The sequence below is a fragment of the Vulpes lagopus genome, chromosome 23 (genome assembly GCF_018345385.1).
Source record: "Vulpes lagopus strain Blue_001 chromosome 23, ASM1834538v1, whole genome shotgun sequence".
In the NCBI taxonomy this organism is placed as follows: Eukaryota; Metazoa; Chordata; class Mammalia; order Carnivora; family Canidae; genus Vulpes; species Vulpes lagopus.
Window position 1 is genome coordinate 8,418,854 of NC_054846.1, and position 288,358 is coordinate 8,707,211.

Below are 288,358 nucleotides of genomic sequence, written 5' to 3' on the forward strand. Positions count from 1 at the left end.
AGCGGGCACTTAGAATGCGCCCTCCCTCCACCACCGGCCTTCTACCGGGAGCCGAGTCTGTTCAAAGACAAACCAAAACAAACCAAAAAAAAAAAAAAAAAAAAAAAAAAGAAAGACAGGTATAATGCTCCCAGATTCCCATAAGGGGAAAAGCAGAGTTTCATCAGGAAAGGAAACTGCGCTCTCCCCGGGACGCTGAGCTTCGGAGCCTTTTGCCTCCCCCCCCCCCGCCCCATCACTCGTCCTGTTAATATATTTTTTAAAGATTTAATTTAATTTAATTAATTCATTTAAGATTTTAGTTATTTACTCATGAGAGTAAACACAGAGAGAGAGGGAGAGAGGGAGACACGGGCGGAGGGAGAAGCGGCCCGATCCCGGGTCCCCGGGTCCCGCCCCGGGCTGCAGGCGGCTTCCGACGGCCGCCGCGGACCAGCCTCCCCCGGGCGGTGAGCGCGCCCGGGGCGCTCCGCGTCTGTAAACGACGCAGCAAGGGGAGCACTTTTCTTCCCAGTTTGCAGACGAGGCAGCCGAGCTCCTCACAGGCGGCCGCACCCCCGCGGGCGGCTGGGCCGAGGCCCGAGAGCGGCCTCCCACGCAGTCCCTCCACCACCGCGGCACGAGCCCCAAAAGCTCGCGGGCCCTGCACCCGCCGGAAGTCGGGGCGCGGCTGCCGGAAGTGGGGGCGCGGCTTCCGCACGTCCCGCCGGAAGTGGCTCGTCAGCGCCGCCGCCGGGTGTGGGCGGCCGTCCACGAGGTTCTCCTGGGAGTGGGGTCCCGAGCGCGTCCGCCGTTGGAAATGTCGCATCCGTCCCCGCAGAGGAAGCCCTCCGCCCCCGGCAACCCCAGAGTCTTCTTTGACGTGGCCATCGCAGGGGAGCGAGGTGAGCGGAGGCCGCGAGGAAGCCGGGCTTCCCGGGGGTGCGGGCGACCCCGACGGTGGCGAGCGGCGCGGGCCGCGGGTGACCCGCCGGGGCAGCGCCCTTGTGCCGGGGCCGTCGGCCGCGCGGAAGCTTCTGGAACTCTCCGGGTCGGGGATGGCGGCGGCCTTGACGGCCTCGCGCGGCTTGGGTCGGACCCCCCCGCCGCGCTGCATCGTCGGGCCGCCGTGAGAGGAGATCTCGGGGCCCAGCCGCGCCACCTCTCACGCCACGCGAGACCCGCCTGCAGGTCAGAGCGGCTTCTGGCTCGTGGCTTTTCTGCTCGCGACGGAGCCGCGGCCCGGAGGCCCCGCGGGGCCCGTGAAGGCGCGCCCGGCGCTGGCCCCGGTTGCCTAGGCTACGTGCCCGGCGCCGCGGCCCCGACGGCTGGCGGAGGAGCGCGGGGCTCTGCAGCCGGCGTCCTCCGGGGCCAGGGCAGGGCCGGGCAGGGCCGGGCAGGGCAGGGCTGCAGGCGTGGCCGTGCACCGCAGGGTTCGCGCACCCCGTGGCTCGCTGGGACACGCACGTGCATTTATACGCCGAGGCAGTCTGTCCTGAAATTAGGGGCAGGTCTCTATTTCCCCCTCCTAGGAGTTGTCTAAAATGGGAACTTTCCCATCTTTGGCTTCGGCGGATGCGCTAAGGAGGTTTCCTGGAACACAAGGACTGCAGCTGCCCTCAAGACTCAGCCAGCCCCAGCCAGCCGCCCGAAGGATATTTGATTTTCTCCTGTTGGTTACTTGGGGGGGTTGGAATTTCGGAGTACGAGGAGAAGAAATTACCCAGAATTTAAAACTGTTTACTTCGTGGTGTCTCTTAACACGGGTGCTGATCTTCTGGCTGCTGTATTTATGATCCTTTATTAAGATGTAGGAAAATAATGGTTTCCCATTCATCTAGATACAGGACGCTTAACATGAGGCTAAATTTGAGTATTAGAAAAATGACCAAAAAGGAGAACTTGATATCTTAGTCACTATGGTTCTACCAAGTGTCTTTTTTTTTTTTTTAATTTTTTTTTTTTTAATTTATTTATGATAGTCACAGAGAGAGAGAGAGAGAGAGAGAGGCAGAGACACAGGCTGAGGAAGAAGCAGGCTCCATGCACCGGGAGCCTGATGTGGGATTCGATCCCGGATCTCCAGGATCGCGCCCTGGGCCAAAGGCAGGCGCCAAACCGTTGCGCCACCCAGGGATCCCTTTTTTTTTTTTTTTTAAAGATTTTTAGGGCAGCCCTGGTGGCTCAGCGGTTTAGCGTTGCCTTCCGCTCAGGGCGTGATCCTGGGGACCCGGGATTTCTCCCTCTACCTGTGCCCCCCCTTGTTTTTCATGACTAAATAAATCTATATAAAAGAAAAGGATTTTTATTTATTCATGAGAGAGAGAGTAAGAGAGGCAGAGACACAGGCAGATGGGGAAGCAGGCTCCATGCAGGGAGCCCTACCTGGGACGCAATCTTGGGACCCCGCGGTCACCCCTGGGCCGCTCAGCAACCAGGGCTGCTGAGCCACCCGGGCTGCCCCCCCAAGTGTCTTTTTCATTTGCTTATTTCGCTGCTTGTTTTGCATACTGACGTGATTTCATTTTTTTCTTTTAGTTGGTCGAATTGTCTTAGAATTGTTTGCAGATATTGTACCCAAAACTGCAGAAAATTTTCGTGCATTGTGTACGGGAGAAAAAGGCATTGGACCCACCACTGGGAAACCTCTCCATTTCAAAGGATGCCCTTTCCATCGAAGTATGTGTAAACTTTTGAATCCGATTCTTCTAAATCTGTATAGTAGGAATTAGAGAAGAAAATACTAAGTGAAGAGTCAAAGTTAAAAATTACTGTTAGTCTCAGGAGGATGTTTGGACATTTGAGGCAGTAGCTCAGTTTCGTAAAGCTTGGTCTGTGAACGGTGGAATTCTGAGAGGGTACTAGGGTTTGCTTAGAAGTGCACTACCCAGCTTCAGCAGTGCCCTAGCTCTTCACTCCAGTGGGATCAAATTGAGAAGAAAGGATGTGCCATGATAAAGAAGCAGACTTTAGATAGTTTGACGCCTGGGGGCAAAATTGGTGTAATATTTAATTAAAAAATGACATTTCACAATCCTCATCACACTTTGTAATCATACCTTTGTTTAGTAATTATTTGATGCTTCCCCTAATAGATTGTAGGTTCCATGAATTCAGGAACTGTATCTTCTCATCATCTTGTCTTCAGCATGTAGTATATAGTTACTGAGTGGACACTCAATAAATATTTATTTAATGAATAAACAAAGTATAATCATGAGTAGTTTTTTTTAAAAGAAACATGGAAAAAAACGAATTGATTTTTAAATATTTGAACTGTTGATTTACGTTCATGTTTAGTAACATGCTGAAATATACTGTAGAGTGTAGTATTTAGAAAAGAGTTGACCTAGTGGGCCTGAGATTGCTTTCCTTGGAAAGATTTGCTTGCAGCGTGGCTATAAGCTGGAGTTTATGAACTTGGCACTGGGACCATTCCCTGAGTCATAAAGATGGTTTACTGTGCCTGGATTGTTTGTACCAACACTTTGATTTATGTGGAACACCTGCTTCCCTTTTTGGGAGTCTGGAATTTTGGTACATGCACGGTAGGGAAAAACTGCATGATCAGCCCTGATAAAAACTTGGGTTCTGAGTCTCTAACAGGCTTTCCTGGGCAGCGACATTGTGCATTTGTTGCAGCATTTTCTTTGCTGGGAGAAGAATGTACTCTGACTTTTCATGGGAGGGAGAGACTATAAGGAAGCACATGGATTTTTTCCAGGCTCTGTATCTTTTTCTTTTATCATCTAGCTGTGTATCGTTTATTGCTGTAATACGACCAAATGCTGAGTCCCATGAATCCTAGGAAATCTCTCAACATGAGAGTGGTCTTGGGAACCTTTGACACCAAGTGGTGATACTTGCTGAAGTCCTTCCATTATGGTATCACAAATCTACTGGGAATAATTGGTCTTATTTAGTAGACATTAATGAGTAACACGTGTCTAACCATGTGCGCAATGAAAAACAGTTGCTCTACTTATGGAATGGTTTTCTATAAGAGATCATTACAGTGTATGTTGTGATGTAGAGGTAGGGTCGACATGGTGTGTGAGAAGTTAGGAGATCCAACTTTGGGATCTCAGTGACAGTTATGTAGAGGGGGTGCCATCTGAACTGATTCTTGGATTATTAGTAAGTGATTGGGCCCTAAAAGTACTTTGGACTCAGGCTATGGAAAGCCTTTTAAGAGTTTGGAGTTGTGGGGATGGGGAAAGACAGGAGAGTGTTACAACTAGAGTCATGTTTTAGGAAGTTACCATCTTACTACGTGTTCATTAGTTAACATTGCTGGAGTAATCCATATTTAGTTTTTAATAGCTATTTTACTTTTTTTGTAGTTATCAAGAAATTTATGATTCAGGGTGGAGACTTCTCAAATCAAAATGGGACAGGTGGAGAAAGTATTTATGGTGAAAAATTTGAGGATGAAAATTTCTATTATAAGGTAAAGTAGACAGAAAGGAATGTTTATTGCTAATAAAGGTTGCTATATGTGTGGGATACTTGTTGGATTAAGACGCCAATAAATGTCTCGAGTGCTTAGATTTCTCCTTTTCTTGTGAAAGGTATCATATTTGCAAATACATTCTTTAATATAGAAAAATTGCATCTACCCATTTTATTTGGCAAAAATACGATGGTTATGTCAGTGTGATCCACATTTACACTCTTCACTAAAGCCAATGAGTTTTAAAGATTGGCCACCATATAGCAAAATTATTTCCAGGAAATATGTTCTCATTATCAGAAGGATGGTAACTTGTGCATCTTTATGCTTGAATTTGAAGAGCAACAAAACCATCGCTAATATCCAGGATGTCAGGGGATTTGAAAAGTAGCGGATATGATTAATGTCCAAGCTCCTAAAAGACATTAGTGGTGCCTGTGCCTTCTTATCTTCATTGTCCCAAGATGTAATCGGGGTTTATTGCATCATTCAAGTTGTAAGAATGGACATGTAAGTACAAAAGTATAGTAATATCTTTGGAAATGAGGAATATGAACAAGGTAATTAGGATAATTTGAAAAAAAATGTCATCGGTCTTTCAAGCAGTATTTATTGGCAGCATCTATATGTATTTAGTACTGGCACCAGGAGTTTATAAAAATGAATGGCCTTGAAGACAAGGAATTTATGATTTTATGGGGAAGACAAGATTAAAACACATGGGATGACTGAAGAATAATATAATAATGTGCAAATAAATGCTAAATTAAGACTTTCTGTGTAATAGGAGTAAGGTGATTTATATATTGCAAATTACTAGGGGAAGACATTGAGGAGGAATGGGTATTTAACCTGGGTCTTGCAGGTTGGCCAAGACTTGGGTTAGACAGGAACTAAAACATAGATTCCAGTTTGAGGGAGGGATATTATTAAGAAGAGACAATGCCAATAGGAGGCTGGGAAATAGTTAATCTATTCAGTATTGTGGAAAAGCACCAAACTTTGGAAAGGAAAAAGGAAAGCTACCTGAAGGACGAGAACAGATTATGTGATTGCTTTAAAAGAAAGGAGGTTCTATTGAAAGGACACACGGTTTTTGCCTTCTAGAAACTTGGTAGCCCTGAGAGCTGAAGTTTTTGAGTTGCAGGGGTAAAAGGCATTTTTGGTGGGAAGACTGACAGGAAAGTACAACGCACATGGTTCAACAAAGAATAATTTAGAAAGCTTAAGGATAGGGTGGAAGGATGAAGAAACTTGGTTTCACAGAACCTTTGGACAGGTTGATGCCAAGTAGAAATTTGATTTCTAGATATTTGGGGCAGTTTCCTTAGGTCCTTCTTTGAAGAATGGTTCTTTGAACATTCATGTGGGATGAAAGCCATAACCTTTGGATTCCTTTGAGATTAAGAAAGTACCTAACAAAATGTCCTGTCTAAATTGAATATCCCATCACTGTTCCCAGTTTATTGATGTGTAAAGGAAGAATCCTAGTGTAGGCCTATAAAAACGGAAAGACTATTGAGTTCTCAGAAAAGAGAGCTTTCATTATAAAAAAGGGCAAAGTATAATCCTTAGATTTCCTTAATGCAGCATCTTCATCTTGAAGTTGAGAACATAGCATGTTCTCAAAATGGCTGCTCTAGAAATCTGCCCCCGCCTCGTTTCTGTTACTTCATTTGGTTTCATAAGTTTTTTTAAAGTCTAAATGATTAAGTACCCCATGTTTGTGAATTAAAGGTTGCAGTTTATACAGAATAACACTACATTGTTTGCTCTAAATATTACGGCCCACTGTAGTTTTATGTGAATGGCGAGTAAAAGAACAGTTCAGGACTTCTAACCTTGGCTTTCTTTTATTGATTTGTATTTCTACAGCATGATCAGGAGGGTTTATTGAGCATGGCAAATGCAGGCTGCAATACAAATGGTTCTCAGTTCTTTATCACAACAGTTCCGACTCCTCACTTGGATGGGAAACATGTGGTATTTGGCCAAGTAATTAAAGGAATGGGTGTGGCAAGGATATTGGAAAATGTAGAAGTGAAAGGTGAAAAACCTACCAAAGTAAGTAAAAAGTTACAGTGAAATACACTTGTTATCTTAATTACTGTCTTTTTTTTTTTTTTTTAAAGATTATTTATTTATTCATAGAGACACATGGAGAGAGAGAGAGAGGCAGAGACACAGGCAGAGGGAGAAGCAGGCTCCATGCAGAGAGCCTGATGTGGGATTCGATCTAGGATCTCCAGGATCACACCCTAGGCTGCAGGCGGCGCTAAACCGCTGCGCCACCGGGGCTGCCCTTAATTACTGTCTTAAAGGAACATAAATAAAAGGAGATGACTTTTGGCATAGAAGCTTGGATGGACCTGCCACTTTTTCTTGAAACTTTTTTACGGTGGGAAAGATAAGATTAGAGTAGTTTAAAAGGAGATTTTTATTATTTCAACTTCAATTTTGGTGATTTTTTTGTAGGTTTCTTAACTCTTCTATGCCTGCAAAACTTTAAATCGTTATGTACACTAATACATAGTAGGAAGAGGACAGGAAACCAAGAATCCTGTCTAGACTCAGCCTTTTAACTGGTGGTTTGGGTTTGATTATGTTACTTAAGCTTTCTGGGCATGTTTCTTCATCCTATAATAAATTACTTAAAGGTTTAGACTAGATTATGTAATAACTTTATAAAGAGCCTTGTGTTATAAATGTCCATGAAATCACAATGACCACAATACTAAACCTTGTTGGCAGGGTTTTGAGTGGGAATTGGAAACTGAAATATCTGCGGGAGATTAGCTGTCACTCACTGCATGAAAGAAACAGTAGTAAAATTGAAAGGACATGCCTCACTTAAAGAAAATTATGTACAGAATGATAACTTTTTTAAAGATTATTTATTTATTCATGAGACACATAGAGGGAGGCAGAGACACAGGCAGAGGGAGAAGCAGGCTCCCTGCAGGGAGTGCGATGTGGAACTCGATCCCAGGACCCCGGGATCACTCCCTGAGCCGAAGGCAGATGCTCAACCGCAGAGCCACCCAGATGTCCCGAGAATGATAACATTTTCAACTTATCGTTTGTATACTGAACTGTTAAATAGCAGTAAAACACTTTTCTAAAATAGTGACATATTACTTGGAATGTATATAAACGGCATTATTGTAATTAGAGCAGATAGATGGGACTCAGTCTGTCATTTGAGAAGTGACTTGGACAGTTTTGCACGTGACTTACAACTGTTTAGCTTTTAAACCCAGACCTCTTGTTTTTAATCTCATTAATGTGATAGTACACTCTACAATTGAGGATTATTTTTACAGTTGTGCGTTATTGCAGAATGCGGAGAATTGAAGGAAGGGGATGATTGGGGCATATTCCCAAAAGATGGCTCTGGTGACAATCATCCAGATTTCCCTGAGGATGCAGATATAGATTTAAAAGATGTGAGTACTTTCAGATTAGTCAAACTAAATTATTAAAAATAGTGCTAAAATTTTGAACTTCTCATACTAATCTGTTTTAATGATAGAACCTAGCATTAAACCACATTAATTACTAAAATGCAACATATTTGTATTTTTTTATACAGGTAAATAAAATTTTACTAATAACAGAAGACTTAAAAAATATTGGAAATACTTTTTTCAAATCCCAGAACTGGGAGATGGCCATTAAAAAATACACAAAAGTTTTAAGGTAATAAATTTATTTTTAATTTATTCTAAGAACTTGTAAATTGAATCATAAACTGAAATCCAGACTTGTTTATTATCTTTGGCAAAATTACTTGGCAGAATAATAACCAGGTGTGTTGAAATAGTTGCATTTCTTTTATTTTGTCTAGCTGCTGCTTTTGAAAAATTACAAAATATGGGAAAGTTGAAAGAAATAGTATACAAATACAACCACACCTTCACCTCTTTTCACTGATTTTTAACTTTTGCTGTATTTGTTTTTGTAGAATCATTTTGAAAGGAAGTTACAGATACCATAACGCTTTACCCCTAAATAGTTGGGATAACCTTGATACAATTGAAATACCCCCAAAATATCACCGATACAATAATATCTAATATGTAATATTTACATTTCCCCAATTATTTGTTTCCTTTCTTTAGTCCAGAGTCCGTTGCATCATTTGGTTTTATGTCTCTCATGTCCTCTAATCTTACAACTCTACCTTCTATTTCTTGAGTCATTGGTGTCTTGTGGAGTCTCTGGTTGGTTGTCTTACGAACGCCGCCTGTATTTGTTGGATTGCTTCCTCAAGATCAGTTTGAGGCTAAATATTTTGGCAAGAGGACTTAGATCACTGGTGGTGAATATTTCCTGTGATATCACATCCTGAAGGCACATGTCACTTTGGCCTATTTTGAGTTTTGGCACTTGGTTAAAGGAGCATCAGCCAGATGCTTGTGTCCTAAGCTGCCTTTTCCCTTTTGTAAATGTACTTTGTGAGGTGATCCTGTGAGGTTGTGTGAATATTCAGTTGCTAAGCTTTCTTTCATCCTGTGGATTTTAGCGTCGTTGAAGATCCTTGCCTGAATCAGTTATTATAATGATTTTCTAATTTTATCACTTACTCTACAGTTATTATCTGGAATTTTAATGCTTGAAAGGGCCTCCTTCCTTCTCCCACCCCTTTTTAGTATCGTTATATAGATCTGTATATATCTGAATTTTTTAAGGTCTATCTATTGTACTATCATTCTTTTTGATGTTCAAAGGATTCCAGATGTGTCCAGTGGAAGCCCCCTTTCCTGTATCCATTGGACGTGTCCTATTAGTCTGCGAGTACTTGTTTGCTTTCTGGCACAAGGTGTTTCAGGTTCATCTTTTACTTAACCTTGTTGCCAGATCTATTAATGGCAAGGAGCTCTGGTTCTTTTTATTAGGGGATAGACTTTAGAAACCAGATTCTGAGGGCCAGGTGTGCTCATTTCTGGGCCCTTTTCTGTGGGCAGAGCTAGGAATTGTATTAAAATACAGTTCAGAATCAACACTGAAGGGTTCTTCGCCTTGCCTCATTCCAGTTCCCTCTCCCACAGTGAGAATGTTGACCCAAACATAATTACACTGGAAAATACGTAATAGAGACCAGAGTTTTAAAAATTGGGAAATGGTAGGGGCCCCTGGGTGGCTCAGTGGTTGAGCATCTGTCTTTGGCTCGGGTCGTGATCCTGGGGTCTTGGGATGTAGTCCTGCATTAGGCTCCCTGCAGGGAGCCTGCTTCTCCCTCTGCCTCTCTCTCTCTCTCTCTCTCTTTCTCTCTCTGTCTCACAAATAAATAGACACAGGCAGAGGGAGAAGCAGGTTCCCTGTGGGGAGCGTGATGTGGGACTTGATCCTGGAACTCCAGGATCACGCCCTGAGCCAAAGGCAGCTGCTCAACAGCTGAGCCCCGCAGGCGTCCCTGGTGAATGCTGTTAAATTGGTTTCTTTGAATGCTTTGGGGAAAAAGTTTGAACAAATAAAAATCAATCTTAAGGAAAATAATATGATTGTGATCATTAAGAATATTAACATTAGCTTTTTTCTTTTTTTTAAAGATTTTACTTATTTGGTAGAGATAGCGAGTGCACAAGCAGGGGGAGAGTGGCAGAGGGAGAGGAAGAAGCAGGCTCTCTGCCGAGCAGGGAGTCCGACGTGGGGCTCTATCCCGGGACCTCAGAGCATGACCTGAGCCAAAGGCAGACAGACGTTCAACTGACTGAGCCACCCAGGCGCCCCTAATATTAGCATTTGATGAGCTTTTTAGATCAGAAATGACATAACACTTTGACGTAGTTGAAGGAGCAGGGTAAATTGTATGTGGCGTTATATGTTCCCTTTATTCACGTATTTTCCAGATACGTGGAAAGTTCAAAGGCTGTTACTGAGCAAGCAGATAGACTGAAGCTGCAACCTATGGCTTTAAGCTGCGTGCTGAATATTGGTGCTTGTAAACTGAAGATGTCAAATTGGCAGGGAGCAGTTGACAGTTGTTTGGAGGTGAGTCTCTGACGTCAGATTTTTTTTAATATATTTTATTACAGAGGACTTGAGACTCTCTGAAACATAAAAGTCATTTTATCTCTAAATTTTTGGGCCTTCAAGTCTTCCTGTTAATCCATTCATTTAATTGATAACATTATATAACTTAATATCTCTGAAGATACTTTTCCTTTTTCCCTCAGAGCACATGTGTCAGCTCATTATTTACTCATTGAACATATTGAGCGCCTGTTATGTGCTGGGCACGGGAGGGCAAAGCCAGGAATGATTAAGAAAACGGGTTGTGGAACCAGTCAGCCCTGGTGTTTAAAAAAAAAAAAAAGGACGGTGGTTTTTTTTTTTTTTCTGTTAGATTGCTGTCACTAACTTCATGATCTTGGTTAAGTCCTAATTTTGGAGGACTTTATATTTTATAAAGTCCTTTATATTAAATGAAAATAATACTTGCCTTACAGGATTGTTACCAAGATTATATAATATATACACCATTTAGCACAGAGTTGGGCACATGTTAAGCACCTAATAAAGATTAGGTGTTTTAATTAAAAGACTCTTGTACTTTTTTTTTTTTTTTTTTAAGATTTATTTAGTTGACAGAACACAAGCAAGGGAACAGCAGGCTCCCCACAGAGCCAGGAGCCTGACCTGGGGCTGGATCCCAGGCCCTGGGATCACGCCCTGAGCCGAAGGTGGACACTTAACCTCTGAGCCACCCAAGCACACCAAGACTCCTGTCTTTTTTTTGTTTTTGTTTTTTCCAAGATTCCTGTCTTAAGGAACCTTTCATTGGGCCGAGGAGGGAGGCTGCTTCAAGTTAGGGTCCCCTGTCTCTGGGGACATCCAGGAAGACTAACTGATCAAACCAGATGGGTGGCAGCATTACCTCCTGAAATAGGGCAGTTATGACATGCTCCCTATTGTATAGTTGAAGAATTTTCCAAACTGAACTTTCAATGTATTTAGAAAGACCACCCCCAGTGCTTTTTATGGATTTTGCACATGAAGCTGTGTGCTTAAATCCCTGTGCCCAGAGCAAGTAGAAATCGTGAGATCTGATGTGTCTGGCTGGCTCAGCTGGGAGAGCACGGACTCTCCATCTTGAGGTTGTAAGCTCCAGGCCCTTGTGAGGGGTTAGGATTAAAGAAGAAACCTGAGATCCCATTTGGTAGGATAGCTAGAATAAGGGAGAGGAATACACTTAGAAGGGAGCACGCAGCAGAGGAAGAAACCAGCCCAAGGAAAAGGTGGGTCTTCACTCTGGATTTTTTTCAAGAAGGCTCCACACCCAACGTGGGGCTGGAAGGGTCGCGTGGTCTACCTACTGAGCCCGCCACAGGTCTCACCTCGGGATTTCTTCTTGACTTTTGTGAGGCAGGTAACATACCTTTTTCAGTAAAATCTTAGTATAGACTTTAGAAGATGTAACACATTCTAAAATGTTTATTTCACAGGAGAGACCTTTTCAACTTCACTTACGCTCCTAAAAAAACCCCTGTGGGTTTCAAGTAAGAGTATTACTGGGCACCTGGGTGGCTCAGTGGGTTAAGCATCTGCCTTCAGCTTGGGTCATGATCCGAGGGCCTTGGGATGCAGCCCCACATTAGGCTCCCTCCTCAGTGGGGAGCCTGCTTCTTCCCCTTTCCGCCTGCCCCCCTCCTTGTGTGCACTTGCGCACACGCTCTTTCTCTAAGAAATGAAATCTTTCAGAAAACTGTTAACAAATTTTGATTTGTAATAATTTTACCATGTGGGGCCCAATCAGGAGACAGAAACTATACAGTAATTTGAAAAGAGAAAGTTTAATATTATAAAATAAGGGGATTGGAATAATGAGGGAATGGCTAGTAAAGAGGATTCTAAAGAATATGGGAAAGCAGATACATACACATAGAGCAGTCACACCCCTAGGCTAGGATGGAGGCCCCGAGGAAGAGGAACCTTTTTTATTTATGAGACACACACACACACACACACACAGGCAGAGACATAGGCAGAAGGAGAAGCAGGCTCCAGGTAGGGAGCCTGACGTGGGACTTGATCCGGGGTCTCCAGGATCAGGCCCTGGGCTGAAGGTGGTGCTAAACCGCTGAGCCACCCAGGCTGCCGCAGAAGAGGAACCTCTTGACAGCCCCTGGGCTGAGGTCCAGACCTCACTGGGGAGGGGATGGCTGTGACTTCCTAGGTGGCAGAGAGGTTCACGGGCCACCGTGCTTAGGGAACTCTGCTGCAGTGAGCTCTGCTGTGTGCTGTTGACCAAGCTCAGTGCAGGACTCAGAAGCACACTGGAACCTGGAGAGAAACAGCTTTTCTCGGCGATGTCCTTCTAGCACCCTCTACTGACAAAATGCAACGTGCCAGCTGGCAGAAGAAATTTACAGGGTCCATCAGAGTTGATGTCCTGACAGGCAGTAAATTGAACTCTAGTACATATATTTAATATTTAGATAAAAATATAATTTTTTGTAGGCTCTTGAAATCGATCCATCCAATACCAAAGCATTGTACCGGAGAGCTCAAGGATGGCAAGGATTAAAAGAATACGATCAAGCATTGGTAAAATTTTGTTCTACACTTTAATTTCTTTACAGTCACCTTCATAAATCATATATCTAATATTTCTTTAAACGTTTTTTTCAATTAAAGGCTGATCTTAAGAAAGCACAGGAGATAGCACCAGAAGATAAAGGTAATTTGGCAGTTTTTTTGGTAAAAATTCATTTTGTCTTGTAAGAATTTGTCATGAACCATTGTACCCTTTGCCACTTATTTGTTCAACAGATACCACAGAGTGCCACTTACTGGCACTGACCTTCCTGCAGCCAACAAGTCAGGGTCCCTGCCCTCAACGAGCTTACATTCTGGTTCCTTTTCAGAATACTGATTTTCACACATTCAAATACTGTTTTTCTGTTGTATCATTTGAGATCTGATTCCTATTAACTAATTGTAGTTGAAAACACAGCACTAAAAGATAACAGTATTTATGATGCATTTAATGTCTGGGACCATTCCTTAGAGCAGAATGAGGCCGTAATACAAGTATTCTAGTTACTGGATGTATATTTTAGGAAAGCTTTGAAAAGTTAGGACAAAACTTAGTTTTTCAAATATGCCTGCTACAAATAGTGATAAGAGATCTAGGTACTGAAATATGTCTCGGTCTCTCACTGCTAAAGTACAACAGGGGAGGAGGCACTCAGTTGCCTTCTCTAATGGGGAGAAGGCAAATCTACATATAATTCAGTTAGACTTTTCTCAGATTGAGAGAGTTCTAAAATTCTCAGTGTTCTAAAATTATGTGGTTTTTGTGTTTATGTGATTACTTTGTCAGTGAAATGTGTTCTTAATTGAGCTCAGTTACTTTACAGAGAAGAGTTTTTATCAGCAGGCAGGAAGAAACTATCCTACTAAAACATCAGTTGTTGGGCATTCTAATTTTTTGGATGTTTTGAGAAATAACTCCTATTACATCTATCACATATTTATTTTACAGCTATCCAGGCGGAATTGCTGAAAGTCAAACAAAAGATAAAGGCACAGAAAGATAAAGAGAAGGCAGCATATGCAAAAATGTTTGCCTAAGAAGAAACTCGGTTTTACTTAAATTTAAATATGATATGCATTGGTTGTGTATAAAGGCAATAAGAACATTTAAAGGCTTTGTCTGTTATGTATGATCCCTGATGTGTTTCCTTTTGATACTTCAGTTTCCCATTGTTTACAGTTTAAGAATACTGAAAATAATTCACTCTTAACAGTGTTACAGAAACAGTGAAGTGGATTTTTTTTTAAATGCCTATTTGCATTAATCACAAAGCATAATGGTATCCAATGTGTTCCAACACATCGTGTTGAATAAACAGGATTGTGACTTAAGTTTGTATTGTTTCCCTTAATTCTTTGATGTATTTCTCTTTGGTTGGTTTTTGCTGATGTTTTGTTACAGATATTCAGGGGTCGGCAAACTTTCTCCAAAGGGCCAGACAGTAAAATATTTTAGGCTTTGTGGACCATGATCATCTGTCACAACTACTCATTTCTGCAGTTGTAGCCACAGAGAGTCTGTAGGCCATTGGACATCCTCGTGTCCCAGTAAAACTACCCATGAGAAAAGTGGTGGGCTGCCTGCTGACCTCTGGCCTAGAATATACATTTATACCTGAACTCTTGAATTTGACAAGTCAAATCTGCATTAAAGGCCAGCAGTGTATTTGCTACTGGTACTGAATCTTTGAAGAAACACAGAGGTAAGCAGATGTTACCTCATTTATAAAGTTTTATGTAGGAGAAATACTCATAATTTTTTATAGGACAAATTTAGGTTATAGGTATAAAGTTTTTATTTATTTCCTTGATAATTTTATGAACATTCTGATGAGTAATATGCGGTAAACTATTTCGACACCTGTTGACTTCTAAATATGTAAAGTTACCTTGCCATACATTTTAAGGAAACTATCAAACGTGCCGCAAATGCAATCATAGTTGCAGTTTACATTCCATTGTAAGCAGGTCCTCCACCACCTTCGGGTACCACCCAGTTAATATTCTGACTTGGATCTTTAATATCACATGTTTTACAGTGTACGCAATTCTGAGCATTTATCTGTAACCGAAATCCATCACCTTGTTCCAAAGGTACAAATTCATAAACTCCTGTAAGGAAAAATAAATAATATTGTGAAGTACCTATTTTAACTTTTAAATTCACAAGTTAGAAATTGAAGCCCTGGAAACAGCTACAGAAACCATGAAGGTTTGTTTTCTGAATGTTTACTTGTGAAAATCATGAAGATCTTGGTGTGTGCTATTGCTATTAGTATAAATATCGAGAAAAGCAGAAGGTGCAGCAGTATTTGAGTTCCAATTTTACATGTGTGTGAAACTGAAAAGACAAATTAGCTCCAGTCCTTATCCTTCAAAGAGTTTACACACCAGCGTAATGACAAATGACTTAAAAACAAAAGCCTGGCAAGGTCCCTACCCTTAGGGAGCTTACATTCTACTCGTCCCTCCAGAACACGCTGGCTTTCAGACGTCTGCATGCCAGTCTACTACGGTATCATTGGAGAACCAGTTCCCATTATGGTTCTAGTTGAGATTCATGAAATGCTAAACTATTCATGACGAATTTAACGTCTGGGACCATTTTTTGAGCTGATGTGGCTGTGCCCTAGTATTTTAGTATGTAATTTTGTGTGTGTGAGAGAGAGAGCGAGCAGTCATGACAAGGGATTTAAGTTGTGAACATGGAAAGGTATTCAGTATTCCATGATCCATATCTTGCCTGAGGGTGGACAGGAAAGCTCTTTTTTTTAACTTGACCTGGGATCAAGGGTTGGCCGCCTGATTGACGGAGCCACCCAGGCATCCCAAGAAAGGCTTTTGAGAAATGACGACGGAATCAGGCTTACCAAAAAAAATCCCCATTGTCTTAGTGTTGCTAGAGTAAGAACCATAAAAATGAGTTTTCTAAAGGAAGCTAGATACGGGGGGTCGTTTACAATTTCCATGCAATGGAAAGGAGAAATTTCTTAAAATAATGGAAGTCTATTTCCAATGTGGTTAAAACACACCTGTGTGTGAGGGAGGGGGGAAGGCACAGGACTGACCTGCAGGGCAGAAGCGCTGCTCCGGTCCATCGTATACAGACAGATTTCTATTTACGGGGATACTGTCGTCCCTTAAGGTTAAGTGTGCTGGCTGGTCATGCTCGTGGTTAGTACCACTCAGCGCCACAGACGACAGAAGGTCAAAACTGATCTGTCCATCGGGTTTTGGATACTCAATAGGCGTGCAGTCCTTGGCTGGCTTGAGCTGATCAGAGTCAGAACCTTAGTTTTGAGGAAGATTTTGAACAAAAATGTAACACGAATGTAAAAGTATTTTCTCAGGCATTTTTATGAAAACTTGACAATATTGTACTTCAGTTCCCTTATAGCAAACGATAACACAATTATGGACACTGAATTTATTATTTCTCTAATAAAACAAGTCTGAAACATTGAAAAATTCACTATTAATCGATCCCATCCATGAAATTAAAAAATTTTTTATTTTTTTTTTAAAGTAAACTACCCCCAGTGTAAGGCTAGAATTCAAGACCCCAAGATCAAGAGTTGCACACACTACTGAATGAGCCAGCCAGGCACCCCCATTCATGAGTAGCCGGGGTAGGTGAGGATTGTAACAGTCACACTCAAATATGTCAGAATTACCTTTGTGCTTTAGAGTCCATGGCTCCATTCCTCTAAATATCCAGTAAAAGATTCCAGTGTAAATCATCCCGCCATATACGCCCAGTATTCCATGGCAGGACGGCCTGATATTTCTAACAGTATATAGCTCTTTCCACACCCATGATTTCTTTAAATTGTCTTCATACTCAGTTACATGGAGTCCTTTTATTAAAAACATGAAATGTTTTGTGTCAAATTACCTTAAGTATAAAATATCAAGGTATTGTGCTACTGAAATATCTGACTTTTTTTTTTTTTGATGAATGAATCTTAAATTTAAATAGTAGTCATGTAAGATCACATTTGAAAACTCATGTATAAATGTTGGCATCTTCCAAAAAGGTAACATTTGATACATGTTAACAGGTGGTAAGGCATTTGATTTCTTAAACTTAGTAATATGGAAAATTAGTTTCAAAATTCAGTGAACCTGAAAAGGCTACTTAAAGAGTTCATGCTAACTATAAAAGTGAAAAAATTTTTTATAATTGATTAAATGAAACACTTCTCCCTGTTACAGGTTAAATTTGTCCCCCCAAAACATCATTTTCAAGTCCTAACCCCCAGTATCTCAGGATGGGTCAGAACAGGGTCACTGCAGATGTAATTAGTTGAGGTCATATTGGAATAGAGTTGGTCCTTAATCCACTGACTGGCATCCTTATGAGATACAGAGAGGAGAGAGATGGAAGCAGAGGAATGTCAGACTGTCAGGAAGCTGGGAGGGACAAGAAGACCAAAGACAGGAAAGAGTAGGGTCCTACCAATACCTTAATTTTGAACTGCTAGCCTAGAGACTCACAGTAAATGCCTGTTGCTCCATGCTGCCCAGCTGGCGGGACTCTGTCGTGCCAGCCCTAGGAAATTTATAACAACACCGAAACTTGGTGCATGTGTTTAATATTTAATGGGACAAACTGGTTCTTAAGTCATTTTCAGAAACTCTGTAGGCTCTACACTTTCCAGCCACTGTTTCCTGTTCTGGCTCCACTCCCTTTCCCTCAGGCTCTAACCCTCAATCTGGTCTTGGTGACCTTTGTGCTCCAGTACCTATGGAAGTGCCGCCACTAGGAGTACATGGCGTGAAGTATGGCTTGTGGTCCCAACAAGGAAAGAGACGTGGCAACAGAATTAGAAAAAAAGTCCCACTAAAAAATTATACTCCTGCCTTTTCTAAGCTCTATCTCCTTCCTCTCTCACACCTCAAATGGCCTCCATTTCCACAAAGATATTTGAAGGCATCATCAGGTTTCATACTTTGACCTGGAGGAATATTTGTTATCTGGAATTCTAAGGAATAAAGTTTATCAAGCACCTACTGAGTTGCTACTATGTGCCAGATATTTGGGGTTCATAGTGAACAAAGTCCCTTGTTCTCTTAGTTTTCCATGAGGCAGGAGACAAAGCTGATAAGTAAATTATGTGCCAAAAGGGGGTAAATATTACAGAATAAAAACCAGTGTGGGGAGGAAAGAGGTTGGGAGTGCTTTGTGTATGTTGCAAATTAAATGGTTTGGTCCATGTAAGGACCATGAGCTGCTCTTTACAGGAAAGAAGTCAGTGTGGTTGGGAGGGAGAGTAAAAAGAGATGGGATCAGAGGAGTGAGAAAACTTAGGCTTTTATTTTGAGAAAAACTGAGAATTACTAGAGGGTTGTCTTCACAGAGTAAGGGTTCACGGGGGCAGAAGTGTTGGCTCCTCTCCACCGCGGCAGAGGGCTCCTATCTAGGTCTGTGCTGGCAAAGCCGTAAAGGGAAAGGTGCTGCTGGATTCTGCAGTCTGCAAAGCTGTTGTTTTCAGACTGAAGATCCTTCGGGATTTGTGAGGTACCTAGTGCGTACGTTACACATCTGAAACCCAACACAAATACTGTCAAATCTGAAATCAGTTTTTTAAATTTTTCTAAAGGTTTTTTTCAAGTTTATTTAAGCAATCTCTGTACCCACACTCATGACCCCGAGATCAAGAGCTGCACGCTCTACCGACTGAGCCGCTCAGGCGCACCAAACTTAGACTAATTTTTAAGTAGGTGGGACATCACTGGTACTATTCTACTTTTGATGTGAATAAAACAGAACACTGCCGTAAAAATCTAACTACTGAGATTAGATCATACAGTTTTCTTTGCACAGCACATACCTGAATGCTTTGTGAAAAGGGAACGATAGATCTTTTAATGTCAACTGAAATATGCAAAAGGAGGCCTCAAGATTTTTAACTGTATTTATTTTCATCCTCTGCCTATATACTAAGGGTATGTTTAAATAGCTTCTTTTTAAATATCTCAATAAACAACCTGACAGTTTTCAATGCTTTAAATAAAAAGTTCTTACCAATTGTCTTTGATTGGAGATTTTCACTAGTTAGTTGCTTAAAAATAGATTCTGCTGCCAAAATTCCACTTTTCATTGCTGTGTGGGTACCTTTGATCTTGGGTACATTCATAAAACCAGGACTACAACCAATTAGTAAACCACCAGGAAAGGTGAGTTTTGGTATAGACTGAGGAAAGAAACATTCAAAGTACATTTTTAGTTCAAATTAAACAAGCAAAACAATACTACAAATTATAGTCTCTTAAAATCTTCTAAGGCTGTAGGGAAAAATGTGAAATGTGAAGGGAAACAATCAGAGCAAGGGCAGTTATTTGCCCCCTTTCCTAAGAATGAAGATTAGAACTAGTAGTATTTCTCTAAGACTTTTTCCTCTTCCCCATGACTAACCCTATGTGAGACAGGTTTAGGACCAGGGCGTTAACATATTTAAATAAAATGTTATTATTTTTACATATCCATGTCTAAAAATATTCCCTAAACAACTATTATCTAAATTGCAAGCTGCTTTCACATGCATTCTCAGTAACTCATGATTTACAAATCCTGTGGGTTTTTTTTTTTTTCTTTTTTACTCTGATATCGAGGGGCGGAAACTTAAGTTCTCATCCTAGCATCATTACAATTAGCTACTACCTTAAAGAATATATTTTAATTAACTTAAGAATAAGCTGAATTTCCAAAAGGAATTTTAAGACTGTTGTTTGGGCCTCAGTATATAATTCTCATGAAAAACAATCTGATAAAAGGTGGTGGTATTTTTGGGGGTAGCCAGTAAAAGTTTATATCTACCCTACGACGTAGTGGCTAAGTTAGATTGTCTGCATAGGAAAATGTCGTCTAATCTACAGTTTGAATAGGAAAGAGGAGGAAACCAATGCTGAGTGTTCTTTCTTCTTTCTGTATTTTTTTTCCTCTTTAAGGGCTTTCTGAAGCTGCAAGTCTTTGTTGAGAAAGTGGTGCGTGGTAGAGAATTTGGCTGATGGTGCTGACGGGCTCAGAGGGGAGAAGGATAAACAGGGAAACCAGTGCTGTCAGCGGCATGAGCCACACGGAGGGATCTGTGGCCACAGCTCCCATCAATTACAGAATTCTAACTATGAGGGAGAGGTGGTGAGAAGCAAAGCTGGAGGGCAGAAGGAATGCTGGGAGAAGATGGATCAGGGGTCATGTCCTCTCATGGTACAGGTGGGGAGTGGATTTATGATTATGGTTCTCGGACTGAATTCAATATCAAAACCACCTAGATAAAAGAGCATGAAATCATGATCACAGAGTAGATAAGAGCAAGGAAGGGCTTTCCAGAATGTCACTAGCTGGAAAGAGATAATTAGGAATTTGGATAATGACAACACGTTTCTTAAATAGGGCTGTGGCCTTGCTAACACTGTTTGATTAAAGTACCAGAAGACTGTGAATAAACTGTGAATAAAAAGGCCTGGACTGCTAGTGCAAATTCTTCCAAATTGGTGTGTAAGTCCTATGAATAAAATGTATTTTTAGATCCTGGGAGGATCCTATCCTGTATAGGCAGGTAGTATCTTGTTACAGAACTATGGACTGAAAAAAAGCTGCACTGAGAAATGTATTCTGGGACATTCATTAAACCACAAATAATTAGAAACCATCCAGAAAAGGTTAAGTCTTGGTACAGACTGAAAAGAAAAAAAAGAAAAGAAAAAAAAAGAAAGAAAGAGTAAGTCATGTACACATCAACAGCCTCATTTATAAAGAGAACTGGCAGGTGCCAGAGCAGAGAGGAGTGGGGGATGGCAAAATATGTAAAGTGGATTAAGAGGTATAAACCTTCAGTCATAAAACAAGTATGATTTTAAAAATTAAAAAAAGGAAAAAAGTCATGTCACAGTTGTTAGCTCAAAATAAGCCAAATCAAAAGTTCCAGATTATTGTTTAAGGTTCTTCAAAAACTTACTAGAAATAAATTTCTATATCTTTGACCAATTAAATCAGAAAATTTTAGTTAAAAGTGAGTGTGTGTGGTCAACTCTTCCCACCAATCTAAAAAATCACCTGAGCTGTTCAAACACACAAGGCAGATGTTTTTAAATACAAATCTCTATGTCCTACTGACTATACTGGAGTTTAACTTTCTGGTTAAAAACCAACCAACAAAAAGCCTATACATTTATCTCAAGAAATTAATATATTCTTAAAACTAAATTCATGGTGTAATTTTAACTATGGTGTGCTTAAAGTTTCTTTATATGAGATAATTTTCCATTATTTATCTAAATTTATTCATTGTATTTTCAATGTTTACTTTATAATACAGGAATAAGAAATAATAAAAAGTTGGACGAGTTACCTGAAAGCCACCTTCATTCAGGGCTCTGGCTCCATATGCAATCCTTTTTCCACCTTCCAGTGTTGGCTGAATGCTAGGATGGTGTTTCCACCTCTGGAACTCTCTGAATGGACTCAAATATGGATTCTGGTAGTCTAGACCAACCTTAAAAATTTTTATATTTAAATCTGGTAAATTTATACAATTGGATATTCTTATTTCCAATTAAATCAAGCAAAAATGTGATCAATATTTATGAGAAAACATGTACATTAAATTTCTTGTATCCAAAGTACTTGGAGAAATATATGCAGTAATCCAAACTTGAATAAATAACTGAATAAATTCTGTTTGGAAAAAAAAGGGGTAAACAAAAGGATACCATGTGTTTATAACTGGACAACCTTTAAAAACTCAGAATATATTAATAAATCATTGTGCTCTGTAAATAAAAGCCCAAATTAGAAAAATATTTGTAGGTAAGGGTCTAACATTATGTTTCTACAAAAGGAGTTGTAATTATTTTTCATTTCAGTACCCGCTCTAGTAAAGAATAAGCATATGTGATACTACTGAGGCAAAAATGAAGAAACAGAACGTAATCATACTTAGAAAAAAAGAGGACAAGAAATATTAGAAGTTACACTTTATAAGGCACTGTCAAAATGCTGAAATTAATAACCAAACCTTTTTTTTATGTTTTGAAAAAATTAAGTCATTTGAAAAACGATACAAAGATGAGAAACCGAACACTTGGCTGGGTGTCAAAAAAATACCAATAATGCAAACATTTAGTAATGTGTCACATACAGGTCTAATTATGACAGTGAAATATAAAGCTGCCACCAAACTGCAAGGTACAGAAACCCTTATTTTTCCATTGCTTGCAATGTTCAAAATGTAATTTACTGCAAAGATGTAAGTGGCCAAAAAGGGAAAAAATGTGTACATTCTGTAAAAGTTACAGATTCAAACTCAGTGCTGATTTCATTTTTAGTGACAGCATGCCATAGTAGAAAATGGGCTTTGAAGTCACACAGACTCAGGTGTGAGTCCTGCCCCTCACTTAACGGGTATATTTGGGAAAGTTATATAACTTGTTTGGACTTCAGCGTCCTGTCAGTAAAATAATATACATACTTCATAGGATTTTTACAAAATTTAGAATTCTCCATGAAACATAGGGTATATAATGTCTGGCATTTAGGAGCTACCATCACTAAAGTTATGTGTGTTTGAAACTACAGACCAATGTCTGTAGTGGCCACAAGCACTTGACATACTGACAAAATTAGAAAGTAATCTTCAAATGAAAAGCATTTTACACGCTTCGGATTTTATAACACTGATGATCCAAGGACTCAAACAGTAGAGTTTTCCACAATGGCCATGTAACTTACCACAAAACCAAGGGCTACCAGGGGTTCGCCTTCATTTAAGTGGTAGAGGAAGGAGCCTCCATAAGTGTGTCTGTCCAAGGGCCAGCCAACAGTGTGATCCACTCTCCCTGGCTTCCACTTCTTTTCATCAATAATCCATAACTAAGAAAAAAAGGCCTACAGTATTATTTAAATTTTTTCTATCACCACAATATATCAAACTTGCCAGGTTTTATGTCTTAGTTATGAAAATGTCAAGGGAAAAACTGTAATAAGAGAAACACAAAAAAAGTACTTCACATATCAAAGAAAATTGTATCAAACAGCAGCATGATGAATTGGACTAAAAACAGGTCAGAAAAACTATGAATTCTTTCAGAAGTTGATTAGATTTTCAGATTGGTAAGACTTTCATACTATTATAGGGAACACTGCTGAAGAGAGGAGGAAAACTTCTGAGGTGCTGGTAATGTTCAGATTTATTTTTTTTTTTTAAGATTTTATTTATTTCTTCATTGGAGACAGAGAGAGAAGCAGGCTCCATGCAGGGAGCCCAATGCGGGACTTGATCCTGGGATCACACCCTGAGTCAAAGGCAGACACTCAACCGCTGAGCCACCCAGGCGGGGGGTCCCTAATGTTCTAGATCTTGATCTAGGTGGTGATTCCATGGGTGTGTTCACCTTATAAAAGTTAATTGAGTATACACCTAAGATCTGCTGCTCTCCAGGATATGTGCTCTTCTCCACTCCCCCTTTCCCAACTGAAACAAATCGTTCATCTATTTTCAAAAGGGTAAGTTTTAAACAATTTCCATCTGAAATATTATCTAAAAATCACATAAGTGCGATGTGCAACCTACCAAAAACAGTTAAGGTTTTACTCACAATTAATCTAGCTATATACAGAATTGGAAATGTCCTGAGCCTTATCCTAAAAAAAACAAAAGGTAATGAATCTTTCACACTCTAGTAAGCCTAAGATTTGGGAAACAGAGACTGGATACACTGAGAAAATATACTTAACCTAATTAAATTTTAGATTTCAGATCAATAGGCTATGGATGAGCACATATTTCATAAACTGTTTTCACAGTGCAATTTTGAAGAAAGAATTCTTGTACGATTGGTCACCATACAACAGCATAGGGGTATCAGGTCAAATCTTATTAGGGCAGATGGTATTACAATGAAAAGAAATTCTTATTAATTAAAATATATAAACATAAAATATAAAATATTAAAAATAATTTCGATCTAGACTTTGATTTCAAGAAACATTTGATAAAACAATTACAACACGTAGAAACAACTTAGATAACAGAATTTGATTAGCAATATTTTCTAGCCCCATATTTTCTAGCCCCTTAAAAAATATCCCAAACATTTTCAATTATAACGAATGCTTCAATGAAAAATAGAATTATAAAATTATATCAATGTTACAAACTACACTATAATACAAATGAGTTTAAACTTCATAGTTTAAAATTAAAATTACAAAAACAAATCAGGATACCTCCTTCAGTCCAATTCCATAGGTTTGAGGATCACAATTGGCTCTCAAATCAAACTTCTTATATAGTTGTTTGGCTAGATGTCCATGGCAACCCTCTGCAAAAACTGTAACTTTTGCATGTAGTTCTAGTCCCCTCTCAAATGTTGTCTAAAAAATAAAAACATGTTAAATTGCAACATTTGACAATTTAAAAAATACATTCTAGTCACTTTTGAATTGAACTATGATTCAAGTACAGAAGAAACAGTACAAATACATAATACTAGAAATAAAACTATTGTAAGTGGAATCTAATTTAAACTTTATAATATATCCTGTCTGTTGCATTTTTCTTTTTTAATTCCAAAGTATCTGAATGCTTAAGTGCGTAAGAATTTAAAAAGCAAATAAAGCACACTCATGCTAAAAAAATGCTCTACAAATGAAAATAAAATCAAAAGTGAAAAACCATTTCCCCTCTGCTCCTGGTTTTCCAGTCCCATCATCTGAATCAAAAAGCACTATTAATAGCTTTCCTGTAGGACAGCCCGGTGGGCTCAGCTGTTTGGTGCCGCCTTCAGCCCAGGGCGCGATCCTGGAGACCTGGGATTGAGTCCCACGTCGGGCTCCCTGTATGGAGCCTGCTCCTCCCTCCGCCTGTGTCTCTGCCTCTCTCTCTCTCTCTCATGAATAAATAAATAAAATCTTAAAAAAAAAATAGCTTTCCCATGAATCATGTGAGAAAATTTCCATGAATAAAATAGAGCCTATTTATATAGGCTCTATCTATATAGAGCCTATTTATATACTTCTAACACACGTAGAATCATACTAAATATACTCTTTGGTTATAATTTTACTTTTTCTCTATTACTGAAGGCATATTCTAAAACAGTTTTGTTTCCAAGTGGAAAAAAAAGTTACAATTGAAGTCTTTACTTCTCTTTTGCTCTATATATTTTATACTTACACCTAGAGAAATACCAGAAAAGATGTATTTCATAAGAGACTATCCTGTCTATTCTGTATTCCTTTATTAAATAATATTATTGAGGACCTGGGATCACGCCCCAAGCCAAAAGCAGATGCTAGACCACTGAGCTACCCGGCGTCGCTCCCCTAATTTTTCAAACAATTCTCAGTAGTGGGACATTTTAGCTGTTCCACTGTGTTCTGCTATTAAAAAGCATTGCTTAGGGCAGCCCGGGTGGCTCAGCGGTTTAGCGCTGCCTTCAGCCCAGGGCTTGATCCTGGAAACCCGGGATCCAGTCCCACGTCGGGCTCCCTGCATGGAGCCTGCTTCTCCCTGGCCTGGGTCTCTGCGTCAATCCGTGTCTCTCATGAATAAATAAATAAAATCTTAAAAAAAAAAAAAAGCACTGCTTAGATGAATATACTTGGTGCTAAATACTGTCATTCTGAATGATAGAATTATGTCATTATTAATGTATTACTTTGATTACTACAAAGTCTGAACATCTTTCACACATTTATTGAGAACTACTTTTTTCTTGTGCAATGCTTGTCATACATATGCATAGGTGTATATTACACTTGCATGCACATCCTCTAATTTCACTTTTTTATTTTGTTCTTGTCTGCTCCCTCTTGTTACACTTCACTCATCCATAAAGCATGTTAACAATCTAGTATGTACACTTTTATCCCAAATATGTAAACACACATACAACTGAGATACATATATGCTTAAATTTTTTTGGTTCCTGATTTATTTTACAAAAAATAAGATTACAAAACACAATGCATCTGACTTTTCTCAATAATACTCCACGGAAATCTTTTCAAGTCACTGTAGAGTCAAATATTTCTCTTCAATGGCTGGATAGTAGTCCATGTGAAAATACCATAGCTTATTCACCAATTCTGCTAATGTTTAATAGCCATTCACTATTTCCAAGTTTGTGACCAAAAACAATGTTACAAAATATACACCCTGTGTGTGTGTGTGTGTGCATGCATTTGTATTTATAGATCCTTACAGTACTGTGCTTTTATCCATGTAAGATAGATTCCCCGGAGTGGCACTGTTGGATCAAAGGGCACACCTATTTTTATTTTACTAGGTATTATCAGTTTGCTTTCCACCAGCAGTGTGTAAGAAAAGCCTTTTCCCTACAGTCCAGTTGCTGAGAGATATAACTGTTCATTTTACATTTTTGGTAAAAAAAAATGTTATTTTAATTTGCATTTTCCTGACTACTGTTTAAGCACTTTTGTTTTTGAGTCAAGAAATATGAATGAATAGTGTGCCAGGTTCTATGCTAGGCATTGGGAATACAGAGATGAATAAAAGCCACATCTCTTTCCTTCAGGCCAGTCATAGAGGTAGACATTAAAGAAATACGTGAGTATATAATTACAGATTATGATTAAGTGCTCTGAAAGAAAGCACAAGGTGTTGAGAGGGAATAACAGGAGGAAACTGTTACGGATTGGGTGAACTGAAAAGGCTTTTTGAAGAAATGACATTTAAACTGTGGACTCTGAAGAAAAAGTACTTAAACATCTTTCCTTATAAGTAGTAGTCACCTGGATTTGTTCTTCTGTAAACTGTCAATTTTTTAGGTTTTGCTCACTTTTCTAAAGCGTTGCCTTTTTTCTTGTTAATATATATGTGCTATTTGATATTACAGGTAGTCAAAACCTTTTCCCCAATCTGCTGCTTATCTATAGACTTCATAGTATCTTTTGGTATACAGAAGTGTTTTTTTAAAAAAATATTTATTTATTCATGAGAGAGAAAGAGAGGGAGGCAGCGACACAGGCAGAGGGAGAAGCAGGCTCCATGCAGGAAGCCTGATGTGGGACTCGATCCTGGGACTCCAGGATCATGCCTCGGGCCGAAGGCAGGCACTAAACCACTGAGCCACCCAGGGATGCCCAACAGAAGTGTTTAATGTTTATATAGTTTTAAAAAAGGTCTCTTACAGGTTTGTAATTTCTTTTCTCTATAGGATGGCCTATCCTACCTTTAGGTTGTAATTGTAATCTAGGTTTCCAATTTTTTTAATGGTTTTAAGAAATTCTCAGAATTTAAAACAAAAAAAAAATATGGGATCCCTGGGTGGCGCAGCGGTTTGGCGCCAAGGCCCAACTCTATTTGTTTCCAAATGGACATGCAGTTAGCTTTTGAGCTAAACATTCCCCCCCACTCACGTCCACACAGACAGACCATGGAGTCCCTCCTGGAATAATGGGCAGTGACCTTTACCTCATTGTAATACTAAAGTCTCCACCCAAGAAGGAGCCTCAGCCTCATTTACATAACATACAAGGTAAAATTAGGCACGTCTCTACATACAGTGATGAGGCATCCCTATCTAAATATTCATTTTAACTCTAAAAAGGAGGTACCCATTCACCTTCTCTCAGGAGTAATGGCCTTGGATGCTATTCCCCATGATCTTATTTGCTGCAAATAAAGTTTACTTTGTGTGAAAACTCCACCTGGTGTATCTGTGCTTCACCAAGCAGCAAACACACTGGTTCGGTGTAGAGAACAAAATGGGGTCTCTTGTCAAGCAGGAGCCTGTGTCAAGCAATGACACAAGTAGTTAAGGTACTGCGTCGAGGAGCTATCACCAGGACCAGCATCAGCGGACATCCCAGAACTAAAAACAAGCAGGACCAGAGGAGGTCTGTGGGGAAACTGATCAAATCACTTCAAAAAGGGGAGGATTTTGGCAGCACACCATCCTACTCTTCCGATCTGACCCCCCTACGTCTGACCACTTAAAAAAGGCAACAGCCACGAAAAGGCTCCGCCCCGCTGATCTCTGAACAGAACTGAGATCCTTCGTTGCTGGGACATAAGAAGCACTATGGGCCGAGAGGTGGCCCAGACCAGACCAAGGCCTTATCTCAACTGTGCGCCCACAGACTGACTCTGTGTTTGGTTCCTTAAATTCCTATACCCTCTGTTATCTTGTCTGTTGTGTGATTTGTCGTCTGTCCTGCTTTGTGTGCTGTGTAAGAAGCCATTTCACATGGTGAAATGTTACTGAGTCTGGTATCCTGAACCTGCTTTACAACTGTGATTTAACTTTGCTTTATGACTGAATAAAGCTGACGCTGTGGAAAGACATTAACCTGTGTGTGTGCCTTCACAGTATGTTCATGACATTTGGTTACAAAGGTGGTGTGAGAAGCCAACACACTGACAGTTGACTTCTCTCACCACCTTTGTAACCAATAGAGTAAACACAGTCCTTGGTTCTCCCCACTCCAAACCTGTGGTACTAAAACAGTTATTTTAAAAACTTAGATTCTGGTGCTCACAAAACTAAGACTCCATTTTACTCTTCTGTTTTTATATCCATATAAAAATATATTAAATAGATGTTTTTATAACTACAAAGCCCCAAACAGAAAAATTTACTTTTGAACAAATTTGAGAACACAAAAAAAAATGAAATATCAGAATAGCAGAAATTGTGGCCTCAGTTCTGCTGTAACATTAAATATAAAATCTTAAAAGAATAAAATATGGTTTAAAATTAAATGATCACAATACAGGAAAGAATAACTACAATACAGGAAAGAAAAACCAATATTCTTTTATCATGAATAGTAGTATGAAACAATAGTTGTTTGCAAACCTAGGTATGTATCAGAATTCTTTGGGGGCTTGTTAAAAAAATAGCTTCTTGCACCCTACTCTAGGACACACTGAGACCCAGACCTTACAGAATTCTGATGAAACCAGTCAAACCTTTAGAGGAACAATGTAGGTAAGACTCAAGAGCTTTGCCACTTGCTTATCTCTAAGCAGGAAGCAGTGAGAAGCAGGAAAATATGCTGGAGGAGACTCTATTCTCGATTCCCCATTCTGTCAGGAATGGCAGTGAGAAGGAGAAATTCTAAGTTAACAAATATTTATTGAGGATCTGATATCACCTGGCACTATGGTGGGGACTTGAGTAACCCTGCATGATCTCTGCCCTCATGGAACTTAGGATCTATTTGAGAAATTAAGACAACAGCAAATAAATATCAGTTGACAAATTAGTTTATTGAGATAGTAACTTGTGTTTTGGTCTGTTATTATGGGAAAGCAAGGAGTTTTTTTTCCTTGTTCGTTTCGAGGAATCTTGCACAGTGAGAGATCCATAGCCTGAGAGCTTTTCTTTCGCAAATTCAAAAATAAAAGTTGTAAAAATCTGAAAACCATCCAGGATTATATCTGAATGAGAGGAAAGCAATCAGTTTTATATTTACCAAAAGATATCAAAGACTATCAGTGTTACTGATAGTAATGCAAATGATTCTTGTCCATAGAAATGGAAATTATGGAAGTGGCAATGCAGCTGACTGATGACCTATATATATGTATGTGTTTTGAATTCTCCTCGAACTGGCTAGAACATCTTACTGATTCTGTCATTTATTAATGAGTGAAATAAAATCTTTGTCACATGTTTGGTTTCTTTTTTTTGTATTAGTCATGTTTTTATCTTTAAGAAAACTATTCTTAAACATATCACATCTATTTGTCTAAGTCCTTTTCAGTTCAAAGATGCCTCTATACTTTTTTTAACAGAAGAAAATTTCTACATTAATAGTTATATTCTAACATACATTTTATTAATCTGTAGTTTGTAGCTAAACTAAATTATTGCATTTAAGTTGATTCCTTCTTCTTTTGTCAGTTTGTTACACACATAACTGTTAAAATGTTTACCTTTGGTGCACCATCCTTTTGTATCCCTACATCATTAGTGGCAATTCCTTTTACACTACTATCTTCATGAAAAAGGACCTAAAATGAAAACATATTTTGTTATCACCTTAGGATTCATAACCACATTAAAAAGAAGCAATAAACAGCCTTAGATATTTAAGAAAGTGAACATGTTCTCTAGATTACATAACAAGCATCAAAATGTTTAGGCAAAAAAAGAAATGTTTTTTTTTTTTAATTATTATTATTTTTTTTATTTATGATAGTCACAGAGAGAGAGAGAGAGAGAGAGGCAGAGACACAGGCAGAGGGAGAGGGAGAAGCAGGCTCCATGCACCGGGAGCCTGACGTGGGACTCGATCCCGGGTCTCCAGGATCACGCCCTGGGCCAAAGGCAGGCACCAAACTGCTGCGCCACCCAGGGATCCCCAAAAAGAAATGTTTTAAAGATACTCTCTTTTAGAGTATAAAAGAACACAGCTCAAACAGTTGGAAATGAAAGAAATGCCACAACCTTAATGAAGAAGTAAAGGAGGAAGCTACTATAGAGGTCACTAAGGAAACTAGTAAGAATAACCTGAAGAAACTAGGCATCAAAACCAAGTATACAGACCCTGAAATCAGGGCCTCTAACAAATGAAGACCATCAATCAGTGTCGGGTGGGAAGACAACAGGGTCAGGAAAGCCTCTGTTCCAAATGAGCTAAGATCCCAAAAAACAAAAATCAAAGAAAATGAAACAACAAAACAAAACAGAAAGAGGTTCAAGACAGCCCAAAAGTGATTAAATGTATTTTTGGAGCAAGTAGGATTGAATTGTAATTGAGAATGAGAACCAGCAATATTCTACCTTTCTTACTTGGTTTCTGTTTTCTCTGTGATGGAAAATGCCCTTCAGATAGAAGTACAAAATATACACCAGAATCATGCAGACAGCACAGGAGTGGAAAGGTAAAGCAACGATTAGCAGCAATGGATATGAAAAGAAAAATAGAAACTTTTTATTTCATACCCTGAAAATGAATCAACAGTAGAATGTGGCTTTGAACTATAATTAAGTCTGGCTCAGAAAATTAAAAAACCTGACCAACGTATCATTAATCTATTGATGATGATCTTTAAGGGACTGAGAAAAAAAGAAGGATAAGAGATTGTGTGTGTATGGTATGTGTGCGTGTGTGTTTGTGTACACAAAGTGAAAATCAGAGATTCTACAAACCACCCTACTAGTGATTTTGATACTGATCCCAGTCAAGAACCAGGAGAAATGCAAAACCCTACAGTTGTATCCCAAAACCCAAATGCACATATATATGAGCTGGGAAAACAAAAATTAACATAGCAACAAGTATAATACAGTGACTTATGTGTTTTGACTTACATATTGTAAGGGTAAAAAATAAAAACAGTTTTTTGAATTTCCCCTGAGGCCAAAACAAAACAAAAAAAAACCCTTCTTGTCAATTTTTCCAATCATTTCCTTTAGAAAAGTTTATTGTAAATCTTTTCTCTGTCTCTCTGGGATATAGGAATGTTTTTAAAAGTCTTATTTAAGACTCCCACTAGATCTGCATCTCAGAAATGTATTTCCCAGGGGTGTCAGAGACATATTTGAAATGTGAACACCAAAAAGACTGGTGTCCTGTTTCCCTGTCTCTAGGAGTCTGAACTAGGTGCTTGGCTCTAAGTTGTAACTTCCTGCTTGTCAAGAAGATACAAGAAACTTTATTTTTCCCCTGGACAAAGACAATTAACATGGATGTAATGGATTGTATATGTGTGGCTATGCAAGAGTGAGATTATTTTCTGTCTTGGCAACCTCCCTAGTAGACTTCCTATCATATGCACTGCAGTCTTAGTTTGATGCTCATTAAATAACAAAACTTTTAAAAGTAATTTATAAAGGTGAGTTTTCTGGGTTGGCAGAACATATTATTTTTAATCATTTCCCCAATAATACTTGGTGAGAGTCAACAGTATGATACATTTGCCAAAAAAGTTATTTTTGAGAGAATTAATAGAAGAACAGTTTCTAGAATGAAGAAGGCAATAGCCCTGTTACACTAGGCTTGAAGTAGTTTTTTCTTTAAAGATTTTATTTATTTATTTATTTGAGACACAGAGAGAGGCAGAGACATAGGCAGAGGGAGAAGCAGGCTCCGTGTGGGGAGCCCGATACAGAACTCAAACCCAGGACCCTGGGATCACAACCTGAGCCAAAGGCAGACACTCAACCACTGAGTCACCCATATGCCCCGTGAAGTCATTTTTTTCATTTTGGGTGCCACTTTATAAAGAGGATAGAAAGGGAATGAATTCAGGTGACATTGAGAATACTGAAGGAACTCAAACTATATGTAACATCATGGTTAAAAGAATTGAGAATATTTAGCCTAGGAAAGAAAAAAACTGAAAGTGGGGACGGAGAGAGTAGGGCATAATTATAATGGAAAAACTGTCCTTGGAAGAGGGCATGATTTGTTCTATGTAGTTTAAAACAGAAGATATATTTTTATTCAACATAAGACAGAGTATTATGTCAAATGTCAGATAGAGATTATTTCATCCCTGATGGTGTTCAGTTGTAAGTTAGACAATCATATGATATATGTAACAAGATAAGGAATTCAATTACTCTCTGGATTTGATCTTTCCAAGATTCCCCCTAATCTTACAATTCTAAAATTCTATGGCTTTTTAAAAATACTTATTTACCTCTGTACCATTAACTGTTTATATTCAAAAGAAAGAGAGAATACTTCCTACAAATATTAAAAACATAGTAAAACTATACAAACCTCAGCAGCAGCATAACCAGGGTATATTTCAACACCAAGGGCTTCTGCTTGTTCTCCCATCCAGCTTACTAAATGTCCCAAGCGTACAATGTAATTGCCATGATTATTCATTGGAAGACCTATAAATACGCTTAATTTATCAATCTGAAGTTTACTGATAAACCATCTCAAAAACATACTTAATTTAAGAATTCTAATCATGTATAATCTCTGTGTAAACATACATCTTATCTTATGGTCATAATTTCAGTTATTTTCTACAATTTTGGCATACAGTTCTAATCATTAAATTTAAAAAACATTACAACACTAAATTAAAATTCCAGGTTGCCTTACAAGGCTATCTCAATTCTTCTAGACTGGAAGACAGAAGAACTAGGCGCTAGTCTTGTTATACTACAAGCTAGTTCTATAACTTTGGGTAAGTCCTTCAAATCTCTGGGTATCAGTTTTCTCATCTGTAAAAAGAAGGGATTTCACCAGGTGAAATTCCATTCCTTCCAGGCATGGAATTCTATGATTCTACAAATACTGATCACACCTTACCTGGGAGAATTGGCACAGGAATTCTATATTTCTCTGTTAAAATTCCAAATCTGTCTTCTGTTACTGGAGTATTCAGTGGAGCCTAAAAACAAAAGAAGGAAAGGAAAGTTTTAGTTTATATTTGTAATGGTAAATACAAATAATAAAAAAACTGGGTCAAAAGGGAAAGTGAACTACTCTCCTCACTTTTCTTTCATTTCCTTTAGAAAACTTGGAACTGTAAATCCTCTTTGTCTCTTTCAGACGTATGGGAATCTTTTTAGAACCTAAATAAGCCAGTTTTACATCCCAGAAATCTTTCTTGGGGGCTTGGAGACATCTTGGACATGGCTTCCTGTCTCCCTGTCTCTGTGCGAGTTTAGCCTAGGTGCTTGCTCCAAGTTGTAACTTCCTGCTTGATGAAAACATAAGAGAGGTTTTATTTTTCCTTGGATACAGACAGTTAACATATATGTCATGGATTCTATCTGCTCAGTTATATGGGGCTCTGAAAACCTTTTTCTATTACAACTGAAATTATGTCAATAATAATTCAATAATATATATTTTTGATATAATATTGAAAAAAGAAAGTTAATTAGGTATAACTAAAGTATTTCTAGTTTAAAGGAGCTTGGTATTTTAGAAAGAAGAGCACAGATGAAATTTTTGGAATTCAACTTACTCCATATAGAAATAATACAGAAATCATATATGATTTTTGACCTTTACAAAGTATATTCACAGACAGCGAATATTCTAACCTTGGCAAGTATAACATAACTTATCTTACAGAAGAAAAGGCTAAGCTGAGATACAAAAAATGTAAGATTTTAACTAAGGTCATACAAATTATGAAAGCAGTAAAACTAACATTCAGTTCTTTGCATATCATACCAGTGCCTTTTCTTCTTAGGTTATGAGAGGCCATATTAATTTATTTCTTTAGAACATTTGATTAGATTACCTTCTTTGGCTTTAGATATTACAATGTTCCAGGAAATGTATATAGAACTTCATGAAGAACAATGACAGAAACACTTACGGATCGAGTTAGGAAATAATCCTCAAAATCAAAATGTTGTTATTTTATTTGGTACAAATATTCTAAAATCTTCTCCAGATAAGGCCTTCTCATAAATCCAGTAGATAAATACAACATGTAGGAGGCATTATACAAATAAATGAGTTAATATCTTAAAATTATAAGTATAGTTGATATGATTCAATTTTTTGGCTCTTTTTAAGTTAAAAAAAAACTTATCTATAACAATCCTCTAAGAAACAGAATTACATAAAAAGGGTTTCTTCCATACTCTAGTAGTTTGGAAATAGAGATATGATAAAGAGTACACTTTGTATAAAAACCAATTTTTCATACTCCCTTCTCCTTCCAGTCTGGGAATAATTCTTCAAAAGCACGTGGATCAAGGCAAGCCCCTGAGAGAGTATGAGCTCCTATTTGAGCAGCTTTCTCTACTAGACACACACGGATGTCCTTTTCATGTTTAGTAGCCAATTGCTTTAGACGAACAGCTGCAGAAAGTCCTGCAGGGCCTGCACCAACTATAACTACATCTGCTTCTTCTGCAAACCTCTCCATGTTCACTCCTGGGAGGAAAAATGTTTAAAAAAATACATGAAAATTCTGGGATGAGTATGATCTGATAAAAATCACAAACTGGGTTACAAATACTCACTATACTTTAGAGCATTTATAGAGATTGTCCCTCCACTTTGCATGAGAATTACACTAAATATATTATTGTATTAATTGGATGTTCTCTTAGGTTTTGTTCCAGTTAGATCTTAATTTTGCTTCCATAAACCCCCTTTTGGCTTTGAGATTTACTACTATAAACTTAGCAAACATTTGCTTATCTCATTATCAATGTGTAATAGATTTGGTAAAGCTATGAAATATTATTTGATGATTTTATACTATCATGAAAAATCTTTCTCTGCAAAAAAAATTATACAAAGTATCTAGAAAAGCCTAACACATCTACAGAAATTATTACTTACCTTCCCATCGCTTGTCCTTATCCCGGGGATAAATAGTATAGTGGGTAGTAATTCGAGGTACAACAGAAGTTGAAGACCATCTTGCATGACACAGAGGTAGATAACTTTTCTTAATTTTTAAGGCATGAAAGCACTGATATGCTGTATAAAAATTATGAACATTATTATTTTTTCAATTAGTTTTCCTTAGGAGTAGGCTGAAAAACATTTTTTAAAAGGAAAAAAATTCTAGGATTGGGAATCAGATCTGATTTCTTTTTAATTTTCTAATAATCAGCCCTAAGGTCTTAAACAAATCATTAATCTCTCTAGATTTCAGTATCATCATCCAAAAAAGGGTCACTAGATGATCTCGATAGTAATTTCTTGATCTAGAATTATATGATTCCATGTGATATCTTATACTTAAAAATTTGTGTTTATATTCCAACTATATCAACATTGCAGACATTCAGTGAATTTAGATCTATGCTGTTGAGGCATTAGTTGTGATATGAACTGAAACAGACTGTATTATTTCCTAAATGAACTTAGCTTCTTCTCATAGAGCAATGTTTTCAAATTTTATGTTAAAAGTTCCTAATAAACTAATATATCCCATTTAGCTCATATTAAGCTTAACCTATAAATAGGGTGACTATATAATTTACCAAACTGGGTACTTTTGAGAGTAGTAACAGGCAGTATTGATGATTATGCAGGGACAATGTGGGCAAACTAGGTTTTATGGTCAGCTCTTTTTTTTTTTTTAAGGTATGGTCAGCTCTTTAAAACACTGACTCTCCCATATGGCAACATCTGAGAGCCTTAAAATTGTACATATTCATTAAGTTAGCAAATAGAAATAAAGAGAAGCGTGCAAAGATTTATCTGCAATAATGTTCATTAAACCCCTGCTTTCCTTAAACCTTCAATTCTATCTCCTCTCCTTCCCTTATCTGAAGCAGATACCCTAACACACCACCAAACATCACAGAAAGATAGAAGCAATTAGGTGAGAACTTTCCCATTTCCTTGGCAACAACCTCTAATGTCATCTGTATTTGTATCCACTCTTTGTTCATTCTCTCAGGTTATAACAGAGGTCTTTTCTCTTCACTTACATTAATCCTTCCACCTGGGTGATGAGGCTTATTCCCTCACGTTTTCGTAGGGACATCCCTTCATCTGAAGCCTTCCCTTTCACCTGTATCTTTAATTTCTGTCTCCCTTCTCTGGTACTCTTCTCCTTAATACTCTTTCCCATTATACACACACACACACACACACACAGACACACAGACAATCCTCCCTTGGGAATAGCCCTAACATATAAAAACTTACATAGAGAGCTATAATAATTAGAAGTCTGTTAAGTCTGTTATAGGAGAAGAGATGGAATAATCAAAAGAAAGGAAAGGAATAGAGTTCAGAAATAGAATACACATTAAGGATTTGGTGTATGATAAAGATGCCATTTCTAATCAGGGAGAGGAAATGGTTACTCATTAAATGGTCAAAGATAGGGAAAAAGTCATTTGGAAAAAAGTATACTTTTCTTTATCAAAATGAATTCCATTTGGTCTATGATTTTAGCAGAAAAAGTCAAAGCATAAAAGATGATGTTGATACTGCTACAGATTTGTTTCTACACTTTTTTGAGTGTGGACTGCAATTAATGACTAGCTTCTAATAAGTAGAGTATGAATAGGAAAAATATTAATTTTACAGTAGAGAAATATAGCAAACCCTTTAACCAAATGATCAAGTTTAACACTATTGGCAATAAGACATGTTGGTATCCCACACTCCCTGAAATAAGAGTTCTTTTACTACCCTGTGGCATACTTCCCCAAAATCTATAACCTCAGTCTAAACATAAGAAATCATTAGACAAATTTAGATTGAGGGACATTCTGCAAAATGACTGGCCAGTATATACTGAAAGTATCAAGATCATGAGAGACGAGAAAAGACAGAGGAACTGTCACATTGAAGTAGACTATCAAGATATGACAACTAAAAACAATGTGGTGTCCCAGATTAGATCCTGGACCAGAATAAGGAAATTCAAATAAAGTCAGTAGTTTAGTTAATAGTACTGCATCAATGTAAATTTCTTGGTTTTGATAATGGTACTATGGTTATGTAAGGAGTTAAGCTGAGCAAATGGCATATGGGAACTCTGTGTTATCTTTGCAACACACTTCTGTAAATATAAAATTATTTCAAAATAAAAAGTGAAAAAATAAAGATTATAGTGATACAAAAGTTAACTCAAAAAGCTCCAAAGACCCAAATGTAAGAGCAAATGGTATAATTTAAAAAAAAAAAAACATTGGTATAAATCTTTGTGACCCTGGATTAAGCAATGGTTTCTTTGCTATGACACCAAAAACGCAAGCCAACAAAAGAGAAAAGAAACTGCACTTCAACAAAACAAAAACCTTTTGTCTTCAAGGGATGCCATGAAGAAAGTGAAAAGATCACCTACTGAATGGGAGAAAATATTTGCAAATCCTCTACCTGATAAAGGACTTGCATTAAGTATATATAATATACTCATTTCTAATAATAAAAAGACAACCTGGTTAAAAAACAAAGAATTTGTATAGCCCTTTTCTCTAATGGAGATATACAAGTGGCCAATAGGGACATAAAAAGATGCTCAACATCATTAACTGTCAGGGAAATACAAATCAAAAACCGCGATAATATTTTGTATCCCCTAGGATGATTATAAGCAGTAAGAGGGATAGTAACAAGTGTTGATGAGGATGTGGAAAAACTGGAACCCTCATACACAGCTGGTAGGAATGTAAAATGGTGCAGACACTTTGGAAAACAGTCTACCAATTCCTCAAAACATTTAAGTTTGGGGTTTCCACATAACTCTCTCTTAGGTATATACCTAAGATAAATGAAAAAGCACAAAAACCTGCATGAATCTTCATAGACAGATTATTCATAACAGCCAAAGTATAGAAAAAAAATCCAAATGTCTGTGAATGGATAAATAAAAAGTGATATATTCATAAAATGGAATATTATTCAGCAACGAACATGTATCACTACTGAACTCCTTTTTGCTGCTGATAAACACTATGCTAAGTGAAAGAAGCTAACTATGAAAGACTACATATAATTCCATGTGTATAAACTATCCCAAACTGACTAATTTGCAGAGACAGAAAATAGATTAGTAATTGCCCTAGGGCTGGAGAGGTTGAAGAGTGACTGCTAAGGAGTGTAAAGTTTCTTTTTCGGGTGATGGACATGTGTTCAAATAGACTGTGGTAATGATTGCACAACTGTGTGCTTATACTAAAAACCATTGAGTTGTATATTTTAGATGACATGATTGTATAGTATGTGACAGATCTCAATAAAACTGTTATTGAAAAAGAACATTTATAATCACACACAAAGAAGATTAGGAGAAAACAAGGATGTGGAGCAACAGCAACTCTCATTCATTGCTGGTGGTACTGCAAAATGGTACAGTCACTTTGGAAGATAGTTTGGCATTTCTTACAAAGCTAAATACACTCAACAAATGATCCAGCAGTTGTATCCCTTCACATTTAAAACCTGCAGTCAAGCAAGATGAATAAGCTCTAGAGATATAATGTTCAACACTGTACGTATAGTTAACAATAATGTACTTAAAAATTTGTCAAGAGGGTTTATCTCATGTTAAGAGTTCTTATCCCAATAAAAGAAAGAAAATGTCCAGGTTAAAAAAAAAATCCCTTAACATGAATGTGTATAGCAGTTTTATTCATAATTGTCAAAACTTGGAAGATGTCCTTCAATAGATGAATGGATAAACAGATATGGTGGGGTGCAACCATACAGTGGAATATTACCTACTGCTAAAAAGAAATGAACTACTAGACATAAACACGTGAAAAAACACGGAGGGAACTTAAATGCAAATTGAAAGAAGCCAATCTGAAAATGCCAATCTACATACTGCATGATTTCAACTGTATGACATTCTGGAAAAGGTAAAATTATAGGGACATTAAAAAGGTCAGTGGTTGGGGCATCTGGGTGGCTCAGCTAGTTAAGTGTCTGCCTTCAGCTCAGGTCATGATTCAGGAGTCCTGGGTATGAGCCCCACTTGGGCTTCCTGCTCAGTGGGAAATCTCCTCCCTCTGCCCCTCCCCCTGCTCCTTCTCTCGAGCATGAGTAACATCTTAAAAAGAAAAAAAGGATAAGTGGTTGCCATGCGTTCAGGAAGAGTGAAGAAGGGATGAATATGTGCAACACAGGGGATTTGGGGGGCAAACTATTCTTTGTGATAATGCAATTTATGATGGATACATGTCATTACACATCTGTCAAATGCACATACAATGTACAATATAAAGAGTGAACTCTAATATAGACTAGGGACTTGAATAATGATGTATCAAAACTGGCTCACCAACTGCAACAAATGTACCACACTAATGTCAGATGTTAATAGGGAATGGGGGAAAGTCATATGGCAATTGTTTTCTGCTCAACTTTTCTTCAAACCTAAAACTGCCAAAAAATTAACTTTATTAACTAAAAACAAGGTAAATAAATAGAAAAAGGCAACATGGAAAAAGGCAGAGGTTAAGTGCATAGGTTTTGGAGTCTACCTTGTGTTTGAATTCATTAACTGCAATGAAACCTTCAGCAAGTATTTGAATTCTCATCCCACCAGTTCTAAAGTCTATGGTCAACTTTGTCCATATTTTGGTATAAGATCTAGTATAACTTACACAAAACAAGTGGCTAATACATATTTGATAACTATATAGATATCTTCCTAGTTAGTTATCTTTTTTTTTTTAAGATTTTATTTATTTATTCATGAGAGACACAGAGAGAGAGGCAGAGACGCAGGCAGAGGGAGAAGCAGGCTCCACGCAGGGGGCCCAATGTGGGACTCAATCCCAGGACTCCAGGGTCATGCCCTGGGCTGAAGGCAGGCACTCAACCACTGAGCCCCCAGGTGTCCCCAAATGATTATTTAATAAATATTCTTTTGAATGATGACAATGCTGTATTTGAACTCTAGAACTGAATTCTCCTATAATATATTTATGTATCCCATGTACATTTTTCAAGGTTTAGGATATGTGAAAGGTTACCTAACAATTAAAATATTATTCCCAATACTATAATTTTTAGTATGCCTTTGCACATAGAGAAAATTAGTTTCCTTGCCACTTTAAACTTACCAAAAATAGGGTTTTTTACTGCTTAAAAGTCTTAGAGTTCACTCTCAATCTCTTTCTATATTCATCTTTAATTATTGATTTCTGATGCCAGTTTTTACTTTAAAAAAAGTATTTTTTTGTAAAGAGTAAAACATAAAAATATGTTAATTCTGCAGTTGGGTACTAAAGAAGAACTAGCCTATGCCAGGCTGTTACCTTTCCATTTAATCAGAAAAAAGAAAAAAAAAAAATCTTGTTTTCATCACAGCTTAGTTTTCATTATTTCACAGATCATTTCAAATTCAATAGTAGTCTCAAAGCTTGACTGATGTTGGAAGGATTGAGAAGTTGGGTGCTATTGTCTGAATTCCCATGTGTCTACTGTAAATGGAGTTGTAGCTGCCCCACAATTCTCATAAGGGCATGAAGGATAGGGAGTGATATTATAATTTTAAATTGTTAACTGTTCAGTATGGCCATTAAAATGTAAATTTTATTATATATTTCAAATACATGGGAAAGTCTTTGTTGATCTTTACTATTTGTTATGATCCATGTTTAGGTATTTGTTTATTTGCAGATACATTGCAAATACATTATTCATTATAAGAGACATTATGAGTTAAAAACAAGGCATTATTATTGCTGTATAATCCATGTTAGTTTTTTGAAATTACACTAGAGATTTGCAGGTTCTTAGATTACAGTGAAAACTGTAACTAGGGGGGGATCCCTAGCGTTTGCCTTCGGCTCAGGGCGTGACCCCGGGGTCCCGGGATCGAGTCCCACATCTTCCTCTGCCTCTCTCTCTCTCATGAATAAATAAATAAAATCTTAAAAGAAAATAATAATCATTTGTATTATTTATTATTAGAAGATATTAAAAATCTTTGTCTTACGATGAATCCTAGTTTAGTATATAGAAGTTACCACTTGCTGCTGAAAACTGATGATTTGATATCAGATAAAACTAATTCTATTGCTTATACAGCTACTTATTTTCTAGAGAATATCTGGACCTGGGCAGTTTAGATTTCGCCTAGGAGATAAAAATTAGAAATCTTGGTCACGGGGATCCCTGGGAGGCTCAGCAGTTTAGCATGTGCCTTTGGCCTAGGTCATGATCCTGGAGTCCTGGGATCCAGTTCCATGTCGGGCTCCCTGCATGGAGCCTGCTTCTCCCTCTACCTGTGTCTCTGCCTCTCTGTCTCTCATGAATGAATAAATAAAATCTTAAAAAAAAAATCTTGGTCACGACCTTTAGTTCCTTTCTGAAAACAAATCTGATATCCCACTTTAGACAGTTAAACAGTTAGGCACCTCGGCTGAGTTTGGGTAGAGACCTAAGGTCAAAAAGTCCATTGAACTCAGAGCGTCATGGTATCAAAGTCACACTGCCAAAACATTTGTGTCCATCTCTTTGTTGCCAGTAGTGTTGACACTGAGCTATGAAAATGGCAAGGATTTAAGTATCCAAGGAGAATGGAAATGCTAATTTTGGTGGACTGTAGTTAACCATCGGCCAAGGAATAATTTCAGGTGAATTAGGCAGGAGGCCAGATAGCACCTCACTCCTTTGATATTTCACAAAACCATAAGGCAGATCTACACATTTAGTGTGGTATTTACACGAACGAGTATCAGGAACTTTAAACAAAATCCTAATTTAACATCTGGTGGCCAAATCCACAATTTCCACCTTCATAAAATGTACCTAACGAGAACAGCCTTGAATTTGCAGTTATGTATACTGGTGTATTCTATGACCAAAAGTTAACTTCAAGAAACCAACGCTAAAAAACTAAGCCAAATGTGACAAAATTCAAGTCTTTCCCCCCCACCCCCCGCCATAGTGAAATCTTTCTGAATGTTTAAGCTTTTTTTGTTTGTTTGTTTGTTTTTACGTACAACAAAACAAAGAGCATTCCAACTGCATCATAATTATTCTTTTTTACTCAGGAGAAAGGGAAGGTAACAGGGTGTTCTCACAAGTCACTGTGATGGTTCCAGGAGCAGCCATATAACATCCTCAGCCTCTAAAGTTAATTTTAGACACAACGGATTAAAAACTCCTGGCCCAAAAAACCCACACAAACTCCTGGCCCCAGATAGTCTGGAGACCTGGGCAGCGCATATTGTGTTAATCACGATGTGACAGGTCAGACTTCAAGTTCTGTTCTTTCTTTCTTTCTTATTATTTTCAGACTTCAAGTTCTTAAGCATGGACTAGGAGGGAGGAGGGCCACAGGTCAGACTTCAAGTTCTTTTGAATTCTTTTTTCTTTCTTTTTATCTATCTATCTATCTATCTATCTATCTATCTATCTACATCTATCTATCTATCTATCTATCTTTTTCAGACTCCAAGTTCTCAAGAATGGACTAGGAGGGAGGAGGGCTGCAGGTCAGACTTCAACCTAGATTTATTTATTTATCATTTATTTAGTTTTTAATTATTTATTTATTTAGTTTTTACGTATCTATTTATTTAGTTTTTATTTATTTAGCTTTTAATTAATTATTTAGTTTTAGTTATTTGTTTAGTTTTTAAATTATTTATTTAGTTTTTAATTATTTACTTAGTTTTTAATCGATTATTTAGTTTTTGATTATTTATTTAGGTTTTAATTAACTATTTATTTTTTAGTTATTTATTTAGTTTTTTAATTAGTTATTTATTTAGTTTTTAATCATTTATTTAGCTTTTAATTAATTATTATTTTTTTTTAGTATTTATTTATTTATTATTTTCAGACTCCACGTTCCCAAGAACGGACTAGGAGGGAGGAGGGCCGCGGAGACCAAAGGCGGGACCCGACCCGAGCTCCGGGTAAGGGTCCCAAGAGGGTCGGGAAGGTTCCCCCCCGCGCGTGACCTCCGGCCCAGTTGTCGGGTCCTCCCAGCCCCTCCCTCCAGGGGAGGGAGCGCGGTGCCCCCGAGTGCCCGCGAGGTGCCCGCAGCACGACCTCTGCCCTAGTTCCAGCTGGGGCGGCCCTGCCCGTTCCGCGCCCCGCGCCCCGCGCCCCCTCTCACCCGCGCAGGGCAGCTTGGCCAGCGGCACCGACATCTTCACGGGTCCCAGGTCCGCCTGCGGCTCGCCGCGGGCCTCGACCTCTAGGCCGCGGGGGGCGCCATCACTCGCCGGGAAACACCGACACCTCGGCGGCACTCCGCCTCCCCGCGCTGCCCGCGGCTTCGGCTTCCCCACGGCCCCGCCTCCTTGTCGCTCTGCGCCGGCGCCGCGCGTGACGCTCACGGCCGGCAGGGACTTCCGGGTCAGGTGCCGAGGCGGGCAAGGGAAAAGAACTCCAAGTCCCAGCAGGCCCCGGCGTCAGGCTGAGGATTGGTTCTCCGTTCGCGCCTCAGCAAGGCGTGGCGAGGCCGCGGGAGGGCGGGTGAGAGGGACTCACAGATCCCGCGGTATCTGGGTGCGCATCAAAAGTAGTGTTTGTGCGTGTGCGGGGGGAGGGGTGGCGGAGCGACGCCCACAGCATTCTGGGAGTTGTAGTCCTCTAACCCAGGCGCCTTCGCAGCCTCACTGGAGTTTGCGCAGGAGCGATGAACTGCCCCAAGGGGAACGAACTGACCTCTGATTGGGCGTCCGGAAAAATGACCGGCGTCCGCGGCCTGGGCAGAGAGCCCCGCGGAGACCGGGCGGGGCTTCGGGCGGGAGAGGCGGGGCTTCCGGGCGCGGGGCGCGAGCGGTTTGAACGGCGGTGGGTGTGGGTCGGGCCGCCGGGCTCCGACCCGCGGCCCCAGCCCCGCTCGATGGCGGCCCCCGAGGAGGCGCGGGTCTCTTCGCCGCCCCCGCCGCCCCCCTCCTCCCCCTCGTCTTCGGAGGCCTCGTCAGCCTCTTCCCCCGGCGTTCCGGGGAGGTCGGGCTGGCCGGCTCCGAGCAGCGGCCGCGGCCGGTCGGCGGACCCGCTGGAGGAGGTGGAGCTGCAGATCGGAGACGTGAGTGTGGGCGGCCGGTCCCGGCGCTCGCGGCGGCCGCGGGAGGGGGGGAGGGGAGGGGGCTGGGGAGGGCCGCGAGCCGGCGGCGGAGGGAGGGGGGTGGCCGCGAGCCGGCGGCCGAGGGAGGGGGGAGGGGAGGGGGCTGGGGAGGGCCGCGAGCCGGCGGCGGGGGAGGGAGGGAGGGGAGGGGAGGGGAGGGGGGTGGCCGCGAGCCGGCGGCCGAGGGAGGGAGGGGAGGGGAGGGGGCTGGGGAGGGCCGCGAGCCGGCGGCCGAGGGAGGGGGGAGGGGAGGGGGCTGGGGAGGGCCGCGAGCCGGCGGCGAGGGAGGGAGGGAGGGGAGGGGAGGGGAGGGGAGGGGGGTGGCCGCGAGCCGGCGGCCGAGGGAGGGAGGGGAGGGGGCTGGGGAGGGCCGCGAGCCGGCGGCCGAGGGAGGGAGGGAGGGGAGGGGAGGGGAGGGGGTGGCCGCGAGCAGGCGGCCCAGGAGGGGAGGAGATGGAGGAGAGGGCCGCGAGCCGGTGGCTGGGGAGGGAGGGGAGGGGAGGGGAGGGGAGGGGGTGGCCGCGAGCAGGCGGCCCAGGAGGGGAGGAGATGGAGGAGAGGGCCGCGAGCCGGTGGCTGGGGAGGGAGGGGAGGGGAGGGCCTCCGGCTCGCGGGGCCTCACCAGCCCCCCCCATCGCAAGACCCCGCCGCTCTGGGTGGCCGCCTGCCGGGTGCCCGGGCCGCGGGCCTCGGGCGTGCTGCACCCCGTTTTAGGGCTCCGTTAGGGCGCCTGTGGCCCAGATGGGTTTCCTTGACGGCTGGGCCCGAGCCCCACGGTGTCCGTCGCATCTCCTAATGCCGCGGTCACACCCCCTCGCACACCCACTGGGGGGGTGCAGTCCTCCGAGAACCGTGTGCTGCAGGTTCGACCCCCGTGCAGTGCAGGTGGAGCGTCGCTCCTCGCTGAGCAAGCGTTTGCGTTTCCGTCTTGTTTTGTTTTCAAGATGATCAAAGTGCTGACACAGCTTCAGTTTTCGCTGAACGGGACTGGTTGTCAAGAGAATACGGAGCATGGACCGCTGATACGTTATCTAGGAGCAGTGTTATGTTAGATTAATAGGTGAAGGAAAAACATCTGAATAAGAAGTGAATTGCACCGAGAGTTGGATATTTTGTGTTTGCTGCTCTTGTTTCTTTTGGTTTTGTTGATGTTATTTGTCCGTTCAGAGTATCTTTCTGTTCTTTGGTCTACACATTTTCATGGTGTAAGTAGTGTTCACAGGTTAAGTTAGTGGGACGCTACTCCTGTTACCTGCCAGGCAGTTGTTTATGATGAAGGAAGCCCTTCAGAGGCTTCTGGAGCTTAGTGTCTAGGGATCCAAGTCCTCTTTTTTTTAATCTTAATGAGAGTCTGATGTATTTTCTTTCTTTTAAAGATTTTATTTACTTATTCATGAGAATACATAGAGAGGAGAGAGAGAGAGAGAGAGAGAGGCAGAGACACAGGCAGAGGGAGAAGCAGGCTCCATGCAGGGAGCCCGACGTGGGACTCGATCCCAGGTCTCCAGGATCAGGCCCTGGACTGAAGGCGGGGCTAAACCGCTGAGCCACCCGGGGATCCCTATTTTCTTTCTTTTAAAGATTTTTTTTTTTTTTTTAAATAATCTCTACACCCAATGTCGGGTTAAACTCACAACACTGAGATCAAGAGTCGTCGCTTGCTCTAGGACTGAGCCAACCAGGTGCCCCTAGTGTATTTTCAATTAAAAAAAAAAAAAGGTACTGACTTGTTATGTCTGGTACATAGTGGATGTCCTTCCAGCAGACATATTCCTCAAAGCTTACGTCATATTAAAGAATTTCTTAGGTTTCTGGAAAGAGCTGGTGTTTTATATTGTTTGACTCTTATTTTTTTTTGTTTTCATTAAATTTCAGGCAGCATTTTCATTAACCAAACTTCTTGAAGCCACATCTGCAGTATCAGCTCAAGTGGAAGAGCTTGCCTTCAAATGTACAGAAAATGCACGCTTCCTTAAAACCTGGCGGGACCTCTTGAAAGAAGGCTATGATTCTTTGAAGCCTGACAACTGATTGGCTGTGTGATAATTCATACTTGCTCATTTATGATGTTTGCATGTGTACCATAAGTATAAGGTTGTCTCCAGCAGTCTGTGTATTCAGAATGCAGTTTTTGTTTTGTTTTGTTTTGTTTTGTTTTGTTTTGTTTTCTTCACTTTTGTGAAAGCAGAATACCGATGCTATTTTTGATGCTGGCCAATATCTATCTTTAAATACTTTCTGTTCTCTAAACTTTCATAGAATCTTTTATGAAAGTTATTTCATCAGTAGATAAGCTTAATAATGCCACAGTGTTACCAGTAAAAAAACAGGTAGAGCATTCTATTTGATTTCCAAGAAGATGCTGAAAATGCCCGAGTTTGAAGTTGAGCTTCATTTTATGGACCAAAGGAAATAACTTTAAGGCTACTAGTGTTGGCCCAGCTCCACTAGGCCAAGTTCCCTGGAACTAATGATTGTGTCTGTCTTTATCCCCAGCACCTAGAACAAGGGTAGTGTCACACCACAACCAGTAAATGTTTGTTGAATAAATGAGTTGACAGTACAATTAAAAGCTGTTCTTTTCTTCCTGTTTTTAGCGTGAAAATTGTAATTGTTTTTCAAAAAAATATTTGAATCAGAACCTCACGGACTTGAAGGAAATTTTTTTTTTTTTTTTTAACGGGGATTTGATATTTAACTGATGACAACTTTTAAAAATATATGGTAAATGTTTTTTATCCTTCATCCTTCATGATGCTTTTTAAAAAAGTTTTTATTTCAGAAAATGAAAGCTGTCTAGAAAGTATGTATATATATATATTTTTCTCTGTTTATTTCTCAGGTTAAATGCTTTGTGATGTTGTATGTTCTTTTTAAAGTGCCTTATCAAAATTATGGCTCTGTACCCTTTTTGAATTTTGCACATAATTCTAAATATAATAATTCTAAAGACACTGTTTTAATGGATCAAATTTAAATGATGTGATTGGTTTCATATTATTTGACTTTAATGACAATGTTCTACTTGTCCCATATCTAATGTTGTTCTATTTCTTTTTTTTGGTTTGTGTCATATGTGTCAGTGATTAAGCCAGCTAATTCTCCAGAACTTCTAGATATCTTTGATATGCATCGTAATTCTTTTGTAGATATGGAGATGTGTGCAGAACTATATTCTAAGGCCCTAGAGTGGGGTTATGAAAAGGAACAAATAGATGCACAAAGAATACTATTGTTTAGTATATTAGGTCATAGTACTTGATTAAATTTTTAAGTTAAAGATAACACATATGTGTTTATACCAAAGAGATACTTATTTTGATATTAGAAAAATATTTTTCTTCTGTGTCATCAAAACTGCAGTTTTTAAGATGTACAGAAATAAATGTGTTCAAAGCGAGTTTTATTTCCATTTCTTTGGTTCATTATTTTAAAACTTTTTATTGAAATGTTTCAAACACATGAGTAAAACATTAAAGGATCTATTCCCACCATGTAGATTTAATAAATGTTAGCATTTGGCTGTACTTTATTCTGATCTAGGTATGTTTGTAATGTTAGATACATTTGTAACTTTTGTTACCTCTTTGTGTCAGTTGGTCCCATTCTCCCCGCCCCCCCTGCTTTTCTCCCCAGAGGTAACCATGGTCCTAAAAGTGTATATTCTAGTTTGTGTTCTTTTATTTTTAATGCATATGTATGTTTTCAAAGTACTACAAAATATTGTTTTGTGTATGTGGTAGGTGGCCTCCAGATAGCCACAATGGGCGGCCTCCTGGTATGCATGCCCTTGTGTCGTCTCACATATTGAGTAGTGCTGACTTACATAACTAGTAGGAGCTTGAAGAATGTAGTGCGTGATTTCTGAGGCTACGCATACCTTTGTCCATTTTTCTATTATGTTTTGTCTTTTCCTTGTCAATTTGTAGATATTATATATTTTGAATACTCATGGTCTGTTACCTATGTTATCTATCTTTTGTAGTTATTTATCTTTGTATTTGATTGTGCAGTTTTCTTAAATAAAGGTTTTTAATTGAATGAAATCTTACCAATTTTTCATGATAGTGCTTTCTGAATCTTTCATAGGAGATGTCATAAAGGTACTCTACATCTTATCAGCAGTTAAAAAATTTTTGAATTTTTTTAAAACTTTATTTGAAAGAGAGAATGAGCATGAGAGAGAGAGAGAGAGAGAGAGAGCGTGTGCGCGCGACCACGAGCAGGGGAGTAGGGTGGAGGGAGAAGCAGATACCCTGCTGAGCAGGGAGCCCAGTGTAGGGCTCCATCCCAGGATCCTGGGATCATGACCTAAGCTGAGGGCAGATGGTTAACTGACTGAGCCACCCAGGTGCCTGACCTTGTTTTTAATGCTTACATATTTAGCTTTCTATTATTTTCTGATTTCTGTTGAAAGCCTAACCATATTCCTCATGTAGAAAATTTATTGGTATTATTGCAAGTAAGAATGGAAAGGACTCAAAGTAATCCATATTTTTAATAGAATTAAAGTTCAGGCAATTTACTTTGAAAAGAAATCTATACAATTATATACTCAATAAATAATTTTTTGATTCCAGTATTTTCATATTTCAAACATTTTTGGTGTTTTAAAAGTAACTGAAAACATTTTATTCCTATTTGAAGATTTCAAATTATGAAAGCAAAGAATTCCAATAGCTCAGTTAGAGCCTAGAAGAATATCTCATGAACTGGCCACCATGCAAAAGGAAGGTCAATCCGTCTCTCGATGACAACTACTTCCTCTATGAAGTAAAACACGTACATGCAGACCTTTCTTTCCTTCCTTAACTTCATGAATCAGTGCATTTTAGCTCTTCTTTCTTTCCCCTTTTAATTGTTTTATCAAGATCGAATTCACACACCATAGAATTCACCCATCTAAAGCGTAATATTCAACAGAGTTGTTTATCTATCACCACAGTCAATTTGAGAAACTTTCTTTGCCCCAGAAGATACTCTGTACTTTTTAGGCAGCATCTTTTCAACCCAATCGCCCCCAATAAGTTCTAATTTACTTTCTGTCTCTATGAATTCACAAATATCTAGATATTTCATGTAAGTAGAATCATATAGTATTTGTCCTTTTGTGTCTGGCTTATTTATACTCCTGTTGTAGCATGTGTCAGAACTTCATCCTTGTAAGTGGCTGAATAAGATTTCATTGTACCTACTACATTTTGTTTATCTGTTTATTAGTCGATGGGCATTTGTGCTGTTTCCATTCTTTCGCACTGAGCATTTGCATACAAGTAGCGGTTTGAATCCTGTTTTCTATTATTTTGGGTTTACCCAGAGTAAAATTGCTGGGTTGTATGGTAATTCTATGAAGCTTTTGAGGAACCATCAAACTGTTCTCTATAGCAGCTGCATCAGTTTACATTCCAACCAGCAATGCAGAAGACTTTCAGTCTCCATGTCCTTGTCAATACTTATTTTCTCTTTTTTTTTCCTTTTGTTTTAATTACAGCCTATTAGGTATAAAGTGAAATCTCTCATTGTGGTTTTCATTTTTCTAATGATTAGTGATGTTGAGCAACTTTTCAAGTGCTTATTGGCACTTGTTGCCACTCAGGTGGCATCTCCTGCATTTGTATATTTTGTTTGTAGAAATGTCTTCTTAAGTTCTTTGCCTACTTTTTAAATTGGGTTGTTTATCTTGTTGAGTTCTAATAGTTCTTTATATATTCTGGGTATTAAATCTTTCTCAGATATATGATTTGCAAATATTTCATTCTGTAGTTGTCTTTTTGTTTTTTTTAAAGATTTTATTTTTAAGTAATTTCTATACCCAAGGTGGGGCTTGGCTTTATAACCCCAAGATCAAGAGTCACATGCTCCATCAAATGATCCAGCCAGGTACCCTGTCTTTTTACTTTTTTGATAACATTCTCTGGTTCACAAAAGTCTTTAATTTAGATGAAGTCTAATTTATTAATTTTTTCCTCTTCTGTTACTTATGCTTTTGTTGTCACATCTAAGGATCCATTGCTGAATCCAAGGTCTTGAAGATTTACCCCCATGTTTTCTTCTAAGAGTTTTATGTCTTATATTTAGGTTGATCATTAATTTTAAGTTGATTTTGTATATGCTATAAGGTCAGGATCCAAATTCAATCTTTTGCAAGTGAAAATCCAGTTGTCCCAGCATCATTTGTTGAAAAGATAGTTCTTTCTTCATTTGATTGTCTTGGCATCTTTGTGGAAAATCAATTGACTATAAATATGAGGATGCACAGAGAAGTACTACTTTGAGTTTATATCAGAACATCTTTTCTCAGAGTAATAAATATCTTTTATTACCTCCCAAGTGTATGGGGACTTCAAGAGAGGTAAGATGAATTCTTAAAACATCTAGTTCGTAAATAATCAGACATTTTCTCATTTTTCATTATACTGAATATTCCAAAGCCTTAAAACTTTATTTAGAACTGTCCATGACTATTATGTTTGCTGATGTGCATGACAAAGCTCTACCTTAAACTAAGAACTGCAGATAGTCTTTGTATATTTTGTTGTGGCTAAACATAATTTAACACTGCAAATTGAAAAGGTTCTATACTATGCACTTCCAAGAATTTACTGCAGTGCTGTGTGCAGAATGGGTACTCAATAAATGCACGGTAAAAGAATGAATGAATATTTCTGAAGTAGATTTCTCTTAATTTCCTATGCAAAATACATACTAATATATACACATTATCAATATAATTTAGTTCCCTTTATACGAGCCTCAGTCACTTTGATTTTACCCGAATAACCTCATGTCCTTGTAATGGCTTTATCTTAGCCATCATAAATTATTAATTTTGTGGCGTCCATTTCATACTAATAAATCCATCATGAAGCATCTCACAATATTCTCCGTGTAGAAATGAGTTTCAGAGTCCATTATGAATAGGAATTGAGTCTAGTTGATTGAGAAATTAGTGACAATTCACAGGGGTCTGTGAAAAGAGCTGGCTTTATTAACTCAGGTGGCATCTCCTGCAGTGGCCACATTTCTACCCAGATGAATGATGGGGCATATGTTTTCTGACTTCCTTTGCTGTCAATAGATCTTCTTTGTCTGTAGTTATACCAAAACTGATGGATCATTTCTTTGAATGGTCTTGTGGTCAGAGTATACAGAATTGGGTTCAAAGCACTGTTGATAGGCAGAATAAAAATCACTACCCAAGAGGTTATGGTACCTAAAAGAGAAAAATGCAATAGTTTTAGTGTTAATGGATGTTTACAAGATAGAGAAATCCCTTTTCCTTGTTTCTCCCCCAGCCCCCTTTTGAGTCTTAATTTTTTCCCTTTGATGTCACATAATTATATACCAAGTCTAATGTGTTTCCAGGATGTCTTTCCAGGGTGCCAGTGTTTGAGGGGAGTGCTGGTGCTGCAAAAAAACAGGGTTCTTTGCTAAGTAGCTTTTCTTGAATACATCAATATATAAGTATTCCATTAGGTAGAAGAAACATTTTCCACCAAGTGATTATATATTATTGTGATATTATGCCATTTTAGGAAAATATAGCTTAGCATTCAAATCATACCTTTTCCAGTATTTTAATTGCTGGATAGAACATGTATTATTTCGCAGAATATACAGATGATTTCTGTTATTTATGTGGTTTTAAAAATAGATATGCATTTTTAGACTTTTGGCTATTTTGATAAAGACATCTTTAGCTAAACTTATCTTAAAAATCACTGTAGTGATTTGTTATTATAATTTATCGGGTGCTATTTTCCCTCTCGTCGCTTATAAAAATGTAAAATACTATCACCACCAACCACGAGATAAAACAAAATTAAAATTTTTATGTTTGTAAATTTTTAAAATGTGAATATATACTGCACTAATAACAGCATTTTGCACTTTTTTTATTGTGGTAAAATATACATAGCATAAAATGTATCATTTTAATCATTTTTAAGTGTGGACTACAGTGGCATTAAAGTATATTCATATTGCTATGCAACCATCATTTTCCCAAACTGAAACTACATATCTGTTAAACAATACCTTCATCCCCTTTTCCTCCCAACTCCTGGCAACACATTCCCAAACTTTCTGTCTCTATGAATTCGACTACTCTAGCTACCTCATATAGTGGAATCATACAGTGTTTGTCCTTTTGTAACTGGCTTATTTCACTTAGCATGGTATCTTTGGGGTCTGTTCATGTTGTACCATGTTTCAGAATTTCCTCCTTTTATAAGACTGAGTAATAATCCATTGTGTGTGTATAACACACTTTGTTTATCCATGCATCCATTGACGGATGCTTGGGTTATTTCCAGCTTTTGGCTGTCATGAATAATGCTGCTATGAACACAGGTGTACCAATGTTTGCTTGAGTTCTTGCTTTTAATTCCTTTAATTCCCAGAATTGGAATTGCCGGGTCATATGGCATTTCTCTGTTTAATTTTTTGAGAAACTACCATGCTGTTTTCTATAGCAGCTGTGCTATTTTACATTCCTACCAGCAATGCACAAGAGTTCCAATTTCTCTAAATCCTCACCAATTTTTGTTATTTTCTGTGTTTTTGATAGTAACTATCCTAATGATTGTGGTGTACATTATTTTTAAATACTAAGAATGCATTCTTCAATCATCTCTCACACTCTAGGGTAATGTTCTTTAAATTGCTATGTATTCTGGGAAGAAAAATGTCTTATGTTCTCAAAAAAATGAAGTAAAAAAAGACAAAAATGAAGTAAACATTGATAATCAATTACCTGTTTGGTCATCTTAAGCATGGGATTCTCAGAATTACAAAACAGAGAGTGTTTTTTATTTGAGTTGTTACTTTGTTCCAATGGTAATAGTGTTTTTAGGCATTTATGGAAATAACTGAACAGCTTCCTCCCAGTAAATATTTGATTGATGAACAGAACCTGAAGTATATATAATTCTGACTTACAATTCTTAAAATGAGTTGGTATTAAGGATCTTTATTTTCTTTCTTAGAGGTACACTGAGAAACAGACTTTATTTTTTTACAGAAGGAAAAAAAATTTGTACCTGGTATTTCTACCTGAAGCAATGAAAGAAATTTCAGTACAAAAATGGGTATCCAGCATAATGCATCAGTAAATACAATAAAGAAAAACCGTTTGGCAAGGATCATCTCTTTTTTAACTTGATTCCGTATTTCAGTTGCTGTTATGGCACTTTGATGAACGCTATAAAACATGCTTCCATAGGAAAAAACTATGATGATAAATGCCGCCAAGTTAACACCTATTTAGGACACAAAGATTATTATTAATGTGTATGAGCATTCTTTCAAAACAAACACACATACCCTTAGCTGTTTGGACATGAACATGATTTTTGTTTTTCATAAGAATTACTAAGGTACACAAAAATAATGAATTTTTTGGAAATTTGAAGTATTGTTGAACTAATGAGGAATGAGGGAGTTTTAATTTAAAAATGGCACATTATGGGCCCCTGGGGGGCTCAGTGGTTGAACATCTGCCTTTAGCTCAGGTCGTGATCCCAGGGTCCTGGGATCAAGTCTCCCATGGAGCTCCCCTCCTGCTTCTCTCTCTGCCTGTGTCTCTGCCTCTCTCTCTCTGTGTCTCTCATGAATAAATAAATAAAATCTTTAAAAAACATTGGCATATTAAAATGAGATTATAGTGATTCAGTGAATATCATGGGTCTTTTAAGTTAATCTTTGTAGTTTTTTAAAAATAATTCAGTTAGTTTAAGTCATACTTTGAGAATATATACACACACACATATATATGCCTTTTATTAAGGAGCATGTTGGAATTTATATGATAAAGTGGTAATTTAGGGGGAAAAATTCCTTTAGGGGGATTTTGACAGAATCCATCCTCAATGTCAATGAGAAAAACTGGTTAGAAGATCTGAAATAAAAGTTTATAAACTTTAGAAGAAATTATGATATTGAAATTATGATTTATATATTAGAATAAATAGTTGAGTGAAAGGGGTTATAATACAGTTTCTTACCAAGAAAAATTGCCACCGAATAAATCTGGGCTCCGGTACTTTCGATATCTTCTGAGTGAAGAGGGAAACACACTCCATTGGTGCCATAGTAGTTCTTGAAAAACTCCTTATTGGTCAATGGAATGAGAGCCACTATAAACCCAGTAGTCCAAATGAGAATCAGAACTGTAATTGTTCTGCACTTTCTGGGTCTTAAACACCTAAAAGGATAGACAATGCAGATATATTTTTCCAGTGTCAGAAATGTGAGAAGTAACACGGATACTTCAGTGGACAGAATGGCTAAAGATCCCACAAGCTGACAGTGAATACTGTCCATCCACAGCTGCGCATGCTTGTTGTATTCTCCACGAAACTTCAGGTCAAAGGCTCCGATCACAAACAGGTATATTCCCATTAGGCAGTCAGCACCTATAGGATCAGTAAGTGTTGCAAGTTTAGAGAAATAAATAGGTATCATGGAATTAACGATAAGCGGTAATATTTTTAGCATTAGCAAAAAATATCTAATTTACTTCTATCTTGGGAGGAGGTACTTTTTATCCTAATAGTTCATTTATGGGTAAGGACCTCTTCATCAACTCTCTTCGATAACCCCTCTTGGAGTACCCTCTACAGCTAATTATGTAGTCATTTCCTCTGTTTTTTTCTAACTGTCAAGTCTGTGTGAGCAGGGACTTTGTTTTCCTTTCTGGTTTCATCACCTAGAAGTGTTGAGTAAATGAATAAAATATAATTATGTTGAGCATTCGATTAGGGACCAATATAGGGATGTTATTATTTGCATCACTTCTTCTGCTGAAATATGCTTCTAGTTTGTTTGTTTGTTTATTTATTTATTTATTTATTTATTTATTTATTTATTATGCTCCTAGTTTAACATGCTGAAGCTATCATTCAAAATCCTAGAGAAAGTAATTCAGAAATTGCTGTGATAAACTAATGACTATGAATTTTGAGGTCTGTAACTTAGAAGATAAGAGTAATTAAGAAGTGCTCTGTAGGGGCTCCTGGGTGGCTCAGTCGGTTAAGCATCTGCCTTCAGTCCAGGTCATGATCCCAGGGTTCTGGGATGGAACCCCAGGTGGGGCTCTCTGCTTAGTGGGGAGTCTGCTTCTTCCTCTCCCTCTGCTGCTCCCCCTGCTGTGCTCTTTTGCTCTCTCTCTCTCTCAAGTAAATAAATGAAATCTTAAAAAAAAGAAGTGTTTGGTAGTCAGTACAATTTTGAAGGGCCTAAGTTCTTTACTTAGCGCTGATCTAAGCAAACCTGTTCTCTTTGATTCTCTCTTACCATTTTTACATCTTTCTCTGCCTCTTTTTAGGCTCTCTCATCCCCAAAATCAGTTGTCAATGTGATGAGCTATTTGGTGATTTTGCTTAAAAAGCAAAGATCAGGCCACTTGACCCATGCTATAAACAGCTTGACCACTGGCTTCTTGCTTATTTTTCTTTGTAATCCTCACTTAACATGGTACTTTGCAACACATTTCAAAAACTTAAAAAAAAAAGAACCCCAATACTATTTAAAAACATTTTCTTACTTAGATATTTCAAATTATGAATGGAAAAGATCTTAGTAGCTCAGAGACCACAAAAACAGCTCAGTCAAGTCAGTATCTATGATCTGGACGTGCAAACAAAAAAGTAAATACAACTTTAGGTGTAAAAATGTGACCATGAAAGGTTGCCATTTTATTCATAGTAAAATTATGAGTTTACAGGCTTTAACAGAACATGCCTTCAGGGAAGAAAACTAATGAATGAGAACTTCATTAATCTGTGTAAGGTAATTGAATTTTTTTGTTTTAAAAACTTATTTTCTTCTCACTCGAGTAATTTTATTTTCATTATAGTGAACGTGAAAACATATAACCAAAAAGGAGAAAAAATTAAAATCTTATAATTCTACCACTTTGCTTACTTATTTTCTAATAGCAGTGCTTTTATATATTTCAAAACTGTAATTCCTCTTTAATCAGGAAATACTCACAGCAGAGGGAAATGATTGACATGGCATGCAGCTTGTTCTCAGACCTGATGTGAGATCTCATACAAATGACAAAGATGTTTCCAAAGCATGTAACTGCAGATACAACCCAGACAAATACTCTCTGAATAATGTTTGCCAAGAGGTTTTCTAGAGAAGAGATTCCATCAGTGTTTGGTTTACAGCTGCGCACATGTGGTGCATACCCACAGTACTGGAATTTCTTAAAATATCTGATGCACAAAGAGAAAGTAAAATAAGATTTTAAATATAATCCAGTGTCGCTATACATTAAAATTTCTTTTCTACATTTTCTCAGTAGAAAGAAAATGTCTAAATATGAGACTCACAGGAATGTAAAACATTAAGGATACTAAAGATTTAAATTTTAATTCTTGTGAACTTGATTTCATTGTAAAAGAATATGTATGTGGGTCAGAGCAGCAAATAGGCATCATAAGCATACAAGTGTTAGACATATCTTGAAATATAAATAAACTGTTAGCATGGGATCAAGAGAATTAATGCATCTAAGGAAACTTTTATTGGATTTTTGGTGGTTATATAGCTCCTACTGTTGCTGCAGCTAATCTTGCTTTTCGGCCCTCAGGGGAAGACAGAGCCAAGTGTTTCTCCTCTGTACTTCCATGGCTTTTCTACTTTAGTAGTTATTGTGTGATCTGTCACTGCACGTTAGCATGCTTATCTCTCTACCAGATTTTGGTACTAATAAGGTGTTCAATAAATATTTGTTGAGTTAATTTTTTCACCAACAGACCTCTCTTGTTGATAAAGACACTACCCAGATAGTCAGTAGTTACTACTGTGTTATCAGCAACACCATTTATTGAGCATCTTCTAGGTATCAGGAATAAATTCTCAAGTCAACTCCATCAGATAGGTATTAGCATCACCATAGGAAGAGATGCATCTTCAGTGGAGTCAAGTTATTTGCTATGAAATTTTCTGGTAAATGTAGAACTTGAAGTTCAAATTAGAGCTATCTACTTCTAAAGCTATGTACTCTGGCAAAAAATATGAATGATCTTTATAGTATAGAGAGCTGTAGTAATACAAGATAAAAGCTTGACAATTACAGCATTTTGTCCTGTTGTTTAACTCTTGCTGCCCGAATCCCTTAGATCTGATATGGTGTCTGCCCAATTCAAGTCTGTTCCTTGAGTTGTTTCTTGGGTTTTATGAGCTACATCATTTTCTCCTAATAAACTATGTTTGACTTACTTTAGTCCAAGTGTTTTATGTTGTGTGCAATCAAATAAACTTTTATAAGCATCCTCTCTGAAGAGTTATGGAAAACAAAAAGAATGTCCCATGTTAGACTTAAAATATAAGCAAAATTATAGAGTGGTGGTGGCTGACATGACACTTTCTAAATTGTTGAGACTTAATTAGCCTGGCATGAAGATCCTTCTAATATCTGCTGTAAGACTGCATTCAATCAAAGAAAAATGTTTCCAAAACATGGAGTCAATGGTACCATAATACACACTGTTTTAATAAAAGATTTTTCAAAGTTTGCTATTGTATCCATATGCATTTGCACCAATCATGTCCTGATGTTGGCGGCAATTTTTACTGAGGAGAATTTCTCCATATTTTGCTCCATTTACAGTAATTATTTATTTATGATTATTTTGTATTGCTTATATAGATTACTTTTTCTTCATCTGGTAGCACTTATACCATGTGTGCAAATTACTAGCTCATCAGGCAAACATCATTATGCATTAGTGGCATCAGTGCTAAGGAGAGCTTATTAGACTGGGTATGTTCCCTCTGCACTTATGTTCTCTGACATTTAAAAAAACCACCTTCAATTCTACCAAACCATGGAACACTAAAAATCATCCCACTCAATAGCAACATTTTAAGAATAACATTGTTTAGGCATATTAGCAGAAAATTGATAGACTGGATGCATTGGGTATGGATGTATTAGCACAGTGCACATGGAAATACAGATTAAAATCAAAGTGAAAAACAAGAAAAACATTTGCTTACATGTGAGAGAGATTCATTAGAGGTCTAAACATCCTTTGTTGGATATTTGAAATTTCAATTCCTTCTAGGCTGCTAAAAATATCAAATTAATTATCAAAATGACATATATTACAAGGGTGTAATAAAATGAGTTTTTATGACGGATAATTTAATAAAATGCTGTCAGTTAACATTGTGAGCCAAACATTCATATTTAGCATGCCTATGCACTTACTTCCCCAACTCCTTTTTATTCTGGCATTTCTACACATATATCTTGTTTATTTGAATTTTTTTGGTCCTTACAGAGTATAACATGCTTTGCTCATAGTAACTACTCAGTAAGTATTTGTAGAATAAATGAATACACATCTTTCAAACAATATTACAATAGAGCAGTTTAGAAATTTTTCTAATAATTTTTAAATAATAAATTTTATCTATTAAGATGCCATTTTCCTGAGGGAGCATTTAAATTAAATGAACAGAAGCTTATCTTTTAAAGGCAATTCTTAGACTATAACAGGTTTGTGTGTGTATGTGTGGTGCAAGTATTGATTTATATAATCTAGAAAATTGCATCTTTGGGATAATGATTGCTGAAATAAATGTTTAGATACCAGTGCTAATGGGGAAATGAATATGCAGAGTTGCCTTCAGATGATCAAAGCAAACAATCCAATATAAGCTCCTGGTGGTTATAGAAAAATATAAAATCATTACCTAATTTTTAGTTTGTAAATATGTAAGGTAAAACTAATAGCTATCTGTTTGTTTATAGTCTAGTGAGCACTCATATGGTTGTGTAGTGCTTAACCATATTCTGGTAATAAAGCTTCTGATTTGAAAGATTCTACAAATTTTATTTTTTAGAATTTATTAGCTACTAGTATATAAACAAAAATTTCATCATAAAGCTATCCCCATAGGCATATACTTACAGAGACTTGAGTTTGACAAGATAATCAAATTGATCTGCTTGAATTTTCTGGATGGGATTATAGGAAAGATTCCTGTTTTTTTAAAAAAAAGGCAGCAATAGGTCATTTCTAGAAACTGGTTAAGTAAAAAGAAAGTGCATCTGTTGACTGGAATGTTTAAATGTTTAAATGTTTAATGTTTAAACATTAACATTAACAAAAAAAAAGGTGTAGTAACAGCACTTGCCTTAAAGAGTTCACTAAATATTTCAATGAATTAATGGAGATTAAATATTTAAATGAATTGGAATAGTGCCTGGCTGTTAATTAGCACTATGATTTTGTTAGTGATAGAGAGGGAGCTAAGACAACATAAGAATGAAAGTGGACTCATCAAGAAATGGCTCTCGCCAGAGATGGTAGGGTGCTCTAAAAGAAACCACACATACCTCCCATTTTGCCCAGGACTCATTTAGTTAAATGAAAAACATCTCATTTTTCAAAATTTGAATTAATGGAATCACCCTAAATACTTTTAACAATAAATCTTATGCCAAAGAATGACATTTGTGCTAATGATTTGTGAGGCATGAAATGAAAAGTAAAGGGCTCTATCTGGGAACAAAGAGATACAGACCAGAGTGACAGTGCAGCTCAATTTTAATCGAAAAAATTTCAGAATCTTTGTGAAAAAATACCTCAAGAAAGAATCATTGATTAAAGGGAGCTTCTCAGGGCAAATTCTCTTTGAAAAATTTATTCTAGGCTAGACTATTAGTTAAGTGGGGGAGATTCTGGGGGGGTAGTGATTGTAGAAAGATGGGAAGATAGGAAGAATGACAATGGAAATTGAGTTGTATGAAGAAACAAAGTGAACTCAACAGTCTAGGAATAGAAGGAAACTATATGAACATGCTACCCGCCATATATGGAAAGCCAAAGAGTTATAACATCATCCTCAATGGTGAAAGACAGAAAGGTTTTCCTCCAAAATTAGCAACCAGACCGGGATGTTCACTTTTGCTTCTATTTAACATAATATTGGAAGTCCTAGCCAGAGTCACTAGGCAAGGAAAAAAAGGCATTCAAATTGGAAAGGGAGAAGTAAAATGATCTCTGTTCACGGATGACATGATACTATGTGTAGAAAACCCTAAAAATTTCACACATACACCCAACTGTTAAAACAAAATTCAGCAGTTGCCAAATACAAAACCGCTACACAAAAACTGAATGTATTTCTATACACTAACAATGAACAATCCAGAAAGGAAATTCAAAAGTAGTATCAACAGAATTGAATACTTAGGAATAAACTTAACCAAGTAAGTAAAAGTCTTGTGCTTTGAAAATAAATGTTGCCAAAAGAAATTTAAAAAGACACCACTAAATGGAAAGACACTGTATGTTTATGGATTAGAAGACTTCATGTTGTCAAGATGTTAATACTCCCTGAGGGACCTGGGGGGCCGCAGTAAGTTAAGCATCTGACTCTTGGTTTCCATTCAGGTCATGATCTCAGGTTGTGATCTCAGGGTTGTGATCTTGGGCTTCTGGGATCAAGCAGGGAGTCTGCTTAAGACTCTCTCTCTCTCTCAGGCAGGCAGGCGCCTGGGTGTCTCAATGGACTAAGTGGACACCGACCTTTGGCTCGGGTCATGATCCCAGGTCCTGGGATTGAGCCCCACATCAGGCTCCCTGCTTAGCAGGGACTCTCTCTCTCTCTCTTCTCCTTTACCCCTCCCCCCTGCTCTCTCTCTAAAATAAATAAATAAATCTTAAAAAAGATGTCATTACTCCTCAAAGTGACCCACAGATTCAGTGTAATTTCTATCAAAATATTAATATTTTTTGGCGAAGAGAGAAAAATCCATTCTGAAGTTTACATGGAATCTCGAGGAAGCTTGAATAGCTAAAACAATTTTGAGAAAAACAAAGTTGGGGCCTTCACACTTCCTAATTTCAAAACTTATTATAAAGCTATAGTAATCAGAACAGTGTGGTACTGTTAAAAAGACAAGTATATAGACCAATGGAATAGGATAGAGAGCACAGGAATAAACCCTTACATATATGATTGAATGATTTACAACAAGAGTGCCAAGACCATTCAATGGGAAAAGGAGAGTCTTTTCAACAAATGGAGCTGGGAAAACTAGAAAACTATCCACATATAAAAGAATGAACTTAGAACTTTGCCTTACGTCATTTGTAAAATGAACTCAAAATGGATCAAACATCTAAGTATAAAAGCTATAAAACTCTTAGGAAAAAAAGAAATGGGAAACGTTCCAAGGCATTGGATGAAGCGATGATTCTTGTATGTAACACCAAAAGCATAGGCAACAACAACAAAATAGAAGAACTGGACTGCATAATTAAAAACTTTTGTATGTCAAAGGAGACTATCAAACAGTGGAAAAGCAATTTACACAATAGAATAAAATATTTGCAAGTCATATATCTGAAAAGGATTTAATATCTAAAATGTTTAAAAATTCCTATAATTCAACAACAACAACAAAACAACTCAATTTAAAAAATGGGCAAAAGACTTGAGACATTTCTCCAAAGAAGATAGATATATGACCAATAAGCCCATGAAAAGATGCTTAACATTATCAACCATTAGGGAAATGCAAATCAAAACCACAATGAGATACCATTTCACATCCATTAGGATGAATACTATTCAAAAAATAGAAAAGAACAAACGTTGTCGAAAATGTGGAGAAATTGGAACCTTTGTGCACTGCTAGTGGGAATGTAAAATGGTGTAACCATTTGGAAAATAGTGTGCTATTTCCTCAGAAAAATAAAGATGGAATTACCACATGATCCAACAATTTTATTTCTTGGGCTAGATACTGAAAAGGCTTGAAAGAAAGGTCTCAGACAGATATTTGTACACCCGTATTCATAGCAGCATTACTCACAATAGCTAATAGGTGGAAGGAATCTAAATGACCATTAATGAATGAATGGATGAATACAATGCAGCATATATATATAAAACTATATGTAGTTATATATATATATATATATATATATATATATATACAGTGAGTTATTATTTAGAATAATAATATTACTGATTAATGCTATTATTCAGAGTAATATCCAGAAATTCTGACTCATGCTACAAAAAGTATGGACCTTGAAGACACTGTGCTAAGTGAAATAAGCCAGTCACGAAAGGTCAACTGTGGAATGATTCCATCTATATGGCTTACCTAGAGTAGAAATATTAATAAATACAGAACAGAGATACTGGTGAGGGGAGGTGATGGGGAGATATGTTTAATAGGTATGGAGTTTCAGTTTGGGAGGATGTAAAAGTTCTGGAGATGGGTGGTGGTGATGGCTGTACAGCAACATGAATGTATTTAACGCCACTGAACTTCACACTTAAAAATGGTTAAAATGCTAAATTTTATGTTATATATATCATTACAATTTAAAAATAAGAGAGATTGTTAAAAAATAAAAAAAAATGAAGTGATAAAATTAGTATCAGTCTTACAATTGTGAGAGTTCCTTCAGATCCTTAAACACTTGCGGTGGAAGATTTTCAATCTTATTACTTCCTAAATCCCTAGGGAAATAATTGCAACCATGTCATATTATTTTCTTAAGACTTTATCCATGTTCTGTAATTTGTGAGGAAACCAATATACAACTTTTTAATGCTGTTAGTGAGTTATATTACTTACCAGAAGTCTAAACGGTTTTAAAAAGTGTAATGGGAAAATATAAAAGTAATTTATCTCATTTCATCACTTCTTCACAGACAAATGCTTGATGGTATTTGATCTTGTTCCAACAGATCCAATTTTCTAATTTAATTAATGTATGAGTTGTGCCTCTTTTTCTCTTCCCTTCGTTCCCTTCTTCCTTTTGCATTAGAGTACAAATATGACTTGGAACCTTAATTTTTGCACAGTTCAAACCCATGTCATTCAAGGGTCAAGTGTAGTTGCTAGCCCACACTTTAGGAAAAACCCAACTGAGAAAATTAATACTAAAAAAAAAAAATTGTCAGGACGCCTGGGTTGAGCGCCTGCCTTAGGCTCAGGGTGTGATCCCAGGGTCCTGGGATCAAGTCTCGCATTGGGCTCCCGCATGGAGCCTGCTTCTCCCTCTGCTTGTGTCTCTGCCTTTCTCTCTTTATGTGTCTCTCCAGAAAAAATAAATAAAATCTTAAAAAAATAAAAAAATTCTCTGAAGGACATAAATTTCATTGCTCAACATATTTAATTCTGTCAATAGGCTACTATGTGCTTGGGCCACAAAGCTTTGGTTTACCAGAGTTGTCTTAATGCACTTTGGAATTGGGTCATTGATCTTAAAAAAGAGACAGTATAAAGAGTTGATTTATAGGTTGGGATGTTATCCAAGAATCTCCAATTTCTTTGTGGATCCAAGATTATCTTTTGTTTCCGGAATTAGCAAAGCATGTCTTTTTATCTTATGGTCTCTGAATCCTAACACTCTAGGAAACATAAAACAAATGTGCTGTTGCTGTTCCTTTCAGCAGTAGGACAGAGTGCTGTTGGATGTATTTTATGTATTAACTTTACCCTGACTTTATTATTTCATTGTAGCTATGTTCCCTGTATCTCACTTGCCTTAAATACTTTTAAAGTATATTTTTTGTAAGCTATCTGAGTTCATCGGTGGCTCAAAGTGCATACAAATAATGCTAGGAAAAGAGATAAATATTTCTCATATGTATAAAAGCAAATATGTGTAACAAGTAGCAACTAAAAGAGTAGAAAGAAAAAGGTCTTATCAAACTTACAATTCATCTAGCTTCTGAAGAGGTGCAAAAGTATTTTCATTTAGGTGATTAATTTTGTTTTTCCTCATTACCCTGAAAGTAAAAAGAAAAACATGTTGTGGCTCCTTGAGGTAAGTGATAAATGAGGTTTTGGAGAGATTAACAGCCTGAAAAAAAAAAAAAGAAAAGATAATTACATACAGTGCATTTTCACATCAAGTATTTTGTAGTATGGTAAACTACCCAGTCTGGTTTTGGTCTTAAATTTCTCAAATCTTTTAGTGATGATAAAGTAAAATATTCAAATTTTTAAGTGAGGTAGAGAAGAATGCTGCAAGAGAAATTGTGGAAACGTGAACTCTTGAGAATATAGACTATCATGCAACTGAGAGCACAGGGAGCTGTCTTAGGGTCGCCTCTTCTTTAGGAGGCATAGAGTGTGTCTCTAACAGAATACTGCCTTGGCCCCCCCGCCCCCCCAATCACACTCACACACCTTTGGTAGTTGATGGGACTTGGAGTAGAGTTGCCTAGGGAAGTCTAATCTAACCTGGACCAATTCAGAACATCTCTAGTTTGGGATGTTGAATCCGGCTGTAGTAGTTTTTGACCAGTTCATTTCTGCCCGGATCTCATGTATTAAGAACCAGCATAAAGGACTAACTCACAGAAAAGTTTTAAAATGTTTCCAATTCTTTAAATGTTATGTGGCATGCCGGGAGGTTGGCCTTGTACCATCTTGAAGTATTTATTTCCTCTCAGCTCTCCAAACCATTATGAACTCCTGCCAGTATCCCTAGACCAGAAAAGTACAAGCACCTGCCAAGAGGAAACTCACAAATGATCTCTTCACACAGAGGCTTCTTTAAAAGCAAACCAAAGTAGAATAGCAAAGAAGTTGTAAGATTTGGTCTCTGTTGTTCAGGTACAATTTGGTTTCCTTCGAGCAGTTAGTAGGAACTGTTTTTGCATGATCATTACAAAGCATCCTGTACCTGAAGACGCCTGAGCTCACTGATTAAGAGGTCAAATATCTTAGTGGCTTGAACCCGCTGGAATGGAGGATGCATGTTAGAGAAAAATTGTTGTATCAGTGACAGTTATTACATTGCCTGTACACAAGGGTCCTAGTATTATGGCTTCTAAGAATGGATTTCTAGGTGGATTCTATATAGTGCTTTCTAAACTTTTCCCATGGTAACTACACTTAAAAACATGGGACGTAACATACACCCACACAACCCAAGATTCAAGAAATAGTACATTTAATTATCTGAATTACACTCTGATATTTTTATCCTATTCAATTCAACACTGTTTCATTAAAGAAGCTAGTCAGGAGATGCCATATTGCTTTCATCACCCACTTGTGGGCTTCAACCCACAGTCTGAAAAACGCTGCTCTGAAAAAATGAGCTGTATATGAAGCAGTTGGGTTTTTATATTGTAAGAAGCTCCAGCATCCTTCACTTTCATGGAAAAAGCAGTGTGGGTTTAAAATAGGCCAGAAGGACATAAGGAGAAATCATACTCAATGACACTCTAAAGTTTATCCTGGTGTCCACAATCATATCTTCAGGGGTGTAGACATTCTACAGTATTTTTTATAATTTTGGTTATGATTAATTTTTTTCCCACAGTCTATACGGTAATAATTTGCATAGGGCAAATATTCTTATAGATTAAGACCAACTTAGTGTTTTTCAAACTGAGATCCCAGGAGAGATTCTAGGTGGTCAATGAAAGTTTCTTTCCATTAAAATGGGTATTATTTAAGTTCTAGAAAAATAGGTCTCATATAATACAGTACTGCTGTGATGATCGATGCGTGTTGTGAATCTTGGTTAAGTCTGGTGTGAACTTCAAAAATTTTGCCAATATGCTTCGGTTTCAGAAAACTTCGTCATAAGTGAACATTTGCTATGATTACTGTGCATGTTTATGCTAACTTATGCTCACATATGTGATTAATTTTGTTTGTAAGGAGATATAGCATCACTTCAAAAGGATAAAACACTACTTACAAAACAGTTAAATTACCGCAGGAAATAAAAGTCAAATTTCTTAAATTATGGATATGGTTGCCTTCCAAGTCCCTGAAACATAAAAACAAAAATGATAAAGCTAAAATTTGATCATAGAAATAAATTGGTCAAGCACTATTTGTTATCTAATAAAATCTCTTTTTTTCACATACTATATATTTCATATAGATTCTCACAAGTAGCCACTTACATGACAGCAGAAATAATAAATAAATGTAATGCTTCTTTTTCTGTGTTCATAGTGAAAATGTTTGAGTCACATCTGTATCATATGTTCACATGGGTATATATGTTATCCCGAGAAATGTGAAGAGAATGAAGAGTCAAATTAAAAACTGTTATGATAAACATCCACTTTCTCACCAGATTTTAATAGTGGTATGTATTATATACATCTGTCTACACTGCTCCCTTGTGGTCAATTCAACAAACTCCTATCTCCTTAAAAAACGACAACAAAACAACATCTGTCTAGTTACCAGTGCCATTTCTCTAAGTGGTATGACCCTACTTGCTACAGTCTGCAGAAGATTCTATTGTTGCTACAGAAGCTCCTGCTGCCAAAACAATATTTCACCTCTACCTCCCTTGCCTAAACACCTCCCAGGAAAAATTCTCAATGACCTTTACCTCTGAGGACACCATCATTTGCTTTATTATACTGTCACACAGGCCAGTGTCGTCCTTGGCTTTCCAACTTCCAATTTAGGGAGATGCGTATCTGTACTGTACTGTACTGTACTGTACTCTCTTGCTGCGTGATGCTATGTCAGCATCAGGAGTCTGGTCTGAGCTGTAAAACTTGTCACAAAATGTATGTTTAATGTCTCTTCTTTATTCATGGTGATCATGAAGGCATTCTTTTATTGTCCCTCTTTTATTGTTAAGTTTATTTTGTAAGTTTGTAGAACAGAGAGTTAGCCGAGGCTAGGGATATGCTTTCAGGAGTAAATGATGGTCCTTAAATCTGCTCCGTCTCCCCCAACACTTAGTTTACTGGTCACCATATAATATATAGAGCTATTCAAGACCAATTGTGACTAAAGTATATGAACTGAAGTGTGACTCTGGTATTAAAATCTGCCAGGGAAACATGGGTAACATTAAAAGAAGCACCTACATTCCACTGGTGAGGCTACATCTGGAATAGTTAGTTCTATTCTGGGCATTGCAATAAAAATAGACTTTGACAAATCAGGCCGTATCTGAACAATCTGAAAATCAGGATGTACGGGGCCTAGAAATCAAGTCAATTGAGGAAAAGGGTGTATTTGTAATAGAAAAGAGCAAAATGAGAGAGCTATATTTGAAGTCAGGCTGTAGATGATGTCATAGGGTTTTTCTATGTTGCATTCAGGTTGCAAAATTAGATTTACTGGTTGAAGGACAAAAAAGATTTCATATTTAAGTTCACCATCTATAGTACCCAGAGAATAAGCTTATTGTGGCTACAGGTCTTTAGCAGAGGCAATATACCATAACTCAAGAATTTTGTAGACAGGATTTCTTACTATACAGAATATTGTATTAAGTCTTAAATCTTGATTCTAGATCATTCTTCTAAAGAAAAAATTCTATTGTTCTCTTCAATTGGAAACTAAGTACTTATAGTACTACTTTTTTTGGTCATTAGCTTCGGTCAAAGTTTCTGGTCTCTCGCAATATGCATTGTCAGTGACAAGAGACGGTGTTTCTTTCCTCTTTTATTGCTGTTACCATGAATCTACCACCAGGTGGTGATGCTCTCTTAAGTCTCAGAAAATATCCTGTGATACTGAGTTGATTTATTTTTCTTGTTAGCTACTACTGTCACATTTTTTTTCTATTAAGCTAACAAAAATATTTAAGTTAGTATTAATTTACTAATTTGCAAAAATCAATAAGGGGTATACATCAAGGCATAAACTAGGGACTTGATCAAATCATCAGTTTAATTGGATTTTGAGTTTATTTTAAGCTTTATTTGGGAATTTGTTTTGGCTTTCTTCCTAAAATTAGACGCTTTAGTCCCTGATACACAGGGATCCGGTTGGAGGCATACAAATCTGCTTCTTGTCCCTAGCTCTAAGCCCTACGTGAGCTGACAAGGGGTGTTTTTCTTGCTTTTCTTGCTTCTAATGTCTAGACTACTTTTCCAACTTCCAATAAGCCTCTAAACGTAACCATTTATTTTTTCCTTTTATACATGGTCGTTAAGTTTGGCTAATTTGGTCATGAGGTTTCAGAATTGGCTAAAAGTGAAAATTTGATTCCATCTGAAGAACACACTAACACCACCAATAATCTTTCTTCTCAACTTCCTCTCTTATCGGCCTGGTGGCATTTAAACATTCATATCTCCTTAACCTCTACTTCCTGCTCTTTGAAACATTTCTGGCTCCTATTTCACAGAGAGAATTGAGGTGATGAAGCAGGGAGGAGCCCCTGACTTTCTACTCAACATCTACAAACTTAACCTGTATATGCCCTTGGGTCTCCTAGTCTCAAGAAGAGAGATGACCCTTCCAATCCCTCCATCTGTTTTCTCGAGTTTGGCTTATGTGTGTGTATGTCCTAAAATATATGGTCAATTTTGGCGAATGTTCCTTGGTTGTTGTTTGCTTTCAGGTTTATATCTATTAGAATTAGGTGCAGGTACGTATAACAGACACCCAACCATAACTGCATAAACACGCAACTACAGTTAGGTAGTCCAGGGCTAGTATGGTAGTTTAACAAAGTTGTTAGGAACTTTTCTTTTTTTTCTTTTCTTTTCTTTTCTTTTCTTTTCTTTTCTTTTCTTTTCTTTTCTTTTCTTTTCTTTTTTTTTCTTTCTTTTCTTTTCTTTTCTTTCTTTTCTTTTCTTTCTTTTCTCTTTTCTTTTCTTTTTTTTTTCTTTCTTTCTTTCTTTCTTTCTTTCTTTCTTTCTTTCTTTCTTGGATTGTGTTTCTGGATTGTGTTTATTTATTTGAGAGAGAGAATGTGGGCGAGAGCAAGCGAGAGCACAAGACGGAGGAGGGGCAGGGGGAGAAGAACCGGGAGCCTCTGCTGCCATGGGAGCCCCAAGCCGGGCTTGATCATGACCTGAGCCAAAGGCTGATGCCCAACCAACTGAACCACCCAGGCACCCTGAAACATCTTTCAAATTTACTGTTTATATGCCCTTGTCTTCATGGTCTAGGATGATACTGAAGCTTGAGCCATCATATGCATGTTTTTGAATAAGGAAAGAGAGGAAGGGCTTGCCTTTTTCTCTTTAGGAAGACTTCCTTGAAGTTCCCCACTAAACTTCTTCCACCTTATTAATCAGAGCTTAGACATGTGGCCATATCAAGACGCAGGAAAATCTGGGAATGTATTTTAGCTGGGCACACTGCTGTCCCAAATGTATCAGTTCTGTTATTGAGAAGGGACATTGTTGTTTGATATACAAAAATTAGAGTTGGGTCATTAATTATGTTATTTAGTTCTTCGTATCCCTTTTGGTTTTACTTGATCTTTCATGGACTAATAGAGGTGGGTTATTATCTGTTACTGCTCATGTATGCCTACTATTCCTTTTGGTTACTGTATGAATCTACTTGGCGCATATATACTTATTATGTAATATCTTTTGTTAGAAATTGCACACTCTAGTATTTAAATGTCCTTCTTAGTGTTGTTTAATGCAAATTGGCCAGAATTTAACTACTTAGATAAAATATGATGCCTTCTTTTTTACTGGTTTGCATCTACATGGAATACTTTAGATCAGTCTTTTTTTTTTTAATTTTTTTTCAATTTTTATTTATTTATGATAGTCACAGAGAGAGAGAGAGAGAGAGGCAGAGACACAGGCAGAGGGAGAAGCGGGCTCCATGCACCGGCAGCCCGACGTGGGATTCGATCCCGGGTCTCCAGGATCGCGCCCTGGGCCAAAGGCAGGCGCTAAACCGCTGCACCACCCAGGGATCCCTAGATCAGTCTTTTATTTTCGATCTTTCTTACTCAATTATAGTTATTTTTTTTTGTAAATAGCACTGAATTAGGTTTTGTTTTGTGAGCCAATTTGAAAAATCTCTTTTCTTTCTAATAAGTAAACAGTTAAATCCACTTGAGTGTACAGAGATGACTAATATATCTGACCTTAGTCTGCTATTTAAAAATATTACTTACTATAAGGTTTTATATGTTAAAAAACTTTCAACAAATTTAAAAAAACTTTATTTTTTTATTTTTTTAAAAGACTTTATCTATTTATTTATGAGAGACATGGAGAGAGAGAGAGGCAGAGACACAGGCAGTGGGAGAAGCAGGCCCCATGCAGGGAGCCCGATGTGGGAATTGATCCGGGGTCCCCAGGATCAGGTCCTGGGCTGAAGGCAGCGCCAAACTGCTGAGCCACCTGGGCTGCCCTAAAACCTTTGTTTTAATATTTAGAAAGGTTTGTATAACTACTGGTTATCTTTATAACTTTACCCAATACACTGTATCTTCTCTTTCTAGAGAATAACAATACTTACTCATTTCCTATTATAACTTATAAGAACTGATAAAATGAGTATATATTGTCTTCCTTTCTGCTCCTCTGCTTTTCTCCGACCATATGATTTTGGTAAGTTGTATGCTTTTTGTTAATATTCAGCTTAGGAATATCAAATATCAACATTTGGTGGATTTGTTGGTTTTAAGTGATATCTTTTGACTCCTAGTTATTTTTCTTTATGGTTCCATGGTTATCACTGTATTCATTTTGAAACTGTTTACTCATCTAAGATTATTAAATCTTCTTGCTGAATTGACCCCTTTATCATTGTGTGATATCCCTCTTTATCCTTGGTTATAGTCCCTGTTCTAAAGTCTATTTTTCCAATACTATTGTGTAGATGATAAAGTTCCTTCCTATCTGTAGAAACGGAGCAGTGGTGTTTTGTGACTTTCTATATCCTAAGCATAATCTTGTTGGAATAGAATTGTAATACATTGTACTCTTTGGTGACTTTTTCTTTGTAATTCATATTATGCTCTTGAAATTGAGCCAGGTTGACTGAAGTGGGGCTCAGTCATTGATTTTAAACGCTGTGTGTGTATCACAGTTTATTTTTCCATCTGGGTCCACATCTTCCAGCCCCTTGCTCTATAATATATCTTCACTGTTTTCTATAGTTCCAAATTCTTCATATTAGCTTCTCCTGCCTATAAATAAACTTGCTTCATCTCCTATCAAAATAAGTTTAATTTACTCTCTTGATCTTTAGTTCACCTTTGCCCCATCTGTTCTTGTGCTTATTTATTACTTATATTTCTAACTATTTGAATTTCCCAACTTCTATTGTGGCGTTTATAGGTTTTTGTTTTTGTTTTTGCTTTGAAAGAACTATAATAATAATAATATAAAAAAGAAAGAACTATAATAAAGATTTTAATCTGTTGTCTGTCTGAGCATATTATCCTGGGCTGTCATGTCTTTTATGTGTATTTTTCCACTAAGTCAGTTGAATAATTTTTTTTTACTAACACATCCAACTGATTTTTCAGTTTATACTTTGCTACATAAAAGTTCATGTGTGAGGTAAAGATACAGTGATTAGTTTTAAAATAAATGAATATTTATGAAGCAAACATTATTATTACTAGCATTAAAATTGGTATAATACTATCAGGAATGCACACAAAATGACTTTTTTGGATAGCTAAAATTTAAAGACAGTAACTTTAGTGATGAAATTATAAAAAGTCCATTTCTTTAGTAATGGATCTTAGTTTTTTTTAGATTTGCTTATTATTTTGTGAGAGAGAGATGGCAGGTGTGCCCGAGCAGGGGGAGGGAGAGAAAGAAGGTGAGAGAACCTCCAGTAGACCCCAGCTTGAGCATGGAGCCCAACCTGGAGCTTGATCTCAAGACCCTCAGATGATGACCTGAGCTGAAATCAAGAGTTGGACATTTGACCAGGGGTACCTGGGTGGCTCGGTTTGTTGAACCTTCGACTCTTGATTTTGGTTCAGGTGATGATCTCATGGTGGTGGGATGTCAGCCTCATATGGGGCTCCCAGTTCAGCAGGAAATCTGCTTGGGATTCTCTCTCCCTCTCCCACAGCCCCTCCCGCTGCTTGCACACACGTGCTCTCTCTTTCTCTGAATACATAAATGTCAAAAAAAAAAAAAAGTTGGATGCTTAACCGACTGAGTTACCCAAGTGCCACTTTAGTAATTAATCTTAATCATTTAAAGTTTTATCTGAGGTGTGCCTGAGTGGCTTAGTCAGTTGAGCATCTGCCTTCAGCTCAGATTATGATCCCAAGGTCCTGGTGATGGAGCCCCTTATGGGGCTCCTTGCTCAGGGGGGTGTCTGAGTCTCCCTCTGCCCCCCTCTCCTGCCCCACTGGCTTCTGCACTCTCTCACTCTCTCAAATAAATAAAATCTTAAAAAAATAAAGTTTTATCTGAGATGTATATTTGGCTGCCTTTTTAAAAGCAAAGGAAATGTTTATTAATGTATTGCATAATATCTCCTACATTTGCTTCTGGTCTCAGTGTATGAATTTTTAATTGCTAGTTTACTTATGTAAATATTAATCAGTTTTGCCTTATTACTAAGTTTGGATTACTGAGCATGTAATAACTGTTTAATGTGATCATTTGAAACAAAATTTAATTACAAGGGATATTGAACTTAATTTGCCCTTTTCTCAAATATGTCAGGTTGTCAACAACGGGAGTTCTGTGCTGTCATACCAAGATGCCCTCTGGAGTTAGTAATGATTTTGGGGATTTTTGTCTTCCTCTAAATGGTTCCAAACTAGTGTGTTTTGAATAATTATGTCTACTTTTTATAGCGTATCCCACTCCTGCTTTGTTATCAGGTTGATAGTTCTCACTTCGCACTAATGTTTTGAACTTCATCTTTCCCCTCTACTTTTAATCTACTGTGAGCTTAGAAATCAAACAACAACACTTCTGAGAATTTCCTACAACATGAGAGACAGAGGAAGTTTTCATATAACCTGTACATACAGATAATTGATTGAACTTTTAAATAATTATTTTTGTGTTATTTATGTCTTCATTTTTACCTGCATTTTAAATAGGCAAATTTATTGGGTAATTAACCACTGAATGGGTAGAATGATCCTTATTACCATAAGCAAAGTTATTGTGTAAACATGTCCATGAAACATATTCTATTGAGATTAGACTTCAAAAATAAATTCTAAATATCATATTCTCATTAAAGAGACTAAAGGGACTGTCTTTCTGTATCAAATTGATACTTGAAAATAGATCGACAGAGGGAAGAAAGAGATGTTCTATGGATACTGTGACATCTCTTCTTTCTTCTTCCTGCCTCCAAATTGTGTGTGTGTGTGTGTGTGTGTGTGTGTGTGTTGTTTTATCTTGGTGAGAGTCTAGAGGAGTTAGTTTAGACAATGGGGATGTTTAATAACAAAATCATGCTAAAGTATTTGAGGAAATGTGATACGACATTAACAACCTATCATTTTAAAAAACCCAATATCCAAAATGAACGAGGCAAAACCAGGAAAGTTAGCTGACTTCTTTAAGAAAAGGTTCATCAACTTACAGCCAATGCAGTCTTGGCATGTACTGGCAAAGGGGTTTATCCGGCAAATGAGTGAGGACATTATTCATCAGTGCTCTGAAAAAGAAAAGAAAGAAAAGAAGTCACATTTTTCTGGTTCTTTTCTCATCTTAGGTCAAACATGGTATTATCATTATTCTTTATGAAACCACAAAAATCTGTTAGTTGTCTTCTGTTTTTTTTTTCTGTAAGTCTTGTTATATTTAAGTGCTTGTTAGTAATAAAATTCGACAAATGATAGTTGTCAAATGGAGGAAGCAGCAATGTTAGTAACTGAAAAAAAGCCTGTGCCCTTCAAAAGTGGGTAGTGAGAAGGAGGTGACTTTAAAATGAATGTTATTTTTCTTTACCAAGATTAATACTGGGCAGTAATGGTGTGCTTGAAAATATTTCAATAAAACATGGTAGTGAGGCTGTATTCAGTTTTGATGGGCTGATGTCCTAGAAGACAGAAGATCTTATAAAATTGTTACGACTACAAAGTAGCCTCAGAATATAATTAAGAGATGGATTTTAGTTGGGAAGGCCTTTTTGGGGTTTTAACAATTCCATATTTAATGCTGTTAAACTTAAAGCAGTAATTTTTATTCATATCTTTTCCTTCAATTGAAATATTTGCTTTAATTTTTAGTACTTACAAGAGAATAAGAGAATTTAGTCCATAAAATGTTAGTGGGGAAATTCGACTGAGGTGATTATCTTCAATTATCCTGCCAGCCAGAAGAAAAAATTGATTCATTTATATATTTAGAATATAAAAACTAATACTATAAAATGCCACATAAATTAAACATACAGCCATTCTAGTCTGTGGAGATCTTCAAAAACACCCGGCTTCAGGAAAGTTATTCTGTTATGACTGAGATACCTGAAAAAAAAGAGAAATGACTACAATAAATGTGTTACCTTCTTTTTTTCCTTCTTCTTCTTCTTGTTCTTCTTTTTAAAAATTTTATTTATTTATTCAGGAGAGACACAAAGAGAGGCAGAGGGAGAAGCAGGCTGCAGAGGGAACCTGATTCAGGACTCGATCCTAGGACTTTGGGATCATGACCCGAGCCAAAGGCAGACACCCAACCGATGAGCCATCCAGGTGCCCCTTTTTCTTTCTTTTTAAAAGATTTTATTTTTAAGTAAATCTCTACACCCATTGTGGGGCTTTAACTCCCAATCTGGAGATCAAGAGTCACATGCTCTACTGACTTAGCCAGCCAGACGCCCCAAAAGTGTTACATTCTTGATATCCTACATTAAGGAAAGGAAAAACAATAATCACCGGTCTTAGATTTTCTTATATGTTATTCTCATCATACCTTTTCCCTTCTTTTGTGTCTCTAAAAGTTTTTTGTCACTTACGTTTTCATGTCTTGGCTTTAGTTCCCCTATAGTCAGTCAATCAATCAATCAATCAATCAACCACTCTATTCATTCACCTATGCCTTTACTCATCAAATTGCTTTGGCTATCTACTCTGTGGCACTGTGCTAGGTTTATCATCCCTTTCTTTGAGGGACTAGGAGTCTAGAGGGAAGACAGAAGATGAGCAGGTTATTACAGCAATATGGGGAAAAGAGAGAAATGAACAAGGTATGCTCGCTTAGACATTGCAAAGGAGAAAGCACTTGGCTTTGTTGGGAGTGGGGACTGCAGGTGTGGAAGAGCAAGGGGGCCCGATTAGATGGACAGAAATTTGGATGAAGATGTCATTCACAAAGCAAAGAATGGCTAGAGTTAATATGGGCAGAGGAGATTGCTTGTGCAAAGGCAAGAGGTATGAGAGAGAGCAACAAGTTAAGGGACCACCAGGTATTTCAGTGCGGTCTCACCACGAAGGGGCTGTGAAGAGAGACAGAGGATGAACCTGGGAGTCAGTTGGGGGCCTGATCTGGGAAAAAAAGGCCATTCCATGCCTTACTGAAGAGTCTGACCTCACCTTACCTACCCAACTGTCCCTTTTACCTTTCTGCAGAGTGAACCAACTCTGTTCTGTTCTGTTGATCTTGTCCTCCTGCCACATTTATTTCTACCTCAGTCTCTTCAGTAGAGCAGTGCGCTGCTCTGACTCTGCTGTCAGTTTGAGTGCTAGTGTTGCTACTTATTAATAGTGTGACCGTAAGCAAGCAGTTAACTTCTGAAAGCCTCAGTTTACTCATCTCCAAAATGGAGGTAATATTAGTACCTACTTTATTGGGTTGTAACATTTGAGGCAGTGCATGTCACAAGCACTCAGTCCATATTATTTATTACAACAACACCTCTGTTCATGCCTCCCATTGTGGTTTCTTTCCTTTACTTTTCCCCTTCTGCCTGTGAGTCACATGCAAGTTATAGTTCAAATTTCACTTCCACAAACACATGGACCACGTTGATTTCTCTCTTTTCTCTATTCCGACAGTTCTTAGTGTTGACATCTTATAAAATTTCTCCTGCCAGTCGTCTCCCCAGTCCCCACCAGGTTTGACATTTGCTTAGGGGTAGCAAGAGATGATATGAGTGGCTCATATTAGAGCCACTTCCTTCCCTCCCTTGTAAACCTGGAACCCCATTTGGGGACAGCTAGGGTAAAGAATAGTTATAACACTTTCTTGTGACCACCTCAGAAGTATCCTTTATGTTTTTATTTAATTTATTTATTTGTATTCCTTCATTATTCATTTATTTGTTCTTTCAAGATTCCATTTAAATTCAAGTTAGTTAACATACAGTGTAGTATTAGTTTCAGGAGTAGAATTTAGTGATTCATCAGTTGCATATAATACTCAGTGCTCAGCACAGGAGGTGCCCTCCTTCATGCGCATCACCCAGTTACCCCATCTTCCCTTCCACCTCCCTTCCCTCAGCCCTCAGTTTGCTTGCTATAGTTATGAGCCTCTTATGGTTTGTCTCTCTCTCTGTTTTTTTCTTATTCTATTTTTCCTTCCCTTCCCCTATGTTTTTTTGTTTGGTTTCCTAAATTCCACATATGAGTGAAACCATATGAAAATTATCTTTCTCTGATTGACTTATTTCACTCAGCATAGCACCTTCCAGTTCCATCCACTTCAACGTAAGTATTCATCCCTCTGATGGCTAAGTAATATTCCATTGTGTATGTAGATACACCACATCTTCTTTATCCGTTCATCAGCCAATGGACATTTGGGCTCTTTCCATATTTTGGCTATTTTAGTGCTGCTATAAACATTGGGGTGCATGTGCCTCACCGGTCTCTTTAAAAGCCAGTAGCAATCCCCTAGGTAAAAAGCATTTGATCCACTCCTGCTATACTCCTCTGTTTAGCCCAGTCTTGTATATTTTCCGGAGTCATCCTTCACTGCTCCAGACCCCAAATGGTCACTCATTTCAGTGAATCCTTTTTTAAAGATTTATTTTATTTATTCATTTTAGAGAGGGGGGGAGAGAGCACGCATGTGTTGCAAGAGTGAGGGAGAGGGGCAGAGGGAGAGGATCTCAAGTAGAGTCTACACTGAGCACAGAACCAGACATGGGGTTCCATCTCACGACCCTGAGATCATGACTTGAGCCAAAATCAAGAGTCGGAAGTATAACCCACTGAGCCACCCAGGTGGCCCTTTCAGTGAATCTTAATACCAGTTTTGATCTGAACAACACAGGCTTAGGATTTAATTAAGTAACCTCTTTTATCATTCTCTAATTGTTGTGTGTATGTTTGTATTGTTTCCCCACCCTAGATCATAAGCTTCTGGAGAACAAGAGGCACACTTCTCCCCAATGGTAGCATAGCTCTTTACCGAAACATTAAGGTGTAAGCTGCTAGAAGGCAGCCTCTGTGACTTATATTTCAGTGCCACCTCCCCATGATGTCTAGCTGAAATGTTTGCACACTATAAAGGCTAATGAATATTTATGGATGGATCAACAGCAAATCTAATTATCTATTATAACCTAGAAGTATGTGACATCTTAACATCTAAACAATATTCTGATGCTATGAATAACCATGGAAAAAATACGGAGGATACTAGAATTTGTGGTACTATTTTTTATATTCATTGAACATGAAACCGTCTGGACTATGCTTCACATGCATTGAACGTTAAATCAAACAGATGATATTTAATAAATTTTGAACAGATTCATGGGGGTTAGGGAGAAAGATAGTCAGGAATCTGATGGGAAAGAATCCAGTATTGACTTTAGGTGATTTGTGAAGACACGGAAGAGGAGGGAGGGGATAGAAGGGAAGAGGACTTGGCAAAAGTGGTTACCGTGTGTGTGTGTGTGTGTGTGTGTGTGTGTGTGTGTGTGTGTTTTAAGATTTTATTTATTTACTCATGAGAGTTACAGAGAGAGAGGCAGAGACATAGACAGAGGGAGAAGCAGGTTCCCACGGGGGGCTGGATGTGGGACTCGATCCCAGGACCCTGGGATCATGCCCTGAGTCGAGGGCAGATGCTCAACCACTGATCCACCCAAGTATCCCCAAAATGGCTACTGCAGGAATTTGAGTCTCCAGGGCTCTTCTCCATTTTGCTAGGAAAATGATTAGACAGCCTTTTCTCAGTCTCAAACCTAATACCACAAACTAGGACTCTGACTGAAATGAATTTCTTGGATTAGGATTTAAAGCAAGTGGGCTGAAAGGAATTTAGGGACTTGTTGATCTATGTGATTTTTGGTTATATTTTCGTGCGATTACTTCTTCCAGGAGGTTCAGTTCAGCTGCTTGGTAAAACTCAGTGAAATGGAACTTAGAAAGGGGATCCCTGGGTGGCTCAGAGGTATAGTGCCTGCCTTCGGCCTAGGGTGTGATCATGGGGTCCTGGGATGGAGTCCCACATTGGGCTCCCTGAGTGGAGCTTGCTTCTCTCTCTCTCTCTCTTTTTCTCTGTGTCTCTCATGAATAAATAAATAAAATCTTTAAAAAAAATGGAACTTTGAGAAAGCCTATTTTAAAAAGCTTTGCTTTAAACTACAATGAAATGCCACTTCATAGCCATTAGGATGGCTGTTTTTTTTTTTTTTTTAAGAACAAATCTCCAAACAACAAAACCCCAGTAAATAAGAAGTATTGATGAGGATGTGAAGAACTAAGGACCCGCAGAGTTAGCATCCTTAGGCACCGTGCTGAGCTGACCTTTCCTGGGCTGCTGTGGAATGCAGCAGGGCAGGCGGGTAGACCACCGTGGAAGGGGCAAGCTAACTGGCATTGGTACTTACAGTTTAGTAAGACTGTGGAGTCCTCTGAAAGCATAGATGGGTATGGATCTGATCTTATTGTTTTGCAGGCACCTGTTAACACAATTAAAAAAAAAACCATAATGAAACAGAGTTTCCATTTTGCAAGATGTGAAAAGCTCTTTGGGTGGGTAGCAGTGATGGTAGCACAGCAAATGAATACATTTAGTGGCTCTGAATGTATCTTATAATTGGTTAAGATGGTACATTTAATAAAAAAGATTTTATATATTTATTTGAGAGAGAGAGAGAGAGAGAGAGAGAGCGCACAAGCCAGAGGGAGAAGCAGACTCCCCGTGGAGCAGGGAGCCTGGTGCAGGGCTCCATCCCAGGACTCTGGAATCATGACCTGAGCTGGCCACTCAACCAACTGAGCTACCCAGGAGCCTCAAGATGGTACGTTTTACATCATAAATATTTTACCACAATAAACATTTGTTTCTATTTAAAAAGGTAAGCAGAACAAAATAATTTAGTGAAACTAGATTCATGTCTTGCTATTAAAGTCATGTATGATTAGGCAAGTTTGATTTAGAAATTCTGGTTATAAAGATGAACATGTAATAGTTAAAATTTATTTATTTTATTTTTTATCAGAAGTGTAGGTTTATTTAATTAAAAAATAAAGCAAAAAGATTCATCTCCCCTGAGTCCTGTGTACTGTGTCCTTTAAAGCAGCAGCAGTCACAAGGCACATATGTATGAAATACCTCAAGCAAAATAGAAACTAAACATAAAAAAAAAAAAGTTATTTAAAAAGATGTTGAAGACCATTTTTTATATGAACACAGACTATAAAAATGGCATTCTTTTACATTTAAAAAATTATTTCTTTACCTTTACTAAGAGAATAAACAATGGTGTAATATTTTGTAATAGTTAAAATTTAATATTTGAATTTTCTGTAAGTAAAACTTTAATGCACAGTAAGGCATTTAGTAATCAAACAGGCCCAGAAGTCGGACTTTTTAACATTTTCTGGTATCATAGAAGGATCAGTGTTTAACACAGTGCTGGCAAAAGTACAAGTATGTGACATCTTTAGGCCCGAGATCAGATTCCATGTTAGCCACAAATCTGCCCAACAAGTCAGCTTTAATTTTATTAATTTGACACCCCAAGCCTTGCTCCAAAAAGTGTTTGAGGAAGCTTATAGGAAGTATTAATGGCAAAAGAAAAAAAAAAGAAGTAAAAAGAATCAGGATTAGAAGAGTATAAATTAGACGAGCATGTCAAGACAAGAATGCAGTCTTACGTAGCTAACGAGTCTTACAGGATGAACGGCCTTGGGTTAACTGGAGGTCAAAGGAAATAGGTACCAGGGCACAAGCAATTGCATCAACTGCCCCCTTGTAAAGCTTTGCACTTCTGCAAGTACTGGCCCCAGGTTGTAGGGAATGGCAGTATAAGGGTTTCGAGCCTGACTTCTTGTTCTGAGTGCAGGTCATAATTGTCCTTTGGGGTGTTCTGAAGTTTACATATATATATATATATTTATTTATATTTTATTTATAATAAATACTAGGAGCAATAAGGAAGAAACCAATATGAACACATTCTTTTTAAAAAGATTTATTTATTTATTAGAGACAGAGGGAGAGGGAATCTCCAGTGGACTCCCTGCTGAGTGAGGAGCATAACCCCAGTCTGGTCCATCTCATAACCCTGAGATTGTGACCTTGGCTGAAACAAACAATTGGATACTTAACCAACTGTGACATCCAGGTGCCCTCAAGTATAAGCAAATTCTTAGTTAATTAGAAATTTTGACTAAAAGATTTCTCATTTCCCCAACATGCAAGAAAATCTAACTTTGTAAAAGTGTTTTTATTAAATTTATTATGCATTTAACAATTTCACAGAACATGCTGTGGTTCTCATCACATAGTAGGGAATGCATCTGTCTCACAGTGAAGCTTTAGTATGTATTTACTTGTTTCTAACTGTTTTAATGATTAATGATTAATAGACTGTATTGCGTAGAGTTTGAGCAAAGCTCTATCTCTAAAACCAGGTAGAGTTTTTTTTTTGTAATTAGGCTATTTTGATCTATTAGTTAAGACAAATTGGCTACTCAAGAAGTATTTTGTGGGGGACACCTGGGTGGCTCAGTCGGTTGAGAGACTGACACTTGATTTTAGTTCCGATCATGATCTGAGTGTTCTAGAATTGAGCCCCAGGATTGAGTATTCTCTCTCTCTCTCTCTTTCTATCTCTGCCCTTACCTCTGCATGTGCTTTCTCTCTCTCTAAATAAATAATAAATAAATGCTAAATAAATAAATAAATAAATACTAAATAAATAATAAATAAATAATAAATAATAATAAATCTATCTTAAAAAATAAAAGAAGAAATTTGGGGTGCCTGGCTGGCTTAGTTAGTAGAGCACTGAACCCTTGATCTTCTCGTTATGGGTACGAGCCCCACGTTAAGTGTAGAGGTTACTTAAGAATAAAATCCCCAAAAAATTAGTTCAATTTTTATTATGTAAAAATGCTCAACTACTGTGTTACATAAACCTGAATTTTGATTTTTGAAGTCCTTACTCCTTTTAAACATGTGGACATAAGGTGGTGCTACAGATCAGAAAAATTCTTCAGCCTCCAAAAATCAGAAAACAGAATAAGGAAGCATCCTCTTGAAGTTGTTTTTTTTTTTTTTTATTTTTTTTTAAAATTTATTTATGATAGTCACAGAGAGAGAGAGAGAGAGAGAGAGAGGCAGAGACACAGGCAGAGGGAGAAGCAGGCTCCATGCACTGGGAGCCCGACGTGGGATTCGATCCTGGGTCTCCAGTATCGCACCCTGGGCCAAAGGCAGGCGCCGAACCGCTGCACCACCCAGGGATCCCCCGTCTTGAAGTTTTTACATAAGGCCTAATTTTGAAAAGCTCTTCCCTGCTGGTTGCTAAACATTCAGAATAAAGTTCTGAAATCATTTTAATTGAAAATTTTATTTTTGAGTATGAAACATACTTTCTTGCAGATTATCTGAGTTTTGTGTACATTTCATCAAATGAAGTAGATTAATTTTTCTTCTGATTTTGCTCTCTGCTATTTTAAGAACAACGTATAGGTATTTATCTATGTGCGAGATTTCCTCAGTGTAAAACCATTACTAAAACTGACATAGGTATGAAAATGAAACTAGGAATTCTGAGATAGCAAAATTCAAGCACAGGATATTTAAACCCAGCAGTTCAAGGATGATATGATTTAGTCACAGAGCTGGACTAAATAACAGGTGAACATAACCTGGGCCATGATGGATTTTTGGAGTATGCACAAAAATGCTGAACGAATGGGAATCTTGCATGTCAGATGCTATTTGAGGCCAAAATAAAACTTAACCTGCACGGCAGACATGTGAATGGAATTAAGTTTCCCAAACAACATGCTCTGGGGTTTCGAGCCACCATGCTTTGCTCTTAGGTGGAGATTGAATTGGTAAACATATGGGAAAAATTTCTTCACAGTCTAGTGTGTGGCAGGAGAACTCATGCTCCAGTTTCCTTGGGAACAAGTATCTGCAATTTCTCTAGAATGGCTTCTAGAAGTCCTCAAAACAAAGTTCCCTGGTAGTCTCTAGCTAACAGCTAAATAATTTCCCCGAGGCAAGGTTAGTGTTAAGCAGTGGTATAGTGCTGGTCTGAGCAGAAGTGGGAAGAGACAGGCCCAAACAATGTGAGTTAATTTTAATATTGGGAATTAGATTTTTTTCTTACAGCTTCTGAAGATTATGGTACTTCCTGAAGCCATCAGGAGGAAGCTTTCTTATTAAATTCCACCGAAGCGACCTGAAATAAATGTAAATGTGGTTACAATTGGGTGGTTCTTCAAGGGGTTTTTTCTTCACTTTTAAACTACAACAGTATAAATAGTCATAAGCTTTATTTACTTTAGCACCAGCTTTCAGGAAATGTTTTATTTCATAATGTTACTCTCATATCCATAGTACCATTTGAACTAGGTCTGTCAGTTTTGTATTATTAAAGAAATTTATCTTTTCTTAAATTTAGATTGCAACATTGTAATTCTGATGAAACACAAAAGTAATGAAACTGGGAAAATACTTGTCAGTTACATTTTCCTTTTCTCTTTTTATTTAACAGACGCTAGAAAATATCTCAGTTTTGAAGTGACAATAAAAAGTGTTTTCTGTTTAAAGCACATTCAAGAACTTAAGTAATTTTATATTTTTCAGTATTTCATTGCTCACATCCCACTACCTTTACTTCCTCTTAAAATTAATTATGAAGGAAACTGTTAATTGGTAAGTACAATTGAACTGTCTTTATTCAATAAATGATTTCATTTCAATTTCTAGTAAATTGCATAGAAGGATTTTCCCTTGAGTCACAATTTGATACGCAGCTTGACACAAACCAGGTCCACATAATTGTGATTATACTGGAAAGGATCTAAACATTTGATTTTTTTTTTTTAAGAAAAGCAATGCAAGGTAATAGGAACAAAATTAAAGAACCAAAAACCAAACCAAACAGAACAACATCCAAACCATCGCAGCTGGAGTCCCTTGCACGAACCACATACATCATCTTTCTAATCTTTCCTTGTCAGTCTCTTTAACTGTGAAAGCATCGATTTGTACTAGATGACCTGTAATAATATGATGCACTTGGCACTATCTTTATATAATATGATGGAGAAGATGCTCCTTGTTAAGTAAGCAATAGACTACATTGTCTGGAGGTTGTCTGCTGTGGAATAAACACTTGGAAATACTTAATGGGCAAAGAGGACTCAGTTACCACAATGTCACATAGTTGACAGTGTCACACACAATCGACAGTGTCACACAGTAGGCACTACCGATCTTAGTTGTTATGTTGGTTTGGACCATTGTTGCTTAAACTTGAGAATGAAAACTTCTTAAGGCAAAATGGTTTCTCAGACTCCTCAGGACACAGTTTTGGAATCTAATTTGAAAAATGCTATTCTAGAGTCTGGGAGACCATGTATTCTCCATAGGGATGCTGTTCCTCCAAGGTGTGAAAACTGGTTCTCAAGGAGGGGAAAAAAAAATCTTACTTTTTTAAGTGGATGAAGAACAGGTATACATAAACAGATATACAGTATGTTTGTAATATTAAAATTTCACAGGAGGGGACAAATAGAAAAAGAATGTCTAAAAGGGCTTGGGGGGGGTAATAATGAAAAGAAAAAAAGCTTAAGAAACACTGTCCTTAAACACTATACATAATAGTCACTTAGTGGTTTTTTTAATGAATGAATGCCAAAGGTTGATTAACTACTAACTCTCTCATGAAATTGTTCTAGGCTGCCGGACTATCACTAAATGGTCTTTCATTCCTTATGTTAGCTAATTGAGAATTCCTGCTTTCCTCATTATTCTCACGTGGCTTGGCTCTTCAGTTCTGCTTTACATCTTGTTTACATGTTTGTGTTGTATAAAAATAAACTGTCGAATATTTGAATTTGACTTAAAAATTTGATGAAAACTTAGTGTGTTTTTAAAAATGTGTTCATTCATGCATTCATTCATTTTCTCAACATATGTTGAATGCCTTCCATTTGCACTTTGTAAAAAAGGATAATATCATTGCTCTTAAGAAGCTTATACTCCATTTGGGTGACAAATAACATATTTTATCTATAAATAGAGAGTTTTCTTTGGACGATAACTTCAGTTTTATAGCCCAGGGGTAAAAAGGCCATCATCTTGTTTTATTTTTATTTATTTTCTTGTAAATTCAATTCAAAAACAGGGTTTGGAGTTTACTATACTCTTATGGGAATTTTGGAGATTATATAGAAAAACCAAGTTTTAAGCCCCCGTTGAGCTTATGGCATTTCCCTTTTTCTGGTAGAGAAGGTCTACCCTTTCTGCAGGTCTTGCAGATCAGGACCACAGTCACTATAGTAGAAGGAGAAATGTTTGATGTGCTTCAAAGAGACACAAGTGAGGATCTATGAGAGAATCCAAGAGCAAGAGGCTAATTGCACCGGAGTGGGAAGGTTATTCTGGAGGGAAGGAAAGCTTATTTAAGGACTCCTAAATAATGTTTCTTAGAAAGTTGTTTTTTTATTAATGGTGCCTAGGATTTAAAGGCTACTTCTTTCTAAATGAAGTCAAATATTTTTACAAATCGCATTCTCAATATTTTTCTGATATCCTGTTGAAATAGAAAAAAGTAAGTGTTGTTATTCTCACTGAGTAGGACAAGCCAAAAACCTTTTTACTATGATAAATTCTTGTGTTTTAAAATATAATATTCTGACTCTTTACAATGTGAAGTGTGTGTGTGTGAGAGAGAGAAACTATCCTAATTATTATTGTCAAAGCTAGCTGTAGTTTTGATAAAGTTCTGATAATTAGGTTATGTAGTTTAGCAATTAAATTCTAGGATCTTATAGGCAGCCCTCACACTGTCAAAACTAATGTTTAGGAAGCCAGAACGATGCATAAATAATCATATTGTCTGTTTCTCTTGTTTAATTGCATTTATGAGAAATGTCTTAAAAATCCCAACTTCAATAAATATTACTTGGATTATTGGTTTCTTTGATACTTATATATGATCTATTCCATTTCCAGTATTTCTCTATGAGAGTTCCAATTCAAAATATGGCAGGAACTCAGTGATAAAATTTGACATTTACTCTTTTAATATATTTGCTGTTAAGCCTAAGGTTCCTTTTTTCTATGGAATTGAATGAAGATAAGGGCAAGATGTGTTGGTGAGTCGGAATTCTGCAGAGAAAAATAGAAATGGACAACTTGAATCAAGTTGCTCAACCCAAAGCACAAGAAGCTGCTATTTTTTAACAAAAAATAAGGTGTTATAAACATAAACTCCTGAGCTTTATTACTACGTCTTCAAATGCCTGTTGAGAATTTCTGTTGAGTGACCTGTTAATCTCAAATTGAAAATGCCATCTAAAATTGCAGTCCTAATCTTACCCACTTACTGTCGCCAAGTCTCCCCATTCTCCCATCACTATATTACTCAGGATGGAAACCCTGAAGTCATCTTAGATCCTTCCTTCTCCCTTGCCTATCTTCATGAGGAGCTGTCCCATCCCGTTTTTTCCTCTATACCGTGGGCTGAAAACCGGTGGCCCAAAGGACTGTACACACCTCTTTTTGAGTGGCTGTATGAATGTATGTATAAATGTATTGAGCCAGAACAGTTTTTTATTTTAATTTGAATCAGAATGCTTTCAGGCATTCTTTAGGGGCATGTGCTCTTTGGTTAGTCATTGTCTATCTTCTTGCAAACTTCCAGTTCTCTCCCTCTCTTCCTTTCTTATGCAAAGGTTAGCTAGGTTGTGGGAGAATGGATTCAATTCTTACTTAGTGAAAAATGAGACTGGCAGCATCAGGGTATTCTTTGATTTTCTGGTAGTTTGATACAAGTGATTTTCTGGTATTCTGGTGATAACTGTTTCTCTTTGCAAATAGAATGAAATCATCTCAATTTTTATACAGATCAGGTCCAGTCAGGATTTAAATCATGGAAACTCTCCACAGAATCTCAGATTATTATTTTATTCTACTAAAATATTATTATTGTTTTTTGTTGACTAATTACTATGACAAAGAGCTATGGTGACCTGAGGATAGGATAGAATGCTAGCCTTAGTTCAGGTGGGATTGTCACCTTCTTTGGAAAAGAAGCCTTTGTGTGTGGTTTAACCTACTTGATGTTCTTAGCTCATTACCAATTTGGATAAACTCTTCAGGTCACTATCAATTGATTCTGTTAATTTGATGGTACTATCATCTACAGGAACTCTGAGCTCTAGCCCTCTCCAACTCATATTTCAAGGAATTGAGTTGCTGTGTTATGTGGTTTGGGTTGGCAAAAGCAGGACTTGCCCATATTTGTAAACTTAAGAATTACTCCTATTTTGTCTTCATATACTCAAAAGTCAGCCATAAGGCACTTAAACATCTGGATGAAACAAAACACTCAGCAAAAACATTGGATTAAAGTATGTATCCTCCAGTGATTTCTTTTGAAAAGTTTCAGCCATATGTGTGTGACTGTGTTGCTAAAGTTTGTTGAATTCAAATTAGTACTAGATCAACAAACCACTTACTACGAGGATAATTTTCTTTTACATATATAAGTTTGAGTTATTTGGAAAAATCAATATATCTGAGTCAATGTGATTCAGAAGAGTTAGATTTTAAATGTGAAGTTCTGGAAATATTTTATCCAGTTTATTTCACTTGTTTTCTTCCTTTTTTTTTAAATTTATAGATAAGAGTGTTTCCAACAAAGTCTAATAGAGCTCTTTCAATTCTTATACTAAGAAAACTCTATATAATAGTTTAACTGGCAGCCTTTTTCTTTAGTAGCACATAAATGATGACATCTTTTGTTTAGATAAAATACGGCGATACTAAATACGTCATAGGATTATTATGAGGGTCTAAATACATTAATGTATCTAAATACTCCATAGGATTATTATCAGGGACTAAATAGATTAATATATTGAATAATTTAAAGTGGGGCCTAGCATTTAATAAATGTAAAATAAATAGAAGCAATCATTATAATTGACCGAGAACAATGACATCATCTTTGAATAAAAATGCATTAATAATGACAAGGCCTTAATTATAATTTTACAGGCGCTATTCTGGCCGTCAGGATGAAGCCATTCTTTTCTACTTACATTAGAGTCACATTTGAAGAAACTGATGGAACAGCTCGTAAATTGGTCTCATCACAGTCAACCTCTAAACCTCGGCAAAGACATTGCATGGGCACAGAACCGACCACTGAATAAGGAGAAGTCGTAAGGAATGGGGATAGCGAAGGACCAGGAAGAGGAGGGTAATGAAAAGAAAGAAATGAAAAGCTATGAGAAAATTATTTAGTACAAAAGTATGTTGTACCTAATCAATATGGACAATGCTTTAAATTAAGTTCACAAAGTTTGCTTTTAATGTTAATGATGCTACAACATTAAGAACACACACACATTTACCAGCCCATGCATTTTTGTAAATAGCAGACTGTTCTCCATTTGTTGCAAAATGAATGTAGGCATCTGCTTTTACTCACTCGAGGAGAGTGGTTATGTCCAGGGGTGACATGATAGTGTGTGATGGGCTTTAATGTCCATATTAAAGCTGCTACTTAACAATAAAGTATTTATTAATGGCATAGTCAAACCCTTAATGAGAGGCTAAGTCATTTTTAACTAGGGAGAAAGAAGAACTAAGTGTGGATTATAGTGTTGGTAGAATTTCTTTTTTTCTGGAAAATTCATGAGTTTATTAAAAGATTTTTTTTTTAAATGATCTTTTGCTTATGTAGGGATGTAAGGATGCCTAAAATGTCATTTATGGGACTGAACTTTTTTTATGCATAGCCAGCCATTCTATTCTCACTGCTAGTTTTGAAAGAGGGAGAATTGGATGTGTGCCTTTGGCCATCTTGTGGGGCTGTAGTGATAGTCTTACAGATGTGATCCCATTGTTCTAAGCTCTCTTAGAGACTGGTAATGATGTGTTCCCATATAGCTCAGTAATAGAATAGGATTGTTATTCAGTGTAATATAGTCTGATTCCTGGCTTCCTGGGAAATGGTTGATTCACGAGAGCCATGAGGAGTGCTTCCCATCTACATTTATTTTGAAACCCTAACCTGTATAGCTGAGGTTACAGACTCATATGTCTATGGAGGACTGACACAAAATAGGTGTAGGCCTTGTCCCTATGTCCCAGTGGAAGAGCTTCTCCTAACTGTTGCCACATTAGGATAGGAACATGTGTAACCAAGTCAACCAACTTTCTCAAAGAAGCCAGAAATACAATGTTGTATATATACTTATCTATTAAAAATGATAATAGAGAACTCAAAATATTTTAAAATATCACAGAACAAACAAAACTTTCTATGAGAATTTTTTGTTTGTAGGTTTCTAGTTTTTGATCTTTACAGTAAAGCTTTCAGAGAGCAGAAAATTCTCTTTATGGCAAAGTAGAGATTTCTATGACAAAGCTGGTGGATGACTACTAACCAGCACGATTGGCTACAGACTTTGACCTAGTAAATATCCTTTTGCTCAGCTATGAGGGGACAGGTGTTCCTCCTCTCCTCCCAAATAACTACAGACTATTTTACAGGGTTACAAGAGATCAAAATCATAACTTAGGTTTTGTGTTTTTAGTAAACAGAGCCTCCGCCAAGAACTTTTAAACAGTTTTATGGTTGTAAGTAACCATTTTGGCTATGGCTCTCTGAAAACTGATTCTGTCTCCAAGTTAAAGCCACGTCTAACATGAGTGTTGTGGGGAAGGAAGGGTGTGGGTTGGGAGAGAGGATGAAGGTTTTTGAGTGTGAGACTAGGAGGGGTAAAATGGAGGGAGTGAAATTAGCATTACTTCCACCTTTTTTTTCTTTTTATATTGATGGAGCTAAGATAATTCATATATGTTTATTACAGGGTCACCTGTCATGGGGAAAAATGAAAAAATAACACCTAAATATCCAACATCAGAAGAATGTTTAAGCAAATTATGACACTTAAACATATATAGTATATTCAAAAAAGAGCTTTTAACAGCATGGATACCTGATTATGCTAAAATGCTAAGCGAAAACATGATAAAAATGGTGTGTACAGGAAATTTCAAAAATGTTAAAAAAGACAAAGAAACGTACCAACAAGTTAATGCTGGTAGCCTCTGAGTGGTGAAATTATGGTTGAGTAAACAATTCTTTCTAAATTTCTGTACTCATATCCGTCAAATTTAAACTTTAAAAATATATTGGTTAATGATTATTTTCCATGATTATGTTCTTGAGAGGTGACTTTATAAATGTGAATTTCTCACATTCTTTCACCCAACCAAGAATTATTATACACCATTCTCGGTTTAATTTGCAATAAATTCTTATACTAATTTGATTTCAATAAAGTGGTACAATAGGAACTTTAAGTTTCACCCCCAAATTTTACACTATATTTTCCATTCTGTTTTATACTGCTTTTATGCTTGAAAAAGACAAATAATTATTGATCACCACTGCTTCCTGCACTCTTTAAAGAACTCTAATTTAAAATTATATATTTGTTCTTTAATAAAAACCGTTAATCTTTTTTTGATATATCATTTACTGTATAAATGATATAGAAGTTAGCCATGTAAACTTCCTATGAAGTTATACTTAGGAAACATTTCTCCCAAAGTTCAGGATTAGGCAAAAAGTTATTTCTTTTACTGACTTGATCTGTTCCCCCCCCCCTTTGTTTGTTTTTGCTTTACAAGCCAGGCTATAAAAGTTTTGCTACTCATTATTTTCCTTCTTTAGCCTGATTACTACAAAATTCAGAACTAAGCTTTGGACAATTATTGAACTTCTCAGTGAGGATTTCCTTATATAAATTTTCTTCCCATTCTCTTTCCCATTCACTGTTGAATTTTTGTCTTATATAATCTATTAATGGCTTAAATCTGTTGGTAGTCATATTTCTATTATAAAATCCACTTGGGAATAAAGAGATATAAAAATATTCAATTAAAATTTAAGAAATGAAAAGACTAATCAAACAACAACAAAAATCTATGTTTTGCAGTAACATGACATAATCCATTAATTTTTTTGTATGATATTAGCAATTGAATTATGTCTGTTACCTTTTTTCTTTCCCAAAAGGTTTCAGCCTTTCAGTGCTCATGTAATTTGGTCTCTGTGAGAAAATGTGAGGCTGAAACAGATTGCTGAGTAGCTTGTGGGTTTACAGAATGGATGCATGCTTACTTAAATTGGGGCCTGTTAGTATTTTTTTTATTAATCGCATTTGAATACTGAAGATAAAAAAAATTAAACATTTTTTAAAAAAAGCTATACTTTACTATTTGTGATAGAACATAAAGGAAAAATTATAGTAAAGGATTCCGCCCCCCACACACACTCGCCCACTATTTAACCAAGGTTTTGTAAAACTAGGATCAAACTGATAACTCTAAAGCACAAATTTATATTTGCATAATTTATTACAATAAACAAAATTTATTTAAAAGGAGCTATTTACAAGATCTTCCTGTTCTAAAATATCACAGCCTGTCCTGAGGTTATACCCTCCCACAGCCCCTTCAGTGTTTTTAGAAGTTCTCAGTATGTGACTAAGCATAGCAGGTTATAATTAATGAGGCTTTTTTGTAGTTCTAAAGTAGTTTAGACCTCAGAAGATTTTTCACTTGCAAACACTGAAATGCAAACAGCTTCTCTGCTCTTCTGTTTCTACAGTTTCCTTGGTATCAGAGGCTATTATGACTGTGAAAAAAAAAAAACACCATAAAATAGCAACCCTGAGGGACATTAATTCTGTTCACAACAATACCTGGCATGATATATATTGCTTTCAAACTTAAGATCTCTGAGTCACTTTTAAATAAAATTCTCAAATTAAGGCTGCATGTCTAATAGAGTTTGTTTTAGAAAACTATAATTGACCTTTTTAATAAAAATATGTTGGATGTAACTTTTAAAAACATGATATTTTCTTTGAACTCATGGGAAAGGAGACTCAATGCCACTGATTACTTACAGCATTCAGATGTTTGTGCCTCAAAGGGATATGAGGAAGTCATTCTGTAGTAATTGGCAAAATACTTGTCAAATTGCAAAGGCCATCCGTTGTTGTCTCCTAAAATAAAAGAGAGCAGAAAAGTTCAAGAAAACAAATATTCTGGTGTGTTGGGAAAAATAACTCTTTTCTTTAAAGTGAATAAGACAGTCTCAATCTTAGTGAGATAAATATCATCTGGGAGTTTGTTGACAAATGTGAATCAGAAATTCACATCCCCTCCACCCCACCTAGAAGTCCTGATTACATAGGTCTGAGATGGGTCTCCAAGTCTCCACTGTGGGCACTACAGGTGATTCTTCAGCAAGTAGTGTTTGTTTGTTTATTTATTCATGAAAGACACACAGAAAGAGGCAGAGACACATTCCCCACAGGGAGCCCGATGAGGGACTCCACCCCGGGACACCGGGATCATGACTTGAGCCAAAGGCAGAGGCTCAACCACTGAGCCACCCACATGTCCCAGCAAGTAGAGTTTGAATCACATTTTAAGAGACAGTACTTTCTTAAGTATTGGAATATAGCACGCTGTTCATAGTATATTGATTATATTATGGTTAATCTTCTATCATTTAAACTGATGTTGGAGGTGTGTTAACATGGATAGACAGTCATGATTGTTAAAGAAAAGAAGAAAAAAAATAACATGACCAGCATGATTGCATTCCATTTTTTTAAGGGCATCATGGTGTCATGGATGGTTTTAAGGGGAATTATCTTCTGATCGCTTAATATTTTCTCATCTATATTTCCTGATTTTGATATTAAAAGCCTGTATCATTGAAAAAAACCCCGCAATAGTAAAAGTCTTTCGTTAGGGAGAAAAAATGAAAATAAGTTTTCTTCACAAAATTCCTTATGACCTTTTAGTTATTTTTAAACATAAGAGACAATGAAGCCAATCAGCTGATAGGATGGACAATGAATGGGAATGTAGGCACAACTTCTTTGGAGATCTTTGCAGATGGTACAAACTTTCATCTTACTGGGAAAGTATGGATGTGATCCTTTCCAGAGGTTCTAAAATTTTTTCAGAATGTTGTCAGGATTCTTTAAGGATGCATAAACATATGAGCGGATGATAAAAACTATAAAGTTTATCCTGATTTTAAAAACTAGTATTGAATCTAGCACTGATTTTTTTTAAAATAAGATTTTATTTATTTATTTGAAAGAGAGAAACAGAGATAGTGACAGAGCTAGTGCGCAAGAGAGCAGGAGCAGGGAGGAGAGGGACGGAGGACGAGGCTCCCCGCTGAGCAGGGAGCCCAAAACAGGGCTCCATCCCAGGACCCTGGATCATACATAGCCCACCAAACCAAAGGCAGGTGCTTAACCTACTGAGCCACTCAGGGGCCCCAAATCTGGCATGAATTTTATAAATGATTTCTGCCATGGATGTATAATTCAAATCTGAGACTTGAATCCAAACATTACAACTTTGTTCAGTGGCATGGATTTGGTGACATGGTCTTTATCATAACCATGGTTCCAACTCTTATCAGAGGACTTCCAAATTATATCTTCAACCTGCACTTTTTCTACTGTAATAATATGTGATCAGTTTACTTACTATAGGCATCTCAAATTCAATATTTTTAATATGCAACTCATTATATTTTTCCATATAATCTTTGTTACTCCTAAATTCTCTGGATTGGTGAATGGTCCCCATAATGTATCAAGTTGCCCAAAACTGAAAAGTAAGTTTCTGGGAATATGCTCATATCTGATGCAATATGATTTGTAATAATTCCCCCCTTCTCGAAAGGAGAAAAAAATGAGTGGGAAATATCAGGGAGGGAGACAGAACATGAAAGACTCCTAACTCTGGGAAACGAACTAGGGGTGGTGGAAGGGGAGGTGGGTGGGGGGTGGGGGTGACTGGGTGACAAGCACTGAGGGGGGCACTTGATGGGATGAGCACTGGGTATTATTCTATATGTTGGCAAATTGAACATCGATAAAAAATAAATTTATAAAAAAAAAATCCCCCCTTCTCCAGGTTATTTTTTTTATTTTCCATGCTCATTAACTCCTCCATGAAGATCATCTTTGGAAAGGGAAAGGTATACTAACACAAATGCTATATATAACTTGTAAAATTAGACTTCCTTTTATAAAGAAATCCCACCAAATGCAAAAAATTGGAAAGAAGATTGTTTAAACATTGTGTTTAAAATATTCTCCTTCTGAACCTTGATGTCCTTTGACACTTACGAACTGCACACTTTGGCACGAGACCTCAGCTGGGCACCAGTAACTAGGTGGCCAGTAACAATATCCTAGAAATGGCAAAACCCAGCCATCCCCAGCCTTTGACATCATGAGGATGACATCTCAGGCAGAGAAACAGGAAGAAGGGGAGGGAATTGGAAAGACTGAGCTTGTACAGCTAAATAGAGACTACAAGCTATTGAGACCCAGGCAGATTTTGTGAAGTTGGCTCCTCCCCTTTCTCTACTGGGTTTAGAATGGTTTTGTTGTTCTTTAGAAGTTGGTAACTCAAATCTCTGTTTTCCAGACCTCGGGCAGCTAGGGTTCTTGTGATAGAAAAGTTTCTACCATTTGGATGCTTGCAAGTGAGATGGAAGTTTGCGGATACCCGTCTTGTGGGTATCTAGTGCAAGTTGGGGCAGTTCGTGCAGTCAGCCTCAGCGTTCAGTTTCACAGGTAAGGAGAGGATTGGTTGCACCAGTGACAGACCAGTGACTAGTGGCAACAGCAGCAGATGCTTCTTGATCTTGATCTTGCAATTATGGTGGTTTGTTTTCCCGCTCCTGACTCCTCTTTCTATAGTCTTTACAGTGATTCCATAAACAGCTTCTTCCCTGTATGAAATCTCTTTTTTCTTAAGAGCTCCTCCCCACCCCCAATCTAGAGTGGTTTGTTTCCTCCTCCCAGAGGGGATTGAAGATAACAGACTCTCAAGGATGGAAACATTGGATTGATGATCTGACCTGGTCCATTTTGAAGATAATGGCAATACTATTACTATCCGAAAATAGGACTCTCAACGTTTATGGTACACTGTGACAAAGAAGTTACTTAAATGATGTCTTAAGGTTTCCTTACAACATGCCTCTTAGAAGGCTACAGTCTGGCAAAGTGGTTGTTACGATAAATCATTAGAATGAAAATGAGGGGATTGTGGATTAGGTTAGCTATGGTCAAAGGGTGGATTAGGATAGCTATGGAGATGTCTTGGAGAGATTAAAGCAAGGAAATGGAACAGGCCCAGGGTTTAACATTAACAGTTCTAGAAAGTTCAGAGAACCAGAGAGCTTCCACGACTACTCTAAGGTAATTTTTTTTTTTAAATCTCTGTGATCTCAGGGTTAATGTTACCTCAAATCAGAATCTGATCCAATGGGTTACCAAGGTGACAGTGTAAGCCTAATTCATGTTTTGTTATCTCTTTTAAGTGAACTTTAGGACACTGATTTGGAAGGGAGGAGACCCCCTGAACTGTAATAGGACATTTGAATGTGTTGAGTTGAATTTGAATGCTCCAAATCCTTATCCTATGCAACCGCTCCTGTCAGCAGAAGCAGCTCCCTTCCCTTGTCCCATGAGATTGGCTGTGGTTTGTTGGAGACATGCTGGTTGCTTTACTGGAGGTAAATAACTTGTGAGGTCTCTCCAGGCCCCACGCGTTGATCCTTCTTCCTCATCTCCCAGCCTATCATAATCAGAGTCAGATCCCAGCACACCCCAGAAGCCAAACATTTAGGAAATAAAGATCAGCACCACAAGAATTTGCTATTTCATATAAGCAGAAACCCAAGGAAATTGTGTGGGAACATCTTCTGACTGTACTAGACCAGGGGGAGGGACTGTAATTTTGATTGGGCAAAGCTCTTTAATATGGGTTTCTGGATTCAGTGCGCTAGCTCAAGCAGTAGTTTGCCAGATTGTTGACCAGAATCCAGATTCAATGTCGCCTTGGACTAAATAAGGTTGAGAGGGAAATGCTTATGGGTACTGATTGAGTCACCAAAGGGGTAGATTACGAGGGATATGGCCATGTATTGCAGAGCTGCATTGGATACCGTAGATTGGCTTGTCCAACCTCCGTTCAATTCCCCCCATCGGTGTTCCTGGAAAGCAGAGGCTGAAAAGCTTATGACACCACCTCACATCTCCTGTACAGCCAGGATCAGGTGTACTCACACATGTTTTGGTTGGTAGAAGAGAGGTAGAGATCACTTTCCTATTGGTGTATCTAAAACAGAGACGTTGTGTTGAGGCAATTGAAGCAGCGGGAGGGCTATTTGGGTATCACCAGCTTTGCGGGTGCAAAGAGGTGGTTCTGTTAGCGGCAGGGGCAGCAGAATCAACAGTGGTGGTGTAGCCACTCAGTCTCTGGATTATGGCTTTGTTGGGGTGTGGTTGATTCAATGGCGTCAATGGGAGCCTTGCTGTCATCATCCACTCTTCCAGCTTTACTGGGAATTTTGTAAGTATCTAATTTCTGTTCAACAGATCTAGAATGGGTTCTGTTTCATGCATTAAGCCCTGATAGATACAGAGACTATTTGAATTATTGGACTAAAATATGGTTTAAATGTGATTGGACATCTACAGCATTTGGGGAGCTCAAGTATAATCTTGTGAGTGAGAACTAAACACTGCATTTTTTCCCTGAAACTCTGAGCTTTCATGTAGTTTAGTTCTGTGGCCTTGCTACAGAAATGATGACACTTTTCAACATTTCTCTGCATCTGTTTGTTTCCTTGGCTGTCAGGTTTTGGTTTCTGGCTTTGGCTTGTCCCCCTTTCCTGGTTTGGCTGTGTTTGTTGGCTTTTGGACAAGTTTTTACTTTTAAAAACTTGGTTCATATCATTAGATAGAAGAAAGGAGAATTCTGTGAGAGGGTTTGATTCCTCCATTTTAACAGAGAAGTTGGATGTTAGCACTTAGCACTAAGAGAACTTGTATTTAGCAAATACCTACTAAACTGTAGTAGGTACTTTATTTTGTCTGCATAGCTCTATTTGATCACTATTGTCATTTCCATGTACAGATGGAAAAACTGCTTCTAAGAAGTTTAAGTGAAACATTATTAGAAATTACTAGAGTTAAAATAATAAAATTATTTTCATATTCTCTTTTCTAGACCAAATACATGATTTATCAGTTTGATAGTCTACCAACAGAATTCCAACTTCTGTGTGATATCGGCTTTAAATACCCAGCTATTAAAAACTAAAACTAACTAACTAAATAAAAGGTTTTATTTTTACCAGCTATTACTATCTATTGTCTATCTTTCTGTCATCTATTTCATTTCCATATTGAGGCTCTTACATCAGATTTGTACGAATTATTATTATTATTATTTTTTTATAATTAATTTTTTTTTAAATTTTTTTTTTTTAATTTTTATTTATTTATGATAGTCACACAGAGAGAGAGAGAGGCAGAGATACAGGCAGAGGGAGAAGCAGGCTCCATGCACCGGGAGCCTGACGTGGGGTTCGATCCCGGGTCTCCAGGATCGCGCCCTGGGCCAAAGGCAGGCGCCAAACCGCTGCGCCACCCAGGGATCCCAGATTTGTACGAATTATACAAAAATTCATTTGAATAACAATTAGAAGTAGATATTAACTGGAATTTATGTTCACCACTATTGTAACTTGTGGAATCAGTGAAAGCATTGGAAATAATCAAAATATTACTAAAAAATTAATTTAATAAAATAAAGTTTTATATTTATGTTATGATTTTTAACACATTTATAAATGTTATAAATAAAACATGTAAGATAAGTCATTTGTGCCTGGATATGTTGAGGTATTGATTATTTTTATAAGCAAGTTTATTGTGTATCTATGGACTGAGGGTGGCATTGGTGTGCAAAAGTCTGAAGAATTCCTCCTTGCAGGCTGCCAGTGCCTTGTTGGCTTTGCAGGAGGAGGAGGTACACACTCCACGTTCATGTTCCTGTCCCAGACACATCCACCCAGACCTCAGAAAACAGCAATGGATATTGGGTGAAGTGACAGCGTTCCAGAACACAGGGTGTTTCTGTGGTTAGTGTTTCACTGCCACGAGGGAATTTATGAGATCAGGGGGTTGGGTGAGTGCCCGCAGATGTTGATTGTCTTTCACTCTGGTTCTTAGCAGGCCCTATATTGAACTGAACTCGTACAAATGAACTATTTCAATTTGCGACACTTTTACCATTAATTGATAGTGTAGTGCTTAAAATCACAGGCTTGGGGCCCTGCACTAATCCTTTGCCCCTTACCATTGCTGGCTATTTTAAGGGGTTCTCTATATATGGCCTTGGTTGCAACATTTTGGTCCAACAAATCCACACAGTGTAGCTATTTATGCTGCTTCTCTTTTCTTTTAAAAAATACTTATTTACTTATTTTAGAGAGAGAATAGAGAGAGAGTGGGGGTGCAGGGAGAGGGTGAGAAAGAATCTCAAGCAGATTGCCTGCTGAGCGTGGAAGCCTATGTGGGACTTGATCCCTGATCCTGAGATCATGACCTGAGCTAAAATCAAGAGTTGGACATTTAACTGACTGAGCCATCCAGGAGCCTTTTCTTTTTCTTAATCCTCCTCCTTTTCTCTCTCTCTCTCTACCTCGTTGTACCTAAACACAACACAGACAAACACACAGAGTGGAAAAAAAAAGAGAAAAAAAAGAGGAGAAAAAAAGGTGATATCAGGATAGATGAGGGGTATTTTAGAATCCAGAAAGAAACAGGACAAACCTGCTTATACTTTCCCAAAATAGAATATATCTTTTCCGGGGGGATCTCTTTTTAAACAGCAACATTTTCAAACACACAAGCTTTTTAGTAATTAGCCTTCACCTTCCTTTCTGCCTTCCCAAAGCATTTACTTCTTCCCACCCATAACTTCCTCCCACCAGAAGGCAGGAATATAGAACATAGGAATTGTAGCCAAAATTGGAAAGTTAGCATTTTTAAGAAAACAGCTTAGTAGATGTGTTTCTATATTTTAAATCTTTCATTTTTAAGGACGTCTGGGGGCAGCGAGCAGAATGGTTTTTCATGCTTGAGTAATGATCCCACTGAAGTTTGATTCTCTGATTTCTCTTGAGGCATCACAGGGTAGTGTAACAAGCACTGTCCTAAAAGAACATTGTGGTAGGGGTTATGGGTTCCTATGTATTGGTACTACTGCATGAATAGCATTGATGACATATATGCTTACTAAAAAAGAGATTTTTCTAGCTAAAATATGATGTAATGATGCTACTGTTAAAAAGGAGACAGTAGGCCCCAGGTGGTGTCACTGGTGCTAATCCCCATGTTGGCAAACCAAGCCTTAATACCTAACCTAACTAGTCTTAACTGCCCAGGAATGTGATCTTTAACCAGCCAACCTGAAATTTCCGGGTCAGGACTAGGAGGTAATCCGCTGATAAATCTCTTCTATTTCTCTTAGGAGGACAACATTGCTTAAAACAATGCATTCTTTGTTAATAATTTCCTTTCCTTTTTTTTTTTTTTTTTGGCTCCCTCTCTGGCTTTAGAAACCCTTCCTTTCTTTTGCTTAACAGAGTTTCTTTCTACCTGCTAGCTTGCATGCAGCTTACTTCACAAATAGTTAAATAAAGCCAATTTGACCAATTTATTTAGTTGAATACTTGTTATTTAACACAGTGTGGATATAAATGAATGACACAGACCAAGAAGAGGCTGATGGTGCATGCTGCATGAGCTCAGTAGATACTCGCTGAGTGAATGAAAGAATGAATGCATGAGGCTTTATCCTCAAACACACTTCAGAGAAAACCCAGCCTCTTATTCTACAATAAAATTTGGGAACTGAAGCAATTATAAAAACACAGTCTTCCAGGCTCTTCTATTGGACATTCTGATTTATGTCAGTGTGGGGTCTAGGGATCTATATTTTCCACCTGCTGTCCCAGGTGAGTCTTAGAACATGTTTTGGGAGAACTGCACTATGAAATTCACCCCAGCCAGCTAGAGCCCTTGCCACATGCAGTGGAGCACAGCTAGATTTAGCAACAGAAAAATCTTGACAATCAGAAGGAGCATGCTTCTTCTCTTTTGGCAAAGTTGCTGTTAATAATGGGTTAAGAGCTCAAATAAGATTAATGCAAGTGATCCTTCATTTAAGGGCATTTTGCTTATATCTTTCTTATTATGCTTACTATAGTCTGCTTCATCCTATGCTTATCTACATATGCATTTTATCTCCTTATGATGCATTTTTAATATACTTCAGTGACCACAAAGGTACTTTTAGCATGTAAAATAGGTATAGGAAATATTAAAATATTATTTCACTTGCACCAAGTATTTGTTATAATTTAGTTACGGAAAAGTGGCTTACACATCCATCAGAATTTTGGACAAGGCACCCCCCTCTCCATGCTCTCAGATTCTCCTGGCACAGGTGTGGGGTGAGGGGAAACAGTGGAGGTTCAAGGAATGAGGTCTGGATGCAAATGGGAAAGGTCCAGGTTTCTTGAATGCACTAATTTGTTATGGTGCTATATTAGGCTTTCCTCAAATAGTTTCCTGGGATTCTCCATGAGAAGAGAGCTCCATGGTGAAATATGTTTGGAAATGCTGCATCTTCTATTTCCACTTAGGATTGACAATGCATGCTAGTAGGATGAAAGGAGAAGGCAAGCCTTAAAGAAATATCCTGACTTTTGTTAAATTCTTGTTATAAGACGCCATACATTTTGTAAAGTGTTTGCTTTTGCATTTGCACAAGAAAGAGTATGCCTAGATCACTGGTTTTCAAAATGTAGATGCAGGACCAGCAGCATCAGCATCACTTGGGGACTTTGAAGAAGAGCAAATTCTTGAGCATCATTCTAGAGGCAATGAATCAGAAATTGTGTTGGGGCTGAGCCATGTAGTTTTAAGAAGCCTACTGAAGTTTGAAAACCACTGCTCTGCACTCACTAATCACTTTTTAGGTATTCTGAATATGGTAATAAAATTGTGCATAGTGAAGTGAATCATTTCAAAACATTAACAAGTATGATATTCATCTGCTGTGCTTGTTAAAATGCAGATTTCTGGGCTCCCATACTGCCTCCAAGATGAGCATTTCTAGGGGTAGAGTTCAGAACTCTAGCACCTCTCACTAGCCCCCAGGAGACATTGCTGCTGCTGGTTTTCAGAGCTGGCTTCCCAAGAGTTCCCATAAATTTGCAGGAGCCACTTCTGGGTACCTTGGATATTTGGATTTTGAACCAAAAGTTAAGGGACTTGAGTCTGTCTGAGAGGAAGCCAGAACAAGGGAGGATATAAGAATGCTGTGTTTAAATGGTCTCCTTTTTAATTTTTTAAAATTTTATTTATTTATAAAGATTGTATTTATCCTTTTGACACAGAGAAAGAGCACATGCAGAGGGAGCAACAGGGAGAGGGAGAGGGAGAAGCAGACTCCATCCTGGGCTCCATCCCAGGACCCTGGGAATCAGGACTTGAGCTGAACGCAGCCGCTAAACCTACTGAGCCACCAGATGTCCCGGTCTCCTTTTTTATTAAAATTAAAGTATAAGTCCTATGGGTTATAGTGTACCTGCTTATTGACTAATGAATGAATAATTTATAAAGTTTGGATTTATGTAAAGTGGAGCATTCCTGATTCTCGTACATTTACTCAATCCTCAGATCCCATTCTTGGAACATATGGAGAATCTTTGTCTCAGAAAGTAATGATCCCCAAAGTAAAGGTGCCCCGGGTCATTAGAATAAGCCTTTGGATGCTGGCTGGCCATGCAGAATGATTCTCCCAACTAACTATGTGGGATCTCCTTGCATTGGAAATGACAAGAGTAATCTGATTAGCCTCTTTGTAGGGTCTTAAAATCTTTGGAGGCAACTCTGAAGAAATTAAGGGGGCGGGAGGAGTTGACATCCTGGGCTTATTGTAGAGGAAATTAAGGCCACTAAAGAAACTGTCCATTATAGGAAGAGTTCTTAGATGGAAATTTTTGTGAAGTTAACCCAAACATTGTTAAGCGTGGTTGGATAAACAAACTTGAGGTTAAATTGAGGTTTGTTGAGAAAAGGGGAAAAAAAAAGAGAAGCAAAGCAAGAGTCTCTTGATTGTAGAGAACAAACTGATGGCTACCAGAGAGGAGGTGGGTGGATGGATGAAACAGGTGATGGGATTAAGGTGTGTACTTGCTGTGAAGAGGACCAGGTGTTGTGAGGAAGTGTAGATTCACAGGTGGTATATGCCTGAAACTAATATTATACTCTATGGTAATTAACTGGAATTTAAATAAAAACTTAAAATAAACTGAGGTTTGTGTGTACAGAAAAGTCAAGGGTTCAGTTACTTCGGTATTTCCAATGCTATTTTGAGAATAAGAAATAGAAAACCAGGTATTTTTGAACACACAATGTATGGTTTTGTATTAATGCATATTCATGACTCATATCACCTTTCCTCTTGCATTACCTTAAAAAAGGTAAGCCACCAACTCTAAATGGAATATTCTAAAATGAGAAAAGCTCGGGATCCCTGGGTGGCGCAGCGGTTTGGCGCCTGCCTTTGGCCCAGGGCGTGATCCTGGAGACCCGGGATCGAATCCCACATCAGGCTCCCGGTGCATGGAGCCTGCTTCTCCCTCCGCCTGTGTCTCTGCCTCTCTCTCTCTCTCTCTCTGTGACTATCATAAATAAATAAAAAATTAAAAAAAAATAAAATGAGAAAAGCTAAGTTCTACATCAAACTGCCTGGTGTTGCTGTCATTCAGACAGCTGTATAAAAAGCTGTATTTAGGAAATGAAGGAATATTTGGTTTTCTGGAATTTTCAATTCAGGCCCAACGAAAAATTAAAGGAGTCCTTGAATACACTTTAAACATTCTTAAAATCCTTCTACAATTTAAAAAATATATATCACCACCATCACACTCATAAATAAATAGTTTATCTAATTCTCATAGGTTAGTAAGTGCCAAGCCAGTGACAGGAACATATTTTGGGGTATTAACGAAGTTTTTCTTCCCTTGAATTTTTTGCATTCTCTGTTCTTTTTCCTACAGCAAGAAGCTAAAATTTTCCACTTTCCTTGCCTGGGGAAAGGACCACGCAGAAGCTTGTAGATAACAGAAGGAGTCAGATTCTTGGCATTTGATCTTCAAAGGCCTATACATGAGCACTGATTCTGAAAAACAACAAAGGGTGGGCTTTGCCATTCCTAGTCTGCACCAGATACTTGGACCAGAGAGAGAGAGAGAGAGAGAGAGAGAGTAGGAGGGTCCTCTTGTCCTCTCTTTTCCTTTGGCAGCAGATTCTGGGGAAACCAGAACCTCTTTACCTTCATTACATCTGCAAAGATGTTATTTCCAATTAAGATCACATTCTGAGGTTCTAGTGTACAAAATTTTTAGCAGGTACTAACCTATTACACCATTCAAAATGTATTAGAAGAGATTTCTATTTCCCCTGTGGATTATAGAAATACCAACATGGAAAAAGAAGAACAAATGTCTTCATCTTTTTTCCTGTAGACATCCTTTTCCTGTGCTAAAGTGAGGAATGTTCAAGGAAAGAGTCTATAGGAAGGCAGCATCAGAACTTGGGTCTTCATAATAGAGTAATTCAACTTGGCTCCAACAGGGGGATGAGGTTGGGTTGGTGTAACTTCCATGGGGAGCCCTTTTTGTACAACCATCTGTCTAAAATACAAAAGAAGGAGTGCTAGCAAATTTGTAATCTGGAAATGCAGAGTTCTTTTTAAATAAGCATCTAGAGGTAGTGAATAAATGCCATAGTATCTGACAATTTGATTCTACTTTAATATTTCATTTCTACTACTGAGTAAGCGCGCAGTTTAAAACGGACATAAGTGATTTCTCCATGAGCATCCTCACCTTTTTATAATCCAGTTCCCTTGTTATTTACCCAGATGGATTCTCCCAAGTATCTGAGCGTTTTAGCTGAAAAAGGAGAAGGACCCTCTTTTTTTCTGGTTTGTCATTGTTGCAACAAATACTGCTCTGATGATTCCTAAAGACATTTTTTTGGTCTCTAGCCTGTTTGTATCTGTGATAGTTCAGAATAGAGATGAAAAATGGGTTAGTGTGATACATAGCAAAAACATGGAAATTGTATGAGAATTATATCAAATGGTGTAACTCAGGGGGAAAAACTGTACATTTCCATATTGAAGTTTATCAGTAAGGATCAAAGTTATAGAAATGGTGCTATTGATTTTGACACATGTATGTCTACATATGTCTATAAATTCTGTATTGCCCAAATGTTTTAGGAAGAAAGGGATTCTTGTGAATGCAATGGAAAACTTTAAATCATTGCTTTTGTTTGCATTGTGTCCATGAAAAATGTTCAGTGAGTAGATGTGTTATACTTTTTATTCTGAGGTATTTTATTTTATTTTTGTATTCAGTACACTATTCCGTTATTGAGAAATTATTTTTTTAAAGAAAATTGGGGATTCAATAGCTAAATAAGAGTGGTTGTTTCAAAAGCCTGTGATAATACAAAAGTTGTATTTTTTCCTAAATATATTTAGTTCATATTCCAGTGCAATACATGGGGAATCAGTTTAATTTATTTAATGGTGTTTCATTTTTTTGATGACTCTGCTAAATTTTATTACTACTATTTTGATTTGACTTACTTTTCCGCTTTAGTAAATATTATCGGTGTCAATGCTACATAGCTTGGAAATATTTTTTAGGATGTATTTTAAAAGTTCTAATTAAGGAAAAGTCCCCGCCTCCCATTACAAAAAAGATTTTTTTTATCTGGCAATATACTGTTAAGTCGTAAATGATCCCTCTAAAAGTGATTTTTGGCTGTGGGTTTTTCTTTTATTTATATGTTAGGATACTATGTTTTATGTGATTGTAAATATATTTAATGCCATTTATTCAAATATGCATGAGGTTTACATATTGTGAAAGGAACCAACTTTCTGACTTAATTTAATTAGCAGTAAACAGAATATAAACATGAATATCTTAAAAACGAACAGACGGGGAAACACAAATTATCTGGATACTGTAAAAAGAAAAGAGAAAAAAACCTACGGCTGGTGAAGGGAATTCAGTAATAAGATGCAAGAGAAATAACTGCATTTCATCATTTTTATCAGCTGGGCCCTAAAGCTGGTGGTAAAATTCTGTTATCCTTCCAGATGTTCCAGTCTACTCATGCATGTCAACGGACCACTGTTGAGGTTTTGACCAGAGTTGTGTGTGTGTGTGTGTGTGTGTGTGTGTGTATTTCTAGAGGACTGTAACCAATACAGCATCAGTGTTTCTTATGGAAACTAACACATTTGATAACAGTGATAATGGAGTTTGTTAGCGAGTTAGCGTCTTTGCATACCAGGTCGCGAACACTTGTTTCTAGTTCATTTCTACTGTTGCTGCTATTTCACAGGCATTCTTCACTTTCTACTCGGTTGGGTGTAGGCCAGTGGTTCTCAAAATGCAGTGTGCATTTTATAGTTTAAGAAGATTTTCAAGATTTTCTTGAACCTCAGGGTCTATTTGAGCATAAAATACAAGCCACTATTCTGGGATACACAGCCCAAGAGTAGAGTAGGAGTGGCAGGTATCTCCTGAGTGCTACATAGAAATTAAAAGCAATTGCTTGTTTTTTTTTTTTTTCTTTTCCTTTGGAGGTAAAGATATTAAAATCTGTTTAACAACCAGTTCATAGGGGATCCCTGGATGGCTCAGAGGTTTAGTGCCGACTTCCTCCAGGGCGTGATCCTGGAGCCCCGGGATCGAGTCCCACATCAGGCTTCCTGCATGGAGCCTGCTTCTCCCTCTGCCTGTGTCTCTGCTCTTTCTCTGTGTCTCTCATGAATCAATAAATAAAATCTTGAAAAAAAAACCCCAAGAACAACCAGTTTATAAACCTAATGGGGTGAGCTAAATAATAATCAAAATCTAATTTATGACTATCGTGATGGACTCAGTTTGAAAGAGAAAAGAATAGAGGAAAAGGCAAGCATGAAATATAAAGGGAAGTTGGGAGAGAGTGAAAAAAGAGATGGTGACCAGTTAGGGGGGCAGAATGGAAGTGGGGAGACCCATGGAAATGATGAGATGAAAGAGAGAGAATGGGCCTCAGATCCACAGTGGAAAAAACACTGGGAGGGAGAAAAAGCCAGAGAGGTGGAAAAAAGAAGAAATCATGATGGATGGATCCATCTCTAAACCGATTTTTGTTCCAATTGGTATTGTTTCACAAGAGTTAGGCCCATGCTTGTCATCAGAATTCAAATTCTAAGTGTAAAGAAATACACCTTAGTATTTTCCCTGTTATATTCTATTAAAATTCACCAGGATAATTAACCAGGATAACTAACACAGTTAAGTTCCAAATATACAAATCTACACAGTTTATTTTTTCCCCCTCCTCAAATAAACTATAATAACATTTTCGGGAGATGTGGGAAAGCTTACCCACCTCCTGACTATCGCATAATCAATAGGATACACGTGCACACACACCCATGCACACACATATCTGATTATATAAATATATAACTACAATAGTATGGAAAAATGTCATTGCTTCAAACATGAGCTCCCATTTCAGTAAATAGACAAACCATGGTTGTTCCTAAAAATTTTAAAATTATTTATCAGACAGGACTTTCTAAAGTCACCAGTGGGGACTGTGAGTCACTGAGAAGTCTGTGGGAAGAGCAATGATAATACCAACGTGGGTAGACTTTGCAGAAGTGGCTGCAGTTGCTGGCTTCCCTCTGCCCGGGCCCCTCGCAGTGTGACTTTGCGGTCCCTCTCAGCAGGAGGGAGGGGCCGCTTCACCTCTGGAAACAGGGCTGGCCTTGCGACTGGCTTGCCCAGGGACATGGGGCGAGTGTGCCATTTTTGAGTTTAGGCTTCAAGAGGCCTTGTACGCTTCCAGGTCACTCCTGGGTGCCGTGTCCCTACCATGAGAACCAGCTTGGCTTAGGCCGCTGAGGCCGAGAGCTGAGTCACCCTGATTATCTCAGCTGGTCCCCCAGGCCTGACGACAAAGCTGATCCACAGGTAACCGCAGGTGCATGAGAAGGTGCAACTGAGCTGAGAACTGCCGGGCTGTGCCCAGCCCGGGGTTGTTGACCCAGAGAATTGCGAGCCACATAAATGATTGCTTCTTATGTCACTAAGTCTGAGATCATAACAGCTCGCTGACACCCGTTACCGCATGCTAAGTATGTGTCAACTACTGGGCTAAGCACCTTAGATACAGTATCTCAGTGAATCTTTTTAAGACCACGTGGCCACAGATACTTTTATTATTCTCATTTCGCAGAGAAGAAGACAAGACATTTTTACCCTCTTCATGGCCAGAATTGAGGTCCCGATCTCCCCAGCCTGACCTCTGCGCTCCAATGCCACAGTGCCTCCCTCCGAATTTGCTGGTTGGCCAATCTGAGAAACTTGAGTAACTAAGGATTATCACTTATCACTTTGAGGATTGTTACCTTTGTTACTTGAATTCTTTGAATTTAGCACTAGAGCAAGAGCTCCCCAGCTTTTTTTTTTTTTTTTTCACCGAGTAACTACTTTTGGTGGTGAATTTCCTTTGCCACCAAGTTTTTTCCTGCTTCTTGTCAACATTTCAGTTGGTGGGAAGCTCTCAAGCCACTCGATCTGAACTACTCCAGGCTGGAGGGGGAAGTGGCTGGCAGTGGGCCGAACACTTGATTCTTTGTGTGTGTGTGTGTTTAAATTTGTGCAGTATTCAAGTGTTTTATACATACATAAAAGAAGAGGGATCCCTGGGTGGCGCAGCGGTTTAGCGCCTGCCTTTGGCCCAGGGTGCGATCCTGGAGACTGGGGATCGAATCCCACATCGGGCTCCCGTTGCATGGAGCCTGCTTCTCCCTCTGCCTATGTCTCTGCCTCTCTCTCTCTCTCTCTGTGACTATCATAAATAAATAAAAAATTAAAAAAAAAAGAAGAAAACATATACGAGTAGTCATCCGAATCAAAGGTGATGGCAGCTTAAGCTCACCAGTTTAGGTGTGTACTGTTGAGTTCACCACCACCACCTAGGGACAAGGTTCTGAACGAAGAAGTGTTAATTCCTTCCAAGGGGAGCCTTAAAATGTCTCTAATACTTCAGGGAGGGAAAACAGGCAAGTCCTGTTCAGCATATTATTTAAGCAGGACTTTAGATGGTTATGCATGTTTTTGTCGTCCCCAAAATAGTACCTTCTTTCCCCATGAGTGAGAAATCTCATTATTTTTTACATTATTAACCAAAGCTCATTTTCCTAGCAAGTCAAATCCAGCCAACGGAAGTTCTTTTACAAATTTGTGTTTTCGAGGCTTCGTAAATTTGAACAAAATTCTCACTGAGACCGAGTTTTCCAGATATTCTGGTGGGCTGGAAGCCCCACGTGGCTTCCTGGGATTCTAAGTAGGATTGTTGGTTAAGTAATAGGCAGGTGGACGTGCTGCCTGTTCTCTTCTAGGGGGTCTCATTTGCCCTTGGAACAGGAGCAAGCAAAGGACGAGAGAGGGCAATAGCTGTTGACACTTAGGTAGTACCTGCTGTATGCCTCCCGTCTCCTAATCCCTCACATTAGTGTTCCCAAATTCTCTTGCTGTGGGGACAACTTCCAGACCCCTTTCTAACATGAGGAAACCGAGGCAGAGAGCGGCTCAGGGGCATCCTCCAGACCACAGCCGTGGTTCGGGGGCGCCGGGTTCGAGCCCCGCAGGCAGGCTCCAGGCCGCGGGTCTCCCCTTCCGTCCGCGCCGCGTGTTCCGCCTGGAGGAGCCCACGGGCGGCCCGCGGGCGGGTCACGGTGTCACGGGCCCCACCGTCCTGCGGCCCCGACCCCGGCTGCGCCAACACGCGGCCAGGACCGGCAGCTGGGGCCCAGGAAGGGGATGCGGGTCCCTGGGCCCGGGGGGTCTCCGTCTCCATTCCCGGCCCCTGCAGCCTCACCTGCCCTGGTCCCCGCAGCCTCACCTGCCCGGGTCCCCGCAGCCTCACCTGCCCTGGTCCCCGCGGCCTCACCTGCCCTGGTCCCCGCAGCCTCACCTGCCCTGGTCCCCGCAGCCTCACCTGCCCTGGTCCCCGCGGCCTCACCTGCCCTGGTCCCCGCGGCCTCCCCCCCCCGCGGCCCCACTCACCGCAGTTGTCCTCGTCCGCCTGGTTGCCGCAGTCGTCCACGCCGTTGCAGTGCAGCAGCTGCGGCAGGCACCGGGTGGTGTTCCCGCAGGGGAAGAAGCCCAGGGAGCACCGGGCATGCTGGCCGCCCCCGGGAGCCCCTGGCGAGGAACCGGGAGGGCAGGTGAAGGCGCGGCCGTGCCCCCGCCCTCCCCCGCGGCCCCCGCCCCCCTCCCCCGCGGCCCCCGCCCCCCCCGCCCCCCCTCCCCGGCGGCCCCCGCCCCCCCCGCCCCCTCCCCCGCGGCCCCCGCCCCCCTCCCCGGCGGCCCCCGCCCCCCCCGCCCCCCTCCCCGGCGGCCCCCGCCCTCCCCCGCCCCCCCCCCCGGCCCCCGCCCCTCCTGGCCGGACACTGCGCCTCCCAGGCCTCGTGCGCACCGGGAGGCCTTTCCCGCGCCCGAAGACCCCAGGGCCCTGCCTGGGCGTTGGCGGTGGCAGGCGCCCCCCGTGCCCCAGCCAGCCCCCCTCTTCCTCTGGAACGTCCGCCGTCCCCGCCAGCCAGCTCCGTCCCCTTCTCCTTCCCATGGCTTTAAAGGTCAGGAATGGGGGGGATCCTGCTAGAGCGAGGCTGGGCTGCCCCCGCGCAGGAGGCCCGGGGGTGTGGGGGTGGGAAGGGTGTGGGGGTGTGGGGGTGTGTGGGTGGGAAGGGTGGGGGTGTGGGGTGGGAGGGGTGTGGGGGTGTGGGGTGTGTGGGGTGTGGGGGTGGGGGAGGGGTGTGGGTGTGGGTGTGGGAGGGGTGGGGGTGTGGGGGTGTGTGGGTGGGAAGGGTGGGGGTGTGGGGTGGGAGGGGTGTGGGGGTGTGGGTGTGGGGGTGGGAGGGGGTGGGAGGGGTGAGGTGTGGGGGTGGGAGGGGGTGGGAGGGGTGGGGTGTGGGGGTGTGGGGGAGGGGGTGGGAGGGGTGTGGGAGGGGTGGGGTGTGGGGGTGGGAGGTGTGGGGGGCGCAGGCCTGGGCCCCGAGCCCGCAGCTCCGGGCCTTGCAGGGGCCTCTCCGCCCAGGGGCGGGCAGGCAAGGGCCCTCGGGGCCTTCTCTGGCTTGATAACCGACGTCTTTTTAGGGCCGAGTCGAGGCCCTTCGCCTGAATGCAGCGGCCGAAGGGCATCTTGGTTGCTCCCAACTGGGCAGCGATGACCGCAGGCGCCGCAGACATCCGCAGGCAGCTTTTGCGTGGGTATAAGGGAATTGTGCCATTTTGAAACCTCAGATTTATATGGACTTTAAAGATTATTGGAGACTCCAAATGTGATTCCGTTGTGTATTATCCTTATCAAGTTTGCACACGCTTGGAACTTTCTAGAATATTGTCGATTATGAGAAATAAGAACAGAGCACTTTGAACGGTCAATAGCATTTGTTATATAAAAATGTATTTGTGATCTGTCGTCAAGACATGAAAAGAATAAAAGTGATTATTTGCTCTGTAAGATGTAGCAGGACATTTTTATAACAGGGCAAGTGACATTTTATAGAGAAAAAATCTAGCTATGTTAGGTTTTGACGGTACTTGGCTGTTTCAGAACACATTGATGAAGGAAATAGTTAAATCTACATAATAATGAGCTATGTTGTAATCAGTGTTCTCACTTGTGAAATTATTTTAAAATGATCCATATTTTTTTCAATAAATTGATTGGAATGAAGTCAAAGGAATTGTATACTTTTGTGTACAGGATGCCACTGTTAGAACATCACACATTTCAGAGACCTCAGGTGTATATAAAATAAAATAAAATAATAAAATAAAATAAAATAAAATAAAATAAATAAAATAAAAAATAAAATAAAATAAAATAAAATAAAAATAAAATAAAATAAAATAAAATAAATAAAATAATAAAATAAGGTTAATCTGTGTTGATACTGACTTTTGATACCTTTATTAACTTTTTAAGAACAAAATTTAAAAATCAAGGGTTTCAGGGGACCCTGTCTGCCTCAGTCGGTAGAGCATGACACTCTTGATGGGGGGGGGGGGTTCGTCAGTTCTGGCCCCTCATTGGATAGATAGCTTACTCAAAAAAAATAAAAATGGAGGGTTTCAGAAAAATTCTTTGATGAATTGTCAGCCTTCAGCCACAGTTACTGTTTGAAGATGTTTTAACTAGACACACCTGCCTGTGTTTTCATGCTGCTGGTTTGAAAATTCTTCTCGAGTAACTTATTTTTATGGACATTATGCTTTCATGCATCTTTTAAGTTTATATATAGAAGCAGCTACAGCTCTTCAATGATTATGTCATGAAATTAGTCCTACATTTTCATAATGGTATGATTCAAAGATATATTAAAGTCTTAAATAGTGATACTTAAGAAATAGCTTTATTTTGAGATGATCTCAAAGTTGCAAATATAGTATAAAGGATGATTATTTTCCCCCCCTGAATCATTTGAGAGTAAGTTCCTGACCAGATGCTCCATCACCCCTAAAAACTTTGGTTGTGTTTTTTCTATAAACAAGGACATTCTCCTACATAACCCCACTTAGAACCATCAAAATCAGGGAATTAACATCAATGCTTTACTACTATTTCAACCTCAGAATCCATTCACATTTTGTGTTGCTCAAGAGTCCTTCATAGTAAAAGGATCTACTTCATAAACTTTGCGTTCAATTGTCACATTTCTTTAGTTTCTTTTGATCTGGAATAGTTTCTTAGATGATAGAGTTAAGGGGCCAGTAAGTGATGATTATAGGAAAATTTTGTGGAGGTTGATATTATGCCACCCCAAAATATGCCACTTTGGCATAAGTATTATTTTAAACTAAAGATGGTTAAAAAGCAAACAGGAAGAGCTCTTCACCCTCCCCCCATCCGCCTAAAAGCAGGGCATCAGTTTCCCTTTGTGAAGGTGTCTTCCTCTTCCCTCCGTATGAGGGAGATGTCACTGGAGATGGAAAGTTGGCACCAAGGTGAGTGTGCACAAACAAACCTTACTAAAGTAACCCCTTTCTTCCCTCTCAGGATTAAAATCTTAGGGGTTTCAATAAAACATTTTTTGCAGGCTAAGTTCCTAGTGGTTTATCATGAAAGGAATAAAATTTAGCTTTTACTTTTTGACAGACCTTGACAGAAATGCACAAGCACTTAGAATTTTGTCAAGGGAACTCATGAAAATGCCAACTCAGTGAAATTATAACCCTCCTTCTGTAACAATCTGAAAGGTTAATATGGAAAATTTTAATGTGGTTGCTCTGAAGTTAATGCCTTAAGGGCATCTCTGGTCAGTTAAATTTAAATAAAGTAGGAGAGTCTAATTGGTACAGTTCATGAAAATGTTTATTGTGTTTCTGTACAGCTATGACTTGCGTAAGCATTAAGGTAAGTTTCATCAGATTCTATAGCTTATTTCCAGTATTTGAAATCCTTTTTACAATCTATGGAAGATATGCAGTATTCTATTTTCTCAGATAATTACAGCATCAAAAGTATAGGGAGTTTACTAAATACCTTTTTAGGAAGTAAAATAAACACACATGCGCAAACACATGCACACAAGCCAGACCCAAACACACAAACTTTCTCTACATTCAGTCCATTTACCTTATTTTATTATCTTTTAAAAACTTATTTATTTATTTATTTGAGAGAGAGATAGCAGGAGCACAGAGGGAGAAGCAGACTGTTTGTTGAGCAGAGAGCCTGGCTCGGGCTTGATCCCAGGACACTGAGATTGTGACTTGAGCTGAAGGCAGGTGCTTAACCCAATGAGCGACCCAGGTGCCCAGAGTCCATTTATTTTAAAAGATAGATAATTTCTATCTTAAGTTATCTTATCCAATAACTATTTAAGGTTCTTTAAAAACAAAACAAAAATACCAGTCGTAGCAGAGGCTTGTTAAATATGTGGGGTAATTTCAGAACTATATATTCACATATATATGTTGAACAATAGCCAGTATAATTTGATCTCATTTACACAAAATAAGGGCTGTATAATACTTGTGTTTATAAAATGCTGATGTGGTCACAACAGACTGTCAACAGTGGTCATCTTTGGGAAAGGGGACCAATAATTGCAGGACAAAGGGGAAATTTTACTCTGCAATTTATATCTTTAAGAGAATCTGGACTTGTTTTTTAAAAGCGAGTATTCCTTTAATAATAAGAAAATAATCTGAAGTTATGTACAGGAATTCAAATGTGTGGAAACTTGGTTTCTCAGCTTTAGATTAAACATCTCATTTGTAATAGTAGTTAGCTCTTTTTAGACCTTTTGAGACAAGGTAGTATAAGGTCAGTGGTTCTCAGCCACGGATGATTTGTTTCCTGCACTTTGGGGAACAAGTGGCAAAGTCTGGAGACATTTTTCATTGTCACGACTTGGCAGGGTGGGGGGGGGGGCGGGAAGGGGGTGCCATTGGCGTCTAATAGGTAGAGTCCAGAGATGCTGCTAATCATCTCCCGAAGCGCAGGAAAGCTCCCCCAAACAAATATTTATCTGCCCTAATGTCAGTAGTGCCCAGGGTGAGAAGCCCAGGGCTCGGCATTGTTGAAGAATCAATGGGAAAGCACTCCATGCCAGCAGACTAACACAGGAGTTCACCTGCAGGACAGGCAATCAATTAATTAATACTCAGTGGCCGTTTATCTTCTAGTGGAGACTCTCCAATGGATTTTAAGAGATTTTAGAAGTGGATGGACATTACCAAATGGAGGGACTAGAGCAGCTGCTGTGTCTCTGGAAAGGTTGTGATTGCTGTTGTTTTGACAGTTGGGAGAGAGGCCATACCTTGTTATGTCCACCAATGCCAGGGCAGTTAGAAGGAATAAATTCTTGACTACAAGGATTATTAAACAATGGACTGGGTTACTAAGACAATCTCTGGAGGTTTTGAAAAATTGGATAGATAATTTAAGTATATTCTGCCAAAAGTAAAAGAATCAGCCACAAAATATTTTCGGGCTTCTTGAACCAGTTCCATGAATCTATGAATAACAAAACAGATGTTTAGAAGGAGGTATTATTCAAAAGAACATTTTAGACTTTAAATTTGAGATGTGTGTGCTCTGTATACATTAAAAAATCTTGAAAAAAATTACATCATCTCTACAGTAGCCAAAATAAATTCATTTGTCCTGACAAAATCCAGGTACTCAACAGCTCTTAATGATATTGCCTCAACCCAGGTTTCCATTTTAAATATTTTATTATGATCTTTCTCAAAACTTACGCTGCTCCAGATAAATTAAACTTAGTTTCCCAAGAATTATGCCTTTCTCTAGGTGAATGGGATTCAGAACACACTTACTGTGGGGTGCCTGGGTGGCTCAGTCAGCTAAGCGTCTGGCTCTTGATTTTTGCTCAGGTCATGATCTCAGGGTTGTGAGATTGAGTCCTGCCAAGGCTCTGTGCTGGGTGTGGAGGCTGCTTGGGATTCTCTCTCTCCTCCTCCCTCTGCACCTTCTCCCCACCACTCCCCAGCCTTGCTTATCCACATGTGCATGCTCTCTCTTTAAAAAAAAAAAAAAGATTACTTGTTGTGATGAGCACTGAGTGATGTAAAGGATTGTTGAATCACTATATTGTACACCTGACAGTAATATAACACTATATGTTAATTATACTTGAATAAAAAATATATATACTTGAATAAAAAAATACAACACCCTTCTCCCAATAAAAACAAACCATCCTTCCAACAACAACAATAAAGAATTATGACTTTATTGCTGCCTGTCCTGATTCCAGTCTGACTTAAGGCCTCACACAGAACTGACCCAGGGACAGACGATTTGCAATCCCCAAATGTGTCATGCACATTGCTGTTTCCTACCAACAAAATGGCAGTAAATAGGCAGTGAGTTTTCCTTATTTACCTGCCAATATTCCATACTTTCTTTAGGATTTGTGTGTCACCTTCCTCTGAAAGCTTCTATTTCTTCTTTAGGCTGGATTGTGTACCTCTTCTCTGTTTTCTTAGCATCCTGTACCTATCTCATTTCAACAGCCCCCTGTTGCACTATATTGTGGTTGTTGTCCACCTATGCCAGGGCAGTTAGAAGGAATAAATTCTTGACTACAAGGATTATTAAACAATGGACTGGGTTACTAAGACAATCTCTGGAGGTTTTGAAAAATTGGATAGATAATTTTGTGGTTGTTGTCCACCTATGTCCCTTCTGTCAGCATTCTGGAGGCAGAGAGACTGTGTCTCAAATCACAGTCATATTCCCTGTGCTTAGCATGAGGGTATAAGATGGCAATAAATACTTATGAAGGAATGAAGGAATAAGTGAATGAATGAGAATGAAAGATATGTGGTGAATTGAATCAACTGGCAATGGACCGAATTTTCATTAGCATTAACTACTCATTCTCACCAGCTTAATAGTTCATGCCCTATTTCACTCATACCCTCCCTCTGTATCATTAGCCACAGAGAACATAAGAACATGCCATTAAAAATAACTTCCCATAAAGACCAAGATAAAAGTACCTAGAAAAACTAGGCAAAATATGTTACATTTTATTAAGCTCATATTTTTCATTAAATTTGATCTGATATCTGAAAATCTTTACTTACATGGCAACTTATTAGATATATCTCCTGAGGCCAGAGAAACAAAAGCAAAAATGAATAATTGGGACTTCATCAAGATAAAAACTTCTGCACAACAAAGGAAAAAATCAACAAAACTAAAAGGCAACCTATGGAATGGGAGAAGATATTTGCAAATGACATATCTGATAAAGGGCTTGTATCCAAAATATACAGAGAACTTATGAAACTGAACACAAAACAAATAAGCCAGTTGAAAGGTGGGCAGAAGACATGAATGGACATTCTTTCAAAGAGAACATTCAGATAGCCAACAGACACATGGAAAGACGCTGAACATCACTCATCATCGGGAAATACAACTCAAAATTACAATGAAATATCACCTCACACCCGTCAGAAGAGCTAAACTTAAGAACACAGGAAATAATGGGGTGTTGGTGAGAATGGAGAGAAAGAGGAACCCTCTTGCGCTGCTCATGGGAATGCAAACTGGTGCATGCATTCTGGAAAACAATATAGAGTTTCCTCAAAAAGTTAAAAATAGGACTAACTTATGATCCAGCAATCACACCACTAGATATTTACCCAAAGAAGACAGAAATACTGATTTGATGAAATATATGCACCCTGATGTTTATAGCAGCATTATTAACAATAACCAAATATGGAAAGAGCCCAAATGTCCACCAACTGAAGGAATGGATAAAGAAGATGTGGTATATATAAAACATGGAATATTGCTCAGCCATCAAAAATAATGAAATCTTGCCATTTGCAACAACGTGGATGGAGCTAGAGAGTATTATTATGCTAAGCAAAATAAGTCAGTCAGAGAAAGACAAATTCCATATGATTTCACTCATGTAGAATTTAAGAAACAGAACAAATGAACATGGGGGAAAAAGGAAGAGGCAAAACAAGAAACAGATTTAACTATAGAGAACAAATTGATGGTTACCAAGGGGAGGTAGGAGGCGCTTAGAAGGGGATGGGTTAAACAGGTGATGGGGACTAAGGGGGGCTTGTTGTGATGAGCACTGGTGTGTATGTAAGTGATAAATTGCTAAATTCTATACTTGAAACTAATATTACACTATGTTAACGAACTGGAATTTAAATAAAAACTTGGAGAAAGAAAAAAAATCTTGGCTTATTTGTGGGGTCTTAGAACTTGGTGGGATAAAGTTTGAAAATAGTGGCTGAAGTTTTTTCTTTCCTGAAATTTTTTTGTTGCGTGCGCTCTTCACTTATTCATTGTTTCATGAGGTGGGAAAGTACAGCTGAAAACCAAGAAATACAACACTCCTGGAGTTAACTTATAAACTTTTAGATGAAGCATTATTATTGAAAGCCTGGATTTCCATTGCAAGAACCAGACATTTTTTTTTTAATTTTTTATTTATTTATGATAGTCACAGAGAGAGAGAGAGAGGCAGAGACACAGGCGGAGGGAGAAGCAGGCTCCATGCACCGGGAGCCTGATGTGGGATTCGATCCTGGGTCTCCAGGATCGCGCCCTGGGCTAAAGGCAGGCGCCAAACCGCTGCGCCACCCAGGGATCCCCCAGACATTTTTTTTTTAAAGATTTGTTTAAGAGAGAGAGAGAGAGAGAGAGAGAGAGAGAGAGCATACGGTGGGAGGGGCAGAGGAAGAGGGATAGAAAGAATCTCAAGCAGACTCAGTGCTGAGTGTGGAGCTGGTGGTGGGGCTTGATCCTACAACACTGAGATCACGACCTGAGCCAAAATCAACAGTGGGATGTTCAACTGACTGAGCCACCCGGTGCCCCTGTAAGAGCCAAAATTTTGAGGAGAGAATGTTTCTTTTCCTTTCAGCTCCAAAGTCTGATTTGTGTGGAACTTAGAACATAGAGTTTATAATAAACCGCAGAGTGAGAGAGGATATGTGATGGTTAGTTTTATGTGTTTACTTGGCTAGGCTCTGGTACCCGGGTTTTCATTCCAATACTAACCTGGGCATTACTGTGAAGGCATTTTGTAAATGTGATTAACATCCACAATCACTTTAAGTTAAGAAGATTACACTTGATAATGTGGGTGGGCCTCATCCAATCAGTTGAAGACTTTAAGAGCAGAAATTGAGGTTTCTCTGAGGAAGAAATTCTGTGGACCACAGCATCAGCTCCTTCCCAAGAGTTTCTAGCCCTATAGATTTCAGACTTGCCTAGACATACCCCACAACTGAGTAAGCCAACTTACTGAGATAAATCACTATATTTATCTATCTATACATGTATATGCATACACACGTACATATATGAGCATATAGGCAAATAATATAAATATAAACAATCATATGTATGTATGCCTGTGTGTGTGTGTGTGTGTATATATATATATATATATATAGAGAGAGAGAGAGAGAGAGAGAGAGAGAGATTTAAAAAAGCGCACGTATCCTATTGCTTCTTTTTCTCTGGTAGAACCTTGGCTGATTTAGCATATGATAAGGCAATTTTCCTGTCTCCCAAAGGTAAAGAATTCATCAGAAGGCAGAAGAAAAGGTATTGGAGGAATGCCTCCCATTCCCCTGGGCTGGGACCAAACAATCTGGAGGGAAGAGCAAAAAGTAGTAGGAAATTGTGCCCTGGATGAGTAAAGAGATCACAAGCTTCAATGACCTTCTTCACCCTTCACCACATGGTTTAGCCATAGTAGAATAATAAAGAGATGTGGCGTATGTAAGGACAGAGACCCGAGGGCTCCTTTTTTATACTCTCTTATTTTATGAAATCCAGGACCGGAATGGAAGTGTGTCTGGAACTTTACAGCCCTCCCCAGGGAGGACAGAAGTAGCCAGGAATGAGCTAGCCGAATGGGAGAGGTCTCACGAGGGGGAGGAGGACGATATGGACGGACCTGGGGGAAGCAGCCTTCAGGACAGTGTCAGGGAGCAGATGTCTCCACAGCAGATATGACAGGGACAGAGAAACAGGAACTAGGCCTGGGTGGTGCGGGTTCCTGTGTGAATGATCCAGCAGTGGCCATAAGGACCGAGAGCAGATGCCCCTCCCACCAGAGTCTAGATGACACCAAAAGCATGGCCCACTTTAGAGCACTTCTGGAGAGGAGACATAGGAGGTGGCGAGCTTCAAATTGGCAAGATATTAACCCAAAGGATATTGAAGGGGAAAAGGTAGGAAGAAAACAGAAGTGATTGGATTACCTGGAGGCACATTGAGTTTTCTGCTATATGCAGGAGTGGGCATTGGGTTAATTTCATTTATTGAGAAATGAAGTTCCATGATTCTGCCCCTAAGTTCCTAAAAAGAGTTTTACTATCTCTTACGTGTGTCTAAATTGTCGAGTTAGAGCCACATTTAAAAAAGTGGCATATTCTATTGTGTGTGTGTGTGTGTGTGTATTTTTAAAAACAGATTGAAATCAAGCACCGTGTAGTTCAAAATATATTTTAAATGGGTTCTTTCCAGAATTACAGAATCACTGGGATGAATTCTGACCTTAATCTACTCAAAGGCTACCAAGCTGCTACTACGCAAATCCTTTCTGGAAGAAGGTAACTCCCTAGGCAAGTGTGTAGGATTAGCTCGTCTGGCCCCTGCTGGGAAAGAGCTGCTTGGTTTATTGTGCATGCTCAGTGACGGGCTATTCCTGGGAAGCATCTGGAAAACCTTCATTGAAGGAATAAGTAGTAGCTCTAGAAATAGAGGAGTTGAGATTCGCGAATCTGGCTATTGTTGAATTGCGACATGTAAGATGTGTTGCTTCCACGTTTACTTTTATGGGGAAGCTGTAACTTCAGTTCTGTCCAGTTCTGTTTCTCTTGGACCTGGGGCTAAATTGGGCAGGAAAAAGCACATGATCCATTTCATAATAGGATGTGAACATTGGGGGGCTGTTAATGCTGCTCACTGTTCCCCACTGCCTCTCCCCACAGACCACCCTCTCGTGCTCTGCTCCTCTGCCCTTGTTTCGGATAAGCCTTCTTTGCTTTTGCCTCAAGTCGACCCTCCCTCTTGAGCTGCAGGTACCACGTCCTTTCCCCTACTCAACAGCCTGAAAATGTGCTGTTATGTCTCCCTTCTTAAAAACAAAACAAGAGAAAAAAATTTTCATGATCCAGAATGGCCAGTGCCATTCTCATTTTTTGTCTTCCTCTTTTAGCAAAACTTGTCAAAAATGTTCTATACTGGTGTCTGTGATATAATTTTTTCTGAAACCTCTAAAGTTTCGGAAAGCTACTGAATATGATCTTAATTTCCCTTTGTGAATTTGGGTTATCATGTTGAACAGCCCAATGATATCTTTAGGGTCTTTTGAGGGGATTTGTGTCCTATAAATTTGACCACAGACTCCTGTACTTTGTACAGTTTTCCTCCACAAATCTTCATCAGCTGCCACTTCACCCACCATTAATTTGTTTTCCTCTCTAGGCTTAGTCCTCTAATTACCATTTCTTTTTTTTTTTTAATTTTTTATTTATTTATGATAGTCCCAGAGAGAGAGAGAGGCAGAGACATAGGCAGAGGGAGAAGCAGGCTACATGCACCGGGAGCCCGATGTGGGATTCGATCCCGGGTCTCCAGGATCGCACCCTGGGCCAAAGGCAGGCGCCAAACCGCTGCGCCACCCAGGGATCCCCTCTAATTACCATTTCTAACTTTTTTTACTTGAACCGACTGTAGCTACAAATGAAGATGCTCAGACACAGTAAACTTGTGTGTAAAGAATGAGCAAATGCGCTGTGAACAAGGGCTTGAAAGGAACAAAATTTCTTTCCTCTTCTTTTGTTCTTCAATGGCTATTAAGGATCAAAATTTTGGGGGTTCTAGAGTAAGTGATCATCAGTTGGGTGAGATGTTATTACAAACAGTTCTTAGGGCTTAGCATTCTGGCTTAATAAGCGTTCAGTAAGAATTTATTGAATGGATGCACCTATTTCCCAACACATAAAGTAGCCAAGGTTTTTGAATTCTCTATTTGTTCATTTCTAGCATATTTCTCAAATCATGACAAAACTGTTTTCTCGACTTTCCAACCGTCACATTTTATTCCTACTCCCTGGTACGGCAGCCGTCAGTTTTATTGATCACTCTAGTAGCGCAGCCAAGAAATAGAGATCCTAAATCAAGGGCAGTTGTATTTCTTAATAGTTCTTCCATTCAGCACCTTATTTCCATTCCTACTATCTCAACTGATTCCAGTTCATATCATATCATGTCCAGGTAGTAAATTTTTGGTGATTTCCTTTTGGTTACACCTTTAGCCTTACAGTCAAAGAGGTCCCAACTCGCCATAACCTACTTTTTTCAAACCTAAGAATCCATTGCTTGAAACTTTTGCAGATTGGCTGTTCTTTCTTTCGTGTTTCTCAGCACTTACACTATGTGAGGCCTAGGCTAAGCACTTCCCATGCCTTGCTTCATTTTATCCTCATAACAATCCCGTGAAATAATTATTAACAGCATCATGACTTTACAGTTTAGGAGGTAAGGCGTAGAGGAGTACGTTGAGGGGGGTCGCAGAACTGGTAAGTGAGGGAACTGATTCAGACTCAGGTCCGATCCGCTTCAGAGCATGTGTTCTTGACACGGTGCCTCAACTCACTTCCCCATATTGACCTGCTGGTGAGCCCCTGAAAAATCATTCATATTTCAGCCTTCATTTTTTGGCTTCTGACCCTTCATGACCAACATCGGTTATACCTTCTGACCGACTTCCTCTTTGACTTCTATTCTGGGTGATCTGTCTCTCTTTTGGAATCTTTCCAGTGCAAGGATGAAATACAGCTTCGACAGGGTATCTTATGTTTGTCACCCTGGAGGTTCTAAGATATTTCCTCACAAGGTCAAAGACAAACGTAATGCAGCTAAGTAGACAATTTCCTGTTGTCTCTTGGCAAATGTATCAGAAATGGCAGCTTTATAAATTCAGACTCATGGTTCATACGGAGTTAGAATTTCCAGTGAAGACAATGACTTCTTCTAAATATGAAGGAAGGCTTCTCCTTCCTTCATATTTAGAGAATAAATAAAGAATTTAAAAAGGTGAAAATACAATTCTCATGATGGTTCCTCTCAGAGAAGTTTCCAGAAATAAACAATTGAATTGATGTATCCTCGTGGAGAACTTTCTATTTAAATGGCCAAGGTATGGGCAAGAGGAACCCGATAGAACAAAGTGGACAAATATGCACCGTTTATTCTGATATTTAGTATCAATACTGATGTTCAGCAGAGTTATGTTTTATTCTTGGGTATGTCTCTAAATTGATGGGCAGGGCAGCCCGGGGCGCTCAGCGGTTTAGTGCTGCCTTCAGCGGAGGGCCAGATCCTGGAGACCCGGGATCAAGTCCCACATCCGGCTCCCTGCATGGAGCCTGCTTCTCCCTCTGCCTGTGTCTCTGCCTCTTTCTCTCTCTGTGTCTCTCATGAATAAATAAATAAAATAAAAAAATAAATTGATGGGCAAATTTGGGTAAGTCAATTATTCTTGCTGGATTTCAGGTTTCCTCATATGTCAAGAGAGGAGACAGTATAAGTGTAGGGTAATACTATTTGATTCTGGGTGGAAGATAAAATGTTAACAAAAAATGTTTGAAAGTTCATTTTTCAAGGGAAAGTACTAGGAAGAGAAGATAAATGAGGAAAAATTGGGAAGAAACAGAATGAAGCTGAGAAATAGAGAATGGATACATTTAAATAGTGATTGGGAGGAGATAGAGGAATTTCTAGTTGCCTGCTCATTATCTCCTTCCCCCTTTCCTTTCATAATGGAATCCTTTTTTTTTTCCTTTCTGGTGACAATGTGTTCTGTACTGGAAAATGAGACCAGCCTCTACAATAATGACACTCCTATTCCCCGTGTGCCCTGCTGCCTTGGCTGTTAGGCAGCCTATGTGACCAAATTCTTGCCAGTGATATCTAAGAAGTAGAAGTCTTCTTGGGGAGTTTCTGGGAGAGCTATTGCTTTCCTGATTAAAGGGGAAAGATGGAGTTTTGTGTCAGTCTTTCCTTTCTTTCTGCTTTGAACGTGGACTTAATTCTGGTGCTACAGTAGCTGTCTTGGCATACATGAGGAGATCAGTGTTTAACACAATAACAAATGCACAAAAGATGGTGGAGTGAAAGAAAGAGCTTAGGATCCTAAAGGTATGGCTGGACAAGGTGATCCAGTGCCAGCAAGCACTTACTTCTGGGTGGTGTTCATGTGAGAAGAATAAAGACTTGTTTAAGCCACTGTTGCTTGGTCTTTTTCTTTGCAGCACTTAGAATGCATTTCTGAGACAGAGGGGATTGATGAAAATACTGATAGGGACTGCCTACCCCAGAGGGGGGTACAACCGTAAATGTATATAGGTAAGGGAACCTAGGAAAATGAAAATCATTGCCGACAGGTGAAGGCCAAGTGTGGGTTTTGGTTAATGCCTCAGAACTGACTTTGAAGGGCGCCTGGCTGGCCCAGTGGGTTAAGCATCTGCCTTGGGCTCAGGTCGTGATCCCAGGATCCTGGGATGGATCCCTGCCTCTGGCTTTCTGCTCAGTGGAGAGCCTGCTTCTCTCTCTACCCCTCCCTCCTGCTCACGCTCTCTCTCTCAAATAAATAAATACAATCTTTAAAAAAAGGGAGAGAGAGAGAGAGAAATGACTTTGAAAGTTAATCGGGATAGATAAGTATGATATTTTTGTTTGAAAATTGGTGGAAAACCATGAGAAGAACAAGTGAGATATGGGAGTTCTGTAAGCCCTATTTTAAAGATAAAATGATGTAATACGAGGAGACACTTTAACAGCGATGAGCCCATGGCAGGTAGCTTCCCTCTGGTATGTTCTATGGTAACTCTTGTAACAGTCTTGTGTTTGCAAAAGGTATTATTTTAGGTATATATATAAAAGTGTATCCTTGAATCAGACAAACCCAAACTGAGGAATGTTCTACAGAGAAACATTGTTCAAAACTCACGTCATTGTCTTCAGATTAAAGGAGACTACAGAGCTGTGGCTGCTGAATGCAAGGTGTGATCCTGGATTGGAGCCTGGGTTAGAAAAAAAATAATTTTTCTTTCTATAAAGGTCACAGTTAGGATAATTGATGAAATATGAATATGGACTTTATGTTATATAGTCTGATTTTATCAATGTTAGATTTTTCTGAATTTAATCGTTGTATGAGGCTAAGGTAACGTAATTCTTAGAAGATACAGCCTGAAGTATCTGGTAGGAGTCAAGGCATCATGATGTCTGCAACTTACTCCTCAATCAATCAGCAGGAAAAACCTGCCTGTGTGTTTGATGAGAGATAGAAAGCAAGTGTGGGAAGATGTTAACAAAGAGTGAATCCAGGCTAAAGGTATGGGGTGTTGGTTCACTACTTTTGTCATCTTTTTGTAGGTTTAAAATTCTTCGAAATGAAAATTTAAAAAGCTTGGTAAATATCTTAATCTTTTAAACTTCCTGTGGCTGAAAAGCTTCTTTGAGTTCCCAGGTTTAAAATTTTTTATTATTTGAAGACTCTTTAACCTCCCCTCTGCCTGCTATTTGGGCACGTACCCACATCATTTTTGAATAAATGTGAAATCACCTCGACACCATGTATCTGTGTGTCTGGGTGTGTGGGGGTGTGCCATGGATATAAGCTTTAAGCTTTCCGAGTATTATGGGTGTGAGACACAAAACCTTGAATGCCAGACATAGGATTTATGAGGTATGTCATTCCATATCACCAGTGTTTGTGCCTTGGAGTCTGTGGTTTTTCCCCTCATCTTTAACCCAAAGGACAATTTCGAAGGCCTATTTATAGACAGAGTTGGACAAGGTTTAATGGGATGCGACATAGATGTCTCAGGGTACGCTCTGGGGATATTACCTCTGAGGGAGAAATACAATAAGCAGGACTCTGAATATCACTACAGGCTCTTCCCGGCACCACTCACTGCTGACTGACTGCATGTCTGCAGGCTACAGGTTAAGTGACCACTGCTTCCTTTTCAGGATCCCCATGGTGGCTACTATTTGGTTAATAACATTTGTCATGGCCTCAATTTTAATGCTTTTCCATATAACCACTAACTATGCAGGAAAATCAAGGAGGCTTATGCAAATCTGAATACTGTACTTTCCCCCTTGTGCCTTCTCTCAGGCTTACCACAACCTCAGCCAACGGCAGTCCTCAAGACCTGCCCCCCCCCACGGGGGTACTGCGTGTTCACGGCCTAGGCTAAGTGTGGCTGCTCCCAGTTGTGCCATTGTGGACTTTGTGCAGGTTTCATAACTTCTCAGTTTCCTCTTCTAGAACACGGGGATTAGTAAATCCTCTTTCCAGGCTTTTTGGTATGATTAGATGAAGCTAATGGATATGAAGGCGTCCCTCACTGCCTTTCACAGAAGTCACGTGAACTATGTGCGAATTTCCCGTCTTCCTGAATCCATTGTTTTTAATTTCCAGATTATTCCTATTGTAACTAACAACTTGGCTGAGAATATATTTAATAGGATCCATCCCATCCATTCAATCATCGATCCATGAAATTGTGAGCATCATGGGCTGAATGTTGGCTGAGATGCTAAGAGTCACAGGCAGCCCACTTTGAGGCTAAGACCCTCTGTGATACCAAGTAGATATCGCTTATCCCTTTCTATTCTTCTTGATGTCTATCAAGAATTAGTTAAAACTCTCCCTAGTCTTTTGTAGGGCACCCCCATCCTCAAACCTTTCATGATTGATTTCAAATGAACACAGCTCTCGAGGGGTGCTTTTTTGTGTTGCTGACTGGCCGACTGCCGATTTCTGTCCATGTTGCCATCTCAAATTAAGCTGAAGCCTGTACTGGGAGATGGTTACTAATTCAGGTCACCAGGTTAAGCAGTGAGGAAGGATTCGTCTTCTCTTCTTTGGTCCTACTCTAGTAGGACTGCTGCCAGCTGGGCTCCATCTCAGTGGCTGCCTGCTGACCTGCCCACCTGTACCCGGCTCATTGGACCAATAAGTGGGTTGGACACTCATCTGGGCAGGTGAGGGAAAGCGTCATTCCTCCAGAACTGAATTATTAAGTAGAGGATCTGTGCTTTACATGGACATTTTCCTACGTGTTCTTCTCTCTTTTTAAAGAAAATTCTGTTAGCTTCTCTTGGACCCTTACAATTCCTTTTGTCTTCTCTCACCTTTTAGGATTCTCTTTCTCAGGGCACCTGGGTGACTCAGTTGGTTAAGCATCTGCCTTTGGCTCAGGTCATGATGCCAGGACCCTGGGGTCAAGCCTGCATTAGGCTCCCTGCTTGGTGGGGAGAGTCTGCTCCTCCCTCTCCCTCTCCCTCTGTCTGCTGCTCCCCCTGCTTGTGCGCTCTCTCTGTGTGTCAAATAAATAAATAATATTTTTTTTAAAAAAGGATTCTCTTTCTCTTTTCCCCTCACCTCTCACCTGTGATCCTTTAGTAAGGGCTGGTGACTTTCTCTTCACAGCTACCCTGAATGTGCCAGTGTCTCCTCATCTTGGTTTCTTTCTTTCCTCATAGGGTCCGCCACTGTCTTTTCTTTGCTACAGTTATTTCTCACTTGGATTTCCTGCTTCTCTTTTAACCTGTTCTGCATACAGCAGCCAGAGGGGTCTTTCAAAACTAAATCACATCACAAAAATATCCTCTTTCAATTCATAATGTCATCCCATTGTTCTTAGGATAAAAATCCAAACTCTCTACCCTCCCCTTTGACCTTACATGAGCGAGCCATCTCTATTGGTTTCTTTCCATTTTTCCTGCTTCACTCAATTTCAGGCATTTTGACTGTCCTCTGGAAGGGTTTTTTGTTCCTACTTTGGAGTCTTTGAATTAGCTCTTCTATCAACCTGGATGCCTGGATTGTTCTTCCTCTGGCTCATGGCTCACTATTGCTCATTATTCAGGTTTCAGCATAAATATCCCTGCCTTACTGAAACTGGGATCACTCTGTCTTAAGTCCACATTCCTTGCTAGTTTCTATCCTATTACATTGTTGTTTTGTTTTGTTTTCCCTCCTTCTTCTTCACAACACTTATTACTATCAGAAACATTTTATTTATTAGTTTATCTTTTTGTTTTTTAATATCGCTCCCAGAATGCAAATTCCCGTGGGCAGGGTATCCTTCTTGTTTTGTCCACCATGGATTTCTGATGCCTGTACTGATGCTAGGCATATTGTAGGAACTCAAAAAAGATATTAGTCAGGGGCTCCTGGGTGGCTCAGTTAGTTAAGCATCTTCCTTTGGCTCAGGTCATGATTCTGGGGTCCTGGGAGCCCTGCATCCTGCTCCCTGCTCGCGAGGAGCCTGCTTCTCCTTTTCCTGCTCCCTGTGTTTATGCTGTCAAATAAATGAATAAAATCTTTAAAAAATATATATTAGCCAAACAAAGGGAGAATGGATAATTATCTATGTATATGGAACATTTGGAATAGTATTTTAAAATTGTGGTGCTGTGAGGATCTCTGTGGCCTTTCTTTCAGACTCTGGCTTTAGCTGGTTAAGCCTCAATTTCTATTAATATCCCCCCAAACATATCCTGGGCCTGATTCTAGTGTAGCCACCAAATCTTTTGTTTCCTCAAAAGACATTAGCCCTTTTACCAGACTCACAGCAATTCTAGGGATCATAGTTTTTGTTTATGGAACACTAGACAAATGAAACTTAGTTGGTTTGCATTGTTGTTGTTGTTTTTGGCAAAGGGAGGAAAGGATGGAAGGAATAGAAAATTAAGGGAAGAAAGAGATGCAAAGAGAAATATTTGGAATTAGGACTAGCTCTTCAGTATTGCTAGTGGTGTATTTACCACAGCTATAGTCTGTCATCAAATGATAGTAAAAATCCAAAAGACAGGTTGAGGTTGGATTTTAGATTTAGAATCTAGAATACACATCTGCATTAATCAAGTGAACAAAAATCCAAATTATAAATTGACAAATTGGCATGGAATTTATGTTTTCTAGGAAAACAATGAACAAAACTTTATGCATTCTATATGTGTGGCCTCCTTTCAGCTCACCACCGTAAACCCTTTGTAGTACACTGATAGTCTAACTCCAGAATGTAGATGGTTTTCTGACTGCGTTATTTTTAAGAGTTAATATAGCTTCCAAATATGCATTTAGTTTATACCAGAAAGTAATTTATCCAATGAAAGGATTTGTCCAGCTGAAAGCGAATCTCTTGTATTCTCATAAATGTATTGAAACTTTTTTTAGTTTTCTGTGACTCGTGGTTATAACATTTCTAGTCACAGCAGCTGTTAGTAATGGTTTTTACATAATGTTTACAATATTTGCAAAAGGAGCCCATTTTTAGTTACGTGTCCCTCTTAGCACCATGATCTAACTAGTTGAGCTAACTGGCCAACTCACTCATGTATCTCCTTTGTTTGGTGCTTGTAGAAATAATACTTGCAGAAATAATATAATATACTCTTATTTTGAAGATGTTCTGGGCAAGCTACTTTTGTAAATAGCATGGATCTGCTATTTTTAGGGAGACTAGAAATGTGCTGAGGGTTGAGGCCATCTCTGATGCATGATTAGTAATGTGCCCTAAACTTTCAGCACCATTTCATCCCATTCTTACTGTGACCTTCATCAAGGAAACTCCAAGAAATTAAGTAATGTCTATACACTTGTGCTTAAAGCTTACCACGAGTAGTACTATTTTTTTTTTTTTTAGAGATTTTATTTATTTATTCATGAGAGACATAGAGAGAGGGAGAGACATAGGCAGAGGGAGAAGCAGGCTTCCAGTGAGGCACCTGATGTGGGACTCGATCCCAGGACCCTGGGATCACACCCGGAGCCGAAGGCTGACACCCAACCACTGAGCCACCCAGGTGCCCCTCAAGTAGTACTATAGATTAAAACGTGAACATATTATAAAAAAGAATAAAATTTTATCTTATAGATATTATGCCTTTGCCCTATGAACACAGTTTTTTTTTTTTTTTAATTTTTATTTATTTATGATAGGCACACAGTGAGAGAGAGAGAGAGGCAGAGACACAGGCAGAGGGAGAAGCAGGCTCCATGCACCGGGAGCCTGACGTGGGATTCGATCCCGGGTCTCCAGGATCGCGCCCTGGGCCAAAGGCAGGCGCCAAACCACTGTGCCACCCAGGGATCCCTGAACACGGTTTTTTACATTATTCACATCTATACTGTTTTTCCACTATTGTGAGGTTACTAAGTATTGTGAGTTGCTGAGTAAAAACCCTTACGTTTGTTTACTGACACTTTCTCAGTAACAGCTTTGTGTTGCAAAGTTACTTATTGATTAAGGAGCAGAGATTGTACTTCTAGATAGTACCTTCCATTTGATTCAAATAAACAGGTTGTCCACCTATTGTCTATTATTGTATGCACATTTGTTAACAACATTTCCTATTATGTTTTATCTTTTGCCTTATTCTCAAATTGGATCCAAAAGCATCATGCAATTAAAGAAAACAGAAAATAACACAAGAAAAATAGGAAACATGTAAATTCAGGCATAGAGTAGATCAAAAGACTCTTCCGGAAATTAGAAGTAGGGAGAATTGCTGGATGTTTGTGGAGTGCAGTGTCAAAAAAAGCCAGTCATATTGCATTCCGGATAGTAGACTAAAACTTTGTCTTGTATTCAACACATATTTTGTGTATTTTATAGGTCCTAGCCAGGGAGAAAATATGTTAAAAATGTATTAAGGTCCTATGAAAACTGTAAAAACCAGCATAGCCTCTACTTCTTGTTCATAGCCTCTACTTCTCTAGTGACTTGAGTTCAGCGGATACTTCCTTTAGGAATTGTTTTCAGTGTCTCACATTCTAGACTTTTTGGTAAGAGTAATTTCTTGAACAAGAAATCTCTATATTATTCTGTGCAGAACTTCTACTGCAGTCAGTTAGGTACTATAGCCCAAAGTCCATTCTTGAGTGTGGCTTACAAAGACTTCATGATCTAGTTCTAATCATCCTTTCTAACTTTATCTCCAAGATTTTGCTTCGGTCTTATCCTTAAACCACCCAATTTCTCATCATTTCCTAATCCTTCCATGCCCTTTCCTGTCTCTGTGGCCTTGCCCACACTCTAGAAGTGCCTTCTTTTCCCCTAGGAAACAGTAAGTGGCAGATCTGAATTGAGTTCAACTTGATTGATGAGTTTGCTCATCTGTAATTGGGAGTAAAAATATTTGTTCTATAAAAAATGAGAGATAATATCCAGTAATTATGTATCATGAATTTGATGTTTGTATGAGTGGAAATAACTCAGACTTGGGTATCAGATAAACTTGAGTTCAAATTCTAAATCAAGCACTTAAGACCAGTGATCTTAGCAAATTCCTAAATCTGAGACAGTCCCTCATGTGGAGAGGTGAGAACACATCTCCCCTCCAGGTTTCATGTGAGTATTTAATTAGACAATCCCTTTGAGTGTTTATCTTCAGCCCGACCTTCAATAATGTAACTGACTCTAATACAACTTCAGCAAGATAAATAATTCCTGTCAACGATCAGAATATGGTAACTTTGGTCTAGCACATTTTGTGTATCTAACTACATAGAATATAGCACATTGTAATATATATTAAACATTTGCAGCAGTTTGCCAAGAATAAGTTTAAAAGTAGTGTATGTTCCTGGGAACTGACTGGAGAAGAGCCTTTGTGATAGCACAGCTTCTGGTAGACGAGCGCATAATGTCAGACTACCCTTTGTTCCTACCTAATGTTGATCACAAACTCTATTGCTTCACATATTCTGTTTGAAAAAATTTGTGGAAGAAAGTTAATAGGTAAACACAATGATTTGGGATTTTACACAATTCATATAACGCTTTTATATTATGGTGTTTTCATCTATAATACTCTGATTGGTGTCGTTTAGAACAGGAAAAGAAAACATATAGTAGAATGTAGGGAAAAGAGATTAAAAATAAAAATTATGCAAAGCATAGGTGTAAGTGGAATAAGAGGAACCAATTTGGGCAACAGACTGAAAGAATAGGAGGAAATCGTACTATAGGGCTATGGACTATAGGATTATAGTCGTGATATTTGGGTTAGGATCCAGGTAGATAGGGTAAATTTTCATGTAACTTAAAAAACAAACAAATAACCAAATGAACATATTCCTTTGAGAAAGTGAATAACTCTATCCACCATTATTTAAGTTGTAAATATTATGATTTTCCTTTAGAATTTTCTCAAAAGTGAGAATAGACATGTATATTCACTTGTATCCATTTATTATTATTGGGAAATCCAGGTAAATATTTGATATTAAATATTTTGCCAATTCTCAAAAGTTCCCATTTTACCAAAATATGGCTTATAATTAGTTTTCAAATTACTATGGCTTTGTGTATATAATTCCTGCTTACTGAATGCTTCATGCTCTGATTGCATATCCAAATATTCCCCTTTCTTAGTTATTCATTTTTTACCCTTCTGCCACTAATATAGGATGTTGGGTTGTACTTTATTGCTCAAGGAAGGTAGAGCACAGAAGGGCTTTTCTGGAATAGTCAAATTCTTGCCTGAGTTTCAAAGCTTAAAAGTCTTGGCTTTCAACTGCAAAAACCAGATACTTGAGGCAGCATATTTTTTCTTTTTATTTATTTTTTGTCTATCATCTTGATTTTGACTATCAAGATCAAATATTGAAGGGCTCAGAGCACTGAGTGTTTCCCCAACCTACAGTGGTGGGTAAGCATGGGTGATACCTCAAAGCAATTTTCTTGAACTCAGTGGGAACAAAATGTGTGGTTGAAGCACCCTGTCAACTTGGAATCTAACACTCCGTTAGGGAAGAGGGGAGGTGGAAATCACCGACAGAGCCTGAGGGATTGACCAAACAGGTGATTCTTGCCCCAAATCCTAATGCACAGCTCAAGGGAAGGGCAAGTCTCTCGCAGAAGCCATATGCCCTGTATGATGCGAGGGGACTGGGGATCTGTGGCAGAGAGGTTAGCTAGAGCAGAAGCTGAGTCAGCCTGAAATCTCCCTGGGCTCCTGACAGGTGAAGGACATTTGAGACTTTCCTCTTCTCTCTTGAGAGGGCTGGCTATGAGCAGATGGTCAATGCAGAGAGGCGTTGTTGCCAGGTGAGAAGCATGTGGATTATCTGGCCCTGGTAGCTGGAGAACATGGAAGTGTTTGAATGCTTGGTGATGCTGATGCCAACATCCGACAGAGGAGCTGAACCTCACGTGGAGCTGGTAGTTACTGTAGATGTACATCTCTCCACCTGCCCACCATTTCCATGTCTCAGAAGCTGTCTCTGAACCTACATGCTACTGGGCAGAAGGGGTAAATGGGTAGGCGGAATGGGTAAGCATTCTTAAGGGATTCAGATTGTATTTTGAGGGGATCCCTGGGTGGCTCAGCGGTTTAACACCTGACTTTGGCCCAGGGCGTGATCCTAGGGTTCTGGGATCGAGTCCCATGTCAGGCTTCCCGTATGGAGCCTGCTTCTCCCTCTGCCTGTGTCTTTGCCTGTCTCTCATAAATAAATAAACATCTTTTTTTTTTTTTAAATTTTTTATTTATTTATGATAGTCACAGAGAGAGAGAGAGAGGCAGAGACACAGGCGGAGGGAGAAGCAGGCTCCATGCACCGGGAGCCTGACGTGGGATTCGATCCCGGTTCTCCAGGATCGCGCCCTGGGCCAAAGGCAGGCGCCAAACCGCTGCGCCACCCAGGGATCCCCTCTCATAAATAAATAAATAAAATCTTTTTTAAAAAAAGATTGTATTTTATTTATTTTAAATATTGATTTATTTATTCATGAGAGACATGGAGAGAGGCAAAGACACAGGCAGAGGGAGAAGCAGGCTCCCCATAGGGAGCTCGATGTGGGACTCAATCCCGGATCCTGGGATCACGCCCTGAGCTGAAGGCAGATGCTCAACTGCTGAGCCACCCGGACATCCCAAGATTGTATTTTAAAGATAAATTTGCTGATTTTTAAACAAAGCTACTTTGAATTAGCAAATTTAAACATCTGTCATTTTTTTGTAGGAGTCATAAACTCCGAGTTTAGTCACAGAAATAAAATTTCACCTTTGCACGTCTGAGATCAGTGGCCTAAAAATGAAAATTTGTATATTATATCCTATATCTGGTTTTGATACACTTAATATTAATGATGGTATGAAACTACTACTCTGTGTGTATTTGTGTGTGTGTGTAAAGTTTACACCTGTCCCTGCATGCACCCTTACATTTCATGACCAGTAATGTTGGCATTGCCTTTTAACCTTCTTCTTTGAGCCCCTCCCCTCCCCTCTACTTCCTCAGAGGGAAAAAAAACCCATCAGAAACTGAGAGATGAATCTTCCTGAAAAAAGTCGTCAGAATAGAAAACAAATTTTGTGCCCAAGGAGACTGTGTGGCAGAGGAGCGTGTTGTATCAGGAGTGCATGAGGAGTGAGGGCTGAGTGGTGGGGGAAAGGAGGCAGGAGGGAGTCCATGTGGTCCTGCATCAAAGAGAGAAATCTGGGGAAGAGCGTCAAAAGTTCTTGGAGATTGAAGAGAGATAGAGAAGAGAGTGCAAGGCACTCCAAGGAGACTCATGTAGATCATGTACAACGGATGAGTCTTTAAAGCTTTTCAGAGGCATGAATGAAGGTGAATGCCCTTGTTCTACGTGAGTTTCATTAAATGTGAACCCATTCTGAGACTGGATCACATATAATAGCTTTCTAAAGGTTACACTAACACCATCACCAACACATACATGTCTCAGCTTGTTCCTTATCCGGCCTCCTCATCACAGACTGCCGGGAGATTTCACTGAATTCTTAATCTCTTAGAGCTTACCCTCCGTCTGCAAACACTATTTATTTTTATTGCATATGACGTTGCATCATTCTTCCTCTGACTCCTCCATAACACACTGCCTCGTTGACTTTCGTGCTTCTTGATCAGTACCGCATTCACCCCTTAGTTACCTATTCAGGTATTCATTAGCTGTACCACAGGCAAAATGTCAAGGGGATTTAATCATGACAAAATGTTTGGCCTTGACCTATCTGTTTGCATCTTAAGTTAATAATTCTAGCCTGTGTCTGTTCATATCTACCTTATAAGGCCGACATCAAAGCTGTCATAGATTGTGAACTCCTAAAGGGAAGGGAATAAGTCTATTTAATTTCTTTGTGCAGCTCCTCCTAGGTAATGACTGTAATGGACCATGAGAATAATATTGAACCCACTATATATTACCAGTGTAGGAACTTTGAAAGAGATGCCTGAGAGCCAGCAGCGCTGCAAAAAGATTTGTATAGATTTTTTCCCATTAAAATGGATTTGATGGACAAATGATTTGCTACATTATTTCAGGTCAACACGGGGGATGAAGGCCCAGTTGCCAAAAGTTATTGAATTCCAACAAACAAAAACAATTTCTCTTTCCAGGGAGCATAAACTGTTGGGCAGTGAGCTCTCGAGATCAGGGGTGAGGGCTGCAGGCAGAAGGGGAGAAACACAAATCTAAATCTAACTTAGCTCAACTAGCCACCTCTCTTGATTTTAACACAAAGAGGGAGGTTAAGTGGAGGTTAAGAGAATCTAACAGAAAGCCTGACTGATGACGTCTTCTTGTCTAAGTTGGAAATGCGTGAGAAAGTAGAAACATTTATAAACCATGGCGCAGTTTTGCAGTTTCCAACAGATCAGCCACAACTAGGAAAGTAAAAATGGCATATTTTTTGGACCATTGAAACATTTCTAGCCTGCTCTGGGAAAAGCCTATTAAAATACCAAAAGGCTGAGGGCAAGCAGGGTGAGGAGAGAAGAGGCTGAAAAGGGAAGACAAGGATCAGAGGTTTTGGGGGTGAATGTGACGGCAGCGCCAGTTGTGTTCTGTCTCAGAAGCTCAAAACACCTGGAGAATTTACTTATTTTCACTAACTTATACCTGCGCCAAGGAACCTGGGTAACAGCTTTCAAAAGAGCTTTATGTGGTAGCTTATATGATGCTCTTGGTAGATCCAGGCACGTACATTGATGAATTCTGTTCAAAATTTGTCAGTTCATGTCCATCAGCATGTTGCATTCTCTAACATTTCAATTTCAAATCTATAAAGTAAGATTTATTTGTTTAAATGGCTCCACCTACAGGAACCTTCAGGGTGATGATTCCCTTACACTGTGAGGATCAGATGTTGGAATCATCTTACTGAATGTTGCAAAAATTAGCCAAAATGTCCATGAATGCAGGTAGCTATAAAACGGGTGCATATATAATGTGTAGAAAGTGTGTTTAGTAGGGAACCATCCTCTATGAACATCCTAACTCATGAGGAGGGGATCTTAAGGATAAGAGGTGAGTAGAAATAAGAATTCTGGTTGCAAGATTGGGGGCCGAGAGGCGAGAGTGTCTCTTGGTGTGTGTTATTTGTCAAGAGGTATGGTGAGGCTGAGGAATAGAGGCAATGGATAGGGTGAAAAGGGGAGAAATCGGGTGGCGGTGAGGGGGAGGAGGAATTGTTTGATTAGAATTGGAAATCAAATATCTGGACTTCTTGGAGGCCAGGTAAGGAAACGCCAGGTAAGGAAATGATTCCTCTTGGCACTGAGCAGACTGTGGGTAGGAGAGATGAAAAGGAGGAGAAACTGAGCACTGAGCAGGATCAAAGCCTGAAGGAGGTGGGAAGGTGGCCAGGGAGACGCGTTCCATCTTCCCATGCCCGCTTCATCTCAATGCAAAGACTGTCTCAACCAACAAAAGAGGAAATCCGGCTGGCATGCGGCAGATAGCTTACTGCCAGTATGGGATTGATTTGCTACCAAATCACGAGTTGTAATGCCTTCGGGTAGCTTCGCACAACAGTGAAGATGCATCGCATTGCTTCTCTAAGTGTCCCTTCAATCTCCGTGAAGTCGGAAAACATGTTGCTCCATCTCAGGAAATTGTGTGTTCTGAGGTGGGATGTGGAGATAAAGAGCAAGCCAGGGTGACGTATTCAACAAGAACATGGTCTCGACTGTATCTCCTCTCTATGACACCAGCCTCAGCACAAGCAGAAAGACAAGGCACGGTGTTCTTTTTTGAGGGGAGAGGGGATGGGAGAGGTTAAGCATATAGGCATTTGGTGCCCAAGCTATTTGGGTGTATCTAGTGAATAGAAGGGATCTTTCCGGAAACTAGAAGTGTCAGGAAGATTCTGATAGTCTGCAAATGACTCCTGAGATGTTGACAAAGCGTCTTCCGCTGTAGCTTCACTGGACACCAGTATAGCAATCCTCAGCCTCCTGTTTCCTACGGCACATAAAGGCTCTCTCCCATCGAAGAGGGATGGCCCCGAGGGCCAGATTCAGTGTCTGCAGGGCATGTGATGGAAAGGGCTGTATCTTTAAAGACAGTTTAGCTGTGGGGTGCCCGGGTGGTTCAGTTAGTTAAGTGTCTGACTCTTGGTTTCAGTTCAGATTATGATCTCAGGTTCAAGATCCAGCCCTGTGTTGGGCTCTGCTCTCAACAGGGAGTCTGCTTCTCTTCCTTTCCTTATGCCCTTCTCCCCACTTGTGTGCTGTCTCTCTCTCTTTCTTTCTCTAAAATCAATAAATAAATCTCTAAAGACAATTTAGATGTCTGAGGAATAGCACAGGAGCGTAGACTGGAGGGGGAATACAGATACTGAAGACATTCACTGGATCTTAATCTACTCTGAGATTTATGAAAGCCCCTTTCATTAAAGTTCCTCTGGGCCTGACGCAAGCATGGACTTGGAGAGGCATGATCAGACCCTACTCTCCCTGCCCATTGTCTACCTGGTTGTGAGAATGATTTAAAATGTTTATCTACGAGGCAGGTGTGTGAATAATGATTACGCTAAGCTTAATGTATTGGCAAAGTCTTAATCTTTGAGGCGAGGATTTTGGTGGATAATGCATTTATTTTAATAACCTCAAGGTAGGTTCTATTTTAAGATGATGTTTAACTCTTCTGATATTTCCTGCCCTTCTTGCTTTACATATGAAAGTTGGAGGCCCATCTTTAAGAGCGAGTGAAGAATAATACAACAGACAACAAAAGGGAACACAGCTCTATGACCTCAGTTGCTTCCTAGGTAAAATATGAGGGTGTTGTACTCCATAAGCTTTGATTTTCTCTTGAACTCAAGAGCCAATTTTATGAAACTTAAATAAAAAAAGTATCTGAGAGACGTAAGACAAAACCACCTAACTAGGTAGCAAAACACTGGAGACTCAGATGCTGGAAAAAAGAAAAAAAAAACATTACTTTTCTTTAAATGTATAGTTAAGAGTTCAGAAAAATGATCAGGCGACAGTGGCATAATTAGATGTTTTAATCAATGAATTAGAGCATGTCATTGTTTAAGTGCATATTCAATCCTCTAACAAAAACAAAACAAAAATATTTTAACTCTTAGCTGCCTTTTAAGAAGGGTGAATCTTACTGTTAAAGAGTATTATCAGATTATCTGCTGTCCCTTTTTGTAGCTAATCACATGCATGATGTTTGGTTCAACTGAGCACCTTGACTAAAAGGTGGACCTGGAATTGAGTTTAGAGAGAGGGACTCAGGCCAGAGAACTGTGTAGTTCTTCACTATGGAATGAGAACTTGAGTGCCAAGGCTAATATGGGCGGAGGGGTCGGCAAAGACGTTGAGGAGTAGTGGTGGAGAGAGAGCATGCAGAGAGGAGCTGGTATAGCTGCCAGAAGCAAGGGCTCCACATGGTCTAGAGCAGCAAGTGCAAAAGCCCCAAGAGTCCTCCTCACGAAGGATAATTCTCAGAGGTTTTTTTGTGAGTATTGATTATTTCAAAAAAGATATATTTGTTATTATGGAAGATTTAAGAAATAAAGTGACCCCACTTAATTCAGGTAATATTGAAATAATTATGAAATGAATCAATTTGGCAAAAAAAAAAAAATCAAATGGCCAAATTATGATAAAATACAACTGTTTAACAGGAAAATGTCAATTTCTTTCTTCTTTTAAAAGATTTTATTTATGTATTTAAGAGAGAGAGCAGAGGAAAAGAGAGAAAGAGAGCACAAGCAGGGGGAGCAGCAGAGGTAGAGGGAGAAGCAGGCTCCCCCCTGAGCAGGGAGCCCAATGGAGGGCTTGATCCTAGGAGCCTAGGATCATAAACTGAGCCCAATGCGATGCTTAACTGAGTGAGCCACTTAGGCACCCCTCTTTCTTTTTTTAGAGAGAAAGATAACGTGTACATGGGAGGAGGGAGGTAGTGAGTGGGTAGGGAAGAGGGAAGGAGAGAGAATCTTAAGCAGGCTCCATGGCCAGCATGGAGCCTGACATGGGGCTTGATCTCACAGTCCTGAGATCATGACTTGAGCTGAAATCAAGAGTCAGCTGCTTCACTAACTGAGCCACCCAGGTGCCCCAGGAAAATCTCAATTTCTAACAAGTAACAGAACAGAAGAACTCACTTTATATTATCCTTTTTTTTCCCCTTAGCTTGAGTTTTAGCATCGTTGTGATAGACAATAAAACCTCAATTTGAAATATTCATGACTTGCTGGCTCCTGTTTATCTCCAAAGAAGGATAAAGCTTTTGGTTGTTCTGATCAGGGTGATGAGTCAAAGTGCAAAATTGAAGAGGATGGGAGAGTATCAGATCCCTCTGTACAAGACAAGGCCCAGAGCTACTGGGGTTGTGGGGATAACGGGGGGAGAACATACCCAGGAGGAGGGAGAGGTAGGCTACCATAGGATCGGGCAAGTATTTATTGGTACTTTTTATGTGTATAGTTCTGGGTCAAGTGCTGAGAACACTTGCTTTTTCTAAGCAAAATCCTCAGGTCAATACAGGTTGAGTTTAATATTCTATACCTTAAAATTATTTACATGTGAATCCTAATTCTTCAGTTGGTGCACACTGAAAGATGTACTTGAGCAGATGGCACCAACTCATAGGAGGTGATCCATAAATACTAGACATGAATTTCTTGAATTTCCCTGGAATGGGGAGAGCCTTACCCCAAGTTGTACACGCTTTGTTTTTATTTGGATTTACCAGTTCGTGGCCTTGGGCCAGTCAATAGTTCTTTATTGCTTGATCTCTACAATGGAGAAATGTCCACCTTGCCTCAAGGCCAGTGGGCTAGATCAGAGGATCTGTTAAGGACCCTTTTAATTCTAAGATTTTATACTTAGAGAAAATATTAGAACTGACTCATGTTTTACTAACATAGGCTTTTCAAGGAGATTGGCTTGGAATGAAATCTCTTTTGCCACAATTACTAGGGAATGATGCCAGGCATGCTACTTAATATTTCTCATTTTCTGTTTCCTCTTTTGCAAAATGAGAATCTCTTGTAGGGTTTTTATAGGGATAAAATCAGATAATGTTTATAAAGCACTTAGTACATAATTCGTGGTCCGTGGAAAGCTTTCAATAAATGGTAAATATAACAACTACAACTATAACCACAATCATAGTGCTTGAAATCAAAATGGTATAAATGCTTATAGTTTTTCAGACAAAACAAAACAAAAAAACTGAACCTAAATAGAACACCCAGTTCCAAGCACATTTCAGTTTAACAAGTTTGCCTAATGTGTGAAATTATGTTTGCAAAACTATTTAGTTCACAAATGTAGTGCTTTGTTTCCCTTTATACAGATGATGATGATATATTCGCACAGACTTGTTAATTTTCTTTCTATTTGAAACTTAAAAATATGATTCCAAATTCAAAGAAAGAACAATTCAAAATTATTAGTAACCTTCAGAAATATAGGGTGCAATAATGGATGTGTCTGTAGTCTGTGTATTGGAAAGTTTATTCTCTCTTCTTTTGGAGGTGGGTAAATAGATCAGCATTCTTTTTTTTTTATATAGTAATTGTCTGTTCTGGGAAAATCTCTTGCTTTCTCCTTCTTAATGGTCAGAGAAAAATTATTAGAAGATCTGCCTGTTGTAAGACCTAAGGCAAACCTCAGATGGTCTTCTAAGGAGTATCCATTTGGAATCTAAAAGTAAGGACTTTCCCAGCTGGATCAGTTCTTGGCAAAATACTGAAGTGGATCAAGTTTATGTTTGGGCCTCTTCTGTTTCCTATTTCCTCACTTGTTCCCTGTCTACCCAAAGTGTAAAATAAAAAGATTGTTTTTGTTTAATGATACTGTTTAAGTAATGAGTAAAGCATTTACTGATAAGGACTTAAGATACAATTCTTCTTGGGGATTGTTCTTTAACTTTTAATTTTGAAATATTATAGACTCACAAGAAGTTGTAAAAACAATACAGAGAGTCCTCTATACACTTTACCAAGCTTTCCTTAACAGTAAACTCTTACATAACCATGGTACATTATCGAAACTAATAAATCAACAGTGACACAATATAGCTATCTAGACTATAGACAGAGGAATTTTTAAGGAATTAGAAATTCTCAAAAGTGAAAGAAAACCTTTTCCAAATCTTCATGTTGCCTCTGTCTGTGTGCATCTAGATTTTTGTCCTTGTCTCACTGTTTGGTAATCCTAGGTTAACTTTGTCTTCTCCACTCTACCCCTCAGAGCAGGGATCATGCTCAAGTCACCCCTTAGTCTAATGCTTATTAAGGTAACTGGCATTCGATAAGTATTTTTGGTTAAAAAGGTAACTAATAATTGCTTAAGTCTTTATACACATTATCTCTCAGAATGTTCACGGTCTAGGGGAAAGAGTATATAGACTTTAAAAGCATTCAAATCTTGAGCCTTATTATTATTTATTAGCTTGAGTCTTGTGACAAGGTACTGAATGTCCTTGGGTCTTGCCTTCCTCACGTGCTTCATTTTATCTACATAATAGAGTTGTTGTAAAGATCCAAGGAGGTAATTTAATGTAATAAAGAAGCAAACATAAGGGCTTTGGGATGTGACTATGGTAAAAGTTTTTATTGCCATTTTGCAAACTAAGGGTGAATGATTTTATTGTCATTTTACAAGCTCAAGAGGGTAAGTCCTACAACCAGTACATGGTGGTACTGAGAAGCACCTTAGGCCAGAAGTCTTCTAGGAGATCCCATTGCCTTTCCCAGGCAACAGGAGAGTGGATTACAATATAAACAAACACCCTAACCACCATAGATAGTTATAAAGATTTAAGATTTTGTCCTTATATGGTTGTTGACTTCTTTTGATATGTGCATAGGAAACCCTCTCTTGGTAAAGCTGGATGATGAGATAAAGTAAGAGGTGAATTATGGGTGTGGGTTGCTATTTTGGAGGTTCCTGCCAAATGCCCTTTCCCCTCAACCCCCACTCAGTTGACACCCTGTAGCCAGGAATCCTGCTTGCCAAACTCTGCATCAGATGTTTATGCCTTCATCCTTTGCAGATGGCATGGAAGGATGAGACCTTGGAACCTTTAGGTAGTCACACTACATTGTCAAAAGATATTTTTTTAAATCACAAGATAACTTAAATTTAAAAAAAAAATGGAGTGTTTTGACATCATCATCTACTTTTTCTTCTCTGTCCATGAAAATAATTATTTGAACAAAAGATAGTATGTAAACAGGGATTTTTTTCCTTTTCTTTTCTTTTCTTCTCTTCTTCTTTTTTTTTTTTTTTTTTTTTTTTTACTAAACTGAATTGGGAATTGGCTGGAAACACAGTAGCTAGAGTTGCTTTTCAACCTGCCCTGAATACCTCTTACATATCCTTGAATTCCTCATATTAGAATTCCATATTCTGTTAGAATGCCTAATTTGAAAGTATACCATTGGCTTATTTAATTTATTCATTTTATTGAAATGTAGTAGGAGATGGTAAAATGTTATTGATTTATGAAGGTTTTGGCTACAAGTGTTAAAAACTCTGGTAGCTTAAATGCTTGGATTATAATGAGAAACATTCCATTTTTAGTGGTGGTTTGCAATTTGGCTTTTGGACATCTAGTTAAGAAAATGGGTAATGGGACTTATTTATTTTTTTTTTAAAATTTTTATTTATTTATGATAGTCACAGAGAGAGAGAGAGAGGCAGAGACACAGGCAGAGGGAGAAGCAGGCTCCATGCACCGGGAGCCCGACGTGGGATTCGATCCCGGATCTCCAGGATCGCGCCCTGGGCCAAAGGCAGGCGCCAAACCGCTGCGCCACCCAGGGATCCCGGTAATGGGACTTAAATGTAAGAATTGAAACCATGAAACTTCTAAGAGAAAACATAGGAACAAAGCTCTTTGGTATGGATTTTGGTAATGATTTTTTGGATATGGTACTTGAAGCAAAGCAACACACTAAAAAATAAACAAGTAGTAGGACTATACCGAACTAACAAGCTACTGCACAGCAAAGAAAACCATCAGCAAAATTAAAAGGAAGTATACAGAATGGGAAAAAGATTTGCAAATCATATATCTGATAAGGGGTTAATATCTAAAACATAACAAGAACTCATACAGCTTAATAGCAAGAAACCAAATAACCCAATCAAAAAATGGGCAAAGGACCTGCAGAGATATGTCTCCAAAAAAGATATAAGCAGGGCCAATAGGTACATGAAAAAATGCTCAACATCACTAGTCATACACTAGGAAAATGTGAATCAAAACCACAATGAGATACCAACTCATACCTTGTAGAATGGATATTGTTAAAAGGGCAAGAGAAAAGAAAACTGGCATGGATGTGGAGCAAAGGGAATCCTTGCATGCTGTTGGTGGAATTGCAAGTTGGCATAGCCACTATGGAAGGATCCTCAAAAAATTAAAAATAGCACTACCATATGATCCAGCAACTGCACTTCTGTGAATATATCCAAAGGTAATGAAAAACCCTAGCTCATTAAGATATGCACCCCAGTATTCATAGCAGCATTATATACAACAGCCAAGGCATGTAAACAAGCTACATGTCCATCGGTGGATGAGGGAATAAAGAAGTAGTGACACACACACACACACACACACACACACACACACACACACACGGGAATATTATTTAGTGATAAAAAACGAGAAAATTCTACCATTTGTGACACATGGAAGGACCTTGAAGGCATTACACTAAGTGAAATAACTCAGAGAAAGACAAATATTGTATGATCTCACTGATATGTGGAATCTTCAAAAAAAAAAAAAAAGAAAATTCTCAAAATAAACTTGTGGAAAAAGAGATAAAACCTGTGGTTACTGGAAATAATGGGAGGTAGAGGGTGGGGGAAGCGAAGGAAGGTGGTCCAAAGGTCCAACCTTCCAGTTATAAGAGAAATAAGTGCTAGGGATGTCATACCCAACATGATGATGGCAGCCCCCACTGCTGTGTGATGTATAGGACAGTTGTTAAGAGAGTAAATTCTACGAGTTCTCATCACAAGGAAACAATTTTCCCCCCTTTATTCTTTTCTCTTTTCTATTGTATCTATATAAGAAGATGGATGTTTAACTGAGCCTATTGTGTAATCATTTCACAATATATGTAAATCAAACCATCATTCTGTTTGACTTCAATTTCTACAGTGATGTATGCCAATTAATTCTCAGTGAAACTAGAATGAAAAATGGAATATCAGTTATCAAGATTAGAGACGGAGGAAGCTAGGAGCTAGAGTGTTTCTCCAGGATTCTGAATTGTTTCCTCGGTTTTGATGCTGTCTCTCCCATTTGACCATTAAAGCAAAGCATATTGGAGGTCAAGAGAGGAAAGGAAAAAAAAATCACTTTCATGCAGGACATGACATCAGAACTGGGAGAGTTAGGATCAAAATTTACTTGGAGACATTCTCAATAGAATATCTTCGTGAAAACCGACTTCTGCAAACTTTTAAGAGATGGAGGAATGTAAACATGCATGTGAATTCTAAATTTGTTAAAGCTTATTCATTTCCAGCATCCTAAGGTATTAAAGATACTCAGAAAGTTTTCTTTCTTGATTTGCTGTGACTTTCTCATCATTTATTACCTAGGAAATGCAAACATTTTATTTCTATTTACATACTATAATTTAAATAGGGTTTAATGCAGAATGACTCTCCCTTGATTAATTTTTTCTTCTAAAAAATATAGCACAGAGAGAGAGTAAAAATAGTCATTATTATAACATAAGTAAAAATGCCCATTTGGGCTCCTGGTTTATGCTTTTCATTGCTTTGTGCTTTTCCTTGTTTTTCTTTCAGAAAACAGAGAGAGATCTTATTAAATAAAAAAGGAGTTTTATGAATGCATGTCTCAGTGAGAAGGCACACCTATGATATCAAATCACAAAGACTGCGACCACGAAGCATTGAAATTACACACAAACTAGAATAAATGTAAAGACTTTCCCAGAATATTTCAATGGGCATCTAACTTGAACACGATCTCTTTTAAAGACTGCTTCTCTTGAAATATTATCAACCTATTTATAAAATAACTGTTGCTTAAACAAATTGGTTGTTCTGAAGCATAGGTTTGTATGTCATGCTAATCTTGTTTAACTACTGACTCTGCCCATATATTCCAGTTTCTAATATAAATACCAGAAATGACTTAAGAATAAATCTGAAGTGAGATTACAGTTCTATCAGAAAAAAAACACATTTTTATATTAAAAGCATAAATGTAAGTAATAAACATTTGTAACTGTGGTTAGCTCATACAACATTATTAAGGTATATAAAATTAAATGCTGAGCATACTTACAATATTTACCCAAAATTAAGATGTAGAAGAAGACAGGACCAGATGTCATTTCCTTCTTTCTGAGCAACTGATTAATAAAAGTGAGTACAATTTGGTCTTGGTTTCTGAGTCGCACACAGCTCACGGTGGTTGTGTGCTATTTCTGTCTGCAGTCTTAGCAGCTACAAAGCAGTCCTCCCTCCTTCCTCTCTCATTTCCTCTCCCTCTCTTCCCATTCCCTTTTCTTTCCTTTCTTCCTTTCTGTTTCTCAGAATCTCTCCTCCCACCCTCCTCCTTGAAGTCTGAAAATCCTTCTTTACACCCCCCTCTACATCCCCCCTCCAACAGCAAACACACACCCCCCCCAGCGCGAACACAGACAAAGCTAAGCAGTGAGCAAAAGTTTCAGACAGAGAACATACAAGCGCTTCTTGTTGACTCTAAACATCTTTTCCTATGTCCTGCAACAGCCTACAAATGAGGGTGTGTGTGAACTGACAAACGTCTGAGCTGATCAAAGTCACACTACTAGAAAGAAACTGAGCTAGAAATATATTACAGACGAAAAGTATTTTTTTTTTCCCCTCAATGACTTGGGACTAGAAAGAGAAAGAGAACTGCACAGGGCAAAATGCCTTTGTGGAATGAACTATAAGGCAGGAATTAAAATGTAACTATAGCAATCTATTGTGATCTGAGTTTAGGCATTTGAATGGTAGGATATTGTGTAAAGAAAAATACAAAGGAATAAAAAAAATATTAAATTTTCTTGAGCTCGTGAGTTTTACTCCAGTGGAGGCCACGATAGGTCACTGGTTGTGGAGTAAAGCCTTCCTGGGTTTGAATTATAGTCTGATTCAAACCATAGTTGTACAGGTGCTTGCTCTTGGCCGAGCTTTGGTTTTCTAGGGGAAAATACTTGTCCAGCAGGGTGGCTGCGATGATCAGCCCAGGGCATACTGAATGTCTGGCATAGGTGCTAGTGCGTAATGGGTGGTTACCAAAAGGCAGCCATTCATGTGATGGGGACTTTTATCAGTGGGGAAAAAAACCCATGGAAATGTAAAGAACATGCCCATGCAAAGCTTTTTCTTTTAACTGGGCTATATCATTCTTATTTTGCAGCTTGATAATTTATTGCTAAAACAAGTGGGTAGCACCTCGCCAGGAGAAATTGGCTTGTGAGGTTAATGCCTCCTAATCACTCGACATGGAGAACCTATTGAAATTACACATCTCTGTATCATCAACTTCAACATAAGAAGCCAGTTTCTAAATTGTGGCTGAAAGGGTATGTTAACACTACTTTTCTTTTTTCCTGTAGAGGTAATTAATACCATGAAATGAGAAATGAGGTATGGGAATCTATAAAAGTCCTTTATTTGTCAGTAGAGTTATTTAATGAAGATATTGTTATTTTAGTGAATTTGAACACTCACCTAATGCACATGAAGTGTTCTTTAAGTGTTTATTCTTTTTTTTTGTGTTTATTCTTTATAGTAATACTTGAAATGTTTTAAGTGGTTAATGATTTTTTATTTATTTTAGAAATAGTGTTTCCTAGAAGGATGCTGAGGGACATATCAAGGGCAATATCTGAAGGGGAACCCATGGGAATCTTCTCAACAGTTAAAGCCAAGGAACTTGCTTTGAGAATTGTCCAGCATAAAGTAAGCTCCTGACATTGAGTTTTCAAAGTAATCCTGTTGTTATTTTGTTAGCTTTGAGCATGTTGCCTGAGCTGATTATTGCAGGTGTATACAATTAATGGGTTAATAGCCAGGAAGTACTCTTTAACAATATTTACATGCATTGTAGTTTTAATCTCAAATTATCCATGCCAAACTTCAAAATAATTTCTCATTGCACTGAGACTATGTTAGATTTGCTAAAATAAATATTTCTCTGAAGGATCAATTTTAGACTTCTTTTTTTTTTAAAGAATATCACTTTTTTCTCATTTTAAGCCAAGACAGTGAATCCAGACTATTAGTCTCATATAGATATATTGATGGAAAAAACCCAGAAGTGAATATAGTGTATCTCGGCCATACATTGAAACAGGCAGTACTGGTATTGTGGGCCAGAAAATTCTTTGTTGAGAGGTGCTGTCCTTTGCATTGTAGAATATTTAGCAGCATCCCTGGCCTCTACCCACTAGATGTCAATAGCACTCCCTAGTTGAGACAATTAAAAAAGTCTCTAGACTGAAGCAAATGTCCCCTGGGGGGCAAACTTGCTCCTGGTGGACAGCAACTGCATTGTAGCAAAAGACTTGCCTGAACGATGTTTAAATATTGATTTTTACTAAATAATTGAAAGAGAATTCTTCTCACTTAAAATTTTAATTAAAATGTGTTTCCTCATTTTGTTGTTTTGCAAGTTGAAGACATATATTAAAGAGTTTTAAAAAGAAACAGATGGTGTGTGTTCCTGGCCTTCTCTTCCTGCTCATATTGTTCAATTATATACTCACGGTGTGGGCCTGCGAGAATCTGTGATGTCATTGCCTCTGTTTGGCTGAGCACTTCATGGTTTTCTACATTAGATTTGGTGCTGACTCAGGCTAATAGTTAACACCCTTTCTTACCTTGGAACCACTCCTAAAATCTTATTCAGGCTCTCTGCATAATAACAAACTTTCTTTTTTATTTTTTATAAGAGTTTATTTATTTATTCATGAGAGAGACACACACACACACACACACGCACACAGAGGCACAGACACAAGCAGAGGGAGAAGCAGGCCCCATGTAGGGAGCCTGATGTGGGACTCGATCCCCGGGACTCCAGGATCATGCCCTGGGCCAAAGGCAGGTGCTAAACCGCTGAGCCACCCAGGGATCCCCAATAACAAACTTTCTATTTGAAAATTACTTCTCAGAACAACCTCATGAGTCAAGTCAGACAAGCGTTATCAACTGTGTGCACTAAATAGATTCAAGTTTCTAATCTGTGCTTTTTCCACCCACTGAAATACACTAGTACGTTCTTCAGCATCATATTTTAAAATTAGATGGTGACACTTAAGGGCTTTTTGTCTGTGTGTCTCAACCTATTTGCCACCATCCTTTCCAGTACTGGAAACAGCCATTTTACTAACTGTTTGACTGAAAGTCTCAATGAAAGAGGTTGGTAAAATCTCAGTCAGGGCCTCATAATGTTCAGGCAATAGTAAACCAAGTCATGAATTAAGAGTAAGTGCAATCCCAGAGCTAAAATGCATGCTGTCAAAAAATAAAATAAAATAAAATAAAATAAAATAAAATAAAATAAAAATAAAATAAAATGCTGTTTAATTGTTCATCCTATGGATCCATTCCTAATTCACAGCAGTCAGTCAGGCAACACTCTTGAGATACTCATCATCTCTAAGTCACATCAAGACAATTTTAGCATTAATTGCACAATTTTGAAATGAAATGACTTCTGGAGAGAGATCTCAAACAAAATGTGCAGTGGGACAGAGCAACGAATAGGTACAGGTATTTCAAAAGATATTTTATACAGAATCTAAACTATTTCACCCTCGATGGAAGTGATCAGAAGCTATTATGTCAGCTAGCAGAGAATCAACCCTTAAATGGCAAACCAAACCCCAAGTGGGTTCCTGTGGTGCCCCTGAGGGATATAATGGGGATGTAAGAGAATCGAGCAATCCTCTGCGAAGTTGATGGTGTGAAGAAGGGCAGGACAGGGTTAACAAGCTCAACATTCTCCATCGATGCATGAATCCACCTGTTTATCAATTGTGCTCTTATGCAGTAAATATCAGTTGCTGAAAACTCTGCACAGAACTTAGATATTATGAACCTTGCCTTGCTTAGTTCCCTGAAACTACTGTACTTGACATTCACGTTTGAGGCTCATTCTGTCTGGGTTGGCCTCCCTGGTTCAAGAGCAACGGTATAGAAGGACAGATATCGTCTGTTGATTGAGCCAGTGGATGGGTCTGGGAACCAACACTGCTGTTCTGTAACTAGGAGCCTGTCTGCTGTCTGTGCTGGCATCATCCTGCCTTCTTCCCCATGTGCCAATGTGTCTGCTCTGCCACCAAGGGCTTCAGCAGTTTTAGACTCCTAGCTTGAGCTTCAGCTCCCCTGCTGCCAGAGAAACCTTGCCTTCAACCCGAGCTCATTTGCCTACTATGATTTAGCTTGTTCTGCACCCCAAGGGGTCGACCCTACAGGAGATTTAGTGCCTCGAGCCCTAGCTTCCTAATCCCAGGGTTCTCACTAGCGTATCAGCCTGCCGCTGGTGCCTCTGTGTGCCTCCTCTGGGACAACCTGATTTATGCAAGGGGCATCTCCTACGTGCTGGAAGGAGAGAGAGATTAGAAAAGCAAAGGAGGCTTGTCCCAGTAGTACCAGTAGAGGATGGGGAGTTCCAGTCCCAGTTTTGCCACTGATTAGACATGCAGCCTCTGAGAAGTCATTTAAATCCTCTGGTCCCCAGTTGTCTCACTTGTGAAATAAATAGTTGATCTTTTATCTATTTGTTTTTAAACATTTTTTTTTAATTTTTTCTTTTTAAGGACTCTCTACCCCCAAAGTGAGGCTTGAATTCAATAACGCCAAGATCTACATGCTCTACCGTCTGAGCCAGCCGGGGGCCCCAGTAGTAGTTGATTTTTTAGACGAATTATAGCTCTGTCGTTTATGAGACATAATACTCTGCTTCCGAAAAAGTTGTAATTTAGTATATATATATATATGGAATACATATATATAAATTACCTAAAATATATTTTTACCAACTTTCTCAACGAATGTAAATTGGTGCCTTTGAACATAAGGTAGTAAAGAAGGTATGAGAGGGCATCCAGGAAGCTGGCACAGAGGACGAAGTGGAATCAACCGTGGACGGTGCTTTAGGGAAGATTTGGGTAGTGAGTGTGGAAGGCACAGCAGGTCACAGGCTGATAGGGAATAATAGAAACAACATCTCACTTCAAAGACGAGTGCGTGCAAATGTGCAAACAGAGCTTTTGGAAGGGTCTAGGCCAAAATATAAAAAGAAATGGTATTATAAAGTTATGGGGAAATCAACTGAGCGTATCAGACATGAGGTTGACTAGATAACAGAAAGTCAGATATAAAAGTTGGTATCAATTTCTGAGCAATAAATTGATACAATCAAAAGAAGTCTAATAAAGAAGACTCGTCTCATGACCATATGCAAAAGATGAGAAAGAACAGACTTTAGCCAGGGAGGTGAGGCTATCATGTAACAGATTTAAGTCAGCTATTAGGGCTTGGTGTGACTGCAAAGGCTGCCTGAAAGAAAACAGTTTTAATCAGGGTTGATTCTGAACAGACCTTTGACTTTAAAACAGGGATGTCTAATAGAGGTACAAAATGAGCCACACGTGCAATTGAAAATATTCTAGTAGCCCCATTAAAAGAAATAAAAAGAAAAAGGTAAAATTGACCTTAATAATACATTTTATTTAACCATTTCAGCATGTAATCAGTCTGAAAATTACTAATCAGTATTTTATTCCTTTGTTTTTACTGCCTTTGAAATCTGGTATATACATCTTGCACATGCGGCACATCTTGATTTGGACTAGCCACTTTCAAGGGCTCACAGGTGGCCAATGACTACCACACTGGACAGTGGAGCTCTAGTGAATGGTGCCGGAGGTTTCCCTACGATTCCATCAGAAGTTTTTAGCTTAGAAGGTCAAATAAAAATAATCGTTTTATAATTAAGTCTAATTTTAGTAACATCAATGGGAACAACATAAGGTCACCAGTTTTGTCAAGTACAAAAATTAACAAACAGTAGCAAAAGCCTTAGTTATCACTTTTTTGCCATCATTTCATAAATGGGAGGACATTTCAATACCACAAAATTAGGGAAGATGCAATCAATGTTTAAACATAAAACTATCCCTTAAACTAAATATATTTAGTTTCATAAAAAATGATGACATTGTCTTTATTTTTCTCGTTTCAGTGCAAATCCGTAGACACTGCTCCAAGACCCTATATGTGGACTATAATTTAGGAACTGTTGATTTGGTCTAGGCTCAGAGTGTCTCTGGCAGTTTACATCCTTTAAAATCCTGGTGGACTGCTAGTGCCTTTGACTTTGAGGCCCTAAATGTTGGTTAACCAAACACTTTAGAGTCTTGGTCAGTGTATCTAGGGACTGCCTTAGAGGGTCTCCCTTTTAGCATGTGCTGGAGTCCCCAACCCTATTTTAAAGGCTGCTACCTTGCCTTCTGCTTCAAGGAAAGGGGAGTAATTTGTGGCTTCATGTGGCAAAGCTAATCTGCCATTTAAAGCCAGGATGCATTCCAGAGGTTGGCATTTGATGAAGGGGGGCATTGTTACCTCTGTAACTCAGACGTTGTCCTGTGGGGTATCTTGGAGAAAAGTTGGGATGTCAGTGTTCCCTATTTCTTTAGCTCTTTCTAGGTATTCCTGTTCCTAGTCAGGGCCCTAAGTTTTGGGTTGACTATGTAATCGGATTTTTGCAATGCGGTAAGAAAAAAAAATCATCATCTGACCGATAGAGATCTTTGTAGAAAAGGCCTTTCTTAGCACAGGCTTTTTTTCTTTTAGAAGCTCCCTCAGTCAGTATATACTAGATTATGCTGTGATAAAATGTAACCACAAAAATCTCAGTTGCTCAAATCAATGGAGATTGGTTTCTCACTCTACACGACCCTCATGCGTCACTAAGGGGCTCTAATCACTACAGTCTCTCGGGTATCGGGCTGACGGAGGTTCCAGATGGACACCTGCAGCCTTGATCATCAGGGCAGGAAAGAGGCAACGTGGTAAATGGTGCACTGGCTTTTGAAGATTTGACCTGAAAGTGATACACATCCTATCGGCTCACATTTGGCCTAATTTCAAAATGGTATGGGAAGGACGATTCAACAATGTGCCTGGAAGGAGGAGAGCAGAAATATTTTGATGAACAGCACTAATGACAACTTCAATCTGCCTCTCTGGTTACCTATAAGCATAAGCCACGTATCTGTTTTCTAAGGGAGATAGTCCGGCAGGTGAATCCAGTCTCAGTATCAAGCCCACACGTCAGGGTCTCTGAGTGATGTATGGTGGGTACTTCTGACATGATGTTTAGCAGCGGCTCCTCTGGACTAAACATCTATGAACTAAAAAGATGTGCTGTTTTCCATTATGTGACGGTGGAACAAGGACAAGACAATTGCAATAAACATTCTTACTGGAAAGCAGAAGGTGAGGATCGTTGTGTGTAGCAAGTGACATGGGGCTCCTTACCCTGAGGATGAGGAATGTTCCTTAATCAGCCTCAGTCTACTCCCTGGGAGGGGTCCCCTGTCCATTGTTCACTGCGGCCCTTGGTCTGCACTCCGGAGGGTCCTTCCTTTGTATTGTCTGATTTTCCACATCTACATTGGACGTTGAAGAATATGCCCTTCAATGTCCAGAGTTGGGGACTGAGCAGAGTTCACAGCTTCCCTTTTGCTGTCAGCTGGTTGGGTACCACCCTCTTTTTATTTATTTATTTATTTATTTATTTATTTATTTATTTATTTATTTATTTATTTATTTATGATAGGAACACAGTGAGAGAGAGAGAGAGGCAGAGACACAGGCAGAGGGAAAAGCAGGCTCCATGCACCGGGAGCCTGATGTGGGATTCGATCCCGGATCTCCAGGATCGCGTCCTGGGCCAAAGGCAGGCGCCAAACTGCTGCGCCACCCAGGGATCCCTACCACCCTCTTTTTAAGCTCAGGTTGATAGTCCTGGTAGCAGTACATCTCTCTTAAGGACTTCGCTGTGTTCTTATTTATTTGATTCCAATTAATTTCACGTGTTGATGGCCACTTCTATAGTTCTTTTCTCAGAAAAATTTCGTGGACAAAATTCCCAGATTTACCATGCTACCTTTTTTTTGCCCCCATGCCTCTGTATCTCTCTGTATTGAATGACTTAATTGCAACCACCCCAAGTCTATTAAATTCTGTTGGGGCAGCCACTTTCTGTCTTCTCCCTGAGCCATTTGGCCCAATTGAAAGGATTTGCAGAATCGCAATGTCAGTTGGGTCCTTACTCTTAGAAATTTCAGTGCCCTCAAGGGCACCTGGGTGGCTTAGTCAGTTAAGCATCTGACTTCAGATCATGATCTTGGGGTCCTGGGATCGAACCCTGTACCACGTCCCTGTGGAGCAGGGACTCTGCTTCTCCCTCTTCCCTCTGCCCCTCCTTCTCCTCTTCCATCTGCGCCCCCCTCCCCTAGCTGGTGCTCCCTCTCTCTCAAATAAATGAGTAAAATCCTTAAAAAAAAAAAAAAGAAATTTCCTTGCAGAGATGTTAACAATGGATATAATGGACATAACTTTATAATTTGATCCTTACTACAAGACTGATTTTGGTTGACCTTTTTGCTAAGAGAATTTTTCAATTTATTTTTTACTGGTTGTGGTTGAGAAGCACACAGTTCTTTCAATCCTTCATGTACTGAATTTCTGGATTTCTATTTCAGTTCTTCTTTTTTCTTTCTTTCTTTCTTTTTTTTTTCTCAAACTGGCCAATTCTTTGCTAAGCTCACTTGCTTTCTGTAAAATCTTGTGAGACATGGACAATGGCAACCAACAGCAACAACAACTACTAAATTGCTATGATCTCTTGTCCTAAGATTACAAATTCATGAGATGTACTGTCTGCTGCCGGGTTATCACTGATGACAACATTACCAAATCTTGTTGCTACGTAACATGAATCGCAATCCTTACAGCTTTGACAACAGTTTCTTTCCTTTAAGCCAATGCCACATATTCTCTTTTTGTTGTTATGACAGCACACCATGTCTAGTTACCAATTTCTGAATCAGCCAGTATGCGCTAGGTTGGGCTGCAGTGAAAAACAGCCCCTGTGGAAGTTTATTTCTCACACTGTGATCACCCAGGGACCCAAACTGACAATAGTCTCTTTTGATGCACATATTCACAATTGTTGTAGGATAAAGGGAAGGTGATGTGCCACGAGCTGCTCCTCAGGCATGACAGGTGGTAGCTTAATCAGATGACTTTTTATTGAATAACTAAGCTGCCAATTTCCCAGTCTGGGATGGAGGATGGAGGGATCTTTATTGCTTTCCACTCCTTATCAACTCAGCTGTGCCCACATTCTAATTTCTCTTCTTTTTGAAAATCCACTTCCCATTTTTGTATTAGTCGAGACTCCTTGGAGTGCAGGTGACAGAAATCCAATTCAGCCAAGCTCATCAAGTCTCTTTGCCTATTTCTATAGGTCTCTTCCTCCTTCCTCTCTCTCCTTCTCTCTCTCTTTTGCCTCTGCTTCTCTATGCTTATTGCTTTAGATTTTTCTCTATGTGTCTGACATAGAGAGTTAACCTTTGGTTCTTATCTTTTCAGGTCCATGGATTAAGTATTGTGTCTAGGGAAACAGGGCCTTATAATGATCTGAGACTAGATTATGCATTTATCTCCATGATTACAAGGTAGTATAGAACACATTGTCAGAAGATGGAGGAAGGGTAGGATTGGTGGGCAGATACACAGTCCGCCACAATCCAGAACTTTCCTCTGACATTAAGTATAGAAGGAAATTGCACCACGGCTGAAAATGTTTAGGAGATATTCAGAATTAGTGAGTATAAGTAAGAAGAGAAAGGGACAGGGGTTGGGAGTGAGGACCAAGGAAAAGAAAGAATGACAAAGGTAAAGACAGATGGTAAATAAATGAATCAGTAACTAATGCACATTGAATGAGAATATTGGCAGGTTTTATTAAGTTGGTGCATATGAATTTATGAAGACCACGAAAAGTGACTGCTGTTATCACAATACTCATAAATGCAAATATTAAAAAAGCAGTATATTATCATGCAATTAAGTTTATGATTTTGCTATGTGAAGACAGATCAGTTTTGTCATATTACTCTCCTCCTGGTGAGATAACACTCTTCAGGCTGTGTGACTGAAATAAGAAGGTGTTGGAATGAGAAATCCTAGTTGTGAAAACAAAAATGTGTCTCCTAGTTCTCATTTAATCTTCTTTTAGGATTCCTTGAGGTCAAATCTGAGTTCCTGGGATTTCTAATTAATGTGCCAGGTAACTGTCTGTTGCCCAGGTTAGCTCTTCCTGAAATAGCCATAAGGAATTTCTTAGCTATTACATCTTCCAGAAACTAATTAAACTTGGGTCTGGGGGAAAAATCTTAATGAAGACATTTTTTGGCAGCTCCTTATTCCTATCCTGTTTATAGGTTGCTATTTACCTTTTGAAACGTGAAGTTGGGTTTTCTCCACAACTTGTCAATCTGTAAACGTATCAAATAGTCATACGTGGATAAGGGTCAAATAGCTTACCAGCTTTGCAATAGGGAAATAAGAAATTTTCTGGGTGGAATATTGTGTGACCTGAGTATGTGTTGGAACCAAGGGAGAGGTGGAGAGGAGGTACTAGAGAAACAGCAGCTTCCATCATAGCACAAAGCAACAAATTATGGACTGGAGCTACGTGGAATCATGAAAATTCAAAATGGAAACACCAAGAATCAAACAGGCACTGAACAAAAGTTAAAGCACTAACAGTTTTGGGGAACTAACAATGAATAAAGAGAATACAGGGGCACTTGGGTGGTTCAGTGGTTGTCTGTCTTTGGTTCAGGGCATGATCCCAGGGTCCTGGGATCGAGTCCCACATCAGGTTCCCCACAGGGAGCCTGCTCCTCCCTCTGCCTGTGTCTCTGCCTCTCTGTCTCTCATGAATAATAACATCTTAAAAAAAAAAAGAATACAAAGGCAGGTGGGAGGAGAATGGGGCTCTGAGTGTGTATGCTAAATGAGCCAATGCTGTGAGCTGGACCTCTTGCCTGTAAGATTATTATTACCCAGCAGATGGGACACCTTAGTTTTTGTTCCTGGTACCAATGTGTCTGGTATCTGATCCCTGGTGATTTCTTGGAGGAGAGAAACTTGGGAGAATAGTGATGCATTAAAGGATTAGGAAGAGTAGGGTTGGGGAGACGATGAATCCAGGTGTATTTTGTCAAATTAGTCAATTGAGGGGGATCCCTGGGTGGCTCAGCAGTTTAGCACCTGCCTTTGGCCCACGGTGGGATCCTGGAGTCCCGGAATCCAGTCCCACGTCGGGCTCCCTGCAAGGAGCCTGCTTCTCCCTCTGCCTGGGTCTCTGCCTCTCTCTCTGGGTCTCACATGATTATATAAATAAAATCTTAAAAAAAAAATTAGTCAATTGATGCCAGACTTTATGTGCTTGAATATCTTTGATGATTTTTGAATTTATCTTTTTCTTCCTTTCTCTAGGATAAGTACTATCCATTCTTTATTTCAGCAATTTATTCATCTTTGTTAATTTTGCCCAAATAAACATTGTAAGTTAATCAGAATTTAGACCTTATAAGTCTCCATGGCATAGTTGTAATTTATATCCTTTTGAAAGGCTGGAAGAATTGATATTCTTTTTTTTTTAAGATTTTATTTATTTATTGATGAAAGATACAGAGAGAGAGGCAGAGACACAGGCAGAGGGAGAAACAGGCTCCTTGCGGGGAGCCCCATGCAGGATTCGATCCCAGGACCCCGGGATCATGCCCTGAGTCCAAGGCAGATGCTCAACCACTGACCCACCCAGGTGCCCTGAGAATTGGTGTTCTTAGCATGGTTAAAATGAGTTGTTGAGTAGGGTTGTTATTAAGACCATGCTTGATTATTAAACGACACAATAAGAAAAACAATCCAAAGTTCTGAGAAGTAAACTTGTCACCTTGAAGTTAGCCTTGTCACCACAAAATTCTCTTTTTCTGTACTAGTCAGTGAGCAGCAGAAGAGGTAGTTTTCAGAGGGCTGAACAGTGAGAGGCAGTCAACAATTGAAGCACTTTTTCTAATTTTAAAAAGTGCTTCAATTACCATAAAAAATATACAGTCTAAAGTCAATTAAAATTAAATTCTCAGGTAAACATGTTTAATAATTTGAAGTTTCAAATCCTTAACGAATGAAAAATATTTCCTTTGGACATTAATTTATACGATTTAGGAAACTGATGTGGGGCGCTAGTTTATTTCAAGGGCTACTCTTATTTATTCTCTAACACATTATATGCATTTAGGATTTAGGATTTAAGGTAAGTTGTTTTTTTTTTTTTTTTTTTTTTTAAATTTATTTATGATAGTCACAGAGAGAGAGAGAGAGAGAGAGAGAGGCAGAGGGAGAGGGAGAAGCAGGCTTCATGCACCGGGAGCCCGATGTGGGATTCGATCCCGGGTCTCCAGGATCGCGCCCTGGGCCAAAGGCAGGCGCTAAACCACTGTGCCACCCAGGGATCCCGGTAAGTTGTTTTTTTGATTAAATGCCATTTCATACATTATCACATAAATGTGATATAATTATATGTTGTACAAATTGGAAATGAAAAAAGATGGCTTTGTTTTAAATAGAGGTAAAAATAATTGATAGCAAACCACACCCATATAATCACGTGTGATTTTAGAAAAATTTTACTTTATATGTCATCAGTTTGCTTTGTAGCTTTTGGGAAATCGATAAGCATGTGAAGCCAATTTTAAGTTAGTTAATTAAGTTTTTTTTTTAAGGGTTGTACAGTGTTTTTAACTGAATTACTCTGAAATGAAAGATACACATGTTCTTTGGAAAACTGTCTAAAAACTAAAATAAATAGCTGTGCTTAAGCTTAAAAATAGATACAGTATAATAATGTTAGACATATTTTTTTATTTGAAAGAATATTTATAATGTTATTTCTTACTAAAATTCTTTTAAGAAATATCATGAGATTGGGATGCCTGGGTGCCTCCGTCAGTTAAGGCTCTGACTCTTGATTTTGGCTCATGTCATGATTTCAGGGTTGTGAGATCCAGCCTTGGGTTGGGCTCTCCCCTGCATGTGGAGCCTGCATAAGTCTCTCTCATTGTCTCCCTCCACCCCTCCCAACCTGCTCACATGCACATACTCTTTAAGAAAAAATACTTACATAAATAAAATTAAAAAAAAATTTAAAGAAATGATGTGAGGTCTTGACAAATTTTAGGTCACAAGTATGACTGTTTTTATTTTCTTTAGGAGTATTTTAAAGTTATTTTTTGTGACACTTTTTATTTCTTATAGCACCTCTAGGACAGTCTCCTAATAGTGGTTCTCATAGGGTGGGCCTGGGAACTGGTTAGAAACACAAACTGCTCAGCCCCATCTACTGAATCAGAAATTTAAGGGTGGAGTCCACTAATCTATGGTTTAAAAAGCCATCCAGGTGGTTGTGATACACACTCAGGTTTGAGAACCACTGGTCTAGAAGGAGTGAGGTCTTTCTTGTCTCAAGACATGAAAAAATAGTGAAAAATTTTTGTCCTCAGGAATAGGTCCTGCTCCTTCTTCGAATGGGTAAGCCCACATTACTAAAGAACGCCCATCAGCACAGTTCATTAGACAAAAACAATAAGAGTTCCTTGAACAGTGGCTTTTCAAGTTGGCAATTCAGAAAACAAACCACAGTAACAATGCAGGGGGACTGCATGGCGGGGGCGGGGAGGTGGGAGGTAGGGGGTGAGGAGGAGGAGTTTATTTAATTTCCAGAAAAACACATTTTGAAAGTTATAAAAAAATTGTCACTGGGTTTTGGGCCAGGTACTAAAAAGAAATCAAGGTAGTCTAAAAGACCAATCAGTGACTTAAAATAAAAACTATTTTATCTTTTTAATTGTTAATTTTGGAAAACACGTCAGAAATCCCTTGAAGACTTTTAAGAATGTTAAATGTTCTCTTAAATCAGTAACGTAGGGAGCAATGGGGTAGATTTATATATATATGTAAGCACTTGGTTTTACATTACTTGCTTTTGATGGGAATAGGAAAGTCTTGTATTTTAAATACCACAGTTGCGGCCCAGCGATTTTAGAAGGTTCTGTTGTGAAGACCTAAAGCCAAGCTCTATTGTGGGAACCAAAGCCAGGCCTGCTATATCTTTAATTCCAAGTGAAACACCTGTTCATAGATCACATTGCCATTTAAAGTGCAGTGAAGCAAATGTAATTGTGAAGCTCTCTTGCAGGAGGACTTTGATAGTTACAGGAGTAAGGAAGATTGCCAAATGCCACATTACATCCTGATGAAATATTTACTGAATTAATTTACATGAACTGATTTACTTTGTTGAGAAAATATACACAGTTCTTAAAGAATCTCCGAATTAACGTATGGTTTCTCCCACTGAACTAAAAGTGATTTCAGTTGCATAAGTAGGCTGTGGTTACCAGCTGAACAGATTTTCTTTCTTTAGAAGCAAATGATGTAAGTAATAGTTCTGAAAGTCTAGTGTAGAAGGAGGTTTGTTTTTGTTGAGTTCCGAATTTTAATCCAAATACCTATGTTGTTTAAAAGGGGTTTCAGAATTTTGCAGTTCTAAGAAATTGTGTGGCTGGGATTTACGTCGAAATTATCTAATGTGAAAAGGTAAAAAATAAAGACAAATATTGTTATGACACCTATACGTGGAACCTTGAAATGCCAAGTTTGTAGAACCAGAGCATAGAATGGTGGTTACCAGGGGCTGGGGATGGAGGTATCGGGGAGATGTTGTTTAAGGGCATTAACTTGAAACCAGAAGATGAAGAGATCTGGAGATCAGATGTGCAGATGGTTATTATAGTCAACAACACTGTATTACGTACTTCAGAATTTCTAAGAGACTAGATCTTGTATGTCCTCACCGCAGAAAAGAAAGGATAATTACGTGACACTGAAGCGCTAGCTAAAGTGGTGATCGTACTGCAATATGCCATGAATCAACATGTTGTACACTTTAAACTATAAAGATGTGTGACAATGTTATATGTAAATCACGTCTCGATCAAAAAAAAAAAAAAAAAGAAAAAAAAAGAACAGAACAGACCCAGGTACATTTTTTCTTGAGCTCAATTAAGAAGTGGTTAAGACACCAATGCAGGAAATGTTGCTTTCCTTTATTTTTCTAAATAACTTTGGTTCTACATCCACACCCGTCTTGCTTCATTCTTCTCTTCCTTGGATGACAGGGAAGTCCTATTCTGGATGTCCAGGGTGGTTGTCAGAGTAACCATTGCTTTTTTTGATACGTGATTGCAGATGTCAACAGCTTTGCAGCCCCTTTGCTTGAGACAGTGACGCTGTTTTCAGAGTCTGTCTATAGGGTCAAACACGGTGGACATTCACCCTTACTTTTCAAGCCAGGTTTGTAAGGCTCAGAGCCCAGGAAGCTCTCTACTTTCTGCTTAAGAACTTTTCTTCCCCTTTGAGTTGTTGCTTATGAGCTGCGCACAGGTCCCAACACAGACAGAGCCTGGAATCCCGTGGGTTTCCCAGTCTCGCAGAAGCCAAACTCCTCACTTGAAACTTAAGCTGAGACCCTCTTTTGGCCTAGGGTAACTGGTTTCCTCTTATTTCCCTCAGGAACCGTGGAACACCAGTATTTCCTGGATTGGCACAGGAATAATTTTTATTTTTAAGGGGAAGTTTCTAAAATCTAATCTCTAAACTCTCCCTCCTCCAGTCAAGTCAAGGCTGGAAACAGAAAGTTGGTTATTGTTTAGGAAAAGGAGATTGATTGAGAATCAAGGGAGTACAGAGTAAGCAGGCCACATCTATGACTGAGGAGGGGCTCTGCTGAAAGCCCGAGGGGCTCACTTTCCTTTCCAACCAGACTAGCTCCAAGAGTGGGCAATGGCTGGGGTGCCTGGGTGGCTCAGTCGGTTGACCCTCCTACTCTTGATTTTGGCTCAGGTCACTTCTCAGGGTCCTGGGATTGAGCCCTGCGTCAGGCTCTGTGCTTAGCTTGGAGTCTGCTTGTCTGTCTCCCTCTGTTCCTTCCCCCTTCTCCCCCCGCCCAAATAAATGCATAAATGGATAAATAAATGCATAAATAAATAAAAAGTATCCAAAAGTGGGCAGTGGCTTCGGAGAAACACCAACATACCAGGGGCCCTAGCAGCATATCCTTGTTTACTCCTGTTACTTCCATATTAGAACCACTCACCAAGAAAACCATGACATAGAAGGAGAGTGAAAAATAGAGCGACTTGTAGGTCTTTTTCTTTTCAGCCCATCTTGATTTTTCAGTAAACCAAAGGCACAGTATTGCGGAAGTGCCATGTCAAGAGGTGCCATGAAAACAGTTAAATTAGTTCCGTGCAGTGTTTCCACTGTCTCACTATTAATGTACAAGCTACAAAATACAAACCCTGTAAGTTTGGTGATCTTGCATACAAGTTACATGTTCTTAATGTTGCACTTAAAACCAGTACTATATGATGTAAAGGTGGATGACAAAATTCGTGCTAGTAATTTAAAAATTTAATTTCTCTTTACTTAGAACAATATTAAATGGGAAACAAAAAACTCTGTGACCGGTCGAGAGAGAGAAATAGGGAGAGAGAGAGAAGCCATGGGAAAAAAGAAAAGTTTTATATTTTCATACTTTTAATGGCAGTTTTCCTGGCTTTTTACAAAAGCAGAGTCCCACATTTTCTTTTTGCCTTGCACCTTGCACATCATATAGCAGGCCTTGTGCCTGTACCAGCGTAAACGATGGTCACATGTCCCCTTGCCTTTTTTCCTTTCTTGGCTCTTAGGAGTCTGTATACCACTGAGGACATGCCAGCCACTTTGAAAACACTGCTGTCCCACACAGTATTCATTTAAGGCAAATCTTTAAAAAAATGTGTTGATTTATAAGCTCTTTGATTGCAGAGACCATCTCCTACCTGTGCTATTTATTATATGAAATCCTTAGTGTCAGATAGATGTCTTTATTACACCTGCATGTCAGAAGTTGAATTTAATATTTTAAAATCTACCTCAACTGTTGTTCGGAGCATCTAAGATGGAAATATGGAGTACGTTGCCTCAAGTGGCATTTCTTCTTGCCTTGCTAAGTTTATTTAGCAAATGGTAAGCATGGCTTAAATGTTAAAACTAAGGAAAAATGTCTACATTCAATAAGATCATTTTCTACAATTCTGAGAAATATATTTTTTTGGAAATGAGTATGTAGCATCATGTTAAAACTGTTGAAATGCCTTTTAATGTTGTTTAATGACTTCAATGTTCTTGTAATTCCAATTGCCTTAATAAAGCAGCACTCATTTTTTCTCAGTGAACATTTATGGCCCAAGTGCCTTAGGACATTATATTTCACAGCATTTAGCTTATAATAAAAGCCTTTTGAATTGTCTAGTCTGGTCGGCCTTTAGCAAATTTTCACGATTGCCCTGTCAGTTTCTATTTAGCGTTATGGATTATAGAATAAAATAGAATAAAGGTGTAGTAGATCACATAAAAAATAACTTATATTGATGGAAAAGAAAACTGACAAATGAGTATAAATTTCAGCGATGAATCTTTTTCATCTTTGCCGTTTAGTTACCTGTTTTATTTTTTCCTGTTTTCCCTGTAATCCACGATGGCACTCAGCCTGAATTGTTATTTGTAGCGTTAGGAAATAAATGGGAAGATATATGTTCACTTGTTCACTTAGTCCATCAAAAAATATATAGGAACCACCTGAATCGAATCCATTTTTGGAACAAGAAAAGGCAAAACTCGAATGGAAAATATGGCAGATTGTCTCCGATGGCAGTCAACCAAACAACCACTCAACAATTCCATTCCTTGCGTTCCAGGCCCAGGGGACTCAGGCTTCCTGCCCACAGGAATCTTTCCTGGTAGAGGTGGAGATGTACAATAAATATGTATGTGTGCTCGAGCGATGTGGTCAGATTGTTGCTGAGAGTTGGCATTCGAGCTGCACCTTGAATGATGGGCTGGGGCATTCTCATACTTGACACTCTTCCTTCTCTTGGACTCAGGCCCAAATCTTTCTGCTTCTCAGACTCTCTTGCCAACAGCAACTTTTCAAAGCCTGTCTTGGTCATAATTCCTTTTATGTGTTTGAACATCATGTTCTTCAGAGTGTGCTTCCTAGATATCTTCATTTCGGAATCTAGACCTCTGATTCAAAACCTTTCGGGGTAATGCGTTTGGAGAATTTGAAGAAAGATATTGGCCTTATTCCCATGTGAAATGAACATGTCCACAAAATCGTACATAATTTTTAGGGGATTAAAAGAACCTGCTGAAGATTACTCATAGAAACAATAGGGGTGCGTGACCCCCTAGTTGAGGACCTTCCCTTTACCTGCTTTTCCTGGTTAACTTCAACCACACTGATGGCTTTAGACACAAAGGCCTCTGAAATCTGCGTCCTCAGCCCGGCTTCAGCTTTGGATATCTGACTGCCTTCCAGACATTTCCACCGCATGTCCCCAAGTCACCTCGATTCAGTCTATTCAACAGATAACACACTTACCCTCCACCCCGAATTATCACCATTTTGTAGCAGGGAGAAATTTAGCATGTCTGATTCCATATTGTTTCTGTTTCCCTTGCTGCTGTGGCCTGTAGCTTAGAAATTTCTGCCTAGCCCTGGACATGTTACAGCTAAGACCTGTCAAAACTGCTTTTAACAGGAAATCTACCTCACCTGAGGATATAAGGAAGTATGTACAGAAGTGACTGTGCTGGGTTTAAGATTTGCAGGAGCCACACGGCCACACTCCTGTACACAAAGATAACTGACCAAGGACCAAGAAGTTACAGACCTTCCTCAGATGTCTATAGATGCCAGTTGACTCCCACCCCTTTGGTTTCCCCTTTTTGTTCACATAAAAGAAGCTCAAATTTCATGCCACGGAGAGATGGTTCTTTGGGACAATAGTCTGCTGTCTTCCTGGTTTGCTTGCCTTCCTAGTAAAGTCACTTTCCCGGCCCCAACATTTTGCCTCTCGACTTAATTGGCCTGTTGTGCAGCAAGCAGGACGAGTGTAGACTCAGTTACAATTTCTTCCTTCCTCTTTCACCCTCAGCTTCCTCCTACATGTTCTGTGTTGGTGAACAGCGGCACCCTTCCCTGAGCTATGAATCAACTATCCTTTTTTGTTCTTTCCTTCATTCCCAAAGCCACATCTGCTCTGTCATCCCACCCTCATTGCCTTTATTTATGCCTTTTAATCTTTCTTGGATGTTACTGGAAATTGGGAGTACCATAGAAATCTTGAAGAGAAAAAGAAAAGGAAAAAGACATATTGAAGAGTGTGGCAAATGTTTGCAAAAGCCGTTCAGAAGGGTGAGTTTGCAGCCTTGGGATGGCTGAGTAGCCCTGGAGGTCCAGTCAGTTCTCATTAAGAAAGAATGCTCCTCTTTCCCGACTTAAATTCCTCATGAAATAGCAAGGGATGAAAAAAATATTAATACATTATGCTTTTTCTCCCCTCTAACCTGAAGACAGGTATTGAGTTTCTCATTGCATAGTCATTGACCAGTTAACAGGTTCGCTTCTTTTAATTTCCATATATTTTCATCTGTATTTCTTCCTTTTGAATGCTTTCAATAGTTTCTTATATATATATATGTATATATATATAATAAATGTTTAATTCAGAACTGGGTGTTTGGTCCTAGTAATTTAGCCAATTCAATAACTGTATATATCTTTTGTCCTCGAAAAATTGGAATTCTCGTGGTAGATGGGAGTTAAGGAATGTTGATTAGATTTTTACATGATGCTATTAGGCAAAGCAATTTAAGGCAATAGAATACAAAAAGTAAAAATGCTGGGAAAATATATATGATATGGTTAAGGATCAACATCTCTGGCATTGAGGTGGGTAGAAAAAAAGTGAGACCAACATAGTCGTGCTATTGACAAAGCACTGACTATAGGCGTATCAGTGACTTGGCTGCGGGCAAATCTTAAGGGAAAACTATAAGGCAGTTCAAAGAATGTGGCCTGAGATTTCTCTCCTGTGTTTCTTTTCTTTTTTTTTTCTCCTGTTCTTCTTCCACCTGTGTTTTCATCCTCATCTATGCTCCAAGGAGCTATGCTCTGTTTTTTTTCCCAAGTGGAATGACCTCTCACTCCTACAAAAACAGTTTTTATTTCATTTGTTTTACATATTTGACTTCTCTGGAAGATTGTATTTAAATGCAGAGTTCCAGGAAAGACAAAGAAGGAAAAACACTGTTACAGTTGATGAATTAAGTTGCTCTCTACGCAAAATATTTCTTTTCATTGTGCGGATTGTTCCATCAAAAGTCAGAATGTTAAAATGTTCTTTTAGACAGCATTATTTATGTTTGCTATATGATTGTATGATGTATCTGATTCAAGAGTTCTAAGATTTACAAGATTGTCTAGGTTTTTAGTGAAAAATTACTTTCATTTTTCCTAGCTGTAATTTTATAGAATCGTAGGTTTGAGTAGCAAAATAAAGCCCAAGGCAATGTAGAGTGGAGGGGTCACCCTTCTGCCACTGATGAGTTAGTTATAATTATTTACATCTTACAGATGTGATATCTGAGGCTTAAAAAAAGTGACTTTGGCCAAGATGTATTATGACAATGAGTGCCAATGAAAATTAGATCTTTCATTGAAATGTGTTAGTATAGATTTTACATTAAATATGTTTGCATATTCACATCTTGAATACTTTGCTAATTAATACCAAACAAAATCTGAATACATCAGTGGATCAAGTTTTCACAATTTCAACATGGGGTAATATGTTACTTAATTGCTAGATGTGCTCAGTTTTCTTTCTTTAATAAATATTCCCCCCCCCCTTTTTTTTTTTAATAGAAACTGGTTCTCATTTTGTGGTTACTGCTCCCTTGCAGCCACCGAAAAGTCTACATATTTTCTCACTTTAGGGAGACATTAGAAGCCCATCCTGCATTTTCCTTTATTCTAGTAGAACTTGCTGATTATAATACCCCCTGAGTAGATCTTATTTCTGCCCTTCTGAGATTTACCCTTTCAGCTACCCCTCTTTCTTCCCCTCTATGTTGCTGTCATTTTCTTCCCTCTCAGTTACTTCCTTTCATTCAGTGAAGACAAACCAACTAGCTAATACTCTACCCTAAGTCTTGCCATTATCTTGAGTGACTTCCAGGTCCCCAAGAAAACCCATACCATTTTCTAGAAGTTTCTTGACTTCTTCACCTTCATTGACCCTCCTTTCCACTTCATTTTTGTCAGACTTCTGTGGATATATCTGGGACATCACCAAGGATTGAATTCCACCTCTCACTTTGGACCAATACCTTATGGTTATGGTCCCAGTCTAGACCCTTCAATCTCAAAGGGAATTTGTGGCTGAGACAGCTAACTATGTACCAAAAATTCATGTCTCCCTTCCTTAATGCAGAATTTTTTTTTTTTGTTGAAAAGTTATATAACCAAGTTATTATATTTCTTAGCAGCTCTTGCATTTAGGTGGGGGCAGGAATTCTTGCCGAGCACCCTGAGTGTAAATGATATGTGATAAATCCAAGTCCAGGTGAGCAAGAAGCAAATGTGCTTTCTTCAGTCTGCTGGATGAATTATATGTCCAGGAGTGACCTTGGAAAGCGATGTTGAAAATATTAGGTCATCTGTTAGCCTACATCCCTGAATGACTGTCAGAGTAGAAGCCTTCATCTATCCTAATCATCAACACTCAAGTTAGTGAATTATTTAATTAAGCTATTGGAATACTGGTGTTTGTTATAGCAGCCAATAATGCTCCAATTATTATTAATAGCAAAATACTTATTTTCTTGATCTTCCCCTGTCTGCATTTTTCACTTTTTTCTATAATTCATTTAGATTACTTGACAAACACTGTCTTGTTAACCTTTTTTTTCCCCCTTGCTAATCTTTAGCCAGGCAAACCCTTGACATTATCTCCTTCCTGCTGGGAAAAACCGGCAAACTTGGACCTAATTATATACTATTTTGCTTATGTCTCTGATATTCTGTGGTGTGGGAGGATATCACATAACTATGTAGATTTGCACCACTACAAATTTGTGGTCTCCATTCTCTACTCCATTCTCTGAGTGGTTGTTTTTAAACGCTAATTTTTTCATATTAATCTCTTGCTTAAAAGTCCTTGTCAAAGCAATCTGAAAAAAGAAGAACAAAGCTGGAGGCATCATGCTGATTCCAAATTATGTTACAAAGCTATGGTAATCAAAACAGTATTGTATTGGCATGAACATAAAAAACGTACAGATCAGTAGAAAAGAATGGGGGATCAAAAAATAAATCCATGCATATACAGTCAATTAATTTATAACAAATTTATAACAATTAATTTATAACAAACATTAGATTCATGTGCATTTATATGCACATGTGCAATGGGGAAAGGAAAGTCTATTCAATAAATGGTACTGAGAAAACTGGAAAGCCACATGCAAAAGAATAAAACTCGACCACTATCTCACACCATGCACAACAATTAACTCAAAATAGATCAAAGACTTGAAACTAGGACACAAAATCATAAAAAGTCCCAGGATAAAACCTAAGTGAGGTAAGCTCCTTGACATCAGTCTTGGCAATGAGTTTTTGGATTTGCCACCAAAAGCAAAGGCAACAAAAGCAAAAATAAATAACGGGGATTAAAGTAACCTAAAAACTTCTGCACAGCAAAGAAAACTAACAACAAAATGAAAGGCAACCTACCAAATGCAGAAAATATTTGTAAATCATACATCTGATAAGGAATTAAAGATATATGTACCTCCATGTTCATTGCAACATATCCAAGATATGGGAGCAATGTAAGTGTCCATGATGGATGAATGGATAAAGAAATTATAATGTGTATATATAATACATTATAATATATATTACATGTAATAAGTATATATATATACCTGGAATATTATTCATAAAATATATGTATTTATATTTGGAATATTATTCATAAAAAAGAAATTTTGCCATTTGTAACAACATGGATGGATCTTGAGGACATTATACTACATGAAAGAAATCGGAGAAAGGTAAATACTGTATGATCTCACTTAACGTGTACAATTTAACACACACAGTTAGACAGACATACCAAATGAGCTCATAGATAAAGAGAACAGATTGATGGTTGCCAGAGATAGAAGTTGCGGCGGCGGGGGAGGTAAAATAGGTGGTACAACTTCCAGTTGTGAGATAAATGAGTCATGGGAATGTAATGTACAGCATAGTGACTATAGATAATAATCCTGTATTGCATATTTGAAAGTTGCTAAGAATAAATCTTAAAAGTTCTCAAGAAAAAAAAATTTGTAAGTGTGCATGGTGATGGATATTAACTAGACTTTTTGTGATGATCACCTCACAATATAACAATTTATGTAATTTGTACAAATAACAAATTATGTTGTACACTTAATACAGGTTATATGTCAGTTATATTTCAATAAAATATTTAATGGTTCTTCCCTGCTTTAAGAATAAAACAATAATAGACATCAATACACTGATACCATAAGGGTAAACATTAGCAACTTTCAAATATGCAATACAGGATTATTATCTATAGTCACTATGCTGTACATTACATTCCCATTGGGAATGGGAATGCTAAGAATAAATCTTAAAAGTTCTCAAGAAAAAAAAATTTGTAAGTGTGCACTTACAAATGTAAGTGTACATTACATTCCCATTGGGAATGGGAATGCTAAGAATAAATCTTAAAAGTTCTCAAGAAAAAAAAATTTGGGATCCCTGGGTGGCGCAGCGGTTTGGCGCCTGCCTTTGGCCCAGGGCGCGATCCTGGAGACCCGGGATCGAATCCCACATCGGGCTCCCGGTGCATGGAGCCTGCTTCTCCCTCTGCCTGTGTCTCTGCCTCTCTCTCTCTCTCACTGTGTGCCTATCATAAATAAATAAAAATTAAAAAAAATATTTAAAAAAAAAAATTTGTAAGTGTGTATGGTGATGGATATTAACTAGACTTTTTGTGATGATCACCTCACAATATAACAATTTATGTAATTTGTACAAATAACAAATTATGTTGTACACTTAATACAGGTTATATGTCAGTTATATTTCAATAAAATATTTAATGGTTCTTCCCTGCTTTAAGAATAAAACAATAATAGACATCAATACACTGATACCATAAGGGAAAACATTAGCAACTTTCAAATATGCAATACAGGATTATTATCTATAGTCACTATGCTGTACATTACATTCCCATGACTCATTTATCTCACAAGACAAGGGTTTGTCTGTCTAACTGTGTGTGTTATATTACATGTAATATATATTATTATGCACATTTGTTGATCACTGGTAAACATTGTTCCCTAGATCGATAGTAGCAACATCATTAGTCTAACATTTTAAAAAGGTTTGTATGTATGTATTTATTTATTTATGAGACAGAACATGTGCATGCAAGTGGGGAAGGGGCAGAGGGAGAAGGAGAAGCAGAGAAACTCAATCAGACTTTGTGCTGAGCACACAGCCAGAGGTGGGGCTCAACTTCAGCACCCTGAGATCATGACCTGAGCGGGAACAAAGAATCACATGATTAACTGGGCCACCCAGGCATTCCGCCATTAGTCTAGCTTTTTATTGTTTTATTCAGATTTGGCTCTTTTTCAGAAATCATTATGTTTTAATAAAGTTTTTGGGTCATTCTTCTCTCTGTTACTGAGAGTAGTGTTGGAGTTAAATCTCCAACTATGATTCTGGTATTTCCCATTGCTCCGTTAATGCTATTTTTTTTAAAGATTTTAAAAATTTATTTATTGGGATCCCTGGGTGGCGCAGCGGTTTGGCGCCTGCCTTTGGCCCAGGGCACGATCCTGGAGACCCGGGATCGAATCCCACATCGGGCTCCCCGTGCATGGAGCCTGCTTGTCCCTCTGCCTGTGTCTCTGCCTCTCTCTCTCTCTGTGTGACTATCATAAATAAATAAAAATTTAAAAAAAATAAAAATTTATTTATTCATGAGAGACACACACAGAAAGAGAAAGGCAGAGACACAGGCAGAGGGACAAGCAGGCTCCATTCATATATTCTAATACTCTGTTATTAGATTCATGTGCATTTATAATTGTTATATCTTTCTGATAATTTGGTCTTTTTATCATAATAAAATGTCTTGCATTATCTCTGATAATACTGTTTGTCTGAAAGTCTAATTTATCTAATATTAATATAGACACTCTAATCTTTCTCCTGCTTATAGTTTGCATGGGAGTATTTTCCCCAGCTGTTTAATTTCCATTAATTTCCATCTATTTGTAGAAGTATATGTAAAGTCCATCTTTTTAAAATGGCATATACTTAGGCCTTTAAAAATTTTGTTCTGATAATCTCTGTTTTATAACGGGGGTGTTTAGTCTGATAACATTAAAAAATATTCTATTTATTTGAGAGAGCACGAGCAGGGTTAGGGGTGGAAGGAGAGGGAGAAGGAGATTCCTTTCGAGCAGGGAGCCAGATGTGGGGCTCAGTCCCAGAACCCTGAGATCATGACCTGAGCTGAAGGCGGACGCTTAACCTACTGAGCCATCCAGGCGCCGCTCTGATAATATTTGAGACAATTATTGGTATACTTACATTTAGGTCTATCATTTGACTAGTTGTTTTCTGCTTGTTCCTTTTTGTTATTGTTGTTCTTCTGTTCCTCCTTTCTGCCTTTCTTTTAGATTAATTGGGTATATTTTTTGGAACTCTAGTTTACATGTTGGGTTTTTTGTTAATACTTTTTTTTTTTTTTTTGGAGAGAGTGAGATAGAAAGTGTGTGTGAGCGGGTAGGTGGGAGGGGGAGAGGGAGAGAGACTGTTAAGCAGACTCCAGGCTCAGCACAGAGCCTGATGTGGGGCTCAATCTCATGATCCTGATATCATGACCTGAGCCAAAATCCAGAGTCAGATGCTCAGCCAACTGAGCCACCGAGGTACCCCTTGTTATACTTTTTTACATTAGTTTCAGTGGTTGCTCTTGGGATTATAATATGCATCCTTAACTTTCACATTCTACTTAGAGTTAATATTGTATGACTTCATGTAAAATGGAGGCATTTGTAACTTGATAAATCCAAGCTGAACACCAGGAGCAGTCTCACAGTTAGCTGAGAATTCACATAGAGTTTAAAAGCTATGAATATAAGCTAAGCCAAAGACCAAATGGCACCAGCTCTTCCAAATGTGTTGTTGTAGTTGGTGGTGGGTTGGTGGTGCTGGTGGTGGTGGTGTGTGTGTATTTGTAGTTACAAGCAAGAAGAACAGACAAAATCTGTTGGCAACAAAAATGGTATTTCAGCTGGATTTAATTGCCTCTAACACCATGTAGTGTTCTTTATTTGCACAAGATGATGAGATGTAAATTCTACTTAATAATCATAATTTATTCTTCCAGGTTTTATTACATAATTGATTCTGACATTTAAAAATCAGCAAATACCATTTACTTTGTTATAGCTATGCAACTGCTGCTGCTCTGGCTCTCAGTTTGCTATGATTATATTTTCTTTCTTAGGCATCTTTTTGGTTTTCTTTTCTGAAGATTTTACTTATGCTTCTCATTTGTTGCATTGACTGTCTTTATTACATTCTGAAATTCTTAGTAACTTCTCAAAAATCATATTAAGTCTACAAATATTTTTCTCAGACAGCTTCTTCCTGGAACCCTGTATCTTCCTGCTACAAGGTTTTTAGTGACTTCATATTTATTTTATTCCTTTATAATAATTTTAAGGAGTCTTATTAAGAAGCAAAGATAAATACTTGTAGTTACTCTTCCATTTTAACCTTTGTTACTCCCTGACATTTTCTGTAGCAGAAAGATGCTTGCTTGAACTCAATTCTAATGTGGCTTCTTTTTGGATTTTTTTAGTCTCCTTAAACTTTGGATGTATGAAATGGAGCTCATTTTCTACCCATATTCACATTTTGTAAGCCATATTTCAACTTTGAACTTCTTTAAAAATGCAAATGTTTGAAATCATGATAATTGCCTTTCTCTGATTGACTTATTTCACTTAGCATAATACCCTATAGTTCCATCTACATCATTGCAAATGGCAAGATTTCATTTTTTTGATGGCTGAGTAATATTCCATTATATGTATACCACATCTTCTTTATCCATTCATCTGTTGATGGACATCTGGGCTCTTTCCATAGTTGGGCTATGTGGACATTTGAAAAATGTAGATAGAATTAGAGGGTATTATGCTAAGTGAAATAAGTTAATCAGAGAAAGGTAATTGTCATATGATTTCACTCATATATGGAATTTAAGAAACAAAACAGAGAAGTTCAGGGGAAGGGAAGGAAAACTACAAAAAGATGAAATCAGAGAGAAAAACCATAAGAGACTCTTTTTAAAAAAAGACTGTATTTATTTATTCATGAGAGACACACAGAGAGAGAGGCAGAGACACAGGCAGAGGGAGAAGCAGGCTCCATGCAGGGAGCCCGATGTGGGACTCGATCCCAAGACTCCAGGATCACGCCCTGGGCCGAAGGCAGGCGCTAAACCGCTGAGCCACCCAGGGATCCCCAAGAGATTCTTAATCAAAGGAAACAAGCTGAGGATTGCTGGAGGGGAGAGGGATGGGGGGATGGGGATTAAGGAGGACACAAGATATAAAGAGCACTGGGTTTTATATATATGAATCACTGAATTCTACCTCTGAAGCTAATAATACACTATATATTAATTAATTGAATTTAAATAAAAACAAAGAAAAAACCAACCCCCCCCCCCCAGACATTAAAGTGATTTGCAATAAAAAAAATGCAAATATTTCTGAATGGGTTAAATCTCCCTCTTTCTTAAGGTGTTCTCTTAGGCCTTATTCATGTCTTATTTTTTAGTCTTAGGGAAATTTCGTCATATCTTACTTTCAGTTACCATCCATTTGCCAATAAGTCCTCAATCAGTATCTTCAGCTAATAGCTCCCTTTAAGCTCTTTTTTTTTTTTTTTTTGCCTAGTGATAGTCTCAAGACATCCCAGCGTGAGCATATATATATACACAGCCACATCACCATCTTTCCTCCTGGATCTGTTTCTCTTCCTGTGATCCCAGCCTCATCAATTAGACCCATCATTTATTTGCTCAAGCCAGATATCTGGGAGTCACTATTGATTCCCTTTGCTTCTTTACACCCCCTGGATCTCACCAATCATTAATTGTTGTCAAATCTATCCTCTACATTTTTCTCAAACTTATTCCATTTCTTAATCTCCACTGCCATCACTCTAGCTGATATCAGCATCTGAATGACATCAATAGTTCCCCAACTAGTTTCTTTGGTTCTCTTTACCTTGGGCACATTTCCCTCTCTTTTTACTCTGACTAAACCTCTATTCATCTTTTGAGTAGTTACTCTTTAGGAAGATGGGAATAAAACCCATATATGAGGCTAGATGTTTTTGCTAAGTATTTGCACATCACATCAAACTTTTCCTATCTGTAATAGTATCTCATTTTGTGTATAATTTTCCTCTTTATCCTCTTCTGTTGATAATGAAAATTGTACCTATCTTACTCAATATTGTGTCTCTGGTGCCTAACATAACATCTGGAATATAGCAGAGGCTGAATAAATACCTTGAGTGTTGAATAAATGCATGAATGTTGTATTTGGTATTCATTTGGAAGCTCTTTTCCCATTGTAATCTTTTTAGTGCCCAAATATCAAATTAGATTGATCGTGAATCAAGAGATAGTTCTTGACTAATAAATCACTTGGTGATTGAATACCCATTATCTTTAGGAATGTGACAGGGATGTCCGCTATCACCACTGTTATTCACCATGGTACCAGAAGGCCTAGCCTCAGCAATCAGACAATAAAAAGAAATAAAAGGCATCCTAATTGTTAAATAAGGAGCTAAACTCTCGTTCTTCATAGATGACATGATACTCTACATGGAAAACCCAAAAGACTTCACCTCAAAATTGCTAGAACTCATATGGGAATTCAGCAATGTGGCAAGGTATAAAATCAATACACAAAAATCAATTGTATTGCTATATACTAACAATGAGACAGAAGAAAGAGAAATTAAGGAGTCGATCCCATTTACAACTGGACCAAAACCCATTAGCTACCTAGGAATAAAACTAACCAAAGAAGTAAAGGATCTGTACTCAGAAAACCATAGAACACTCATGAAAAAAATTGAGGAAGACACAAAGAAATGGAAAAATGTTCCATGCTCATGGACTAGAAGAACACATATTGTTAAAATGTCTATGCTACTTCAAGCTATCTATACATTCAGTGCAATCCCTATGAAAATACCATCAACTTTTTTTTCACAGAGCTGGAACAAATGATCCTAAAATTTGTATGGAACCAGAAAAGACCCTGAATAGTTAAAGGAATATTGAAAACAAAAACCAAAGCTGGAGGCATCACAATTCCGGACTTCAAGCTCTATTACAAAGCTGTAATCATCAAGACAGGATGGTACTGGCACAAAAATAAACACATGGATCAAGGGAACAAAATAAAGAACCCAGAAATGGACTCTCAACTGTATGGTCAACTAATCTTCGATGAAGCAGGAAAGAGTATCCAGTGGAAAAAAGCTTCTTCAACAAATGCTGTTGGGAAAATTGGACAGCCAAATGCAGAAGAAAGAAACTGGACCATTTCCTTACATGATACACAAAAATAGACTCAAAATGGATGAAAGACCTAAATGTGAAACAGGAATTCATTAAAATCCTAGAGAAGAACACAGGCAACAACCTCTGTGACCTTGGCTGCAGCGACTTCTTGCTAGACATGTCTCCAAAGACAAGGGAAACAAAGGCAAAAAAGAACTACTGGGACTTCACCAAGATAAAAAGCTTTTGCACAGCAAAGAAAACGGTCGACAGAACCAAAAGACAACCAACAGAATAGGAGAATATATTTTCAAATGTCTTATCAGATTAAGGGCTAGTGTCCAAAATCTATAAAGAACTTCTCAAACTCAATACCCAAAGTACAAATAATCAAGAAATGGGCAGAAGACATGAATAGACATTTCTCCAAAGAAGACATACAAATGGCCAACAGATATATGGAAAAATGCTCAACATCACTCAGCATCAGGGAAATACAAATTAAAACCACAATGAGATATCATATTACACCAGTCAGAATGGCTAAAATTAACAAGTCAGGAAATGATATATGTTGGTGAAGATGTGGTGAAAGGGAAACCCTCTCAAACTGTTGGTGGAAATGCAAGCTGGTGCAGCCATTCTGACTACAGTATGGAGTTTCCTCAAAAAGTTAAAAATAGAGCTACCCTATGACCAGCATTTGCACTACTAGGGATTTACTCCAAAGATACAAATATTGTGATCTGAAGGGGCACCTGCAGACTAATGTATATTATAGCAGCAATGTCCACAAGAGCCAAACTATGGAAAGTGCCCAGATGTCCATCAGATGAATGGACAAAGATGTGGTACACACACACACACACACAATGGAATACTAAGCCATCAAAAAAAAAAAAACAAATCTTGCCATTTTCAAAGAGATAAAACTAGAGGATATTATGCTAAGTGAAATAAGTTAATCAGCACACATATGGGGAACTTAAGAAACAAAACAGAGGAGCATCGGGGAAGGGAGGGAAAACTAAAACAAGAGGAAATCAGAGAGGGAGATAAACCATAAGAGACTCTTAACTATAGTATAGGAAACAAACTGAGGGTTGCTGAAGGGGATGGGGTAACTAGATAAGAGGCATTAAGGAGGGCACGTGATGTGATGAGCACTGGGTGTTCATATATGCTACTGATGAATCACTAAATTCTACCCCTAAAATTATATAATACACTATATGTTAATTAATAGAATTTAAATAAAAAATACCCATTATCTTGAATTTCATTCATAAATGGAAGGCTTTTTTCATTGCCTACAAAAACCATCTCTCACTTTTAAATTTACCTCACTTTCTATTTATCAAGGCCATGACTGTGTTTTGTTGTTCTCAGGGCCCTTTGGTTTCTCTTGTAATAAAGTCATTTAAAGAAATTTATGAAGATAAGTTTTCAATTAGAAGTTTAGCAAAGGGTTTTATCTACAATGGCAAAATATAATTGAAAAGAGAAACCACGGAAATATATTTGACAAATTAGGATATATATTTTAGTAAACCTTTAAACCTTTGAATAATTACTTAACTTAAAAATTTTAAATTAGAAACTGCCTCAGCTATGAATTTATTTATTATTATTATTATTATTATTTTTTTAAGCTATGAGTTTAATACACGATATAACAAATATGTGACAGCATAGTGGCCACATCATTTAATGACACTTTATGTAGGTTACAAAAGTTATATCCTGATGTACGCTGAAAACTATTTCATTCAGAGTGGAAAAATTGGGCAACCTACACAGTACATAAAGTTATTTTCTTTTTTTTTTCAAATCAAATGTATGGAAGCTGAAGGGGATGAGGAGGATATGCCACCCCCAAGTATGCTACTTTGGCATAAGGATTATTTTGAGCTAAAGGCAATTGAGAATCAGCAGATGCAGGAGGAGCTCTCTTCCATCCCCATTTCCTCCCTCAAAGCAAAGCATAAATATTCCTTTGTGAAGGTGCCCCCTTCTCCTGTTACAGGAAGAGGGGAGCAGCTCTTATCACCAGAGATGCAGAGATGACAATGAGATGAGTCTGCATAAACAAACCTGACTAAAAGAACCCTTATCTTCCATTAGTTCCCCCATATATTTCCTTGTCACTCAGCCACAATTTATTGTACCTCAAAGTCCAAACCCCTTTTCCTTGGTTAAAATGATATAGAAAACTCTGAGTCTAAATGCTACTTTGAATTTTACTTATTTTCTGTGAACTCCTATGAATGTAAAATATTAATAAAATTGGTGTTCTTTTTCTCCTGTTACTTTGTCTTTTGTCAGTTAAATTTGCAGTCTGCTAATTTGCAAGCTAAGAGAGAAGAGGTCAAAACAAAATAATTTTACCACTCTCTGAGAAGGAAAATTAGGGAATCACTATCAAAACTGTTTAGAAGCCTCTGCTTACTGAGGTTTGTTTCTGGCTAGTTTCTGGTGCAGCCAGAGGGCCCCCAAAATGGATTTTTCAAGATGGAAAAATCTTTGCTTCTTTACAAGCATGGGGAGATGAGTCAATGGGAAGTTACAATGTTAGAGAGGGGAAGATGTACGTGAGCCTTCAGGTCCCATAGTAGTTGTGGAAGTTTGGAATCGAGGACATGGGAGGAATTCACTTTAGAGAAGAGTGAACAATTATATGTGAGAAATTATATATAATAATTATATATAATAGAGAGCTGAAGAAGATGGCAGTTGATGGAAATTTCATGGCATGAATGTTGTTTTCACAACAAAGTAGGCCAAGGTCTCTGGTTAGAATGGGAGAAGGGAAGTGCTACCTGGGGAATTTTATCCTCAATGTCTAACACTGCATCTGGTTATTAGGAGTTAAATTGGGGATACCTGGGGGCTCAGTTGGTTAAGCATCTGACTCAGGTTGTGATCACAGGGTCCTGGGATTGAACACTGCATCCAGCTGCTTACTCAGTGGGAATCTATTTGTCCCTCTTCCTCTGCCCGTCCCCACTGCTTGAGCTGTCTCTCTCTCTCAAATAAATAAATAAAAAAATATTTTTTTTTTAAAAAAGGAGTTAAATTGTCCCTTTCTTCCACTATGCAAATTCATATGTTGAATTCCTAATCCCTGGTTCCTCAGAATGTGATTTTATTTGGAAATAGGATCTTTGTAGTTGTAATTAGTCAAGATGAGGTCATACTGGAATAGGATAGGCCCTTAATCCAATATAACTGGTGTTTTTATAAAAAGGGGGAAATTTGTACAAAGACACACAGAGAAGGAAGATGATGAAAGAAGCATAGGAAAAAGATGATAATCTATAAGCCAAGGAACGATGCTTAGAACAGATCCTTCCTTCATAACCCTCAGAAGGAATCAGCTCTACTGACACCTAGATGTTGGACTTCTAGCCTTCAGAACTATGAGACAATAAATTTAGGTTGCTTAAATCGTTCAGTCTGTGTTACTTTGTCATGGTAACCCAAACAAAGAAATATACTGGCCATAGTAGTAGGAATCAATACTTGGTGAATTGAATGAATGAATGAATAAATAAATGCATGGACAAGCATGAAAATGACCCTTATCATTGAGGACAACAAGAGAAATTTTAATCAGTTGTTAAGTTATCCTAGAGGGTTGGAATAGTTCTCGGAGTTCAGTCGATGATCTGGAGAAAATAGTGAATTTGAAATTCAAATAAAGATAACTGGAAGCAAAGTGATAAATTAATTGTTTGGAAGTAACGAGATGGAGTAAGGCAAGGATAAACCGTTTATCCTGTCCCACTGAATTAAGGAGAAATTGAAAAAAAGTGAATGTTAACCAACTGAGCAGCTGGGGATGTGGTCTAAAAAGTACTCATCTTCACTGTACTTGATCTCATGTTCATTGATTCATCATTGAAGTACTCCAGAAAGTTCTCTTTTAAGCTATCAGCATCCACAAAGCAGTTGAGTGTTAAGCCAGGAGTCCAAAGATGTCTGTATATACTGTTTTCTACTTTGATAATTTTGGTATTCTTTTTGAATAGGTCCTTTGGATAGTTTCTTCTTGTCTACCTTGATAAAATCATGGATGTTTTCAAATATTCCTCACATCTCCTTAGGTGCTTTGAACACACAGTGATATGCTATAGAAGCCAAAGGGGGAAATAAAAATGCTTTCTAGGTAATAAATACCAGGTGTTAGTCATTACCTTTCAAAGATGTGTTTTATAGGTAATATCTATAAAAGTGAATAACAGTGAATAACTGCCTTGCCATTGAAAATGACAAAATATTAAGAAATGAGACACTAGATTATAAATGTGTTTTATGTTATATTTGCATTTTGGTCCCATAGGAAAATATTTACAGAATGATGCTGGATTCACAGAAGAGTGGGTTCCATGGTGGTAATGCTGTCGAAAGGATCTTTTGTGCGTTGTTACAGTCTCAGGGAGGTCAGTGGACCTGTAGCTTGATGCTCGTTGAGCTTTGGAGGGTCCCAAGGCTAGGCTGCCAGTGACCTAGAAGTGTTGTCTTTTATTTGGCCTTGGTTCTTCCTGTTGGAAAAGGCTTCCTATTTCTCATTTCTATTCTTCCTCTGCAGTTGTGCTTCTAGTGATTATGGGGGCTGACAAGTCCTTTGGTCTTCCTGGACTCTGCAAGCTGGAGACCCTGGAAAGCAGGTGGTATAATTCAAAGGCCTAAGAAGTGGAAGATTGATGGTACAGATTCCAATTTGGGTTAAAAGGTCTGAGAACCAGGTGTGCATAAGGCTAAAAAAAGATCAATGTCCCAACTCAAATAGTAAGGCAGTAAGTGACTTTAAGCTTTCTTTACCTTTTTGTTTTAGGCCTTCAGGGGATTGAATGATATCTGGCCACATTGGGGAGGGCCATCTGTTTTACTCAGTCCACCAATTCAAATGCTAATCTCTTCTGGAAACACCCCCACAGACACACCCAGAAATAACTTTTAATTAGTTAACTAGGCACCTCTTGGCCCTGTCAAGATGACACACAAAATTAACCATCACAACTACCCAATCCAGGAAGCTATCTTCACTCTAGAACTTGATCTCAGTTTCATATTGCTATTCAGCCAATCACTGAGTCATGCTATATAGTTAAATTTATATAGCCTTCCTAAGTGAACTGTAACCCTTTGGTTTGTAGCCTCTTGTCCTGGAACAGAATTATGTCTACTTTTCTCCATTATCTCCATCTCTAATCTGATAATGCCACTTGCCTTAGCCTATTCCATAAGTTCAGCCTACAGTCTCTTAGGCAAGTCTCCTTTTGTCACTTCCAAAAGACCTAGCAAATTGTGAGACACACAGCAGATGTTGCCGACATTGCAGAAATATACAGATTGATGTGTGCATAATTAATTGTCTGGACTCAGGTTGCACTTAAACAGTTAAGAGTTTGACAACCAGACTGAGTTTATCTGGGGAGCTCATAGTTCAATGGGCCCTTTTCAGCCAATTCAAGAATGTCTGGACTAGCAGGTTATTTGAGAACCAAAGGAAACTTGGTAAGAAACAAATGGAATGCTTCTAAATATCAAGTTATTAATGTTATCAATGTTTATTTTTTTAGCTAAAATTTTTGAGCACTTACTCTGTGCCAAACACCAGAGTGAAGGGTTTTACATTTAACAGTAATTATGGGGAAGTATTATCCCTATCTTTCAGATGGAGAAATTAAGGTTCAAAGAATTAAGCAACTTGCTCAGAGTCAAGGAGCTTAACTGGCATTTAAGTGGGTGGGATTTGAACCCAAATCTGTCTAAATTTCCATGCATGCTCTTGACAAGGGAGATACTCTTTGTTGTTAAATTATATTTGAGGTAGGGATTCAACTGCTGTCACAGAGCAAATATCTCAGCTAAACTGCTCAGAAGGTTGTCAGTAGCTGCCTCTAATAATTGTCTCCTTACCCAGCTTGCTCTTAGGCATTTAGTAAACTCGACCTCACATTCTTGAGCATGTTTCCTATTAATATTTCCAGTTTTAGGTTAATTGCCCTTGTTCTATGTTCCATTTAAAGGTTATAACACCAGTTTGATCTGAGGGAGTGATTTTTCCTTAACACCCTGGCTACAAAAGATTAAAGGGGTACCTGAGGTTTTCTTACAAAATTACTGCATAACCTGCCCTGGCTCCTGCCCCTCTAAAGGATAGAAGCTTATACAACCCTGGTTGTTATTCCTAGGGTGATTTTAGGGTTTATGTGTGCGTATGTTTGTGTGTGCATACATTGGCAAAGCAAAGATAAAACATGATAAATTGATGTTAACCTTAAGATCTCTTTATTTTCTTCAGTGATTGCACAAGTCACATGCGAAACTAATTATGAAGATCCCACTGAGTGATATACTATTTAAAATGTTTTGGGTTTACATTATTCATGAAAAGATGAAGCATGGGAAAAAATCCGGTTCTTGTAAAAATTATTTCCATAAAGAATCAAATAACTTTAAAATCACTACAGACTGGGTGTCCTATTTCAATGAAATGGTTCTCTGAAAAATATGCATTTTGTTTGTTTACAAACATATCTAGTATATTATGTTTGGCATTTTCAGCCCAGGTCATTCAGAGATCTAGTTTTTTTACTCAACCATTATATACATGCTATATTATTTTACCATCTGTTGTCTTTGACATATTGTTTTTCTGCCTAGGTTTTATTTATTTATCACTGTTAAAGTCATCTTTCAGTGAGTTGTCCGTTTAATTACTTATATTTACATGCCTGCATGTGAAGTAAAGACCATTGATTGTCTTTTAAAGGGTCCTACTTGATAAATATACACAATGCCCAGTTTGTATATAATATACATTTTCATGAATAGCTGTCAGCCCTGGGTGATGGATTGCAGTGAAGATGGGTCAGAACAAAATGGCACAAATATCCAAAGACCTTGGTGGATGAGGGACAGAAAGGGAAGCATGATATAAAGCTGGAGAAAGCAAAGTGAGTTGACACCGAATATGAAAAAAAGCAAGTACCATAAATTCAGAAGATGAAACTGACATCAGAGTTAAGGGATGGTGATACCAGAGTCAAAGGTGTCATGAGAAGTCTACTGAAGAATTGGAGCAGAGATCTGCAGGAGGGGGTGCAATTCAGACAAGAGAGAGGGAACAGGATTTAACAGAATAAGAATATAGTGACCAGGAAGAGTCTCAGAGTCTGATAACTATTGGTGGGTCTATAATAAATATAATTCTTCATCCCTGGAATAGAGAAGAATAAAATCTGGAAGCTGGGTAGCACTTCTCAGCCTAGAGAAAGACATGGGACTGAAGATTTATTTATTTATTTATTTTGCTAAATCATTTCAATAAGGGGAAGGCTAAATCCTCCCAAGATATTGACTTCTTGACTGTCATATTCCAAGGAATAATGATGTAATATTTGTAATTGGTAAGGGTCAGTTGGGAATTATTCCATAAAATAAATATCAGGTGCCTGTTTTTTTTTTTTTGGTGCCACATATCAGCTAACATATCTATGATCAGGAGTTTCAACAATAAATATTTGCCCATCTTTTAAATGGTAATATTGATTTTTGATTTTCAATAATCTTAACATGTATCTCTGTAGTGAATAAAGAGGAAACCATGAGATTTGTCGGTTTGAGGCTAGTATTCTCATGAAGTTAAGCAGTCCATCTTCCCTATATAACCATTCCTAATTGGTACTCATCACTTGCTGTGTCAGAAAACTCCAATTTTGATGGTGAGATTAGAGTTTCCAACCAGTTGATAAGGTCAGAAAAATGGTTCATGGGTGTACAACAGGCAATTTTTCGAAAGGCTAGGTGCTGGTTTATGCAACTGGTCTGATGACAGACATAGCTGATGGCTCAGAAAGGCAGAATTTGGAACACTGCATGTGGACCTTTTCATAAACATGAATTATTCTTGAAAAATTTGTTGGGTTTCTTGGACGTGGTAGTCTTCTTCTCCATGAGAAACGAATGTTTCCATTCACCAAAATGATTTCGTCAAAAGACTAAATCCCATCATTCGTTTTGAAAATCTCAAAGAGCAAAGCTTTTAAAAGGTGTAAGTTTTCTTTTTTAAAAAGAGATATTTGAAACTCTGGCAAGCATCTTGCACTATAATTTGTATAAAGTGGGATGCATTCATGGAAAAGAGGTTATTGTGCAAACTACTGGGATTCTGGGAAAATAAGATAACATCAGTATCATAATACTAATTTAGTAAACTTACACTTTATTTCTCCCTCTCTCACTGATTGAACTTACTGGATGAACTTAATGAGTCATTTAATGTCTTTGTACCACAATTTTTCTCTAGAAAATTTTGACAAACAGTACAAATAAAAGCTTATTCTTAATTTTTGGATCTTCAGGTATTTTGTATATACTTGTATCAACATTGTCCATCTTCCAAATGAACTCATAAATCAATCAGATTTCAGAAGAATCAGACATGGAAATAGCAAACTTGTTTACTTCTTGTTTGAAATTTAGCCACAACAGATAAATGAAGTTTTATATCCATTGCCTTTCCCCCTCTGAAATGCCAGTTTTCTTGAGTAAAACAAAATCATTGCTTCTTCCTTCAAGTTATTTTTCAAGAGTCATTAGAATTTGCTTATTGTTTTTTTTTCTGAATAATCATGTGTTTTAAAATATGTCCTCCCTAAATATTTTACAAGCCATTTTTTTCTAGTTTGTTTGTTTGTGTGTTTGAGTCAGAGCTCCTGTCTTTATTTTAGAGCAATGATCTGGTCCTGAGATCCCTCTCTGAAATTTATACCAAGAGTATAATATTTCTCAAAAATTCTCCTGAACAAAATTAATAATAAAAGATTTTATAAAGTTGGGCTCTTTTTTACCATTGAAACACAAATTCAAGTTCTTGTGTTAATTTCAGGAAAAAGAACTTGAAAAAGGAAACTTATTCCTAAGAGTGATCTCTAAATGAAATCAATAGATTGAGTTATTTTATCCATTTTGTAATAAGGTTCTTGATTCTGATTACATATGACTTAAAATAGTGTAATTAATTGGTTTTATGTGAAGCTGGACATCAAATTTGGCAGCTTAATGGTATTTTAATGGCTTCCTCCAGGTATTCTGACCCAATTGCTCTGGATTTGGCTTTGGTTTTAGGAGTTTTAAGAGTTCACCAGTTGATTCTCATGTGTAACCGCTGATCTAGAGACAGGATGTGATTGGAAACCAAGAGACAACAGCTCCTGACAGCGTAGCCTACAAGTTTCAGAACCAGATAAAAGCAACTTAACTCTGATGGTGATTGAGAGTGGCACTAACACCAAAGATTTGGCCAATCTTTCATATATGAGAGGATGACCCGAAGTGGGGAATCATTAATTAAACAAGGAGGCCAGTAGACTGCCAATGCTGTAGCAGCTTGCATAAACAAACCAAAATCTAAGCCTCCACGTTACAAAGTTGAAACATAAGGCAACAAACAGCCACCTAGGCCTTCAGCTACAACCAATCAATGATTCTTTTCTCTGTTTTCACCTTTTCTCTATAAAAGTCCTTCCCCTGGTTTCTGTTGGTGGAGTGCTCCCAATCACTTGCAGATTGGCACTGTTGGATTAGAATTGGCTTTTGCTCAAACAAACTCTTAAAATTAAAAAAGATATCAGCCCCAACAATAACCTTTATCAAATAGAATGAGGTACAAATGAGAGGATAAACATTACTTTTAGCACACTGCCTCTAGCTAAGATGAAGTTTCAAGATGGCAGATTATGTTATTCTTCTCATCCAGAAGGATTGACCTTGTAAAATATAGCCTTGGATTGGCAGTGATGAGAGCATCCCAGGTTTCTGGAGGGTTTATCTGACTAATCCCTACCATGTACATTTCTGTGCTATTGTAATAGTGGGTAGGAATAAACCTTTGGCCTTTTCTAATCTCAGTTTTCTGGTAAGAGTGTCATAATATAAAAGAAGAATAAAAGTATTTTCTGACTCCAGAGTGATTTCTCTTTAGAAGTCTTTGAGAACAATTTTTCTTTTAAGTATTAAAAAAACTTTACTTTCTTTGTCATAAAGGCTGCGTGTTTACAAGGATCGGAGAGACCTTTGTTATGGACAGATTTTCAAAAATCTCTGAAGAAGGCTAGATTGGCTTTCATATAAGCATAATTATTCAGAAATATATGCCAGATTCCCTCTGAGCTGAAATAGTGCATCCTTTAATAAAAATAAGAGCTGCTATTCTAGGAAATGAAAATAGGAAAGGTGGCATAAATCAGTGTTTCTACAATTACAAATGTCACATAGGTGCTTTGTCTTGTGTACACTTAGCTTAGGTGACTCACTGTTGTCTCATCTCCCTGCTTCCTTTGTGTAACAAAGCAAGATGATCACTACTGGTTCCCAGTTTGTTGAAAATTTGGGTTTAGAGTGAATTGCAACTAAGATTAATTTTGGAGGTGATACTGACATTGTCTGGTTGCAGAATTTACCTCTGAATTGTTTTAGTTTTGAAGATGCTCCTGAAAGGTTCATCATGATAACCTTTCAGTGTTTCTTTGGCTAGTGATTAAAATATTTTGTTCATTACATAGTAATAATTAGGATTGACTTTAATATCATCAAATACCTTCTATATTGAGCCGAGTCAATGGAAAATTAAACTAATTCATGTCATAAGATGGAAGATCTTTAAAGTCCGATTGAGGAAAAACATAAAATACTGCAAGACAGGGAAGAAGGAGAGCAAACTTGCAGGACATATTGTTTTACACACAGTTACTCAAGTTGAGTGGGAAATTGGTTCTAGGCTTCCTGGTTTTTAAAGAAAATGAGGAATGAGAAAAGATTATATATGTCATTTATAAAGGGAAAATACACTGTTCTTAGGGAAATAATCATATATTCCTAGAAAAGAGAGACAAGTAAAATCTCCAAAAATCATTGAGGGAGGAGAGCTGTACTCTCTGTGTCCCCCTTGGACAGTGAATTTCTTAAATCATTAGAGGATGCCACATTTGTCAAGAACACTGAGAAAGTGTGGTGTCAGTCTCCACTGGCTCAGTGGATGCAAAGTATGCTATCAAGTCTTTTCAGGAGACCTCATCAACCATCAGGTCTGAGGATTTGTAAGGAGTTGTATTTATGTTAATCCACCGACTCTCAAATAATGTCACTACTACCGTTGTATACCTCTTCGTTGGAGTCATTCCTGGAACTCAAATGATATTCACATAAAAGCATTTGGATCCCTGTTGCTTTTAATTAATCTGTATAATATCTATAGATTGTTCAGGGTGAAAATTAAGACAAGCATTTTGATCCTTGGCAGTGCCTCAGAATCTTTCATGGAAAAATGTGTGAATAGTCCCAGGCCCCACAAGAGTTCCACAAAATCAAAATATCTTGGGGCCGAAGACCAGCATCAGTATTTTCAAAAAGTTTTGGAGGTAATTTTGATGTAGAGCCAGGGTTGAAAATCTCTGCCCTAGTAGATGCCTCTGTTTGCCAAAAAAAACCAGATACGCTTAAAAATGAGAAGGAGGAGGATTACCTACTGACAACTACCTTTAAAAATCAGTTGGCACCTGCCTGCCTGACTGGCTCAGTCAGTAGAGTATTTGACTCTTGATCTCAGGGTTTTATTTTTTATTTTTATTTTTTTATCTTTTTTTGATCTCAGGGTTTTAAATTCAAGTCTTACATTGGGTATACAGATCACTTGAAAGTAAAATCTTAAAAAAAAAATTGACTGGTACTGCTTCCTATATTTTAGAATTGCTTCAGAATATAGCCTGTTCTCTATAAAAATTTAGTGATGTGCTATTTATAAAAGCATGGCACTTAGGACTCTAATAGCATTGCCATTAATTATTCTGTTAGACTTTAATAAAAAATCACTTTCTTATATATTAAAGCTTCTGTAATAATTACTTGATCCAAAATAGAGGTATTCTCTGGCTACCTCTGTTCCATGTGCTGATCTCATATATCTTCATTTTCTACCTTCCACTCACGTTAAGATAGTTTGCTTAAGAGACCCTGAGCAATGTGGAATAGAGATTGTGCAGAGCCGAGTGAAGTCAAAATGACTTTCAGGAGTTTCCTATCCATTAGGTCTTATTTCTGTAGTTACTATGGCCAAGGACAGATGGTCTGTGAAACACAAAGGCTGCACATAATGTTATCTCAAACAAATACCTCTGATGGCTCAGTGGTACAGATAAGCTATGAATACAGAAATACCCTTTTTGGAATTTGAAGTCTAACTTATCTCTGAGGGTAAATGCATGCCTGCCACAAATTTTATTAGTGCTTCTTTTGTATCCAAATCTCGCACCATATGTCAGTGTGATTCATCTCAGATTGGAGTGTGTTTTACATAAGAAAAATTAAAAAAAATAAATAAAATAATACATAAGAAAAATTCATTGTGCAATTTAACTTCGAAGGACAGAGACAGAAAGCGTATTGTTGTTTGTGCTATGAATTTGACACTCTACCATTTACTTGGGTGGTTTGGATTTTGGTTATGTGGCTCTCATGGTCAGAACCCACCTCAAGATCCCCAATTCCCAGGGTCTAAAATCCATCCTATTTATCTTAAAGCTCACTCTCTTTGTCTGGAGACAGTGTTACAGTAAGTAGGTATGGAGATGCTTTCTACTTCCCATTATTTCTTTCCTTGATGTACTTAAACACTCTTCTTTGCTTCTTTCTATTGAGTTTCTTTTGGTCTCTCTGGGTCTTTCTTTCTGTCCATCCACCTGGGTCTTTTACTTTCTCCATTTTGTGATAGGCTGTAGGAATTAGTATCTCTCCTGTACCTGCTACATATTTTCATTGGCATATTTAATAGGAAAATTGCTATTATATAGTCCGGATGAGTTTATTTTTATTTTTTTATTTTTAGTTTTTAGTTGGGATGAGTTTAGAGAGTAGTTTTTGACTCATTTTATGCCTAAGGTTTTTACATTATGTGAATTTTATTTTGTTTGGGGTTGAAAACTACAATGTATGCAAATGAGTTAGGAAAGATTTCTCAGTTCATATGATAGGAATGAACAAATGAACTTCTTGTGACATTAGACATTTCCAGCAATATTGTAGTCTTCACTTAAATAAGATACAAATGTCAGTCTGGTACCTATTAATATTTACATATTAAGCATTACACATCGTGTAACATAGGTTCCTACTCTTAAAGAATTTACAGTCTGGTTAGTTAGAAAAGACAAAAACTTTAATTTTTATTTTACATTTTTTTAAGAAAAAACTTTTAACTAACTAACTTCAAATTCTTATGAAGTTAGAGAATTTAATGCATTTTAACTTGAAGCTTACTTTTCCAGTTTCTTCATGGTTACTCCTGATAGTGTGAATATTGTAGAGAATATTGAAAAACATGATTGACCCCATCACACATCTATGAATTCCTACTTATCCAAGTCTTTAACAGCACTTTGACTTAATTCTAATGAATTCCTTTTCCTATTTTTTATGCCACTACCTCACAGCCCCTCCACCCCTGCGTTGGTTCTTTTTTAAAAACCACTTTGTCCTTGCCAATAACTGCTAGTTCTTGTGTTGTTGATTTTAGCCATTCTGACAGGTGTGAGATGATATCTCATTGTAGTTCTGATTTGTATTTCCCTGATGATGAGTGATGTTGAGCATCTTTTCACGTGTCTGTTAGCCATTTGTATGTTTTCTTTGGAAAAATGTCTATTCATGTTCTCTGTCCATTTTTTTAGTTGGATTATTAGTTTTTGGATGAGTTTTAGAAGTTCTTTATATATATTTAATATTAATCCTTTGTCAGATACATCATTCGCAAGTATATTCTCCCATTCTGTAGGTTGCCTTTTAATTTTGTTGATTGTTTCCTTTGCTGTGCAGAAGATTTTTATTTTGATGAAGTCTCATAGTTTATTTTTGCTTTTGTTTCTCTTGTCTCAGGGGACATATCTAGAAAGAGGTTTCTATAGCTGGTATCAAAGAAGTTACTGTCTGTGTTCTCCTCTAGGATTTTAATGGTGAGGATGTGGGGAAAGGGGAATCCCACTATGCTAGTGGTGGGAGTGTAAACTGGTATAACCACTCTGGAAAATATTATGGAGGTTTCTCAAAAAGTTAAAAATAGGACTACTCTATGATTCAGAAATTGCACTACTAGGTTTTTACCCAAAGAATACAAAAATGCTAATTCAAAGGGATATATGCACCCCAATGTTTATAGAATCATTATCAACAACAGCCAAACTATGGAAAGAGCCCAAGTGTCCATCAATAGGTGAATGGATAAAGCAGATGTGGTATATATACAATGGAATATTACTCAGTCATCAAAAAGAAAGAAATCTTGCCATCTGCAATGACATGGATGGAGTTAGAAAGCATTATGCTACGAGAAGTCCATCAGAGGAAGACAAAACTCATGATTTCACTCATGTGGAATTTAAGAAACAAAACAAATGAGTATAAGGAAAACAAGAGAGGTAAACCAAGAAACAGATTCTTAACTATATGGAACGAATTGATGGTTACTGGAGGGGAGGTGGGTAGGGGGATGGGTGAAATATGTGATGGGGATTAAGGAGGGCACTTGCGATGAGCACCTGGTGTTCTACGGAAGTGTTGAATCACTGAATGGTATACTTGAAACTGATATTCACTATATGTTAGCTAACTAGAATTTAAATAAAAACTTAAAAAATAAAAAGAAATACCACTTTATTAAGTTACAATTGACATAAAAAAGCTGTACATATCTAATATATACACCTTAATGAGTTTGGAGATAAGTATATGTCTGTGTAACCATCACAATGGTATGGCATCACAATTTATGCCATAATCATATTCATTACCTCCAAACGTTTCCTCCTGTTCCATTAATTAATTAATTATTATTTTTGTGCATTATTCTTAGGTGCATGTTTCTTGTTACAGTCATTTCCTGAGGTTAGATTAGTCCATTTCTATCCCAATGACCCGGGATCTGCTCTACATCTGAATTTGGTCATAATTAGCTTGATTCACTTGGGTTATCCTAAATCCTTTTATTGGCCTCCATGCCTCTCTGCTCCTTCATTCTGATGTACACCACCTTTGTTGGTTTTTTCCAGCATCTGTATGCCACTCATAGTTTTGTTTGTATTCCTGTGATTTTGTTTTTTGTGTGATATGATTTTTTATTTTGTGCTTGGATATGCTTCCCTTGAAAGTCTCAGTCTCTTAATATTGTAATAAGTGCCCAGGAACTTGTCTTATTGACTCCAGTCGTGACTCTCCCTTCAGCTTTCACATCAGTACTCTCCACATGCAATTTCCTGTCAAGTAATATATGATATTTCATATATTGGTTTCTACCTGCATCTCCATCTGCTCTCCAAATGCACAAATTTCTGTCATATTGTATTATTCACTGTAACCCCAGCAAGTTTGAATTCTGAGACCAGTTGAGAGTGCTCTGGGCATTCCTCAATTTGAGGTAGAAAGAAAAGCAATACAAGGGCACAATAAAATAATAAACAAAAAACATTAAAATAATTTTGCAATAAAGAAGTATGATAAACCAAAAATATAGTGGGAACTATCAAATGCCTAGGTAATTAAGTAATGTTAGTTACAATAAGTTAATTTCAGCTATCAAATTGATATAAAATTTAAAAATAATGAATCATAGTGTTAGTTATGTGTGAGTTTTTATTAGACTCACAATCACCTAAAAACAGGAGGCACATCATGCCTGCAGGACCACACAGGAAAGCACAGGGAAGATGAGCAAGTTGAGAGAGAGAGAGAGATTGAGAGATTAGCAGAGGGAGAGAGAAGCTGGTGGGTAGAACCCTTTGTTGTGACTTCTCTGGGTGGGACTGGATGAGACCAGGTAAGCAAGCTAAGCAAGTCGAAATAATTTGGGTGGGCTCTGAGCTGTTAGGGTGATTCTTAGTTGTTCAGTAATTGGCCCTGCAGTGATTAGGGTGGGAATAGTGGCATGAGCCTGATAAAATGAGGCAGATGGGGTATGGACTAAGATTGGTTGGTTTGCAAATCAAAGACATGCTCCCAGGCAAGTCATTTACTATCTCAAGGGAATTAGCTACCCATAGGAGGGACAATTCCTCCCCAGTTAGCAAGGCTCTAGATACCAGAGCATAAAGAAAACACAAAATAAAATAAATGTAGTCAACACAACAATTGTGAGTAATCTCATTTACATGTCATAACAATTGTTTCCCTCTTTAAATTGCCAATTTTCTCCAAAAGTCTTGCAAGCGAAAAACAAAGTTAGAGAACTTTTACCATCTTCAAGGATAACTGTAAAGCTACAGTAATCAAGACAGAGTGGCATTGACATAGGATAGATAAAGAGATCAATGGAGCAGAATAGAAGGTCCTCACCAACAGATATTTGAAAAGGTTAGCAGTTCAATTCAATGGGTAAAAACCATCATTTTAACAAATAGGGCTGGAATAACTGGTGAACACATGGAGGAAAAGTGGACCTTGACATTCATCTGATACTGCCCTCAAAATTAATTAAAGCATGGACCTAACGTAAGAACTAAAATCGTTAAGTTTCTAGAGGAAAAGTTTCTTCCATAAGAACAAAACGTTCTACATGATCTTTATGATCTTGGAGTAGGCAAAGATCCTCTTAGGACGATAAATTCATTCACTGCAGTAGAAAGAAAATTAAGAAATCTATCTCACTGAAATTAATATATAACAAAAAAAGCCCAATAATAAAAAAAAATAGCCCAATGAAAATGAGCAAAACTCTTGAACACACATCTCACTGAAGAGGCTCAAATGGATAATAATCAAAAGAAGAGGGGCTCAACATCATTAGTTATCAGGGAAATGTAAATTAAGTACACAGTGAATTGCTACTCTTTACTCCCATTGGAATAGCTACAGTTAAAAGGACTAATAATGCTAAATGTTAGTGATGAGGAGGTACAACAGGGGTTCTCATTTTGGAAATCTGTTAGTGCTGGTTTGTAGCCCCCGCGGAGTTCCCCAGGTGACATCTGAAACTGGCTCTTGTACATGGGGGACAGGGGCAATGGCAATGGGAGACCCCTCTATGTTGGTAGGTGGCAGGTTTCACAAACAAGGGCAGGGGTAGTCTTGGGCGGTTGCAAGATGAGCAGGTCTCTACACCGTCCCGTCAGAATTTCAAAGTTTACATAAAGTTCTTAACAGGGATCAGTCCAGACCATCTCAACAACACATGGCCCTCTCAAAAGGCTGCAGCCTTGCCGTGGCACCCAGTGTGGGTCTGATGGGCAGGCCACATCTTCCAGGGACAGGGGAAGGGATAAGAGGCTCCCATTGCCTGGGTCCAGCTCGCAGACCAACCATAGGTCCCGTCCTCTCAAGGAGCTCCTCCAGCAGATAGTTCCTGATCAAATTAACCACAAATCTATCTCCTGAGGTGCAAATCCTACTCCTATATATTTTTCCAAAAGAACTAACATTTTCATTTACCTTCTGCCTAGGTTTTAGTAACGTAGACTAAATATGTTTGCTTTTTGTTCTTGTTCCCATAATTAGGTGGAATCAATACTCAACGCCAATGAGTGTTTTCTCTAGAGAAATAAGTTAGAATTTTTTGCTGCAGAGGCTACCTGACCATTTTCTCTATTTCATTACAATTGTAATGCAGATAATAATAGTGTCTATAATACAACCTGCTTATCTGTCGGTGGTGAGGATTAAATGAGGTACAACATGTAAAATTTAAATGTCGTTGATGATGATGATTATCATAATTTGTTAATCTAAAGAAATAATTTATTAGTCTGGCTCCACTTTCTTGTGGAATTTTCTTTTCAGTCTGTGACTTAAATTTTCCATTTCTGGGACATTTCCTTAACATACCTTTTTTTTTCTTTCTTTCCTAGTCCTTTGATTTTGTTCTTTGGTAACACTATGTATGCAATTGCTGGATCTCCTTTACCTATTTTCCTTTAAAAAAATATTTTATTTTATTTTTTTAAAAGATTTTATTTATTTATTTGACAGAGCAAGAAAACACAAGCAGGGGGAGTAGGAGAGGGAGAGGCAGGCTCCTGCTGAGCAGGGAGCCCAATGTGGGGCTCAATCCCAGGACCCTGAGATCATGACCTGAGCCAAAGGAAGACGTTTAACTGACTGAGCCACCCAGGCGCCCCTAAAGATTTTATTTTTAAGTAATCTCTACACCTAATGTGGGGCTTGAACTTACAACCCTGAGACCAAGAGTTTCATGCTCTAGCGACTGAGCCAGCCAGGCACCCCTCCTTTACTTATATCTTCCTAAAGAAATATTCCCTTTCTAATGTTTTAAAATCCTTTTTCATTTTATTACTCATCTTTATGTAACTGTGCTGTATGTTTCTAATTGTGTTTTCAGTTTATATTTTTGTTTATTTTTCTTTATGCTGCTTCCAATGTAATTGTTATTTTTGTGATGAATCTTTTTTCCCCCCTTCCATTTCTTTATTGAGCTGAATTAGCTTATTTTCCACCTTCTATTGCTATTTTTCTATGACTTCTCTGAATTCTAGTATCTCTGATTTGTGTTTTCGTTTAAGAGGTGCTTGCTTCATTATGCTCTTCATATTTAGTAAACTGTATTTGGCTACAACTTTATTCTCCATGTCATTATTCTTGGAGTAACTATTCTACACCTTTTATTTATTTTCCTTCCCTTTTTAAAAATAGATCTTATTGTTTTTTTAAAATTATTTCTTCATTTTTTTGAATAAGGTGAATTATTCTTGGATAACCTATTTGCAGGAGAGTTTGATAAAGAGAGGGTAGTGTTATGATCCAGACTCATAGGAATTCTACTTATGACATGGGCTGTCTAAATTCTTGTAGCTTTTATTCCTTTCTAGTCAACTAAAAATGGTACTTTAGGCTGTTTTTAATCTTTATCCTTGTCTCCTGCTTAGTTGCCAAAATATAGCTTATCTATGTGTTTCCTAAATTAGCTCCACTCTCCCAGATATTTTAGACTTGATGCCAAATAGAATCCATTGGTTCACAACCTCTGGAGCTTTGCTGGGTGAAATCTGAAACTGGCCTCTGTACAGGGAGGGCAAGGAGAGACTGAAGAGGCCAACTAATCCGGATTGGTAGGTGGCAAGTTAATAAACAAGGGAACTTACTTCCAAGGCTTGTCTCGGGCAGCTGCAAGACTATTTGATCTCTGTACCCACCCGGCAAAATTATAAGTTTGTATAGAGGTCGTAACTAGGGTCAGTTACCATAGAGAATCTCAACTGCACATTGCTCTTTCTGGGCTGTGTCCTTGAAAATGCTTCCCACTGTGGGAGAATGTACACTCCAAGGACAGGGAAAGGGGTGAGGGCACATCCCTCCCTGGGCACATCCTCTCGATTATCTCCTCTAACAGGACCCAAGGGGGCTTCCTTATTAATCTACACAGCTCATTTATCCTGTTGTAAGTATGAAATAATTAAAAGAATATCTTAGAGTATGCCACTTACTTTAGCATTTTTTACCTCTGATGGTACTTCATATCTTGCTGTATTTTTTTTAAGGTTTTATTTATTTATTTGAGAGAGAGAGAGAGAGAGAGAGAATGAGAGGGAGGGAGAGAGAGAATCTGAAGTAGACTCTGCACTGACCACAGAGCCTGACATGGGGCTTGACGCCCCCCAACTGTGAACTCATGACCTGGGCTGAAACCAAGAGTGGGACGCTCAACTGACTGAGCCATCACAGCACCCCCCCTTGCTGTACTATCTGACTTTCACAACTCTTTGTAACCCTTCTATTGTTTTACGATCTGGAGGTTCAGATTTCTCTAGTTTAATCAAGAATAGATTTATATTTTCTTTTTCATATTACTTATAGAGGAGGCAATGCTCAATTTATTTTATTACAATTAAATCAGAAGTTCCACCAGACTCATATATATCCCAGTCTATCAAAGGCTTAATGGAAAGAGTCTTCATTTTGCCATAGTCTGCTGAGGTTGGACAGTGTATGTTTTTCAATAGCAAATTTCTTTCCTCATCTTTATATAGGTCTGCATATATTGAAATCAATGTTTATGTGTGACATTTATTTAAAAAATAAACTTGAAGGGAAAATTCTAAAATATTGATCATGAGTATGCATGAAAGAAACCACTGAAGCCCCAAATTTTGTAGATATACCAGATTCTAGGAAAATACTAGCCATCTAGCAGTTCACAAATACCAAATGGGAAAAGACGTAGAAATAAAAATCAAGGTATAGAATAGAAGTCCAGGGATAAGCCAGTCAGGGATGAATTAGAGATTGGTGTGGGAGGAGAGATGAGGTCTGGAAAGCTCTGCATTTATGAGCCATGTGGGAAAATGGTGTGGGGGTGTTTTGGTCTGGGTTAAAGGATGGTGTGTCAGCAGGAAACAAGCATGCTAGGTATAGTCACTCCTCCATGCTTGACCCTGCCAGCTGGAAAATACAGCTTAGAAAATTTTTATTCATTCTTTTAGTTACAGTTCAAAGATGATCAGTTCTCTCTGGCTTTCTGGGTTCCTACTATCTCCCATTCCATTTTGATTTCCTCATTTCCCCTGGCTGTTTGGGTATTATCTCTGCTACAGCACTTAAAAAGGGCATTTAGATTATTATTTGTCTGTTTGCTTATTTAGATTATGAATTTTTAGATTATAGATTCTTTGAAGACTAGGATTTAATCACATTATTTCTAGTTCCTAGCACATAATTTGGGGTATACTGAATTCTTAATAAAGGTCACACATTTTATTGAATCATGGTGTATTTATATAGCATTAAATGTCCTAGCATGATGGATGCCTTAAAAGTTTGATTACATTTAGCTTAAAAGTCTTCAGTGCCTCAGTTTAAATTTTTGTAGTGATATTTGAAATATCTGCGTGCAGTTATAGTTTCTGTAATTTAAATACCTAGAAATCTTTAATATAATTGCAAATATTTTATAGAAACATGTTTCATTCATTTCAAGCCTTTTTGACCATTCTGTGGAAAATTCTAATTTTAAGGAAAGTTATAGGTCGTAGAATCACAGTGTGTAAAATTTTCATTGCTTGCCCTTTGTGAGTGTTTCAATTAATCTGAGGAATTTTAGTTCTAACTAACCTGGACTAAAATACGTTTCCTTAGACTGTGTTTAACTCATGGCAACAGGCCAGTTGCAGAATGATTCTCAGAGTTACTTTCCAATGTTTTGATGATCTGTGATCTGAACATATTGTGTATACTAGCAAAGACTGCAAGTCTGATTTGCTCTGTTATTTTCATAAATAAAATTTGTTGAATCTTTACTAATTCTAGGCACTGTGCTAAATACTTTACACAAACTGTTGACTTTGATTCCTCATTTTATTGATAAGAAAACTAAATTTTGGTTAGATTAAGTAACATGACTTAACCTCATTCAACTGGAAGTGATTGAACAGACAGTGTAACCCCAAAGCCCATATTCTTTGCCACTATGCTATTTTACCTCCGTAAAGGATGAATGAAAAATAGCTACTGAATTTGACTCATTTTGATAAAACATTGCTCAGTAACACTTCTGGTTCTGCTTCCGCAGACTCAAAGTCAGGTCTAGAGAGGCTCAGAGGTTTCTTGGCACATGATACAACTTAACAGAATTTTTCAATTACTATGCAGAACATCATGGAGCCAGTCTCAAACTCATCTGATTTGTGTGCTTGAAATTCCAATCCCTTGTGAAATGGCTGAGGATGTTTAAAATTGGAAGAAGCTTCAGTAGGCTGTCCTTCTGTGACCTCTTTTTCTGCCTCAATCACAAAGCATATGTGAGTCTGGGGAGAGCAAGATAGAGACTGTTTCATAAGCAACAAGGTTATGTTACTGGGCATTGTGTGTGTGTGTGTGTGTGTGTGTGTGTGTGTATCAGCTAAAGTCCCTAATTTTAATTAAAAAACACTCAGAAATATTTAGTTCAAAACTGAAAATCAAGGCATGGATTTAATGGGAAAATTTCTATCTATTTTATATTGTAAATGCCAATAAATACAAAGTTTCAGAGTTATAAATGGGCTCAGGTGCTTGTGGTGGAGAAGATACTGGTTTGTATATACGTATATATCAAAAAAATAGTTTTGATCCCTGGAGTGTTTTCTTAAAAAAATTGAAACAAATTCTCCTAGGACACTTAAATTCCAAGTAGGTGATTTGAACATATGGATATGGCTTTTTGGATTTTAGTCATTCAATCTGAAATGTATTTTTTTTATATATATAAGGACAATTTAAGCAACTAATCAGGCAAGTAAATGTATAAACGATTTGAAAAATATGGAACTATTTTCTTAAAAACAAAATAAACCAACACAAGGGCTAGAATAAATGACCAAAATACACTGCCTTTCTTTTTTTCTTTTTTCTTTCTTTTCTTTTCTTTTCTTTCTTTTCTTTTTTCTTTCCTTTCCTTTCCTTTCCTTTCCTTTCCTTTCCTTTCCTTTCCTTTCCTTTCCTTTCCTTTCCTTTCTTTTCTTTTCTTTTCTTTTTTCTTTTCTTCTTTCTTTCTCTCTCTCTCTCTCTCTCTCTCTCTCTCTCTCTCTCTCTCTTTCTCCATAAATTTATGCTATGCCTAAACAGAAGAAAGGGAAAAATTGAAAGATGCAAGAGGCAGGACATGGTCTATTGTAGCACATCTTGTGTTCAGATCAACATAATACCTAGGGTGTGTGGTAAGCAGCTGTGAGAGGATAGGTAATTTCCCACCTCCCAGGAGTTAGTTCTTTGGGATAGAGAATGAATAGCAATTCCTGCTGCTGGCAGTGAAGTGGGCATTTAATTTCAGAGAATCTGAATGCAATGAATAAGTAGTATAAAACCTACTAAAGTTACACCAGAATATATTTCTACATTTAAGTATGTGGAATAAATTAGAGTATCAATTTATAGGGGAATTATTCAGCTCTATATCAGATCAGCTGTAATAATTGAATTTTGCTCTTGGATCTGCTATCATAATAATTACCAGGTTAGTTTTCCAAGCCAGGTACAACAATTGACTGTAATGAATGCTCCCTCTGCACTCAGAATGTACAGAGGTGATGCAGGCAGGGTCTCAGTATCCTAACCAACTGTTATAAACAAGGCCTTTAGGGGCCTGAATAGATATTTTTCCAAAGAGATGTACAAATGACCAACAGATACATAAAAAGATGCTCAGCATCAAGGATCATCAGGGAAATACAAATCAAAACCACAGTGAGATATCATCTCCTACCTTTAGGGTAGTTATCATCAAACAGACAGGAGGTAAATGCTGGTGTGGATGTGGAAAAAGGGAAAGTTGTGCACTGTTGTTGGGAATGGAGACTGGTGCAGCCACTCTGGAGAACAGTATGGAGGTTCCTCAAGAAATTCCACTTCTGGTTCTATATCCAAGGAAGTGAAATCATTGTTTCAAAGAGATATCTGTACTTCCACAACAGCCAAGGTATGGGAACAGCTGAAGTGTCTATCAATGGACACTTAAGAATTTTTTTTCCTTTATCCACTTTTTTTTAATTGCTAAAACATATATAAAATAAAATTTACCATCTTAGCCATTTGCAAGCCTATGCTTCAGTGGTATTAAATACATTCAGTTTTTATGTAGCCATCACCACCATCCATCCTCATAACACATTTCATTTTGTAATACTCAAAGTCTATACCTATTAGACAATAACTCCTCATTCTCCCCTCCTCCCAGCTCCTGGTGAACACTATGATGCTATTTGTCTTTATGATTTTGACTACTCTAAGTACCTCGAACAGGTGGAATGACACAGCATGTGGCTTTTTCACTTAGCACAATGTCTTCAAGGTTCATGTTGTACCATTCGCAGGATTTCCTTCCTTTTTTAAGGTGGAATGATATTTCATTGAATGTATATACCACATTTTGCTTATCCACTCTTTGGTTGATGGACACCTGTATGCTCCATGTTTTAGCTATTGTGAATAATGCTGCTATAATGTGGAGTACAAATAACTTTTTGAGATCCTGCTTTTAATTCTTTTTGGGTATATACCCAGGGAAATTGCTAAATCATATTATATTTCTATTGTTAATATGTTGAGGAAGCTCCATACTGCTTTTTTCCAGTGACTAAACCATTTTACCTTCCTACCTAACATTTGTTGCTGACGCTTGTTTTTTTGAAACTAGCCATCCTAATGAGTGTGTGGTGATATTGCAGTTTTGATTTGCACTTCCCTTATGTACAGTATCTTTTCGTGAGCTTACTGGTTATTCATATGTCTTCTTTGGAGAAATGTCTATTTGAAATCTTTGTCCATTTTTGAATCAATTTGTTTGTTCAGTTTTAGGAATTCTCTATATATTCTGGGCATTAATCTCTTTTCAGATATATGACTTGAGAATATTTTCTTCCATTTGTGGGTTGCCTTTTCACTCTGTGAATAGTGACTATTGATGGATAAAGAAGATATGATATAAATATACACTGGTATTGTATTCAGCCTTAAGAAATAAAGGAATCCTATCATTTGTGACAACATGAATGAATCTGGAGGTCATTAGGGTAAGTGAAATAAGCCAGATAGAGAAAGATGAATACTGCACGATATCACTCATAGGTGGAATCTAAAAAACAAAAAGTTGAACTTGTAGAAAGAGAGACCAGAAGAGTCATTGCCAGGGGCTGGGGACTGAGGGGCAAGGGAAATACAGAGAGGTTGGTCAAGGACACAGACTTCAGGGAGGTCTGAGGATCTAATGTGTAACACGGTGACTATGTGGACAGCACTGAATTGTATAATTGAAATTTGCTAAGAGAGTAAAACTTAAATGTTTTCATCAAAAAAAAAGAAAAAAGAAAAAAGAGAAATATACGAGGTGATGGATGTGAATGTATTAAGTAGCTCCATGTGTTAGTTCTTTCTCAATGTACACATATATCAAATCATCAGAGTGTACACTTTAAATATCATACACTTGTGTATGTCAGTTATACCTCAGTAAAGCTGAGAAAAAAGAGTAGCCTCTTGGAATATTTATAAAAAAATATAAAAATAAAAAACAAAAAAAACAAGCCCTGTGTCGGGGTTACTATAGTACGTTATTGTAGCGCTGGATCTGGAGGTAGAATGGACAACTTTGTATATCCCTTCACTATACAAAAACACTGAATCATTCAATCAGCCACTTACTATTTACTGAGCACCTATTATGTGTGTTTTGATACAATGGAAGGGACTCAAGGCCATGCTATCTGATCACAGAACACAGAAAGAAAAGGAAAGGAAGAAAAAGGGATCAAAGATAAACTTTACCAAACTGACCCTGAGCCTTGCTTAGGGAGAAATCATGTATGCAAACTAAAAGTCGCTGAGGCCTCCTTTGCCCTCATGTCCTAACTTGTCTCCACCTAAAATGCCATGATGGTGTGAGAAATAAGTCATTAATAACAGTTTTAAAATACATGTAGATTAATATACTACTCCTATAATTTGAGATCTGACTAAACGGAAGCTTATATGAGCTAAAAAGACTATTCACAACAGGTCCTTTGCTGGCCCTAATAACCTCTCTCTACTACTTAGAAAGGGCTCCTCTTCTTCAACACAGGTTACTACCATCTTATGATTTTTTTAAAAATCAGACACCATACCGCCATCCAGCAGGAAATCATCATAACACGTATACAAATATGCGCCCGTCTTTGGTGTGCATCCCCCCTGTCCCCTGAGTTATGCAATGACCTAACCTATCACTTTGATTCAGGACACCATGAGCATGTGTATTAGTTAAATGTTTCCTCTGATAAAAGTGAACATTTACCGAGTACCAGCTTCATCTGACATTTACATGAAAAGGGCTCAGAACAGTACCTAGAACACGTGGTGGTGATATCAGCTTTTTATGCTATTAACCCACTTGAGCCACAAAAAAAATTCTACAAGATGGCTACTCTTAAGTTTTTTCACTAAAATGCAGTGCACATGTTCCTAAAAAAATCAGATTTTGCAAAAGTTTGCAATAAACCAGCAGAATTCATACTGAGTATTGGGTTAAAAGGAGACCATTCAAAACAAATGAAACTTTCTAAGGACAGTGTCAATAGATGTAATTAAAATGGCACATTTAAAAAACATGATAAATGCCTGATAAGTAAAATGGGAATTTATGTGTAGTTTTTTCTTTCTCAATAATATAGAAAAAAATGCTATAGAAAATGAGGGATTTTAACTTTTATAGAAAAAAATGCTATAGAAAATGAGGGATTTTAACTTTCTGAAAATGTGGAGTTGCTGGACTGAGGGCAGTGTAAGAAAGAATAGACACTCTTTTAGATTTTATTTATTTATTTATTCATGAGAGATACACAGAGAGAGGCAGAGACCTAGGCAGAGGGAGAAGCAGGTTCCCTGTGGAGAGCCTGATGTGGGACTCGATCCCAGGACCCTGGGATCACGACCTGAGCTGAAGACAGACGCTCAACCGCCGAGCCACCCAGGTGTCCCAGAACAGACACTCCATACAGAGATGACATGCACCAGTCAGGAAACCATGCAGATGATCGTGGCAAGCCAGGTTATGTGCCAAATCAAGTCCAACTTACCCAACAGTCAGAGGGAGACCATTTTGCACCATGCACAGCCCTGCATTCCCCCCCCAGCTCACTGCACAGGGTTTTCATATACTTTGCATTCAGCTGCTGATACTCAGTGGTGCAAAACACAAACAGGTAGAGAAAATCTCACGGGAACCGGCACATGTGCGTTGTATTGCTGGCATTCTCTCATTTACCAATCATGAGCGAGTCAATTCACATTACACAGACACATGTTGTAGGAGAACAAAGGTATCATCTTCATGTCACAAATGAGAAAACTGAGGTACCAGAGGGGTGGTGGGTGGGCAGAGGGGTGAAATGGGTGATGGGGATTCAGGAGTGTTGTGATGAGTACCAGGTGTTGTATGGAAGTGTTGAATCACTATATTGTATCCCTGAACCTCATATCACACTGTATGTCAACTAACTGGAATTTTAAAACTTAAAAAAATAAAGAGTACTTAGTATTTAGAGGCCCCCCCAAAAGAATTTGCTTCAGAAAAAAACCATTAGTGAGCTATTTAGAACTTGCTGATTATTTCCCAGGTGACTTGGAGGCGAGAAGTAATACTACATGTCTATAAGCAAAAAACCTGGGATATCCTTAAATATTTCTCTCTAAAGACCTTTTCTTTGCCACAAGCCCATCTAGTGTCACTTTGTTCACTTCTCTGATTTATTGCCTAAACTTATAACTTTATTCTCCTTCCTTCCAGATTTTTCCTGGACTTTCAAATGTGATTTTATTAAGGAAGAAATCTATCTTCTTCAGTCTCTACCTGTTTGTTCACTTGCATACTAACTAATATGGGAGCCCAGCAAAATAGAATCATCTAACTACCGAGATGTAAACTCTCTGCCACTTGGTGTTATAGTAACTGAGATTTTATTTTATTTTATTTTATTTATTTAGTAACTGAGATTTTAAAAAATTACATACTTATTTGTCATATGTAATTCACAACATGGGGCAAGATACCAATAGATTCAATTATCTCCCCAAATATTTACCTTTAAACAAATTCATCACCAACAAAGCCTACTAATGAAATGATGTTCACTTGCTGTAGGGCAGGTTGTGTGTGTGTGTGTTTGTGTGTGTTAGGTCCTTTATTCTTTCTTGGTCTCTTTTCTTAGTCAACCACTCTACTTTCTTTTCTCTTTTCCATTTTTTAAGTTTATTTATTTTTTAGAATTTTATTTAAAGTCAATTAATTAATATACAACATATTATTGGTTCCAGAGGTAGAGGTCAGTGATTAGATAAGACTGATAGAGCTATCTGTTGTGATCAGGGCCACGTGACTGGTTTTTGGGCTAAATCTGTAAAGAAAAATGCTAATTCTGGCATAGGCTCTGGATAAGAAAAAGGATTCAAGGTTGGCTCCAGTGACTCTTGTACCCTTTATTATTATCATTTCCGGCCTGAGGTTTTCTCTCCCTATTCACAGCAGGGATTCTCCAAGATGTTTCAGTTCACAGCTACCCGCAAACAATCACACATCTTCATGTTCTCTCTCTCGGTGTAGCATTTCAGTCTTAGAGTGATTTTAGGAATGCGTTCCTAGATAACTTGGCACACAGCTGCACCAGCTGATTAGCTGCAGAATGTTCCATCTAGTGTCTCTCGGGCAGATTTCACAATTTGCCTTGTGGGTGACTGAATCATGCACATAAGGATCATGATGACTATCTTGGCCATTGCATGTCAGAGCCTTTTCAGTCACCTGAACTTGTATTTTAAGAAAGAGGAAACTTAAAATTTTAGCTCTTATTTGGTGACGTTTTAAAGGAAAGCTAAGGATTGCTACGGCTGAGGTCAAAGAGGTCGCTGCCTGCGTTCTACTCTAGAATTTTAATGGTTTCCAATCTCACATGTAGGTCTTTCATGTATTTTGAATTTATTTTTGTGTAAGGTGTAAGAAAGCGGTTCAGTTTCATTCTGATACTTGCGGCTGTTCAGTTTTCCCAAAACCATTTGTTGAAGAGACTCTTTTTTCCATTGGATATTCTTTCCTGCTTTGCAAAGACTAATCAATCATATGGTTGTGGGAACCCATTTCTGCGTTCTATATTCTGCTCCATTGATCTATGTGTCTGTTTTTGTGCCAGCCCTATACTGTTTGATCACTACAGCTTTGTAATATAATTTGAAGTCTGGAATTGTGGTATTTCCAGCTTTGCTTTTCTTTTTCAAGATTGCTTTGGCTATTTGAGGTCTTTTGTGGTTCCATACAAATTTTAGTATTGTTTGTTCTAGCTCTGCGAAAAATGCTGTTGATATTTTGATGGGGATTGCATTAAATATGTAGATTGCTTTAAGTACTTAGATTGTCTATTCTTCTTATGTGAGTTTTGGCATATTTTATCTTTTAAGGAATCGCTCCATTTCATGTAGGTTATCAAATTTATGTGCATAGAGTTGTTCATAGTATTCCTTTATTATCCATTTAGTAAAGGATAATTATCCATTTATCATCCATTTTTATAGAGGAATCTGTAGTGATGTCTTCTCATTTCTGATATTAGTAATTTGAATCTGTTTTTTTTTTTTTTTTTTGTTAGCCTGGCTAGAGGCCTCTTAATTTTATTGATCTTTTCAACCAGCATTTGATTTTGTTTTTTTCCTTATTGATTTTCTATTTTCGATTTCATCTCTAATTTTTATTATTTCATTTAGTTACTTTGGATCTAATTTGCTCATAGGAGCTTAGATGCTTGATTTAAAAACTTTATTCTTTGCTCATATATACACTTAATTCTATAAATTTCCTTCTACTTTAACTGCATCTCACAAATTTTGATTAGTTGTATTTTCATTTTCACTTACTTTAAAATATTTCAAAATCATCCTGGAGATTTCTTCTTCGACACATGTGTTATATGGAAGTGTGTTGCTTAATGTCCACATATTTGGGGGTTTTCCAGCTACCTGTTTGTTATTGATTTCTAGGTTAGTTCCATTGTGGGCTGAGAGCAGACATTGTATGCTTTTCAGTTTTGGAAGTTTGAGCTGAGATATCCTCAAGTGCGGAGATTATCTCCTCCATCACGTATAACCTACTTATCAGCCCAAAGGCATTCTTCATTTCTGTTACAGTGTTTTTGATTTCTAGCTTTCCTTTATGGTTCTTCCTTAGAATTCTGATGCCTCTGCTTATGTTGCCCATCTCTCCTTGCATACTATCTACTTTTTTCATTAGAGCCCTTTGTAGGTCAATCACAGTTGTTTTAAATTCCTGGTCTGATCATTCCAACATCTCTGTCATATCTGAGTCTGGTTCTGATGCTTGCTCTGTCTCTTCAAACTTTTCTCCCTTTTCATATGTCTTGTAATTTTTTCTTGATACCTAAACATGGTTTTCTGGGTAAAAGGAACTGCAATAAATAACCTTTTGGTGATATAGCGGTCAATTCTAAGGTAAGGGAAGTGTTCAATAGTCCTACGACTAAGTTTTAGGCTTTTAGTGAGCAATAAGATGTCTGAATATTAGCTAAATTTAAAAAGTAGTATTGTTTTCTACTCTAATAATAAACTTCAGTGAAGTTAATGAAAAAAATTGTAATAGTAACAAAACTATGAAATACTTAAGAATAAATTTAGTGAATGACCAACCTCATGTTTTAATTATTTAATAAATGGTGCTGACACAATAGAGGTCTATCATACGTTACAAATTGAGTGTAAGAAATAAGGTGATAAAACTCCTACAATAAAATCTAGGCTACATGCACAACCTATATCTTTTTGAAAGACTTTTTTTAAAAAAAAGATTTATTTATTTATTTGAGAGATAGTGGGAAGAGGGGTGGGGTTGGGGAGAGAGAGGGAATGAGTCTCCAGCAGACTCCCACTGAGCTTGAAGCCCAATGTGGGGCTCGATCCCATGACTGCAAGATCATGACCTAAGCTGAAATCCAGAGTTGGTCCCTAACCAACTGAACCATCCAGGTGCCCCTTTGGAAGATCTTCTTAAATAAGCCTAGAAACTTAGATAGGCATATTTGATTTAAAAACATTTAAAATATATGGTAAAAATTCAATTAAAACAAATACATATGTAATATCTATAAATATCTGACATATAATATTTGTTATATTGCCTATTTGTTATATTAACAGATGAATAGACAAACAACATGACAAACCTGACTAGGCAATGGATTAAAGAGCAAATCCAAATGACGAACAAAACTGAAAGGATTGTCTAACTCACAATCAGGAAAAGGCAAATTTAAGGTAATACCCAGGTATCACTTCACATCAGATTGGCTAAAATTGAAAAGATTGCTAACACCAGTTGCTGCTGGGATGTAGGAAACAGGAGCTCTCAAATGTGCTTGTGAAAATATTAATTTAATCACTTTTTGGGAAAGCAACTAGGGAATATCAAAGTTTTAAAAATACACATGCCTTTTAACTCAACAGCTAATATTTTCTCAAATAACACAAAATAGTTCATAGGATCGTAAAATCCAAGAATCTGAGAGTTTCCTTCTATCGTGTACCCCCCAATTAAACATTAATCATGAAGGATTATCCTCCATCTATGGAATTCTCAGTGAACTGAGAATTAAAATAGATATAGTATCATAAAAATGATCTAGCTATTGTTCCTCTACTGGATAAATTAAGGAAATACATTTGGATGCAACAACTGCTTCAGAATGTCATTCCCACAAATAAAAAGTAATGCCAAAACAAAGCAAGTTATACATATACTTAAGGGCAATGCATTGAAAAAATATTTTGTGTAAGTGCTTCTTCTTTTGTAAACCTTCCTTTACGATTATTTTCATTTTAAAATATACAGCAAATACTTAAAATAACAGATATTTACAGGGACCAGATAGAGAACACATGTGTAAACATTTGCCCTAATGCTTAAATCCTTAATTGAAGGAACTGAGTGAGTGTGTGCTGAGGAGGGAATGTTTGCTTGTGCTTACCACGTGCCCAGCATTGGGCCTGCAGTTTTGGGTTATTTACACTGTTGTGAGTGTTCTCCACTTGTACCTGTGAGACAAGGTGGCCTGGGTCCTAGGGTCCACCATCTTCCATGGAAGAGCTGGGCCTGCAGCTTTGTAAGCAAGTAAACATCATACCACCTTTGAACACTAGGTATTGTCTCCATTTAGCAGATGAGGGAACTGAAGCATAGGGACATTAGGTCATTGGCATAGGTCACATATCTAATAAGTAACAAGACAAAGCTTTTCACTATAGCACAGTTGTGTATTCCAGTGATGAACAGTTGAGGGCCATTTTTATTTTATAATTCCATGTTTGTTTTAATATATAAGAAAGACTACGAAAATCATGTCTAGCTTATAAAGTCACATATATTATTGCCAAGTTTTAAAATGAATTGATTTTTAAAGATAAATATTACACAACTAATAGTACGAATGGCATGTGGACATGACAACATATCAGGACTAAGTTTGTTTGAACTTTTTGCTCTTTCTTCTTTTTTCTACCAATAGCTTTATATGTCATACAGTTACCTTACAGGATAAAATCACCATTTGGCATTTTATTATACAGTCTAGCTCTAGCCAGCTGACCTCTAAATCTCTCTTCCCGAGGACTGCCCACTGGAGCCCAGGAAGTTGATTTGCTGTACTTGAAGGAGACATGGGCCAAGTCAGCTAGATGCCCATGTCTCCTTCACACTCTTTCTCTTTTTCTATTTCAAGATCTCCATTGTATCACTTCCACTAAGATGTCAAATAACACAGACTCAGAATGCTCTAATATCTCTTTTTAAAATAAAACTGTTTATAAAAATCAATGGATTATAAGGTATGTCTCTATATTCTGTGTAGTTAAACAATGAATGTTTATTATGCCCTTTTTGTATGTAAGGCACTATATTAACTTCTTTGAGCACTGTCTTCTTGGCTTCATAATCTTATAATTGAGGAGCATGAGATGTATATGTGAAAAGTGAACTTATAAAAAAAGTGGTGGTAGACTCCAGGATGCTCATTTTAAAAGGACAGTAGGATGCATTGGAAATGTCATAATTCAGAGTTAGATAACCTGGGTCTGCTGCTCATTAATGGCATATTTGTGTGACCTTGGACAATTAATCTAAGTGTTCTGAAGATTTCTCACTGTAAAATGGGGAAAAATCTATTTTGCAGACCTGATTGGAAATCATGAGATAATGTTTTGCAAAATATTTCATAAACTTCATAGTGACCTGCAAGTATGTGTATCTATCTCTGTCTCTATCTCTATATAGTTTTTATTTATTTAAGTAAGCTCTATCTCCAGTGTAGGGTTTGAACTCATGACCCCAAGATCAAGAGTCAGTTGCTCTTCTGACTGACCCGGCCAGGCACTCCATGAGTATATTTCTATTTGTCACAGGTTTTCTATGACAGAAGCATATATTACTAATAGGAGTTTTAAGACTGAGTTACAAAATAACTGGTTTCATGTTTAGCCCTAGAAAAACAGTCGACTTATTTTTATTTATTTTTTATTAAGTTTTTTTTTATTTTAGTTCCAGTATAGTTGGTATATAATGTTATATTAATGTCAAGTGTACAATATACTAATTCAAAATTTCTTTTTGTTTTTTTAAAAAGATTTATTTATTCATGAGAGACACAGAGAGAAAGAAAGAGAGAGAGACAGAGACACAAGCAGAGGGAGAAGCAGGCTCTTTGCAGGGAGCCCGATGTGGGACTTGATCCTGGATCCTGGGATCATGCCCTGAGCTGAAGGCAGACACTCAACCACTGAGCCACCCAGGCAACCCATTTTTTTTTAAAGATTTTATTTATTTATTCACCACACACACACACACACACACACACACACACACACACACACAGAGACAGAGACATAGGCAGGGGGAGAGAGAAGAAGGCTTCCCGCAGGAAGCCAGATATGGGACTCGATCCCAGGACCCTGGGATTACAATCTGAGCTGAAGGCAGATGCACAACCACTGAGTCATCCAGGTGCCCCAGTAATTCAACATTTCTCTACATTACTCAGTGCTCATCATAAGTGTACTCTTTAGTCCCCATTATCTATTTCACCTGTCCCCACCTCTCCTCTGGTGACGATCAGTTTTTCTCTGTAGTTAAGAGTCTGTTTCTTTGTCTCTCTCTATTTTTTACCTTTGTTCATTGATTTTGTTTCTTAAATTCCACGCATGAGTGAAATCATATGGCATTTGTCTTTCTCTGACTTATTGCGTAATATACTCTAGCTCCATCCATATCATTGCAAATGGCAAGATTTCATTCTTCTTATGGCTGAATAGTATTTTATTGTATATATAGACCACATCATCTTTATTCACTCATCAAAAGAGTAAATTTAATATAGTCAAAAGAAAGTATTGTATAATTACAAAATTCCTCCCTTGGAATTATTAAATAAGAAACTATTCTAAATGTGAAAGAACTTATTAGAAAAGACTCATTTGTCCTACCAGATTCCAAGACTTTTTATAAAATAATGGTGATTAAATCAACATGGTGTTGATATTGGGAGATGCAAATAGACTCCATACAAGCATGTATGTACACACACATCCACATACCTACATACACCCTTTCACATACACATGCACAAAAACTTGGAATATAACAGAGGTGGCATTGTAGACTGTTGGTGGAAAAAGACTATTAAATGGAGTGGACAATTGTTAACCAGATGGGAAAAAATAGGATAAGATACCAACCTCACACTCTCCATAAAGTAAATTAATAATGTTCTGGTAGATTATAGATCTAGCTTGTAAAAATCTAAATCTTAAAACTTTTGAAAGGAAATACAGAAGAGTATATGACATTAGGATAGGAAAAGTTTTCTTAAGGCAAATTAAGAACAAATCATCAAGAAAGTTGGAAATTTTCGACTATAGTAAAATTAAAAATTTCTGTATGACTCAACAACAGACCATAAACAAAATTAAGAACCTTTACTGGAAGATTAAATTATCATCCATAGCTAACAGAAGCTTTTGAGAGTAGAATAGAAAAACAGATACAAGTAAATTGGAAAAACACTAAAAATAAAAACAAAATAGTTCTAAAATATGAATAGATAATTCACAAGAGGAAACATATGTGGTCCATAGCCATATATAAAGATAGTCAAACTCTCACTAATTTGAGGAATGCACCCATAATCAGCAAAAATTTAAAGTCCGATTATATCACCTGTTGGTGAGAATATGAGGTGAGTGAGAACTCTTGCTTGTGGAAATAATGTAAATTAGCACAACCATTCTGGAGGATACTTTTATGATTTTCAATAAAATCAGAGTGCACATACCCTGCAAATCAGCAATACACATCTACATATTAATTCTCATACATGGGCAAGGTGACAAGGGCAAGGGTGTTTATTTCAATGTTGCTGGTAAAAGTAAAAATGGTAAGTGTGGGATCAGCCAAATTGCCTGTCGGTAGAGAAATGAACAAGCAAGCTCTGGTTTAGTCTTACCATGGAGGGTTTAGCTGAAGGAAAAGATGAAATAAAGAAGTAAAAGAGAATTATCAAAATGGCTAAATCTCATTAATGTCTGAAATAAAGCAAACTGCAGAATGATACAGTAAATGTGATATAATTTCTGTGTAAATCCTATAGCATTTAAAAATTTACACATAGTTTATGGATATACACTTGCATAAAATGTGCTTGGAATGATATAATCGAACTTCAGTTTCCTGTTACATCTGGCGATGTTGGGCAATTCCCTGGGGTGGAATCTTAGTTGTTTCAAACATTTTATTCCTTAACAGAGGGATCTGAAGCAAATAAGGAAAGATGCTAATGTTTTAAAAATCAGAATGATAGGAAGGAGTATAAACCATCATTTTTACTATTTTATCAAATGCTTTTCTTCTGTATCTGTCACATTTTTTTTTATGATCCAGGAACTTTACTCCCCATTATTACCTAGGAGAAATTAAACATATATTCACAAAAGACCTATACAAGCATGTTCATGGCACCTTTATTCTTAACAGCTCTACACTTGACATAATACAAACGTCCGTCAACAGAGGAATGGTAGTCACACAGTGAAATGCTGCTCAACCATAGGAAGTAATGAGCTGCTGCCACACATAACAACATGGATGAATCTCATAAAAGCTTATGTTGAGCTAAAAAGAAAAAGACACAAGGAAGCCACATTGTAAGATTCCATTTATATACAGCAGGGTTGGCCACATTAGTTGAATAGCCCAGCACAAAGTGAAAATGGGGGCCCATTGTTCATGAAGCCGGAAAACAGTATCTAAAGGTACTAAGATATAAAGCTTTTTCTTCTTCCAAAGTCTTTTGAATTTTCATGGCACTTTTAATTTGTTATTCCGTGGGGTTCTCAACAAAGAAAAATTAAAAATTAAAATTGTTATATTTAAATTTAATATTAAATATTATAATTCATTGTTCATCCTTATAATGTGCCATGCTAGTTTTAAATGCAAATGTAAGAACATTCATCTTGTATGTGGAATAACTGAAATTACACAACTGGTGCTTTGTGGCTCATGCATACACATGTATTTCGTTCTTATCCAAACAGTGAAAGTGCTGCACAAAACTCATAGACCTGTTTCTATTTCACAGCCTGCTATGTGAGCATTGTACCAATGCTCTGTTCCTTCTGTTTAACGATGAGTAGAGTCTGAAGGGTAAAGGGACTATGGGTCACACTCTGGCCTATCCTTCCTTTCCTTTTATAGCACCGTTTACAGGATCAGTGATCGACCAATACAGGGAAGTAACACAACTAGCAAAGGACATGATAGGGCTCCTTGGTCATTAGTGTTTCTTAGAACCTCATTGCTTTCCTTCTGTGTTTGAAGCAAGTTCTGATTGGAATGGAAAGTGTGACTTCTGAGGCTCGTGGTGCCCATGCTTACTCATTCCTAGAGGTAACCTGCTTACCTCACGCTGAGTCTCACTGAAGCCTCCCTCATCATTTGTCCTCTGGAATTGTGTCCTCCTGGAGCATGTAGAGCCCACGTGTGAATGGGGCAACAAGGAACAGCAGATGCACACCATTACTCCTTTGTCCAATCAGACGCCACTTATGAAACACAAGTTCAAAGATAATGTTATTGAGAATTTCAAAAAAATAATAGTATCAGAGCACTGAACTAAATGTGAAGCCCCTTTGAGCATAGTTATATCTGTATACATTTCAGTTAATGTGTGGATACATTTCTCACAATTCAGCAAACTTAAAATCTGTGCAACTTGTTATGTGTAAGTTGTTAAGTAAATAAAAAATAAAATGACAAAAAAAATGACATCCCCCTCCCAGTTTTCTCCTAAGTGTAAAACTACAGAAGAATTTTATATTTTGATTTAATTTTTCTGGTGACTAATCATGTACTGAACAAAATCAAATTGATTAAATAATCAATAGATTACTAAATTGATCAGTTACCAGCTTCCTCTTCCATTTCCCCCCAGCTCTGTGACCTACTTCAATAGTTGAAAATAGCAAAACTATTACACAGTAACAGAAGGTAATTTATTTTGTCTTGTTCCATATTTTTTTTTTTTTTACAAAGAAAGTGTAATTATCCGTTTGAATAGCATAATACATGAAAAAGAAGGTTGTAATGATCAGGCTACAATTTCAACAAAAAAAAGTATTTCTTGCTTCTTTTATGCTTCATGAAATATGTAATGTGTCTGCAATTTATGAGGAATTTACATTCATTTTTCTCAGTGACAGTATAAGCCCCTAGAGAGAAAAGGCTTTGATAGGGATCATGATATTTTGCCTCAATGTACTCATTTGTCCTGGTCAAGGATGCAAATTGGAGGACGTTTCCCTCAGTGCCATGATAATCACACATTGGGAAGGAAGAGAGTTCAGTATTGCTGGACTTTTGTTCACACTTGGTTATCACATTTGCAATGCGATCAAGAGCTTTAACATACTGTCCTAAGATTTTATTTTATCATCTTTCCCAATGACTAACGTCCAGCAGGATAGCGAATTATTTTTACATTTGTCTGTAATACAAAAGCTAACATACCGTTTAATTCTTAGTTCGTGGAGGCAATGTTTGACAGAAGTACTTTGTAAAGAGATTTAGGAATACGTCTTTTTTAAGTACTATGTTATTTGTTCAGAGCTAATTTATTACCTTGACTATTTGCTATCTTTAAAGGGAAAAATCATTTTAAGAGAGTACAACAAATGGAAAAAATTTCAGGCATGAAAGGTTTTTTATTTTTTTATCTTGCAGTCCAACAAATTGCTCAGTGCTTCTACATGTTGTCTATAAGAGGTGATCCTGAGGGGAGGTGTACGGTGAGCGGAGTCAACAGCATTACAAGCTTGTCCAAAGGAAGAGAACAAAACAAGGGCAACACTTTCCGAATCTCAAAAACCATTACCAGCATTATTCTTGTCTGAATTACTATTACTATTACTAACGATTCAATTTGCTCTTTTTTTTTTTCAGTTTGAAAGTGATAGTGTATAGCTGAAGATGTTTATCCTCTTGTTCTGAATCATTATTTTGATCTTTCACTGAATGGTTCATACTGTGGGCCCTCTGGGACTTAATTCAACAAGTCTGAATCCGAAAACATCATTCTCCTCTTTAAACCAGCTCTTCCTTTTCTCTTAATTCAATTTTATCATCCTTTCAACCACCAAGAGATTTTGTCCACCAAGGGCCTCAAGAATCCACTAGTCTCTTCTCCAGCATCCTCTACCCTCCTCTCCTAGGCCCTCCTTTCCCTCTGACGTGCAATAGCACACTACTTCTCTTCCCTGCCTTAGTTTCTGTCCTTTTTACTTCATCGTGTGGAGTCCCCCAGCCAAATGCATCTCCATAAGATGCCATTTTGAATCTATAATTTTTAAAAAAGATTTTATTTATTTATTCATGAGAGACACAGTGAGAGTGAGAAGCAGGTTCCCTGTGGGGATCGCCATGCGGGATTTGATCTCAGGATCCCAGGATCATGACCTAGACCAAAGGCAGATGCTCAACCACTGAGCCACCGGATGTTCCTCGAATCTATAACTTTTAAAGAACTCAGCTAAGATAATTAATCTTTCAGAAGAAGATTGATCATGTGAAGGAACAAGCAGTCCCTGGTGCTCACTCTCAGTTGCCTCGGATGAATTTATCACAGAGGTGGAGTTGGAGAATCATCGCCACCTAGGGCTCTCAGCGTCAACATTCTTCATGATATTGTCAGCCCATTTTGATACAGGGAATTAGAGCTGCAAGATCCTTTTGTGTCTTTCTGACCCCAAAGAAATGTGCATTCCTAACCTTTACTCCAAAAATAGTCTTTTATGGCCATTTTATTTTTTAACATTACGGACTGCGTAAAAAATCATGAAATTATAATGTGTAATACACCAGAGGGGATCTGGAGATATTTGTATCATGTTCAGTGAAAAGATCCATTACATTTACTTTATATAATTGTATACTTTGTAAATATTAGATATTGAGTGTACTTAAAATGTTCAAATAAAATCCTTCAGTTTTTATTTTGAGATTTTATTTATTTATTCATGAGAGACACAGCGACACAGGCAGAGGGACAAGCAGGCTCCACACAGGGAGCCCGATGTGGGACTCGATCCCAGGACTCCAGGATCACACCCTGGGCTGAAGGCAGGTGCTAAACCGCTGAGCCACCCAGGGATCCCCAACTTTAATATTAAGTTTTATGCTTTTAATGGTTGTATTTAATTTCTGGTTAATACTTTTGGATAACAATCTCTTCATTTTTCTTGATAGTCCCCATCAAAGAGAAATCTTGTTCACCTAGGTATGTGATTCTAAAAATTAGAGCCATTTGGAAACCATTCAAGTGAAGCATTTATAACAGTTGACACTGTACCTAAGGCAGCTCTTTTTTTTTCCTTCAGAGATGAAACATTAAAATTATTTTTAATGTGAATTGATCTTAAATCTACTTCAATTGTTCCAGCTCAGAATTTCAAAATAATGATGAAGCTCTAATTTGCAGAATGTGGCTGCATTTTAAAGCCATCACCTGAAACTAGTTTGAATCAGAAAGGGGGGCCAATGAAGCCACAGAGCCACAGAAGTAGAATCATAGATATGATTTGGTGGTGCCTGCCAAGAATTTTGCCTGAGTCTGCTCCCATTCCCACCTCCCGCTGGTTAGTGTACTAGGGCTGCCTGCTGGCCTCCTGCGGTCCTTGGGCCGGGAGCTTGGGCACTTCCGCAGGCCACTGTCCCTGATGGGCAGCAGTGCATGGGGCAGCAGGCTGCCGAAGGTCATGCCCCGGGCCGGCCGCTGCGCACCTGCTCATCTACAGCGGTGGGGACTAGCGCCTGCTCATGTAGATTGGTGGGGACTAGCGCCCACTCATCTGGCTTGGTGGGGACTAGCAGCTGCTCATTTAGCTTGGTGGGGACTAGCGCCCGCTCATCTGGCTTGGTGGGGACTAGCAGCTGCTCATCTGGCTTGGTGGGGACTAGCGCCCACTCAACTGGCTTGGTGGGGGGACTCTGGCTTGCTGCTCATCTGGCTTGGTGGGGACTAGCGCCCACTCAACTGGCTTGGTGGGGACTAGCGCCCGCTCATCTGGCTTGGTGGGGACTAGCAGCTGCTCATCTGGCTTGGTGGGGACTAGCGCCCGCTCATCTGGCTTGGTGGGGACTAGCGCCCGCTCATCTGGCTTGGTGGGGACTAGCGCCCGCTCATCTGGCTTGGTGGGGACTAGCGCCCGCTCATCTGGCTTGGTGGGGACTAGCGCCCGCTCCTGTAGTGGCGGGGGGGCGACTAGCGCCTGCTCATCTAGGGGACTAGCGCCCACTCATATGGCTTGGCGGGGCCTAGAGCCCGCTCCTGTAGTGCGGGGCGGGGGGCGACTAGCGCCTGCTCATCTAGCGCGGGGGCGGGGGGAAGCAGCCAGGGCGCCGGGGCCAGCGTGCCCACTGCTTGCGTTTTGCGGGCGGACAGGTGCCCCCCGGGGGCCAGGGCCACCTCCTGGAGCCCCTGCCTGGAGATGCTGGCTGTCTGGGCAACTGGTCAGCTGGGAGCACCTGGTCATCCCAAAGAGAGACAACTTCTCTCTTGAACTCCTGAACAGTTGTACTTTTTATGGTTCTCTTCTCACTCTCGTGTTTTTCAGTGAATCATTTTACTGTTCCAAACAGAAAGCAGATCTCTTCGAAGACTGAAGCTGTGACTTCATCCTTTGTACCCGAGGACGCGCACCTGGAACATCCTCCATGAATGTCTGTTGGATTGCACTGAATATAGATACAGAAATAAAGTCCTTAAGAACTTCAGGGGTCAGCTCAAGGTTACAATGGGAAGTCGGTCAATCTATTGTTAATCCAGCAGTTAAACATACTGAGGAAAATTCGGTTTTTATAATTTGTTTTATAATGTAGTGCAGATCAGCCGAATGGAGTATTCATTTTTTTCTGCAAAAACAATGCTGAGGTAGTTTTGCAACTAGGTTCAGGATCCTTCAAATTCAATGATTTTTAGGTTTTGTTGTTTTTAAACCAGGGAAATTGGGGCACCTGGGTGGCTCAGTTGGTCAAGTAACCGCCTTTGGCTCAGGTCATGATCCTGGGGTCCTGGGATCCAGCCCCACCTTGGGGTCCCTGCTCAGCCAGGAACCTGCTTGTCCCCCTGCCCCCCTCCTGCACATACTTAGGCTCTCTGTCTCTCTGAAATAAATAAAAAATAAAAGCTTAAAAAAAATAAACCAGAGAAATCATGTGTATTTTTCTGCAAATGAGTTCCAGTATATAAAACAGATAAAAGTGGAGCAGCCTAAAACGATGCATAGGCCAAACGTGACCTTCCCCCACCACCCTGTGGGCTGTCAGGCACCTCTGTGGAAGGTGGGGTTCAAGGGCACACAATGTAAACACGGCTGCCCCGGCATTTTCACTTGTGAGGGTTCAGTCCCATTGTGTAAAGACAGGGCTTGCCAGGCAAGGAGACCCTGGGGCCCATCCTGGGCCTTCTGCATTGGAATGCAAATTCCAGGGGATTCTTACCTGTCCTAACGTTTAGAAGCATTAATTTGGAGGATTTGGGGAATATTAGGAGAGGAAAGAGAGTTATTAAATAAGAATTTATGTATAATAAATTATGTAGAATAATTCTTATGTATAAGAATTTATGTATAATAGACTCAGGAAATAAAATCAAATGCGATATATACATGACGGGACGCTGGCCTGGCATCGCCTTTCTGGTTTCCCGCGTCCGTTTCCCTGGGCGCAGGAGAAAGGGGTGCAAGGTTTGGAAGGTAGAGGAAGCCGTGAGGTGACCCCGGAGGTTTAGTGCCAGGTTCCGGGTGCCACCGCTACTCGTGCCTGTGGCTGCCAGTCCGGGCAATTTGCCTTCTCTCCAGGCGCAGGTGTCCCACACCTGGCGGCCTCGGCTCCTGCGGCTCCTGCGGGCCAGGCCTGTTGCACCTGCAGCCGCGCACCTGGCGGCCTCGGCTCCTGCGGCTCCCGCGGGCCCGGCCCTGTTGCACCTGCAGCCGCGCACCCGCTGGCCTCGGCTCCTGTGGGCCAGGCCTGTTGCACCTGCAGCCCTGCACCTGGAGGCCTCGGCTCCTGCGGCTCCTGCGGGCCAGGCCTGTTGCACCTGCAGCCGCGCACCTGGCGGCCTCGGCTCCTGCGGCTCCCGCGGGCCCGGCCCTGTTGCACCTGCAGCCGCGCACCCGCTGGCCTCGGCTCCTGTGGGCCAGGCCTGTTGCACCTGCAGCCCTGCACCTGGAGGCCTCGGCTCCTGCGGCTCCTGCGGGCCCGGCCCTGTTGCACCTGCAACCGCGCACCCGCTGGCCTCGGCTCCTGCGGGCCAGGCCTGTTGCACCTGCAGCCGCGCACCTGGCGGCGCGGGGACGTCTGCGGGTGTGCGGCGAGGCCGCGGGGCCAGCGGCATCCTCCTGCGCGTCCGCGGGGCTTGCCGCTGCCTTGCTGAGCGCCGGCTGGTCTGCGTGGCTGCTCGCTCTGCAGTGACAGTTCCCCGCCCTCCCCCTCGGACCCCGCCCACCTGTCACAGCTCGGGCGGGCGGGCAGGTGCGGAGCCCGCGGTCCGCAGCGACCTCTTCCCCAGCTCGCCCTGGCCTTCCTGCTCAGGGATGCTTCTCTGATTCTCCTGCTACCCCACCCACTCCGGAGTTTTCTTTCCCCGGCTTCTCCCACAGTTTTCAATCCCTAAAACGAACCTCTCATTCCATATTACTCATTATGGTCTTTCCTGATTCCCCGATTAAGCCCTGATACCTGTTGAGTCCACCAGTGACCGCTGACAGGCCGCCTTCAGGTGTGGCCCATTCCAGGTGCTCTGGATACGTCCTATCCGAAGGTTTTCTTGAGGCCTTGAAAGGGGAATTACTTTTTCTAGAACTTTTACAGTTTGATATGCTTTGAACAGTCATTCTTTTTTGGTTTCTTGATGAAGCACAGAAGACAGCTAAGATACTACTTAATGACTCTCTATATAATTTCATAAAGATAAATAAAAAAAAACAAAACAAAAACAAAACCCAAAAAACCCACAACCATAATCAAGGAGCACTAAATCAGAGGAGAAAGCTCGAGAGAGAGAGAGGCTATTAAGAGAAAGAGGACAAGGGTTATTGGAAAATATAAAGGGATAATAATAAACTAGTGTTTTGTACCAAGAAGCTAATCCTGCGGTTGAGTCAGCCTCTCATCTTTTTCCCTTAGCTGCCTTTTTTCAGTTAACCATTTCACTCACATCAGCCAAGTATGAATTTCAAGTAACATAGGATTCTCTGTTCTCCTGTTTAAATTAATGTAAAATTTGGTGGGAAAATGGGGCCATTTTTACTCCATCACATGAAACGCTCTGTTTTAGATCTTAGTTGTCTTCTTGTACTTTAAAGAGTCATAAAATGGAAACAAAAGGCGCTAATAGTTTCTCTTCCTCATAATGAGGTCTGTTTCATCTGCAGCCAACTACTAATTGCTTCTGGAATCCATTCAAATTTCCAAATGTTCTCTTCTACCCTTGACGGGAGGATTCAACAACTCTCCTCTTCAGATGTAAGGTTATTTTATTTTTTACAGTAAGTCCTAATATTTTTGAGCTAGTTCTTGTCTATTTCAGGTGGTTACCTTGGAAGTCATAAATTTAATATTTTCCAGATTTTTTAAAAAAGGTTTTATTTATTTATTCATGAGAGACACACAGAGAGAGGCAGAGACATAGGTAGAGGGAGACTTTCCAGATCTTGATAGTAGAGTAATATAGAATGTGTGAACCTCACTACTTTTCAACCAAAAGATACTTTGCTGGTGATCCTAAAAGAGTTCCTGGACCACTCTTCTCCCTCTGCCAGAATGAAAGCTCCATGAAGGCCAAGATTTTGGTTTGTTCACTGTTGAACATCTCTCCAAGGGAGGCCGGTTTGGCCAACACCTTGATTTTAACCTTCTGTATTTTTTTTTTTTTCAGATTGCTAAGCTCCAGAACTATCAGAATAAATTTGTGTTCTTTGAAGCCACTAAATTCTTGATAATTTGTTACAGCACGGGCAAGAACACTACCACACTGATAGTGTTTTTTTTTCTTTGTGTCAAATGGTTTTTATTTATTTATTTATTATTTTAATTTTGGGAGTGATCTTTATAACTTTTCATAACTTTGTAATTTGGTTGGTTGTCCTTAAGTTTGTAAGGGAAATAAAATGTTATAAAGCCAACAATTTATTGCTGATTTTCCTGCCAGCACCTTTGTTTTTTATTCTGGAATTCTTCAAAGTTTAATGAAGGCAATTTCAGTATAGATTGATTATAGTTTATTTTTTAAAGTTAGAACACACTGGATGATCTCTTAATTTAGGAACACATAACTTTACTAATTGCTTCCATAATGACTTTCCCTTTATTATCTCCCTCATGCCTCACAGAAAAACCCCTTTAAAAGTATGTATTAACCTTTTCATCTTTCAGATGAGGAAACAAATTAAGGAAAATTAACTTATCTTGCTTAGGGTGAAACTGATTGAAATTAGTAGGTAACTTATAAGAAGATATTTGAATTCAAATCCCTCTGAAGGATGTATTCTTATATATTATTTTATTTTCTGAAGGATGCATTGTTATGTATTATTTTATTCTGAACCCACTGGTAACACACAGCTTCATTCCAGTTAAGGTGAACTTTTAATATTCAGTTGACCCTTGAACACCATGGGGATTAGTGATACCAACTCCCAAGCAGTTGAAAATCCACGTATAACTTTTGACTACCCCAAAACTTTACTTATAGCCTACTATTGACAGGAAGTCTAACCGATGGCATGAACAGTTGATTAACATTGATGATTAATGCATATTTTGTATGTTTTATACACTGTATTCATATAATAAATAAGTTAGAGGAAAAAAACTCATAAGGAAGGGAAAATACATTTATAGCATTGTATTGTATTTATTTAAAAAATCCACAGAGGGAAGCCTGGGTGGCTCAAACAGTTGAGCATCTGCCTTCCACCCAGGGTGTGATCCTGGAGTCACGGGATCGAGTCCCACACTGGGCTCCCTGCATGGAGCCTGTTTCTCCCTCTGCCTGTGTCTCTGCCTCTCTCTCTGTGTCTCTCATGAATAAATAAATAAAAGCTTTTAAAAAAAACCCCAAAAAACAAAAAAATCCACAAATAAGTGGATCTGGGCTGTTCAAACCTGTGTTGTTCAAGGGTCAACTGGATTGTCTTTTGTTTGAGACATAGAAGAAAATGTTAGTAATTGGAATCTGAATTATCTTTCACAGGAGAGGGTAGGGGTCCAACAGACAGACCCCTGAGGCATATGTGTGTTGGCATGAGGTTTAGATCATATTGACCAGACTGAGCTAGGTTGAGGGCTGTCAGTAGAGTGTAGTAAGAACCAGTAATTCATGGGGGTAGTCATGTCAGGTTAAAGATTTGATAAAGAAGAAGGGAGTTAAGCTATGAAGATGAATATTTTCACTCATCAGATTGACAAATAAATAAATCCATACTTTGATCCATACTTTGATAAATAAATGCATACCTTGATCTAACACTTTTTACTGCCTGGATTTGGGTTCTTTTGGGTCTTGTAGGATCAAAGGAGCATATAGTCTAAGGTACTTTTTTCCCCTCAACTGAGGCAAATCCCCTCTGAAGCCCCATGAATTAGGAAGTGTTGTACTCTGGGTGGTGGGAGCAGACACTATTCCAGGTCCTGTGAATGCAGTGCGTGCTGTTCCCTGTAACTCTTCCAGGTGGTTCTTTCCCGGGCCTTAGAGTGTTTCCTTACATGCAGGTGCTGGCCAGTACTTGGCTGAGTACTTACAAGGACCATATGTGCAAATTTCTCTCTTCAGGCAGCTTCTTTAACTCTCTCTGTTGCCAGTTATAGCCTCTGTCATCTTCCCAGAGTCTCACTTGCATCTCTCCAACTCAGGGAGACGTTGCCCTCAGGTTGGGCCTTCCTGCATCAGGGTCTGGAAACTCTTAAAGCAGTAACCTGCGACAATCCCAGGGTCATTTATTACCTCTTAGTAATACCTCACTGTCCGTCACTGTCTGATGGTCATTGTCTTAAAGCCATTGTTCCAAATATTTCATTTGGTATTCTCGGTTGCTCTAGGCAGGAGGATAAATCTGATCTGTTCTTCCATTTTGGCCAGAAGCAGAAGACTATTGCATTCATTCATTCATTCATTCATTCATTTATATCTACATGGCTATTTTGTTTCTGTTAGAAACATATTATCTATTGAAATTTTGGTCCAGTCTCTTCTCCTTTACCTCTACTATTCAAACTTCAATACTTAAATTTTATTCAAGTGAAAAGAGAATTATATGGCTGGTGTGAGAACTAAATATTTCACCTCATTAAATTAATAGGTTTTAATTGAATTAGGGGTGCTCTTTATTATTTATCAGGAACAGGAACTCATCTCTTCTGCATGTTATTTCTCTTTGCTTTTATTTATTTAAGTATATAATGAGCGTCTCTTTTCCTGCATCCAGTAACATGAATGTGCATGAGACCTGGACTCGTCATCTGATCTTCAGTTCATGCTCAATTCCCCTGATTATATGGTATTTCCATAATAACTTCCAATGTACTAGTGAGTTGTACACTTTCCAACATCAACTGTAAAAATTAAGTTGCTAACCTAAAAACATTATTTTAATTCCAGCTAAATAATGCTGAGCCCACTTATAGCGATGCTGTTGTGAGAGATCCTTGGACAGCCCCTGCGTGGGTCTCCACATGGCCTCCTTTGGGCAAAGCAACAACCTGGTGAGCAGCTGTCGTAGGAAAACTACTCTTGAAAAGCTGTTTGTAGATTTTGACAGCACTGAAGTCATTCATGGCAGCCAGCAAAATGGTTGTTTTTACCACGTTAGTGAAGTCACAGCCTGCAGCTTTCAGAATTTCATCTGTGTTTATAAGAGCTTGTTTGGCTTCTTCCGCGGGCCCTCCTGGCACCAGCTGTCCCCGGGAAGGGTCCCTGCCTAACTGTGCTGAAATGCAAGTGGTCCTGTCAACTCACACAGCTTGACTGTAGGAACCAGTGGTCCCCAGGGCTTGCACAGTGGGGTCACCTTTCTGATGGAAGATGTCATGGCTAACCCTGCTGTCTGCCGCTCCGGGAGAACACTCCCCATACGCTGCCTCTACTAGCATCTCACTGGGCTAACTGGAGAGGCTACTGCTTTTATTTTTATTTTTATTTATTTTTTGAGGCTACTGCTTTTAAAAGAAGGACAAATCTACAGAGGATAATTACTAACCAGACTTTATTGGAAATAACTAGTAATTTGCAAGAACTCTTATTTTGCAGCCATTTACTCTTTCAAGTTTTCCTGAGTAGCTTTTTCCTGGGGCAGAAGTTTCTTCTATCTGCGAAAGGGACATGTTTTGGGGTGTCAGGATATAGGTGGGGGTGATATTTGCAGTTGAGGTTCCTCCTTGGTGTGCTTTACCTTCCAAAAGAGCAGTTCTGGGTACGAGTCAAGGTGCTGACAGAGTGGGGAGGGCACTGATGAGTTTGGTTCTAGAATTTTCAGCGCGTTGTACATTTTGTCTCATTTCAGCATAGCAACTGCTACCTTAGACCCTTAAACAAATCCTAATTCCTTCAAGCACCTGATTCTTTTCCTAAGCAGTTTGACATAATCACTTCCCTTCAGGATTAACTGCTTCACGTAGTCTTTTCTCTGTACAAAGAGGCCTGCTCACTAATTGTTAGTACTTTTTTAAAGTTGCATATCTTTTTCAATCTCAGGACAAGTCCAAATTCCTGAACAAATCAAATGCATAATATTTTATACTCCATTCTAATGTCTCCACGTCACCAATTTTCTGGTAAGACCCATTTAAACTTCAGCTGGAATTAATGTCAGACACAAGCAATATGTATGTCCCCCTGGAGTTTAAAGATAATTTCTGATCATCTTTCCCTTTTGAAAATTCCTGCCTTCTTTCTATTTCTCCCTGGGAAGGTAGGAAGTGAGTTTCCCATGTGAAATACCAGTTTGTGTTCTGTGGTGCTTTAAATCAAACTCAGTTTTCGTCTTTTACTGTCACTGTAATACGTTGCAAAATTATATTGCATTTTGGAAGTTTTCCAAGTTTGCTTCAGATATGACCCTTTTCCCTTTGTCACAGGTTAATGAAGCTAAGCTTCCTGTTTGGTTTGAGAATTTTATTAAGAATGTAGTAAGAGAAACTTATAAACAAACCTCTCAAGTCTGTTGCTGACCCAAGGCAATAAAAAGATCTTGTTAATTTATAAAAACCATTTTCAGATTGTTTTTCCAAAAGAAGCTCTGCTCACCGAAAGAAATAATAAACTGCCTTTTAGTCAGCTGCAAACGCATATAAACAAATCTAGTGAGGAATTATCTTGGCAGGATATGGTCAGATTTGTCTCTGGAAGAGTTCCTTTTATTTTCACATGACGGATTCACATGCTGGTGAAGTTTGAGCAAATGTTTGCGGTGAAATGAATTGAAGGAACCCCTTGGCAGACAGCATTGCTTTATCTTCCTGCGACACCTGCAGTTGCTTAAAGTCTCCCTTCGGGGCTCACTTCTCTGTGAGGACATCCCCTGGATGTCTGAGTCCAATCACTGGACTCGAACTTGGGAACCAGTTCATTGCAGACAGACATCACTGTATCTCTTATAAACAAATCCTGGTTGGAATGGATTTCCAATACTTTGTTTTTCAAGACACACATTTTATTTCATTTGTGTCTTTGTAATCTGTTCCCCAGACATGTCTTCTTTATTTTAGTCACTGTCTGCTAGAAACCCACTTGACCAGTGCGGAGGAAATTTTTCTGCTGACGTCTCCGGGTTATTTTTATTTTTATTTTTTAAAGATTTTATTTATTTATTCATGAGAGACACAGAGAGAGGCAGAGACCCAGGCAGAGGGAGAAGTAGGCTCCCTGTAAGGAGCCCGACAGAGGACGCGATCCCAGGACCCCAGGATCACGCCCTGAGCCAAAGGCAGAGGCTCAACCACTGAGCCACCCAGGTGTCCCTCCAAGTAATTTATATTGAACACAGAGGGCACCCGTTTCTTACTAGGAGTAGTTGAACAGTTGAATACATTTTGATCTGTTTCCTTAGGCAGAATTTCATAATGGGACGCCACCCCCCTTAGAGCTGGGTGACTGGAGCCCCTGTGCTGGGTGCCCTGTCCCCCAGCCACCACCGCCTCACTGGGCCAGAACATCTGCAAGCCAGGAGCTTCCTTTCTCCTGCCTCCCCCACTCCTACACCCACGCCAGGCTCTCTGGGACCACAGGTGTCCCTGTGCAAATACACGGGCTTGTTGCACACCCTAAGCTTGCTTTTAATGACGGCTCAGGCATCTTCCCCACATAGGTCACCCGAACTCCAGCTGTCCACCCCTGCGGCTGCAGGCCACGGGCCACACAGGAGGGGGAGGTGATCAGAGCACGGGAACGTGGACTGGCTTCTTCTCTGATAGCACAGAGGCCCCTTCTGATACCAAGTGGATCTGGGTGGTGGTGGCTTGGAATTGTGAGGGTATAGGAACCTTAGTTTGTGTTATTCCCGGGCTGTAAAGGATAGAGAAGAGCCTTGGACAGGGAAAGAAGTCATAAAAAACTGAAAATCATGTGTGTTTTTTTTTCTCAAAGAAAGTTTATATGCATGCATGTATGTAAGTAAGGGATATGTGCAATGGGAAGATGGCAAATCAATTACCAAGGGCAAGAGATCTTTAAATTATATGGACTGACTTTATCCTTTCACCTGTGCACCTTTCTCCGAGTCTTGGAGCCCCTACCCAGGGAGCGTTTCTCGTCAAGGTGAGGAAGAGCGGGAGTTATGCTGAATGACCATTGCTGGGTCATGATGTGAGAGAGGTATTAGCTAACGCCACGGTGGTAAATCATACTGCAGTTAGGTAAATGCATTAAACCTGACATGTTGTATATTTTAACTCACACAATGCTATCTGACAGCTGTATCTAAGTAAAAAGAAAAGAAAAGAAAAAAAAAAGGAAAGAAAAGAAAAATTTATAGGTCAGAGTACCTGAAAAGAGGGAGCTTCAGAGAATTTGAGAGATCTGCAGAGGATCCCCCAGAGTCTTCATCTGAATATGGGACCACCCTGTGTCAGGAAATTACCTGAAGCCAACAAGAAAAAGAACACTCAAAAGGTTCAGAAGGAAGGGGATCCCTGGGTGATCAGCGGTTTGGCACCTGCCTTTGGCCCAGGGCGCAACCCTGGAGACCCGGGATCGAGTCCCACGTCGGGCTCCCGGTGCATGGAGCCTGCTTCTCCCTCTGCCTGTGTCTCTCCCTCCCTCTCTCTCTCTCTCTGTGTGACCATCATAAATAAAAAAAAAAAAAAAGGAAATGCATCTTAAAAAAAAAAAAGGTTCAGGGATCCCTGGGTGGCGCAGCAGTTTGGCGCCTGCCTTTGGCCCAGGGCGCGATCCTGGAGACCCGGGATCGAATCCCACGTCGGGCTCCCTGCATGGAGCCTGCTTCTCCCTCTGCCTGTGTCTCTGCCTCTCTCTATCTCTCTGTGACTATCATAAATAAATAAAAATTAAAAAAAAAAGGTTCAGAAGGAATAATTCCCAAATAATCTAAATACTCATTTAAAAGGCAGAAATTCTTGAAAGTGAGGTGGTTAGACTGTAAAATGGTACCTTGACAGAACAATTAAAACTTAAGAAAAGAAAAAAAAAACCTTTAATAGTAAATCAAATCTTATTTGTTGAATTAAAAATCAAACAAACAAATGTTCAGTCTGTAATGAAAACAGATGTATGACCCCTGGGAAGAAGATTTATATAATTTTATAAAACTTGTATAAAAATTGTGTTTCAATTATTTCTGTAGTCTGACAAAACTAATTACATATGAACATTAAACATTGTTTTCCTCTAAATTTTTTCCAGTCTCATCCAAAACTATGTATGAATAAATGTATGTTATAAAAAATTCTCATAAGATGCCATGGAACTTACTGCTTTCACGGAGTAGAGGTGATTTTTTTCTTGTAAAAGGCACACCAAATAATCAGTAGGGTCTGAATAAAAAAAAAGATTTGTTAATTTTGGGGGGAGTCTTTTTGGAGTCTATGTTCAGTCCTTTGGACCAACATTATTTATGAACTGAATTCAATATTCCGAGGCCATTAAACATTAGTTGAGAGTTTGCCGGGGGCCAGGCATTTTTCTAAAATCCACACTACAATTCAGTGATGCAGGTACTATTACTGTCATTCCCGTTCCTATGGATGAGGACACTGGAGTCCAGAAAGTTAAGGAATCAATCCAAGCTGCTCTCAGTAAGTGGCTCAGCACGGATCTCATGCATTCTGATTAAAGGGGAATTATCCTGATTGTTCAGTTTTATCCTGTTGGTATTTTTTTTAATTTATTTTTTTTTTAAAGATTTTATTTGTTCATGAGAATACACAGAGAGGAGAGAGAGAGGCAGAGACACAGGCAGAGGGACAAGCAGGCTCCATGCAGGGAGCCCAACACGGGACTCGATCCAGGGTCTCCAGGATCACGCCCTGGACTGAAGGCGGTACTAAACCTCCGAGCCACCTGGGCTGCCCTATCCTGTTGGTATTTTGATTTCAATTGTTCATGGTAATGAAAAAACGAAAAACTTCTTATATGTAAATTGAAATTATTTGTCAATCAGCACAGCAAGTGAATTTTGAATTAATCTCCTTAGATTGGGATTCCTCTTCCCCCTCAACAGTATGCTCAGTTTGAGGAGGTTTTGCACAACTCATATGGGCCTCAGCAAGGGAGCCAGCAGTACGTGATTATTTCTTTTTTATCCAGATCTACACAAATAATTCCAGAATTTTTTTTTAAAATCTTATGACCTCTTTTAAAACATCCATGGATTCCATTCAAAGTAATAGCTTTATTTCTGTAACAATGCACACATTTATTTCAACATACTCAAAAACTTTGGGTGATAATAAAAATATGTGGAATGCTGCTTAGTCAGCTTGGACTGCCGCAACAAAATACCTTACGCTGGGTGGCTTAAACAACAGGAACTTATTTCTCACATTTCCGGAGGCTAAAAGGTCAAGACCAAGTTGCCAGCATGGTCAGTTTTTGGTTGAGGACTCTCTTGGCTTGTAGATCGGCTGCCTTCTTTCTGTGTCCTCACATGGTTGGGGGGAGAGGAGAGAGCAAACTCCCTCACGTCTCTTCTTATAAGGGCGCTAATCCCATCATGAGGGCCCAGTTTTCATGACCTCATTTAACTCTAATTATGTCCCACAGGTACCAGCTCTAAATAGCATGGCAATGGGGATTAGGGCTTCGGCCTCAGTCCATACAGCAGGCCTTCATTACTTTCTCAGAGTTGCCTTATCATATAAAATGACCCGAATTCAAAGACTTTAACAAGCATTTGAAAATGAAACCAATTCCCTTTTTTAACTTACATTTTTCAAAATGTGAATTTGCTTTCCAGTATTTATTTCAGTGAAAAGATTTCCCTTTATTCTGCTGCTGTTATAGATAGTGAGTTGGAAGTAAAAGCACTTCGGTAGAGGAGGCCTTTTCTTGTATTGTTTTTATGTAGAATTTTGTGATCTGAATCTTTGTGACTTTCTCATTTGCAGCACATCACAAAAAGCATATGCATTTCAAAAAACTATTAGTCTCAGTGGTTGCTATGAACAAAACAATCTGGATAAATGTCACATGGTAATATGACTTTAAAAAAAGCAGTATCATACCGAAAATGATATGGTGCCTTAAAAAAACCAAAAAAACCCCCATTGGGAAGCACAGTCTAGCAGTAGAGAGTAGTCACCAGGAAGATGGGCAGTATGTGCAGCAAATGGTAAAATTACTGATTACACGTTATTCTGACAAATATTTCCTTAAAAGTCTTCTCTCTCACTCTACCCCCTCACACCTCCTCTTCCTTCTAAAGCCTTTCAAATAATCCATTCTAATTCTGTTATAATGTAATGTGAAGTTTAATAGTAACAACTGTTTAAGTAAAATGCAAGCCTTGAATTTGCATGACCACATACTGGCTTCGCAGCTATCATGAGACACTATTTGAGGGATGACGGTGCAGAGGCTCAGAAAGTTCTGTAACTCTCTCCGGTTCACAGAGTTAACATGGGCTTGAGATGGACCAACACCTCAGGCAATTGACTCTGAAGCCCAAGCTTTTAGCTACATTTGAATTGATTCATTCTGATACACATACTTATTTGGGGACAGTGCTCAGATACTCAGGTGGAACTTGACCTGCACTGTACGCTCCTCTCACATGAATGGACTATCCTCATTCTTAGCCATTGGCTGGCTCCATCTCCATCATCCTGGTCAGAGAAGCCCATACCATAGCTCACAATGAGAAACCAGTTGATTATGCTGTTTCTCTATCCAGATGAATTAGAGTTTTTTACCCCTAGGGTTGGCTGAAAAGAGCAAATTTCAAACTATAAAATATCGAGTATCCAAAGGCAAATGGTTTTACTTATTCTGACTTGGAAACTGTTCTGGAACATGTCTCCAAATGACGAGAAATCTTTTCTACTATGGTAGGATGGAAAATTTAAGGCATAAATTTCAGGCTGGTTTTAATGTCTATTGCATATGGGAAGAGAGTGTGGAATCTACTTTTCCTGTTGTCTCAGACTGTGGCTGAAACTCACAGCTGAAGACGCAACAAGACACTAAATATTCCTAAGTCATTAATGGCTGCTAGGGCTCACTAAGTGGTATTTGTCCCTACCATCAACAGTAGTGACCAACTCTCTTCCACTCCCCCATCCCATTTCCTCCTGCTGTCCCAGAATTTGAGGGAGGGAGAACATTCACAATTTATGGCTGGAAGTTCCTCCCTCTCTGCCCTTGGAGGAAGAGACAGTGATGCTTTTCCACCCATGAAGCCAAGTGAGTCAGCTTCAATAAAATTGGGGTAAAGGCAAAGGTAAAGATAAGGAAAGTACTACGTTAATAGGTGTTTTTCTTTTCCTGTGAGTTTATTTGTTTATTCTTTTTCAAAAACGTAGTAGAGAAGCCTCAGTGTGTACTAACTTGGGTAGGACTTATTTTAATCCAGTTTAAAGAAAATCTCAACAATTAAAAAAATAAGTCACATGTTTAATGACTCATTTGCTAACTTGAGTGTTGAAAGAATGGAATGGAACGCTTGGATTCAGCTGCAAAAGACTAAGCCATCTTTATTCAAAGATTATTTCCCCATGGGTCATTTTCCAGAGATCTTTGCTTTGACCTTAAAGTCAGAAGTCAAAATTTCTTCCTTGAATTTATTGTTTGTCCATATTGCTGTCTTTCAGTGTGACTGAAAGAATGGCTAAATTAGGGAGTTGAGAAAGCCACAATGGGGCAGGGAAATTTTTTAAAAAATATTTTATTTTTAAGTAATCTCTACATTCAACATGGGGCTAGAACTCAGGACTCTGTGATAAAGAGTCACATGCTCTACTGTTTGAGCCAGCCAGCCAACCTAGGGTGGGGACCTTTCTAGTGCATAGGAATTCTTCATAATATTCCTGTCAGAATCGAGATGGATAAGATGGTGTTCTGCTCCATTTCAGATGGAGATACATGAGAGCTATGTTTTACTTTCTCTTCTTATCAGTATAAACCAACAATCTTGTTATTGTTATTTAGATTAATTGGATTCACATCCTCTTGTTATAGCAAATAGAAAAATAAACAGGTTCTCTATACTGATGAGGTGGTGGTACTATCATGGATTAGGATAAGCCCTGTCACCCTGACTGCCTACTACTGTTAAGAGAACTAAAATAAGTTTTCTTGGCCAATGAAGGCCAACCTTCAAATGATGAATATTTTAAATATTTTTATCCAGTAACTTGGCTGAACATTTTACAGTGAACTCATTCTGGTTGGCTTAATAGGAAGCATTGCTTCTCCAAATCAGTTACTGTCAGTGAGGGTCCCAACTGGCTGCCTGCAGGCCAAATTCTGCTGGAAGACTGGCTGCCACACTGTTTTTGTGTTTTGTATGTGAATGCATTTAAGTAAGCATCTCCAATTTGCCATTGTTCATACAGGGCCCTGTCGCATACTTAGTGACAGCTAGGGCCTTTGAGTCGGCAACCTTCGTGCTACTCCAACTATCCCAAGAGTCCTCTATGGTTAAAGCAGCTCATTGACAAAATGGCTGCTCTGAAAGATTTCCAGGCCCAATCACCTACATTTTGCTCTGTGGGGCTCAACTTAGTGGTTATGTAGGCTTTTTAACAAATTGAAAGAGTTAAGGTAAATGTGGCCCCTGCTCTCAGGCATTTCTGGAGTCCCTAACTATTGAAGTCCTGCTAATTTGTGATCAAAGGGAGAGATGTTGGAAATAAGCCATTTTTGGGACCATCATGATGAGGTCCTCTAGATTCAGTCCTTGCAGCAACTTAAACCAAAAGACATTGACTTAGGCTCTGCTAGTTTTCCTATAAAAACGTTTCTCCTGGGGTACTGGGTGGCTCAGTTGGTGCCTTCTGCTCAGGTTAAAATCCCAGGGTGCTGGGATCAAGTCCCACATCACGTTTCCTCCTCAGCAGGGAGCCTGCTTCTCCCTCTGCCCTACTCATGCACTCTCTCTCTCACTCTTGCTTTCTCTTAAATAAATAAATAAAATCTTAAAAATAAAAATGGTTTCTCCTGAAATGAAATGTAATATTGTGCCCTTAGATTTATAAAGAGGAAATGTTGAATGAAAAAATTTTATTGACCATTGTCTTTATATAAAAACACATGGAAAAAAAAAATAAAAACACATGGGATACATTTCTTTGTCCTGAGTGCCAGCGAAAAAGTTTGACTCTCTTGAATTGGTGTGCTTCTTTTTTATCACACAGTGAGAATTTCCTCACCTACAATGTTTATTTTTTTACCTTGGTTGTCAGAATATTAAAATTAACTGAAAATTAACCCATGGTTTCTTCCTTACACAGTTACTTTCTTCTTTCTGTATATTGTTTCTTTCTCATTTCTGTCTTTCTTTTTTCTTTTTTTTTTTAAGATTTTATTTGACAGAGGAAGAGAGTATAATTAAGGGAAGTAGCAGGCAGAGGGAGAGGGAAAAGCAGGCTCCCTGCTGAGCAGGGGCCCTGATGCAGGGCATGCAGGGCTCGACGACCGTGGCTCAGTCCCAGGACCCTTAGGATCATGATCTGAGCTGAAGGCAGATGCTTAACCAACTGAACCATCCAGGTGCCCCATCTTTCTCACCTCTCTTTCACCTGTGCTGCTTTTCTATGTGAATGTATATGTGCTTACTGGTAACCAATTTCAATGAACTTTTGAAAATATATGCCTCAAAAAGTGCAAATAAATCATTAATCATAAAGCATAGCCATATTCAAATATGCCAAATAATTAAAAAAAAAAGATTTTATTTATTTGAGGGAGAGAGAGAGTGTAAGAGCATCAGTAGAGGGAGGTGCAGAGAAGGAGGGAAAGAGAGAATCTCAAGCAGATTTTGTGCTGAGTACAGAGGCCTATGTGGGTCTCATGACCTGAGCTGAAATCAAAGAGTCTGCTGCTTAACCAACTGAGCCACCCAGACATCCCATAATATGCCAAATAACTTTTAAAGATTCTATGATTCTTTGTCTTACTCTTTCTCACTTTTTATTTATTTTATTTTTTTAAGATTATTTATTTATTTATACATGAGAGACATAGAGAGAGGGGCAGAGATGCAGGCAGAGGGAGAAGCAGGCCCCATGCAGGGAGCCCGACACGGGACATGATCCCGGGTCCCTAGGATCACGCCCTGGGCCCAAGGCGGTGCTAAACCACTGAGCCACCAGGGCTGCCCTTTTCCTCACTTTTTAAACAAATAGGAAAAGGTATAGAAAAATCTAGTCTTTTAAAATTAGATTTTCTTGGGCACCTGGGTGGTTAAGGGTCTGCCTTTGGCTCAGGTCATGATCCTGGGGTCCTGGGATTGAGTCCTGCATCCAGCTCCCTGCTCAGTGGGGAGGCTGCTTCTTCCTCTACCCCCTCCATCCCTGTTCCTCCACTCATGCTTTCTCTCTCTCTCTCTCTTTCTCTCTCTCTCTGGCAAGAATAAATAAATCTTAAAAATATTTAAAATTTAGATTTTCTTAAGGAAATAAAGAGATGTGCAAATACCACCAGATACATTCTTTAACTGCTGTTTGTAATAAGAGAACAAGGAGATACCTATCTGTATAAAACCAGTGGCAATTTGTTAAGTAAATTAATGTGTATCCGTGCAGCAGGATAGTAAGCAGCCATTTGAAGACTGTTTGTACAAGTATATTTGTTAGATGAAAATTGTTAGAATATTGTGATTCAAACCAATATAGCATTAGGTTTGTGTATGTGTGTGTGTGTGTGTGTGTGTGTGTGTTTATATTTATTTATTTATTGCACAAAAAAGTCTGGAACTATATACGCCAAATAGTTGACAATAATCACCTCTGGGCAGTTGGAATTACGTTTAACATGTATTTTATTTTTGCCTATTTGTATTTTTTTTCTTTACTCTTTCTAAAATAAACACGCATCGCTTTACAGCAAAAGTTTGCAGATTTCAAATTAAAAAGAACTAGGCAGTGGTTTTGGCTTTTCTTTTCTTTTCTTTTTTTGTCATGAGTGTCTGAAATGGAGAAGGAACATGAGCTGTGGAGCCAGTGTGTCAGGAAGATGGGGTCCAGAGAGGAACTTCAAAGGGTGACTCCACTTGACTCCTTTTTGTGTCTGCTGATAAGAGACCAGAGATTCACCTGCGCAGTAGAGTAGCTTTGATTTAGCAGAGGTGGAAATCAAGGGCTTTTTATTGATTTGACCCATGAAATCTTATTATCAATGTTTATTGACATTGATGAGAGATTTTCAGAGAGAGGCCAAAAAATAATTCAATTAATGTCTGTAAGATAACCTGTTTTTAAGGTAGAGGCATTTGCAGATTTAGAATAAATGGTTTTAGAATTTTATAGTATCTGAAAAAAAAAAAACCCCAAACCCCAACCCAGAGCACGAACCTTGATGCCTCGCAGCGTTGCAAGAGGAGCCAGTGTCGTCCGATGATGAGCCAGTCCTGTTATAAGCTGGTTCACTTATAAGCTAGTTCTCCAAAGCTGTCCGGTGAAATCTTTTTTTTTTTTTTTAATTGTCTTCCAATTCTTTCAAAGCATGGAGATGTTATAAATTCCCTGCTTCTACTTCTCCATATGACAATTGGTATTGAAACCTGAGGTTTCCATTTCCAGAGCTAGATTCACTTTTAAGAAGCAGGTCTCTTGTCATTTTCCAGAAATGGCAGCTAATCCTGACTCAATCTTTGGGAACACTTAGAGGGGATGGTTTGCCCCACACTATGCTGGAAAATAAAACATTGGGCTCGTGGATGGTGTCTGACGGATGGGTAGAGTGTGAAAAGGAACGCAGCCATTTGGAGAACTGTGCTGTTCCTGTGAAGATTGAGAGAAATGTGCTCTTCCAACCTGTGAGGTACCATCTGTCTAAGGCTTTATGTGGTCGTAAATCAGAGACTTAGATGTAATGGTCTCTGCAGCAAAAGCCTCACTTGGAATGAACCTCTCACTATCTGTTCCCAATATGACCATTACAGTCTACCTCCTATGACTGTTTATATTCTTATGCCTGGTTCTCTGCTAGGTAGTCAGAGGCCTGAAGAGACTGTGTCCTAGATTTTATTCCTCACAGTGCCTCGGGTAATGCTTTTCGCCCTGTTCACGTGCAGTGCAGGTTTATTAAAATGACTCTATTAACATTTTCTTCTCTTTAAGCTAGTGAATAAAAACTGTCAGCTAAAAAAATTATTGGTTCAAAATCTTTTTTTAAAAATAGATTTTATTTATTTATTTGAGAGATAGAGGGAGAGAAGACGGGTGGGGTGGAGGGGCAGTGGGAGAGGGAGAAGCAGACTCCCCACCGAGCAGGAAGCCAACTTGGGGCTCAATTTCAGGACCCTGAGATCGTGACCCAAGCTGAAGGCAGATGCTTAACCGGCTGAGCCACCCAGGTGGCCCTACTGATTCAAAATCTTACGCAAAAAGAAAGTCTATATAAACTTGATCAAATGCCACTTCTTTGAGATAGCTTCGTACAGTCTATGCTGTAATCTGTGGTAGGAGCCCTCAAATAAGAAGTCCAGACTGAGTTTGGAAATCCCCTGGTAGTGATTGGTTTGGGGAAAGGCATATGATCCCATTCCTCTCAATGGAACATAAGGAAAAGTCAGTAAGTGGTTTTTGAAGGAGGAAAGTATTTTACATTTTAAAGAAGGAGATTGTTAAGAGATGGTTCATTTCATTCTCTGGAAATCACATCTAGATGTGATATTTGGTATTCTTGCAGTTAGCTTGGGGACATGTGGAGCCAACCACAGTGAAGACACAGTGAAGACACAGCGAAGATACTTGGGGGCACTGGGGTGGCATAGTTGGTTAAGTGTCTGACTCTTGATTTTGGCTGTGGTCATGATCTCAGGATTGTGAGGGCAAATCCTGTTGTCGGGCTCCATGCTGAGTGTGGAGGCTGCTTAAGATTCTCTCCCTCCCTCTGCACCTTCCCCCTACTCCTGCTCTCTGTCTCCCTCTCTCTCTAAAAAAAAAGAGATAGTTTATTAAAGAGGCCCACATGTTGCTGCAAACCATCCATTTGTTATTCTTTTTAAAGATCAATTTGTTATTTCAACCCAGATGTTTATATTTGCCTCTCCACCTGGATGCTGGAGTGTGGGGGGAAAGAAAGATTTGAAAGATTGAAACCGGAGTTAGAGTTTGATAAGGTAAATGAAATGGAGGGAAAGTGGATCAAGAACTGACCATACTGGTTGTTGAAAACAACAGGTGAGATAATTTATCATGCTGTCCATGCTGGAGAAAGAAAGTAAGTGAATCTAGATGGGCTGAAGAACTGGAAGAGGCTCAGCACCAGTGGATTTGGATGATGATGATGCGTAGTAATAGTGGTAAAGAAGTTCCAGTGGATAGAAGCAGAGCAAGTTATCATCATTCTTGAAAAAGCTCAAAAATATGGCTAACACATATTTATTGACTTATTCTTTTATTCATCCAACAACTATTTCTAGGGCCATACCATTAGAGCTTATAGAATCCATTAACATATGTTTAATAGTTAAGTCAGAGACCATTGGTGGACAAAATATTAGAAAATTTTGTTTGTACATCACGATTGTGATTCTAAAAGAGAAATTTTTGAAGAGATATTCCAAGCCAAATTTTCCTTAGTTCCTCATGATAGCCACCCCATTCTTAAAGGAAATGTCTCATGTGATCTTGCTGAAGGATTTTATCTTAATCTTTAATGTAGTAGAGTCATCAGTGCCTCATGCCAAATATCAAAATCCTAATGGTTTGATTTTTATACCAGATCCAAGAAACAGATATTCATATTTTTCCTTTTAAAACACCCATTTCTAAGGCAAACTAACCTTATGTTTGAGGACATGTTACTGGAACAGAGACTTGATCCTTGATCTAACCACCAGGCAATGAAAACCAAGGGCTGAGTATTCATACGTATTTGACCTTAAGAAATTTCCAGCTAATTTTGCAGAAGATAAGTTAAATTTTTTTTCTCTTCTCTGAGTTTATTCTGGTCTCCATTTTAATATTAGATTTTCTTAATATTTACTCTGCTCACAAGACTGCTGTCAAGTTGGTGTGAAGATACAAACTATGAATCAGGACCAATTCTTATACCCCAGGACTTATCCAATGCATGTGTTGATTATAAAGTAGCTACATCTTTTATGTAGAGTATTTTAAAAAAAACTGCATGTTCAAATATATGATGGCAATGGTGAAGCACGTGTGTTTGAGGTGTTGGTTGGAAAGGAAAGAATTTTTTAAAATGTGCAAGTATAGGAAGTTTTCGTTAGATTTATGTTGTTGATGCTGTTAATTAAACGAATAATACCTAATTTTTGAGTAGGTAGTTTTCTTACAGGAAATGGTATTTTTATTTTTACCAACTTTATTCTTACAAACTTCTGACAATGTGTATATGAGCAGTGGATTTTCAAATTCCACAGGAATTTAGAAATATTCCAAATTACCGATGATAAGAAATGTATCAAAAACAAAAATATTTTTAAAGAAAAATAATTTCAATCTCACACATTTTACATTTTCAGTTTGTAACTGTCTATTCCAGGTATCTCCAGAGTATTCTTTGATCTTTTCCTTTGATAGACTTTTCAAGTCAACTGTTACAGCAGCAGCAGTAAGGAGACGCTGTGATTTCAAAGATATTGGCAAACCTTTTAACTTAGGCAGGGTTTTTCTCTCCTGGAACTGTGATGCCAGAAATGTCCTTCACTGCACTTGTCTTACCTCTTTCTCTGCTTGAGCAAATCATACCCATGTTTCAGACCCAGTTTAAATGTTCCTTTCTTACAGAAATTCTTAATCCTTTCTACAGAAAGTAAGATGTAGAGAGTCTGTATCTGCATTATCAATGATACTGCCCCCACAAGGGCTCTTGGGTAGGTGAGGGTGAAAAAATCTTGGATATTACAAAAGCTTGTGACCCTCCAAAGCCAACAGCATTTTATTATTAAGTATTTATTTTCATGGGAGAGAAGGGAATTGGGAATTAGGAATTAGGAAAAGAGATATCTAAAAGGGCTTCTGAGGGATGATGATGAACAAAGGCTGAGGATTGCTCTACATTAAAAAGTATGTAACACATACTCTGTGCTGCTTTTTTTTTTTTTTTTTTTTAATCACTACAACCTATAGATCTCCACAGGCTTGAACTGTTTGTGTGTGTGTAACACTGTCCTGTGTTTATTGTTTAAGATAAAGTCTACAAGCTCTTTCAAGGCAGGGTCCACGGTTTATTCATGGTTGTATTTCCTATATGTGGCATATTTTCTGCATGGTCTCAAAATTCTTTGACCTTGATTTTAACTCAAACTTTGTATCTTACAATCCTTAATGTCTGGCTGTTCCCCTTTCCCCAGGGTAGTTACCAGAATAAATGGTCATAGGTTAAGAAAGGATTAGAGGAATCATTACTATATATCTTTGCTATGGTGTTGGAGAGTCCTTGCTCATGGGGATTTAGCCTCAGTCAGTGAGTTCCCAATATGATAATTGGCTCAAGTTCAGAAACTGGGCAATGGATCCTGACTTTTAATTGGGGTAGCTGCCCTCAGCTTTCTAATCATCCATCCTGGGTTGATTTTATAAATCTGTGAGGTTCAACATGGTAGCCACATATGGCTTTTACATTTTAAATGAATTCAAATTAAATAAACAGTTACATTCCCCAGCTGCACTTGCTACTTTCCCAAGATTGCCCATTTCTAGCATCTCTTGTTTTGAGAATCTTTCCATTAAATTGCTGGCAAAACGTGAAACCTTGAGCTTAAAAACCGTGAGATTTAAAAAACTAACAAAACAGAACCAACCAACCAACCAAACAAACAAAAAAAACTGTGAGATTTCCTTGTTCATTTCCAACTAAATTCATAACTTTCAGATGACAAAGAAAAAATGTGTACCCTCTGCCCCAAGGGAAGTCTTCTCTCTGGCAGCAAAGGTGCTGGTTTTTAATCACTGAGCTTGGGGAAGGTAAGGAGCTGTTCCAGTCAAGGGTTTCCTGCCACAGACTCCTACCATCGTAGGAATTTGTCAAATGTAAATACTTTTCAATTTTTTGTCTGCCAGAGAAAAATCATTGACCTCTTGATGATTTCCAAATCAGAAGTCTCTCCGATGATATGGTTTTAGTTGGTACAGCAATTAGCATGTAGTTAATTCTCAATAAACATGAGCTAAAAATGCCATTCATACAAATGTCTATTAGATATATAAAATGAATCATATTACTTTTCTGGCAAAAACTTTTAAAACTTACCTAATTCCTTTTCTCAGAGTAGAGTGCCACACTCTTTCAATGGTCTAACAGGCTGCACAAGATCTGCTCTCTTCCTCACCTCCATTTTGCTCTGACCATATTATCTATGAATATGTTTATTGCTCCCTCTACTCCAACCACAATAGCTTCCTTGCTCTTTCTCCAAATGCCAAACACAAATACCTTCAGGGTTTTTTCCCACTTATTGCTCTTTTGTCTAGAATATTCTTCCCTGAGACATCTCTATGGCTCAGTCTCTTCTCATCAGTGAGTCTTTTCCTGACCACATAATATAAAAGATCAATCATCCTCTTACCCAGGACTCCCTAGATTTGTTTCTTTATAGCACTTAATACATCTGGCAAAAATAGATATTCTTGGATTGTCTATGCTAATCTAATGTCAGCTTCTTCCTTTTTTGGGGGGGATTCTTAAAAACAGCTCTATTGAGGTATAATTGACATATAATAAACTGTACATTTTAAGGCATACATATAAATTGAGATATAGATATATAGATATATCAGGAAACTTTCACCAATATCCAAATAAACATATCCTTCAGCCCTAAAATTACCTACATACCATTGTAATTCTTCTTTCAACTGGACCCCTTCTCTAGACAACCACCGACCTATTTTCTAATGATCTGTTGGCATTTTCCAAAATTAAAAAAAAAAAATGGAATCACACAATATCTATTCTGTTTTGACCTAACTTCCTTCACTCCATATAAATACTTTGTGATTTACTTTTGTTATGTATACTAATGGTTCATTCTTTTTTGGTCTTAGTTCAGGCTGATATAACAAAATACTCCAGACCAGTAGGTTATAAACAATAGAAATTTACTTCTCACAGTTCTGGAGGCTGTACTTCAGAGATCAGGGTACCAGCATGGTTGGGTTCTGGTGAGAGTCATCTTCCAGATTAGACTGTAAGCTTCGTGCTGTGTCCCCATTGGTGGAAGGGGATGGGCCCCACCTCCTAATACTATCACATTATACATGAGGATTTTAACACAGGGACGGTGGGGACTGGGGGGTGAGGGGGCACAAACAAAGTCGGACCATGGAACTTTTTACTGATGCCTGGTATTCCATTGTACAGATCAGGACTGGCTTTTGTACCTTCACATAAAATTTAGAATCGACTTGTCAATTTTTACCCAAAAAAGTCTACTAGGATTTTGATAAGGACCATGTTTATTCTATAGATCAATTTGGGGAGAAATGCCATCTTGACAATATTAAGACTTCTAATCCATGAGCATGAAGTGTCTCTTCATTTATTTAGCTCTTTAATTTTTTTTTAAAGATCTTATTTATTTATTCACAAGAGACACATAGAGAGAGGCAGAGACACAGGCAGAGGGAGAAGCAGGCTCCCTGTGGGGAGCCTGATGCGAGACTTGATCTCAGGACCCCAGGATCCTGACCTGAGCCAAAGACAGATGCTCAACCACTGAGCCACCCAGCTGCCCCATAATGTCAGCTTCTTGAGGGAACTCCCACTCCTGACACCTAAAACCATACCTGGCATATGCTAGATTTTCAATATATATTTATTGCATTAAGTAAATGAATGAATGTACATTGTTTATAGCAAGGTGAAGAGAAATATAACAGAATTGAAAGACAGAGCCATAAGGAAGATAAGACTGAGCCTTTACTTTTCTCCCCCATAACTCCTCCCCAGGTAAAAATACTTACATTGGGGATACTGATTATACTGGTAGGATTTCCCCCCTCATCTCTAATGATCCCTGCAAATACGGATTGTCACATAATGAAATAAGGGAGACGTGAACTTGGACAGAATGGTTGAAGATGTCATCATGAGAAGAGTCGTTTTGCCTGTGCAAACCTCAGGAAAGTCTTATGCACGTATCTTGAACTTGAGACATCCTTATTGCTTATTGCCACGTGCTATGAAGTCCTAAATACTCCCAAGTTTCTGCAATCCATAGCAGCCTCTGCCTAACTACCTGGAGGTCCCACAGAGGCCATGGTTCCTGAGGGAAAGGTTTGATAATAACAACAATGTTAATGATTACAGCTAACATATATGTGGAATTACTATGTGCCAGGCACTGTGAGAAGCATTTTTAAACGCATTCTTTTATTTGATCCTTCTAACAACTCTATGATGCAGGTGCTATTGTTATGCCCATTTTCTTTATGAACTAGCACAACAAAGTTATTTATTTAGTATTAAATCCTGCAAGTGAAAATTCAAAATGAGTGGCACAAAAATTTAGTGCTACTACACATAGAGGAGATTGCCATTATTTCTCTGTCCCGGTCCTAGAGAACTCACAAATTACTACACTAAATTCACGCAGCTATGGCCCAGAGCCTCAGAGAATCGCTCTAGACCCATGGTTTTACAGGGGCTATTTTGCAATCCAAGGAATGTTTGACAACGTCTGAAGATATTTTTGATTGTCACACTGGGTGGAAGGTTTACTAGCACCTAGAGGGTAGAGGCCAGAGATGCTGCTAAACCTCCTACAGTGCACAGGACAGACCCCCCTCTCCATGGCACCAACAAAGAATTATCTGGCCCCAAATGTCCATAGGTTGAGAAACGCTGCTCTAGATTCTCTCTTGCTCTCCATTCTGAATCTACTTTCTCTGTCTTGACAACTCCGGCTTCTGTCCCATCACTTTCTCTAGTTTTTTTTTTCTTTCTATGAATATCTTTCAGATTGCTACTCCTGTTGGACTGTCTACTTCAGCTTTATTATGGCTTCATAAAGCCTAGTGCTTCTGGCACCCCAGCACTGCTATCCCATCTTATTTTCCAACAAACTCAGAAGAAATTGCTGGGGTGAAATTGCTAATGAAACTCTCAAAGGATGTGGGACTTGAATGTGTCACATTTTAGATGGGCAGCTTTTGTTTCCAATGTGACAGATTCTAACACATAAAATGATTAGAAAGAAGAGAACTGAGATTTCTAAGAATCCTGGCATACTGTATAAAACCTTCACAGGAAATTTTTTTTTTCTCTTTTAGACCAGAGAAACATTTATCATAGAAATGACTTGATATTGAAAAAATTGTATCAAATTCAGTCAATTTTGTGAATGACATTTTAGGGTGCTGTATCTGGTTGTTACAATAAATTATGGTGACCCAAATAATTGTGATGAGCCTGTGTTCTTAAAGAGAACTTGTACTTTTAGGTCAGAATGGAAGCCTGATGATGTGTGTAGAAAATAGAAAAAAGAACAATATTAAACCAAGGTATTATTTTCTTCAGTTACTGATGTTTAATATTGCTAGTGTAATTAAACTCATTTCCAATCGAGTTTTTTCTTCTAGATGCTAAATTAATCTTAGAAATATACCAGTGTGCATATTTTCAAGCATTATGATAAATACACAAAGATCGTTATCATCTACTTGGAAATTTTGAAAGGTGATAGACAAACTGTCCCCTAGGTAAAGTCTTTATTTCTGTCACCTTCTTTGGAATAAAAAAAAACACAGTTAAGTAAATTCCTGAGTATAGATAATGAATGAATCTCACTCCCAGAAGTACCTATTCTGCAAAGAAGAATGTTCTTTTTTTTTTTTTTTTTTGGTAAGAAGAATGTTCTTAATCGTTATAGTGGTCATAACTTTGGGCTTTCATGTGTTGATGATGCATTTTTTTTATATTACATGAACTAGAAACTCACAACAAGACAAAAAGGAACAGAGACTATCAATTGCTTTTGTCTTTTTGCGTTTTCATGCAATATTATTCCTCACTTTATGTTACCCTTTACTATAACCTATACCAGAAAGTGGGCAAAGACAATGGGCTAAATGAAAATGAATCTATTTTGACTCTTTCTTGTAGTTCTACTAAATTATAATTTTTTTCTGAGATGAGATAAATTATTTGTGAAAAATGAAATGGGTCTTACTTTAGATTAGATCTTATTTTTTTTCATTGCACTAAATGAGTTTTCAGAATTGGAAACTTCTATAACTACATAGCTGTTGCTTTATGGTTACGTTCACATAATTATTTCACGAAAATTTTCATAAGAAAGGCAAAATGTAAACATCTACCTTAGTTTTTATTTTTGTAAAAATAGTCAAATGATTATAGGAAAAGAGGATTTCTTTTTCTATAGTTCTTAATAAACGTCAGGTAGGACATGATATATTTTACACACACACACAAACATACACACATGGGCACACACATGCATATACACACAACTTGGTTTTCAGAAAAGCAAGAGTTATGTATTGTGCTTTTTCTTAAAATACAGCAAAATTTCACTATAAGAATTTCACTATAATATTTCCTGAATAATCTGGAAGTCATTGTATCTTTAGCATGAGAGTTCCTGTTTCTGAGAAGACAAGATCAGAAGACCTTCTTAAAAAGAATCTCACATAGCTTCCTGGCTACTAGTTAAAACAAAGCCATACGTTATGGGTAAAGTCAGGTCACCTCTTCTGTGACCAAACTAAATTACACCGAAACACTTACTACCAGTTTCAATGAGGGAGACTTCCTGTTACCTGCATATATCAGGTGTACATTTTATCATCCTCAGTAAGATAGGTGTTTCTCTCCATTCTATTTTACTGGGGTCAGCCAAAAATATTGGATATACTGAAAACACAAGCAAACAAGTATCGACAAAAGCCCTTGTAATGAAAGAAGTATATAGATTTCATTATTGGAGTAGGTATTGTCTTAGTTTGTTTGAACTGGTGTAATAAAATACCATACACAAGGTGACTTAAATGACAAATACTTATTTCTCACAGTTCTGGAGACCGGGAAGTCCAAGATCATGTCCAAACTTGATGTCTAGAGAGAGCTCACTTCCTGATTCATAGATGACCATCTTCTCCCTGTGTCCTCACATAATAGAAGAATCAAGGGAGTTGTTTTGGGTCTTTTTTTTTTATGAGGGGCTAATCCTACTCATGAGGGTTCCATCCCCATGACCTAATCACTTCCCAACTGCTCCACATCCCAATACCATCAATTGGGTTTCAACATAAGAATTTCGAAGAGACACAAACATTCAGTCTATATAGAAGCATGTTTCGAGAACACGAAGGGGCAAAGGGCCGGGCAGAAATGAAATATTCTTCCCAGATCTCTGCCTTTGTATTATGGTATAATCACCAAACCGCATTCCAGATAACAGAGCCACAGCAGAAATAAATGCCAGTAGCACTGGTTAGTAAATCCGATAGCCCACTAGAATCATTTGGGAACCTTTAAAAGACACCAATCCCTGGACTCTGCACCTAGTTATTTGAATTTAACTTATCTGTGTTAGGGTCTGGGTATCCACATTTTAATAAAGCCCTCTACAAGAGCTAATGTTCAGTCATGTCAGAGACCCGTTGGTCTATAGCTATGGAGCTAATGAGATGGAATCCAAGCCAGCAATGACAGCTGCATACCAGAGAAATAGGCAGGAGAAAACATGGATTGAAAACCAGGCAGATGTCCTCAGAGGCATAGACACTTAATCAACCTGACCAGTGCCCCTTAGCAGCTAGACTCCTGTGCTTGATTGTGTGTCTGACTCATGAAGGTCTGTGGATTTCTTTCCACTTAGGGAGGAGCTATAAAATTTCTTTTGTAGATTTTTTTTTCAAGGAATGAAAGCTCTTTGACTTATTTAAAAATTTTTTTTAATTTTTATTTATTTATGATAGTCACAGAGAGAGAGAGAGAGAGAGGCAGAGACACAGGTAGAGGGAGAAGCAGGCTCCATACACCAGGAGCCTGATGTGGGATTCGATCCCGGGTCTCCAGGATCGCGCCCTGGGCCAAAGGCAGAAGCCAAACCGCTGCGCCACCCAGGGATCCCTCTTTGACTTATTTAAAATGTACCTCATTATCATTAGTTACATGAAATTTCAGTTCTGGATTTTTTTAAAGATAATACAGCATTTTTTCCTTTGGGCTCCTTAAATTTAAACATGTTAAAAAAGGAATGCATGCTCATTATTTATAATAAAGATTTATATTTAAAATATGATGGCCCTTGACCTAACACTCTCTACCCTCAGTCCTGGGCTCCCAAGGCAATCATTGTTAACTCTTCTAGCTGTTTCTTCTGGCGTTTATTTTCATATTTCTCAACATGTTCCTACCATTTTTTTTTTTTTTTATTGATCAACATTAGATCTTCTCTTCAACTTCCTGCTTTGGTATATGACGATTCAGCCTGGTGAGTGCACTCTCCCTTCCCTTCCCATGTAGTTCTATCAACACATCTTTGGTTCCATCTCCAGGAACTCAGCTCTTTAACTGCTGTTGTCTTAGGGTCCCAGGTGTGCTGGGCACTGGTCAGGGTTAATTTAAGCATCTGCCTCTCAGGAATCCAGCAACAAACCTCCTTTTTCACACCCACAGGGATTGTTAGAAATAAGCAGCTTTTTCTCATAAACACTTTTAAAAAAGTTTGAATAAGCCCCTTTTACTGCTATCAAACACTTTCCTAAAAGATTCTCTCCTCAACCTTTCTTTTGGATACACTCCCTATTCTGAAGGCAGTTACCTTCTGTGCCTCAAAATATACTTTTGCTTTTGGCATCAGCCTCCAATTACTCCAAGATGCCCACTACCCTTTGGGTTGGGGGCCACCTCCAGTGAGTCCCAGGAGAATAGGTGACACATTTCTAGCCCAAGAAGAGAAAAAGACAAAAATAGAACCCTGAATTCCATTTTTAGCAAGGAATCTCATCTCAATGGTAAATAATTTTCCTGGGTTATTATTAAAAGAGAATTCTTCATTACAGCTGCAGGTTCAGACCGGGTTGTCTAAAAGCTAGTTTCATTGCTGTTTTATAGAAATGCCTCTAGACACGCTCCACCCAGGCACATGAAAGTGCAGAGCTGAGCAATAGTTAATGACGGTGATCAAACAAGAAAAGACTCAGCATTAAGAAATGTGAACGTCTTGGGGGTGCCTGAGTGACTCAGTTGGTTAAGCCCCCAACTCTTAATTTCAGCTCAGGTCATGATTTCAGGGTCCTGAGATTGAGCCTCCCAGCAGGCCTCCCTCTCAGTGTGGAGTCTGCTTCTCTCTCTTTCTCCTCCCCTCGGCCTCTCCCCACCACCAGCCCCCCACTCATTCCCTCTCTCTTTAGTGATAAGCTTGATTTTTTTTCTCTGTTTGGACCACAGTTGCCTCCTCTCCTCTTCCAGAACATTTTCTTCTTCAATAATATAAAACTATGTGTCATATTCTGGGTATGTGACCCCTGACTTTCCTTAGGAGTCTAGCCAACAGTGCTCAGGGACTCTATAGGGCAGCCTAGACCAGCAGGAAGACCCGTGGCTTCTCTGACATGGCTGTTTCTGGCTGGTATTACTCCCTCTTGGTATTGCCAATTTAAATTTCAATAGTTTACTTAATCTTAACCAAGACAAGTATGTGAGTTGGGATTAATTTGAATAAAGCTAATTCTCCCTTCTATGCCAGAGAACACACACCTCCCCTTTTGCAAGGTGTGTGAGAATCCAGGCTAATCTCACACCCTGTGGCCTTTGCCCTTAATTCCCCTCTGCCTTCATCTTCCATATGGCAACAGTCTCCTCCGTGGAGCCCTCCTGGAGGCCTGGTATGGGTGTCTTTCAAAGTCCTTCCAGGCAGACTTAATTATTCCATTCTTTTTTGTTTTCATAACATTTTGTCCATATCTCTGTAAGAGTTCTTTTAATTACACTCTGTAATTCACTTCCTTATTCTCCAATTCCTCTAGCCTCCATTTCTTACATGATTTAGTGTTCACTGTACCTAACTCAGTGACTGAGTCAGACAGAGGCTAAATAAATGTTTATTGAACAACTTAATGAAAGAATTCTAACATGGAGGTATCAGGAATATTCTATGATTCATGCTTTTTCTTCATAGGAATATACCACCCGGTTTATATTATACTTCAGGAGAAAGTAACCCCTGTGACCAAAAGTAGCCATAGACTCTCAGAGAACTCAACCAAAGTTGTTCTGGTGTATCTTTGAGGGTTATTGTTCTTCCAAGGACCCAAAATATTTCTTCTGCACTTCAGAGACTGAGAGGACAGAGCAACTGTCTAGGTATCTGCTCCTCTTCCACACTGGGTGACATAAGAAACATCCTTTTCTTTCAATTGCCAATGACATTCATCAGAGATCTGTGGGAAATATCTTTTCCAAATTTTCCCTTGGCAATTGAGTGAAAATTTTTTTTTCAGAGACAGAGCAAAAGGGAACAGTCTGATAGATAAAGCATCTTATAATAAGATAAGAGGATGTTTTCCAAAGAACCTCTAAAATCTGGCAGATCATGCCAGGCATCCAGCTTGAAAACTGAAAACCAATCAAAGTATTTTTTAACTTAAAAAAAAAAAAAGATTTTACTCATTCATTCATTCATTCATTCATTCATTCATTCATTTAGAGAGATAGAGCTTGAGCAGGGGGGCAGGGTTTGGGAGGAGGGAGAGAGAATCTCAAGCAGACTCCACGCTGAATGGGGAGCCACACGTGGGGCTCGATCTCACAACCCTGAGATCGTGACTCCAGTGGAAATCAAGAGTCAGATGCTGAACTGATTGAGCCACCAAGGCAGCCATTGAAAATATTAATTTACAATTTCATATAAATAAAACTCAGGTAGAAAATGGGGTACCTTATACACACTGTGCATGTGAATAATTTTCAGATTCTTTGCAACCAATATTTGTCATATTGTTTAACTATTTGACTTAGTTCCTAGGGCTACTCTAACAATCTACCACAAACTTAGTGGCTTAAAAAAACAAAATATTATTCTCTCATAGTTCTAGAGGTCAGAACTCCAAAATTAAGGTATTGGCAGGAATTCTGTCTTCTGGAGGCTCTGAGGTAGAATCTGTTCTCTGCCTCTCTGTCAGCTTCTGGTGGCTGCTGGCAACACTTGCTATCTCTGTGTGTAGACTCATCAAAAGCCATTTCTGTTCCATCCTCACGTCAGCTTCCCCTTGTGTCAGTGTCTCAAATGTCACTCCCTTTTTTAAGATAAGGAACCAGTCATTGAATTTAGAGCCCACTTTTAATCCAGAATGATCTCCTCAAAATCCTTAATGTCACTGAATCTGTAGACATTATTTTCAAATAAGGTCACATTCACAAGTCTTGTGACTTGTGAAAATGACTTGCAAAACTGCAAAATTACTTGACCATGGGTGTGTGGTGTGTGTGCATTTTTTTTTAAGTTTCTTACAGTCTAGAATTTGTGCTTTGATCTGTCATTCTGTAATTTAAGAAATTAATTGGAGTCAGTTGGTTAACGTCTATTGAACTCTAGATGTTCAGTGATGAGAGAATCAATAGATATATTTAGCTGTTCTTTACTAGCTTCCATTGGTCAGTGATGTTTACATGATTGAATAAGGTTTTGATTGCTTTACTCTTGATTCCTTTTAACAATTTCTTTGGCCTGTAATGGATCAGTGGATCTGTGTAATAAATTTCAATAGCAGTGGAGAATTGTATTTACATTTTCGTAAACATAGCACTCTAACTTACAAAACTGCTTCAATACAGTAAATGATTTGATGAATTCCTCTAAAACACGCTGTGCTTGGTTATGGAATAAATAAGACTTGTTAACCAAACACGTGGTTGAGTTCTTATGATTAAAACAGGAATAAATTATCACTGTTAGTTAAGGAAATTGTACAACGATGAGTCATTGTTTGAATAACTTGTTTTTATGAAAGTGGTGAATAAGAAACCTTTTAAAATATGAAAGATCAAGGCAGTAAAAAAGGCCATGTTAACCAGTTTTGGCCCTTTTTCATTAACCAAAACAAACAGAATATTTACTGCATAGTAAAGAAATTGTTGGTGCATTTCAAATGGGTTTCTTAATCTGTCTGGTTAATTTTGAATCAGAAAAAAATAAGAAAGAGTGAAGTCAGGGAAAGTGGAGTCAGAACAAATGTGCTAGAAAAAGAAAATAGAATCATTAGGGTGAATGTAAACAGTCATCAGAAAGATGTTGTCTGTGTAGGAAATGGATCATTGGATTGACTGTTGGCTAGAGAGAAAAGTATAAACATCCTACCTTCTTACCGGCTCATTTTTCTCCTTGCCAGCTTTTAACACATTCTAAAAAGTGTTCATATTCATCCTTGAAAGTAATATGTATGTGATTGGGCTGAATTAAAAGAGTAATATGGTCAAAGAGTATAGTACGTTTCAACTTTACTAGAAGGAAAGAAACCTCTCTCATTACTTTTAAATATGTAGCTTGGAGAGGGAGACACTGCGGGAAGACACAGTCTACCCTACCAGGAAAGGCTAGAGTAAGGGAAGTGGAAAATGTTATCAGCCCAGTAGTTCTTTACTGAGTGCAGGCAAGAGATGTGTAATGGAGGCAATGGACATGTCGTATTTGTGTTCTTACTTGTGCTTTTTCTCCAGTAAGCAAGAAAAAGTCCAAATAACTCCTAGTTAGGTTTCCAAAGAAGAGGTAAGATATAAAAAGAAAGGTTTGTTAAGAAATAAAACATAACCCTTTATCATGAGCATGGTGATTTATGAATATAGAAACCAATGGGCCCTACGTTTAACCAGTGAGAAGGTGGAAAGAATTAAGAGCTTGGGCTCCAGCGCAAGAACACTTCCCCTCAAGTGGCTAAATGGGTGGCTGCTGGTAAACCAGCACAATTTTCTGAGCCTCAGTTACATCCTCAATAAAGTGAGGGGTATGGCCCGATGAGAATATCATAATGTGTGGCTGAACAAAAAGCACTAATGAGTCAAAGCTGCACACTTAATTTGATCTTTGGGTAGAACAGTGATATCACTATGGTCACATACTGTTCTTACATGGCATTTAGCTTTCTGGGAGATATTATTCATTATTTATAATGGTGCCTGGGTAAGAGATGATGAATTATCCAAAATTTATCACCATTGTTAGGAAAACTGCTAAAACTTCATGGCTCTCTCATTTGGGGAAGGATTGATATATTTGACTATTTAAAGACAGTTGCATAGCAAATCACCATAAACAAAGCAAAAGAAAAATCGCACGTTGTGATGAAACTATTTGCATCTTACATATCTAAGAAGTAAAGAAGGTACTAAAAATAGGAAAGGGAAAAACTAATAATGATAGAAAAATGGGCAAAAGACATGGCACACAGTTCATAAGAAGTGAAAACTGGGTTTCTGATCTTTAAAGATATTCAAACTCACTTATAATAGAAGAAATGCAAATTAAAACTATATTGAGATACTATTTCTCACCTATCAGATTGGCAATAATTCATGTTTGGCAGCATATTCTGTTGGCAAGGTTGTTATAAAACAGGCATTCTCGTATAGTACTGGTGGGAACGCAAAATTGTTATGTCCCTATGAAAAGGAATTTGGCAGCATTTTTTCCAAAGTACATGTTCATTTACTCTCTGCCCCAGCATTTCAACTTCTAGGAATATAATCCAAGAACACACTAGTATAAATGGAAATGACATCTGGAAAAGATTATTCATTGCGTTGTGTATATAATAGATGTTATGTATATATAATAAAGAATTACATATACAGGTATACACAAATTCATGTATATGTAATAATAGTAAAAAACAAAACAAAAAAACAAAACAAAAAAAAAAGAAAAAAACACTACTCACATGCTATGGTACATCTCATATTTTTTATATATATACACATATACATAAATACTATTATATTATATGCTGTATTATAATATATATTAGCATAAAGAATAGTATCATATAGTTTCATTGCTTTAATAATCCTCTGTGCTCCACCTATTTATCCTTCTCTCCCCTCTAAGCCCTGACAACCAACAATCTTTTTACTATCTTCAGAGTTTTGTCTTTTCCAGAATATCATACAGTTGGAATTATACAGTATGGGTTTGTGTGTTTCAACCCTTGTGTCTAGATTGAACATAATAGGTTGTATGTAACAGGTGAACAGAAAATAAATAAGTGGAGAACTATGATATTTATAAGAAGAAAGGACTGTTGTGAATTTTTGGAACGACATGTGACAAATAAAAAGCGGAGAGCTGTATGCAATGTCAGAGATCTAGCATGTGAGGCAGAGGAAGACATTCTCAAGAGCCCCTACATTAAATGATATGAGAGATGGTAAGAAATACCATATTCCTTAAAAAGCACTAAAATTCCTACATCTAAAATGCATCTTACTGGATTATTCTTCAAAGAAGCTCTTTAAAAGCTCCCCACACAGGGCACCTGGGTGGCTCAGTAGGTTAAGCGCCTGCCTTCAGCTCAGGTCATGATCCAAGGGTCCTGGGGTCAAGCCATCAGGAGCGCTGGGCTCCCTGCTCAGCAGAGGGTCTGCTTCTCCCCCTCCCTCTGCTCTCCAAACGCACCCCTCCACCACCCCTGTGTGCTCTCTCACTCTGCTCTCTTTTAAATAAATAAATAAATAAATAAATAAATAAATAAATAAATAAAATCTTAAAAATAAATAAGTAAAAGTTCTCCAAATGGTCATAATCTGGCAGCATTTGCACCTATATCTACCAGATTATTTGTTGACCACTCTGAGAGTAACTGCTCCTACTGAATCTTTGGAGATTAAACTCATACTGCTGGGCCATTTTAATGGTTTTGACTTGAAATTTGGAAAGAAAGATCAAAACCTTTAGATAGTCCAATATCAGAGACCCACTGTATTTTAAGATATGAAATCAAGAGAAGGCCCTGAAAACAAATAAGGAAAGGTCACATGCTTTCCTTCTCCCATAAAACAGCAAGTAATTCAACCAAAAATCAGTATTGAATATGATTCTAGGTTAGCTTGCTTCCAGTCTGCTCATCAGAATTACCTACGATTGAACCTTCTTCTTTCATTCATACAGCTATATGGGCTTTTCTTCCAGATGATACCAGTGATATAAAGTACACGGAGTCATTGTTTTTTGGGTTTTCAAGAGAAAAGCAATATCTAAACTCCTGGTGGGACGCCTGGGTGGCTCAGTGGTTGAGCGTCTGCCTTCGGCTCAGGGCATGATCCCGGGGTCCTGGAATTAAAGTCCCACATCGGGCTCCCTGCAGGAAGCCTGCTTCTCCCTCTGCCTGGGTCTCTGCCTCTCTCTGTGTCTCTCTGAATAGATGAATAAAATCTTAAAAAACAACACAAAAACCCTCCTGGTCTTCTGTGCCCTTCATTACCTGTCCTTTCCCTATTTCTTGAGCCTCATTCCCTTTCAACTCTTCAAATACATAAAAATCCCTTCTGCCAGTAGGCCTTTGGGTGTTCGCATTCGTGTTTGGAGTCCCCCCCCCCCCACCTCTCCTACTTACTCTCTGGGTCCCTGCTCAATCAATTGCCAACTTACTCAGAAAAGTATCCTTTGTCCCTTTAGACTAAATCATAGCTCCTAGTTACATGGTCGCAAAAATTTCTATTAACCGTTCTTTCAGAACACTCATCACAGTTTTTAATTACATATTTTATGATGTTTTGTTTTCCTGCCCCCTCTTTTAAGTTGTATGGTCCATGGAGGCAGGACCTCGATATTCTCAGCACTTAATATTGTGCCTTGGACATGTCAATGTAGTGATATCTTTGGTTTCACTTACCTTTCTCTCTTGATTCTGTATCCCTTGCTGCTTTGAACATCCACAAATTTTAAAAGGTAGGTCTCAAGTCTGGCATCTCATTAGAATCATCTGAGTGGATTTTATAAATGGGTCTCACCTCGGATCAATCAAATCAGAATCTCTAGGGCAGTGATTCTCAAAGTGTGAGATGCTATTGATTAGCACATCAGCATCACCTGGGAACTTACTAGAAATGCCGGCTTGTGCCCGCACCTTGCTGAATCAGAAGGTGTGGGGAGAGACCAGGAATCTGTGTTTAACAAGCATTCTGCTGATTCTGGTACATGTTAAAGTTTGAGAACAAAGCCACTGTTCTAGCAAACATCAGAGTCAACTAGAGAGCTAATTAAAATACAGATTGCTGGGCCCTGCCTCCAGAGCTTCTGAGTCAGTAGGTCTGGGCTGAGCCTAAAAATTTACATATCAAACAAGTGCCCAGGTAATACTGATGCTACTGGGCAAATTTTGAGAACCACTGGTCTAGGGCTGGAGTCAACAAACTTTTTCTGTCATGGCAAGATGGCAAATATTTTAGGCTTTGTGTGTCACATGGTTTCATGACAACTCCTCAACTCCATCACCGTAGTGGGGAAAACAGCCACACACATATAAACAAATGGGTTTTCGGGCACTGTGCTGGATTTGGCTCAATGGGCTATGGTGTGTCAGTTCTAGAGCCTGGGACCCAGGTATTTTCTTAGATAGTAGTTCTGGACATTGTATGTACTATATTAAAATCAACGAATGAAGGCAGCCCGGGTGGCTCAGCGGTTTAGCGCACCTTCAGCCCAGGGCCTGATCCTGGAGACCTAGGATCGAGTCGCTAGTCTGGCTCCCTGCATGGAGCATGTCTCTGCCTCTCCCTCTCTCTGTGTCTCTTATGAATAAATAAAAATCTTTTTTAAAAAAAATCACTGAATGAGATTTTAAATAATCTCAATTTTCTAGACAATAATCAAGATCTCTGAAGGTGGGGCCCAGGCATTAGTGTTTTTAAAGCTCCAAGTTATTTCTGGTATGCAGCCAGGTATGAGAATTATTGGTTTGAAACCTTAGCTAATCCTCTGATTTCTGATTCTGGCTTGTTATTGACCAGATTCACTGGAATCTCTGATCCTTGACTTGTTGACCCTGACCCCCTTAGGGAATATTAACCAACTATAAACCATGTTAGGCAGGCAGATTGTATAAAGACCTAGAAACAACATGAAGCATGTAACCTTGAACCTTTAAAATGAGCATAATTGGCGAATAATATGTAGTTCATCAACAAAGAAGTAAATCAGGCAACAGTGAGTTTTGGTGGGTTGGAGAACACCCAGAGGATCCCCATTATCTCAGGATAGAATTACTGTAGGTCAGTTCTCCAAAGGCTTATCTCACTTCTTAAAGTATATCAAATAGTTTGGAACCAATGGAAACTAAAGTAGTTTTTGGAGAGTCAAAAATGATTGCAACAATGAAGACACAGGAGGAGGTGGTATAGTTCTACTCATCATGATTCCTTTGGTAAATCTATCTTCTATTTGGAGAACAGGATAGTATGTTCAAGAGCACAAGTGTGTCCTTGTGGTTCATGAATGTTTTGGAAGGCAAGGATGTCTGGAAACACCGCTGGCGGACATTTGCTTTTACCTGCATGCTTGGCGCCAGCACTCACTTAACAGGCCAGTTAGAGGTGTGGATGCTGCAAAGGTGTGGATTTCCTCGTGAGATTCTGCAGGCTCCTGGGATTTAGTGGGCTTCCTCCAGAAGGAAGGTGTCTATCTGTGTCTGTGTGTGCAGGTGGTGTAACACTGGTCCAGCGCTGTTCAACAGAACTTTCTATGCTGATGGAAACTTGTTATCTATGCACCATCTGGTGCAGTAGCTACTGGCCGCCTATGGCTCGTGAACACTTGAAATGTGGCTGGTGTGAATAAAGAATTAAATTTTAAATTAAATTTGATTTTTTATAACTAAATATAAGAAGTGCTACTGTATTGGATACTGTGGCTTTCATCAATTAGAGCACAAGTCTTGGCATATGGCCTTCATGTTACTCCTACTTAAGAAATAGCCCCTCAGGCTGAACGTCAGTAGAGATGGGCATGGAATACAGTGCATGTATGCCTGGGAGGGGGAGAGCACGGGCCCTTGGCGGGGTTATGCCTATCTCACTTTAGGGCCAATCGTGAAAAATGCAGGAATAACTATGATGCCCCCCCCAGGTCACATGACTGGTAGGAAAGAGGTAAAAAATACCATTCTAGGATGTACTAGTTTCTTTTTTTGAGGATAACTAGTGACATGATCTGACAGGTTGGAGATCTCAGAGGTGAGAAAAAACGGTGTGTGCAGATGCAAGGACTCCCAAATAAGCTTCAGTTTGTTAAACCCAGAGTGTCTCAAACTGACGCCAGAACTCCTCTCTGCATATGCATGTGTACTATCTACTAGCAGCCGCAGGGCTGAGGCTTGGTGCAGCACACTTTAGGAAAGAATGTTCTATAAAATGGTTGCTGTTTGTGTTATAAATCATATTTCCAATCATTCCATTCATGGATTTTTTTTTCTGCTCCTTTCTTTTTTGCCTTCTGCCTTTTTTATTTTCTTAAAAGATTTTATTTATTTATTCATGAGAGACACACAGACATAGACGGAGGGAGAAGCAGGCTCCTTGTGGGGAGCCCGATGCAGGACTCGATCCTGGGACCCCAGGACCATGACCTGAGCCAAAGGCAGATGCTCAAATACTGAGCCCCCCAGGTGCTTCTGCCTCCTGCTTCTCATGTAGCTGGGTCTACGCCAAGAGCATCCTAGGGCCTTGGTGAGGCAGATTGTATCATAGGAATCAGAGCCATGGCTCATGCCACTGACATGTGTTTTCAGTAGCATTTTGTGCCCCATGCGATGTATGCGATCTCCAGTTGGTGATGGTCAGCTGCTGGGCACACCCAGTTACATGGCTCAGTGGGTCGTATAGCACTTGGTCCATGATTGGCATCTCAGGTAATGTGATGTCATGATGGAGATTGGCTTTTGAAGTTCGAGGATTTCTAATGATAATTCATGTCACTTAAGAAACTAAATAGAAAAAAAAAGAAACTAAATAGAAAAAGAGCAAGTGATGCTTTTGGACTGTACAACCGCCAAAGATGCCTGTGAAGTTAGTTTCTCTAGTTTGTAATAATTTTATTATTTTACAGCATATTGAACTAAGTGGAGAATGATGTCTCATATCTAGCTTTTCTATTAATATTTGCCATGCCTTCCTTTTAGTCTATGCACTTAGTGTATCTTCGTACATGCGGAGTGGTTTCTTTTCACAGTTGCTCAGCCAAGCAAGATAGGGGACAATAATTATAGAGAAATGTAACATTTTTAGAGTCAAAACATTCCCTGCATGATTTTTTTGTTATTGTTCGGAAAATAGATAACAACTGCAAAGTAAGCCGTGTTTACTTTCACCTTTGCTAATTTATTTATCAAATTTCAAAGGCCATGCTGGCCTAAAGAAATGTGAAAATGAACTTAACTTCTTGTTAAAATACTTTGGCTTATGCCTAAAATTAACATATACAACTTATTGAATTGGATAAGATATTAACACAAATGACATATGTTTCTTCAAAGCTAAGATTATGGCTGAATACTCACATATTTTTATATCTCATCATTCTTATTGCCAGGACTCCTAGAACAGATTGGACAATTGTTTTTGTTTATTTATTACTTTTTTACTGAGCACCAGTATCTGAAACAAAAAGACTTCCTTGGCAGAGCCAGCAGTAACAGAGTTCCAACTATACCTATGTGCAGGTTATCCACTTGTCTTTATTTTTCCAACTTTGTTTCTTACATGTTAAGATGTTAATATAACGGGTCAGATTTCATGCTTACTTGTGAGAAGAATCATAAAAGATTTTAGATCACCTTATTATTAGAGAGATTGGTTTTTGTTTACCACTAATGTTGAATCTGGACATATCGTGTGATTTAGAATATTTCTGAAAAGTTGATCTTAATATACCATGTGTGTTGTATTTTATGGGCATTTGAATCACCTAAATTAACAACCAAACAACATAAAATATTAATGAAATATTATTTAAAATGTGAAATAATGCATATTATATATAGCATACAGACAAAACGAATAATTCCAAAGTTGGTCTGGCAAATGATGAGACTCAGTGTAGAAAACCCAAAAGATTCCACCAAAAAAATTGCTAAAACTGATAAGTGAATTCAGCAAAGTCATGGGATATAAAATCAAGGTACATAAATCAGTTGCATTTCTGTACACCAATAATGAAGCAGCAGAAAGAGAAATCAAGGAATCGATCCCATTTGTAATTGCACAAAAAACCATGATACCTAGGAATAAACCTAACCAAAGGGGTAAAAGAGCTGTATGCTGAAAACTATAGAACACTTATGAAAGAAATAAGACAAAAGAAATGAAAAAACATTCCATGCTTATAGGTAGGAAGAATACATATTGTTAAAATGTCTATACTACCCAAAGCCATCTACACTTTCAGTGTAATCCCAAGGATGGTGCAGCAAACTGTGCTTACACTACGGCACATGGTGGCACCACTTCAACTGATTGAAATGTCCATCATTCCTGCAGCATCCTGAGAACCCAGCTATTGCTTATGGGAATTGGGAATTTTTCTGGAGGAATGTGCTGACCACTACACTGATATTTTATACTATTATTATGACTTAAAATATTTTTAGATCGTGTAAAAAGACATCTGAGTATTATTTAAGTGATGGTACATGTTTTAGTGCTGGAAAACAAGCTTTAAAATCAGTAATTTTGGAATGGAAGTTAGAGGTGATGAAATGTGATGAAGAATTTCTCATAATTGTCATTGTAGGTTATACATATTTTTGAAGAACTCTGCAAAACCTCAGAGATAATGTTGTAAAAATTAAAATGAGACATTATAGCAAGATATGCACATTTTTTGGGTAAATCATTCATTCTAGGCAGGAACTTATCATATGCTCAACTTGGGAAAATGAGGCATGAATTATCAAGGTTTTGAAATATGCTGTGTTCAGCAACTCAATGCTTGTGCAAAATGCTACTTCTCCAATACCAGAAGAGCTTCTTATCTTATTTAAGAGTAAGGAAGTTAAGTTGCCTTAAAAGTGGAAATTGAAGAAGGTGAAGAGGGGGAAATACAATGGTTTGGGCAAACCTGTTCTAATATCCTCCTGCCTTCACAACTATCCTGTTTATTTTTCCATTTCTAATATTTGCTCTGGTTAAAAAAAAGTGACTCAGGGAATAGGTCCATGGACAAGAAGAGGAGAGAGCAACTGAAGATAGCAAATAAGAAATCTACCAACCCGAGTGTTGTTGCAATAGAGAGATAAATATAGAACTGTAAAGAAACTAATATGTTAGATTTCTCCAAATTCTTTGTCATCTTTTTAACTTTCATTCTAAGCCCTATCTGTTCAACTAGCATACCACTTCTCCCAGCTGGATCCCCACATAGCTGGGTCCCTATATAGCAAGATTTTAAACATCAAGTCCTCTAAATATGTTGTTATTGCCGTATTTCTTCATGGATATTTTAGCTATCAAAGATGGTAAGGATTTTCTCCCCACAATTTCTTCTAGATCATATTCATTAGGGGCTGACACCCATTCCTATCTGACTACTATAGCACTTACAAAATATATGCATAAGGGACATTCATAAATTCCTGGAGATGAGTAATAAGCATGACAATTTTTATTTCCTGGATTAATCATATGCCCCACGAATAATAAAGAATTATTGAAAAACGTGGCTTATATGTTGGATACTCTTGGAGAGCTGATTTAATTGAGTTGTGTGTAGCACCAGGGATTCTTGGAAACATTTTCTATAAACATCTCTCATTATATATTAGCATACTGCTTAGTTTGGATTTCCCCAAAGAGACAAACCTTTGGAAGAAACCAAACTAATGAAATGGGTAAGAGGAAATGGGAAGGAAAAGCCAGAAAGGAAGCATGTATTAATGAAAAGGGCATGTATTAATAAGTGGGGGGCCCTTTGAGAAACTAGATGGAACCCTCCTGTGCCTCTGGAGGGCAGGAAAGTTGGGCCATTTATCCATCAGCTCTCATTCTCTATTGTTTCAAGATGGCCCTGTTGTCTTAATTCTTCAGCCCTCCAGTACCTCCTGGGCCTATAGGGTTGAAAACAATCTCAAACATAGAAGTGAAACAGGCCCTTAATGTGGGAAGTTAGCTTGCCTCAGTTTCAGGGCACTTAGGTGCAGATGGAAAGGGCAGAAGCATCAACATCACCTGCTGCAACCACAGTGCCAATATTGAGCGAATACAAAATATTGAAACCTTGATCAGTGGAGTTTGTTCACATATACACTACCAGGAGTAGTCTCATCCATTTGGCTTGCATAGATTTTCTCTTCGACTTGTTTGTGCCCCTGCCCACTTTGCCTCAAGTGCATATAATGATTTCCCAAGGCATTTCTCAATATTTTTAGTGTGTTAGAATCTCTAGATAGGGAGTTTTCAAGATATATGTAGAATCAGGTCCTAAAAATATAAACCAGAAAGAGTTATTACTACAATGAAAATAGAGTGAATTTGTAAAGAATCATTAAAAGAAAAAGTAGGCAACAAAGTCAGTTTTATGAAGCCAACAACTCCTTTAGACATGCTTGTAATACACAAAATGAAATCTTTTAGGATGTATTTATTTTTACCATTTGGATTACTAAAGTGTGACTTAATCTATTTAATGCGTTATGTGTCAATTTGATGAAACAATGTGCATTGTTAAGGACAGAGAAGACTATGGAAGTGAATGGAAAATTGGTATCTTTAGTATCTTAATACAGTACCATCTTTATACCTTCTGGTATAAAGACCTTCTGGTATCTCATTTGTTTACTAGAAAGGTAACCTTTGTGAAATGGCTTGGCTACTAAGTATTTGGAATTATTATGGATGATGCAAATTAACCTTTTACATTTTTTTTGTTTGTTTTTATGTTTCTCTCCACTGAAATGGAAAAAAAAGTACACTCTTGATTATCTTCCCTGGTGTAAGGAATAACTAGTGGAGATAATAAAAAGATTTCCTTTCACATTTTTTACATCTCTAAAGTAGGAAGCTAAAAGTACTTATAACACACAGAGCCTAGATCTCTCTCCTCCCACAATGCACTATTGCTGAAGCTTTTACTTGGCTGAACTACCTGTTTTTTCCACCAGTAATATATGATATATATAATTAATTATCCATCAATTGCCAGATTAAATTCCTTAAATTGGTTTATATCATGTTATCACCAAATTTAAGAAGATGAATAATACATCAAGACTAAACTCCTTCACCAAGCTCTTGCATGATCTGTATGATTTTATCTTGCCCATCCAGTATTAATCACCACTGTTACCGAATCTATGTTCTGTAAAAAATTCTGGCCATTGTCGTTTCAGACTTTTCACATGAAAGTCATGCCTTCTTTTTGCTATCTTTGTGCTTCTAAAATCTGAAGGGAAAATTTCCTTCTTTTCCCTTAAGTGTCAACTTTTCATTGACAACTTCTGATGCAAGCCGTGCAGGTTTTTCCTCCTTCATCTCCCTTCTTTTTTTTTTTTTTTAAGATTTTATTTATTTATTCATGATAGACACAGAGAGGCAGAGGCATAGGCAGAGGGAGAAGCAGGCTCATCGCATGGAGCCCAACGTGGGACTCGATCCTCGGACCAGGATCATGCCCTGAGCTGAAGGCCAATGCTTAACCGCTGAGCCACCCAGGCATCTCTATCTCCCTTCTTGTTTATTGTGAACTGTGTATATGCTACAAGAAGTATCTTGTACTTTTCCTGTTTGCTAATAGTTCAAATAGAAAACATCAGAAAATTATCTCAAATTATAATGCACATAACAGTTACTTATGAAACTTGTTGAAAATGTGAATTCAAGAGTCCCTTTCAAGAATTCTGATGAAGGCAGTCATGGACCATTCCCTGAGAAAAATTGTTTTGGTTTCTTCTACATGTAAAAGTATAATTTACTAATTCTTTACAAGTTACATAAAATATTCCATTATCTTCCTATTCTTCTTGAGTTGATTAGTTGATAAAGTCCTATCTTGACCACTGCTGGGGCAATAGTTAAGCCTTGACACTGAAGTGGTTTTAGAATGTCATAGACGTTGATATGGAGTGAAAACTGCTAGTTGCCAGATAAATTAGATGTCACTTTGGATTATAGACAATGATGTCATTTAGAGTTAACTATATCCATTGCCAAATAGCTTTCAACAGATGCGTTGAAATGTTTCATATTTTCCTGTAATATGTTATCATCATCTCTAGATGACAGTAAAGCTTTCCAGTCTGAGATGGGAGTAAATGCTTTTGAGGCAAGATGGTGTCCATCTTGTTGGGCCGTGATTCCATTTCATAAAAATAGCTCTCCAGTGAGATAGCCATAAGTAGTTTTGAAAGAAAATAATAAAATTTAAGAGTGAATCCTTAAAATTCAAAAAGCAGAAAGATAGAATAAAACCTTTTATAAAATTAAGCTTATTTTCCACTTTATAGAGTCCAAATAAGCCTTCAATAGGCACGTAAACTTACCAGCTTCTTCTTGTGTATTTGTTTCTCATTTCTATTATGAAAACTTGGTTAAAATATAATATAGTATATTTCTTTAAAACAGGTATTTCAGATGACCGTTCTTCAGGTTTATCTATACACTTCATGTCAGCAAGTGATGAGAGGCATACAACCATCCTATACAGTCTTTTTTTTTCCATCTGATTTTCAACTCAGAATTCATAGCTTAAGGTTTTGATGCTGAAACTTAAAAATTTGACATAAAATTTTGTTATTTGCTAGTAAAAAGTAGTCTCATTGCTTAATGACTTCTTTCCATTTATTTTCTAATGTTATGTGTACCACGGATTACATTATTTCTCTAACTAAGACATTTAAAATTTAACTTCTAAAGATGTATCATTGGTATACAAATGAGAGAAAGGAATCAATGATCCATTTCAAGATGGAATTTAAGGAAAATAAAACATTGTGGTGGAATCACTTAAAATATGAGTAAATCTGCTACATGAACAATTTTGGAGTGAGAAAAGAGAACAAATATTTATGATGTTTCTTTTAGGTACTGAATGCGTGTATGGGAGAAATAGGTTTGATTCTAAGCTTCATGAATATTGGGGTATGCTAAATAGGATGGTCTGATAATAAACAGTAATCCAGCCATTTATTCATGATATGGGATCTATGTGGGGATAGAAGAAAAATAATGGGTGAGAACGTAATTCTTAGTGTCAGAATACACAAAAGGAAAATTAAAAATAAGTTTTGTGTAAAGGCGAACTCTATACCAGCCCCTCCAGGAAAAGAGAAATCAAGATGAGGTAAGGGAACAAGATCAAAAGGAGAATTAAAAATGTAAACCCATTTAGCAAGTATATATAGCAAGATCAAAAGAATATTTTTTTTAATTAATTTTTATTGGTGTTCAATTTACCAACATACAGAAAAACACCCAGTGCTCATCCCATCAAGTGTCCACCTCAGTGCCCGTCACCCATTCCCCTCCAACACCCGCCCTCCTCCCCTTCCACCACCCCTAGTTCGTTTCCCCGAGTTAGGAGTCTTTATGTTCTGTCTCCCTTCCTGATATTTCCCAACATTTCTTTTCCCTTCCTTTATATTCCCTTTCACTATTATTCATATTCCCCAAATGAATGAGAACATACACTGTTTGTCCTTCTCCGATTGACTTATTTCACTCAGCATAATACCCTCCAGTTCCATCCACGTTGAAGCAAATGGTGGGTATTTGTCGTTTCTAATGGCTGAGTAATATTCCATTGTATACATAAACCACATCTTCTTTATCCATTCATCTTTCGATGGACACCGAGGCTCCTTCCACAGTTTGGCTATTGTGGCCATTGCTGATAGAAACATCGGGGTGCAGGTGTCCCGACGTTTCATTGCATCTGAATCTTTGGGGTAAATCCCCAACAGTGCAATTGCTGGGTCGTAGGGCAGGTCTATTTTTAACTCTTTGAGGAACCTCCACACTCAAAATGGATGAGAGATCTAAATGTGAGACAAGATTCCATCAAGATCAAAAGAATATTGATTCAGGAATTTGCCAAGACTATCTAAGTAGATGTTATTCAATCAGTATGAAGTTGTATAAAATTCTAAATGGAATTATTGTTAACATGTATTGATCTTAGCAGGGCTACTGTACATTGTATGCTTTTATTAAAAGTTAAAGACGATGCTTGATTTCATTATAGGTTTCATTATAGGTTTATATCAGTTCATTTCAACAAAAGAAGACAGAATTACTTTTGGGTTCTAGGTACTGCAATGGCATTAGAAATACAAAATATTGTTGAGAAAAATTAAGGAAGGCTTGAATAATTGGAGTGATATACTATGTTCATTGATCAGAGATTCAATATTATTAAGATGTCACTCTCCTCTTCTCCCATAATGATCAAGGAAATTCCTTTTTTTTTAAAAGATTTTACTTATTTATTTAAAAGAGAGAAAGAGGGAGAAAGCACAAGCAGAGGGGAGGGGCAAGGGTGAAGGAGAAGCAGAGAACCAGCTGAGCAGGGAGCCCCATATAGGGCTTCATCCCAGGACCTTGGGATCATTCCCTGAGCTGAAGGCAGATGCTTTAACCCACTGAGCCACCCAGGCACCCTGGTTCAAAGCAATTTCAATCAAAATCTTAGCAGACATTTTTATAGAATTTGATAAGATAATTCTAAAATTTGCATTGAAATGCAAAAAAAAAAAAAAAAAAAAAACCCCACTAGAATAGGTCAAACAATGTTGGGGAGAATAATAAAAGTTGAAAGATACACTATGTGACTTCAGGACCTGTTATAAATCTATAGTAATCAAGACACTGTACTAATGGTATAAAAATAGATGTACTACGGAACATAATAAAGAGTCCAGAAATAGATTCACATATGTGCAGTTGAGTTTTGACAAAGGTGCCATGGCAATTTCGGTGTAGAAAAAATAGCCTTTTAAGCAGATAGTGTTGGAACAATTTATAGCTGCATTCAAATGAATGAAATATGATTCATACCTGGTATGAGATACAAAAATTAACTCAAAAATGAGTTATAAACTTAAATATAAAACCTAAATCTATAAAATTTCTAGGAGAAAATTTTGTGATCTTGGATTTATTGGATATGACTTCAAAGACAGTAACCAAATATTTCTTAGATACAACAAAAGTACCATCCATAAAAGAACAAATTGATAAATTAGACGTAATCAAAAGTAAGACTTCTGCTTTCCAAAATATACCATTGATAGAGTGTAAATAAGCCATAGACCAGGAAAAATATTTGCAATATGCATGTACTTCTAATAAAGTACTTCTACCCAAAATATTAAAAAAAATGTTTAACACAATAATATGAAAATAAGCACCCTAATAGAAATAGTCAAGAAACTTAATAGACCACATCAAAGATTTATGGCAAGTAAGCATATGAAAAGATGCTCACTATCATGTAAATTAAAACCACATTGAGATACCATTCTACGGCCACTAGAATTGCTATAATTAAGGCCTGCCCATATAATTTGTTGACAAGTGTGGGATAATCGGGACTTTCATGAACTCCCGGTGGGAATGGAAAATAGTACAACCGTAGAGGAGAAGAGTTAGGCAACTTTTTAAAAAAGTTAAACATACACTTCTCTTATAATCTAGCCCTTCCACTGCTAGGTGTTTATGTGAAAGTGTTAAAAGCCTATATTCATATAAATATTTGAACACAAACATTCTTAGCAATTTTGTGATAGCCAAAAACTGGAAATAGCTCAAATATTCATCAACAGGTGAATGGTTAAGCAAATTGTTGTATGTCTGTACCATAGAATAATACCAATATAAAAGAAAGAACTACTGGTACATGCAACAAATGGGTGAACCTGGAGGTCATTCTTATGATAAAAAGGACCACATATTTCATGATTCTGTTTGTATAAAATTTTAGTAAATACAAACTAATCTATGACAGAAAGTGGACCACTAGTTGTCTGAGAAAAAAAAAAACACTAGAGTGGAACAAGAGGGTGGGCTTACTAATATGGCACTAGCAACCTTTTGGGAGTGACATAGTCTTTATGTTCATAGTGGTGATGTTAAGACATATGAACGGTGTACTCTAAATACTTTAATAAAGCTGATCTAAAAGAAATAATATTAGAATTATATTTGATATAATTAAATATAAATCATTTCTCAGATTATAAATGGGTAAATTATAGTCATATATTTTACTTAATAAAAAGCCTATTAAAAAAAAAAGCCTATTAAAGGAACCTCTTCCTCCCTTAGATGTAAATGTTAGTATAGTCACCAAATTGGATTTCTAATTAAGAAAATATCTAGTTCTAGTTTTATTTTATTTTTAAAAAAGATTTTATTTCTTCATGAAAGACAGAGAGAAAGAGAGGAGGCAGAGACAGAGGGAGAAGTAGGCTTCCCGCAGGGCAAGCAGCCTGATGCAGGACTGGATTCCAGGATCCTGAGATCATGATCTGAGCTGAAGGCAGACACTTGACCAACTAAGCCACCCAGGTGCCCTCTAGTTCTAGTTTTAAAGTTCTAGTTTTAAAAGTCTAGTTTTAAAGCTCTTTACCCAGATACATGTTTTCACAGGAAAAAAAAAATCTTTCCTTTGCTTTTTGGAGAATTGAGTGATTTCAGAGGGGCAAAAGAGTCTGGGTAGTACTCTTATTCTGGGTGCTCACCAAAACTGGGCAAATCTGGCAGAAACAATTTAAAAATGTTTTTGGTTATGACTATCAGAATCCAGCCAATATGTAGCTCTCACTCTTTTTAAATCTTTGAGTAGCTTAAAGAAATACACAGTCTATTTAGTGAAAAGACTAAAAAAGACTGCCTCATGATAGCCTTGTATCATGGGAACCCGACAAAGTCCTAGTCCAATTCTGACTCAGAGAGAGAAAGAGGCTTGCTCAAACATGTTAAAAACTTCAAAAACAAAGAAAAAAAATCTTCCTCCCCACACTACACACCCAAACACAAACATCTGAGGTAGGGGTGGGGTGGGGAATACTTCTTAAAAGAGACTGAACGACAAAGCTAAGTCATAGTGCCACAAACAGGTTTGCTGTGGTGTCTTACTCTGCAGACCCCATATTATCCAATTTTAACATAATGGAGCAAAGAGACTCTACAGACAAAAGACACAGGGTGCCTGCAAGGACTCTAAAATAATTAGCTTGAGAAATTGAAGACACAAAAGAAATCAAAGGCAAAGATGTTTGGCATTCTAGCCAAGGGGAAAAGGAACTAGGCTGTCCAAGTCTTAAGCTTAGGGACAATTAACATCCCTAAATATTAGCAGGATCCCTAAATAAATACAAATACAGCATCACTCAATATTTGAACTAATCCATTGTGGAATAAGCTGATCTATCTGTTATATTACACTTGCGGTGAAATATTTTCCTTACTTTTAATGCCCTGTGGTATATGTTTTGATTGGCAGATTGCTGTTGTCATACAATGGGGTGATTCAAACCATCCCTTAGCCTTCTGACAAGTTATGATCTGGGCTAAGGTACATGAGAGTATGTACAGAATACTAGAGAAGAGGCAAAGGAAAAAGATGCGGAAAAGAGAGAACTTAATAACACCGAAATAACGACTCTAATGCATCAGTTAGAATAACATTGGTCTGTGTGATAGGCTGAGAAAGCAGGTGTTGAAAGCATTTTGCGAAAGGTCCTCAAAAGAATCATCTGGTAATTTAGAAAGAAACTGTGAATTTTCCCCATATATGTATGTTTGATTTCATTTTTGAAATGTTTTTTCTAAGTGTTCTTTTTATTTTGGACTGCATGTCTACATAGTCTTTCAAATGTTTACGTTCTCTAGTTTTTAAATTTTCTTGTTAGAAGTTTATCCTTGCAGGAAATAATGGAATAGGAAAAGAAAAAAAATTGACCCTCAAGTAGGAAAGTTAAACTTGTTTTGCAGAGACAATAGAAGAGAGTGGGGAAGACTGTTGATAGAACCTGAAGCAGGAAACGAACTAGGGGTGGTGGAAGGGGAGGAGGGCAGGGGGTGGGGGTGATTGGGTGGCGGGCACTGAAGTGGGCACTTGACGGGATGAGCACTGGGTGTTATTCTGTATGTTGGCAAATTGAACACCAATAAAAAATAAATTTATTATTAAAAAAAAAAAGAACCTGAAGCAATAAAGATGATGGTGGTGGAAGTCACTGGGCTTTTTGGCTCTGTAGTAACTATTTGCCTAGTATTTCCAGCACCATGAAGATCTTATGCTTGATTTAAATTTAATTAATCAAATGCTTGCTTTATATTTTTATCAAATAGTGTATTTCCTCTGAAAAGGAATATGCATAATGAGCACAAAGAGAATGGAGTGAAGTTAATACTTCACTATTTCTAGACCATCAGTTCCCTGCTCCTAAAACACTAGAAAGCTCTTTCTTTGTGTGATCTGGGAACTTTTACCTTTTAATGCTTGAATCTAAATATTTTGACTATTAGCAGATTTCTTCCTGATTGTTTTCACAAGAGTGTAAATCAAATCATTGGTCATGGCGACCCTGCCTATGTGACATTTATGCATACTTTATTTTCTGTTTCTTAGCAACAGGTGATGGAGGCAATAAAAATTAAGTTGGGTAAAATGTTTTATGTTGAGTAACAATCCATTTTTATGTGGACTATATCCTGCCATGAATATAAGCATTCTAGAATGAAGTCTGTTTTGTTTTTTTTTTTTCCTTTGAAACAAATTGAGAAAAGCATTTTCCAAGCTCTTTGTCTAGCTTGGAGAATTGCATTTTTGGAGTTGTCTTTTCATTAGTAACATGCATGCAAAGTGAATACCGCTGGTGTACTTCACACACATTTTAATTTATTTTTATTTTTTATTTTTTTTCACACACATTTTAAATAGAGCCCTTTGTGCTGTGCCATGCCACTTTACTGAAAATCATGACATTTTAAAGCAGAATTAAAGCCTGAAGAATGTGTAATTCCCTTGAATTTTTATGCTCAGTTAAACCAAACGTTACCAAGTTACCAATCCTTGCACTTCTTCCTTGGCTCCAAATAAACATCCACATCGTGATGACTCTGATCTCTTTACTATCTACACAACACCTTTAGTTATATGTTTAATGAGCACTTAAAAACTAACATGCCCACAAATAACTCTTAACTTTCCTCTTAACATTTTCATTATTTCAATTTGTGGCAACTTGTCCATCCAGATGCTTAAATCACTAACCTTAGAATCAACCTTAACTCCTTTTTCCTTTTTCCACATATCAAAAAGTCAACCCAGACACAAAACTGAACCTTCAAAACACATCTTGAATTTGCTCACTTTCACCACTTGTAGTGCAGTGTTCTAATTGCTTCCTCACCACCCCACCCCTTACACCCCCTGCCCATCTTCCATTTGAATTCTTGCAATAGCTTAATTGGCTTCCCCAATTCCACCCTTGATTTTGCTGAAGGCCCTTAATACAGCAGCCAATGCTTAATACAGCATACCCAATGCTTACAATGTCAAGGCCTCCCATTCATCTCAGATGGGTTTCAGGGAAAGATCTGCTTTCCCACAGCTTTGCGGACTCATATCTATATGTCTTTGCTATTTCACATCAACCTCCTCTGGAACATGCTCAGCACATTTCTGCTAAGGACCATTGCACTTGCTGTTTCTGCTGCCTGGAAAGTTCTCCTGCACATAGCTACATGGATTGGTGCCTCTCTTCTTTGAAGTTTCTGCTCAAATGTCACGTTGTCACAGAGCCCTCCCTGGCACTCTATAGAATGTTAGCTTCTCATTGTCTTTCTCTATCTCATACATAATGCTGATTTTCTTTTCTTTTTTTTTTTTTTTCATACTGCTTGATTTTCAACAGAGTGCCACAGCTTGACATGATTTTAAATGTCTGCCATCTGACTCTCCCTTCTAGGTTGTTAGATAACTAACTAAGCAGGGTCTGGCCTTTTTGTTCGCAATGCCTAAATCACTTGCCCTGCTTGACCAGCAGCAGCGGCCCTGGGTTCAGCTACCCAGTTATGCTTGTGGGACCCAATAAGCCATCACGACACCGACTCAATCAGCTTTGTAAGACACACATGGGAGATGATGGGAAACCAGCATCAAGTGTGTCTGTCATCAATAGGATTTCCTACCGTAGCCCTGGAATTTCCTGTCTAGTTTTGCAAGTGAGCTCAGGTTTAGGGAGACCACACTGATAGGTGCAGGTACCACCCTCCTTAGAAGGCCCATGACCCATGATATTTGTTGTATTTGTTCCACGAGAGTCTTTTCTAGCAATTCACAAGAAAAAGTTCACCAATTGCTAGAGCAATGAGAGAATTTCACATACTCACTAAAATTGTAAAATTTAAAAAGCCTATCAATTCTAAGTTTTAGCAAGTATGTGAAGAAACTCTCATACATAGGAATTCTAAATAGTACAGCCATTTTGGCAGTCCCTTATGAAGTTAAAAATACATTTACCATATAAGCCAAAAAACTCACTCCTAGGTATTTATCTAAGTGACATGAAAGTATTTATCTATACAAACATTTATATGCAAATGTTCATAGCAACTTTATTCATAATATTCATCATAATAGCTCCAAATTAGAAACCACTCAAATGTCTTTTTGCTTGTGACTGAGTTAACAAATGTGATAAGTTCATATAATGGAACACTACTCAGGAATAAAAAGGAACCAGCGACTGATATGTTTAACAACCTGCATGAATCTCAAAAATATGCTAAGTGAAAGAAGTAAGACACAGAAGACTACATAGTCTGTGATTTCACTGATATGATATTGTGGAAAAGGCACCACTATAGTGATAGAAAGCAGACCAGTACTTACAGGGTTTGGGGTTGTGGGACGGGATTGACTATAACGGGGCTCTAGGGAATGCTTTGTGATAATGGAAATTCATGGTATGTTCGCTTCCCACTGAAGAGCAGACATTAAGAAGATATAGGGAGTAAGATAATAGGAAAGCATGCTCCCTTAGTAGGTTATAATCTGTGTAGACAATAATATTATAAGGTAAGTAATAATAAATATATAAAGTATTTAACTCTGGTCATAGGAATTTTGCCACCATTAATAATCAACAATTTCTTTCACTGCATATTGTCTGTTCATTATAGATATTGACTTTTGTATAAAGAAATAAGGGGATCTAGAGTCTTTGCACTCCACTTTAATTATTTCAAAGAGGAAACACTTATTTTTTTCCTATGAATTATGAACTGAGGAATATACTCTTCCACACAATGTCCCTTAATTTTTAAATATTTTCGAGTACAGTTTACATAATCTGTGGGTCCTAAATTTATACAGTATAAGTAATTTTAGTTTAGTGACATATACTTTAGAAAGGAAGGCATTCAAATATGTGTTCGACAATCACAGTGGAATTAAGATTTTCCCTATCCACAAACTTTAATTTCGTTTAATTTATTCTGACTGACATTTGGTTTCTCACAAAGGAGACGAAATAAAAATTTTTATTCTTTCCAACTTGAGCATGTGGCTTTCATATTCAAAAGCAAATATTTACTGTATAATAATGCAGCAAAGAAAAGAAATGTGAAGTGGGGGAAACTCTGTCAGACATAAGCACTTGCTTTGATAATTGCTCTGTACTGTACTAAATATGCTAGTTTGCACAGTAAAAATACACTTAAACTTTTCCATTTAAATAATCACACATTATTTCTTAATTACTAAATCTAGAAGTGTACTCTTCAATTAATATCCATAAAATTAAAAAGATATCAAAGGATACTATAATAGAGGAAAGCACACCAAACATAATTGTCTAGGTAGGTGAATTTTCAGAAGCTAAATGTGCTTATAACCAGCACCAAGATCAAGAAGCATAATACCACTGGTATCCAGAAAGTCTCTCCAAATGCCTCCAAGTCACTACACCCCTCCAGAGGGAAATCTATTTTCTGTCTTCTTGTAGCACAGATTAGTTTTGCCCGATTTTGAACTTTTACACAAATGGAATACACACTCTTTCTTGTATGGCTTCTTTCACCCAATATTATGTTTCTGAGATTCATTTTTGTGTGCAGCTGTAGTTTGCTCCTTCTCATTGTATTTGTATTCACTATGGAAAAAATAGCCCAACTTATTTATTCATACTGCTAGTTTTTAGTTTAATTGCAATTATGAATAGCTCTACTAAAAACATTCTTGTCCATATCTTTTAGTGAATAGGTACATGAAGTTCTGTTGGATATGTGTAGAGTTGCTAAGCCATAAGGTGGGTATATGTTTAGTTTCAGTAAGTACTGCCAAAAAGTTCTCAAAGTGATTGTATCAATTTATATTCCTATCAGCAGTGTATAGAAATTCTGGTTGCTCTATAGCCTTCCTTGCTAATACTTATTTTCTGACTCAAAATTTTAGACATTCTAGGAGAACAGCTTTATAGAATTGTGGTTATAATGTGTACTTTCCTATGTTTAATGAAGTTGAATACATATTTTATATACTTATTGGCAAGTTGGATATCCTTATTCATGAAATACATGTTCAAATTTTTTGTTCATTTTATTTTGGGGTTTCTTTCCTTATCTCCTTTCTTTAACATATTGGTTTTAGGAGTTCTGAATATGAGACCTTTGTTGTATATGGGTACTACAAATATTTTACTTTCTATAAGATTCTATGTATCAAAGAATTTTCAGAAAACTTTCTCATGTATTAGAATACTACTCTACAGTTAAACAGCTCATTACTTAGCTCTTAGTTTAGCTCTGATACATTGTTGTACAAAAGCAGCTGAAAGGAATGTGTTAACAATGAATGTGGCCAGCATTGGCCTAGGGCTGGCCAGATTTAGCCAACAGGCCAAGGCAAAATAGGGGAAAAAGAAGAGTAGAGTGTAGACATAATCTCAAAAATGTTAGTATTACATTAACTGTAAATGAACCAAATGTTTTAATTAAAATTCTTTCTCTATTCTAGAGAAAACACACTAGAATGAAGATTGTCAGATCATATTTCAAAGAAACTAACAAGTAATACACCTTACGTATAAGGCCCCGTTTAAAGCAAAAGGATAAAAAGTCATTCTATGCAAACGTCAACAAAAAGAAAGCTGACAAAAGTACACTAGTAATAGACAAAGTAGACTTTGGAGCAAAAATTATTACTAAAAATAATAAAACTCCTAATTTTGTATGCATAGTCTCCAATCACGTAAAACAAAGCTGCTGGAATAAAAGAAGTCGTCGACAAAACCAAGACCATAGAAGAACTAAAATACCTGCATTAGGAACTGATACAATAGACAAAATAGTCAGTATATATATAAATTTAAAAATATATGATTAATTTTACTGTGTGTGTGCATGTGTAAAACATACTGCTAAATCATAGCACTCAATATCTGTATTATGCATATTCTATTCAAGTTCACATGGAGCATTTACCAAAATTAAATACATATGTTTAGGCTTTAAATGAAGTCACAACAACTTTTCCAAGTATTAAGTCAAAGTATATTCTCTGAACACAGTAGAATTAATTTAGAAATGGATAATAAAAATAGAGTGAGGAAGTCCCTAAATGATTTTTCTTTAGAAGCTTCTTTTCCCCCCATGACCCTTATTTACATTTTCTGTTTAAGAATTTGTGAAAGATAGAAATACCGTATGATCCAATAATTCCACTACCAGTTATTTATGAAAAGGAAAATATTAATTCAAAAAGATATATGCACACATGTTTATTGTAACATTATTTACAATAAACAAGATATGGAGGCAATCTAAGTGTTCATGAAGAGACAAATGAATAAGGAATATGTGGATATATATACACAATGGAACATTATGCAGGCATAAAAAGGATGAGATCTTGCCATTTTCAACAACATAATGGACCTAGAGGGTATTATGCTGGAAAAAGTAAGTCAGTCTGAGAAAGACAAATCCCATGTGATTTCACTCATACATAGACTGAAGAAAAAAAAAACAAGACAAGTGAATAAACAAAAAGCAGAATCAGAGAACAAACTTGATGGTTGCCAGAGGGAAGAGGGGATGAGGGGTTGGGCAAAATGGGTGAGGGAAGGCAGGAAATACAGGCTTCCATTTATGGATGAATAAGCCATGCAGATAAAAGGTACAGTACAGGGAATACGTAATAATGTTGTATGGTGACAGATGGTAGCTACAACTTGTGGTGAGCAGTATACAATGTGTAGACTTGTTAAATCACCATGTTGTACACCTGAAATTAATGTAACATATCAACTACATATCAATATAAAAAAGATAGATTAAAAAAAGATTTTGTAAAAGAACAGCTCAGGGGTTGTTCTTATTCATTCACTACAGACCAGTCTTCAGTGGCAGGCTGAGTGCTCCAGTCTTTAATAGGGAGCTGCTGAATAGATGTGGGGCATCCACAGGCCTTCAGACCAGCTGGTGACCTTGGGTTGTATAGCAATAAATTCAGAAGCTGGCGCAGTCTGTTCACCCCCCAAATCCCCCATGGTCACAGCTTTTCTGGCAGCTGCCTACTCTTCCTTTTCAATCTGTTCAGGATCTCCATTGAAGTAGAAATCAGGCACGGTCCCCTTGGGTGTTCACTGGAGATGGTGCCACACATGCCCAGAACTTCCCTGGCCATCGTCTACCATATGATACCACTGAGTGAGCTCCCTTGTTGTTGGAGGGGGTGGCAGTGTCCACATGTTGCAGACGAGAGTCTATGTTACACAAAGCGATGTCAGTCAGGTTAATGTAAGACACCTTTCTGAGAGACTGGTGGTCACCCCTGGGACCAGTAACCATTGGAAGGCTGCCCACAGGAGCTTCTCCCAGGTTCTCTTCAGATTTTTAAAAAAATATTTTTAAAAATTTATTTATTTTATGAGAGAGAGAGAGAGAGAGAGAAAACACACACCAGTGGAGGGAGGGAGAAGCAGGGCTGTATTCCAGGACCCTGGGCTCATGATCTGAGCCAAAGGCAGATGCTTAACTGACTGAGCCACCCAGGTGCCTTCTCTCCAGATTTATAATGTAGATGCCATCACTTCTCCTTTCATAGATGTACTGTTCCATTTGGAAGTCAAGGTTGGTGCCACCCAAATGGATTTCTCCTGTAAGTGATTTGAAGACATCTTTTCCTTCATTTGCAGGACATCAAGGTCCATCAGAGCTTCCCTTTTGGTTATGAAGGAAACACAGAACAGTGGCATATGGACTCCTTACTAGGCAGAATGGAAAAAGCAGCAATACATTTCTAAATTATCCACGTGTCAAAGTTGTAATCACAATAAAAATTATAAAATATTAAAAATAAAGGATAATAAAAATATGACATCAAAACATAAGAGTCAGCTAAAACAGTCTTAAGAGGGAAATTTATAGTCTTAAATGCACATATTAGAAGGAAAAGAAGTCTGAAATTTTATTAAATAGGCATCCCAATATGTTAGATTAAAACCAGTGAAATGAACTCAAACAATATAGAAGAAAGGAAAAATATTAACAAAAAGAATAGAAATTAATGAAATTGAAAACAAATGCCAGAGAAAATCAGTACTACTAATAGTGATAAATATCTAGGCAAAACTGATTAAGAATAAAATTAAGGAAGTTAAAAATCATCAATATCAAGATCCCACAGATATTAAAAAATTACATTATGTACGATTTTATGCCAAAAAATTTGAAAACTTAGGTGAAATATATAAATTAAAACAGGAGAAAATAGGAAATCTGAACAGTCTATTTTCTGTTAAAGACATTAAACTGTGATAAAGCAGGAACAACAAAAACCTCCCTAAAAGAAAATTCCAGGCCCACAACTCACTAAAAATCTTCCAAACATTGAGGTAAGACTCTTTTAATATCGTCAAATCTTTCCTTGAATAGAGAAAAAAGAAAACATCCAACTCCTTTTATGAAGCCAACGTGAACACTGATACCAAACCCTATCTGGGACATTTCAAAAAAGAAAACTTAAAGTCCAGTTTGCTGCATATGTGTAGATGAAGGAATCCTCAAGGAAATAACTCATCACATTTACAGTTATTTTGGGAAGGAGTGCAGTGTTGCTTTAACATATAGAAAATAACTCACCACAAAATAACAGAAAGAGGAAAAAATACAATAACCTTCATATCTGCAGAGAAACCATTTGATGTGGTTCTCTGCAAATTCAATACCTATTTTTGACACCACCATTTTTATTCAACTCTTCACTGGTGGAGGTGCCCGATGCCACATAGCCAGCCCTCGGAAATGGGAATATCTCAGGACCTGGCAATATCTCTGGATCCCTGATAATATTATTTCTGCATCTACCAGGAAGAGCACTCTTCTGTACTTCAAAACCTCTGCAATTTATCTTGAAAGGCAGAAATATTGCATGTAGTACAACCCAGCAATTTCACTCATTGCTTTGCCATGGAGAAAATTATGTACCTATGCACCAGGAACAATTAGAAGAAAGTTCGTGGCAGCACAGATCATGATATATATCTTTTTCTATTATGAAAATTATCGTTTCATTTTTCAAGATTTTATTTATTTATTCATGAGAGACACAGAGAGGGAGGCAGAGACACAGGCAGAGGGAGAAGCAGACTCCATGTGGGGAGCCCTATGTGGGACTCGATCCCTGGACCCCGGGATCACGACCTGAGCCAAAGGCAGACGCCAAACTGCTGAGCCGCCCAGGTGCCCCCAAAATGATAGTTTTAAATAGAGTTGATAATAAATTGTGGAAGTTTAACACGATGAAAGATAAAATCATGATAATAAAATAACCATCTAAGTGGTTTGTGAATGTTTAATGTTGAATGCATGCCTATATTTGAGACAAAAGGTTTTAAAAAATTAAGGGAATGATAAACACAAAATTTAGGATAGTGATTAGTGCTGATCTGGACAGGAAGCAGGGAAATGGGATGAGGAGAAACACATGAATAGAAGCAAATATGTTTTATTTCTGGTTGGGGGATGGCTTGACTGATTTTTATTATATTATTATTTTATAATGTACATATTTTATGCATATATTTTCTTTGTATGTACCAAGTCTGTATACCAAATGACTAAGTCTTTTATCACCAATGGTAGTAAATTGAGGAGAAAAGATTTGCTGTGGTGATGATTCCCTTGCTGTGGAGTGCAGAGTCACCTACTTTACGTGGCTACTCAGGTGCTGTGTCTTATTTTGTCTGGGAGATGAGGGTCATCTAAGATGTTTTAAAACTACCAGCTGTGCTTCTTACTTTTGCAAGTAATATGAGTGCACATCCAAAAAGAAAAAAATTACAAGACTCGATTGAGCTCTTGGCAGACTGCTATCATCAGATTACCTCATAGGTTACTGCCCACCCTATGGATGAGCTTCTTTTGGAGAAACCCAATGAGCTGTGATTCCATCACATTCCATGAGCTGAAGAGGCCCATGGACGTTGCAGACGTTCTGGGGCTTCTCTAGAAGAGAGAATGCAATCTGCTAGCAGCTTGTTTGGTCTATCCAGAGCACGGAATGAGCTCATCTAGCAAACATTGAGGAACAAAGTTCTAAAGGCCTGCCCTTTTAGCCACAGGGCAATTTGAATCTCAATATAATGTTTCTTGAATTTTAGAGCTTCCACTAACTTTCAAAACATTTCTTGTAAATATAAAAGTTTTCTGGTCTTAAAATTTTATAGTATCTGAAAGTTAGAGTTGACTGATGTAATATTTGTGTTTTCCCTCAGACTGTTCTGGATAGTTTAATTCATAGCTGCAACTGGTAGCTTGCCTTAGTCAAGATTTCAAAACTTTGTCTTTAGGATAAAGTTGCTCACATGTGACTAAATCAGCTTGAGTCTAAACATTCATTTATTTAAGATGTAAGAGTTAGAATTTACTCTTTTTTTTTTTTTGATAGTAAAAGCAATTTAGGAGAATCATTTGGCATTGCTTTTGCTTAGCAAATATCTATTATGTTATGATTTTGCAATGGCTAGAGAAAAACCTTCAAAACAGATAAAGAAAGAAAAAATAACTTTCCTTATATTTTAATTTTCTTTCTTATTATAATGTACTGAATATTCTAGGGTTTGCAGGTTAGTAAAAGAACTGCAGCCATTCAAAGAAAAAGTAGGTGGCTCAAATAAAATATTTATTTGTTTCTGTGAGTCTATATAATCCAACTGTTATGGTGTAACTAAGGATAAATAAAAAGTCATATGCAATTGTTAAAAATGTCCTGGATGGAATTAAAATTTTGGAATTTTAAAATATCAAGCTTCTAGTTAACTGATCACTAGAATGAACCTACACTTACCAGTTGGTGAATTATTTTAATCTCAACTGGCTTTACCTAATGATAAATATTTCACAATATTGCAGATGGCTTAAACTCTGTAGTATTCATCATGGCTAAAAGTTGTAATCATTTTAAAATTTTAAAAGTTTTACCTGTAAAAGGATTAGTCTCCTTTCAGAAGAAACACATAGTTTATAAATATAATGCTAAGCTATGACCAGCTTTGCAAAAACAGTTAACCTCTCCAGTTCAAGCATGCAGCGTACCTTCAGTTTAGAGTGAAGCAAATTATTAGTTCTATAATACAAACTGAGGTGTGCAACGGGACCCAGGATGGGGATAAAAGAACCACTGTGGGTATTCGCAAGGATGCCTTAGGCTATCCTGCGGGGTTTGGATGCTAAAAGAGGGAAACTGACTTCTGTATGTAACAGCACTGTGTTCAGGATACATGAGGACAGGATAAAAACAATAGTCACCAAAGCCTCAGCTGGCACATTCTGTCTTGATCCTGTGACTTTTTGCGTGTGAAAGTTCAGGTCTTTTGAGTTTCTTTCTTTCTTCTTTCTTTCTTTTTCTTTCTTTCTTTCTTTTTCTTTCTTTCTTCTTCTTCTTTTTTTTTTTTTATACCAATTTGTGACTTTGTAAAATTAGCCAGGACACAGAGATCTCTGGCTTGTAGACGGGACCAGCTTTGACAATAATACCCACCTCGTTAAAATCTACATACTTAGGTGAAAAAAATTGGCCTGATTTTTCTTTGGTTCACTGCTAAGGGGATCTGTTAGTGACATTAGGACCAGTTCTGTCACATTTATCTATGTTGTCCTTTATGACAACAAGCAGAAGTCAGGTTTGTCCCATGGATCCCTGTGTCCCCAGCGATGAAGCCTGGCGGTGAGCCCGAGTTTGTTGCTATGTATTGTGCAATCTAAACATGCATGTGAGTGGACTCATCCTTATTAAAACCAGACTGAAGCAATGTGCCAGGAATTATTTACCAGGGTTTTAAAAATCCCAATAAAGCACCATTAAATAATAGATCAAAGGCATTCAAAAATCTGGTGGCCATTGATAAACTGGACCAAGTTGCTTAGGGACTTCTTAACTAAAATGTTTATATATTGTTTTTTTTTTTTTTTTTTTTTTTTTTTTTTTTTAAAGATTTATTTATTTATTTATGATAGACATAGAGAGAGAGAGAGAGGCAGAGACACAGGCAGAGGGAGAAGCAGGCTCCATGCACCGGGAGCCCGACGTGGGATTCGATCCCGGATCTCCAGGATCGCGCCCTGGGCCAAAGGCAGGCGCCAAACCGCTGCGCCACCCAGGGATCCCAAAATGTTTATATATTGTTAAAAGGGTTATTTAGTGATGTCATCATCAAGGGAGAAGGAAAGCAACCAGAGCTGTAAAAGCTAATAAAGTCACCTTGAATGAAATCTCTGGCCCAGCAAACGCATTGAACTCTAATGAGATTTGATGAAATAGCAGAGCTAATAGCAGCTATCCTGGGGGCATATTTAATAGTAAGAAAGAAAAAGCAGTAAGAATTTTCTTTCTTTAGCTTACATTTGAATGGTAATAATGAAAGATCCAATGAGGAAGTCCTGCTTGTGGTTCCTTTTTAGTACTTATCGAATAGCACCATGAAAAACTATCTTCCTGTTTGGGGGATGGAGCTATTTGATAAGCACGGAAAGGGCGAGAACAGGCAGGACTTCTGTGCCATTCACACTACCTAGTTTTGCCACTTCCCCTGTTGCTTTTGAATGCAAGGAAGCTGGTGTCGTCTGAGAGCAGGGAGCAAGACAAAAGCTAACTGACTCATATGGGTTCTAATTTATGATATAGACTCAAAACAACACGCCCCACATAAGTGACGGCAGCCTTGAGAAAGCGTGGTTGAATTTCTATTGAATCGCATCCCTGTGCAGTTAGAGTTAAGTGGAGCAGAGCAAAGGTAGGATAGACCCTGTCACAGCACCATTCGATGTGAACGTTTGGTAATTTTAAGGAGTGAAAGAGGACAAAACTAACATTTGCTAAGAGGCTGGTGCCTTACATTTTTTTTTCTTCATTCTATGATATAGCCCATAATATTCCCATTTTTTTTTTTATTAATGAGGAAGTTGAGGCAGAGAGAGCCAAAGTGCTTTGCCAAAGGTTGTGCCTCTGATCAATGACAAAGCTGAGATTTGAACTTGGGACTGCCTGTCTCCAAATATTTTTGTTATTCTAGACTAAAACCACCCACCAGAATCATCTTTGGAGATTTGAAAAAAAATACACATGCCTGAATATATCCCTTACCGATTTGAAAGGAGGGGGAAGAAATAATTGATAAAATTTAAACGTGGACTCTGGATGAAATCACAGTGATTTATCTATATTAAATTTTCTGATTTTGGTAATAAAATTACCGTGGTAAATAAAGTTACTGTGGTGATATAAAATAATGCCCTTGTTTTTAGGAAATATGCCTAAATATATGTCTATATATAGATAGATATTCTATATCCATGTCTATGTAGAGATAAATGAACACATCAATAGGTAGTTAGGGACAATGATAAAACAAACAGGGCAAAATGTAAATAATTGGTGGTTCTGGGTGTGAAGCACTGTATTTTATGAAAATACTGACAATAATACCTTTCATCTCATAGTTCTTTTATTAGTACAAAGGGTTTATTTTCCCCTCTAAATTTGGGTGGGCAGAAGTGATACGTATGATTTTCCAGGCTAGATAGTAAAAGGCAATACAGCTGCTGCCTGCTTCTCTTGCATGCTCACTCTTTGGAGCCCAGCTGCCATGCTCTGAGGAAGCCCAAGTAGCCCCAATAGAAGCATGTGTCACAGGGCCCCCTGGAAAGGAATGGAGGCTTCCAGGTCTCAGCCCTGGCCAAGCACTGAGCTCCTAGAGACCCTAATTGGCCAGTCAAAGGAGGAGCCATCTTGCAGTTAAAGGCACTTGAGCCAATACTGCTGGTGCTGCAAGAGCAGAGAGGCAAGCCTGCCTTCTCACACCTGCCAAAAGCCAGGTCTGTGAGATAAAACATAACTGTTTTTTTTTTTTTAAGACATCACCTTTTGAAGTGTTTATTCTGCAGCAATAAATAACAAGAACTCTGAGTAAAGAGCATAGAGCAGTTCTTTAGGCGATTCTCGCAGCTTTCTTATAAGTTTAAATAATATCAAAATGAAAGTTAAAAGTACATGTACTCAGACTCTACCTTCAGAGGCTTAGTGCATGGAAGTATGTGTATTTTGAAACAGTTAAACCAAACCAAACCAAACAAAAAAGCTTCTCAGGAGATTCTGATAGATATCTTTATTTATAAAGCACCAGTCCAGTTGGATCAAATTGATAACTATGATAAAAAATTATATAAGTCACAAAATCATGTCAAACGAAGTCAAGCTAGAATATAGCAAGAACTTCAATAAATTAATCATGCATATACATAGATGACTGGGATTATTTTTAGTTATTAACTAGAATTTTTTTTTAATGTGATATTTCCTTCATTATTTGAAATTTGAGGCCATTCTGATGCAACTTTTTAGTTTTTTTTTTTAGGACTAAGTTTTTTCTTCTAGGACTGTCAGGTTGTGAATTTTTTTTCCATTCTATGTGTGAACTTGATATATGAAATACCTCTGTGGTGAAAGTTTGGAGAACATGGGTTATATTCTTGTTATAGACCTGTACCCTAAGAGAGGTGACCAACAACCCAGGTCGTATTCAAGTGATGTTTCACAGTTTGGAATTTATATAGTTTAATGTCAATATTCAAGTGATTGGACTTCTTGAGTTTACCATGATTGTCCTCCTAAGCAGGTCATAAGGAGGAGCAGAGGTTGTGCCATTTTGTAACAACAAAGGACTTCCCCACAGTGGCTGAGATAGAGAAATGATGCTCTTTGCCAAAAAAACATGTCGGGATTCCAGACAAGCATACTGTGGCAGGTATCCAGGATTGACCTGGAATTGAGCAAAAACCTGCTGCAAATATAGGAGCCCTTTTATATTGACCAGGAAAACACATATGAGAGTTGGGCAAGGTGGCCATGGCCTTAGGGGTATATTCATGTCAAGCACAATATCATGCCAAGCGCAATAAATTTCACACTCCGCTCATCAGTAGAGAATGGGATCTTGATATACTGTCAGATTTGTTTATCTCTGGTGTAGGTCCTCTATTATTTCTTCTTTTCGTGAATGGCACAACAATATACCCCGTACTCAAGCCAAAATCAGAGAAAAAAATTCTAGCTTTCTCTTCATTCTTCATTTCCAGATCAAATTTCCAAGTTGTTTGGTCTCACCTAAAAATGCTGTCGTCTTCCTCCGCTCATCTTATTCCCATCTGCGATGCCCCAGTTCAGGCCCTTGTGGTCTATTACAAGTATTGCAGTAGCTCCTAACTGATCTCCTGACCTTGAGTATTGATACCTTCTGATTCACCCATCTCTCTTTCCTGCCTGTTACATTTAATAGATATATGCCATTATATATTACTATTTTTTAAAATAGATTTTTTTTTGAGAAAGAGAGAGAGAGCAAGCACAGGAGGAAAGAGGGAGAGGAAGAGTGAGAATCCCAAGCTGCTTAGCACAGAGCCTGACATGGGGCTGGATCCCATGACTCTGAGATCACGGCTGGAGCCAAAGGCAAGAGTTGGTTGCTTAACTGACTGAGCCACTCGGGTGCCCCATATATTACTCTTGGTCAAAGTTTTTCAGTGTTTTTCATCATGTGCAGATTCAATTTCAGGTCTTTTTTTTTTTTTTTTAGGAATCTTGTGGCCCTTCCCAATATGGCTCTTCCCTACCTTTCTAATTTCATCTCTTGCCACTCTTTCTTCTTAATTTAATTCTTCATCCCTACAAACCCCTTTGTATTCCTAAGTATACTATGCTCTCTCACACTCTTGTGAGAGTTTGCCAGGAGTTGCCCCTGGGCAAACTCCTCTCTGTCACGAATACCCTCTCTATGTTTGCTGCCTGCCTACCTGGCAATTTCCTATCAATGCTTCAAGTCTCAATCTAAATGCCATTATGGGTGCAGTTGTTAGTGTTGTCTCCATTATAGCAGTGATCATATTCATTCAACATCCAGCACATGTTTATTGAGCAGATACTGTAGGCCTGACCAATGTGGGCATTGAGGATAGAGAATTGAACAAGAATATAAAAAGTTTCTGCTTTTAAGGAGATGAGTTATATCACAATAGTAAATTTGCCTTCTCCCCACTAGTCAGTATAGAACTTGAGAGCAGGATATTCATTTTAATTATCTTTGTATCTTCTGCATCAAGCCCAGCATCTGTCCCTAAAAGGAACTGAGCAACATTTTATGATTATTTAATGAATAGCCTTATACTCATTTCCAAAGGACAAATTGAATCAAGGAGAAAAGTAATACATGTCACAAGACAGACTTCTTTTCAAAATCCTTGTTCCAAGTTTTCCTTTTAACATGAAGGTAATGAAATAGTCCAATGATCTTGTGCCTAAGGTAATCTCTATATGATGATTTTTCTTTCTTTTCCTGCATTTATATTGCTTTATCTCCTTTCCCGAGAAATCTATTATGCTGCTATTTCTATGAAGAAAGGGTAACTTCTAAGTGGAGACGATCCCAGGAAAGTCATTAGGGAATGACACCAGGTCTCCTGTCCTCATACTTTCCTTTATCCCAGGTAGATCGTCTTTTAGAGACTCAGGATACCCCCTCCTCCATAGCTAAACTTCCTTTCAGGGAAGACTCAGACATCATGATATCAGGTGATTATTTACCCCTTTGTAAGACTATGTGAATATATGGGAGCATATCACCTCTTCCACTGAATTTGTCTTGATTCTAGTGGACAAATGGAAAATTGTGATACTAAGAGAATTTCAACTGATATGTTTTTGATGATAAAAATGCTCCCTCTCTCCATAAAACCATAAAAGATAAATGCCTATGTGCCTATTCTTATGCCCTCCCTGTTACTTGTATTTTGGTGGTCACCCTTGGCAAATTCAAATATGAGCTGGTGGTACTTATAAAACCAGGAACTGAAAAAGCATGCTCCATCCCCACCTCGAAACACAACAGACATAGCCACATAGATTGGAGGTCTGGATGGAGTCAGCACACAGTCACTGGAGGAGGGAGGCTGGGCAGTGGCCCTGGAGATGGTTCTTATAATGCCATATTTCTAGGAAGGGATACACAGGTTTGATTCACTGGAAAAATTCTAAATACTTTTAGAACAGAAAGATCCTCCCCTTGAACAGAACTACTGTGGGTTTATTGGTTCAGGGTTTCAGGCTGTAATGGTTCTACCCAGGACAGAATTACTTGAAGGAAGTGGTCATAAAACCTTTTTAGTTCTTTTATTTACTAATGCAGTTTTACACTGTTCAATCTACTGAACTGCAGCTTTCAACAGAAACTACTACAGAGTTCCTACTATATAAAACAATAGCTATTGAAATCCTGCCTGCAGAGCTCCTGATACTGTTTTCTTTCTGGGTTGAGAATATTTTTATTCTTTGGGTTCTCTGTGTTTTATTAGAAGTAAGCACACAGATTTCAAATATTAAAACATACATGAAAATGTGTCTTTTTTTTAGGCTCAGTGGACACAATTGTGCTGAGAAAGTTGGGATAACGCCTGGAACTGACTCACCTGGTACAACAATCTTAAAGTTACTACATGGAGAGGATTATTTCAGTATCCTGTGGCCTTATAAAGAATTGGAAATAAACATTTAATATGTAGCCACTCACTCACATGTACTGAGTCCCCATCGTGCATGCGGTAGGCTCTCTGTTAGTGTCTAGACACTCAATGGCAAACAAAGTGGTCTCTTCCCTACCCTCACAGAGTTTACAAAGAGAAGGCAGATTAAAACAGAAAAAGATGCCTCAGAAACAGATAAACACAGGTCGTAATAAATGCTAAGAAGAAGACACAAATCAAAAGATTATAGTTGATTCTAATTTGCATTGGGGTCATATAAGGACAATCGAGATCTTTTATTTAAAACCCCCAAATGACTTTCTGTTACATTTAAAGTCAAGTTCAAAGGGCTCACTGATGTGTATAAGGCCTTGCATGGTTTTGTTGTAGTCTACCTGTCCAGTTTCCATTTGTAACGCTCTTCTCCCTTGTGCCCATAATTTATTCACATGGGTCTTCTTTCTATTGCTTACTGTTCCAAGCTTGATTCTGCTCCAGGGCCTATGCTCTTGCACTTCACTTTTCTTGGAATACTCTTCCCTTGGATTTTCTCATGGCTGACTTCTTCCTGATAGGCCTCGACACAACAGCACCTCTTCAGAAAGTCTTTCACTGCTCATCCAATTCAAATAGCTCCTTCCTTCTCATCTGTCTTTTCACCATCACAATACGTTAGACTTAGATCATAGAATTATTTGACACCCTTGTTTTGTGTGTGTGTGTGTGTGGGGGGGGTGTGGGTGTGTATGGTTCCTTTGTTTACTTCTTTATTTTCTGTTTCTCACACTGGAAGGTAAGCTCTGTGAGATAAGTGAGACCTCAAAACTGACCCCAGCACTTAGAATTTGGAATGAAGAAGTTTTTCTTACTCTAGAATCACCTCTGAGTCACAGATGCTAAATATAGCCAAATCCAATTCAGTGCTTTCTTGAAGTTGGCCATCCAACTTGAATCAATAATCAGGTAGGAGATCAACTTCTGACTGATATCTGTTGAAGACTTCTTAGTCAATCACTTGTACACATTTCAAGGAGGTAAAATTTTTTTTTTTTTTTTTTTTTTTTTTTTTTTTTTTAAGGAGGTAAAATTTAATATAAGAGTCAGTTAAATTCACTTATAAGTAAAAGATTTCCAAAACAATCGAGTTCTAGCTTAGTTGAGACATCTTTTCTTTCTTTCTTTTTTTTTTTTTTTAAAGATTTTATTTATTTATTCATGAGAGAGACAGAGAGAGAGGCAGAGACATAGGCAGAGGGATAAGCAGACTTCCTGTGGGGATCCTGATGTGAGACTCAATCTCAGGACCCCAGGATCACAACCTGAGCCAAAGGCAGACACTCAACCACTGAACCACCCAGGAGCCCCGGAGGCATATTTTCAAATTGCGTGTTTTAAAGAGTACACATACTCTAAAGGACCTGTAAATGGCCCACTTACAAGTTTTAGTATGTTTTACCCAGAAGAGAGAGTCACTTCAAAGTGTAGTCTTAAGATACAGAAAAATATTTTATAGGAAAAAATTGTGGAGTTCCACTCTCAATCAGGACTACTATTTCCTCTAAAAAATTCCTTAATTTTTCATGGAATGGCTGATATGAACAACAACAAAAAGAAACGTTTCATTTTAATTGCAAAGGCATTTGTGTTAATGGTGGCTTCCCTAATTTAGTATTATAGAGCTGTAGCTAAACTACATTTGCTAACATTTTTCTGGAATGTCAGCACATCTGTAGTGAATTTGTAACTGACTGAAGTCAAAACAAAGGAATTAATTTAAAAAATTAAAGTCTGATAGAGTTGACACACAATATTACATTAGTTTCAGGTTTACAGTGTAGTGATTCAACTCCTCCGTTTTTATACTGTGCTCACCGCAATGTAGCTACCATCTATCACCCCACAGCACTATTACAATACTATTGGCCAAATTCCATATGTTGTGGACTTACTCATTTTATATGACTTGGTCATACCAAGTCTTGGACTTACCACGACTTACTCATTTTATAACCAGAAGTATCTGTATCTCACCTTTTCCTTCCCGCATTTTGCCATCCGCCTCTATCCTTCCCCTCTGGCAACCATCAGTTTATTCTCTGTATTTATAGGTCTGATTCGGCTTTTTGTCTGTTTGAAGAAACTAATTTTGGAAGATTAATTTCTAGTTCCTTCATATACTCTTAACTGCTTTACTTGATCCTAGCATTTTCAGAAGACTAAAGAAGAGCTATTGAATGAACTTCTACAAAGAATGAAAACAACAGTATTAAAGCCAAATCAGAATAGAAAATGAAGGAGGGGCTCTTGGGTGGCTCAGTGGTTGAGTGTCTGCTTTTGGCTCAGGACGCGATGCTGGGGTCACCAGGATCGAGTCCCACATCGGGATCCCCTCAGGGAGCCTGCTTCTCCCTCTGCCTGTGTCTCTGTCTCTCTCTCTGTGTCTCTCATGAATAAATAAATAAAATCTTTTAAAAAAAGAAAATGAAGGAGAAACAACCCTTTAGCATTCAAAATCTTATATAACTTGCCATACACATGTGACTAGCTGGTAGAAGGGACATGGGCCCATCGGTATCCAAACTTATTGACTCCTTCTTCTTCTTCTTCTTCTTCTTCTTCTTCTTCTTCCTTTTTGACTTTCTTCTTTTTAAAGGGGAACTAGTAATGCCTACTTGATGTCATGTGAAGGGAGAGCTCCCACTGGGCCTCTTCCTTGGTTTTCAATACCGCAGGGAAGTCTATGTGCAGCTGGTACAGCTGTGTATCTCAGCTCAGACAACCTGAGAGAGCCAGGGGGAGTCCCAGTGCAGTTGTAGGAGGAAGACCAGGGGCCTCTGCAGTTAGCACTGGGTCTCAGCATCTCTCCTGCACCATGGTTGCCGGCCTTGTCTTGATCAGCAGCTGTTTTGGAGCTGGGCTGACAAGGCTCTGTGAGGATGAAGCAGCATTGTATGGTGTCTCTCTTGTTAACTGGCTCAGGTAGAGGCTGAAGCGTGACAGGATGCTGAAAGGATTCTCCACGTGAGAAATATATTTTCAATTTATTAGGGAATTCCAGCCATTGGGTTTATTCTTATTAACTTTTTGTTTATCAAAGACTTTGGTCATAGAATAAAAAGAAATTAGTTTCTTTACCATAAGATGGTATAGCAGCTGCATTTTAACTGCAGATGTGGTCTGCATAAATAGGCTTTTATTTCCCCTCCCAAATAAGATTTTACCAGGAATAACTGTGGGTGTATTAAGGGAAAGTAAGGTAATAATGGCGATACTTTTATTTCTCCAGGTAGCATCCATCTCCTACCCACACACTGACAAATTAATTTCAATTAAAAAAAGTGTCTTATGGCTTGTTAGCAACCTAAATTAGCTTGTCGCTCATTAATTCTGCTTCACCACGTTGCCGGAGAGATGCTGACACTGCCCTTTTGCTTTCTTCTTTGGTATATTAAAGACAGGTCATTAACAGAATATTTGTGATTGTTGTGCCATCCTGAGCAGGTAAAGGAAATCCTTCTCAAGTTTCAATACATAAAAATTACAAATAAAATAGAACAACAGCAAAAACTAAAAATCCTCATATATCCACCTGAGCTCCAAAGAAAGGGGACTCCTTAGTTAAATGAATGAAGAGGTAATTGAAAACTCAGTTCAGGGCATTTGATGTGACATGAGGGCCTGACAAGGGAATCCGGACTAGAAGTGGGCTCTGTGTCTGCAGCAGGCTGGAGCTGAACTCCTCTGGTGACCCAGAGCACCAAGATAAAAGCACATAAAGTTGGTCCTAGACTTGTGAGACCCACAGGGCTCAAAATTCAAAGCTCAGAATTGCTCAGTAGGACTCTTCCCCCATATCTAACCAAAAATGACAAGCGAAACAAGCAGAAACAAGTGCCACGAAGGCACTTGCAGAGAATGCAACAAGTGAGTGACTTCGCTCGCACAAATATTGTGGACATGAAATGTCTGACAGACCATATGGGGTGATAGCCAAGCAGTAGATAAAATGATAGGTAACTTTAGAAACAAACTGAAAAAGAGTATTTAGAAATAAAATTTACAGAAAGTGAAGCTTTAAAAGTGCAACTAATTAAGTGGACAGTGTGATCATAGAGTTGAAAAAGGTAATGGAAAGACATACAAATGGAGAAAAATTAAGCATAGATAAAGAGACAAAAAATATGAAAGAGATGCTAAGATCTGTAGAGGAGAAAGTAAAAAGATCCATCAACATATGCCGATAAAATTCCAGGAAAAAAAAAAAGAGAGAATAGGGCAGAGCATGGTATTAAAAAAAAAATAATAGCCTGGAACTTCCTGGAATTGGAGATCATTCTCAGGTTGAAGGAGTACACCATGATCCAACAGGAAGGAGAAAAATAAATTAGAAACCATGGCAAAATTGCAGAATATCAAGAAGAGAAAAACTTAATCAGAGGGAAAAGCCAGCTAACTTCTAAAGGAAGAATGATTAAATTGGCAACAGTTTTCTCAGCAGCTGCAATCAGAGTGACAAAACAGTGAAATAAGAGCTTCAATGCTCTGATGTAAAATCATCGTCAACCTGAAACTCTACTCAAGTATGACCTGAGAGTGAAGGCAAAATTAAGATATTTTGAGCAATTTAAGATAGAGAAGACCTGTTTCCCAAGCATAGGCGTCAGCCTGTTCTCGCCCCAGATGCTCTCTTCTTTAGAAGTTTAGCTATTTCGAGATGGATGCTGTGTAACAAGAGTGGACAGACATGGATTTGGTGGATGGGTGCTGACCACCCATTACTCTCTCTTTTCAGGGTGCCTTCCAGGATGAAGAGGCCAAAGCTGCGCTCTTAGGCACCGTCTTCTATGTTTCCCAGGCTCCTCGCAGTGGATTGCGGCAGTGATTCATGCCCTGTCAGATGTACTCACACAAGATCTGCATTTGCTGTTTGTGCTGTGTCTTGTTGGCAAGCCGAGTTGTGAAGCTTTGTCCCCATGCTGGAGTCCTAGCAGAGGCCCCAGGGGCCATGAGCTACTTTTTTTGTCCATACAGAGAGGCGGTGTGGAGAACACCCAATTTTTTGGGTGTAGCTGGGGCAGTTTGCCTTGGATCTCAAGACGTGTAGTAGCAGAGTTGCAGGGATTTTCTGTTTGTGGTGGCTGCGTGTGTGTGGTCTCTTCCTCACCGAAGGGGGAGATTGTAGCCGGGAAAGGATGGTTCTGGAGCAAGTGACTTCCTGTATATGGCAGAGGTAGCAAGTCTTGGTAACCTTGTTTTTTTTTTTTTTCCCTCCTCTGGTGAAGATATTTTCTTTTTCTTAAAAATATAATTGTACAATGCTCTTCAGAGAAAGAAAAATTCCCTCAATGCCCCCAAATACCATGTGGATTAATAATCTTCCTCTCTTTCAAAACTAAATATGTAATTGATAATATGCAACTGATTTCTTGTGAAATATAGTATTTATGTTTTTAAATTTTCTTTCCCTTTATTTTAACTAAAGCTAAGTCCAGTTTAAACCTATGCTTTTTGTAATGAGCCAAATCAAGTCTATCATAGTTCAAAGATGATGAAATAAAATGCTAAATGGTGATGCTGATAAATACTGTCAATTAGCTGGTACACAGTGATATGAATTTGCTGCAGGAAGACAGATTCTGATTTAGATACAACAGTGGTGAGGTGTGGCCATAGCGTAGGCTGCAGTGCCATGCCCAGGTCATTATTATTCACTCACACACCCATGCCCCGGCTGCCATGGGTGTTGACTGCTAGTAGCTCATAGCTGTCCTTCTCTAAAGAAATGTTCCAGATGTTGGTATCCAGGTTACCTGGAAATTTATGTATCATCCTCCAGGGGCGGGGATTAGAGAATAGAGCAGAATGTAGTATTAAAAAAACAAAATGTCAAAGAACTTTCTGGAGGGACACCTGGGTGGCTCAGTGGTTGAGCATCTGCCTTTGGCTCAGGTTGTGATCCCAGGGTTCTGGGATCAAGTCCCGCATCGGGCTCCCTGTGTGGAGCCTGCTTCTCCCTCTGCCTGTGTCTCTGTCTCTGTGTGTCTCTCATGAATAAATAAATAAAATCTTTAAAAAAGAGAACTTTCTGGAATTGAAGACCGTTCTCAGGTTGAGGAAGTACGCCAGCCAACATCTGAATGGCAACAGGGCACAAAAGGCCAGTCTTCCTACTGCAAGGGCGATCATCTCTAGGTGATATGTGCTCCAGAGTTTTCCCATGAGATCAGGCTGAAATGAGTCTCCAGTTGAAACTATATTTTCTCTTTGCTCCGCCCCCCACCCTAACCTACCTTTAGTCTTCTTCTGAGAACTCACTCAGTAAATCTTGAATATGAAACAGACCATAAGGATAGGATTCTTTCATTCTCAAGTGGTTTGCAAAAGGATCCTGTTGTTGGTAATGGCAGGCAGAATGCTGATGGCCATGAGAATGCTGTATTGATAACGTTTGCAGAGACTTTCCCTTGTGATGGATTGGGGTGGGATAGAGGTGAAAGAGGATGCACTAGATAGTGTAATTTCTTGAGCATTTGAAAGGTTGGTGGGGGCGGGGTGATGGTAACTCTAAGGACTGTGGAATTGGAGGTCTGGGACTAACTGCAAATCCTGTGTTGCCAGGGAGGAATGGTAGGCTTAGACACATTAATTAACAACTTCAAGTTCAGTGTGATGTTTAAAGAACCTTTTTTTTTTTTTTTAAAGATTTTAGGAATAAAATCTATAGAAAAATCTTCATTCATGAGAGATACAGAGAGAGAGGCAGAGACATAGACAGAGGGAGAAGCAGGCTTCTTGTGGGGTGCCTGATATGGGACTCGATTCCGGGACCCAGGATCATGACTTGAGCCAAAGGTAGATGCCCAACCACTGAGCCACCCAGGTGTCCCTAAAGAACCTTTTTAAACAACATTTCAAGAGTCTTTCCTCTTCTGCAACCAGAAGGTCACATAAACCATGACTTGGGCATAGGACTGAGTTGTACAATTGGAAAAGACTTCAACCTCCTCCAATTCAAGGAGGTTGAATTTTCAGCCCAGGTAAGTCTCTGTCCAAGTCAGAGCTGTGCTACGGGAGCAGTGGGACCCCAGGACTTGGAATGGATATACTTGAGAACCTTGAATCCATAGAGAACCTCGAACCCTTTGCAGTAGTGGCCTATTTTTTCATATTTGAGGATAAAAACTGCAGACACAGTGCTTGTTCTCAGCATTGGCCCTTATTTCACACTCCTGATCACCAAAAAATAAGTAGAGTCAAATTCCAGCATCACTTAGAGAAAGAAGTGATGCGCCTATCTCAGAGGCAAAGATTATAAACCAAACAAACTGTGGAACTTGATTAGCTTGTACTGGCAGGAACCAGGAGAATATGAAGAAGGTCTTGGAGGTCCCTGATAGATAAACAAGAGTTTGTCAATAT

At 38.3% G+C, this 288,358-nt stretch overlaps 4 protein-coding genes, 1 long non-coding RNA gene and 1 pseudogene across 9 annotated transcripts; 2 read left to right on the forward strand and 4 right to left on the reverse strand.

Moving 5' to 3' along the window:
• The first annotated feature begins 749 nt into the window (after window positions 1-749).
• Window positions 750-14,305, forward strand: PPID (peptidylprolyl isomerase D). Its single transcript, XM_041738090.1, has 10 exons — window positions 750-884; window positions 2,518-2,658; window positions 4,323-4,429; window positions 6,308-6,496; window positions 7,756-7,878; window positions 8,025-8,131; window positions 10,285-10,426; window positions 12,896-12,982; window positions 13,073-13,115; window positions 13,923-14,305. Exons 1-10 carry the CDS (start codon window positions 800-802, stop codon window positions 14,009-14,011), a joined length of 1,113 nt encoding a protein of 370 aa, XP_041594024.1. The 5' UTR covers window positions 750-799; the 3' UTR covers window positions 14,012-14,305.
• On the reverse strand, window positions 12,984-43,634 carry ETFDH (electron transfer flavoprotein dehydrogenase). Its single transcript, XM_041738088.1, has 13 exons — window positions 43,441-43,634; window positions 35,232-35,372; window positions 34,588-34,817; window positions 33,228-33,309; window positions 32,682-32,800; window positions 29,884-29,961; window positions 24,204-24,350; window positions 22,707-22,847; window positions 21,328-21,471; window positions 19,002-19,170; window positions 16,648-16,830; window positions 16,042-16,263; window positions 12,984-15,085 (listed from the first exon to the last, which is right to left on the reverse strand). Exons 1-13 carry the CDS (start codon window positions 43,472-43,474, stop codon window positions 14,922-14,924), a joined length of 1,854 nt encoding a protein of 617 aa, XP_041594022.1. The 5' UTR covers window positions 43,475-43,634; the 3' UTR covers window positions 12,984-14,921.
• Window positions 43,635-44,029: 395 nt separating this feature from the next.
• Window positions 44,030-46,554, forward strand: C23H4orf46 (chromosome 23 C4orf46 homolog). The gene is made up of 2 exons (XM_041738091.1): window positions 44,030-44,361; window positions 46,276-46,554. Exons 1-2 carry the CDS (start codon window positions 44,176-44,178, stop codon window positions 46,429-46,431), a joined length of 342 nt encoding a protein of 113 aa, XP_041594025.1. The 5' UTR covers window positions 44,030-44,175; the 3' UTR covers window positions 46,432-46,554.
• A 2,285-nt stretch (window positions 46,555-48,839) lies between these two features.
• RXFP1 (relaxin family peptide receptor 1) lies at window positions 48,840-143,915 on the reverse strand. 5 transcript variants are annotated; one of them, XM_041737835.1, is made up of 19 exons: window positions 143,732-143,915; window positions 108,623-108,760; window positions 91,458-91,556; window positions 87,570-87,675; window positions 82,622-82,693; window positions 78,878-78,949; window positions 74,493-74,564; window positions 74,335-74,406; window positions 73,679-73,753; window positions 66,117-66,188; window positions 64,114-64,185; window positions 62,836-62,907; window positions 59,334-59,405; window positions 58,414-58,485; window positions 56,395-56,624; window positions 54,405-54,815; window positions 53,442-53,660; window positions 51,746-51,807; window positions 51,514-51,613 (listed from the first exon to the last, which is right to left on the reverse strand). In XM_041737835.1, the coding sequence occupies exons 1-19, from the start codon at window positions 143,778-143,780 to the stop codon at window positions 51,605-51,607; spliced, it is 2,046 nt and encodes a 681-aa protein (XP_041593769.1). In that variant the 5' UTR covers window positions 143,781-143,915; the 3' UTR covers window positions 51,514-51,604. The 5 variants fall into 5 exon arrangements, with proteins under 5 accessions (XP_041593766.1, XP_041593765.1, XP_041593768.1 ...); XM_041737832.1 differs by lacking the exon at window positions 51,746-51,807 and having other exon boundaries at window positions 48,840-51,613; window positions 58,414-58,482; XM_041737831.1 differs by lacking the exon at window positions 51,746-51,807 and having other exon boundaries at window positions 48,841-51,613.
• A 64,853-nt stretch (window positions 143,916-208,768) lies between these two features.
• On the reverse strand, window positions 208,769-216,260 carry LOC121481100. Its single transcript, XR_005985188.1, has 3 exons — window positions 216,010-216,260; window positions 209,678-209,819; window positions 208,769-208,887 (listed from the first exon to the last, which is right to left on the reverse strand). It is a non-coding gene; the product is annotated as an uncharacterized LOC121481100 (long non-coding RNA).
• Window positions 216,261-219,948: 3,688 nt separating this feature from the next.
• On the reverse strand, window positions 219,949-234,752 carry LOC121481398 (annotated as a pseudogene).
• Window positions 234,753-288,358: the final 53,606 nt, after the last annotated feature.

Coding starts and splice junctions, on each gene's coding strand:
- PPID (XM_041738090.1), top strand. CDS start 800: ATGTCGCATCCGTCCCCGCAGAGGAAGCCCTCCGCCCCCGGCAACCCC. Junction 885..2,517: donor GGCCATCGCAGGGGAGCGAG/GTGAGCGGAGGC, acceptor TTTTTCTTTTAG/TTGGTCGAATTGTCTTAGAA. Junction 6,497..7,755: donor AAGGTGAAAAACCTACCAAA/GTAAGTAAAAAG, acceptor TTATTTTTACAG/TTGTGCGTTATTGCAGAATG.
- C23H4orf46 (XM_041738091.1), top strand. CDS start 44,176: ATGGCGGCCCCCGAGGAGGCGCGGGTCTCTTCGCCGCCCCCGCCGCCC. Junction 44,362..46,275: donor TGGAGCTGCAGATCGGAGAC/GTGAGTGTGGGC, acceptor ATTAAATTTCAG/GCAGCATTTTCATTAACCAA.
- ETFDH (XM_041738088.1), bottom strand. CDS start 43,474: ATGTCGGTGCCGCTGGCCAAGCTGCCCTGCGCGG. Junction 22,848..24,203: donor ATGGAATTGGACTGAAGGAG/GTATCCTGATTT, acceptor TTTTTTTCTTAG/TTATGGATTATTGATGAAAA. Junction 21,472..22,706: donor TGGTAGCCCTTGGTTTTGTG/GTAAGTTACATG, acceptor AAAATTTTTAAG/GTTGGTCTAGACTACCAGAA.
- RXFP1 (XM_041737831.1), bottom strand. CDS start 143,780: ATGACATCTGGTCCTGTCTTCTTCTACATCTTAATTTTGGGTAAATAT. Junction 74,407..74,492: donor CTCCACAGACTAGAATGGCT/GTATGTTTAATT, acceptor TCTGGCTGGCAG/GATAATTGAAGATAATCACC. Junction 62,908..64,113: donor CTTCAGAAGCTAGATGAATT/GTAAGTTTGATA, acceptor TTATTTCCCTAG/GGATTTAGGAAGTAATAAGA.